This window comes from Capra hircus, chromosome 7 (genome assembly GCF_001704415.2).
Source record: "Capra hircus breed San Clemente chromosome 7, ASM170441v1, whole genome shotgun sequence".
In the NCBI taxonomy this organism is placed as follows: domain Eukaryota; kingdom Metazoa; phylum Chordata; class Mammalia; order Artiodactyla; family Bovidae; genus Capra; species Capra hircus.
Window position 1 is genome coordinate 95,542,725 of NC_030814.1, and position 276,238 is coordinate 95,818,962.

Below are 276,238 nucleotides of genomic sequence, written 5' to 3' on the forward strand. Positions count from 1 at the left end.
TGCTTCCAACGATAGCAGTCATTAGAGCTGCTATTGGATCTCTCTTGCTATTTAATGTGTGAGCAAAGATGCACAAATTCCGTCACAATTAAACAAATTTTAAGGGACTTCCTTGGCGGTCCAATGGCTAAGACTCCACGGTCCTAGTGCAGGGGACCCCAGTTCTGTCTCTGGTCAGGGAACTAGATCCCGCATGCTGCAAATACGGGTTTGCATGGTGATCTTGCATGCTGCTGCAAAGATCAAAGATCTCACATGCCACCAGTAAGACCTGGCTGCTGCTGCTGCTGCTGCTAAGTCGCTTCAGTCGTGTCCGACTCTGTGCGACCCCATAGACGGCAGCCCATCAGGCTCCCCCATCCCTGGGATGCTCCAGGCAAGAACACTGGAGTGGGTTGCATTTCCTTCTCCAATGCATGAAAGTGAAAAGTGAAAGGGAAGTTTCTCAGTCGTGTCTGACTCTTCGCGACCCCATGGACTGCAGCCTACCAGGCTCCTCCGTCCATGGGATTTTCCAGGCAAGAGTGCTGGAGTGGGGTGCCATTGCCTTCTCTGATAAGACCTGGTGCAGCCAAATAAATCGACAAATATTTTTTAAATATTTTGATAATTGTATCCTATGTGATGGATTTGTAATGGGTTTCCTTTACCTTCTGAGGGGACTTCTTCTTCTTTGTTTTTTAATATTTATTTATTTGTCTGCACTGGGTCTTAGTTGGAACATGATCCTGTGCCCCCTGGATTAAGAGTGTAGAGTCTTAGCTACTGAGCCACCAAGAAAGTTCCCTGAGGGTTTCTCTCTCTCTCTCTCTTTTTTTTAAAACAATTTTTCTAACTTTTTGGTTTGTTTTTGCTTTGTTCTGCTTTTTGGCTGCTGTGAGGCCTTAGGTGTGGCACGCGGGGTATGTGTTGCTCTGGCTCCTCTCTAGCTGTGGTACTCGGGCTCAGTAGTTGCAGTGCAGGGACTTAGTTGCTCTGTGGCATGTTGGATCTTAGTTCCCTGACCAGGGATCAAACCCACGTCCTCTGCATTGGAAGGTGGATTCTTAACCACTTACCACCAGGGGAATCCTATGAGGGGTTCTCTTTTAGGCACGTACATACTTTCACTGATAAGGTCCCAAGGCACAAAAAGATGGCCCCTACAAATAAGAGAAAATTTTCAAATTGCCTATCCCAGCCTAAAGCCTGCTGTGGCTCCCCATTGCCCTGAGAAGGAGCCACGCTTCTCCCTGTGGCCTATAGACTCCCTTATGTGCCCCATAAGCTTGCCCCCGCTTCCCTTTCCACCTCATTTATTTATTCATTCATTCATTCACTCCAGCAGCATTTATTGAGCACCTGCTGTATGCCAGGCATGGGAAGCCGTAATGTCAGTGCTGAGACCTGAAGTTCAGGCTGAATCAGGGAGGGAGTTCTAGGCAGAGGGACGAGCAATGAACAGATGGAGAGAAGTAATAAATTAAAGACAAAAAAGAGAGAGAAGTAAATTATAATTAAATAAATGAAATTTAAAAAAATTTTATTACCACACTGTGTGACTTGTGGCATTTTAGTTCCCTAACCAGGGCCCATGGCAGTGAGAGCACAGAGTCCTAACCACTGGGTGCTCCACCAGGGAACTCCCCAGAATTTTTTAAAGAAATAAAGTAGAATGACAACAACAAAGCAAAGATGGAGAGAAATGGAAGTCTCCCAAGTTGGAGGTCAGGGAGGGAAAAGAGACTCAAAGCTGATGGATTTGTGGAAGCGGGTCCTGCAGGACCTCCCAGTGGGGGCCTGGGCATAGCCATGCAGGCCGTGGGGAGCCCTGGAGCGGTACAGAGCAGGTCAGATACACCTTCTGGTTTGTTTCAGGAAGATCTGACTCTCCTGCCCCTCACAGGCAGAGGTGTCATTAGGTGAATGCCAAGTGGAGGACAAATCAGCTGGAGGTTTCCAAATTACAAACCCTTGAACCCTTGGACTCAGAAGGCCTGTTTCTAGAAATCTAGTCTTCCCATGGAAAATGATGAGGATGTTCATAGTAGTGTCAACTAAACAGCCAAGATTGGACATGACTCTTTCTATGGGGCTGGCTTCACTGTTGCAGTGGAATACTATGCAGCTGTGAAAAAGAATGAGCAGTGAATTTCAACCAAAGAAACAATGAAAGCAACGTCCCTGAAGCATATGGAATGGATTGGAATGAGAAAAGCAATGCACGCCAGGGTGCACAGGAAGTCATCCTTTGAGTGAAATATTGTGCTTTGTGCTCAGCCCTTTCAGTCATGTCCCACTCTCTGTTACTGTGTGGACTATAGCCTGCCAAACTCCTCTGTCCATGGGATTTCCCAGGCAAGAATACTGGAGTGGGTTGACGTTTCCTTCTCCAGGGGATCTTCCCCACCCAGAGACTGAATATGCATCTCCTGCATTGCAGGTGTGTTCTTTACCCACTGAGCCACCTGGGAAGCCCACTTTGAGTAAAATATTAGAGAAAAAATAATATATATCCATACCCATATTTACTTGATTTTCTAGATATCCCCTTCAAAGAATTAAAAAAAAAAAACTGGTGGGGCTTGGATACAAGTTAGGAAAGACAGTTTTTAACAATTAATTTTTGGGGCAGTTGGCAATGACTTCAACAACACTTCAGCTTCTAGGTAGACCAAGTTTTCTCAGGCCAGCAACTTCCTTTCTCTTTAAAACAGTTCTGCCAAGAAAAGTAGGCTACACCTTGCACCGAGTATGTGCTCAGATGTTCAGGTTCAAATTCTTCACCTTGGCTCGTGACGGCAGCCATAAAGACTCATTTCATGTTTATTAGGAGGGTGGCTCAGATGGTAAAGAATCTGCCCACAGTGCAGGAGACCCGGGTTCCATCCTTGGGTCAGGAAGGTCCCCTGGAGAAGGGAAGGGCCGCCCACTCCAGTATTCTTGCCTGGAGAATCCCATGGGCAGAGGAGCCTGGCGGGCTACAGTCCATGGGGTCGCAAAGAATTGGACATGACTGAGTGATTAACATTCAAACTAAAAATACCGACACCACCAGGTGCAGGCGAGGATGCATAAAAACTGGGCTTCTCAGATGCTGCTGGTGGTGAGACAGGCTGGTACCTGAGACCCTTTGCCACAGTGCTTGCAGCTGGACAAATGTCTCCTCCAGCAGCAAAATACAAAGAAACTATATGGGACTAAAAATAACTGTGTGCATGCACAGGTGGGACAAATTAGGAACAAAATACAAAAAGACCAAAACCCCGCCCAGGAGGTGGGCGATCACTTAAGCCAGGCTCCATCTTGAACCCTGGACCCACTCCCACCCCCGCCCGATGTAGGAACCAGCTCCCCCCGCACTCCAGGTGCGAGCAAGAGAACCTGTTTCCTATACTCCCTCCACTCCTGCTGCAGCAGGGGCCCAGTAGAGCCTTGCCTGAATTTCCTGTCTGGCCTCTGGTCAGTTTCTACTGATGAAGGAGGCCAGGAACTCTGGTTGGGAATAGTGGGAATGCAAAATGGTACAGCCACTCTGGAAAACACTTTGGTGGTTCTTAAAACACTAAACACACAACTACCATACAACCTGGCAGTCCCACTGCTGAGTATTTAGAAATGAAATTTTATGTTCACGTTAAAAAAAAAATAACCCGTACGTGATTATTTACAGCAGCTGTATTCATCATCACCAATTGCTGGAAACACTCAATTGTCCTTCAGTGGGTGAATATAAAATAAACTCGGGTCTATTCATGCAATGGAACATTCCTCAGCAACAGAAAGGAACAAACTATTGATACAGGCAGCAAAGCTTTACGCCCCAAAACGTTTTACGTTGCAGCAAAACAGGCCAGACTCAAAAGGCTACATATCGTATGATTTCAATTACATAACTTTCTCAGAAAACAGATCTCTAGCGTGGGAGAGCAGACCCGTATTCGCCTGGGACTGGGGGATGGGGCTGGCTATGAGAGACCAGCAAGGGGGAATTTGGGGGGTTGTTTTATTGTCTGGATAATAAATGTATTATTTATTTATTTATTCAGCTCATTGTCTGGATAACAGATGATGCTCCAGTAATCAGAGCAGTCGTGGGGGATCTTAGGCACTGAGGGGGACCCGGAGGCAACGTCTGATCCAGCTGGAGGGCTTCTCCAAGGAAGGGGCATTTAAGCTGAGACTTACAGGCTGGGCTGGAATCAGGCAGGTGAAGGGCCTTCCAGGCAGTGGGAACCATGTGAACAGAACCCAGAGGAGAGATATTCAGGAAACCGGGTGGCATTAATTTGACTGGAGTATAGAGATTTTTTTTTCTTTGAGATTCATCCTTTTTTCTGGGGGTTGGAGGAGGCTATGCCGCTCACCTTGTGAGATCTTAGTTTCCCAACCAGCAACTGAACCTGCGCCCTTGGTTGTGAAAGCAGGATGTCCTAACCACTGGACCATCAGGGAATACCCAGAGATTCACCCATTTGTAATTTGAAAACTGGAGAGAAAGGAGACTGGAGAAGTTGGTGGGATCTAACCAGACTTTGTGTCTCAGATGGTAAAGAATCTGCCTGCAATGCAAGAGACCGAGTTTCGATCCCTGGGTTGGGAAAGTCTCCTGGGAAAGGTAGTGGCTACCCACTCTAGTATTCTTTGCCTAGAGAACCCCATGGACAGAGGAACCTGGCAGACTACAATGGGTTTGCAGAGTCAGACTAACACTTTCACTTTTTTCTTCCACCAGACTTTATCTCACGAGTACTAAGGAGCCATGGAGAAGATTTAGAGCAGGAAAGGGAGGTAGTCAGACTTTCTAAACTCTGTTTTAGAAAGATTGTCAGGGCACTAGAGTGGAGAGTGACTTGGGATAGGGTAGCAAGGAGGAGATGGTTTGGCCTGAAGGAAGAAGCCAGGGGCCAGGGTGGAGAGAAATGGGCAGACTTAAGAGAGACTCAAATGCAGGAAGAACAGAGGCTGCGTTTGATCAAAAGCATCTTCCTACCTGGTGCTCTGTAATGACCTATATGGACTTCCCTGGTGGCTTGGTGGTAAAGAATTCACCTGCAGTATGGGAGACGTGGGTTCGATCCCTGGGTCAGGAAGATCCCCTGGAGAAGGAAATGGCAACCAATATTCTTGCCTGGGAAACCCCATGGACAGAGGAACCATGGGGTCTCAAAGAGTCAGACAGGGCTTAATGACTAAACAACAGTGACTTATCTGTGGGAATGAATCTAAAAAAAGGGTAGATATATGCATATGTGTAACTAATGCATTTTGCTAACAAAACATTGTAAATCAACTACACTCCAACAGACATTTTCAAAAGTTAAATACATTCACTAAAAAAGGTGTCTTCCAGGGACTTCCCTGGTGGTCCAGTGCTTACGACTTGCACTCTCAATGCAAGGGGCCTGGGTTCAACTTCTGGTCAGGGAACTAGATCCCGCATGCCACAACAAAGGATCCCAAGTACTGCAACTAAGACTAGACACAGCCAAATGAATAAATAAATATATATATATTTGAAAAGGTGTCTTCCAGTTGCCTATTTAACGAGGGATAACATCTGTGAGGTCTGAAACCAACGAAGGTTTGAGGAACTTCTACAGATCAACCGGAACAGAACACTAAGCTGAAACATAGAAAATGGGTCAAGAGCAGAAACAGGTAAGTCACAAAAGAACAGCCCGCTCAAACCCACCATGCTGTATCCATTAGACAGACACTGCTTTTTGTATGTTAGTCACACCTCAATAAAGTTTTTGTTTTTGTTTTAAAGGAAGCCCAGGGAATTCCTTGGTGACCTAGTGGTTAGGAATCTGGGCTTTCATTGTGGAGGCCAGGGTTCAATCCCAGGTCGGGGAACTGAGACCCTGCAAGTTGAGCGGCATGGCCGATTAATTAATTAATAAAAAAAATTTTAAAAAGGAAGCCCGGAAGATTCATGAGCTTATAAAGAGATGCTCACAGTTATCAATGTTCAGAAACACACAGGTCTGGGGGCTACCTTGGTGGCTCAGTGGTTGAGAATGGTGGTCAGTGGTTAAGAATCTGCCAGCCAGTGTAAGGAACATAGGTTCGACCCCTGGTTCAGGAAGATAAACGCTGGGCAGCCACTAAGTCCCGTGCACTGTAACTACTGAGCCCACGGCCAACAGCTACGAAAGCCTGTGCTCTGCAACGAGAAAAGCTACTGCAACGAGAAGACCTCACACAGCAAGCAATAAAGAGTAGCCCCCGATCCCCACAACTAGAGAAAACCCGCAAACAGCATCGAAACCCTGCACATTACAAGAAAAACCCAGCTCAGCCAAAAAAAACAGAAACATGCAGGTTGGAACAAGATGCCACTTTATAGCTCCCAGGTTCACCAAAATTAAACAGCACAATAATGCTCTGGCCTGCGTTGCTCCTGTTCTAGTGGAAAGGAAACCAGTTTGTGATGATGTCATTGAATGCTTTCGTTAGCCAGGAGGGCTGGCTGGGGGTGGGGGGCAAGGGTGATAGCATCTGTAATGATCATGCATCGGATACAGGGGGTACTTCTACCCGCAACAGACAGCCCAGTACAGAGCTCCCCTTGGCTCTGCCCTCAGGATCTGGCCAAAATCTGAACACCTCTCTCCTTTTCTTCAGATCCCATCCTCCAACAGCCTCCTTCAGGGCTCACTTGGACCAGTGCAGTCACCTTAGCAACTATACCTTAAGCCCCCACATTCTGTCCCTCCTGTAGCAGCCAGAGGGTGCCTGAGCAACTGAGTCAGATCCCAGCCATCTGGTGCTCAGAACCCTCCACGGCTCCCATCTCCCTGTCGGTTAAAGGCCAAGTCCTCCCATGTTCCTAAAGGCCCCACACAGCCTGCTTTTCCACCTCCCTACCCTCATCGCCTCCTAATCCCCCACACTTGCTCACTCAGCTCTGACCATGCCTCCCTGTTCCACACATGGTTCTGCCCCAGGACCTTTGCACCTGCTGTCTCCTCTGCTTGGAATGCTCTTCCCCCAGGTAACCACAGGGATCCTTCCCTTCCTTCCTCTTTCAGCTCTCTAATTAAAGACCCCAGAGAGACTTCCCTGGTGGTCCAGTGGTTAAGAATCCACCTTACAATGCAGAGAATGTGGGTTCAATCCCTGGTCAGTGAACTAAGATCCCACACACCACAGGGCAATTAAGCCCATGAGCTACTAGAGTCTGCTCTGCTATGAAAAATCCTACATGACATAATGAAGATCTTGTGTGCCCAGACTAAGACCTGATGCAGCCAAATACAAATAAATATTTTTAGAAAATATGGTGGGTGGTGGTTTAGTTGCTAAGGCGTGTCTAATTCTTGAGACCCCATGGACTGTGTTGCCCACTAGACTCCTCTGTCCATGGGATTTCCCAGACAGGAATACTGGAGCGGATAGCCATTTCCTTTTCCAGGGGATCTTCCTGACCCAAGGATAGAATCCAGGGCTTCTGCATTGCAGGTGGATTCTTTACCTATTGAGCCACCAGGGAAGCTCAATGTAAATTACATTGAAAATAAAGACCCCAGAGACATGTTTCCTGACAACCCAGGAGAAGACACTTCTTCTCTGACCCTGCTTTCTTCTTCTTCTTGGTACATCTCTCCACTCAATATGTTTTCACACATCTGTTTGTCTCCTCCCAGCCCCATCCCACAAAAATGTCAGCTCCAGGTGGGAAGGGATGCTTGTCTGCCTTGCCTACCTCTGTGTCCTCAGTCCTAGAACAGAGCCAGTGTCCAATGAACCAGACTCAGGCTCAGAGAGGTAAAGTCATCTTTTCAAGGTCACACAGCAGGTAAGTGGTAAGGCTGGGAGTCATGGAAAGATTTATTTAAAAAAGAAACAACTTAAAAAATTTATTTATGGGGGGAAGGAAGGAGACAGTGGGATGTATGGAGAAAGTAACATGGAAACATATTACCATATGTAAAATAGACAGCCATTGGGAATTTGCTGTATGACTCAGGGAACTCACACCAGGGCTCTGTAACAACCTAGAGAAGTGTGATGGGGAGGGAGGTTCCAGAGGGAGGGAACATAGGTATACCTATGGCTGATTCGTGTTGATGTTTGGCAGGAACCAACATAATACTATAAAGCAATTATTCTTCAATTAGAAATAAATAAATTTAAAATGTATTTACTTATTTATTTGGCTGTGCCCGGTCTTCTATGCAACATGCAGGATCTTTGATCTTCCTTGCAGCGTGAGTTATTTAGTTGCGGCAAGCAAATTCTTAGTTGCAGTATGTGAACTCTTGGCTGTGGAATGTGAGATCTAGTTCCCTGACCAGGGATTGAACCCTGGCCCTTGTATTGGGAGCACAGAGTCTTAACCACAGGACCACCAGGGAATTCCCCCAGGGGAAGATTTAGAGCAGTCCTATGCGAGTCCAGCTCTGTGCTCATAACCATTTGGAGGCAGAGGAGAGACCCTGTAGTGGGTGGCAGGTTCTCACTCCAGCAGCTCCGGGCCAGGGTCAGTCCTGTGCTATGAACCTCACCTGGCTTCATTCTCTCACTAGTACACCCGTCCCATTTTACAGTCAAGGAAACCAAGACTCAGAAAAGGGGTTTTTAAATCCCCTGATGTAACAATATTGGCACAAGATTAAGTTGTCCAATTCTGGGGTTCAACTGACCTTGATGTGACGAACACATGTAAATAGGATGGAGAAATCAAGGAAGGCCTCCTGTGGAGATGACACTGAAAGCTGAGGGATGAATGGGGTATGGTAGACTTGCCATTGAGATCCTGTTGGAGAAGACTGTTGAGAGTCCCTTGGACTCCAAGGAGATCCAACCAGTCCATCCTAAAGGAGATCAGTCCTGGGTGTTCATTAAAAGGACTGATGTTGAAGCTGAAACTCCAATACTTTTGCCACCTGATGCGAAGAACTGACTCATTTGAAAAGACCCTGATGCTGGGAAAGATTGAAGGCAGGAGAAGGGGACAACAAAGGATGAGATGGTTGGATGGTATCACCGACTCAATGGACATGAGTTTGGATAAACTCCGGGAGTTGGTGATGGACAGGGAAGCCTGGTGTGCTGTGGTCCATAGGGTCGCAAAGACTCGGACACGACAGAGCAACTGAACTGAACTGAACTGAACACGAAGATGGCTCTATCAGATGGTTTTCTCTGGAGAAGGGGAGAAGTATCTGAGAATTAATGGCCTCTGGGAGCAGCCTTTGGCTGATGGCTGATGGGGATGGTGGGGCTGGATAAACACCCCAGCTCCCTCTCCCACAGGTGATCTCACTGAGGTGTGTGTCCTGCACTAGCTCCCAGAGGTCCTGAATGCTGAAACTGCACCTTCAGCAGTGAAAGCACTAACCACTGGGAAGCCAGGGAATTCCCACCAAAATTCATGGACTGGAACTTCCCTGGCCGTTCAGCGGTTAAGACTCCAAGCTTCCAATGCAGGGGACGTGGTTTCAATTACTGATCAGGGACTAAGATCCCACATGCTGTGCTGCTGCTAAGTCGCTTCAGTCGTGTCCGACTCTGTGCGACCCCAAAGACGGCAGCCCACCAGGCTCCCTGGTCCCTGGGATCCTCCAGGCAAGAACACAGGAGTGGGTTGCCATTTCCTTCTCCAACGCATGAAAGTAAAAAGTGAAAGTGAAGTCTCTCAGTTGTGTCCAACTCTTAGCGACTGTAGAGACTGCAGCCTACCAGGCGCCTCTGTCCATGGGATTTTCCAGGCAAGAGTACTGGAGTGGGGTGCCATTGCCTTCTCCGCCACATGCTATGAGGCAGGGTCAAAAATAAGTAAATAAACAGGTATTTTAAAAAGCACACAAAATTTGTGTGTTTAAGCCCTATTTCCCAGGACCTCAGAATGGAACTGTATTTGGAGAACAGGTTTTTGTTTTTTTTTTAATTGGAGTATAATTGATTCACAATGTTGTGTTAGTTCTTACTGTACAGCAAAATGAATCAGTTACACGTACACACATATCCACTTTCTTAGATTCTGTTCTCTATAGGTGATTACAGAGTACTGAGTAAAGTTCCCTGTGCTACACTATGTAGCTCCTTGTTAGTTACCTCTTTTGTACATGTATGTGTGTGTGTGCTCACTCAGGTCTGACTCTTCTGTGACCCCGTGAACGGCAGCCCACCAAGTTGCTCTGTTCATGGGATTTTTCAGGCAAGAATACTGGAGTGGGTTGCCATCCCCTTCTCCAGGGGATCTTCCCAACCGAGGGATTGAACCCAGGTCTCCTGAGTCTCCTGCACTGGCAAATGGATTCTTTACCACTAGCGCCACCTGAGAATCCCGATTATATATAGTAATGTGTATTTGTTTATCGAGATAAGATCTTTAAAGAGGTGGTTGAGATAACATGAGGTCCAGTTAAGACAAAGCCACCCCAGGGCTTAGAGGTGCCAGCGGGTAAAGATGAGAACCGCAGGCACTGGGATCACCATGCCACCTTGCGCGAGGCAGACGGGAGGAGGGCGGGGCCAGACAGCAACAGAAGCCACTGCGCTTGCGCCAGAAACCCGTTAGGAAAAGCTTCCCAAAGTGGGAGGGGAGAACCCACGCTAGGAGCCTGCTCTGAGGATTCAAGCCACAGAGTAAGGTCTCAGGGCCACGGAAGAAATGGTTACTAGTTGAGGGCTGGACTGCCCTGACCTCAGCCTTCCGAGCTGTGCTTCGGCCATCTCCTCCTTCCTGGGTCTTTCAGATTCACACCGGTAGAGGGACAGCTGACCTTGGGCTGCCCTTTTGGAGCAGCGTGGCGAAAAAAAAAAATAAAGGAAGAAAGAAAGAAGCCAGGTCCAACATTCCCAACGTTGTATTTGTCCGTTTACATGTCTGGGTCCCCAAAATATTTGAGTTTGTGATGACAGGGACTGCATCTGTCTTGTTTGGCACAACGGTGGGCATACAAGGGGTGCTCAATGGATGCTCTTTGAATAAAAAATTGAATGAATTAGTGAGTGAACAGATGCCACCCATCAGTAAGAAGCTTTGACTTTGGGCTCAAGAGACAGACCTTCACATCTCATCTGCGGGGGCTGAGACACGGGGCTTATCCCACTGTGCCTCTGGTTTCCTATCTGTGAAACGAATGTAGTAACAACACCCACTTCCAGGGATGGGAGGAAAGCATCCAGACCATTTGCCAAGCACCTGGCTGGGAGGGATTGGGGGCAGGAGGAGAAGGGGACAACAGAGGATGAGATGGCTGGATGGCATCACTGACTCAATGGACGTGAGTCTGAGTGAACTCCGGGAGTTGATGATGGACAAGGAGGCCTGGCGTGCTGCGATTCATGGGGTTGCAAAGAGTCGGACACGACTGAGCGACTGAACTGAACTGAGCCGGCATGGAATAAGATCTCCCAGTGTCTACACCAACTCGCTCAAAATCTTTTAAGAGAGAACCACAGAAAAAAGGTCCGAATGCAGCCAACAAAGGAAATTCCTGTGCTGGGCGGGACTGTTTTCCATGACCCCTGAGGTCCTAGCTCAGTTTCAGGTCAGAGCTGTTTTGTGTTTCCACAGATCAGCTCTCACTCGCATGGTCCAAGATGAGGTCGTGGTTTCCAACGTCCCTGCCAGGCTCAGCAAGGAGCATCCGCTGAGATGGTGAGAAAACCCTCCTGGGAATGCAGAAGCCTCTCTTCCAGTCCCCTCCCCCGCCACCCCGTCACCTTTGACAGTCATAACATCCCTCCATTTTCTTCACAATTTCTTCTACGTGCCAAAGGAATCCATGCTCACTGTAGACAATTCGTGAACCTTTTTTTTTTTTTTCAGAGAAAAACTACATAAGAAAAGAAAAAAAAAGTTGCCCCAAAGTCCAACAAGGCTGAAATTTTTGTGAATTTCCTTCTGGTCATTTTTCCATACAGAACAGGTAACTGTGCTAATTTTTCAAAAGATGAGATTATTCTGAATGCACAGCTTTGGAAGCTGCTATGGAACCTGCAGAAAGAGAAAGGGGGACAGAAGATGAGATGGTTAGAGAGCATCACCCACTCAATGGGCATGAATTTGAGCAAACTCTGGGAGATCGTGGAGGACAGAGGAACCTGGCGTGCTGCAAGCCCTTGGGGTCGCAAAGAGTCGGACACAACTTAGCAGCTGAACGACGGGTCCTCTGGCGATATGTAGGGATTTTTCTACTTGGATTTTCTCCATCACTGAGCCTCCAAGGCCATGGGGGATTTCATACTTTATGATAAGAAAGACTGGGACTTCCCTGGCGATTCAGTCACTGAGATTCGAGGCTCCTACTGCAGGAGACGTGGGTTTGATCCCTGGTCTGTGAACTGAGATCCCACATACCTCTCGAGCACAGCCAAAAACAACAAAAGCTAAGAAAAACTATACTCGCGAGGGAAAGGGCGGATGTTGTTCAGCTGTTAAGTTGTGCCTGACTCTTTGTGACCCCAGGGACTGCAGCACAAAGGCTTCCCTCTCCTATACTGTCTCCCAGAGTGTGCTCAGACTCATGTCCATGGAGTCGGTGATGCCATCTAACCATCTCATCCTCTGTCATCCCCTTCTCCTCCTGCCTTCATTCTTTCCCAGCATCAGAGTCTTTTCTAATGAGTCAGATCTTCACATCAGGTGGCCAAAGTATTGGAGCTTCAGCTTTAGCATCAGATCTTCCAATGAATATTCAGGGTTGATTTCTTTTAGGATTGACTGGTTTGATCTCCTGCTGTCCGAGGAACTGTCAAGAGTCTTCTCCAGCACCACAATCCGGAAGCATCAATTCTTTGACGTTCAGTCCAACACTCACATTGGTACATGACTACTAAAAAAACCATAGCTTTGACTATGTGGACATTCGTCAGCAAAGTGATGTCACAGGTGGTCAATAAGGCAACTATGTGGTGGTTAAGACTGAGGCCCTGGGGTCAGATTCTGGCTCCTACCACTTTCTGACTCAGTGGGAGTGTTTTAATCTTTGGGCCTCATTTTTCCCATCTGTAAAATGGGGATATATTAATCCACTTTTTAAAAACATTTATTTTTATTTTACTTATTTGGCTGTTCTGGGCCTTAGCTGTGGCATGTGAGATCTTTAGTTGCAGCATGGGGGATCTAGTTCCCTGACCAGGAATGGAACTTGGGTTCCCTGCACTGGGAGCATTCAGTTCTAACCACTGGACCACCAAGAAGATTCCTATATTAGTCCAGTTAATCTCACAACAACTCTGGATCCCACAAGAGTCAACAGCAGAGAAGGTTTCCGTGTCTTAAAAACATAAACTTGGCGTTCACAGTGCACCAGGCTCTGTGCTAAGCTCTTTTTAAAATTTTAAAATTTTATTTATTTCTTTATGTTTGGCTGTGCTGGGTCTTCTTAAGCTTTATGTGGGCTTTCCCTAGTTGCAGCGACCAGGGGCTCCTCTGTTTTGTGGCTCGAGGGCTTCTTCTCGAGATGGTTTCTCTTGTTGTGGAGCACAGGCTCCAGGAGTACAGGCCTCAGTAGTCGCGGTACACAGGCTTAGTTGCTCTGCGGCGTGTGTGATCTTCCTGGACTGCGGATCAAACCACTGTCCCCTGCATTGTCAGACAAATTCTTGTCCAGTGCTCCACCAGGGAATCCCTCCATGTTCTTGAGGACCACAACACACTGCCTTCCTAGCAAGTTATGTACATCACACCTTCATTACTGTATTACTTATATAAAACCACAAAACACACATCCAACCTTGTCTGCTTTGCCATGATTCATTGTATCCAGCCTATGTGCTTTATGGAGGTTTCTGTATTTGTGTTTTAGATCCTCATTTTAAAAAGATTTTTAAAATAAATTTATTTTATTTTACAAAGTACAAAGCATCTGTTTTTTTTGCTCCAGAAACAGACGCCATTATCAGATTTTTTTTAAAGTTTCTCAATGATTTTATTTTATTTTGGGAGAGCTCAGTCGGTAAAGAATCCACCTGCAATGCAGGAGACCCTGGTTCGATTCCTGGGTTGGGAAGATCTGCTGGAGAAGAGATAGGCTAGTCACTCTAGTGTTCTTGGGCTTCCCTTGTGGCTCAGCTGGTAAAGAATCTGCCTGCAATGTGGGAGACCTGGGTTTGATCCCTGGGTTGGGAAGATCCCCTGGAGAAGGGAAAGGCTACCCACTCCAATATTCTGGCCTGGAGAATTCCTGGGTTGCAAAGAGCCAAACACAACTGAGTGACTTTCACTTTCATTTCTTTCTTTATTGAAGTATAGCTGACTTATAGTATTATATTAGTTTCAGATGTATAATATAGTGATTCAATATTTTTATGGGTTATACTCCATTTAAAGTGATTACCAAATAATGAACATTTTTACTTAGTTAGTTTTAGATTTTCAAAGTTTTAGGCTTGCAGAAAAATTAAATGGAAAGTACAGTTCTCATATATCTCCTCTCTCCCTGCTCCACTTGGTTTATTATTAAGGTCTTGCATTAGTGTGGTAACTTTATTGCAACTGATGAACCAATACTGATAACACTATTATCACCTGAAGTCCAGGGTTCACATCCGGGTTCACTCTTGGTATTGTATATTCTGTGGGTTTTGACGAATGCACAGTGTCCTGTATCTGCCAGTACAGCATCATACAGAACAATTTCATTATCCTAAAACCTTCACTTATTTCTCCGTCTACCTCCCACTCCCCCTTCTCCCTGAATCCCTGGTACCCAATGACTTTTTCTTTTTCTTTTTTTCTTTTTTTTTTTTTTTTTGGTCATGCCGTGCAGGATCTTAATTTTTTGATCAGGAATCGAACTCACGTGCCCTGCATTGGAAGCGTCCACCACTGGACAGCCAGGGACTTACTGTGAATTGTGTTCTCCTGGGGATTCTTTTGATGTCTCTAGTTGGGCTGGTCTCTGGGGGCCTTCTTGGTGGCTCAGACGGTAAAGAATTTGCCTGCAATGCAGGAGACTTGGGTTCGATGCCTGGGTCGGGAAGATCTCCTGGAGAAGGGAATGGCAACCCACTCCAGTATTCTTGCCTGGGAAATCCCATGGACAAAGGAGCCTGGAGGGCTACAGTCCATCTCCTGGAGAAGGGAATGGCAACCCACTCCAGTATTCTTGCCTGGGAAATCCCATGGACAAAGGAGCCTGGAGGGCTACAGTCCATGGGGGTCGTGAAGAGCTGAAGGATTCTTTCAATTTGTGGCTCATTTCTTCTGCAGTGAGAAAAAAGGGTAGCCCCACCCACCCCTGAGAGGAGTGTCTGGGGGAAGGCCTGATGCAGACAAGGAAGTCCGGTGGACGATAATTCATTTATTTATTTTTGGCTGAACTGGGTCTTCTCTGCTGTGCCTGGGCTTTCTCTAGTTGCAGTGCTCAGCCTTCCCCTTGTGGCGGCCTCTCTTGGTTCTGGAGCACTGGCTCTAGGCGTGCCAGCTTCAGTAGCTGTGGCACATGGGCTTGGTAGTTGTGGCGCACGGGCTTAGCTGCCCCATGGGATGTGGAATCTTCCCAGACCAGGGATCAAACTGGTGTCCCCTGCATTGGCAAGTGGATTCTTAACTACTTGGACCTCCAGGGAAGTCCCCTGAGCAATGATTTCGTATCGTGAGAAGGAAGGTTTGCAGTAATTGGAAGATGTGGAAGGCTGGCCATTGCATTAATTTGCTCAGTCAATAAGCATTTATTGAACACTTACTGTGTGCTAGGCACTTTTCTGGTCCCTGAGGACACAACAGGGCCTTGTAAGGCCTGAGGAAGACTTTGGTTTTGTTGACTTAAAAAATTTCACATTACAGTTATGAGTTAACTTTTATTTGGGCAAAATGAGGACTGCAGCCCATGAGGTACCTCTGAGATATCTGCTCCAAAGAGGTTATGGGGGAAAGTAAAAGTGAAAGTCGCTCAGTTATGTCCGACTCTTTGCGACCTCATGGACTGGATAGTCCATGGAATTCTCCAGGGCAGAATACTGGAGTGGGTAGCCTTTTCCTTCTCCAGGGGATCTTCCCAACCCAGGGATCAAACCCAAGTCTCCCAGATTGCAGGCGGATTCTTTACCAGCTGAGCCCCAAGGGAAGCCCCAGCTACTGGAGTGGGTAGCCTATCCCTTCTCCAGCGGATCTTCCCGACCCAGGAATCGAACCGGGGTCTCCTGCATTGCAGGCAAGGTCTCCTACATCTCCTGCATTGGCGAGTGGGTTCTTTACCACTAGCACTGGCTAGGCTTCTCCTAAGTGTCTTGAATTGCCCTTCCTTGAGAAGTGATGGAGGCAGGGTCCACCCACCATTAAGGTCATTCAAAACTCAATCACCTTCCCCTGCTTTCCAGGTCCATCCCCTGTTATCTCGCACCTGGGCTGGTGCTATCATAGGAAGGTCAGTATATATGTGATTTTGGTGAAGGGGGATTACATGCAATCAGGCACATATTTTTTTCCAGAAGTTTCTGCAGGTCTCGTGAAGCTTTCTGCTAGGGAAGTCAAGGAACAGTCGTCCCCATGAAGCGTTTTAGTGCTTTTTCTAAATATAAGGAGATACAAGAATTGGACTCACAAAATCAGCTCCTAAAAAATATGTAACTATCTGAACTATCTATCTCTCGCCCGTTTTTCCCCGAGCACACAGTGCCTCATCTCTGCTCTCCACCCTAAACTCCTTCCAGGGGGTGTTGAAAGGAGCTGCTGCAGCAGCTCATAACTTAGTCCTTGTAGCGGTAGATGGCAGTGCCAATTTGTAGCTGACAGCGTTGCTCTTAGTAAGGTGGGAGCCACTGGGCGTTCAGAACAGGATGGACCTAAATGACTCAGTTGCTCTCAGGCGCCCTCTGGTGGCGGGAACTCACTGTGGCGTGAGAGGCGGAGCCGAGATACCAGGGAGGAGACAGTATTGGCCCAGGTGCGAGATGACAGGGGATGGACCTGGAGTGAAGGGGAAAACGGTCAAGTTTTGAATGATCTTAACGGTGGGTGGACCCTGCCTCCATCACCTCTCAAGGAAGGGCAATTCAAGACACTTAGGAGAAGCCTAAGTGGCCCTAGCAGTAAAGAACCTCCCTGCCAACGCAGGAGATGTAAGAGGCGGGTTCATCCCTAGGTTGGGAAGATCCCCTGGAGGAGGAAATGGCACTCGCTCCAGTATTCTTGCCTGGAGAAGTCCACGGACAGAGGAGCCTGGCGGGCTACAGTCCATGATGTCGCAAAGAGTTGGACACTACTGAGCGAATGAGCATACTAAGGACAGACTATGTAACATTTCTGACCCTCCCTTTCTACCAGCGGCTACAGCTGGGTCCCTCCTGCAGGGACCCCCTCTGAATATCAGTCAGTTGGCTGTCTTGGCTGTGGGGCCTCAACTCAGGTGCCTACCTGGCCAGCCTAGCTGGAGGGAGGTGGGGGCATGCCGGCAAACTAGAAGTTGACCCCACGCCCCGCTCCATGAAGGAGACTGCAGACATTGATTTCAGCCACGTGTGTCTGTGTATAGCGGGGAGTGCAGTTCCAGCATAGTCGCATCTCTGGATTTCCCAAGAGAAACTCGAAATCCAGATGTTCGATTGAAAAAAGTTTTAATTTTTTTTTCTTTTATTTTTAGAGCTGAGGCCACCAGCAAGATCAGTTCTGAGAAAGGAGAGGACCCCTCCCTGGATCTGGACTTTTTTCCCAAACCTTGCGATTCTCATTCCCACCGGCAGCTGAGTATCTGCCGCCGGCCACCCACTGTTTCCGGCCTGTGTTAGTTTCCTACGGCTGCCATAAATTACCAGAAGCTGGGTGGTTGGAAGCAATAGAAAGGTATTCTCGCCCTACTCTGGAGAAGGAAATGGCAACCCACTCCAGTATTCTTGCCTGGAGAATCCTATGGACGGAGGAGCTTGGTGGGCTACAGTCCACGGGTCGCAAAGAGTCAGACACGACTGAGCGACTTCACTCACTTCACTCGCTCTACTCTGGAGGCCAGACGTCTGAACACAAGGTACTTCCAGGGCAACGTGCGCACGTGCACACTCAATCGTGTCCGACTCTTTGCAACCCCGTGGACGGTAGCCCGCCAGGCTCCTCCATCCAAGCATTCTCCAGGCAAGGATACTGAGGTGGCTGCCAGTTCCTCCTCCAGGGGATCTTCCCCACCCAGGGATCGAACTCGTGTCTCCCTTGCCTCCTGCATTGCAGGTGGATCCTTCACCTGCTGAGCCACCGGGGACGCACCCACGCTGCTCCCCAGAACTCTGGGGAAGAGTCCTTCTTTCTTCCTTCAGCGTTTGTTGGCTCCTGGCAGGCCTCGGCTTGTGGCTGCATCAGCCCAAGCTCTGCCTCCATCTTCACATGGCCTTCTCCTCTCTCTGTGTCCAAATCTACCCCCACCCCAACTCTTTTCTAATAAGGACACTAGTCACTGATTTCTTAAATATAATTTTTAAATATTTGTTTACTTCTGGCTGCACTGGGCCTTCGTTGCTGCGTGAGGGTTTTCTTCTAGTCGCTGTGAGAGGGGCCCACTCGCTAGTTGTGGTGCGCAGGCTTCTGGTTGCAGCGGCTTCTCTTGCTGCAGATCCCGGCTCCGGAGTGCTTGGGTTCCAGTGGGCGCAGCTTCCGTAGTTGCCCCAGGGCATGTGGAATCCTCCCAGGCCAGGGATCGAACCCACGTCCCCTGCATTGGCAGGCAGATTCCCAACCACTGGACTACCAAGAGAGTCCTATTTCTGTTCTGTAAACAAGTTCCTTTGTATCATTTGTTTAGATTCCATATATAAGTGACATCATGTGATATTTGTCTGTGTCTGACTTGCTCCGCTTAGTATGATAATCTCAGGTTGTATCCATGTTGCTGCAAAGGGCATAATTGCGTTCTTTTTGACGGTTGAGTGGTATTCCAATGAATATATGTACCACGTCTACTTTATCCATTCATGTCTTGCCCATTGTATGAGTTTGACTCTTTTGAAGATCTATAACTGTCTAAGACCAGAGTTAAATTTATGATTAGAATGGGCCTTGAAAGGATATTCACAACTTTTTAAAAAAGATGACAGTTCTGGGTAGTAGTGCCTGAGGGCTTGCCCATTGCATGGAAAGCTTTATAACAACCCTGGGAAGCAGATGTTGTCCTTATCACCATGTGGCAGGTAAAGAAAGTGAGGCCAAGGCTTAAGTCATTTGCCTAGTGAGCAGGGACACTATGATCTGAACAAACCAAGTGTTAGGGCCCAAACCTCTGACCATATGGCCTTCCTCGAGGATTCCCAGTAAATTCCATCTGACGACCAATATTTGGGGTTTCTCGGGTAGTACAGTGATAAGGAATCTGCTTACTAATGCAGGAGACCAAGGAAACACAGGTTCGATCCCTGGGTCAGGAAGACCCCCTGGAGGAAGAAATGGCAACCTGCTCCAGTATTCTTGCCTGGGAATTCCCATGGACAGAGGAGCCTGGTGGGCTGCAGTCCAGGGGGTCACAAAGAGTCAGACATGACTGAACACAACACACACACACATACCATCTGGGAAAATCCAAGTATTTCTGCTTTAATCCCACTCCTAGGCATGTATTCAGAAATACTCATAATTTGAAAAGATACACGCATCCCAGTGTTCATGGCAACACTATTCACAGTAACCAAGACGTGGAAACAACCTGTGTCCATCGACAGATGAATGCAGAAAGAAGCTGTGGTGTGTATATACAATGGAATACTACTCCACCATAAAAAAGAACGAAACGATGCCATTTGTAGCAACATGGATGGGCCTAGAGAGCGCCCTAATGAGTGAAATAAGCCAGGCAGAGAAAGACAAATATCATACGACATCATTTACACGTGGAATCTAAAAGAAAAAAAAACAGTACAAATGAACTTATTAACAAAACAGAAATAGAGTAGCAGATGTAGAAGGCAAATTTTGGTTACGGGGTGGAAGAGAGGGAGGGATAAACTGGGAGATTTGGATTGATATACACACACTGCTATATATAAAATAGACGGCTTCCATGGTGGCTCAGAATGGTAAAGAATCTGCCTGCAAATCAGGAGACACAAGTTCGATCCCTGGGTTGGGAAGATCCCCTGGAGAATGGGATGGCTACCCACCCCAGGGCTCATGTCTGGGAAATCCCATGGACAGAGGAGCCTGCTAGCTACTGTGCCAAGTGGCTAAGATGTGACTTAGCCACTGAGCACACACGCATATATAAAGCGGATAACTAACGGACTTCCGTGGCGGCCCAGTGGGGAAGAATCCGCCTTCCAGTGCAGAGGACCTGGGTTCAAACTCTGACTGGGGATCTAAGAGCCCACAAGCCCGTGGGTTCCACAATTACTGATACCTCGCGCTGCAATGAAGATGCTGCAGTTAAGGCCTGATGCAGCCAAATAAATAAATAAAAATAAATACTAAAAAATAGGTAGCTAATAAAGACCTACTGTATAATACAGGGAATGCGACTCTATACTCTGTAATGACCTACATGGGAAAAGAAGCTAAAAAAAGAGTGGTGTGTACATAACTAATTCACTCTGCTGTACCGCAGAAACTAACACAACACTGTAAATCAACTATATGCCAATAAAATTATATTCTAAAAAGATATTTTTAATTTTTCTGCCATACAGCAAACTGAGTCAGTTACGCATACACCACTCTTTTTTAGATTCTTTTCCCATGTAGGTCATTACAGAGTATAGAGTCAAATTCCCTGTATTATACAGTAGGTCTTTATTCAGTTCAGTTCAGTTCAGTTACTCAGTTGTGTCCAAGTCTTTGTGACCCCATGAATCGCAGCACGCCAGGCCTCCCTGTCCATCACCAACTCCCAGAGTTCACTCAGCCTCACATCCATCGAGTCAGGGATGCCATCCAGCCATCTCAAACTCTGTCGTCCCCTTCTCCTCCTGCCCCCAATCCCTCCCAGCATCAGAGTCTTTTCCAATGAGTCAGCTCTTCTCATGAGATGGCCAAAGTACTGGAGTTTCAGTTTCAGCATCATTCCCTCTAAAGAAATCCCAGGGCTGATCTCCTTCAGAATGGACTGGTTGGATCTTCTTGCAGTCCAACCAAGGGACTCTCAAGAGTCTTCTCCAACACCACAGTTCAAAAGCATCAATTCTTCGGTGCTCAGCTTTCTTCACAGTCCAATTTTCACATCCATACATGACCACTGGAAAAACCATAGCCTTGACTAGACGGACCTTTGTTGGCAAAGTAATGTCTCCGCTTTTGAATATGCTATCTAAGTTGGTCATAACTTTCCTTCCAAGGAGTAAGGGTCTTTTAATTTCACGGCTACAATCACCATCCTCAGTGATTTTGGAGCCCCCCAAAATAAAGTCTGACTGTTTCCCTATCTATTTCCCATGAAGTGATGGGACCGGATGCCATCATCTTAGTTTTCTGAATGTTGAGCTTTAAGCCAACTTTTTCACTCTCCTCTTTCACTTTCATCAAGAGGCTTTTCAGCTCCTCTTCACTCTCTGCCATAAGGGTGGTGTCATCTGCATATCTGAGGTTATTGATATTTCTCCCAGCAATCTTGATTCCAGCTTGTGCTTCTTCCAGCCCAGCATTTCTCATGATGTACTCTGCATAGAAGTTAAATAAGCAGGGTGACAATATACAGCCTTGACATACTCCTTTTCCTATTTGGAACCAGTCTGTTGTTCCATGTCCAGTTCTAACTGTTGCTTCCTGACCTGCATATAGGTTTCTCAAGAGGCAGGTCAGGTGGTCTGGTATTCCCATCTCTTGAAGAATTTTTCAGTTTATTGTGATCCACACAGTCAAAGGCTTTGGCATAGTCAATAAAGCAGAAATAGATGTTTTTCTGGAACTCTCTTGAGTTTTCCATGATCCAGCAGATGTTGGCAATTTGATCTCTGGTTCCTCTGCCTTTTCTAAAACCAGCTTGTACATCTGGAAGTTCACGGTTCACGTATTGCTGAAGCCTGGCTTGGAGAATTTTGAGCATTACTTTACTAGCATGTGAGACGAGTGCAATTGTGCGGTAGTTTGAGCATTCTTTGGCATTGCCTTTCTTTGGGATTGGAATGAAAATTGACCTTTTCCAGTCCTGTGGCCACTGCTGAGTTTTCCAAATTTGCTGGCATATTGAGTGCAGCACTTTCACAGCATCATCTTTCAGGGTTTGAAATAGCTCAACTGGAATTCCATCACCTCCACTAGCTTTGTTTGTAGTGATGCTTTCTAAGGCCCATTTGACTTTACATTCCAGCATGTCTGGCTCTAGATGAGTGATCACACCATCGTGATTATCTTGATTGTGGAGATCTTTTTTGTACTGTTCTTCTGTGTATTCTTGCCACCTCTTCTTAATATCGTCTGCTTCTGTTAGGACCATACCATTTCTGTCCTTTATCAAGCCCATCTGTGCATGAAATGTTCCCTTGGTATCTCTAATTTTCTTGAAGAGATCTCTAGTCTTTCCCATTCAGTTGTTCTTCTCTATTTCTTTGCATTGATTGCTGAGGAAGGCTTTCTTATCTCTCCTTGCTATTCTTTGGAACTCTGCATTCAGATGCTTATATCTTTCCTTTTCTCCTTTGCTTTTTGCTTCTCTTCTTTTCACAGCTAGCCATCTATTTTTTAGTATTTATTTTTATTTTTTTTATTTATTTGGCTGCATCAGGCCTTAGCTGCAGCATCTTTGTTGCAGTGCACGGTATCAGTAATTGTGGTGCCCACGGGCTTAGTTGACCCTCAGCATGTGAGATCTAGTTCCCCAATCAGAGACTGAACCCAGGTCCTCTGCACTGGAAGGCGGATTCTTCACCACTGGGCCACCACGGAAGTCCGTTAGTTATCCATTTTATATATACACGTGTGCTCAGTGGCTAAGTCACATCTGACTCTTTGCAACCCATGGACTCCAATACTTTGGCCACCTGATGTGAAGAACTGACTCATTGGAAAAGACCCTGATAGTGGGAAAGATTGAAGACGGGAGGAGAAGGGGACGACAGAGGATGAGATGGTTGGATGGCATCACCGACGCGATGGACATAAATTTGCGTAAGCTCTGGGAGTTGGTGATGGACAGGGAAGCCTGGTGTGCTGCAGTCCATGGGGTCGCAGTCGGACACGACCGAACTGAACTAAAGGTGAAATTCACATAACATCCAATACACCACTCTAAAGTGTGCAATTCTGTGGCATTCAGTACATTCATAACGTTGGGCAACCCCACCCCTATCTAGTTCCAAAACCTTTTTACCACCCGAAAGGAATCATGCCCCCAGAAAGCAGCCAATCCCATTCCCTGCCTCCCCTCAGCCCTCGGCAATGACAAATCTGCTTTGTCTCTATGGATTTGCCTATTCTGGACATTTTCTATAAACAGAATCGACAATCCATGGCATTCTGGGTCTGGCTTCTTTCACTCGGCGTGCTATTTTGGAGGTTTTATCCCCATCGTAGCATGCATCAGAGCCTCATATACCTTTTTAAGACTGAATAATATTACATGGTATGGATGGATCACCGTTTGTTTAAGTATGTATTCCATCCATACACGTGGCTCTGTACTTTATTTCTTCACTCAAGAGACCATGGTACGTCCCTGGTTATCTAGTGATTAAGAATCCGCCTGACAACGCAAGGGACATGGGTTAGATCCCTGGTCTGGGAAGATCCCACATGCTGTGGAACAACTAAGCCTGTTCGACACAGCTACTGAAGCCCAAGAGCCCTAAAGCCCACGCTCCGCAACGAGAGAAGCCACCGCAAAGAGAAGCCTGCACACCTCGCTGGAGAGTAGTCCCCAGTTGGCACAACTGGAGACAGCCTACACGAAGCAATGAAGACATAGAGCAGCCAAAAATGAACTAAAAGGAAAAGAAAAAGAGAGAGAGAGGACTATGATTTGAAGATCTCATTTCAAAACCAAATTACCTTTGCTACTTCTCCTTCATTTCCTCAGCTGCAGATATAACTTCTGTCTGATCTCAGGCTGCCATAGCAAAATAGCACAGTCAGGGTGGCTTAAACAGTAGACGTTCATTTTCTCACAGTTCTAAAGGCTGGAATCCAAGATCGACGTGCCAGCATTGGTTTCTAGTGAGGTCTCTCTCCCTGGATTGTGAATCAATATGAATTTTTGTGGGGGAGGGGACACAAATCCGTCCCTAACACTTTCCTATCTTTGGACTGTGCCATACTTAACCAGCCCCCTTGTGAAGGCATTTAAGTTATTTCTAATCATTCACTAACTCAAACTAGGCTTTAGAGCAAGTGTTGGCAAAAACTACAGCCTACCACCTGTTTTTGTAAATAACATTTTGGCATGTGGTCACACCCATTCATTTACATGTATTTACAGAGTGCTCATTTATACACTGTGTAGGCTTCAACAGCGGAGTGACAAGTGAGAAACATTTATTCTCTGGCCCTTTCCAGAAAAGATCTGATCACTCACCTAGAGGGGGAAAAGGGGACTAGGATGAACTGGGAGATTGGGATGGACAGACGTTCAGTGCTGACACTGCGTATAAAATGACTAAGGGTAATCTGCTGCGCAGCACAGGGAATTCGACCCAGTGCCCTGTAACGGCCTAAATGGGAAGGAAGTCCAGAACAGAGGGCATATATGTATGCTGATCTTAGTCACCAAGCCATGTCCGACTCTTTGCAACCCCGTGGACTGTGGCCTGCTAGGCTCCTCTGTCCAGGGGATTTTTCCAGGCAAGAATGCTGGAGTGGGTTGCCATTTCCTCCTCCAGGGGTTCTTCCCGAACCAGGTACTGAACCCACATCTCCTACATTAACAGGTGGATTCTTTATCGCTGAGCCCAATATATGTATATGTATATGTATATGTATATGTATGGCTGATTTGCTTTGCTGTACAGTGGAAAGACAACATTGCAAAGCAACTCCAATAAAAACTAAAAGAAAAATTTAACAAGCAAGGTTTTGTTAACTATCAGTCTATATGCGTCTGAATAAATCTGTCGTAGAAATTCCTATGGGGGATATCCACTCCCCCCAATCCATATGCTTTAAAAAGTCCTGAGAGTTCTGTTACTGCTATTGATGACAAATACATCAATTGAAGGACAGTTCATAGACCAACATGGGCTACTGATATAAATGCTGTGTGTGTAAGACATTGTCTCCTTTTTTATAAACGTTTTAAAAATGTATGTTTAATCTGACACCATTTTCTTGAAAATCGTGCTTTTCCAAAACTTCTAAAATACAAGGAAGGAGACCAAGCATGTGGAGAAATACATTAGGACTCTCAGCACAGCCTGCGTATGTATGTGCGTTAGTTGATCAGTTGTGTCCGACTCTTTGGGATCCCACGGACTGTGGCTCTCCAGGCTCCTCTGTCCATGGAATTCTCCAGGCAAGAATACTGGAGTGGGTAGTCATCCCCTTCTCTGGGGGATCTTCCCCTCTCAGGGATCGAACCCAGGTCTCCTGTGTTGCACGCAAATTCTTTACTGTCTGAGCCACCACGGAAGCCCCTCAACACAGCCTAGGCCCTGTAATTAAGGAAATACTAGAGTGACTCTTGTTATTCTACCGTGGTAGTTCAGTGTCCTCCTAATCGCTCTGTTCTATCCCTGGGTTCTATCCTTCAAGGGGAATTTTTCCTGTTTGCTAGAACCTTTGAACTGTGCCTGATAAATTGCACTAGTTTTCTGCATACTTTTTTTTTTTTTTTGGTCCGTGTCTTGAATTTACAATTCGCCGGATGCCTGCACTATTCTGGCTCTCCGCATTAATTCAATGGGTGTGTGTTGGAGGGACTTGGGAGTGGTTCTCGTCTCTCCATTCCCTCACACTTGAGGGCTGAGCGGTGGCTCAGGGGTTGGGACGGGTGGTGCAGATGGAGACGCGTTGGGAGGTGTCTGGCTGGGAGGCGCCAGGGCCGGGGCACAGGTGCTTCCGATGATGGCCACCAGGGGGTGCGAGAGGCCGGGATCTGGGCCACTGCCTGCTAGGGAAGCCGGGGCCCGGGCTGCCGCGGGGGCGAGGCGCCTCGGAGAGTTTCCTGCAGCCTCTTGCATCTAATCTAGCTCCCCAATTCCAGCGTCCCATGGATGGCAGGCGCTCCACCGCGCCCCTGAGGCCACACCACTCTGCCTCCCACCCTCCCCGTCCTTATCCACCCTTCATTTCCCCGCCTTCATTAACTCCACCCCTCTCCTGTCCTGCTTCGCTCTGGTGTTCTCCAAACATTTGCGCCCCCGTTTTCTTACCCCAGCATCTAGCGCCGGGGCTCTCTTTTCCAAAGTGACCTTTTAGAGAAAGATGTGGAAGGACACACTCCTAGCTGTGAACGTGACCCGCGGTCCGGGGAGGAGACAGCCACGCCTCTACGAACATCTGGCTTAGTTCTACGTGTTTCTAGAATCAGGCAGTTTGACAAACAATATTCATTAAATGAATTCAAATGGAAAGTTTCTTTTTTTTTCTTCTTTGAGTTGTGCCCTGGGGATCACAGAAGATCGTGAAACCCCTGAGCCCTCCAGGACCTGGTCACAGACCCACTCCAGCCTACGGGCTGGACAGAGGAGCCCCCAGTTTTGGACCCAGACGGACTTCCGTCCAGGAGACAGTGAGGGCTAGTGGCTGCAGGCGTTGGGCCTGGGGGCCTTCAGTGCCTGCTTGCACATTTTTTGCCCTGAAATGCCCTCTCTGCTTCTTTCATCATCAAGAAAGACCCACTGATCAATGACAGTTGGCTTAAGGATGATATCTTCATCAGCTCTGGCCAAGGAGGCCTCAGATGCAGGAAGGACAGGCTCTCAGCTGGGAAGGGGACCGCGGTTCTTACCTCTGTGTCACTCTTGGAGCTTCCAAGTCCAGCCTTGGCCCTGCTTCCTGTGCGGCCTCTCTGAGCCACTTAAGAAGTCTGAGCCCAGTGAGCTAATGTGTAAGCAAGGGGCTGAGGAACCCGATGGCTTGTAGCTGGATTCCTGCTTCATGGAACCTCTTCGTTCATTCATTCCACAGCGGTTTCTTGAGCACCACTGTGTACCAGGCTGTGGGAACACAGCCATGAGTTGGACGGCCCACACACGTATCCACTTGGAGGCCCCAGTCAGAAGGGGCATCAGCCACATGAGTGGTCAATAATATTGACCACTATAACGTTGAGCATTATCCCTGTAGGTCCTGGGTAGCATCTGGGGGCGGGGCGTAACAGAGTGACTTCTCCATTCCTGATAAAGAACCAGCAGGGTGCAGTTCAGGGCACTCGCTTCCCTGGTGCTGGGAGCCTCACTCCAGCTCTGATTGTGATGTGATAAAAGCTGGACTGAAAAGGGGCAGCTGTTGGGGCCCCTCCCCAGCTGAGGATCAGGCAGCCAGGAGAGAGAGAGGGGCAGAGCAAGTCAGCTTTGGTAACCCCACCCCACTCCCCAGACCTCTACCATCTTGGGAAACAGGAGCCCAGAGGTTTAGGAAGATGCTGACTTAACCGGTCAGGGCACCCCAGTCTGGCTGACATGGCTGAAACGCACACTCCATATTATTCCTTGAAGAAACTGTTTTCTTTCTTCAGTGGTGTTACTGCTGTAAGTATGTCACAACCTGGACCCTGGGGCTTTGCAGCCCTTCCTCCATGGCTGGCTCCTTCAAAGACAGAAATAAGTTGATCCAAATTCGCTGGCATCCGGATCTGTGGTCCCCAGGGACCCAGGAGGGATGTAGGGCAGACGGACGAGGAGCAGGATGCACTGGGAACAGGCGTCGCCTCCACCAACCCAGAGCTGCTAAATCAAGCAGAATTGTGTACTCTGGGGGACTTGGGGGTCAATGGTGGAAGAACTCAGCTCTAAGGCAAACCCTGCAGAAAATGAAAGTTGTTTGGAAAGGCAGGAGAGAATGGTTCTGCTCTTGGTCCTTTACATTTTTCAAATCATTTTTTTTTTCTTACGACAAAGTAACCCATGGGACTTCCCTGATGGTCCAGTGGTTAAGATCCTGTGCTCCCAACACAGGGGGCACGGGTTTGATGCCTGGTCCAGGAACTAGATCTCACATGCCACAACTAAGACCCAGGGCAAACAAATTAAAAAAAAAAAAAGCAACCTGAAATGTGCTTTCAAATGTATTTTCAACAGTAAGACTGTATGAGGAAAGGTTGCCAGGAAAGAGAAGGAAATTAAACATTACTCCTACTCTCTTCACCTGTGTGGCATCATTTTAATGGGAATTAAATTATGCTAAAGCTGAAAGTCCAGTACTTTGGCCACCTCATGCAAAGAGTTGACTCATTGGAAAAAACTTTGATGCTGGGAGGGATTGGGGGCAGGAGAAGGGGATGACAGAGGATGAGATGGCTGGATGGCATCACTGACTCGATGGATGTGAGTCTGAGTGAACTCTGGGAGTTGGTGATGGACAGGGAGGCGTGGTGTGCTGCGATTCATGGGGCCGCAAAGAGTCGGACACGACTGAGCGACTGAACTGAATTGAACTGACTGAAACAAGATAACGCATTTAAAAGGCTGATGCCTGTCATGGGAACATGGCTCAATAAGTATCATTATTATATCCTTCCAGACCTTTCTATGTACCTTTAAAAACAGCAACATAAATGTGGTATGCGACTGCTTTACAATCTCTATTTTTTTTCTCTTTTGAAAAATTGTAAGTTTTTCCTCCTTTTAAATAGACTTCTTTTTAGAGAACTTTTAGGTTCACAGCAAAATCGAACAGAAGTTACCAAGACTCCGCACATAAGCCCTGCCCCCCGCACATGCACAGCCTCCTTTGCTGTCAACATTCCAAATCAGAGTGGTCCATTTGTTATAATGAACCTACATTGAAATCAGGGGCTTCCCAGGTGGCACAGTGGTAAACAATCTGCCTACCAATTCAGGAGATGCCAGAGTTCTGTCCCTGGGTGGGGATCGCCTGGAGGAGGAAATGGCAACCCACTCCAGTATTCTTGCCTGAAAATTTCCATGGACAGAGGAGCCTGGCGCGTTACAGTCTACCAGGCTGCAAAGAGTCGGACACGACTGAGCATGAAGGCAAGACACTGTTATCACTATAACCTTGTACATTGTACGTGGTTTTCTCTGTCGGCTGTGCCTTCCAGCTTGCAGGATCTTAGGTCCCCAACCAGGGATCGAACCTGTGCCCCCTGCAGTGCAAGCATGGAGTCCTAACTACTGAACTGCCAGGGACTTCCTGGTGTACATCCGATGGCTTTTCACAAGTGTATCTACCATGTCAGCATCGTATGAATACTCTCATTGCCCTAAAAATCCTCTATGCTTCACCTGTCACCCCCCTGCCCCCAGACCCTGGCAACTACTGACCTTCCTTCTGTCTCCATAGTTATGCCTTTTCCAGAATGTCATATGCTTGGAATCATAAACCATGTAGCCTTTTCAGACTGGCTTCTTCCAACAGCAATATGCCTGTAAGTTTCCTCTATGTCTTTTCCCGGCTTTGACAGCTCATGCTTTTTTTAGTGCCAATAGTCCATTGTTTGGATGTACCATAGTTTATTTATCCATTCATATGCTGAAGGCCATCTTGGTGCCTTCCAAGTTTTGGCAGCTATGGATAAAGCTGCTAGAAACATCCATGTGCAGGTTTTTATGTGAACATAAGTTTTCAACTCTGTGAGATAAATACCAAGGACTATGACTGCTGACAATCTATTTTTTTTTTAAATATAGGCCTTAAAAACATTTTTGTGTATCAATAAACATGCTCCTGCAACAGAAGTCGGTGAAGTACAATGTTGTAAATAGATAAAATTTATTTGTAAATAAAATAAATTTGTTTATGAATTGTGTATGGCGGGGCTTCCCAGGTGGCTCAGCAGTAAAGAATCCGCCTGCAATGCAGGAGCCGCATGAAACGTGGGTTCAATCCTCGGGTTGGGAAGATCCCCTGGAGGTGGGCATGGCAACCCACTTCAGTATTCTTGCCTGGAGAATCCCATGGACAGAGGAGCCTGGCAGCTACAGTCCATGGGGTCACAAAGAGTCAAGCACAATTGAAGTGGCTGAGCATGCATGCACGCACATGTGTGGCTGCAATCTGATACACTGGCTGAGTCATTTCAATTGAGAATGTATGGCCTGCAAAGCTCACAATGTTGGGGACTTTTCAAAAAAAAAAATGTGCCACCCTCTGTCTTACAAGCATCATTTAAAATAACTGTCTAGGATCCTGTTGCAAGGTGGTGCCAAATAACTGTCTAGGATCCCGTTGCAAGGCGGTGCCATGATTTACCTACCCAATCTGCATTACTGGTTGCTTCAGTTATTTCCAACATTTTTCCCTGGTTCTGAGGCCCATCGTATGTGACTATTTTTCCTAGGTTGAATGTCCAGAAATGGAATTTCTGGGTAAAAAGTTTTACCACAAAACCTTGAAGGTTTAAAATACCAATTACAAAATATCCTCCTGCCCCTTCCCTCAAAAAAGGTTGTTGCCTGGTGGCAGTGTATGGAAAGTTTCTCTACATCCTCACCAGCTCTGGGCATTATGAGTTTTGAAATGGTTTTGCTGATTTTGTTGGCCTTTGTTGCCTCCTCCAGGAGTTTGGTTTGTATACAACTAACAGATTGCTTTCCCCTGTTTTCTGTTCTAAAGCTCTCTGGCATGGTCCTCATTGGTCTGAGCATCTATGTGAATTTCAGAGGGGCTGTCCTGACCAAGGTCCTTGGGCTGTCCTCTGCATACCTGTTTCATGTTGGCTGCCTGTGTCTGGTGATGGGCAGCGTCACGGTGTTGCTTGGCTTCGCCAGGCGGCATGGAGCAGCCAAGGAAAGCAGAGGCACCCTCTTGTTTGTAAGTTGCATCTGCACACAGACCCCACAACTCCTCCATCATGTCTGAATCCTTCCTTGCAGGTGTTCTAAACTCCTTTGATGCTTCCTATTTTATAGTGTTCATGGTGTCTTTTTCAGAACACCAGATGCAAACATCTTTTTCTTTTTTTAATAACTTTAAAGAGTTGTTTAGTTATGGCTGTATTTGGTCTTCATCGCTGCATGCGTCTCTCTAGTGGCAAGCAGCGGGCTACTCTCTGTTGCAGTGTTCAGGCTTCTCTTGTGGATGGAGGACAGGGTCTAGGACTAGAGGACAGGCTCAAGTCTTCAGAAGTTGCAGCGTGTGGGCTCAGTAGTTGTGCTGCAAGGCTTAGTTGCTCTGAGGAATGTGGAATCTTCCCAGACCAGGGATTGAACCTGTGTCCTATGCACTGGCGAGCAGGTTCCTATCCACTGCACCACCAGAGGAGTCCTGTCTTATTCTTTATGATGGGTCTCATTTAGAACCTCTCCCCTACCCAAGTGCATAAATTATACCCTCCTAGGTTTTCTTCCCGTGATTTTAAGTCTTCCTTTCTCACTCTTAGCTCTTCAGTCTTTGGGAGTTTGATTGTGTGTGTATGGTGTGAGGTAGGGATCTGATTTCTTTTTCTTTTTTTCCTAGTTGTGTGACATACTATCGCACTTACCGCCTGGCCCATCCAGTCCTCCTCTGTCTTTGCTAGTTTCCATTATGCTCAGATCTGCTCTGTGCACACTGCTCTGTGCTGATGGCCCAGGTATTTGTCCCCCATGAAGACAGCACTATAGTAACTGCCACACAGCACAAGTGCGTGGCCAGATGCATGGAGTATGAGCGTTTTGAGCATGACCATCAGATCATGTCACAGGTTTTACGTGTCTCACTCTTCCTCACATGCAGCCTTGGCCAAATGTCTCCCCAGCGTGCAGCTCCCGGAGCCCCCATTCCCACTTCTCTTACGATCTTGTCTGAACTGATCATCCCATTTTCAGTTGAATCTGTCTCCACACCTTTTTTGTTTTGTTTTTAAACAAGCACTCCCTCTCTCTTTTTTTTCTGGCTCTGTCTGGTCTTGGTTGGGGTAGGGAGGATCTTTCCTTGTGGCCCAAAGGCTTCTCTAGTTGGAGCACAGCATCTTAGTTGCTCTGCGGTGTGTAGGATCTTAGTGCCCAGACAAGGGATCAAACTGGCATCCCTTGCATCAAAGGCAGATTCTTCACCACTGGACCACCAGGAAAGTCCCTGCCTCCAGCGTCTTCCCCTACTGTGTTGCTGTAAAATTCCAGTGGTTTTGATTTAGAGGTTTCAAGGTGATCCTTGCTCTAGCCATCTCCTAGGGAGTCAACATCCCCCACTCTTAAAGAATCCATCCTCACTCTCCACCTCCCTGAATATCTATCATCTCTAGTTTTCTTGATTACTTCATTCAACAAGTATTTATTGAACCAGTCCTGTGCCTGCAATATTTCATTTTCTCTCCTATAGGATGTTGTTGTCCTTTAGTCTCTCAGTCATATTCATGTCCGACCTTTGGCAACCCTGTGGACCGCAGCACCCCAGACTTCCCTGTCCTTCACTATCTCCCGGAGTTTGCGCAAACTCATCTCCATCGAGTTGGTAGTGTCATTCAACCATTTAATCCTCTGTCATCCCGTTCTCCTCCTGCCCTCAATCTTTCCAAGCATCAGGGTCTTTTCCAATGAGTTGGTTCTTCGCATCAGGTGGCTAAAGTATTGGAGCTTCAGCTTCACATCAGTCCTTCCAATGAATATCCAGGGTTGATTTCCTTCAGGATTGACTGGTTTGATCTTGCCGTCCAAAGGACTCTCAAGAGTCTTCTCCAGCATCACAGTTCAAAAGCATCAAATCTTCAGGGCTCAGCTTTCTTTATGGTCCAACTCTCACATTCATACATGACCACTGGAAAAACCATAGCTTTGACTATACAGACCTTTGTCTGCAAACTGATGTCTCTGCTTTATAATATGCTGTCTAGGATGCATACAGGATCAATAGCATGGTTGGGGGGGGCACTTTTTGCTTTTTAGCTTTAAAGCCCAGCATATGATGATGGAACTTGCTCCCCCTGCAGTGGAATCAGGGAGTTTTAATCACTGGATCTCCAGGGAAGTCCCTGTGGGCACTATTTTATCCATAGTTTAACTTGGAAGGATCAAAGAGTCTTCGCTCTCACACCACAGTCCAACCCAGTGGCAAGTTCAATCGACTTTACCCTTGGCCTCCGGTCCATCCAAATCCTCTGAGACCTCATCCACAAAAGTAAAGTCCTTTTGATGGAATTGGGAGCCACAGAAGGATCTGAGCAGAGTTGTGCCCTGACAGATGCGCCCTCTGGTGGCTGTGGAGGGAACACCGTGAGGGAAGGACCAGAGTGGAAGGACTGTGTTTGTCCCGATGGGAGATAGTCTGGGCTAGACCCACTGGGGCCCTGGAGGGCATTAGAAGTGGGTAGACTCAGGACAGATTCTGAAGAAGTCACCAATAGGACTTTTCAATGCCTGGCTATCTGTCTTCTGGATGCCTCACTCACACAGAGGTTGGGAAATACTATTGCTGTTGTTCAGTTGTAACTGACTCTTTACGACTCCATAGACTACAGCACACCAGGCTCCCCTGTCCTTCACCATCTCCCGGAGTCTGCTCAGACTCATGCCCATTGAGTTGGTGATGCCATCCAACCATCTCATCCTCTCTCGTCCCCTTCTCCTCTTGCCCTCAATCTTTCCCAGCATTGGAATCTTTTCCAATGAGCCGGCTCTTCGAATCAGGTGGCCAAGGTGCTGGAGCTTCAGCTTCAGCATCAGCCCTTCCAATGAGTATTCAGGGTTGATTTCGTTTAGGACTGACTGGTTTGATCTGCTGTCCACGGGACTGATAGTAACAATAGGCATAGGTAGAAATAGATGAAAGGAGACCAGTAGCTGACCTTTCTTGGACACCCCTTCCCTTCACAGTATTTCCCACTGTTTCCCCCTAGGCATGTGAATTTCATCGGAAGCAGGGGGCAGCATATGTTGGTATTTTCTCCCTGGCGCTCATCCACCTGTCATCTGGCATCTCCCCTTCAGTCTTATCACACTTCCCCCCAATTTACATATCTGAGATTCATTGGCCCTGCTTCTTCTCCCGGCAACTTTTCCTTTTTTGGCCACAAAGCACAGGTTGTGGGATTTTAGTGCCCTGACCAGGGATTGAACCTGGGCCCTCAGCAGTGAAAGCATGGAGTTCTAACCACTGGACTGCTGGGGAATGCCCTCCTGCCTCTGTTCTCTGTCCCTACTGTCCCTCCTGCCTTTCTATCGTCCCTGCTATCTGGACTTCCTAGATGGGTGCTAGTGCTAAGGAACCACACTGCCAGTGCTGGAAATGCAGGAGACTCAGGTTCGACCCCCTGGAGGAGGGCATGGCAACCCACTGCAGTAGTCTTGCCTGGAGAAGCCCATGCTCAGAGGAGCCCGGCGGGGTATAGCCTATGGGGTCGCAAAGAGTCGGACACAACTGAAGTGACTTGGCATGTACTCAGGACCTGCTATCTGCACACAGAGTCAGAAGTCCCTCTTAGGGCTCTGGGACTCCCAGAAAGTGCTGGACGTGAAACGGGGTTCTAGCTATTAGCTCTTAGGAATACCCTACTGCCAGCATCCTGAACGACAGCCAGGAAAATGACACAGGGAAGAAATAAAATCCCCCCCAAACCTCCCCACCCTGCTACCCCCACCACCCACCGCACCTCCCAGCCCACCACCACCCAGTGCCAGGAGTGAAGTCTTTCAAACTGGACTGGCTACAGGGTGGCCTGGGGGTGGGGGTTGGGGTGGGAGGACTCCCAGCAGGCTCCCAGCCTCGCCCCCCCCCCACCCCCGCCCCGCCCCGTGTCTTCCAGGGCTTCTTGGTCATGGTCATCATCCTCACTGTGGAAATCATGGCTGCCACGGTGGTCCTTGCCTTCTTCCCGGTTGTAAGTACAGTACGGCTTCTCCCACTCCACATTAGAAATAGATGGAACCGAACGCATGTAAGAATTAAAGATTTTAAAATTAAAAAAAAAATAAAAAATAAAAATAAATAAATAAATAAATAAATAAAAGAAATAGATGGAACCAATAGAGCCCCACCTCCTCCCCTCCGCGGGCCCCATCCCCACCCCGCCCCCGCCAGGCACCCACGCCCTCCAAGATCTGGTGACGGTGGGAGACTGAGTCTCTAGAGATAGGGTGCAAAAGCCAAAAACCTCAGCTCTCTCCGCCAAGGCTGTCCTCAAAAAACCTGCTGGGTTAATCTGACCTCTCTCCTGCATTTGCGGTGAGGCTTGCGGGGGATGGTAATGGGAAACGCTGTGAAAATTGTTGCGGTTTTGAAATGAGTTCAAAATAGAGGGCTGTTTAGCAATATCCATCAAAATGGCAAAGCACGTATGCTTTGACCCAACCATCTGGTCTCTAGGAATCATCCAAGGATATGCTTGTTTGTGGGCAGCATGACATACGTATACCAGGATGTGCAGAACATCGCCTCTGTCAGTTTGGGGGGAGGGGATTATAATTTATAATAATCCAGACAAGGGAGCCTGATGCAGCTGGAAAGAAGGAAGGAGGAGGCTCTGGGTACAGAGGCTACATTCTCCAGAAAGTAATTCTTGTTTACCTCCGGCGAGGCCCACCCTGAGACAAGGATTTGAAGGCTCCTGGTTTGAGTGATGATCCCAAGAAGCATCAGTAGGGGGCATGAGCAGTGAGGCAGGGAAGGGAATGTAGCCCCTAAAAGCTTACACGGCACAACTGGGATCAATCCTGGTTGGGACGCAAAGAGCACGCAACTATTTTCCCCACCCAAGGGGCGAGAAAGCTGCAGTATTGATCCACCACCTGTCATCAGTCATTGTTTAAGGGCTGCTCCCAGGGCTCATGCGTACTGAGAGGCCACGTAGAGAACCTCGGTGGTTGGCAGCGGGAAGTCAGGCTCCCGGACACAGAAATAAGCGAAGCCCCCGGGATTTGAGCAGGCTACGAAGAGCCGCTAATGCGCTTGTTGAAAACAGCCGGACGCCGAATGATGAGAGTAGCCGGATGCGGAACAGTGAGAGAGAGTAGTAGGAAGCAAGGAGAACAATAAGGAGAGTACTCTGCTTTGACACACATAGTGTATCTCTTTGGGGACACAGGACAATGTAACCCTGTGATGGAGTGGGAGAAACTTGTCGGCTGGAAGAAAAAAGTGGGAGGGAGACTTTTCATGATTTACCGTCTGTGCTTTATGAATTTTGAACCATGGGATTATTTTACCTCTTTGGGGGGAAAAAAAAATGGTTTTAAATTTAAACCTCTATTTAGACACACGTACACACACACACACACGCACGCACATAGAAAATTAAAGTCGCGCCTTTTGTGCAGAGAGAGATTCAGTTGCTAAAGATGATTTTCAAGTCCCTAATCGAATTGCAACCCAGTCGGGGGCGTAGCGGGCGAGTGGGCGATTCAAAAGAGCAGATGATTCAAAACGGTTTGCGAGGAGGAACGCAGCCAGATGAGCTGGGCTCCACACCCACGCTCTTGCTTGTGTCCCTCTGGGCGGGGGGGGGGGGGGGGGCGGGGGGGGGGCAGGCCCGACGGTAGCCGGAGTTCTTCCTCCCTCAGCGCAGACCCCTGGCTGGTGGAGGGGCCAGGAAGGAAGCAGACGGGAAGTCCCCTTCCCCGCCCCCACCCTGAGTCCCCAAGAAACCTCACCAAATGGGCACCTTGCTGTTTTCTGTGCTCACCGCTCCCCGTTTCATCGCTGAGGTTCGAGAAGTGGCCTTGGAGCACAACTTCGTGACCCTGAGGAAGAATTACAGAGGTTACAAGGAGCCAGATGACTATTCCATGCGATGGAATGTGGTCATGGAGAAGGTGAGATTCACATTCAGAAAAGACATAACATGAATTTACCGTCTTAACCATTTTTAATTGCTCAGTTTGGTGGCGTTAAGCACATCCACATGGTTGTGCAACCATCGCCAGCCTGCCTCTCCACACCTGAAACTGTCCCCTTTAAACACAAAGGCTCCTTCTCCCTCCCTCAGCCCCAGGCAGCCACCACCCTCCATTCTACAGTGCTCTGGGAATATGACTCCAGTTCACTTGCTCAGTCGTGTCCAACTCTTTATGACCCCAGGGACTGCAACACACCAGGCCTCCCTGGCCATCACCAACTCCCGGAGTTCACTCAAACTCACGTCCATTGAGTTGGTGATACCATCCAACCATCTCATCCTCTGTCATCTCCTTCTCCTCCCGCCTTCAATCTTTCCCAGCATCAGTGTCTTTTCAAATGAGTCAGTTCTTCACATCAGGTGGCCAAAGTACTGAAGTTTCAGCTTCAACATCAGTCCTTCCAATGAACCTGCAGGACTGATATCCTTTAGGATGGACTGGTTGGATCTCCTTGCAGTCCCAGGGACTCTCAAGAGTCTAGGGACCTCATATGGGCTTGGTAAAGAATCTGCCTGCAATGCAGGAGATGCAGGTTCTATCTCTGGGTCAGGAAGATCCCCTGGAGGAGGAAATGGCCACCCACTCCAGTATTCTTGCCTGGAGAATCCCATGGAGAGAGGAGCTTGGTGGGCCACAGTCCGTAGTGTTGCAAAGAGTCGGACATGACTGAGCAACTGAGTACGCTCAGACACAGGAACCTTGTCTAAGTGGAATCTTGCAGTACTTGTCTTTTTGTGTCTGGCTTATTTTACTAAGCATTCTCCAGGTTCATCCATGGTGTAGCAGGTGTCAGAATTTCCTTCCTTTTTAAGGCTGAATAATATTCCTTTGTATGGGTGGACTACATTTTATTTATCCATTTCTCTGTCCATGGACAGGGGCTTCCCAGGTGGCGCTAGTGGTAAAGAACCCACCTAGCAATGCAGGAAACATAAGAGATGAGAGTTCGATCCCCAGGTCAAGAAGATCCCTTGGAGGGGGGCACGGCAACCCACTCAAGTGTTCTTGCCTGGAGGATGCTATGGATAGAGAAGCCTGGCAGGCTACAGTCCATGGGGTTGCAAAGAATTGGACACGACTGAAGCAACTTAGCAGTACACACACACTGTCAATGGACACTTGGGTTTACAGGTGTACAAATATCTCTCCGAGTCTCTGTTTTCCATTCTTTTAGGTGTATGTCCAGGAATGGAATTGCTGGATCATCTGATAATTCTACGTTTAATTTTTTATGAGGAACTGATTTCCACAGCAACTGCTCATTTTATACTCCTATCAGCAGGGTGTGAGGTGTTAGGATTTATTTCCTTTTTTAATATGTCTTTATTTATTTGGCCACACTGGGTCTTCGTTGCAGTATTTGGGATCTTTCATTGTGATGAGCACACTTCTCTCCAGTTGTAGTACACGGGATCAATAGTTGAGGCGCTGTGGCTTAGTTGCCCCATGGCATGTGGGATCAGAGTTCCCCAACCAGGGATCGAACCTTGGAAGGCAGATTCTTAATGACGGGACCACCCGGGAAGTCCCCAGGATTTGTTTCTTTAGTCTTCGTGTTTAAAGAGCAGGACTGGCCTCCATGTGTCATTTAAGCTTTCGAGGCAGATAGTTGAGAAGGGTCTGTGAGGCCCGGAAGCATGTGAAAGGGAAAAGCCATCGCCTGTTTGTAGGAATGTTTTCTGTCTGAGTTTGGGGCCCAGGAACTGGTGTGGGGTCAAGTTCAGGCTCTGGAGGCGTCACATGATGGGTAGGGGACTTGCCTGCATCCCTATTTTGGCTTCTGAAGTTTGAGACAGTGGAAAGTACCTCTCATTCATTCATACAATCCTTCCATTAATCTTTTTAAATTTAAGTATAGTTAATTCACAATTTGGTGTTTGTTTCTGGTGTATAGCAAAGTGACTCCGTTATACAGGCATAGTTTTTTCATATTCTTTTCCATTATAGCTTATTACAAAACACTGAATACAGTTCTCTGTGCTATACAGTAGGTCCTTGTGTTTATCTATTTTATATATAGCAGTGTGTATCTGCTAATCCCAAAACTCCTAATTTATCCCTCCTCTGATAGCCGTAAGTTTGTTTTCTATATCTATATTTATCTGTTTTGTAAGTTCCCATTTGTGTTACTCTTTCTTTAGATTCCACATATAAGCAATGTCATATGACACTTGCCTTTCTCTGACTTGCTTTGCTCAGTATGATCATCTCTAGGTCCATCCGTATTTCTGCAAAAGGCATTATTTCATTCTTTTTATGGCTAAGTAGTATTCCATCGTGTATATGTAACACATCTTCTTTATCCATTCCTCTGTCTATGGACATTTAGGTGGCTGTCCTTCCATGAATCTTTGTTGAACATTTACTGTGTGCTGGGCAGTATTCAGGTGTCTAGGGACAAAGCAGGGTGCAAAACAAAACTCCTTTGCTCTGTGTTACTGACACTTGGGTAGGGAGACAAACAAGAAACCACTAGGTAAACATTGGTGTCAGGAGTGCTAAGTGTTATGAAGAAAACCAAGGCAGGGAAAGAGAGAGGCTTTTGTTTACTCTTAGATATAGTTGTCATCTATTTTTAACACACAGTGGATGGCCTGTCCTAGTCCTTTATAGTTAGTTGGGGATCGTTGATGAGTTCTGGCCAATGAGAAGTAATATGAGTCACTTCCTGGCCAAGTTATGTTATTGTCAGTGCAGGGCTCTCTAGACCTTTCTTTGCCTTCTGCCCCAATGGTGGAACCATCTGGATGGTGACTGCTTCAGCCTGAGTCCCTGAGAGACCTTGCTAAGTGGAGTTCTCCTGCCAGGTTGGGATGAGCATGTCATGTGAGTGAGAGATGAACTGCTAAGACTGAAGACCTGTCTGTTATGCAGCATCACTTAGCCTGGCCTGACTGATTCAGGGCTGGAGACCTGAATGAAGTGAGGGAGTGAGTCAGGCAGGTAGTTGAGGGAACAGCATTCCCAAAACAGCCATCTAAAGACTCTGAGGCTGACGCTTCCCAAGTGTGCTTAAGAAACAGAAATGGAAAAGGAAATACCAACCCCCTCCAGTATTCTTGCCTGGGAAATCCCACGGACAGAGGAGGCTGGTGGGTGGCAGTTGATGGGGTCGCAAGAGTCAGACACGACTGAAGCAGGTGAACCACCACCACCATCATCTCGTCTCATCCCCTTTGCTTAGCAAACACCAAACAATAAAAAGAAACAGTCAATATTAAAAAAAGAAAGAAGACAGACAGGAGGGACTTCCCTGGTGGCACAGTGGGTAGGACTTTGCCTGCCAATTCCGGGGACACGCGTACGATCCCTGATTTAGGAAGATTCCACATGCCAAGGGGCAACTAAGCCCACGCACCACAGCTACGGAGACCTCGCCCTAGAGCCCAAGAGCTGCAGCTCCTGAAGCCTTCGAGCCGAGAGCCTTTGCTCTGCAACAGAAGGAACCACTGCGATGAGAAGCCCGTGCACCGCAACAAGCAGTAGCCCCCACTCATCGCAACTAGAGAAGAGCCCGCGTGCAGCAACGAAGCCCCAGCACAGCCATAAATAAATAAACAATTTAAAAAAAAGAAACAGAGAGAAGACCAATATGCAGCTGGGTGAGTTCAAGGGACCTAGCAGGGAGGTGAGAAGGTGATGGGGAGGATCATGCAGGCCCCAGGGGCCATGGTGAAGAGTTCAGCTTTTGCCTCAGGTAAGATGACAGTCGTGGAGGGTTCTGAGCCATGATGGGGGGAGAAAGGGCGGTGCTTAACACAGGCCCTGGAATAATGCAACTGCCTGCTCTAAATAGTAGCCATGGTGACTGTGATTTCTATTGTTTGGATTATTTCGATATTTGAAAGGGAGTCTTCAAGTGTTTATTCTCCTCTCTGCAGCTCAAGTGCTGTGGAGTGAAGAACTACACAGATTTTTCTGGCTCCTCCTTTGAAAGAGTGACAGGTCACACCTACCCCCGGAGCTGCTGTAAATCCCTGGGGACCGTGGACTGCGATGGACGCAACGTGTCTGCAGACATCATCCACCAGGAGGTAACTGGAGATTTTGAAGAATCTGCCTGAAATGCAGGAGACCCAGGTTCAATCCCTGAGTCAGGAAGATCCCCTGGAGGAGGACATGGCAACCTACTCCAGTATTCTCGCCTGGAAAATCCCATGGATAGAGGAGCCTGACGGGCTGTGGTCCATGGGATTGTAAGTCAGACACGAATGATCAACTGAACACCCACGAAACACAGGCATCACCTCGGTAGACCCTGAGGCCAGAGACTTTTTTTTTGGCTACACCCACGGGCTAGCTGGATCTTACTTCCCTGACCAGGGATTGAACCCTCAGCAGTGAAAGCAGAGTCCTAACTATCCGACCCAACCGCCAGGGAATTCCTCCTACTGACTTCTATAAGAATTGTGTTGGTGAACTTTCCTGGCAGTATAGTGGTTAAGACTCTGCACTTTCGCTGCAGGGGGCACGGGTTCCCTCCTTGGTCAAGGGACTAAGATCCCACATGCAGTGGGTGAGGCAAAAATAAATAAATAAAAGTAAAAAAATGAATAAATTACTTTGTGAAAAAAATCTGACCTGTAGGGGTTGATGGGGCCTTGGAATCCACCAGGCCTTCCCTGGTGGCTCAGCTGGTAAAGAATCCGGCTGCAATGCAGGAGACCTGGGTTCTATCCCTGGGCTGGGAAGATCCCCTGGAGAAGGGAAAGGCTACCCACTCCAGTATCCTGGCCTGGAGAATTCCATGGACTGTACAGTCCGTGAGGTTGCAAAGAGTCAGACGCGACTGAGTGACTTTGACTTCACTTTGGAATCCACTAGTCCCTAACCTGGTCCCTCCTACTTTGATGTTTGTTTCCCCAGGGCTGTTTCCCTAAGCTCCTGAAAATAACCAGGACTCAGAGCGCCAACCTGAGTGGGGGCTGTCTGGGGGCAGCAGTGATGCAGGCAAGTTCCAGCTCCTCTGGGACACACCGAGGTCTTTTAACTTACTGTGTGCCAAGCACTGTTTGGAACACTGAGACACAGCAGTGACAAAAGACAGAAATGGTTGGTAAAGCTAGTCTCCTACCTCATTTATAAGACAACTGCATAGAGCAACAGCCATAAAACTGTGCTTGTATGAAGATTTAATTTACATGTAATTTACCTGACAAGAATAACACAGAGCATGTTGGAGAAAACACAACTATATAGGAGTTAAGTTTTTGTATGGTACTGATTCAGTTCAGTTCAGTCAGTCGCTCAGTCGTGTCCGGCTCTTTGCAACCCCATGAATCGAAGCACTCCAGGCCTCCCTGTCCATCACCAACTCCCGGAGTTCACTCAGATTCACATCCATCGAGTGGGATCAGAGGGATTGGGGGCAAGAGGAGAAGAGGACGACAGAGGTACTGATTAATTTAGTATTAATCCAAACTAGATTATGAATAGTTAAGATGTCCATCTTACTCCCCAGGGCAACAGCTAAGAAAATAATTTGAAAATATAATGAAAACAAGAAGGGAATTGACTTCTCTGGTGGTCCAGTGGTTAAGAATCTGCCTTCCATTGCAGGGGAGGTGAGTTTGATCCCTGGTTGGGGAACTAGGATCTCACATGCCTTGGGGCAGCTAAGCCCAGGCACCACAATTAGAGAAGCCTGAATGCTGCATGAAGAGGCTTCATTCTGCAACTAAGACCCGACACAGCTAAACAAATAAATATTTGAAAAGAAACTATTCAGCAGAACAGAAGGCTGTGATGAATGAATAAAAGAAGAGCAACAAAAAAGGCAAATAGAAAACATAGCAAAGTGGCTGATATGAATCCTACTTTCTTGGCAATTACGTTAAATGTAAAGGAATCAAACCACTTAACTATACACTTTAGAAAGGTGAAGTGTATGATAAATGAATTACATCTCAATAAAGCTGTTAATTAGGAAAAAATGTCCATCCCCTTGAGCCCTGGAAGTTTTTCTCACATTTTCCCCATATTGATTTTTCATGCCTCTGCTCAGTCCCTTCAGTCATGTCCGACTCTTTGCGACCCCATGGACTGTAGCCCGCCAGGCTCCTCTGTCCATGGGATTCTCGAGGCAAGAATACTGAAGTGGGTTGCCATTTCCTTCTCCAGGAGATCTTCCTGACCCAGGGATCAAACCTGTATCTCTTGCATCTCCTGTATCGGCAGGCAGATTCTTCACCCACTGAGCCACCTGGGAAGCTTCACACAAAACTGTTTTTCTGCAGATTACCACTGGCCAAGATACGGATAAGTCTCATCTGTCTGATTCATATTTTAAAATAGATTTTTTTTTCATTGTACACATTTATATTGAATATTTGTTTGCAAACTATATCACACTATCCTCCCCAGGGAAGTCAAAACAGCCAAGATCCTAGCAAGAAACAGAATTTAGCCCCCACAGTCATTATATATATATATATATATATATATATATATATATATATATGACTTTTGGAGAAGGCAATGGCACCCCACTCCAGTACTCTTGCCTGGAAAATCCCATGGACGGAGGAGCCTGGTGGGCTGCAGTCCATGGGGTTGCCAAGAGTCGGACATGACTGAGTGACTTCACTTTCACTTTTCACTTTCATGCATTGGAGAAGGAAATGGCAACCCACTCCAGCTTTCTTGCCTGGAGAATCCCAGGGACGGGGGAGCCTGGTGCGCTGCCGTCTATGGGGTCACACAGAGTTGGACATGACTGAAGCGACTTAGCAATAGCATGTATGACTTTTCCCTTAGTTTTACTGATTTATTAGTTTGTTTTGGCTGTGCTGGGTCTTTGCTGCTGTGCATAGGCCTTCTCTAGCTACGGTGAGCAGGGGCTACTCTTCCTTGTGGCGCACGGGCTTCTAGTTCCAGGGGCTTCTCTTGTTGCCGAGCATGGGCTCTAGGCACACAGGCTTCAGTAGTTGCAGCCCCAGGGCTCTAGAGAAGGACTCAGTAGTTTTGGCGCACAGGCTTAGTTGCTCTGCGGCGTGTGGGATCTTCCTGGATCAGGGAATGAACCCATGTCCCCTGCATTGGCGGGCATATTCTTAACCACTGGACCACCAGGGAAGTCCTAGAGGGCCCTTTTATGAAATTTTTAGGGTCAGGGAGCTAAGATCCCACATGCCTTGTGGCCAAAAACCCAAAACATAAAACGGAAGCAGTATTGTGACAAATTCAGCAAAGACTTTAAAAAAAGTGGTCCACATTAAAAAAAAAAAAAAAGTTTAAAAGTTTTCAGGGCCCCTTGTGGAAGTATCAGCAGGGTTAAGGAGAATGAGGGCTAGCCACGTAGGAAGCTTTTTCTTTTCCTATGCCTGAAGGGGTAGGGAGAGCAAGAGCCAAGGATAAGAAGCCATCTGCCCACAGCTGTGACCTTGCAGAGCTCAGGGTGGGTAGAAGAGAGGAGGGAGTGGGGGAAAGAATATTCCAACCTCTCTTTCTGCCCAGCCATCTCCTATTGGTACTTCCCATTGGCCAAACTTAACAGGAATTTAGGGAGCAGGTGTGCGTGTCCGACTCTTCTTGACCCTCGGGAGCAGGGGATTCTGGGAAATGTCGTTTTCAGGACCCAAGGGGTGAACAAAAGAAGGTGGTGGAGATAAGATCTGGGGAAAACAAAGGGAGAATGACGGACGTGCATCGCAAAACGCCTCCTCCTTCTACCTTCTGATGAGGTTTATTGTGGTAACAGTCCAAACTGCCTCCACCGAGGCCCTGAGAGTCCCTCTGCTGTCTGTCACACCCTGCCCTGACCTTTCTAAATCACGATGTATCTCCGTATTAAATTTGGGTTCCAGAGATGCCTCATGTTGGTTCAGTGTTTCTTTCTTCCCCCATTTCAGCTGCCAGGAATTCTTGCCACCTTGCTGCTGTTCATCAAGCTGGGCTGACAGACCTGGGAAGAACAGGACCCCTGAGCCCCACCGGCTGCTGGAAGGAGATGTGGTCTCAGTCTGTTTCTCTGAGGCCCTCCCTGTGTCTGGAAAGGAGATTGATAATAAAGGATTCGGGAAATCCTCCTCATCTTGACTCCTTTCTCCTTCATTTTATTTTTCATCCCAGCTGACAGCGGTTGTAATTCTAAGTACCTGAATGGGATGACATGCCTTCCTGCCATTGAAACTGTCCTGTTTTGTGAATTACTTTGTGAGGAACCTCCCTGGTGGTCTAGTGGTTAGGACCCTACACTTCCATTTCAGGGGGGATGGGTTCAGGGAACTAAGGTCTTGCAAATCACATGATGGGGCCAAAAAAGAAGGTTAAAAAAAATGACTTTGTGAGAAAAATCTAAAATTCTTATGAAAAAGAATCCTCTAGACCCTCATCCAGTTTCAACCATCACCAAGAGTTCAATAGTGTTTGTTTCATTAACCTTTTTTCCCCTTGATGAGATATTTTTTTAAAAAAATATTTATTTGTTTATTTGGCTGTGCGGGACCTTGGTTGTGGCACATGCCATCTCCAATCTTTGCTGCAACATTCAGGATCTTTAGCTGAGGCATGTGAGATCTAGTTCCCTGACCAGGGATCAAACCTGGCCCTCTTGCACTGAGAGCACAGGGTCTTAGCCACTGGACCACCAGGGAAGTCCCTGACAAAGTATTCTATTTTACTTTTTAAGTGTGTAGCTTATTTATTTATTTTTACATGTATTTAAATATTTAAATTAATTTATTTATGGCTGTTCTGGGTCTTTGTTGCCGCAAGTGGGCTTTCTCTAGTTGAGGTGAGTAGAGGCTATTTTCTGGTTGTGGTCCATGAGCTTCTCATTGGGGTGGCTTCCCTCTTTGCAGAGCGTGGGATCTAGAGCACATGGGCTTCAATCACTGCAGTGCATGGGCTCAGTAGTTGTGGCCCACAGGCTTAGTTGCCCCTCAGCATGTGGAATCTTCCCAAATCAGGGATTGAACCCGTGTCCCCTTCATTGGCAGGTGAATTCTTAACCACTGGACCACCAGGGAAGTCCCTGATAAAGTATTTTAAAACGAATCTCAATGTCATTTCCCTTTTTTATATTCCAGTACACATCTCTAATTCCAGTATACCCTCAGAATTCATAGGAAGAAACCTAATCCCCAATGTGATGGTATTAGAAGATGTGGTCTTTGGAAGGTCATTCGGTCACGAGGATGGAGACCTCAGGAATGGGATTATTATTGTTTAGTTGCTAAGTCGTGTCCAAATCTTTTGTGACACCATGGATTGTAGCCCATCAGGCTCCTTTGTCCATGGGGTTTCCCAGGCAAGAATGCTGGAGTGGGTTGCCATTACCTTCTCCAGGGGATGTTCCTGACCGAGGGATGGAACCTGCATCTCCTGCTTTGGCAGGCGGATTCTTCACCACTGAGCCACCAGGGAATTGGATTAATGCCCTTGTAAAAGAGACTCTAGAGAGCTCCCTCCAGAGAAAAAACAGCCACCTATGAATCAAGAAACTGGTCCTCACCAGACCCTCAGTCTGCTGGTGCCCTGATCGTGAACTTCCCAGCCTTCAGAACTGTGAGAAAGAAATGTCTGTTGTTTATAAACCACTCAGTCTATTCTTTGACAGAACCCGAACAGACTAAGACAACACTCAAACAACTAACAGTCATTCCTTGACATCACTCAAAAGCCAGGTCAGCACTCAATTTTTTGATTGGCTCAGAACTGTCTTTTTATACTCAGTTTCTCTGAATCAGGTCCAACCAGGTCCACACAGCATGTTTTTCACGAATCCTAAATTCCTTTCATTCTAACCCAGTAGTTATAGAACTGGAAAATGCATTGGAGTACTCTGGACCTTGTGCGCGTGCGCGTGCACGTGTTTTGGCTGCGCTGCGTCGTCATTGCGTTGTGAGGGCTTTCTCTTGTGTGCGTGCGCGTGTGCGTGCGCGTGCGTGTGTTTTGGCTGAGCTGCGTCTTCATTGCTTTGCGAGGGCTTTCTCTAGCTGCAGCGAGCAGGCACGTGTGTGGGCTTCTCATTGCAATGGCTTGTCTTGTTACGGAGCACAGGCTCTGGGCAAGTGGGCTTCAGCAGTTGTGGTGCACTGGCTTAGTTGCTCTGAGCCATATGGGATCTTCCTGGACCAGGAATCGAACCCGTGTCCCCTGCAATGGCAGGCGAATCCTTATCCAGTGAGCCACCTGGGAAGTCCTAGATATTCTGTTAAAGCACAAGTGTCTGAACCCCACCTTAGAGCTTCTGACTCAGGAGATCTGGCAGGAGGCCCAGGAATCTGCTTTTCTAACAGGTTCCCAGGCCATGCTGCTGATATGGGCGATGTACTTTGAGAACCACTGCTCCGGGTTCTCCCTCCTCTCCCCACCCGCTCGAGGCAGGAAAAGCGTAGAATGTTGGGGAATACCGCACCTTCTGGATTTGGGGCTTGCTTCTCTGTGGTCCCCTTATCTTGTTCCTCTTGCCCCATATTTCCTATTCATCACCTGTTCTCAGCCCTGGCTTTACTTTAGAACCCCTGGGGAGGGGACTTCCCTGGCTGGCCAGTGGTTAAGAATCCATGCTTCCACTGCAGGGGGCGTAAGTTTGATCCCTGGTCGGGGAACTAAGATCCTGCATGCTTTCTGGTGTCACCAAAAAAGTAAGGAAAGAAAAAGAAAGAAGAAGAACTGCCTGGGAGCTTTAATGAAATATCAGAGCCTGCACCACATCTCACTATCTTCTGATTTAATCTGTCTGGGTTGTGGCCTGGGCATGGAGACTGTTTCATTTACCCAGCTGACTGTAAGGGGTGGTCCTGATCACAGCTGAGAATAAACCAAGAGTTTCATCCAAAGGTCATAGTGACCTGAATCAGTTTTTTCACTAAGGATTGCAAAAATGGTTTATCCAATTCTTCCATCTTTCTTTTGGAGGGATCTTAAGGAGGGTAAAGTGGGCACTTGTCAGAATTGCTATGTGGCAATCATCTCCCACATCCGGCAAGACCGTTCCTAGCTGCCCCCCCAGGCCCCTACCCTGAACCTACCCACTTCTCGGATTTCTGTCTGTAAACCAGAGGCACCACATGATCCCAAGGGCCAATCAGCACCTTCCATTGGTCTGACTGCGGTCATTGGTTTCAGGCATGCGTGTGGGACCCAAGCTGGCTAATGAGACTTGGTTTGGGGACTTTGAACACCCAGTGACCGTGGTTGTGGGGGAGAACACCTTGTTCACATGAAAGTACCTCTTGGGGGCAGGAGACGGCATAAAGAATCCTGAGACAGGACACAAGTCCTGCCTGACACTTGGACTCTGCCGTGGATGCACTCAAAAAATATCTGTGGGGTGTCTGCTGTGTGTCAGCAACAAACTGTTCTTAAAGGAGAACAGTAAAAGAGTTAAAGATACGGAGGACAAACAGATGGTTGCCAGAGGGGACAATGTGGGAGAGGCGGAAGAATAGGTAAGGGGGGTTGAGAGGTATAAACTTCCCGTTGCAAAATAAATGAGTCAGGGATTTGAAATGTACAGTGTGGGGAGTATAGGCAATAACTGTGTAATATCTCTATGTGGTGACAGATGGTAGCTAGACATATCTGGTAATCATTTTGCAATGTATAGAAATATCAAACCACTATGTTGTGTAACAGGAAGTAACATAGTGTTGTGGGTCAATTACACTTCAAAAACAAATGGAATTCTCTAGCAGTCCAGTGGTTAGGACTTCGTGCTTTCACTGCTCGAGTTTAATCCCTGGTTTGGGAACTAAGTTTCCTTGTGGCTCAACTGGTAAAGAATCTGCCTGCAATGCTTGAGACCTGGGTTCGATCCCTGGGTTGGGAAGATCCCCTGGAGAAGCGAAAGGCTACCCACTCCAGTATTCTGGCTTGGAGAATTCCATGGACTGTATAGTCCATGGGGTTGCAAAGAGTTGGACAGGACTGAGCAACTTCCACTCACTTAACTTTGGGAACTAAGATCCTGTAAGTTGTGCCATATGCCAAAAACAAACAAAATCATAGAAAAAGAGATAAAATTTGTGCTTATCAAAAGCAGGGCATGGGGGGGAGGTGAAATTGGACAGAGGCAGTCAAAACACTACAAACTCCCAATTATAAGATAAAAAGAACTAGGGTTGCAATGTACAGCACAATACATATAATTTGGGCTTCCCTGGTGGCTCAGTGGTCAAGAATTCGCCTGACAATGCAGGAGACACGGGTTCGATCCCTGATCGGGGAAGATCCCACGTGCCACGAAGCAACTAAGCCCGTGCGTCACAACTATCGAGCCTGTGCTCTGGAGCCCAGGAACCAATCCATTGGACTGAAGCCCACAACTACTGAACCACAACCACCGTCTATTTTTAAAAGGATTTCCTATGTTCTGTGGGGAAGGAAGATTGTAGCCAGGTCAAAGTGAAGTACGGGTACCTTGGGGACCTAATACTGGTGACAGGCATCTGAGGTGGGGGCAGTCTTGTGAGACTGATCCCTTAACCTGTGGGGTCTGCACTGACTCTGGACCGAAACTCCTGCAGCCCTCATGCCAGGGAGCCTGCGCTCCACAAGGAGCGGTATCCGTGTGAGAAGCCCGTGCACGCAACCAGAGAGTAGCCCCCACTCACTGCAACTAGAGAAAAACCAGGGCGGCAACCAAGACCCAGCACAGCCGGAAGTAAATCAATTAAGAAAGTATCTTAAAATATGATTGACTTTGCTGTATGTTATATATGAAAACCATCAAGAGTAAATCTGAGTGTGCATCACGAGGAAAAAGCATTTTTCCCTATTTCTTTACCTTTCTATTTATATGCGATAACTTCCCTGATGGCTCAGACAGTAAAGAATCTGCCTGCATGGAGGATGGAATGGCTACCCACTCCAGTATTCTTGCCTGGAGAATCCCATGGACAGGGGAGCCTGGCAGGCTACAGTCCATGGGGTCTCAAAGCTGGACATGACTTAGCAACTACACAGATATAGAAAACAAACTAATGGTTATCAAAGGAGAGACAGAAGGGTGATGGGACAAATTATGTGTATGGGACTAAGAGATTAAAAACTCCTATTTATAAAACAGCAACAAGTTTATATTGTCTCAGATAAATATTGTATAATAACATTTGGTAGAGTATAATCTGTAAAATACTGACTCACTGCTGTACACCTGAAACCAGTATAATATTGTAACTCTACTGCAATTAAAAATAAAAAATTAAAAAAAAAAAAAGAATCTGCCTGCGATGTGAGAGACCCGGCTTTGATCCCTGTATTGGGAAGATCCCCTGGAGAAGGGAATGGCATCCACTCCATTGTAGACAAAGGCAATCCACTATAGACGGAGGCCACAGTCCATGGAGTCTCCAAGAGTCAGACACGACTCAGTGACTCACACTTTGACTTTTTGGATGGATATTCACTAAACTTACTTGGGGATTATTTCATGATGTATGTAAGTCAAATCATTATGTTATACGCTTTAAATTTATACAGAGCTGTATGTCAATAAGCGGAAAGAAAGAAACTTTTTCGTATTTTTTTTTTTACAGTTTTTACTGTTTCTAATTGCAAACGTGGAGGTTTTCCATACCAAACAATTCTACGAGGCCCCACAGTTCAATTCAGTTCTGAAACTAGAGTCAGTGCAGACCCCACAGGTTAAGGGATCAGTCTCACAAGACTGTCCCCACCTCAGATGCCTGTCACCAGTATTAGGTCCCCAAGGTACCCATACTTCACTTTGACTTGGCTACAATTGTCCCTCCCCACAGAACTCAGGAAATCCTTTAAATATATATATATATATATATATACACACATATATATTTTTTAATTTCACTGCATTAGTCTTAACTGCAGCAAGCAGGGCTTTTTATTGCAAGCCAGGTGGCATGTGGGATCTTAGTTTCCCAACCAGGGATCAAACCCATGTCTCCAGCATTGGAAGATGGATTCTCAACCACCGATGACCAGGAAAGTCCCACAAAACTCTTTAGTTACTATTAATATTCCCAAGCCTGTAACTCAGATGCGAGTGACAGCGGGTGATTAACTCAGTCCCCAGCCCCTTTCCCCTCTGGAGCTCCCTCCCAGGACCTGAAGCTGATGGTGGTTGCTGTTCAGTCGCTAAGTCGTGTCTAACTCTTTTCACGGACTGCAGCATGCCAGGCTTCCCTGTCCTTCCCTATCTTCCAGAGTTTGCTCAAATTCGTGTCCACTGAGTTCGTGATGCTATCTAACCATCTCATCCTCTTCTGCCTCCTCCTCCTCCTGCCCTCAATTTCCCCCAGCATCAAGGGTCTTTTCCCATAAGTTGGCTCTTCGAATCAGGTGCCTTCAATTTCAGTCCTTCCAATAAATATTCAGGATTGATTTCCTTCAGGATTGGTTGGTTTGATCTCCTTGTAGTCCAAGGGACTCTAAGAGTCTTCTCTAGCACTACAATTTAAAAGTATCAGTTTTCCGGTGCTCAGCCTTTATGGTCCAACTCTCGCATCCATACATAACTACTGGAAAAACCATAGCTTGACTATATGGACCTTTGTCAGCAAAGTGATGTTTCTGCTTTTTAATAGGCTGTCTAGTTTTGTCATAGCTTTCCTGCCCAGGAGCAAGCGTCTTTTAATTTCATGGCTACAGTCACAGTCTGTGATTCTGGAACCCGAGCAAAGAAAATCTGTCACTGCTTCCACTTTTTCCCCTTCTACTTGCCATACAGTGATGGGTCCAAACCATCATAGGCTGATGGTTCCAAATCTCTAATCATGGTTTGGTCTTTCTGGTGATCAGCCCTATACTGAAGCTACTTACGGGCCCCAGCCTAGGCTGTCTTCTCATTAGTACACAAGAGATGCTTATCACTCCAGAAATTCCAAGGGTTTTAGGAGCTCTGTGCCAAGAACCAGGGACAAAGACCTAATATTTCCTTTTTATTGTGTCAGACAGGAAAGAGATGGGTGTGGAAGTAAAAAATTTAAAAATTCCTGCCTTTGAGGTGCAGATATTATAATGAAGGAGACACAAGTTAAGCAAGTAAATTATATAGTATTTTAGATTCTAGGGGCTGTAGGGAGAAGCACACAGGGAAAGGGACGTCAGGAATTCTGGGGGAGGGACTTCCCTGTGGTCCAGGGGCTAAGACTCTGTTCTCCCAATGCAGGGGGCTCAGATTCAACCCCTGGTCAGGGAACTAGATCCCACATGCTGCAATTAAGAGTTTTCATACTGCAGCTAAAGATCCTGCATGCTACAACTAAGACCCAACACAGCCAAATAAATACATATTTTAAAAAAGAAAGAAATGCTTGGGTGGGTGGAGGTGGGGTGGGGGGTGGGGAGAGACTTTCCTGGCAGTCCAGTGGTTAAGATAAGATTGTGTTTCCAGTACAGGGAGTTCAGGTTCAATTCCTGGTGTGGGAATTAAGATCCCATATGCTGCCCGGCATGGCCAGGCAAAAAATAAATCAATGCTTGGGGAGGGGTTGCAGTACTAACCAGGGGGTTGGGAGGGAGGTGGGTCAACAAGAAGGTGAGATTTGTGTAAAGATCTGAAAGAGAGGGTGAGTGAGGAAGCCATGTGAATTCAGGCAGAGGGAACAGCCAGTGCAAAGGCCCTGGGGCAAGACTGTACCTAACGTGCTCAAACAGCAACAGGAAGGAGCAGAGCAAGTTGGTGGGGGAGAGGGTGGCGAATGGGAAGAGTGACAGGGAAGAGAGTGAGGTGACAGGTCAGAGCATGCAGGGCCTTGTGGAGCCTGAGGAGGACTTAGGGGTTTACTCTAAGTCAGGTGGGAGCAATAGAGGCTTCCAACCAAAGGAAGGGCATGATCTGACTCAGCTATTCACTGATGCCCTCTTGCCAATAGGGGGAGGACAGAACTTCTTACTAGAAGCAGTTGCGTGCGTGGTCAGTCACTTCAGTAGCGTCCGACTCTGTAACCCTACGGATTTGTAGCCCACCAGGCTCCCAGTACTCTTGCCTGGAGAATCCCAGGGACGGGGGAGCCTGGTGGGCTGCCGTCTATGGGGTCGCACAGAGTTGGACACAACTGAAGTGACTTAGCTGCAGCAGCAGGCTCCTCAGTCCATGGGATTCTCCAGGCAAGAGTACTGGAGTGGGTTGCCATGCCACCCTCCAGGGGATCTTCCTGACCCAGGGATTGAACCCCGGGTCTCTTGCATTACAGGCTTTACTGCTGAGCCACTTGGCATCGTCCTCCTTACCCTCTATACCAAGGAGGTGACCATGAGGTCCTGCGGCAGGAGCTAGATGGCCCTGGGGTGAAGAAGTTCTCCCCTGTGTACAGAAAGTCCATAATAGTGTCAACTAAAAAAATTAATCACAAGCTGAAAGTAAAGAATGTTTTATTTGGTGGAAATGTTTAGGACTCCGAGCCCAGGAGACAGCATCTCAGTAGCCTTGAGGAACGGTTCCAAGGAGGTGGGAGAGGGAGTCAGTTGTTGTAAAGAAGTTTGCAACAAAGGGGGCAGGCAATCTGAACATCACAGATTATTGTTAAGGAAAACCAGTCACCAAGTGAAGGAATGTGGCACTCTTCTATGCTACTTTCGCTTCCATGTATGGGAAGATGCAAGAGTTTGGGATTATTGAAGTAATTTCTTTCATATGCATCTCAGCTACCTAGGGCCAGCATACTGCATTTTTACAGAGGTATTCTTCTCTCTCGTGAATTCCTTTAGGGCCCACCAGCTCATACCAGAGGGCTATAATCACTGATGACTGTGACTAAGTTCCTCCTATAAGGAGTACTTTCTGAATTCAGAAATTCACATTTGGAGGGCCGGAATCATAGATAGCTGTGATATTTCTTGCCCCACTGATATGACAGGAAACATTTCCTTTCACAGCAGCAGAAACTCCATAAAAGCAAAATGATGGAGGAGGCTGGGCCCTAGCCAGATAAGACAGTAAAGACCATTTATTCCTCATTCTCGAAGTTAAGGAGAACCTGACTACACATGCACAGAAAGGCTCCTTGGAGGTGAAAAGAGAGGGGGGGGTCACCTTATAGTACCTGATGTCAACCTACCCACAGGCCTCTTTGCTGAAATCCGTCTTGGCTAAGAGATGGGCGTGCACACTTGGGAGGAGCCTGAAAGTGAAGTGACAGTGAAAGCCACTCAGTCGTGTCCGACTCTTTGCAACCCCATGGACTATACAGTCCATGGAATTCTCCAGGCCAGAATACTGGAGTGGGTAGCCTATCCCTTCTCCAGCGGATCTTCCCAACCTAGGAATTGAACCAGGGTCTCTGCATTGCAGGCGGATTCTTTACCAGCGGAGCTATCAGGGAAGCCCTGGAGCAGCCTAAGACAAACAAAATACGGGCTCAGAACCAGGCAAAGCAAGATGACTGACGAAAGTAAACCAGGAAGAAATGTACGGTAAGCGTGACTCAAGCTACCACGGGGGCGTGACTGATCTCCCCTGTGTGTGTGTCTGATAGGGACAAAAGAGGATGATCAAATAGTTAGCTTGGAAACCCCATTAATAAGATTAATGATCAATCAAGAAAGTAATGGGAAAATTCTGAAACAAGGTGGGCCTGCCTGACTTATACAGCAAAACAGGTCGCTTAGAGTCAAAGTCAGACTGGCTTGCTTAATGATAAAAGCTAACTTGCTTAACAACAAAACCACGCAACACAAGCATGGGGCATGCCCCAAAGCAATCAAACAATGGTGGCGTGAGACCCACATCCTGCCCAGTGAGCTCACTGAGTTAGGAACCCCCAAAACATGTTATTTGGCCCCTAAGATGTGTTCTTTGCACCATGCCCCCCAAAACAATAAAACAGCAGTAGAAAAAAAGGCCTAAGTCATCAAGTTAATAACTCCACAATCAGGCTCTTTGGACCAAAAAAACTATCATTTACGGGAAGGTGACTTTTCAAAACGAAAGAACTTCATTGTACTGAGACCTGAAAATATTTTTCAAAAGTGCTGTGACAGTCCTGGCCTGACCATGTAGGGAGGGACAAGTAAACCTCCCTGCCCTACCTGGGGGAAGAACTGATGATGGAAAACATGAGGTCTCTCAGGAAAGACAAATTAGATTTTCTCCCCTTCCACTCTCTTCCTCTGACTATAAAAATGTAACTCACTGAGTACCCGGGGCAGGCAAGCATTGCGCTGCCCACTTGTGAACCTTACAAGCATCCCTTTCTAAGAAATCACTTTTTATCTATCACTTTGCATGCATGCTAAGTCGATTCAGTCATGTCCAACTCTGCGACCCTAGGGACTGTAGCCTGCCATGGACTGTAGCCTTGTCCGTCCATGGGATTTTCCAAGCAAGGATACTGGAGTGGGTTGCCATGCCCTTCTCCAGGGGATCTTCCCAAACCAGGGATCAAAGCCAGGTCAGGGATCGAACCTGTGTCCCTGATGTCTCCCACACTGGCAGGCAGGTTCTTTACCCCCAGCACCACCCTCGGAAGCGTACATCACTTCACCCCTCACCGAATTCCCTTTTGTTCCGAGACATAAAGAACTGTGGTGTCAGAGCTCTTCAGAGCCCTGGAAACGACACCTAAGGGTCTCACGTCTGTCCACCTGTGCTCTTTTTCCGCCTAATAAATACTTAACTTGTTTCACTACCTTCTGCCTTTGTGCAAATTCTTCTCTGCAAAGCAGAAGAGCCAGGGCCTTGTCACTGACCAGTGGTCTAGTAGCTAGATTTGTTGTTCTCACTGTTGAGGTCCAGCCTCAATCTCCGGCCAAGAACGAAGCCCCGATTCAAGCAGGCTGAAACCACTCACTGGAAAGTGACAAGAAAGTGTTAGTGGTTGTGTCCAGCTCTTCACGACCCCATGGACTGCAACCAGCCAGGCTCTTCTGTCCATGGAATTCTCTAGGCAAGAATACTGGAGTGGGTTGCCATTTCCTTCTCCAGGGGATCTTCCCGACCCAGGAATCAAACCCAGATCTCCTGCATTGCAGGAAAATTCTTTACCATCTGAGCCACCATGAGGCAGCCCCAGACCTAGTCAGCCACTAGAGGCAGCCCCAGACCTGAGCCTCCCTGTCCCGATTCAGGTTCCGCAGCATCACACACAGCCCTCGACCAACTCTCCACTTGGCTGTGATTCAAGTGCCCTCTTCCTGGAAACTCCATTTCACTAATGGAAAGAAAAGAACCACAGCATCTGGGCATGACAACTTTAATTTTTTATTTTCTCGAGAAAAGTGCACATCTTTATGACTGAACATCCAAGAATGGCTTACACAAGGAGAACCACACCCAGAAGATAAAGGTCTAGAGCTCTCTCCTGATGTGTTCTGGGATCATGGAGGAGAAGTAACTTATTGGAATTAGCACTTCAACACTGAAATCAAATTTCACCCCTTGTTTGGTTTTCAGTGGAGTTGGGAGAGAAACACACAAGAAAATGATCCCCAGAGAAGCCAAAGAAAAGCGAAACAAACATAACCCCAAACCCCAAAAGGCGATCATGGCAATTTCCTGCTGATACTGGAAAGACAAGTTGAAAGCAAATAATAAGGCACAGCGGGGATGCAGGCTACAGTCTCAAGTCACCTCCCCAGATCCTAGCCTCCCTGGCACTAGGAAGCTGTCTTCCCACAGCCTTTGGCTTAATTTTTGTTTGTAAACTCAACAAACCTCCATTCCCTCCCAGTGATCTTTGAGGACATCAGTTTTAGTTTTCCAGACACTGTCAGGAGTTAAACTTCCCCCCAAAACATAAGATAGAAACGTAACACCATTTTTAGACCAAACAAGAAAAAGTCTCCTACATCATTCCCAGGCTTGAGAGAACCCTCAAGAGTGGCAGCTGTCTCCAATGTGACTTAAAGTTGAATTGCTGAAAAGTCTTGTGTAAACAGAAATCTTAGGCCAGGTCAGGTACAAGATGCAGCCAAAGCTGTCTTTTATCACACAGGCTATCACACAAGTCAGCTGGTCCCCTTGATAGTGACACTCTGGCCAAACATTTTTTTTCTGGCAGCAGTTTAAGGAAAATGGACAGGCAAAGGCAATCTTGACAGGCCATGGTGTGTCTTAAGAAGCCTTTTTCTAGCTGCTTTCTCTTTTATGTTAGAGCAACTAACACTTTAGACTCCCCTGCCCCAAACCTTCCGATAAGTCTCATGTGGTGTATTTCCAAGAACTTGTCCTTTTCATCGCAGTCTAGTTTGTTGGTGTACGAAAAATATCCCCACTTTTGACGCTCTAAGGGCAGTCCCTGGTTTGGGGTGAACAGGGCCCTCTAGAAACAAATTCAATCTCCAGCTTCTGTAAAGGTAAGAGCTACGTTCAACTTGACCCAGACCTTCCCCATTCCTGGTAGAAGTAGCAGAGATCCGCAAGGCTACAGAAAATCATTTTGGCAGCAGGGCTGGAGACTGGACAAGCCATACACGTGGCTGCCCTCATAGTGGCTGTCCAGTTCTGGGGTATCAGTGTTCCAGGGGAGAAGGAGGTGCTGTGTCACCAAGGTTGGACTCAGGTGGGCAGGAAGGGCCACTGAGCGGAGGATGGGGCCAGGAAGGTGTCAAAATGAAGATCACCTCCCAGCAGGAGCCCCTGGTAGCTGGGGACCCCCAACCTGGTGGGCTCCCCACTAGTTAGTGCCACAATCAACCAGGGGGACTGGTCCTCTGCCCATCTGTCTTCAGCCTGCCACTCCCAAGCAGCATCTGGGAAACGCAAGTAGCAACAGCGGTTACCCAGCCCTGCCTTCCCTGCTGCCCCTCCAGCCAAACCCCAAAACGTTCTTTCCTGTGGCTCCTCCATTAGCAGAGAACATCATTGGACCCAAGAGATAACATGGTTCGGGAAGCCAGCCCTGAGTCTTCAAGGTTTTTCAACTGGGAGGAGCCGATGTCCTCACATGGAGCGCCGCCAGCCAGCGCAGGCTACCCTACAGGAATATTGCTCAATTTCCTTTTTGAGCAGGATATGGGATGTGGAAAGACCTTGCTTAAAACATTACCAGCCAAACAGGGCCCGTGGAAGGCAGGTCAGGGCAGGAGAGCCTAAGCTTCTAACTCTGAATTAACTCCTGGTAAAAAGTCCTCAGCAGGAATGCATGATTCTCTGCCTGGCCCAGAGCAGCCCCCAGTTTCCAGAATTCTATTCCGGATCGGGAATGCAGTGGGTCAGCTGTAACAGTGGCAGCGTCGAGCAAATTCTGGAGAAGCTCAGAAGGCACTTCTGGGGTCCCTGAAGCCGCGGGTGGGGGTATGGGGCGCTCTGGGAAAAGCCGCTTTAATACTGCTTTCACAGGCAGAAGATCTGCAGGTCAGAAGGGAGGGGTCTGGGAGATGCAAAACCACCAGCCTGGTTCACAGGCAGACTGGGCGATCCTGAGAAAGGAGCTGCCTTCCACATCTCCAGGGATGAATTCTGAGATCCCTCCCACCAACTCCCCACCCCCACCGCACGAGGGAGAAGAACCATCTCCGGCCAGCATGCGAACTAAAAACAATGCCCCACTCAGAAACGGATGCGGATAAGTGGTTCTAACCCAGAAGGCATGGCGGTTGCCCTTTCACCAGGCAAATGGGGACGCGCCGTGTGCGTGCTCACTATCACCATGACAACGCCGGGAAGCAGCAAGCTCGTGCATGAACCTCCCCCAGACCCTGCCCGCAGCAGGGTCTGGAGCCTGCGACAGGGGCTGCTTGGGCAGGCTGGAGGCCATGGCCAGAGAATGCGCCATGCGGGAGTGGGGGCGGCCGACGGGAAGTGGGGGGCGCCCTGAGCTTGGAGACAGCCCTTATGGCTCATGCCTCAGTTACAGTCTCTGCCGAGGCAGGAGGGGGTGGGGTGGGAGAGTCATCTCTAGCAGGGACAGCTGCTGGGCTGTGGGGCTGGGGTGTCCCCCAAGGCCGGGCCTTTCCCATTGCTGCCAGGGCTAGAGCTGGGTTCCAGGGACTCATTCATCTTCTCGCAGATGATGTCCACCAGGCGCTCGAAGACCTGCTTCACGTTGATGTTCTCCTTGGCGCTGGCCTCGAAGAACTCAAAACCTGGAGGAATATAAGATGGGAAGATCTGGGAGTTCCCTGGCGGTCCAGTGGCTAAGACTTCATGCTTCCACTGCAGGAGGCACGGGTTGGATCCCTGGTTGGGAAACTAATATACGACATGTTGGGCAGGGGTGGGGTGGGGGTTAAAAATAATAAATGGCATATATACTTTATATATACATATATATATATATATATATATATATATATAAATAAAAGGAAGATCTGTGAAACCCTGGGGGGTCAGTGCCTGGGCTATGGCATCACACGAACCTGGGTTGCAAGCCCAGTTCTGACCTTCGTTCAGCTGGGGGACCTTGACTGAGTCTTAATCTTTCTGAGCCTCAGTTTGCTCTTCTGTAAAATGGGAACAATGATGCTGCTGATGCTGATAAATACATATGACAGCAGTGCTTGCCCGGACCTCCTTGCGTATCTCTTTGTCACAGGGCAGTGGTGGCAAGAGTCTTACCCCCAGTTAAGTGGCATTCATCCGCTATCCAATTTCTGCTGCACAGGAAGGCACAGCCAGGGTGCCCACAAAGCCCAATATTTATGTGGACCTTTTAAGCGCAGCCAAGTATTTCACATGTTATGGAACATACGCTCCAGGTCAAATAAAACAGGACTGGCTTCAGCCCAGGGGTACCCAGTGTGTAACCTCTGTCAGCCAGATAATGGCAGGTTTCGCAGTTTTAGAGAGTATACAATGTATGCAGTTCCTGGCCTACAACTGCTGCTGCTGCTAAGTCGCTTCAGTCGTGTCTGACTCTGTGTGACCTCATAGACAGCAGCCCACCAGGCTCCCCCGTCCCTGGGATTCTCCAGGCAAGAACACTAGAGTGGGTTGCCATTTCCTTCTCCAATGCATGAAAATGAAAAGTGAAAGTGAAGTCGCTCAGTTGTGTCAGACTCTTAGTGACCTCATGGACTGCAGCCTACCAGGCTCCTCCATCCATGGGATTTTCCAGGCAAGAGTGCTGGAGTGGGGTGCCACTGCCTTCTCCGCCTGGCCTACAGAGTGCACTAAAAACAGTAATAATAATAATAGGCAGTGCTTACACAATGCTTACTATACGACAGGCACTTTTCTAAGAACTTTACATAAATTAACTCATTTAAGGATGTTCTGTGAATGCACAGTCACTCAGTCTGAGGTATAGTTTTTGTGGGGGGAGCTGGGCCATGCAGCTTGTGGGATCCTAGTTCCCCGATCAGGAACTGGATCCATGTCCCCTACGATGGAAGGGTGGAACCCTAACCACCTGACTGCTAGGGAATGCCCTATGCTATTATAGCCCATTTTATAGATGGGAAAACTGAGGCACACAGCAGGAAAGTCACTCATGTAAATTCACACAGGTTAACACACTCAGGCTGCCTGGTTAAAATAATAATAGATTAAACATTTCTCCTGTACCACCTTGGGCCTCAGGAGCAAGGGCAGGATGGCTGATTCCTTTGGGGGAGGGGGAGGGTGAAGCAGATTTGAATAGACTTTTAGCATCACAGGGATCATCATAACTTTCTCTCTTTAAAAAAAAATGTTTAGGAACTTCCCTGGTGGTCCAATGGTTAAGAATCTGCTTTCCAATGCAGGGGATGTAGGTTCAATCCCTGGTTGGGGAACTAAGATCCCACGTGCCTCGGGGTAACTAAGCCTGACTGCTAGAACTCCTGTGCCCATACTCTGCAACAAGAGAAAACCCAGCACTGCAACGAGACCCAACAAAGCAAAACAAAAGTTTATCCACTTAGCAAAAGGTGAGAGGTGGTACAAATGCTTTGGGGACCTGCCCAGAGATCATGGGCTACAAGAAGTGGCCCAGCAACCTGCAAATAAGGCTGCACATGACTGTCCTTCCTGCACCCTGCAACCTGGTCCAGGCTCCACCTGCTGGGAGCTATGGTCCCCAGTGTATCCCCATCTGCCGTTCCCTAGGCCAGAAATTCAGACCAATGTCCAGGCTGTTACATACGGCACAGGGTAAACAGGCCTCTATTTTAGCCCTTGTCATTATCATGAAGCACTATAAAAATATCATTGTAATTAATAAATGTATGTCTATGTCTCCATCTATGTCTCCACTATTAAAATACCCGCACCAAGAGGGCAGGGTGTCTATCTGCCTTGTCCACAACTGCAGCCCCAGGGCCTGGCACAGAGCAAGTGCTCAGAAACTACTGACTGAATGACTGATCAGATGGATGGACGGATGAGTGGGTAGAGGGATATATGGACGACTAATGTGTATTTAGATGGATGGATGTACAGGTGGATGGATGGATGAATAAATGGGTAGATGAGAGGATGTATAGCTAAGTGTATAGATGGATGGATAGGTAGATGGATGGATGGAGAGATGGATATACAGATGAATCAATGGATGAATGTATAGATAGACGTATAGATGGATGGATGAGTGTAAATGTATAGATGGATGGATGAGTGGGTGATGAATGAATGGATGGATGGGTGGACGACAGAGGCAGGACACGAACACAGATCTCCATCCTGAGCCTGGTGATCATCAAGGTCACCCCACCGTCTTCTTAGGCAAATTTGGCATTTCATTAATCATGTCCAGCTCTGCCTCAAATAATCTGTTTTTCTTCTTTTTTTAAGACTTCATTTTTGGCTGCCCCACACAACAGGATCTTAGTTCCCCAACCAGGGAAGTGAACCCACACCTCTTGCAGTTGAAGTGCGGAGCCTTAACTACTGGACCACCAGTGAAGTCCCAGTTTGGTTTTTTTTTTAAAAAAACACTTTTTTTCTTCTAATTGTAAATATTCACTAGAGAAACTACTGAAAAATATCAAGTCAGCTAAAAATGTGGTATGTAATCTCATCACCCAGAAACAACTACTATTGCTGTTTTGACATCTAGCTTTCCACTTAAAAAAAAAACATAATTGTTGGGGTTCGGTTTGTAGTGGGTAGGAGTATGTGTGCATACACGTGTGGATTTTTTTCTTACAAAATTGGGGTCCAAATCCATCTCCCAATTTGTTGTCTGATATTTTAAACTCAATGGAAGAGCAGGAATCTCCCTGTCACTCCCAGGAACTAGATGTTTTCCACAAGAAGGTGTGGGCAGGGGACTTCCCTGGTGGTCCAGCGGTTAAGACTCCGTGTGGCCACGGCGAGGGGCAAGGGTTCAGTCCCTGGTCAGGGAACTAAGATGCCCCATCCCACGTGTTTCAGCCAACAACAACAAAAAAGGTGTGGGCGGCATCCTCAAGTATTCCAGCCTATGGCAGGGCCCCAACAGCTGACTCCCAGCACATCTGTAAATGAGACCCAGGCTCAGGTTCCTAAAACACAGGGGACAAAGAGCAGATGAAATGGCAGCAAGAAGGAGCAGAGTCAAACCCCAAACAGGAGACATTCCACAGAATAAAGACCCAGTTTCTCCAACAAATGATGGCAAGAAAAAAAAGGAAAAGAGGGGACAGTTATGGTCCAGGGCTCTGTGAAGTTTCTCTGCAAAGGGTCAGACAGTAAATCTCTTAGGTTTTAGGTACAAACATCAGCAACACTCCACAATCATGCTAGCTAACGCTTAGATGAAACCTACACATAGGCAGGATTCTGTTAGAACTGCTTCATGCGTCATAACTCATTTAGCCCTCCTGACAACCTAACCAGGTGGGGCTGTTATTATATTATCTGCCTTTCACACACGAGGAAGTGCTGGCCCAGAGAGCTAAAGTCACTGGTGCGAGATCACAAAGCCGTCAAGAAATAACTGGAGTTAATGTTCAATCAGGGCCAGGATCTGCTTATTTAATCTAACAGCCCTATGAGGTAGATGAGGTTTTCACCTGTTTCCTAGATGAAGCAATGGAAGCACAGAGAGGGTAGGTGAGGTGCCAAAGGTCACACAGTTAGTGGGTTGCAGGAGGGGATTCTCGAGTCTCGGTCCTTAACCCGCCCTCCCTGCATAGTGGTTACATTCCCTCTTGCACAGAAAGTCCTGGGGAGGGCCTAGAATACTCCAGGACAAGATTTTCTTTTAGCTTAAACTTTGAATCGAGAATCCATTCACCTTATTCACAAAGGTAGGCTGAAAAGTTCCCCTCCAACCCTGGTAGCATCCCAGGTCACCAGGGTTACTAGAGCCTTCTGTATCCTTCCAGATTTCCTTTAAGCAAACATCATTATACATCCTTATTCTCACTAATACAGGGGTTGGCAAACTGAGCTGCAGGAATCTGGCTTGTTGCCTGTTTTCTTTTTAAGTATTTATTTAAGTACTAAATTTAAGTATATTGGGGCTTCTTGGTGGCTCAGTGGTAAAGAATCTGCCTGCCAAGGCAGGAGACATGAGTTCGATCCCTGGGTCAGGAAGATCCCCTGTAGAAGGAAATGGCAACCCACTCCAGTATTCTTGCCTGGAAAATTCCATGGACAGAGGAGCCTGGAGGGCTATAGTATGTGGGGTCGCAGAGTCGGACATGACTGATCAACTGAACATGCATGTACATAGCTGATTTATAGTTTCAGGTGCTGTTGCCTATTTGTGTAATTAAAGTTTTATTGGCAGACAGTCACACTCATTCATCAATGTATTATCCAAGGCTGTTTTCAGGCACAGCTGAGCAGTTAGACCCTAGGACTGAAAATATTTCCTATTTGGCCCTTTAAGGAAATGTTGGCACGGGACTTCCCTGGCAGTCCAGCGGTTAGGGCCACTCGCTTCCACTGCAGGGAACATGGGTGCAATCCCTGGTTGGGGAACTAAGATCCCATAAGCTTCACTGTGCAGCCAAACAAAGAAAGAGTTTGCTATCTCTGGACTAAAAGCAGCAGCCATACCTACTATTCTGTAGTTCGCTTTTTCCACTTACCCATATATCCATAGACTGCAGAACATAAAAAATGGCCTGATCCTTTTTCACAGCTGCACAGTATTCCCCCATGTGACTCTACTTTACGTGTAGCTGCTTCCCTCACTGTGAGAGACTTGAGAGGCTGCCAAGCTTCCCCTCCTACTAACTGTGCTGTAAGCGGATACACCCGTCACTTCCCACATGGGTGCAGGTGTTTGTAGGATTAATTCCCAGAAATGGTTTTTCTGAGTTTGGGTTCCCAGGGCAGTGGGGGCAGTAAAGGTTATCTGTGGGTAAATCCTTTGGAATTAAATGTAGCAGGTGGTATACATGCAGGTATTTTTCTGGGCAGATCTTCAAAGGCAAAGGTATTGGTGACTGTGGTTGGACCTGGGACTCAAGCATAGGGATGGGGGTTTGGTTCTGGGAGGTCCAGGGCCTGTAGCCCAGGTTGGGCACTGACCAAGGTCGTCGGCGAGCCTCCGGCCTTCCTCGGTGGGCACAACACGCTCATCCTCCAGGTCACACTTGTTCCCCACGAGGATGACCTGAGCATTGTCCCAGGAGTAGGTCTTGATCTGCGTGGCCCTACGGAGTTGGAGGGCTGTGTTAGGCCAGAGATTAGGGTCAGGGAGAGAGGGTGAAGGTCAGGGGGTCAGTGGTCAGCAAGCACTCACCAGTCCTGCACGGCAGCAAAGGACTCCTGGTTGGCAACATCATACATGAGCAGGAAGCCCATGGCTCCGCGGTAGTAGGCTGTGGTGATGGTACGGTAGCGCTCCTGGCCCGCCGTGTCCTGGGCACACAGTGAGGTCAGGCATCTAGAAGCTACCCCGTTCCCCACCCTACCTCTCCAGGTGGGCACCCCAGCCTCACAGTCCCAGTCTGATGACCAGGACATGGACCTGCCTTCACAGCTCCCAATTCAATGGGGAGAAATATGGGCCTGCTCTAGTCTGATGAAGGGGACATGTATCCTGTCCTTGAGGGGTTTCCAGTCTGAGGGGTTGGTGGCTTCTCAAAGACGTATAAGCCCTCTGTGACCTTGTCTCCAAGAACCAACTTCATGACCACAAACAAGAACCACCTTGACCAGAGGGTACCACCTTGATGCAGACAGTCTGATGTTCGTTACCATGACAATCATTACCAGCAGGTGCTTTGGGAGCACGAGCATGACTCTGAAGAAGCTCAGTGGGAGCCTCCAGGCCTGTCCCAACAGGGTACCCAAACCTCTTCCCCATTCGTCACCAGATCTTCTAATCCAGCTTGGGTTAGTACTGTCTCCTGCTCAGACCCTAGAGGGCAGGGTAAATCCCCCTCATCCTGATAGATTCACTTCATGAATAATACCCCTGCTACTCTTCACACCTATCCCAAGCCCTCTCCCCGACTCTGGATCACTGTTCCTGACCCGGGACCCCTCCCCACAGCCCTACACCCTTGCCTGAGCTTCCCCAGAGGAACCCCAGCCCATCTGGGCCGGCAGACCCACAGACTGCCGCCTGGCCCACCCAGATCTGCAGCTTGATCCTCTTGTCGTGGCGGTAGACTGTCTTGACCTTGAAGTCGATGCCCACAGTGCTGACAAAGGCGGGCGTGAAGGAGTCATCGGCGTATCGGAACAGGAAGGACGTCTTGCCCACGCTGCTGTTGCCAATGAGCAGCAGCTTGAACATGTAGTCGAAGTTCTGGTCCGCTGCATCCCGCTGGCCTGTCGGGGGGTCTCCAGCTGATGCCATCTTGGCAGGGAGCCTCCTGGGATGGGGAGAGCTGGAGCCCTGCAGGGAAAAAAACACCGGGAATGGCCCCAGTGTCTACACTGGTTGTTGTTGTTTTAGTCGCTAAGTCGTGTCCAACTCTGCGCCTCCATGGATGGTAGCCTGCCAGCCTCCTTTGTCCATGGGATTTTCCAGGCAAGAATACCGGAGTGGGTTGCCATTTCTTCCTCCAGGGAATCTTCCTAACCCCAGGTCTCTTGCAACAGCAGGCAGTTTCTTTACCACAGAGCCACCTGGGAAGCCCATGCACCGGACCTGGGCTCAAATCCTGGCTCTGCCACTTGGAAGTCAAGTGATCCTGGATGCGTCACTTGCCCTTGTGGGGCCTCAGCGTCCTCGCCTAGAAAATGGGGATGTTTGCCAAATGCAAGGGTCCAGGCTGGGGTGCCTCATTGGGCTGCTGAGGAACCAGAACCTTCGGAAGGTACAGGTGTGGACTTTGCCCCAGGGTGAGAAGCTGGCGGGGCCCAAGTGTGAGCTGGGGGTAGCTGGGGCTGTCAGCTGGATAAAGCCCCCCCGCACTGGCCCTGCCACTACCCAGGGCCTGGGTGTTGACTTTGGCAGGTGTTAGCCACCTGCCTGCCCCTACCCAGGCCAACTTTAAGTCCTTCCCTGAAGCCCATGGGGAGGGGGCTTTCAGTGGATACACCCCAGGGTTTAATGCCCAGTTCTACCCCCAAATGGGTCCTGCCACCTTCTGTTTGTCAAAGGGGCTGGGCCCATCTGCCTCCCAGGAAAGCTGACTCACCCCAGCCCAGGGTCAGCCCACGGAGGCCAGAAAGATGGTCTTCCAATCCAAGGAAACTACCCACCCCAGCCACCACCCTGACCACCTGGATGGGCCTTTCCTGTCAATCTGTCCCCACAGATAAGGCTGCTTCATCTGGGGCCGTGCACCCCCTCAGTCACTGCAGAGGCCTATTTTCCTAGCTGTTGTGGCTGCTCCCTGAGCCTCAAAGGGAGGCCCCAGAAGGCCTGGGTGGATGGGGGGTAACCAGCCCCTGGCAAAGCCATTTCTTAACTACCCCCTGGAGCTTTTATCCAGGTTAAAAAGGAGGACCCAGCCGGCCCTCCTTTCCTGCCCTGCCCTCTGCCCCACCCCGTGTTCCGGGAGAACGAGTTTGAGGAGGGGAAGGGAAGAGGGCAGGAAGCCTTTCCCCATGCTAGGCAGGGCAGCCAGGATGGGGGCCCAACTCCGCCCCACCCTCAGCCCACCTGTCAGCCGGTCCCACCTCTTATCTGACCATCTGGCGACTCTCCCTCAGGCCAGGCACGAGTTAAGGGACCCCGGAGGGCTCGGTCCTGTCCCCCTCGTCACCTGATGTGGGGCGCCCCAGCCAGTGCTGGGGAGCTCCGAGCTTCCTCCCATCACCATATGGTCACATCTCTTCTTCCCAGCTGGGCTTTCTGCCCCGCCCGCGCCCCACTAACGCTCCCGATGAGCCCAGCTGGGTAGGGGCGAGGGAAGAGGCGTCCCCCGCCGCCTGCCTTTGTTCCCCAGGCCCCCGGCCCTCCCCTGCTAAGCCCCAGTCCCCCGCCTGGAGACCTGCTGGGACGCGGAGGCGCGGGCTGGAGTGCTCTCCCTCCGAGGGAGTCACTTCGCGTAGGGGGGGACGCTGGCCGCGAGGGTTCTGCCTCCGAACTCTCTGCAACCTGGCCCTGGTTGCGACCCAGACCCCGCAGCCGCAGACGCCGCCGCCGCCGCCGCCGCCGCCGCTGCCAGCAGCCACCCGGATCCCGCGCCGGCCCCGCCCCTAAGCCGGAGGAGGGGCCGCCCCTGGGGAAGGGCGGGGAGGAACCTGGGCGGGGTTTGTGGGGCTGGGCGGGGGCGGAGTGGGGTGAGGGAGGGGCTGGAAGTACCTCCAAGCGCGGTCTGTTCCCTGCCAATAAACATTTCATTTTAACCAACCTGACGTGGAGTTCCTACACGTGCACAGCAGCTACCAGCACGGACTCTGGAGCCAGGTTCCAATCTCAGCTCCACCACTTCCAGTCCTTGTCGCGTTGGACATGTTAACCTCCCCGGGACTCATTTTCCCTATCCATCATGTGGTCGGTCGTTAAGAAGGGTCCCCACTTCACAGGGTTGGGTAAGGGTTCTGACCCTAAACTGGGCTAGACACCTTTTCCAAATAGCCTGAAGAGTTAACCCCCTCCTTTTACAGATAAAGAAACTGGAAATCAGAGAGGGGCAGGCCCTGGCCTGAGGCCACAAAATTTGATATCCAGGCCCAACTGTAGTTTTTTTCTTCAGGCCAACAGCAGAAAATCTGCATTTATAATAGCTCAGGCTTAGGATTTCCTTGGTGGCCAGATAGTTAAGACTCCATGCTTCCACTTCAGGGGGCATGGGTTTGATCCCCTGCTCATGTGGCCCAAAAAAATTTAAAACCAAAAATTTTAAAAGTTCAGGCTTTGCTGGGGTCCTAATTCAAACAACTGCTCCTGAAGCCACTTGCTGAACTTCACTGAGCCCCCATTGCTTCTTGGGAACAACATTAGCCACCTCCAAGGGCTACTTTGGATGAACTGAGATGTGTGTCAGTCAGGAAGTGCTGGTATATGCTCAGTAACAAGCAGCCCCACAGTCACCATGGCACCCAACATCCAAGCTTTGCTCCGTTTTTTTAAATCGGAGAAAAATTGCTTTATGATGTTGTGTTGGTTTCTGCCATATAACACCCCAAATCAGCCATAGTTATATACATCACCTCCCTCTTGAGCCTCCCTCCCCTCCCCCAGTCCACCCCTCTAGGTTATCACAGAGTGCCAAGATGAGCTCCCTGTTATACAGCAACTTTTCACCAGCTGTCTGTTTTATGCATGGTAGTGTAAATAGGTCAGTGCTACCTTCTCCCTTTGTCCCACTCTTTCCTTCCCTTACTGTGTTCACAAGTCCCTTATATCCAAGATTTGCTTCTCACTCACACTGATCATTGCAAACAGGGGACGATGTGGTGAATCAGGCACTGGCTTGTATACTTCTCAAAACTGACTTTGCTCACATTTCATTGGCCAAAGCAAGTCACATGGCCATTCCCAATGTCAATGAGGTGAAAAAATACAACTGTCCTCTAGGGATCAGAACCAGATACCGTTACCATACTACATGATATGTGTAATGGTTAGCGCCATGCCTGGCACACAGTAGGTGCTCAACAAATGGCACCATTGTAGGACAAGCTTAGAGGCTGCAACATCCTACACTCTGAATTAGTATGCCACGTGAATGGGAAAACGGAATCCCTCAGCTCTACCCTTGCCTACAAGGGTTTCCCTGGTGGCTCAGTGGTAAAGAGTCCCTACCAAAGCAGGAAACGGAGGTTCGATCCCTGAGTTGAGAAGATCCCCTGGAGAAGGAAATGACAACCCCCTCCAACATTCTTTGCCTGGGAAATCCCATGGACAGAGGAGCCTGGTAGGCTACAGTCTATGGGGTCGCACGGGAGTAGGACACGACTGAGTGACTAAACAACAGCAACAACAACCCTTGCCTGCCCCTCCCCTTCCTTGCTTCCCAGTTGGAGAAAGATAAAGGCAGTCATTTCCAAAGAAGCATTTATTGACATCCGGGGCCCCAGCAGAGACAGAGAGTCAGCGGGAGTTAGAGGTTGTGGAGGGCCAGGGCGAGGCCTGCCAGATGAAGCCCATTGCTCAGGAGACAGCCCAGATTGCAAAGGGAGGACAGGCCGTGGTAGCGGAAGAACTGCTGGCGGAGGGCGCTGTACTTGGGGTCCTGACCCCGCAGCTGGCGGTAGGGGTCCGAGCCCTGGTGACTGCCCGGCACCTCCCCGCCCAGGCCCCGCTCCTTCTCCACAGTCTGCAGGGCCCACATAGCGGCCGAGGTGCGGGACTCCAGCCAGCGGGCATTGACGGTGGCCAGGGTGAGGCTCAGGAGCAGCAAGAAGAGCTGGTGGGGGAGCGGGAGGACAAGGTGAGCCACGCCTGGGAGGTAGGAGGGGCCCCAGGGCATGTCCTTGTGCATCCTCAAAGGCCAGAGGGGAATGGGAGACAGGATCGGGTCAAAGCCAGGTCTCCTCGCTCCATCCCCGAACCCAAACAGAGCTCCAGCTCTCGTATCCTGAGACCCGCAGTTCCTAAGGAAAGGCTCCACCACTGTCTCTTCTCTCTCCCCCAAATTCCTGAGCTGCTTCTCTTCTGATACACTGACTGGGACTTTCCAGAACACAGCCTATCTGATACCCAATTCTTCCCCAGAACTGAGGATGGGCAGAGCCTCTCTTCCCTGAGTTGGGACAGAGCACCATGGTAACTGTCCCCTCATTTCCCTCAAAGAGCCTAAGACGGGGCCTATCTCCTTTGTGGCCCCAGCCTAGTCCCTAGAAGCTGACATTGGGCCCACAGGGAAAGAATTAAAAGTCCCTGAAGTCCCAGTTACCTATAATGCCTCATGTGTCTGTGAGGTTATCGAAACCCCCTTCAGGCCTTACCTGCCCACATCTGAGGGACAGAATGGGGTCAGGGGAGGGCAGGATAGAGAGACATGAGATGCAGAGATGGCTCCTTGCCTTGTGGCTGGGTAAAATGTGTGGATGGGGGTCGTTGTTGCCGTTGTTTAGTCGCTAAGTCGTGTCTGACTCTTTTGCGACCCCATGGACTGTAGCCCACCAGGCTCCTCTGTCCATGGGATTTCCCAGGCAAGAATATTGGAGTGGGATGCCATTTCCTTCTCTGGGGATGGGGGTGGGGGACTGTAAATCCCCAGTCAGGCTAGTTTTTAAACAATGAGCTGGGGTCAGTGCCTCAACCCAGCTGAGTCACCACAGCTTGGCTGCAGGCCCAGGCAGGGGGAGGAGAGGGAGCAACAGCCAGCAGACAGACACTGGAGGAATAGACAGGGCTGCTGGGGATGGTTGTGCAGGCTGTGCACTGCTCAAGGGTATTCAAAGCCCAACTCTGTGTACACCAGGAAGCCGGGGTGGTTTGGGGGGTCTTGTTTTAATTGTCATAAAGGTGTCATAGGTGCTCATGCGGTCCTGGGAATGAATGTCCAGAGGGTAGTGGAGCCCAAGCCCGCATACCTGGCTGGCCTCCCAGAATGTGAGCTGAGCCCAGGCACACTGTGAAGCCAAGATGCAGAGGTTGACGAAGGCACAGCCCATGGAGATGTGAAAGTAGAAAGGGAAGAGTTTGCTCTGCACCAGGCCGAAGGTATGTCGGGGAAGGCCTCGGAAAAGCACGAAGCCTGTGGGGTGCAGGGGACCAGTGTTAGGACACGTCCAAGGACCCGCTCTCATCCCTGTCCCCACCACGGGCATCCATGATGTCCAGGCCGACGATCCCTACCTGAGATGAAGGTCACCCACATTTGCATGCCCCAGGCCCCTGACAAGACCAGGAGATGGACCACTTTAGTCAAGCTTCCTGGATTCCCGCCTTCCTCCATCTTTCAGGCCTGAGAAGGAGGCACCAGGTAAGTCAGAGCTTTATCTTTGCCCTGTGGCCTTCAGACCCTGTGAGTCTGCACAAGGCCAGGGTCATGGTCTATCCAGCAGAGATACCGGGATAGCAGCCCAGGAATGGGGTGGGGAAGACCCAAAACAGTCGTGACATCCCCGACCCTATCTCTCCAAATGTCAGCCCCCAAGATCTTAGGGTCTCTGGACCCCAACATTCATGCCACCTCTGAGACCCCCAAATTTCAGCTCCAGCAGCTCAAGTTTGCAGCCCTAGGTCTTCAGAGATCAACCCAGTGACTCCCAAATATCACCCCGGGGATCCACTTCTAACATCAAAGACCACTCCTTTCATGACAGGATGTCGCTAAGAACATTCCCGAAGCACCTTCCAGCGTTCTAATCCTGGGAAACCCCAAATTTCATCCGGAGGACACCGACCCCACCACTGGACTCGGACCTCGACCCGCAGCACCCAGGAGTCCCGGGCTGGATCTAGGGTGTCAGGCTTGCTGGGCTCAGTACCTCACTCCCGCGCTCCGGGGTGGCTCGCGGACCTCAGCTACCTCCCCTGGTGGGACCGAGAATTCGTCCCGCCTCCCAGCTAAGCCAGAAGCCAATCGGATCGGAGATCTGTATCTCCTGTACCGCCCTCTTAAATATTGGCCAATCGATAAACGGAAACCAAGCCTGAAATCCCGCCCACTCTTCGGACTCTCATCCAATTACACCGTGGATCCTAGGATCTGCTGAAGCGGGAAGGCACCAATGAAGCCGTCGGCCGCATCGGCGGGGGCGGAGCTAAACTGCCAGCCAGCCACACCCCTCTCTGTGACTCTACCTTTGGGCTCCTCGTGTTTTAAAGGGATGGTGTCCCCACGGGATCAAATTTCAGCGTCACAGCTGGGGACTGGCTTCGCGGTCCCTGATGGGAGAGCATGAGCAGGTGGTATGTAGTAGGTGGGGGTGGAAGGGGGTCGGAAGCCTGGCGGGCGCAGGATTCAAGGCCCCGGGGACGGGGCCCAGGCAAATGACCCCGCCCCCTTCCTCCGAGAATTCTATCGGGAGTGACTGAAGGAGAGACAGGTGATGTTGGAGGCGGGTTGGGGCGGGGATCGACCTGGTGTCCTGCCTGCAATTGTCACTCAGAAATGCATCCTGCCTTTTCCTCTCCCAAGTCTCCCAGGGCTCCTATGATTCCAAAGTACTAAGTCCTCCGTGTAATTTTCAAAGACAAACACTGAGTTCCCTTTATTGTATATCAGGCAATGGTATGGATTAATTTACTTAATCACAACAACCCAGTAAAGTAGGTAGTATGATATCCCATTTTTATAGTTGGGGACACTGAGGCTTGAAGAGGGTTCATAATTATCCCAACATCACACAGCTGGGAAGGGGACAAAACTAGGATTTGAACATCGGCCATCCAACTGGAGGGTCTCCTTGCTTAATCATCATGCTGTACTGCCCCTGGCAGTGAGGACCTCCCTGAGGCAGTAACTTTTGAAGGGGTAGCTTAGAACATTTCAGGAAGAATAATAACTCTTGCAAGTTATTATGGTGGGTGTGAAGACCCAGTGAGGGCTTAGGGTGGTGTGTGAAGACCCAGTGAGGGCTTATGGTGGTGCCCAGCACTCAGCAAAATGTTCAGAAAATATGAGTTTTAAAAGGGATTAAGGAAGATTTTACAGAGGCGATACTGAGTAAGGTTTTGAAGGGTATATAGGAGTCTTCTAGGAGGACTGGGCTAGGGGAAGGATACCAGAGGGCCCAGAAAGGACAAAAGAAGAGAAAGCCCTATATTGTGGCCTTTCTGGCTGAGTGTGATCCATGGCAAGATGCCCTTCACCTGGAAGTTTTTCCAGGCACACCTGTCCCAGGTTTCTCAAGCTGTGCCAGCCCTCACTACACTGGAAGGGCAGGGGGTATGTATGTGAGACCCAGAAATGAGCCCTTTCTTGTTCCCAGCCTTATCTAGTGCAGGCCTGGGCCCCAGTTTAGCTAACATTTGTTAAATGGATATGCTGTGCCTCTCCTCACATTCTACGGCTCTCATTTACTGGGGAGCCAGTTCCCAACTCCTCTGCTTGGCTTGCCCTAACTTGTTTGAGCTGTCCTGCCAACCTCCTGCTGCTTCCTCCTGGACCTCTGCCTCCAGCGACCCTGACTTTATCAGCACAGAGCACCTGATTCCAGACCTCCAAGCCTTTAAAATATATATATATATATTTACTTAACTGGACCGGATCTTAGTTGCATCATTTGGGATCTTTAGTTGTGGGCTTGTGGGATCTAGTTTTCTGACCAGGGATCAAATCCAGGCCCCCTGACCAGAAACTGAACCTGGACTCCCTGCACTGGGAGCATAGACAGACCTCTAAGCTTTGGCACATGCTGTTTCCTGCCAGGGATGTCCTTCCTTTAGGGCCAGTGTTAAGATCTTTTTTTTCCCCTTCTTTTAGGCTTGTCTCAGTTCCTTCTGTGGGAACTTCTGGGTTCTTCTCACTGTCCAGTCCAACCCCTGGGGCTAGGATCATCTTTCACCCAGCTTTGGCTTCTGCCATAACTAAGAAGCCTGTGTTGAGGGCTGTGGCCACTCTGGGGTGTCAGGGAGGGCCTGGGGCTGTCAGGACCCAGGAGCTGGTCTCAATGCAGCCCTCTGTCCCCCCTACTCAAAGCAATCCTCTTCTGGCTGGCCTACCCCTGGATCCTGAGTACTCCGTGCCTTGCTACCGCTCACTTCCCTCATCCTCCAACGTGTGTTCGCCTGCTCACAAGAAGTGTGACAAGTGCTGTGGTTCATGTTCGTCTGCTCACAAGAAGTGTGACAAGTGCTGTGGTTCATGCTCGCCTGCTCACAAGAAGTGTGACAAGTGCTGTGGTTCGTTGAGGGACTAGCCTGGGGCTGGAGGGCTGGCGTGATGTGGGCTGGCTCTCAGGAGACTTTCACCACCCATCCCTCTTCCCAGGCACTTCCTCAGAAAAGACCTTGGGATATACATTTCACTGGTCCAAGGACCCAGAGCCAGAGACCCCACAGCCGAGTGCACCTGAAAACACAGTGACAACTGAAGCCTGGAGGCCAGGGAGAGACTCAGGGTGTCAGTCACATGGGTCTCCTTCCACCCCTTGCTCAGACTCACAGGAGCCGTGTAATGGCCAGGATCTTCCCAAGAGGCATAACAGCAACACTAAGGTCTACCCCACCTGGGAAACCCCTTCCTGCCACACCTCAGTCTGCTGCTGCAGGGCTTCGGGTGGGGGCTGTGGGGCAAAGAGTTCTTGAGAACCCTCACGCCTTATGTCTTCAGCACCCAGAACAGCGCCCAGTGCTCAGCCAGGCCTGCTCTAAAAATGTCTTGAATGAATGGAATGGATGCCCCATTGTGTGTCTTGTTAAAGTGAAAGTGTTAGTTGCACAGTCCTGTCTGACTGTTTGTTACCCCATGGACTGTAGCCCACCAGGCTCCTGTGTCCATGGGATTCTCCAGGCAAGAATACTGGAGTGAGTTAGCATTGCATTCTCCAGGGGATCTTCCCGACCCAGGGATTGAACCCAGGTTTCCTACACTGCAGGCAGATTCTTGATCATCTGAGCACTGGGGAAGCCCATTATGTGTCTTAATGAGGTTCTGTCTGTGATTGACACTGGGTGTGACTGCCTGTGTGTCTGTGACTGTGGTTGTATGTCTGAGATGGGCATGAGCATGTGCCCTGGGTCTTATGACTTAGCATGCATCTCTATGTCTGAGGTTGTGTGTCTACGGTTGTGTTTCGATGACCGTGTGTGGTTGTGCATCAGGGGTTGCTGGTGCTCCTTGCAGACGTTGTTGATGCCGTTTGCCCCTAAAGAAGAGGGCCATTACCTGAGTCCAAGCCGGAGTGAGGGCTCTGAAGCTGTGTGTTCTCAGGGGCAGCCTCCGTGCCTGCCACACAGATGCACTTCTGAGCGTGTTCAGGCTGGGGCAGAGGTGAGGTGGGGTTGGGGGTGCATGCATATGCCTGGAGGCAGCTTCGCCTGCCCTCGGGGTTCTAGGACACCCCGAACTCAGCAGGCCCAAATCATGTCTAACCCCCACACCCTGGGTTAGGGTGAGCAAGGATGCAGCCCAGCGGTAAATTTCTACTGCCCTCATGTCCCCCTTCTCTAGAAGCCCTTGGAGACCAGCTGTTCCAAAACCAAAGGTAAGAACCTTCCACCCAACAAGACTATGGGTAGAAGACCCTCCAGTTCCTACCTCCACCTTCTGCTCCTTCCTCAGTGGACCTGTACCATTGCTTTCCATTCATCCCTGTCCTGTCATCAGCTGACTCTTGCCCCTGACCTTGCCCTTCATCCTGTCTCTGACCTTGACCCCTATCTTTCTTCTACCTCTGCCTCAGCCTACCCCAGCTCCTTACCTTGTCCCCTGCCTCACCCCCCCAACCCTGAACCTCTACTGACCTCTGCCCTGCCCCCACCCACACCCTTCCCAGCCTTGGCTGACACTCACCTCTGCTCACAGTTAAGTCCACCACGATGATTCCCGACTGCCAGAAGCTTTTGAGATGTGAACTGGAGTCACTCAGGTGTCAGTTACAGGCCCAGACCAAGGTGAGCCAGGTCGGCCCCACCCCCAGCAATTGTCTCCATCCCCTCCCACTTCACCCCTGCTCCCACCCCTAGGCCTGACCTCTTGGCCCAGGCTTTCGAGTTCCTAAACCACTCAGTGACCCTGTTGGAGAAGGAAAGCTGCCTGCAGCAAATCAAGATCCAACAACTGGAAGGTGAGAACTGGCCAAGGGTCGAGGTAAGGCTGGAGGCTGGCCCTGTCAAGGTCAGCCAGGTCAGGCCAGGGTGGGAAAAATTGGATGAGTTTGGGTTTCAGGCCAGGGTCTGGTGAGGGTCAGGGCAAGTTGTGTTCAAAGCTAGGCTCAGGGCTGTGGGTGGGGCTCAGGCACGTTCCCACCATCTCTGTAGAGGTGCTGGGCCCCACGAGCCACCAGGGAGACAAGGAGGGGCACAAGTGGGATGTGGTGGAGGGACGGCAGGAGCTGTATGAGGCCCTGGCTCAAGGCCTGCAGGGGCTGCAGAAGAGCCTGCATGACAACGAGGAGGTGCAGCGGGCCCGCACCACCCGCTGCCTGCAGTTGCTGGCCCAGGAGATCCGGGACAGGTGGGTGTTGCCAGGAGGGTTGCATGGAGGTTGTTTCAGGAAAGAAGGGAGGCCAGGGAGAAGGGGCCACAGGTGGGATGGGGGAAATGAGTAAGGGAGTCTGGGGGGCCATGGAAAGCTTGGGGGACAAGAGGAGGGGGTGGAGGAGGCAGGAGGCAGTGGGGCTGTGTGGGAAACTGGGAGGCCAGAGGAAGGGGAGACAGGGATGGGAAAGGAGCTCAGGGGACCAGAAAGCTGGCAGGGGTGAGATGGGAAACTGGAGGGGAGAGGTGGTGGAGAGGGGCAGAGTCAGGGTATGGGAGGTCAAGGGCGCCAGAAGATGGGGAACTGGAAGCCAGGAAATGGGGGTCTGAGGGAATAGGAGGCTGAAGGTCAGAAGGGGTGGACAGGGTCGGGGTAGGAACAGGTAGGAGGTGGGGGAATAGTAGTAGAAGGGGAAAGGTGGGTAGGCAGGTGGGGGGAGGGGACAAGCCTCTGGTGGATGGTAGTTGAAGATAGAAACATGGAAGGTGGCAGTGGCTTGGGGGAGGCAGGTGGGCAAATGGGAAGCCAGGAGGCCAGGATATGGGAGGCCAGAGGCTGCCCTGTCTCCTCAGCAAGAAGTTCCTATGGGAGGAGCTGGAGCTGGTACGAGAGGAGGTGACCTTCATTTATCAGAAGCTCCGTGAGTGCCCGAAGCCCATGGGCGGGAGGGCAGGGTGGAGGTCCTTCTACAGATTCAGCCCCCTTAAGTCCCCTCCCCCTACAGAGGCACAGGAACAGGAGATCACAGAGAACCTGGTGAACATCCAGAAGATTCAGAAGACACAGGTGAAGTGCCGCAAGGTGAGCAGAGCAGGGTGGGTTGGGAGGGGAACCTTGTGTGAGTTGGGGTATGGGGATCTCTGCTGGCCTCTACCATCATACTGCAGCCAGAAGGCCTGGGTTCAAATCTCAGTTTTGCTACTTACTGCTATGTGATTGTGATCAAGTCTCTTCTCCTTGAGCTTCAGTTTCTTCATCTGTATAATGGATGTAACAACATAGCCCTGCCTGACTGAGTAGCTGCATTAACTGAGTGATAAGCTCTTTAAAGGCACCTTGGTATGCAATAAATGCTATATCACACCTTTCACCATTATTATTATTATTATTGTTTCCCCATCCCTTCCTGACCTCAGGTCCTGACCAAGATGAAGCAGCAAGGGTACGAGACAGCCAACTGGCTAGAGACTGAGGAGTTGCCGCCAGGATACAGTGGTTCCTGGAGGGATAACCTCCAAAAGGAGCTGGGTGACATATGGTGATGAGCTCCCCCTGTAACCTCTGACCCCGACCTTCATCTGCCCTGCCCTCTCCTCCCAATCAGATCGAGCAGTGACCACTAGAACCTGGAACCCACCTGAGTCCAGGTCTCCCTCTCCCCCTGGGACTCGTCCCCACGCCTCCCGCACCACAGTCCCCCTGCCCCAGCCCTGAGCAGTCCAGAGTCCCCTGGAGGGCCCACAGATCACCATCTCCCCACAGGTCCGCTGTGCATGTGCTGCAGAACTCCTTTGATGGCCTCGCCATATCCTCAGGGGGCCGCCCCAGGGCCGCAAACCTCAGGGGTGAGGGGGGCTAAGCAGCACTCCAGGGTTGGGGGGAGATCATTCTCTAGCTTCACACATGGAGGTCATGTCAGAAGCCATCTTTGGGGGTCACATCTGTTGGGTCTCCCCCCCTGCAGATATTTATTTATTTTTGGTTATGTTGGGTCTTCATGGCTATGCGCGGGCTTTCTCAAGTTGTGGCAAGCAGGGGCTACTCTCTTGTTGCTGTGCATGGGCTTCTTATTGAGGTGGTTTCTCTTGTTGCGGAGCATGAGCTCTAGGTCCCATGGGCTCAGTAGATGGAGCTTGGGCACTCCAGAGCACAGGATCAGCAGATGTGGTGCATGGGCTTAGTTGCCCCATGGCGTGTGGGATCTTCCCAAGCCAGGGATGGAACCTGTGTGCCCTGCACTGGCAGGCAGGTTCTGTATCACTGGACCTCCAGGGAAGCCCTCTGTTGGGTCTTATTCTGTGGTCACATTAAATAATGTTCTGGGGTGACATTAGAGAGTCCCTGGAGGTTTCATCCAAGGGTCATTCAGGGTCACTGATCTTTTTTAAGGGTCAGTGGAATAAAATTTGGGACTTCCCAACTGGCACTAGTGGTAAAGAACCTGCCTGCCAATGCAGGAGACATAAGAGACATGGGTTGGGTCCTTGGGTCGGGAAGGTCCGCTGGAGGAGGGCATGGCAACCCACTCCAGTATTCTTGCCTGGAGAATTCCAAGGGCAGAGGAGCCTGGCAAGCTACCGTCCAGGGGTTGCACAGAGCCGGGCATGACTGAAGCAATTTAGCACACACACACACACACAAATGGGGTAAAATTCAAGGGTCATCGATTGAGATCATAGTTTGGAGTCATGTTGGGTCACATTCAAGGGACATGCAAGGATCACATTATATCAAGGGTACTGGGCTCATATTCACAGACCACTGAAGGGTTACATTCAGGTTTCATGATAGAATCGCACGTGTCCCACCTGCAGGCTATAAGGGACACAGATGCCTGAGCCCTCCTCTCCCCTGCTGGGACTCGGACTCAGACACGGACCAGGGCCCTCCCCAGCTACTGCTCAGCAAAAGCCGCAGCTCCTTCCCACCTGGTGCGGATCCTCCCCTCCCCCAACCCACCTTTCCCTTCCCCTTCTGGCTTGTCCTGGGGTCCCAGAATCTGGGCACCACCCCCAACTCCCAACCTGGATATCTGCTCCCTGACCTCCACGCCTGGGGTCCCCTGGACCAAGCCAGGTTCTGACCCACCCTCTCTCTCCGCAGCCTGAGCAGCCGGGACTGCTCTCCCTTGAAGACTCCTCCAGAAAGAAAATAAACTAGCTGAGACCCTCATCTGCCTGTGAACTGTTGCTCCAGCTTCTTCCTAGGCCTGCAAGTGACCCCTTCAGTTCACTGCCCAGTCTTGGGCAAGATGTGGAGACCAAGGGGCTGAACAGGTCTAGAGTCAGGGGGCGGTGTGACACTGTATTTAGTATATGACAAGGTCAGAGGTCAGTCTGTCCAGTTATTGAGTGACCAAACAGTCTCTTCCCCACTAGCCACCAGTCTTCCTTTCTGAGATGCCCTGGCGATCCTGCCTGCTGTCCCTACTGCCAAATGGGGAAACTGAGGCTCAGAGAGGGAGGGTCTCGTTATCCCACCCTCTTCCTCTCAGCACCCACCACGGTCCTCCCTCTTAACCTCATCTTCGTTCCCTCATGGCTCGCCCCCAAAAGCAAGTGGGGCCCCGCCCCGATCACGCTAATAAGACATCGCGAGGCCCCGCCTCACGGGTTATGCAAATGATGTCCCTGAGGCCCCGCCCCTCCCTCCGGCGCGGAGACTGCGCGGCGCGGCCGGGCTGGCCGACCGCGTCTCCATCTCCGCGTTCGCCTGCTGGCTGGCGGTTGGTTTGTCTGTCCGTCCCGCCGCGACGGGGCCGTCTAGGTGGAGCCAGGGCTCAGGAGGCGGTAGTGTCGACCCGGTGAGGGGGAGGGCCTCGGGGCGCCGCCTGTACCTCTTCTCGCCGGCTTCCGACCCTCGACCCTCGTTGTGTGTGTCTGGCCAGGGTTCGGTTCGTGTGGGTCGGGTCCCCTGCGGGTCCAGCGCGGGGAGGGGGAGGGGAGGCTGCGAGCTGAGGCTTGGGGACCCAGCTAGGGGAGGGATGGATGGGGACAGTTCCCCGGTGAGGCTGACGGTGACTGGGTGGTTGTCGTTATGTGTCAGTGTGTGTGTGTGGCATCAGGGGTGTCCGTGTGGTGGCTGTGTGACTGTGTCTCCCCTGGCTGTCTTTGTGTGATTGTCACCGTGGGTATCACTCTGATGGTGACCGTGTGGTGGTCGTGTTGCTGTGGCCGCCTTTGAGTGGCCCTGTGACTGCTCTCACAATGATTGTGTGGCTGTCTCGGTGTCTGTGTGGTTGTATGCATGTGATTGTCATTGTGTGGCTGCTGTGTGTTTTTTCTGATGGTGTGTGGGGGTCCATTGTTATGTGACTGATCCTGTGCCTTTCTTATGTGTCTGTGTGCAAGGCTATGCCGTGGTCCCCGTATGTGCCCTTGTGTGGCCATGTGGATGTGGTTGTGGATGGCAGGGCTCTTCCGTGACAAGGTGGACCCGAGACTTAATATGTGTCATTCTGCGCCTTGTAATTGGGGGCGTGACGCTGTGACCAGTTCTGTGACACCCCCCCTCCACTGTGTGTGGTGACTTTTTTTTTTGATGTGACTCTTAAGTGTATTGGTAGCCTTGAGTCTCTGTCCCTGATGGGGGTGGAGTAGGGCTGTATGTGGGGCCATAAGGTGTGTGAAGGACCTCCTGTTGTGTCCCAGTGACTGTGTGTGTTGGGGGCAGGGGATTTGTTTGATCTGCGTGGGTGTCTGTGACAGGCTGTGTGCACACCGTGCTGTGTGAGTGTGCAGTTGTGTGTAGTGGGTGTTGGGCACCTGTCTGAATGAGCGAGCCCATCTTGTTCATCACAAGGCTGACACCCAGTGCATTGCCTGGAATCCAGCAGGCCCTTCATCCTTGTTGGTGGGATAAACGAATACTGTTCGATTGGATATGTGTGTGTGTGTGTGTTGGGGAGGGTGGTTGGGATGGAAGCTCTGGCTGAGTTGTGTATTCTGGGAGGGGTGCTGATGTGTGCCTGTGTCTCTGTGAGAGTGAGGGGGCCGTGGCTGGGTAGGCACCTTGGGCATCTGGGCTCTCTGGTGTGACCCTCATCCCACATGTAACGTTGCAGAGCAAGCGACGTGGATGGGGCACTGGACCCAGAGTGCTTACCCCTGCCTGTCTGGGCCTCAGTTTCCTCATCTGGGCAATGGGGGTGACCATCCCCGCCCTGCTGGCTGCCAGGAGCGGCTGTGAGTCTGTGGGCGTGGCAGCAGCCTGCGGGAAGCCATAGGGCCCATTCACAGGTGAGGTCTGGCTGGGAGAATGGGTCAAGCAGGTGTGACTGTGTAGGCCTCTCAGCGCTGGGGACTGACTGAGGTTAGACTGGGGAGCGGGGGAGGGTGAGCTGGTTGAGGGGGAGATAGCCCTCTCTCATAATACAGGGAGGCAGACGGGCTGGGAGGAGGGGAAAGGAAGGAAAGAGGGAGAGGCAGCTGGGAGAGAGGGAGGGCCTGGCCATCAGCCCAAACCAGTCAGGCACAGCCCATGGGGACAGGAGAGGGAGGCCCCTGTGGGCTCTGGGGGAAGTGGTATGGGGGGGAGGGGCCTGGTGGAGGTGGGTAACAGGGAGCATAGGGCTTCCTGTAAAGCACGTAGGGGAAGAATATGGGGTCTCCTAAAAAACTAGTGGGGGTGAGGAATCTTATTTGTAGAAGAGGGGTTCCCTTTAAGCAGGATAACTCTGCTGAAGGCCAAGGGGAGGGTTCCCACATGCTAAGGGAGACAGGTCCCCCTACAAGGTATGGGGTCAGAATCTCCTGTGCAGGCTCTGGGGGACCACTATAGAATCGCTGGGCACCCCAGCAGAGGCTGAGCTGACCAGGTTGTATCGGTGGAGGCACGTGCCTCTAATAAGCTGGGATGGGGGAAAGACCTTGGTATGTGGAGGCGTGGCCAGAAGGCTCAAGGGGGGCGGGGCCGGGGCTCCTTGGCTGTAGTTGGAAGAGCCAGGCTTAGGGGGTGGGGCCAGGTGTAATTGGAGGGGCCAGGGATGGGGGCCAGGGTGTGGCCAGAAGACTCCAAGAACAGATGACCTGAGGCTCTCTCTAAACCCCGCCCCTGGCGGTCCCATTCCCTCTGCATCTCCACAGGCCCAGCCATCACCATGGCGGGAGGGAGACCTCAGCTGAAGAGGAGTTTTTCCATCATCCCCTGCTTTGTCTTCGTGGAGGTGAGGAGCGCAGTTCCTCCCTGGCCCAGACCCTCAAGAGGGAAGGAGGCACCTTCTGAAGTGGCACTCCCTGGGGTTCCAACCGACCTCTGCCCATCCTTACTGTGGAACTCTGGGCACCTCACATGCCTTCCCAAGCCTCAGTTTCCTCATTTGCAAATGGGCACAGTTGGCATCCCTCCCTCTCTCTTAGGGCTGTTATGAAAGTAAAATGGATTAATTCTAGAAAAAGGTTTAGTATGACGCCACAGTAAGAGTTACACCTGTTGTGGCTGCTCGTGTTGGGTTGGTGCAAAAAATTTGTTATGGAGAAACGCAAATGACTTTTTTTGGCCAACCCAAAATTTCTACCAGTGGTTTTCTTTTTCTGTTGCTCTGTCCCTCCACCACACTCACTTTTTGAGCCCTGGCCCTGTTCTCTCTCCCTCTTCCCAGTCCGTTCTCTCTCTGTATCTCTCTTCCTTGTCTCTTTCTCCATCTCTGTGTCTCTGTCTCCATGGCTCTGACTCAGACCTGACCCTTTCTTTCCTCTCTCTTCTCTGTCCATCTCTCTCCCCACCCTGACTGGACGGCAGTCGGTACTGCTGGGCATCGTGGTCCTGCTTGCCTACCGCCTGGAGTTCACAGACACGTTCCCTGTGCACACCCAGGGCTTCTTCTGCTATGATAGTACCTATGCCAAGCCCTACCCAGGGCCTGAGGCTACCAGCAGAGCACCCCCAGCCCTCATCTACGCCCTGGTCACTGCTGGGCCCACCCTCACGGTGAGACTGGTGGTAACCTGGCTCAGACTATGGGAAGGGCGTTCCAGGAGGCAGGAGGGCCATGGGATGGTGGGTGGTGGACTGGGTTTGAAGGCCAAGAAGACCACACCTTGGTCTTGCCCACAGATCCTGCTTGGGGAGCTGGCGCGTGCCTTTTTCCCTGCACCACCCTCAGCCGTCCCCATCATTGGGGAGAGCACCATCGTGTCCGGGGCCTGCTGCCGCTTCAGCCCCCCACTGCGGAGGCTGGTCCGCTTCCTGGGTGAGTGACTTGGTCAGGAGTCAGCTGTGCAAAATGGAGATGGGCCAGGCTCAGCCATAATAAGAATTCCAGGGGGAAAAGGGCCCTAGAATGTCCATGATGGTGACTTCATGGAGCAAGAGGAATTTGGGCTGAGGGCAGGCCTAGTGGAGGTTCTAGAGATATGGGTGTGCCCTAAGCCAACCATGATGGCAACTCTAAGAGGAGGGCCCCAAATTACCACAAGAAGAATATCAGGCAGAAAAAGCACAGGAGGTCCTCGGGGCAGTGGGGTGAGATCCCTGGCAGTGCTCTAAATATGGTCTCAGCTGCAGTTGGTGGCCTTGGGGTAGCAAGGCAGAGCTCACCCTACATGGTGGTCCCTGGGGCAGAGGGCTGAAGATCCTCCAGCAGAAAAATGAGCAGCTCAGTAATAGCAAGAACAGAGGCAGGCAGAGGAGGCTCAGAGTGACTTCCCAAGGGAACATGGCCCAACTGTTACGGAATATGGTGCTAGGGGGAGTCCGCGGTGTGCTTTCATGTCAGTCACAGGAAGATACAGGGACCCAGATGGGCCTTAAGGAGGCTCACAGGAGAACAGCTGCTGGGCCCTGGCATGAACCCCTTCTCTCATCCTACTCCAGGGGTCTACTCTTTTGGCCTCTTCACCACGACCATCTTCGCTAACGCGGGGCAGGTGGTGACTGGCAATCCCACGCCTCACTTCCTGTCTGTGTGCCGCCCCAACTACACGGCCCTGGGCTGCCCGCCACCCTCACCGGACCGGCCAGGGCCCGACCGTTTCGTCACTGACCAGGGTGCCTGCGCCGGCAGCCCCAGCCTGGTGGCTGCTGCACGCCGCGCCTTCCCCTGCAAGGACGCTGCCCTTTGCGCGTATGCCGTCACCTACACAGCGGTAGGAGCCCCGAAATGGAGGCAAGGCAGTTGGGGACGGCCAGCGGTCAGAAGACCCCGTGGGCTGGGGCCTCCAATCCCTCCCAGAGTGAGGCCACGCCCTGTGTCACTGTGGCTCCGCCCTCAGGGCGGGGGCTCTGGCTCCACCCCTTGGAGTCTGGACACGCCCCCATCTTGAGTCAAGAGCCGTCCCTTGGTGTTTGACCACGCCTCCAGACCCGCTAAGCCGGCATCCAAAGGAGGCTATTTATTGTCTCAGGTCTATAGGCTCTGTCCAGTGAAGCCTAGCCAACTCCCTACAATGTCACAGGTCCTGGTTATTGGCTGGGTGACTAGGTAGTGGGCTTTCAACTTTGTCCCCTGGAGCCCTTGTCCCCCACTTTGACATCACCTTTTATTGGTCTGGCCATACTCGAGAGTCAATTTCGCTGAAACTTCCTGGTTCTCGTCCCCTGCTTTTCCCTGGTCACTCCCCCTGTTGCTCTGACTCCTTTTTCTGGCGTTGGGGACTATGCTTCTAACCCTGTCAGTGGTCCCCAGGTGTTTGGGGACTCCACCTCTTGGAGCTCCTGACAGCACTTGTCGTTTGGGCCTGACTCCATCCTCTGACTTTTAGGCTATACCCTCAGCCAGCAAGTATCTTTCACCATCTGTGATTGGTCTGCCAGAGACCTGGGGCCCCAGACCCTATTTTCTGCTCATTGGTGCTCAGGCTACACCCTCTTCCCTGCAAAGGCCCACTGGGGGTCCATGACTCCATCTCCTGAACTCCAGTCCCCCTGGCTGTGTTCCTTGGAGCCCCTAGCCAGTGCCTCCAGCCCCAGCGCAGCTTCTCAGGGTTCAGACCTCACCCCCTTCCCTGAATGTAATGTCCAGTTGAGTTTGGGAACTGCTGCCGCCGTGTGACCTCTGACCTGTCCGGCTCCCGCAGATGTACGTGACACTCGTGTTCCGCGTGAAGGGCTCCCGCCTGGTCAAACCCTCACTCTGCCTGGCCCTGCTGTGCCCTGCTTTCCTGGTGGGCGTGGTCCGCGTGGCGGAGTACCGCAACCATTGGTCGGACGTGCTGGCTGGCTTCCTGACAGGGGCAGCGATTGCCACCTTTCTGGTGAGCCCCTTGCCTTCCATCCCTGACCCGAAGCAGGACTGCGTGATGATGAAGGGTGTGGGCTCTGTGTGACCTTGGGCAAGTCCCTTAGCCTTACCTAGCTGGGACATTCTCATCTGTGAAATGGGATAACAGGTTTGGGACCTGGGTAAGGCAGGTGAGGCACTCCCTTGAGTACACCAGCTAAGGGGTATGCCAGAACACTCAAGAAAAAGGGAAACGTTATAAATAATAATATAAAATAATATTAATCATGATAAATTTTATTTTATTTATTAAAAATAAGTTTTTTGGAGGCACATGGCATGCAAGATCTTAGTTCCCTGACCAGGGATTGAGCCTGTGTTCCCCGCAGTGGAAACAGAGAATCTTAACTACTGGGCCACCAAGGAAGCCCCAAGATAAATAATATTCTAACGAAATATTCTTCCAAATCAGGATTAATGCAAAAACCCATGTTGTCCAAAATACCGAAGGTTTAAATAAGGACAGGATTAGATCCTGTTGTTACACAACTCAGTGTCACTTGCCTCCCCGTGTGGAATAAGTAATAAGGGTACCTGTCTCTTAGTAAAGTGGAAACAACGGTGTTTGCCACATTGTAGGCACCATAAAAGTGTTAGCTGTTCTTGAAAACCTAAGCCTCAGTTTCCTTCTCCGACAAATGGGAATAGTAGTCTGCCTTATTGGCTTCAGGCCTCAACACACCCCCTTCCCTCTGGCAACAGGTCACCTGTGTCGTGCACAACTTCCAGAGCCGGCCAGCCTCTGGCCGAAGGCTCTCCCCTTGGGAGGACCTGAGCCGAACCCCCACCGTGGACAGCCCCCTCGAAAAGTTAAGTGTGGCCCAGGTAAGGGGGGCCGGGGGCTGCTCCCGGCTGGAGAGGGTGGTGGGTGGAGGGGGACCAAGGAGGGAGGAAGTCGGGCAGGCGGTGGGGGGGTCTCAGGGCCATGGAGGGGTAGAGGGATCACTTGCCTCTGTGGACCTGGGTCTTGGGGGAGCTGTCCCACAGAATGGAAGGGTGTGTCCCCCCTTCCTCTCAAGGAGACATGATTAATCCTGAAAACTTGTTACCTGTTCCACTGGGCTCTGTGCACTTTGAGCCCCTTGTGGCTGTGGCCAGCAGTGCCCAGGGGGCCACTAGCCCCTCCCCTCTGCCTCTTTGTCTCAGGAACCCGAGGGCTGCAGGCCGCATTCGACACCGGCACGGCTCACCCCATCCAGTGAGTATCAAGGGGGTGGGAGGATAAATGGGGGGACTTCCAGATGGCTGTCACAGCCACAAAGGTGTCACTGTGCTCTTGGGGCCCCTCCCAAGCTTTCTAATCCCTTGACTTCTGATTCCTGATCCCTAGAGCCGCAGAACTGCGCCCGCCGTGGCCACCTGATCCCCAACTGCGTGTCCTCCAGGGCTCCAGCCATGTGTTCATCGCCCCGTGTGCCCCGCCCTCGATTGAGGTCTGAGCCGACGCCCCTGCCTCTGCCCCTGCCCCTGCCGGCACCAACCCCCAGCCAGGGCCCCTCACCCTCTTCGCCTGGGCCTGGGGGGCCGGGCGGGGGTGGTGGTCGTGGCCGGAAGCTGCTGCTGCCCACACCCCTGCTGCGGGACCTATACACCCTTAGCGGACTCTATCCCTCCCCCTTCCACCGGGACAACTTCAGCCCTTACCTGTTTGCCAGCCGCGACCACCTGCTGTGAGGCCTGACACCCACCCAGAATCTGCCCAGTCCCCATTTCTTCCCTGCCACGCAGGTGTGTGTGCGTGTGCTGTGTGAGTGCCAAAGCCCTTGTCCCCAGGCCAGCCAGGCCCAGACATCAGAGGATGGCTGTAAGGACATCGAGGGGACCCCCTGTCTCTTGCCCTCTGGGACATCCAAGTGGGCCTAATTGGGAGGTGGGTCCTTGCCTCCTAGGATTGCCCTTTTAAGGGCCAAAGCCTGATCCCATTGGCCATTGCCCAGCCAATGGGAGCTTCCCAGTACTCAGAATTCTAGCCAAAAGGAGTTTACTCCAGCCAATAGGAGAATCCCCGTCGTTTCTTAGACACCTCAGGCAAGAGGGCAACTCTAGCCAAGTGTTCAGCCTCTGAACAACAAATAGGAGTCCTTGGTTCTTAGAATCTCAAGGTGGGTGGGTATGATTCCAGTCAATGGGGGACCGCCCATGTCGATGTGCAAAGGAGAGAGTGCTCTCTCCTCAGAATCAGAGTCCAGCTGGAGGGTGGGGGGCAGGCTCCCCCATGGCAGGGTCCTTGGGGTACCCCTTCCTCTCTCAGCCCATCCCCCTTGTGCAATCTCTCACCCAATCTCTCTTAACTCCCAACTTGTGCAGGGCTTGCCCCATTTCAGAGGTTTTGGGGTTCAGGGTGCTGCATTCCCCCTTGCCTGTGCCCAGATCACTTCAAACCCTTCTGTTATTTATTAGGGCTGTGGGAAGGGAGTTTTTTTTTTCCTTAGAACCACCCCTGTTCTTCACACTGCCCCCCCCCCATGCCTCAGCCTCATACAGATGTGCCATCATAGAGGCATGGGTGGAGCAAAGAGGGCTCCCCACCCCCGGCAGCCAAAGGCAGTGGGCAGGGGAGACACTGCCCCCGTTTCACACCCCCTCCTCATCTTTAATAAAGACCTGTTTGTAACAGAAGTTTGGCCACCTGCCTGCCTTCTCCAGGTGGCAGGGGTGAAGGACTTTGATGTTGGGTGTGGGTGTCAGTGAGGCTGGGTGTGAGTGTATAGTCACAGGGAGATAGTGGAGAGGCACCATGGGGCTGTAGGGTCCATGACTTGGCTTTAATCCAGGCTCAGCATTTCTTGGTTGTGTCACCTCAGGAAAGTTAATTGACCTCTCTGTGCTCTCGATTCTTCATCTGTCAAATGCAAACAGCCCTGCAAGCCACATGTAAGGCACACAAACATACTGTGAGGGGCCTCAAGTGACTGTCTTCCTCAGGTGGCTGGCCTGTTCTGACCATGGCCAGGGTACTGAGGGTACAGGGAATACGGTGAAGGGACCGCAGAGGTCCTGATAGAAGGGGATGCTGAGGGCAGTAGGAACCTTCACGCTGAATCCCCGACTACGTAGATTTGAGCAGGGGTTTTGATTATGAGGTTGTGCTGAGAACCAACCCCTGAGGGGCGCAGCAGAGATTGGGGAAGGTAGAAAGACAGGGAGCCACATACAGCAACCCCCCACAGAAACACACTGTGGCTTCAAGAGACTTCAGACAGGCCATTCAGGGCACGGAGTTATTTAAAAACCAGGGAAGGGAAGTCTGCTTTCCTTTCACATTTATTCATTCATCCATTTATTCAGTCAAAAAACATTGTGGAGCACACCCCACCCCAGCCCCATGTGTGCCAGGTGCTGTTTTGTTAGGCAAAGGGGCTGCAGTGCTAAGCAGAACAGACACAAAATCCTGCCTTCATGGAGCTCACATTCTAACACCAGAGAAAGAGTAAACAAGATAAATTAGCGACAAAACTACAATTCCCAATTTCAAGAAGGTCTGGAAACCAAAATTATCCTCATAACTCATTTGTGGCAAAACCTGACCTGAACTGACATAAGGTCATGATAGCTTTCATTTGTTTAACTTTATGTGAATATTCTTATGTTTCATTGCAGATATAGTGTTTGATTTAGAATGTTACCCCAGGTCCAACTAGGGGTGTTAATCAATACATTGTATTTACACCATAGTACCTTTTGAAAATCTGAAAAAAATCTAAATTTCAAACTGCAGGATCAAGAATTTGGGTCAGAAATTGGTATCGTTGATATGTTAGATATTGATAAGAAATAAACAGAAAACTCAAGCTAGAGAAGACAATGGGACAACTTTGGAATGAGGACATGGTTTGCAATTTAAAGAGAGTGTCCAGGGAAGCTATTTCTGAGGAGTTGGCACTGGAGATGTGGTGTGGAGGGAGGGAGGGACGAGAGCCCTGCAAATAACCGCAGTGTGGAGTGGGGGAGTGTTCCAGGCAGAGAGAACAGCAAGAATGAAGGCACTGAAGTGACAACGTCCCGGCTTTGTTCAGGGAACAGTGAGGAGACCTGAGCGGCTGGAGCAGATCAAGCGACGCGGAAATAGAAGGGAAAGGACGTGTGCTTGGAGGAGTGGGGTGTGGTTGATTCTGCATTGCAAGAAATGAGATGGACGCGTGAGACGGCTGAAGGCAGAGGAGGGATAGCATCATGTAGCCCCCTACTTCACCGCATGGAGTATCTACTTCCAGGGCTTGCCTTTCCCTGAGCCCCGTAGCACAGCTGCCTCCATGGGGCCCAGCAGAGAAGCAAAGTTTCAGCACAACGGACAGCATTCTACGAACAAACCAGTTGGCGCTGTCCATGGTTCTGATGTTAGGCCCTGGCTAAGAAAATGTCAGGTTGGGGCTGCCGGGCACAAAGAAGTGTCTGGACCCGCTAGGGAGGGTGGAGACTGCAGTCCTGGCCTTGCCCACTCCCATTGCAGGGTGGATAATCTCAGGTCGAAAATCCAGATAAAGATGTTCCTGCTTACTCAAAAGGCTTCTCCACATGACCCACTGCCTCTTATCCTCAACTTGACCAAAACTGAGCTCCTTTTTATAATGTAAGTCGGACCATGACCCTCCTGTGTTCAAACGCTCTCTGGGCTCTCCATGGCACCCGATCTAAAAGCCAAAGTTCTCCCAGTGCCTCCAGTCCTTTGCACTTTCAGGTGCCTCCCCCCTGGAATTCTCTTCCCTCTCATATCTGCATGATTCGCTCCCTGCACCTCCTAGGAGCCTTTCTTCAAGTGTTACCTTCTCAGGGAGGCCTGCCCCTACCATCCTATTCAAAATTGCAAAAATCAAACAATTGTCCCTTCCCTTCCTTTCCCTGTGCAAATCTCTCTCTCTCTCTCTCTTTTTAATACAGACTTATCATCTGCTCATAGACTATTTAAACGCTTCATTATGCTTGGTGGCCATTATCACCTCCCTCACTAAGATGTCAGTTCCACTAAGACAGAGATTGTTGTTGTCTGTTCACTGCTGAGTCCGTGTGCCTCCTAGAACAGGGTCAGGAACAACATACCTGCTCAATAAGTGTTTGCTAAATGAATAAACTTATCACTTGAGGATACCAACAAACTGGGGAGGAGTACAGACTGACCCTGACTGTCCACCTCACCCTTTCCTCCTCCAAGGAGCCCCTATAAGGTAAAGTCCTTCTGTCAGGACATGAAGATGGGGTCCCAAGGAGCAAGGGAAAGAAGCAGTGTATGCATGAGAGATACACCTAATGTCTGCATCTCTGCCAGTATATGCATTCAGGAGCACCTATCCTATGTCAGGTGCCATTCTAGGAGCTGGAGACCCAGCAGTGAAAGAAAGAGGGACTCTACCCCAATTGAGCTGACATTCTAGTGGGGAGAGAGGCAATAAGATAAATACATACGGCTGGAAGTGATAAGTATTTCAAAAGAAAATAAAGGTGAAGAAGCAATGAAAGAGTGAGGAGGGGTGTGATTTTACACAGGTAGTCAGGAAAAGTGAGTGATATTTGAGTAGAGACCTGAATAGAATGGAAAAAACGAGGGTTAGATATCTGGGAGCTGAATGCTCTAGGAAATGGAACAGCAAGTGCAAAGGACTTGAAATGGGGCTGTGTTCAGCATGCTCTGGTGTTTATAACTATGTGGAACTGTGTGATACAGGTGCTTGTGTATTTAGAGTGTTGCAAAGCGAGGTGAATCAGGGGATGAGGTGATGCATTTGACAGGACAATGTAACAGTGTGACTCATGTGTGTGTCGGCAAAGGAATTGTTGTATCAGACTGTATCTGGTGTGCTTGCAAGAGAAAGGGTGTGGGGGCATGAATGTGAGAAAGAGTATGTATGGGGTGCCTTGTGTCAGGATATGATTGTGAGCATGTGAGTGGTGGGGATTCTGAAAGTGAAATATATGCAGAAATGCCCTGTCTGTGTGTGTGTGTAGGAGTGTGGGGGTGCCTGTCTGTGTGAGTGGGTGTAGGAGTGTGGGGGTGCCTGTCTGTGTGAGTGGGTGTATTGAGGGATGTTGTGAAGCTCTTTTCTGGCCCCAGAGGGAGAGAGAGAGCCCTGGAAATCTCAGTTCCGCCTTGCCCCTGGGTCTCCTGGCAACGGCACCACTTTGAAGTTACCAGGAGACAGGGTTGCTAGGGCAACAGGGCTGTGAGTGGCAGCTCTGGGGAGAAGTCTGTGAAGATATCCAACCAGTGCTCACTTGGTCACTCACCTTGTTCTTCCTTCTCTCCCAGTTTCCAATCTATCCTACCTTTCTTTATTCATTCCTTTAACAAGCCTTTGCTGAGACTCTGCAATGCCCTAAGCACTGTCTGGGCGCTGGAGATACTGAAGTGAGTATGACAAAGAAGGTCCTGCTGTGGCTCTCCCTCAGTCCCCCAGCCCCGGCATCTTTGCCTCTTCTCGCTCTTCTCTCTCTCTCTCTCTTTTTTTTTTTTTTTTGTTGTTCTATGGTCCTGCCTCTCATTGTACCCTAAGCAGGACTCAAGAAGCCCCCAGGCCAATGAGGAAGCCAGCTGCGTCTCTTCTCACAGACCCTCAAAGACACTCCTTTGCGGTCTGACGGATGTTCTGCACATGAATATCCTCAAGCTTGCAACCCCAAACACACACACATTTGTGCAAGCATTCATTCAAGTGCAGAGAGAGACAAGGGCATAGCTTATCCACTTCTCCCCTTCACTGTCATTAGGCAACACCAGCAGAAGCGCGCGCACACACACGTTCATCGCAGTATTCTGAGATACCATGTGCTCCGTTTTATAGGTGGGCAAAGCTGAGGCTCAGAGATTTTAAGTAATGTGTCCGTGATTAGGGCCTGTTCCGTCCAACTCTCAACCCTTATATTGTCTGATTAGCTGCTTAGCTCACAATAATAGTGTTCGTGGTGCTTCCGCCAGCGGACTCACTTACGAGAGGGCCTTATCGCCCTGAAACGCCTCCATTTGTTGCTCAAACTAGGTTATTTGCCCCTCCACCAGGGGAGGAGCTAGGAAACGTCGATCTAACTTTGAGGAACAGATTTTTGGACTAATGAAGAAGCTAAGTGCACTGTAACCAATGAGACCCCGCCCTGGGCGGGATTAAGGGCAGGCACCGGCCGCCGATTGAACAGAAGTACGCGGCAAATGGCGGAGACGCTGAGGCGAGTGCTGAATCTGGGCAGCGCGGCGGGCCCCGGGAAGAACACAGCTGAGGCCGAACCGCCTTTGCTGCTGCTCGGCGGCCCAGGCTCTGGAAAGACAGCTCTGCTGTTCGCGGCGGCCCTGGAGGCGGCAGGGGAAGGCCGAGGCCCGGTCCTCTTCCTGACCCGGAGGCCTCTTCAAAGCCTGCCCCGCAGGACTGGACCGGCGCTCGAACCACTGCGATTACAAGTAGGGGACCAGAGGCGGACCAGCCCGTAGCGGGGCTAATGGGGGATTGACTGACAGGCGGAGACAGACCAATGGCGGAGACGAAGCAAACATTGTGGGAAGGAATATGGACGAGTTGGGGATGGGACTATACGAAGCCTTGTTAAGATTGAGTGAGAAACTATCCAATGAGGGGGCAGGAACCACAAATTTGCGTTCCAAGGGGTGGGGTCAGGGGCGGAGCCAAACGAGTCCGTGGACGAGGTGGACGCTAAGGGCAGGTTTTACGTGGAAAGATTGCCCTAGAGATTTGGCAGAAAGGCATACCTGTTCTTAATAATACCGGGCAGTGACGTGCAGAATAAGAAAAAAACGAGGGTAAGGGGTTGGTGAACAGAAGAATATTCGATCCCTCTGAGCTGCTTCACGCTCGAACCAGAGGTCCAGGTTGGGTGAGAGCCTCGTCCAGGGGAGTATGCAAGGAAGCAGGGCTGCTCTAACTGGAAGCCCCGCTTCCTATGCTGAATCTGGCCCTTTCCTTTTTCCCTTTCTAGAAGATCCGCTTCCAGTACCCACCCTCAACCCGTGAGCTCCTCCGGCTTCTGTGCTCTGCCCATGAGGCCCGTGGACCAGCCCCCTCACTCTTGCTGCTTGATGGCCTGGAGGAATACCTAGTAGAAGACCCTGGGTCCCAGGAAGCCGCCTACCTGGCTGCCCTGCTTCTGGACACAGCTGTCCACTTCAGCCACCGGGTTGGGCCTGGCCGGGGCTGTGGGCTCATTGTGGCCCTCCAGACCCAAGAGGAAGGAGGAGCCAGTGGAAATGCTCTGCAGCTGGCACTCCTTCAGAGGTATTTCCCTGCCCAGTGCTGGCTGCAGCCGGATGCAGCAGGCCCAGGACAGTGCTGCCTCCGAGCCTCCCTGGAGCCAGGTGGGCTGGGCCCCAGGGAAGAATGGTGGGTGACTTTTCAACCAGATGGAGAGATGACAATCACCCGATGGCCCACCCAGTTGGTTGACACCAGCTTGCACAAGGGTTCAAGCTCTGGAGGCCAACCATGAGGTTTGGAGTGTGACAACTTCTCTATGCCTGTTTCCCGGTCTGGAACACCTGCCTCAGTTCAGTTCAGTTCAGTTGCTCAGTCGTGTCCGACTCTTTGCGACCCCATGAACTGCAGTATGCCAGGCCTCCTTGTCCATCACCAACTCCTGGAGTTTACCCAAGACAGATGCAAATTCAAAGCCCTTAAGATTGTAAAGTGCTTTTTCACTCGTGAATATACGATTATCCTGTATATATTGTGCCCAGCCAACATATTGTTGAATTTTTCTGTTTTGAATTTTATAAAGAAGAATTTCATGATAAATGTAATCTGAAACTTCCCTCTCAACACTGGTACTAAGATTCGGCCACATTTTCATTCATTCCTTTTTCAATACTGCATGTAATTCCATGAGTGACTATACCCTACATTAGGTATGATCAGATTGACTTATTTACTACTATTAACATTCATACACATATCCTGGTCCAGGTGTGTGAGGGTTTTGTGGGTACATATCTAAAAGTGGAATTGCTGGAATAGAAGGTATGCTTTCCTAGGTTATGTCAAACTTTTAAAAAGCAGTTAAGCCGAAACTTCCAATGAGCCACTTGATTGACCTTTGGTGTCATCAGAGTGCTTTCTTAGAATCAGATTTGGAATAAAGCCTTAGGAATTAATGTTAGTAGTATTATTAGTGGCAAAGACTAGCTAGCTGCTCATTAAACAGCTCGTCTCTCCTGGGTACACAGCTGAACTACATTTCCCAGCTGTCCATGGTTCTTACTAGAGTCACATAACCATTTCTAGCCAGCAGAATTTGTGAAGACGTGGCACCCACCTCCAGGCTACATCCCTAAAGTGGCCTACAAAAATCTGCTGTCTCTTGTTGGCTGGAGGGATGCAGAGGGTCCATCTGAAGACCCCAGAGTACCCCTAGGAGATGGTTAAGCTACAGCCTGGGTTTCTGACTCATCCCAGGGATAAGCTAACCATCTATTTGAATTGTATGAGAGAAAGTGCTTCCCTGGTGACTCAGCTGGTAAAGAATCTGCCTGCAATGTAGGAGGCCTGGGTTCAATCCCTTGGTTGAGAAGACCCCCTAGAGAAGGGAATGGGTTGTTGTTAGGGCAGCTAGCATAACTTATACTGACCAATTCATTCTGTTATTATTATTCAGATTGTCAGGTCAGAATTTTAGACTTAACTCCAGACTTGCTGCTGCTTCTTCTATGGCCTGGGCCCAGGGAAAAGATGGGGCTGACAGGTAATTATAGAAGTCACAACAGGAAACTTGTATATATTTATATATAAAGTATATATATATATATTTATCTATCTACACAAAAAAACTGTACATTTAAAAATACTGCAAGGCTGTGACTTTGAGCAGGATGACTTGAGCAGAAAGCCAAGGTCAGCAGGCCTCACTGACCCTGCTGGATAAACCTTGGGTCTGGAGTAGCAGTGCGGTCATTCTGAGTCTCTGTGGCTCTGAGGGCTGGAATCCTAGGAGCAGGCCACGTAGCTCGGGGGTGAAGGCTTGGGAGCTGGGATGAGGCTGTTCTCATAAGGGTTGGAGTAGGGACCATTGGATGAACCCCCCTGGGCTTCCTGGGAACCCCCTGAGCTGTAGCCAGTTGAGATGCCAGAGTCAGACACCACGAGGTACAGGTACTTTAGGTGGGGTGGGGTGGGGAGCAGCTCAGGGGGCAGTGCCCTTGGGCGCAAGAGCTGGGAGCTGGGGTCAAGAATGGTGTACTCAAAGCTGGCAGCAGAGGCCCCCTCCGGCCCAGGCTTCAGGGCCAAAGCGGATGTGCAGGAGGACGCTTCTGAGGCTTCATCCGTGGTCACTATGTCCATATCGCCACAAGGCTGCAGGAGGTCCTCGCTCGGCGGACTCCGGGGCAGCAACCACTTGTCCAGCACCAGGTAGCTGTCTTGGGCATGCTCGCTGCCCACCGGCTCCAGGAGGGACCCCCCGTCATCTGCCCCAGGTTCCACTGCCTGTGTCACCCCCCAGCAGCACTCAGAGAGGACTTCCAAGGGGGCAGGTGGGTCCTCTGGGAAGGGGGTGCTGGGGCTCCACCACAGACAGCCGTCAGTCTGGTACAGCCACAGCTGGGGAAACAGCACCAGCTTGCTCAGAGACTTGGAGTTCAGCCACAGGAGCAGGGAAGCCCCAGGCCTGGAAGGAGCAACCAGGCCGCCTACCTGGAAGTTACCCTTGTGGGTGGTGAAGAGGCCTTCAAACTCGCTCTCAGGGCTTGGGATGCCAGGCCAGATCTTCTGCTTCAGGGTCCTGGTGAAACCGGAACAAACAGATGCCTGGGCATGTGTCACTGAACAGTCACCGACACCCCCTCAGCACCATCCCTGGGGCAAAGAGACTCCTAGTCCCTTGTGGTCATGTTGAAGGCAGAGGAGTGCATGGGACTGAGGAACAGGGATTCTGCCAAAGCATCTGCAAGGCCCTACAGAAGGGCAATGGGAACAGGGTTTTGAAGGATACATAGGAGTTCAATATACACTGCCTTATGGTCCCTCTAAAACCCACCCAGGCTTGTCTGAAGGTCCATTATGCTACTTTCCTCCTCACTCTTTTCCATGGTTCTCCAGTGCATTCAGGCTAAAGTCCAAACTCCTCCCTACAGAACACCCTACATGATCTAATCCCTGTTACCTCCCTCATCCCCCCCGCCCCACCTTACACACTCTGCTCTAGGCATACAGCTTTTCTTGCAGCTGTTTCAATGTTCCAAGCTCACGCCCATCTCAGGACCTTTGCACTTGCTGTTTTTCGCTGCCTGCTTTTCATGCAGCTGCCTCTTTCCCAGGATTCAGGTTTCTGCTCCGATGTCACCTCCTCTCACCTATCTATTCTGTCATGTCCCCCTGTGCATGCATGCTAAGTCACTTCAGTCATGTCTGAGTCTTTGTGACCTTACGGACTGTAGCACACCAGGCTCCTCTGTCCATGACATTCTCCAGGCAAGAATACTGGAGTGGATTGCCATGCACTCTTCCAGGGGGTCAGCCCAACCCAGGGATCGAACCCGAGACTCTTATGTCTCCTGCACTGGCAGGGGAGTTCCTTACCACTAGTGCCACCTGGGAAGCCCAATATTTCTGCTATCTCTCATCACAATTTATAATCAAATATCTGTTGGTTTCCTTATTTGTTGTGTGACTCAGCTATGAGATCCACAAGAGTAGAGACACATCTGGTTGGTTCTGCTCTTTCTTCCCAGTGCCTAGCACAGAGCTGGCACTCAGTATTTCCCAATCAAGTAAATAAACAAGGCTTTGAAAGAACTAGGAGATTGCTTAGCAGGCACGGCAAGGACATTCCTGGCAGAAGGAACAGTGTATCCCAAGGCTTGGGGGTGTGAACACACATTGTATGTAATTGGGTTACAAAAACTGAATTACAAAAACCTCAGGATGGCTGGTCATGTCATAAAACATCTAAGGAGCTTGACAACGGGTGAGAGGCATTTGGGGCTAAATCGTTTCATGAAGCCCATTTGGTTGGCTTTACAGAAGTTGATGAAACTGGGAAAAAAGTATTCGAAAATAAGGCCTTCCCCCGTGGCTCAGTGGTAAAGAATCCGCCTAAAAGGCAGGAGATGCAGTTAGACGCAGGTTCCATCCCTGGGTCGGAAAGATCCAGGAGGAGGGCATGGCCACCCACTCCAGTATTCTTGCATGGAGAATCCCAGGGACAGAGGAGCCTGGCGGTCTACAGTCCATGGAGTCGGGAAGAGTTGTACACGACTGAAATGATTTAGCATAGCACGCATGCACGTTCACAAGAGAATCCAAGAAGCAGCAGACACTGAGGTAGGAGGAAAACCCAAAAAGTATATGCCCAAGAGCAGAGAATTTTAAATAAGAATCTGAGTGCGACTTGGCTTGCATCCCGACCCTGCCACCGACTTTTCATTCTGTAACCCTGGGCAAGTGCCTGCCCATCTCTGAGCCTAGGTTTTCACAGGGAAAGGGTAAAGTTAGTGGAGGGGAGTCTGAGCCAGATGCCGAGTGGGGCGCTCACCGGCGGTGGGAGAGCAGGGCTAGCACGGCCAGCAGCAGTAGAATGAGCACGAGGACGAGGGAGAGCGTCAGGATGAGGGGGTCCAAGTCTGGGGGAGCAGGGAAGAGGTCAGGGCAGTGAACTTGGCCCCCATGCTCCGCCCAGCCCCTCCTACCTCCCTTGCCTGGGGCCTCACCACTAGCTGTCAGCAGTGACGCAGGCTCGGACCAGGCGCTCCAGAAGCCGCCGAAGCTGGGCTCGGCCATACGCGCGCGTACCATGAAGGTGTAGCGCGTTCCGCCCCGCAGGTTGCTCAGCAAGCACTCGGTGCGGCCGTCGAGGATCTCCACCTGTAGGCGGGGCCCGGGTGAGGGGTGTGGCCAATAGGGGCAGGGAGGGAAAAGGAGGGCATGTGGGGGTGGACTCTGAGGGAGCCAGCCAATCAGAAAAAGGAAGAACAGAAACCAAACATGGGGAGGCGGGCAATGAAAGTAGGAGGCGGGGCCCAGGAAGGCTTGGGGCCAATCAGGATGGGGCCCTGGGTAGAAACGGGCGCACTCCGGCTATTTAACAGCTGGGCCTGCGAACAGACAGGGCGGGCACTGGAGCGGTCTAGGGTTCCGGGCAAGAGTTAAGAAAGGTTGAGTCCAGGTGGGCTTGGGAAAAGGGGGTCATTGGGAAAGGAGACAAATCAGTGGACGTGGAGATGTCTTGGGCAAGGCGTGGAAGGGACGAGGCCAAGGGGGCGGGGCCCTAGTGACTTAGAGGGTGAGACTTAGAGGGCCTGTCTAGTCTGGAGCCCTTTGGGGCTAGGTTATAGGGGCGGGCCTCACCCTCTGTGCGCCCCCTGCGGCGTTCTCTGCCGAGATGTTCACCTCATAGCGGATAAGGCTCGCCATGGGTGCCCCAGGCGGCGGGAGCCAGCGCAGTACCACGTGGCCGCCCTCGTCGGCCCGCCGAGCCACAAGCCTGGCGGGAGGGTCTAGGAGCACTAAGGAGAGGGGTTTGCTTAGGTGGGCGGAAACTGGGACTCCCTCCCGACCAATCCCCCGTTCCCAGCGCACTTACCCACTTCGTTGACGTGAATGGTACGGCGGTAGCGTGAAGCGCCCGAGGAGGCCGCAGTGACGTGCAGCTCTAGGGGCACGAAGCTCGACGTGTCGGCTGTAGGCAACGAGCACCAGAAACGCACCAAGCCGCGGGCGGTGGGCGTCTGATGCAGGCGGCATGGCTTCCACGGCTCACCCCTGTTCAACCAGGAACCAGCGAGGGTAGGGGGATCAAGTTTGGAGGTTTCGCGGGGACCGAGGGCGCGTTTCTGGACACTACCACCAGGGGGCGTCGCAGCCCCGACGTACGCAACGCCTTAAGTCCTGCTTTGGAGCGGTATTGTTCCTGCCTTGAAGTTTGCGGTTGCCCTCCAGCAGTGATCACAGGAGTGTTCCAGCCCCGACCACTAGGGTGCACGTCAGCCCTGACTCCGTGGGCTTCCCACAAGTGCCCACCAGCAGAGATGCCAGCCGGTCCCTGGCACCAGGAAACATCCCAAGATGCGAGCTCCTGGGAAGTCTGCCCCGCCCGCCCGCCCCCTGCACCTGTGGGGCGCTCCACCTGACCCCGCCTCGTCCAACTCACTCGAGCTGGTAAGAGAAGCTGTAGTTGTCCGGGCCGACTCCGGCGATGGCTGCTTCCTCCCAGAAACACACCAAGTCCTCCAAGCGCTCGGTGAAGCACAGAAACTCATCAGGCTCGCGGGCTGTCAGCAGGGCCGCTGAGGATGGGGGTAAGGGGAGGGGGTCAAGGGACCGAGCCCCTTTCTCGAGCCACAGCATCCTTCCCTCCCTCCTGCTGCCTGTGCGGACCGATAAGAAAAAAAGCCCCGCCCCCGTTCTTCCAGCGGGGCCCTTCAAAGGGTCCGCCGAAGTAGTGCCCCCCAAACTTCCAAGTGTAGGTTGCGTGTCTTATTGTCTCCCTCCAACACACACGCCGCCCACCCGCGACCGGCTTTGCTGAGCGCAGCAGTCAAGACCTCCGCCTCCCGCTGCCGCCCCCGCCCCAGCCTAGGGACTTGCGTGCTGGTGAGTGTGTGTGCAGGAGGCGGGGTCCCCTATCAGCCCCGGCAGGCTCCCGGCGGCCCGATAGCGCCAACCGTGCCCCCCGTTCCCCTCCCTCAACCCCGCGGACCCAGGGATCTGGCGCCCGCATGCCAACCGTGTTTACAGTTGCCTGGGGCTCGGCCCCTCTGACTCGGACTCGGGTTTTACCCTCCCTTCCCACTTGGAGGGTCGGCTAGATCTCCTTAGCTCAGCGACTCTAGAATACAGGACTCTAGACTACAGCACCACCCCTGCCCCATTTAGCGTTTAGCACGTCCCAAGTTCGTTGAAGAGATAAAGCAGGACTCTTATGCCCCTTTCTAGCTTCTCCCCCAGAATCTAATCTGGGGATATAGACCCCAGCATGCCATATGAGATCCCAGTCTAGGGGTTCAGACACCATCTTGGGCCCCAGGTCACAGACTCAGAATGAGAACCTGGGTGGCCCCAAGGATCCGGGCAGGAAGTTCGGGTCCCAATATTGCCCTCCAAGATCCAGTGCTGGGGTCCACACTCAACTCCACCCTTACCTTTGTTTTCAAACTTGGGGTCCGTTGGATTGGGTGGGGGAGCCCAGGCTGCCCCAGCGAGCAAGAGGCAGAGGAAGCCAATTCCAGGACGGAGGGGTGCCGGGAGATGATACATAATGTAGCCCCTAACGCCGGGGGCCCAGGGCTCCTGCCCTCCCCCCCCCACTTCTTCCGCCCCTGGCACAGGCCACAGCTGGGTCAGCAGCTGCCTCCGCCGGACACAGCTGACCAGGCCTTCCCGGCCAGGCGCCTCCAAGTGGCAGCTCCCCCGAGGGGGCGGGACCAGCAGGCAGCCCGAGCTGAGATAAGAGGGAGGCAGCCGCCCTGTGGGGCCTGGTTACAGAGAGCAGGGGCCCTGAGCTCCGCACCTCCTTGGGGGTGGAGGGAAGGAACTGCTCTGCTTTCTGCCTCAGACACACTTTCTTGCTGTGCGACCCTGGACGGGTTACTTACCTTATCTGAGCTTCAGCCTTTTAATCTATAAAATCCGACTTGGCACATAGCAAGCATTCAAAAAATGTAAACTGTAACTACTGATATTATCGTACTAATCAACATCTCTTCCCAGTCTGGGTAGGAATATAATAAGCCTAATAGTAGCCGTTGAATGTTTGCACAATGTTGGGAAGTACTGCCAGATAGTAAGAAAGAGCCTGCATTTGTAAAAATTGCATGTATTCTAGAATGCAAGATTTTATTTGTGATTTTGGGGGCATTTTCTGCTTACATGTGTATACTCTTGGGATTTTATTTTACAAGGAACGTGCAGTTCTTTCAATAATCTGTAAAGTATAGAACAAATCATAAAAGCTGTTCTCTCGGGCTGAGCTTCAACTGGGGTAAACACCCTCCACCCCAAAGAGATGCATGCCTGGGGAAGCAGGGAATACCTACCTTATTGCGTCAGCCAGCCCCAGATTAGCCAATCAGAGAGCTCCATTCCCTGGAGCACGGTAATTGGTTCAGGGGTGTCATGTGACCCAAGGGGATCCAATGAGCTTCCATTCTGGGACTTTTCCCTGGAGTAGCTAGGAAAGGAGGTGCAGTTTTCTATTAGATGACGGGGTAGGGAGATGGAGTAGCCAGAGACATCTTTGTCATTAGGAGGAAAAAAATTGGCTGATGGTGAAGCTAAGGTAGGCTTCTGCACTGTCTATTCCCTCCACTTGCAAGGTTCTTCCTCTACATGGACATGCAGCTCACTTTCAGTTTACTCAGGGCTCTAACTAAATGTCACTTCCTCAGTGAAGTCCTCCTGGATCACCTGTTCAAAATAGCAACCCTCTCACCGCCCACCCCTCACCCCCCACAGACGTCAGTCCTTAAATGGTTTGGCAGCAGCAGCAGCAGCAGCATTTTGCATTCCCTGTACTTTTTGTATAAATATGTAATATGTATTTGATGTTTTGTTATTGATTCGCCACCTTCATTAGTCTGTTTTGTTCATTTCTATATCCCCAGCACCTACAACAGAGCCTGGCATACAATAGGAGGTCAGGAAATATTTGTGGAGTAAAAGATAAGCGAAAAACCAACCTGAGAGGTGTAGGGAGACAGCTGACCTGTGTTAGCCACTGGAGAGAGCTATTCCTGAGTACTCCTGCACCTGTTTTTTTTTTTTTTTTTTTTTTTAACCTCCTGCACTTTTGAAAACAGAAGTGGAGGGATTCCCTGGCTGTCCAGTGGTTAGGACTCTGTGCTTCTGCAGGGGGCGTGGATTTGGTCTCTAGTTATGTAACTTCTACGAAGAGTACATCATGAGAAACACTGGACTGGAAGAAGCACAAGCTGGAATCAAGATTGCTGGGAGAAATATCAATATCCTCAGATATGCAGATGACACCACCCTTATGGCAGAAAGTGAAGAGGAACTAAAAAGCCTCTTGATGAAAGTGAAAGAGGAGAGTGAAAAAGTTGGTTTAAAGCTCAACATTCAGAAAATGAAGATCATGGCATCTGGTCCCATCACTTCATGGGAAATAGATGGGGAAACAGTGGAAACAGTGTCAGACTTTATTTGGGGGGACTCCAAAATCACTGCAGATGGTGACTGCAGCCATGAAATTAAAAGACGCTTACTCCTTGGAAGGAAAGTTATGACCAACCTAGATAGCACATTGAAAAGCAGATATATTACTTTGCCAACAAAGGTCTGTCTAGTCAAGGCTATGGTTTTTCCAGTGGTCATATGTGGATGTGAAAGTTGGACTGTAAAGAAAGCTGAGTGCTGAAGAATTGATGCTTTTGAACTGTGGTGCTGGAGAAGACTCTTGAGTCCCTTGGACTGCAAGGAGATCCGACCAGTCCTGGGTGTTCATTGGAAGGACTGATGCTGAGGCTGGAACTCCAATACTTTGGCCACCTCATGCAAAGAATTGACTCATTGGAAAAGACTCTGATGCTAGGAGGGATTGGGGGCAGGAGGAAAAGGGGACGACAGAGGATGAGATGGCTGGATGGCATCACCGACTCGATGCACATGAGTTTGGGTGGACTCTGGGAGTTGGTGATGGACAGGGAGGCGTGGCATGCTGCAATTCACGGGGCTGCGAAGAGTCGTACACGACTGAGCAACGGAACTGAACTGAGGGGAACTAAAATCCCACATGCCTTACCGAGGAACAAACAAACAAACAAACAAACAAAACAAGTCAATGAGAATCTTTTCCTCAGGAAATTGGCATTTGGATTGTGTTTGTGTGTGTGTGTGAGAGAGAGAGAGAGAGAGAGAGAAAGAGGCAGAAACTGTAAACTGTTTCCTTGGGTAAGAGCATATGTTCTGATGCATTCCACGTGTCACTTGCCCTGAAACCTTAGATAAGCTACTTAACTGTCGCTCGTCTTGGTTTTTCATGTATAAAATGGGCATGATAATAATGCCCCCTCATAAGGCTTATGTGAGGATTATGAATAGATTACATCAGGTTATGAGAACATGCCTGCCACACTGTAAGTGCTCAGTAAGGACCGCAATTATTTGCTTAAGCTAATTTAAGAAGGACAGGGAAGATTGTGCTGCAGTCCATGGGGTTTGCAAATAGTCTGACATGACTTAGTGACTGAACAACAATAACAATTTAAGAATACTGTTACTTACATCCAATTGCTTTTTTAAATGAATTAATTTGGCTGCATCAGGTCGTAGTTGCAGCATGTGGGATCTTTTGTGGCAGTGTACAGATTCTCTAGTTGTGGCATTCAGGCTTAGTTGCTCTGAGACACATGGGATCTTAGTTCCCTCACCAGAGATCAAACCCGTGTCCCCTGCATTGCAAGGGGAATTCTTAACCAATGGACTGCCAGGGAAGTCCCAGGCATTTTCCTTGCATGGCAGGTGGACCTGGTGGGGTGTAACAGTGGCACTGCCCCATGAGGGTGATCCTGCCTTGGAGTGGGGCAATATTCATTTATTAACTTTTTTCTTTTTTGGCTAGTGTAACAGAGACCCAAATAATACTGATGACTTAAATAAGCTGGGCATTTAAGAGGAATATGTATTTATTTGGCTGTGTTAGGTCTTAATCACAGCTCACAGAATCTTTAGTTGTGGTGTTCAGCATGTGGCATCTAGTTCCCTGACCAGGGATGGAAGTCAGGCCCCCAACGTTGGGAGCGCAAAGTCTCAGCTGCTGGAGCACCAGGGAAGTCCTGAGATAGATATTTATTTTCTTTTGTAACAGTTCAAGTAGCAGCGATACAGTATGTTTGCTCCGTGGTCTCAGAGGGCCATGATCCTTCCAGTCTGCAGCTCACTTGTTCAGATGGTGTAAACCACCCAGTCCAAGCTGATCCACTCCATATCTTCATTCTAATCAACCCAAGGCAAAAAAAGGCAGGAGAGGACATACCCCTTCTCTTTAAGGGCAGAGCCTGGAATGTACCCACATCCTTTCCCTTTACAACTCATTGGCTGAGACTTGATCATATGACCACATTTCACTGCAAGGGAGACTGGAAATGCAGTCTTTACCCTGGGTAGCCAGTTGCAAAATCAGTGTTTCTGTAACCGTAGAAGGTTATTGGATTTCGGGAGTCAATGGACAGTCTCATTCTCAGAGAAAATCAGAGGCAAGAGACTCTGTTACAAGTCCTGGTGACATCTTTTGAGTCCCTGGATCCAACAGTGCCTGCAGCTGGCCCCATGGAACTTTCAATTACAGGGGCATTCATTTCTATTTTTTTGCCCATACCTGTTTGAATTGAGTTTTTGATCACTTGAAATAGCAAGAACCCTTATTAATACAGTTAGATATAAAGCCCATAGTTGATGTCTAGCAGAGTGGGAGTTCATAACTGGGTATTATTATTGTTGTTGCTGTTGTTGTTATGATTGTTTTTCACATGATGATGTTATTTGTCTCAAGTCCTGATGGAATTTCATTTCTTCCCTCTCCCATAAACACAGCAGGAAAGAATTATATTACCGCAACAATGCTGAGGGACAGAGTCCTGAACCCTCTGTGTGTGACAGAACCCCACTCCCACCCGCTGCTGGTGTCAGCCATGCCTCACTCAACCCCTTTCTGAGGGCTCTTAGTTTGTCTTTTCTTTTTAAATTTTTATTTATTTGTTTTTGGACGTGCTGGGTCTTCATTGCTGCACAGGATTTTCTTTAGGCAGCAGGCGGGGGCTACTCTTTAGCTGCGGCGTGCAGCTTTCTCATTGTGGTGGCTTCTCTTGCTGTGGACTCAGGCTCTAGAGCTTGCACACTTCAGAGATGCAGTACATGGGCTCAGCAGTTGGGTTCCCAGGCTCTAAAGCACACGCTCAGTAGTTGCGGCACATGGGCTTAGTTGCTCTACAGCACGTGGGATCTTCCCAGACCAGGGATGGATCCCGTGTCTCCTGTGTGGGCAGGCGGGCTCTTTACTACTGAGCCACCAGGGAAGCCCTTCTTTGCTTATTTAAATTTTTATCCTAATGAAGAGTAGACTTGGGGCATAGGCGCAGAACAAACAAGACTGACTCCTGTTTTATAACTCTGGTCACTGTTTTCATCCATTTTTGCCACTTTTGGAGTGTCTCCAATAGTTACAAGGTTTCTCTGGGGGAGGGTCTGAGCCCTGGCACCCCACCCCTTTCTATAAGATGAAGCTCTCCACCAGCCACCCCACGGGCTGGTGTCTTTGGAATAGGGATCTGGTGCCAAGAGGGTCAGAGAGGTGAGGTCCAATAAAATGGTGGCGGGGGAGCGGTTACAGGGTATGGAGCACAATGACCTCTACTGGGGAATTGGAGCTTTTCACAGAGGAGGCCCCTCCCCGCCTCCTGGTGATAGAAGCCAGACCCCTTGCTGCCCATGAGGCCCATATCCTGGAGAGGGTAGGGAGACTGAGGTTGTGTGCTGGGCCCCCTCCTTCCGCCGCAGGACGAAGTCTCCAGGGGCGGCTGGACTCATGGCATAGAACACGTTGGCGTTGTCAGGAATCAGGAGCTCTGGCCAAGCATGGAGAAGATGGTGAAAGGCTCACACAACCTGGCACTGCCCCCACAAAGGACATAGGGAGCCTTCTACCACTCACCACGCAACCTGAACAATCTTGGACCCCTCCAGCCAGTGCTAAGCCAACCTCATTCCCCTCTCATTGGAAATCTAGACAACTTCGCACTCCAAGCCTGCACCACCTCATGTCTCCCCCACTGTGAACCTGGGCAACCTCCTCCTATTTCCCCTGGAGTCTAGACAACCTGCACTGCAAGCTTGAGCAAAGTCAGGCCTCCCACCGTGATCAACTTCCTGCTCACCCCACCCTCTCCCATGCTGCCGACTCCCAGCCAAGTTCACGCTGCTCTCACCATAAACTAGGACAACTTCTGACTTCCCACTTCCAGCCTGTACAACCCTCACACTTGTCATGTGAACAACCTCATATATCCCTTTAGCATGTCAGTCGTTTTTTTTCTTTTGGCTGCGCCACACAGCTTGCAGGATCTTAGTTCCCCAACCAGGGATCGAACCCAGGCCCCTAGCAGTGGAAGTGTGGAGTCCTAATCACTGGACTGCCAGGGAATTCCCTAGCATGTCAGTGTCTTGCCTCTCCCTCCTTTATATGTATTTTTTTCATTTCTTAAAACGTTTAATTGAAGTGAAGTCGATTTACAATGTGTTGTTAATTTCTCCTGTACAGCAAGGTGACTTAGTTATTCATACATATATATCTATATGAAGAAAGTGAAACTGTCAGTCGCTTAGTGGTGTTGCAGCCCTGCGGACTGTAGCCTGCCAGGCTCCTCTGTCCATGGAATTCTCCAAGCAAGAATACTGGAGTGGGTTGCCATGCCCTTCTCCAGGGGATCTTCCCAACCCAGACTGAACCCTGGTCTCTTTCACTGAGGCAGATTCTTTCCCATCTCAGTCACCACGGAAGCCCGCATATATGCTTTTACATACTCTTTTCAATTAAGGTTTGTCACAGGATATTCAATATAGTTCCCTGTTACCTCTCTCTCTTTAAAAGCAGACAAATTTCTACTCACTTTACATTGAACAATCTCGTTTCCTACCCTGAATTTCAGTACCACGTGGCCCTCTCCCACGCCAAGTTCAAGTAACTTCAGAGTCCCCATACCAAACTTGGACAAACTCATTTCGCCTCAGATCCAAGCCCAGACCCTCCCTTCAGTCTTGTGCTCCACGAGGTTGAGCCCAAACAACCTCACAATTCTACAGATCGAAGCCCAGATGACCTTCTACACTCCCTCTCCCACTGGTTCCCCGACAATCTCATTTCCCCATAAATCCTAGGAAGACACTTTTGGTGCCCCCTTCCCTCACACTGAGCTAGGGCAACCTCATGATCCCACCTAAGGGAGGCATCAATATTTTTCTGCCTCTTAACCCCACCCTGCTGCATCTCACCCCTACTCTGTTCCAGAACCACCCTGGTCAGCCTGCCGTCCTCCCCAGCCAACTGCCCCTTAGCCCAGGCTCCAAGCTGTCCTTGCTCACCCCTGTCCCCAGGAAGGACTTGGAAGAGCTGATAGTCCCGGACCAAGGGCTGGGCCACATTGTGTTTTTCCAAGGCTCGCTGGACCACGCTGGGGGCCTTGTCCTGACTAGTGAGCTGCAAAGAGAGGCTGGCAGGTAAGGGATGACCACCCAAGCCCCAAGGGCAGGGCTGTCCCCAGCAGGTCTCAGGCTCAGCTCCTCACCAAGATGCTCCGATACAGATTGCCGTGGTCGTTGTCGATGCTGACCCGGATGACGCGGGCCTCTGAGCCCTGCTGCCCAGGGAGAGAGATATGAGGGCCACTCAAGGGCGGGGCCAGGGGCCAGGGGCCTGGCAGGTCTGGGCTCAGGGGCAGCTGTGGAGAGCAGGGTTGGGTGATGAGCAGGGAGAGCATGAGGGCCCCCGCCCCTCATTGTATTCAACACATCTTCCTGCGTACCCTGAGCCTGGGGACGTGCAATTAGGGTATCTATGCCATCCCATCCCATACAGACCTTTATGCTGTTATAGAAATTGACACGTGACTCGTGTTCACACACAAGAAACCCAGTGTAACCTGAGAGCAGCGAGTGCCCACATTTGCTCACATTTGTTGGATGGGCACAAGCCCATGAACACGAAATGCTCTGCACAGGGCCCATGGATACTATGGCTATTCATGCCAGCATTTTCCCTCCAGCTATGCAAACTCTTATGTTTGTGCTAAGTCATGTCCAATTCTTTGCAACCCTATGGACTACAGCCCACCAGGCTCCTCTGTCCATGGGATGCTCCAGGCAAGAAGACTGGAGTGGGTCGCCATGCCCTTCTTCAGGGGACCTTCCTGACCCAGGAACTGAATATGTATTTCCTGCATCGCAAGTGGGTTCTTTACTGCTGAGCCACCAGGGAAGCCCATTCCTGGGAAAACACATATCCTTACAAAAGTAGTGACTGCAACCCAGAGTGCCTTGTGGGTAAGTGGAAGCTCTTGTCCAGATCTGAGCATAAGTGATGGACAGTCCCTTAAGTGGGTCCGTGGAGATGCATGCAGTTTCCCAGACATATGCTCAGAGTGCTGAGTCAACTGTGTTCATGGTCTCCTGTGCACATACCTGGCTGCGAAATCCTGTGTGTGTGCGCACACACACACACACACACACACACACACACACAACAGCCCTGGGTGCCTGCAGTCCCACGTGTACACATAGTCTTGGTACCTTGGTGCTGGGGCTCTGGGGCCCTGGAGAGGCTGGAGGACTGCCTGTAGGAGGGTCCTTGGTTCTAGGACTGGACGGAGGGGATGCTGGGGACAGACTGGGGGAGACACAGAGTCTGAAGTGGGGTGGCTGGCCTGAACTCTGACCCCTCTCCAGTCCCTTCATCAGATGGGATGCTCACCTTGAGGTGGAGGATGAGGGATCCCCAGGACTTCCACCAGGGGATGAAACTCTCTCCCGGGACAGCTTCCTGAAAATAGGGAACAGGATGACGTGAAGACCAAACCCAGACCCGGGAGCAGATCCCATCCCTGCCCACGTCACCCACCACATACTCCCTGAAACTCACGCACTGAGGCGCTTGGTCAGGCTGATTTGCCGTCGGATGCGTGGGGAGCTGGGGCAGGAGGAGGCTGGTGGCTCAATGACCCGGGAGATGCGATAGCTGAGGGGTCAAGATGTAGATGGATGGGTGGGTTAAGAAGTGAATTAGGTTCAGTTAGGAGCTGGGTTTTGGGTGTGTGTGGGGGTAGAGGGAGGGTACAGCCAGGAATTAGGCACCCAATGTCAAGATCAGGGTAATAAATGTGGGTATTACAGTTTCAGGGTCTTATCAGTGATTAGATGAGATGGCTTGGTTAGCAGGACACACAGGGATTCATAGAGTGGGACTGAGGAGTCAGATTGGGTCAAGGATAGAGTTCAAGGTCAGATAATCACTGGGGTCAATGATTAGGGTCATGGATTCAATAGAATGAGTTGGTACAGTTGAATTGGGGTCAACCTAATGGGGGTCATGAGTCAGATGTATGTCAAAGTTGGAGTCAGTTACTCAGAACTGGGGGTCAATGATTGGGCTCAGAGATTCAGAGGTGGGTCATGGGTCAGATAGGGCCAGAGGTGGGGAAGAGAAAAGATAGAATGGTGAGTGGAACAGCCAGCTACACATTAAATGCTGAAGTCCAAAAGTCACATGAGGGCTTCCCTGGTGGCTCAGTGGTAAAGAATCTGCCTGCCAATGCAGGAGACACTGGTTCCATCCTCGATCTGGGAAGATCCCACAGGCTGTGGCACAACTAAGCCCAGGCATCACAACGACTGACCCTGTGCTCTAGAGTCCAGGAGCCACAACTACCAAAGCCTGTGTGCCTGGAGCCCATGCTCCACAGCAAAAGAAGCCGTTACAATGAGAACGCAGTGCACCAGAAACAGAGGGTGACCACACTCGCTGCAGCTGCAGAAAAGCCCGAGCAGCCAAAAGTAAAGAAAGTTACTTTTCAAAAAAATAAAAAAGAAAGGAAAGAAAGTCAGATGAGGTCAAAGTTTGGGGTCAGAGGGCAACTGGGGCCCTCGACTGGGCTGGAGACAATGTCAGGTGACAGGCTGGCGGGGGGTGAGGCGAAGGCTCAGGAGGAGATCTGAGGAGCTGGGGAGGTGCATGGGGTGTGCGGATCTGGGGTGTCATCCAGGATCAGGGTTGGGGAGGCGCTGTCAGACAGGCCACAAGTTGTCACCTCTGCTCCTCGCTGAGCTTGTGCTGGGCACGCAGGGCGGCCAGGATGGGCGGGCGGGGGCTCAGGCAGTAGCTCTGACAGCGTCTCTGCAGCTGCTGGATGCGGGCCAGGATCTCCCACTCCTGAGGGGGTGGCCTCTGAGACCTCTGCCCATGCTCTGTCCCAACCCTGGACCCCCTCCCCACCTCCACCCCTGCCCACCACAGCTCCCCCTTACCTTCCTCCTCTTCTCAAAGTTGATGAGATCCCCCTGGGGACAAACTTTGTCTGAACTGGAGACAGTTCAGACTCCAAGGTCAGGGTTCGAGGATTAAGGTCAGGAGCTGGGATATCAGGAACCCCATGCACTAAGGGAGCTGGGGTCAGGGAGCATGGGCAAGGTCAAGGGTGAGAGGTCAGGAGGCCCACCATGCTGAGGGTAAGGAGTCAAGAGTCAGGGCTCACACCTTCAGCATATCCGGCAGGGCGGTATCCAGCATTACCAGGTCCGTGAGAAAGGTGCCAAGGTAGGGGATGGGGCCTGGGGGCCGTTTCTGTGGCCCCCAGAGCTCCAGTCACTCTCAGGCATCAGTGACCCCATCAGGCTCCACCCCCTGCCCCAGCATCCCACTTGTCTCTCATCTCAAACCACATCACTCACCGAGGACGGGCTTCCTGCAGGGGCATCCTCCTCTTGGGGCCCCTGAGTTGCCTCCTGGAAACAGTGAGAGACTTTATTTTCTTAGGTTCCAAAATCACTGCAGATGGTGACTGCAGCCATGAAATGAAAAGATGCTCGCTCCTTGGAAGAAAAGCTATGACAAACCTAGACAGCATATTAAAAAGCAGAGACATTACTTTTCCAAAAAAGGTCCATCTAGTCAAAGCTGTGGTTTTTCCAGTAGTCATGTATGGATGTGAGAGTTGGCCCATAAAGAAAGCTGAGCACCAAAGAACTGGTGCTTTTTAACTGTGGTGTTAGAAAAGACTCTTGAGAGTCCCTTGGACTGCAGGGAGATCAAACCAGTCAATCCTAAAGGAAATCAGTCCTGAATATTCACTGGAAGGACTGATGCTGAAGCTGAAGCTCCAATACTTTGGCCACCTGATGCTAAGAACTGACTCATTAGAAAAGACCCTGGTGCTGGGGAAGGCAGGAGGAGAAGGGGACGACAGAGGATGAGATGGTTGGATGGCATCACTGACTCGATGGACATGAGTTTGAGCAAGCTCTGGGAGCTGGTGATGGACAGGGAAGCCTGGCATGTTGCAGTCCATGGGGTTGCAAAGAGTTGAACGTGACTGAGTGACTGAACTAACTGAGGGGGAGGAGAAGCACTGAGTAGTCCTAGGGTCTCTTTGACCCCTCCCTCAGGGAAGATACCTCCAGGACAGCCATACCCAAGGGAAAGTGAACAGGGGGGAGGAGGAGAGAGCAGATAAGCAGCAGGAGGCACGCCCCACAGCGGATGATGAGAGATGGGGCTTGTGGATGCCGTGGACCCCAAGGCTGGCCTATAACACAGGTGAGAATCCTTGTACCTGGCGACCCCTCCCAAGCAATGCCCTGAACTTTGCCTTCCCAGCATTGTTCTGCCTGGTAATTAGTGATATAATTGCTGGGGCAATTAATTGTGTGTGTCCCCATCGAGGGCCTGAAGCCCTCCAAGGGGAGGAAAGTGTGTTTGTGTCTTTGTGGCTGAGCCTCCTGGCAACTGCCTGGCACACACTATGTGCTTAATGCAGAGTTCCTTGAGCTCGCATCCTTATTTGAGACATTTGTTCGCTTTATTTACTGATCACCTACTCTGGGCCAGGCACTTTTTGGAGTGCTGGGGAGGCAGCAGTGAACAAAACAGACAAAATTTCTGACAAAATTTCATAGAGCAGACATCAGCCATGGCGAAACAGCAACAACCAAGTTAGATGTGTAATCTAAGGACAGGCAGAGATAAGGGCAGTGGGGGTAGAGTGGAGGTGTGGGGGCTATAGGGAGGGCCTCTCAGAGGTGGGGACACTGGGGGAGACACCTGCAGAGGGTGGGAGGAACGTTCTTGGCGGAAGAACAGACTTCTAGTGCCATCTATTCTGCAGTTTTTGACTGTGCTGCAGTATGTGCGATCTTAGTTCCCCGACCAGGAATCGAACCCATGTCCCCTGCATCAGGAACTCAGAGTCTTAACCACTGGACCACCAGGGAAGTCTCTATTCTGGATTCACCCCCAAGAACCAGCACCTAATTGCAGTCGAACCTAAATCTTGCCTGCAGTAAGTCAGACTCGTTGGCACATTTTTTTGTTTGTTTTGTTTTGCTTATCAAAGTCAAGTCCTTAGCACAATTTTTTTTTTCACTCTTTGCCGTGACTCTGACCTTCAGTGACCTTTTCACTGTAGCTTCTGGTATTTGTTGAATGAGTAAATAAGGCAGCCATCAAGTGTGAGCTCTGATGAGGGCAGCAGAAGCAGCAAAAACACAGGGCTGCCTACAAACAGGAGGAAGGCCATGCTCGAGAGGAATGGGAAAGGATGCTTAGTGTTATGACAATGGCAAGCAATGGCCCTTTCCTGGGCCTGGGATCTGCGGGGGCCTCACCCATCCGTACCTGGGAGAGAATCTCTCTGCTGCTCAGATGGTTGTTCTCATCGGAGAAAATTTGGGCAAGTTTCCTGAAAGTGGATAATGGTTCCCTGGGGAGGACAGGAGAGGAGTCACGGGTGGCCATGGGAAGAGTCAGAGCGGGGATGCGGTGGGCGAGAGGTCCCACCCCAGTGCCCCCACCCCCAGTCCCTGGTCACCGGCTCACGGCGCCCCAGCTGCGCTTCAGCCTGTAGATGGGGTTAGACTGCAGGGCGGACAGGATGGCGCGCAGGGAGGAGAAGTTCCGCAGTTCCCGGCAGCGCTGGGGGGGCGGGGTGGATGGGGTGCTGGTCACACCTCACACCTGCCTGATCCCCAAGTATGATCCACCTTTGATCCCGTGACTTGTGACCCCAGGTCAAACCCTTACATCTCGCCCCACATCTGACAAGCTACCCGGATTCGGCCTCTTCCCCGACCTACCTCTCCGTACCCTTTGTCTGACCTTGGCTTTCCGGGTCCCCACTCCTTACTTCTCCCTGGGCCCTAGATGGACCCATAGCATCTCCTAGTTCCAGACTCCTCATCCTCAACCTAAGTCTCACTCCAGGTGTCAACCTCTGGTCCCCTTGCCTTGCCTCGCCCCCACTCCCTTTCCTGGGCCCCAGTGCTACTTTTCCTCTCTACCCAGAGGCCCCACCTCCACCAGGCTCTTTCAAGACCTCCACCTCCTTTCCTTGGCTTGGTACCAAGCCTATTCCTTCCACAGTACACCCATCCCATCCTTGTGGTGGTGGTTTAGTTGCTCACTCCTGTCTGACTCTTTGTGACCCCATGGACTGTAGCCTGCCAGGCTCCTCTATCCATGGGAGTTCTCCAGGCAGGAATACTGGAGTGGATTGCCGTTTTCTTCTCCAGGGTATTTTCCCGACCCAGGAGCCAAACCAGGGTCTCCTGCATTGCAGGCAGATTGAGCTACAATGAAGCCCATACAACTGAGCTGCAATGGAAACCCATCATCCCACCCTTATTATTCCTTAACCAACACGGAGTACTCTCAGCCACTCCTTGGACTTCGAGGACTCAAACCAGTCAGTCCTAAAGGAAATCAGTCCTGAATTCATTGGAAGGACTGATGCTGAAGCTACAATACTTTGGCCACCTGATGCGAAGAACCTCACTCATTAGAAAAGACCCTGGTGCTGGGAAAGATTGAAGACGGGAGGAGAAGGGGACCGGACCACAGAAGATGAGATGAGCAGCTTAGGGAGTTGGTGACGGACAGGGAGGCCTGGCGTGCTGCATTCCATGGGGTCGCAAAGAGTCCGCACGACTGAGCGACTGAACTGAACTGAACCCTCTGCGGCTCAAGGCCACGTGCTGGACTTTCCCTTAGGCACCTCCCAGCCTCAACCCTCCGCTTTTCCAGAGACCGGTCCTTGGCCTTCTGCCCGCCCCCAGCCTCTCTCACTGAGCCTCGGCTTCGCGCATGTCTTGCCCCCACGCTCCCGCCAGAGACGCACCTGAGCTATGCGGATCCACTTCTCCAGCCGCTGCGCCCTCTGCGGGGCGGCCAGGCCCGGTTCCCCCAGCACTGAGCCCAGCACGCAGCCGGTCACTGTGTTGAACTGGGTCACGGTGGCGCGCACAGTGGGGGCGATGCTTGCGGCCCCCGGCCGGTCCCGCTGCGACCACACGGAGCCCAGGCACTCGAAGGGCCGCAGGCGCGAGAAGAGCTCCTGAGCAGGGGGTGGAAGAGGGTGGAATCTGAGCTCAGAGGGATCTCCCCCAACTCCTCCTCCCTCCCCAACCCGATACCCGTCCCCTATCCCAGCCCCTGCCCGCGCGGGCCGGCTCTGATACTCACCACGTCCATCAGGGTCAGCTGCTCCGCCACATCGTCTACACTGAAGTCCAGAAGCTCAGGGCCTTCCCACACGAGGCCCTCCTCGTTTTCCAGGCAGCCCACCGGGGAGTCTGGGCAGAGGATCTGGGCAGTCCCAGGGGGTCCTGAGGGAGCATTGACTAGGTGAGCTTAAACGCTCAGTCCGACTGAAGGCCACCAAGCTCCTCTGTCCATGGGATTCTCCAGGCAAGAATACTGGAGTGGGCAGCCATTCCCTTCCTCAGGAGATCTTCCCCACCCAGGGATCGAACCCTTGTCTCCTACATCTCCTGCATTGGCAAGCAGTCTTTACCACTGAGCCACCAGGGAAGCCCAACCATGTGGTTAAGGGAAGGTTAAGACATTGTCTTAATGTCCCACGTTCGAATCCAAATTGATCCACTGGGCTAGCTGTGTGAATTAAAACAAGTTTTTAACCTCTCTGTGCCTTGGTTTCCTCATCTGGCTTTATTTTTTCCAAGTGTGAAAACACTAATTCATTATTGATTCATCAAAAGTATGGATCAAAAAAATCAAATGAGATCACGCATACCAGACTCCTATAAAGTACTCAATAAATATAAATTATTTTTCTCAAGGTCGGGGGGAAGGGGGCGGTCAATGGTGGCGCCCCCTAGGGGACACTTTGGAAATCCAGACATGCATAGTGAAGAATCGTTTAACACCCAGCCTCCAAATGTCCCTCCAAATTTGTGTCCTTAAAAAACCTATTTACAATAATCTGCACCTAGAACCCAACTATCTTGCTCATGTTGCTATTTAGTTGCTCAGTCGTGTCCAACTCTTCTGTAACCCCGTGGGCCATAGCCTGCCAGGCTCCTTTTGCCCATGGGATTTCCCAGGCAAGAATATTGGAGTGGGTTGCCATTTCCTTCTCCAGGGGATCTTCCCAACCCAGGGATTGAACCTGTGTTTCCTGAACTGGCAAACGGATTCTTTACTATCGAGCCTCCTGGGAAGCCCAGTCTTGTTCATAAACACTAATCATTTTGGCTCCAGGAATGCAAGGACTGTGAGAGCCTGGACTTTGTTTTATATGGAAATTGCAAGTGTTCACCATTTTGGAAATCGATGTCACTAACATCTGTGCTATGGAATCTTTGTCGTTGGTACACTCCCCTGCATTAGTCTGTGGTTTCCATACTCACTGTGATGCTATGGCAGGTGAAGGCACTGGTCAACTCCATTATGTCTTCTAGCGAGGCATGCCCAGACACTGACATACCAACACTGCTGTGTAAATTGCTTTTGTCTTCTTTCTCCTTCCTATTACTGTTGCAATATATTATTATTTTTAAGTTCAGTTAATTACCTGTTGTTCATTTCATATTTGGACAGGTGGTATTGCAAAATATTAGTTTTAAAGTGAGCATAGGAGGGAGTTCCCTGGTGGTCCAATGACTAAGATTCTGCACTCTCAATGCAGGGGTCTGTGTTCGATTTCTGGTCAGAGAACAAGATCCTACATGCCTCAACTAAGAGTTCATCTGACACAACTAAATATTTTGCATGCCCCGAGGAAGACTGAAGATTCTGCGTGCCACAACTAAGACCCTGTGCAGCCAAATAAATAAATATTTTAAAACTGATAATTGTTGAAAATAAGTGAGGGGTGTGTGAGTGTTCTTTACACTACTCTCTATTTCTGTATGTGTTTGAAATCATGGTAAAAAGTAACCCCCAAATAAACATGTTAAAGTTCCCAGAGCCTGGCATACAGTTGGTATTCAATAAATGTTCATTTTTCTTCTCTGACCTCAAATACTCACAGTTTAGGCTAGCCTTTTCAATAGAATTTTTTGCAGTGGTGAAAATATTTTCTATCTGTGCTGCCCGATGTGGTTACTGAGCACTAGAAATGTGGCTAGTGTGACCAAAGAACTGATTCTAATTTTTATTTAATGTTAATTAACTTCAATTTCAATAGCCGCATGGGGCTAGTAGCTACCTCACTAGTCTGTGCAGCTTGGATGACTTGCAATAAGCTGGAGAAATCTTGAAGGCAAAGGAAGAAAGATATTTAGTAACCAAGAGAGAAGCCGAAGGGATAAAACAGACTTTGTCTCTAGGGGAGAGAAGTGGCTGCTACTTTGTAAAGCAGAGAGAAATGTGGCCAGATTAGTCTAAAGATTAAAGAATGGATTAAGGTTATGAGGCTTTTGTGATAGGGATCAGATCAAACACAGATGGGTGAAAGATGATATTTTATAAGCAGGATGCAATTATTCAATAAATAGACCCATCTTGTAACTGACTCTGGGGACAGAGTTGGGGACACGACCAATGGATGCTATGAAGAAAAATAAGGCAGGTAAAAGGACTCAGAGTGGGAGGCTGTATCTGTTGGGAGGAGATCTGAAGGTTTGAATGAAGTATGTGGATATTTTTCCTTCCTTCCAAAGCTCTCTACAACAGAGGTTGGCAAGCTCAGCATGTGGGATCTTAGTTCCCTGACGAGGAATTGAACCTGCATCCTTGCACACGAGTGCAATGTATTAACCACTGGACCTCCAGGAAATTCTTAGCAAACTTTTCTATTAAAGGCCAGATAGTTTGCTGACATCCAACAATAATGAAAATAATACTATTTGCCAAGCCTTCATTGGGTTTCCCTGGTGGCTCAGATAGTAAAGAATCTGCCTGCAAAGCCCTCATTACTTATTTACTTGTCCACCAATTACTTGTCTTCCCCAGGGAACAGGGAGCTCCTATCAACAGTTTATTTGTTGAATGAACGAAGCCAATGTGGTAAGTACTGTCATTGCCCCCAGGAAACAGGCTCAGAGAGGTGAAGTGACTTATTCAAGGTCGCACAGTCAGCAAATGGCAGAACTGGGATTTGAACCTAGGTCTCTGTGGCTCCTAAGGCAAGTAGCAATAGGATGATTTGTAGCCCAAAACACAAGATATCCTGACCCAATGATGGAACATCTTTATAGTTGTCATGTGTTGGGGGGGGAGGTGAGGGACAAATGACAATACTGGGTTATTATCCTCATTTTACAGGTGGGGAAACTGAGGCTCAGACAGGGCTAAGGACCTTGCCCAAGATCTGTAGATCTTCCAGAGGGGAGAATATCCCTGGGGGAGGGAGAATGCCTGCTCAGGACACTATCACGCCCCCAGTCCGCTCACCTGCCCGTGTCTGGGACTGCTCCTCTTCCTCCTGCTCTGCCTCAGCCTCCTTCAGGAAATCTCCTAGCAGCTTTTCGGCCTCCCGGGCCTCAGCCCCTGATGGGGCTGCCCAGCCCAGAAAGCTGCAAACACTGCCTAGGTCCGAGTGGGCAGGGGGATCCCAGAAATCCTGAGGGTGGTCCCGCAGCCATGAGCCCAGCACCGACACCACAGCCCTGGCCAAGAGGGGGTGGGACCTCAGAGCCCATCCCACAGTTCCAGACTCGGGAGCTCCTACATTTCAGATCCGATCTTTGACCTCTGCCCTGCCCCCCCCCGCCCCCACCCTATTGGAGGCAAACCTCAAGTTCTTGTTGAAAGTCAGATCTCTTCCTTCTGTTTTCTTGATTTCTACCCTGGAAAGACACCCCCACACCCAAATCAGGTGAAGAAGGGAAGGGCTGGAGAGGACGTAGGAGGAAGGTTCTGGGGGGAGGGTGAGGGCTCCCGGAGAGAGTAGATCGAGCATCCAGGTGAGAGTCTGGGGTGGGCACTGGAGAATCTCCCGTTGGTACTGACCCGGGCGGGAGTGGCGGCGCCGGTGGCGGCAGGAGGAGGCCCAGCACGCGGCCAGTAGGCACGAAGGCCCGGTGGGTGGCCAGGAAGGCGGGCACGAAGCCTGGGTCCTGCTCGGGGTCTCCGGACACCAACTCCCGCACTAGCCGCTCCAGCCGCGCCGCCCTCAGCGCCCGCACCTTGCTGGTGCGGTAATGAAGGAAGGTGTCGGCCGCGGGGCTGGGGGCCTGCGGGCCAGGGGGACCGCAATGAGACACAGAGGAATGGGCCCCGGCACCCATCTCCCATGTGTCTTTGGGGAGCACCGCTTTTGCACCTGACCCTATTTCTGGCTACCCCGCTCCCTTAGTTCATTATTACGTACCGTGCATAAACGACACCCGAAGCCCGCCCAGAACAGCCTCAATCGCCCAGGCTACGCCCGCCCTCTGCTCTGTTCACCGGTCGCCCCCACCCCCCAAAGCCCCACCCCCATCCCTACCCCCAGGCTGCTCTCAGCTCTCCCGCCTCGCTTCACTGGCGCGTTCCCGAGCTCTTCGCCCCACCTTGCCCTCGCCCGGCCCCTTCTAAAGACCCCTCCTCCCTTTCCAGCTCCGCCCCACTAAACCTGGCTTACCTAAGCCCAGCCATCCAGTTCAGTCCCCAGGTCCCGCTGAGCACCGCGGTCTCACCTGGCCCCGCCTCCTCATCTACCCCACTCACCTGGCCGCCCCTAAACCCCACTCCATCCTTACCAGGTCGCCTCTAAGTCCCGTCCCTCCATTCAGCCCCGCCTCACCTGGTCGCCTTCCGCCCCGCCCCAGCCTCCTACCCCTTCCTCACCTGGGTGCCCTGGGGCCCTGCCCCCGGACTCGAACGCTGACTGCGCTGCCGCCGCAGGGAGACACTGTACACCGCGCCGTCCTCGGTCTCCTCTCCCCAGTCCTGCAGCTGCGCCTGGACACGGAGGCGGGCTCAGGACGCGGCGGAGGGAAGGGTCCCGGGACCACTGCCCACCTCTCCAGTGGACTCAAGCCTGGGCCCTCTAGTTTCATCCTCCCTTCCCGGCCCAGGCTCAGGGAAATCCCTCGGCGCCGCGGGTACCCTCCTCTCTGGTCCTTGGAAGGATGGGCTGGCACTTTGGAGTCCAGTCTCAAGGAGTCTGTCTATGATCTCTCCCATAGATGCTTTCAGAGACTCCCCGCGAAAAGGAACCAGCCATTTCACTGGGTCAGGGGCCCAGAGGCCCGAGGTAGGAACCCCCAGGCTGTTCAAAGGAGCCTAATTTGTGGAGAGAGTTCAAGGGTACGGTTGGGAGCCTGGAGTTTCTGGATCCTGGGGTTGCTAGGGATGTAGGATCCTGGGACCCCAGGTCCCCTTACCAGGGCGAGCTCCTTGCCCGCTGCTGTGCGCTCCATGGTCCGCGCTCGGCCCGCTCTGCTGCACGGCTGAGTGAGGCGGAAGGGCCGGCTGGGGAGCAGTGGCGGGGCACTGGGCCGGCGGGGCGGGGCGGGGCGGATGGGCCGTGCGGGGGCGGGGCGGAGTGGACCCACAGTTGTCGGACGGCCCTGTCGGACCCGAGCGCCCAACCCAAGCTCCTGGGAAGCGGTCCGGATTCTCCCGATAAACGTGTGTGAATCTGAGCCCCGGAGAAAGGACACCTCTCCGCACCAGGGGAAGGGTATTTTTGTGTATCCCCAGGTGTGGGGGAGTTAGTGTGCATAGCTAACACAGGGACAGGTCTGCGTCCTCAGGAGGGGAGTCCCCTTGCTCAGATGGGGAGGGCTGGTCTGCCCCAGGTATGACGGTATCTCCTTTCTCTGGAGGGGCGGAGGAGACCAATCTGTGTCCTGAACCCTGGGAGTCATCACTCCCGGGTCGGAGGCGGCTGAGGCTGTGGCCCTGGATTTGAGAGGCAGCCGTCTATGGGGCGGTGCAGGATCAAGGAAAGGCGAATACTCAAGGGGCTTGTCGGTGACCTTTATTGAGCGATTCCGAGACCGGCGCGGACCAGCCTGGGGAAATTTACTGTGGGAACATCCGGCGGCCCAGCCCCCTTCTTCACTCTGGGCATCGCCTGCCAGCTCCGCTCCCCTGTCCGGGCCGCGTTCAGCCCTTAAAGGGGCCCCGTGGGCCCCGCGGCAGGGGCCCGGAAACGCCAGGCGGGCGCGAGCGCGCGTCTAGGACCTTCGCGAGCGACCGCGTCTCTTGCTGCGGGATTCGATTAATTTCTGGGAACGCATCTTGAGCGCCGCACGGGTCACCACGTCGCTGTCATCTTCCTCACTCTCCTCCTCGTCTGCGTCGGGCGAGGAGGGGATCGAGATGCCCATTCCTGGATCAGATTTCTCTCCCCGGCCTTTACCACCCCATCCGCACCTGGGCCCTGTATGTTCGGCCCCGACCACCTCCCGATGCACTGCCTGGGCTCCCAGCCTCGCCCCCTTTCCCTGCCTGTACTGACCAAAGAACTTGTCCTTGTGACCGGCGACAGGCAGGGCGATGCGGGTGTTGTACGCCGGCAGTTTTCCCTCTAGGGTGGCGTAGAACTAGGGGGAGGAGGGAGTGGGACAGATGGGTGTGAGTTGGCAAGGGGGTACAGCGAGGTCTGTGCCCCCTCCTCCTCCCCATCCCCCTCTGAGATGTACCCCGACTCTATTCAACACCTCTGCCCACTCCTCTGCCTTTTTTTTTTTTTTTTTGAGAGGAGTCGTGCCACGCGGCGTGTGGTATCCAATTTCCCAGCCAGAGATGGAACCTTGCATTGGAAGCGAAGAGGGCGCTAACCACTGGATCCTCAGGGAAATTCTGCCCATTCTAGTAAAGTTTTCCTTGGGTGCAGCCCCATCATTTGTTCTCAGCGTGCACCCTGATACCCAGCCTCCCCACCAGGCCCGCCCCTGGTCTCTAGGTCCCACCTTTTGTCCTCTAGAGAGCAGACCCCAGATTCCCACCCCCACATCCCCTCACCCTGCGGCCTGGACCTCTGGCCTGCCGAGTTACCAGGTTATCAGAGTTCCCTCTAGTAACTCTCCTGGCTCATCCCTGGCTCCTTAAACCTCACCTCTTGTCCCTAAGGCCCATTCCCGGCCCATCAGCCTCCTCTAGGGGGTTGCCCCGACCCCTCCTTTGCCACCCCAGCCCCTGGCTGAATGGGCACCTCGCGGTCAACGACGTGGCGAAGCATCTCTGGCACGTTGTGGTTCTCGAGTTGTGAATGTAGCTTCAACAGCTTTTCCTCCACCAGGCCCAGCAGGTTGGTCAGATAGTCATCCATCTTGGGATCCAGCTCCTTTCCGACTGAGCGCCCGGTCTCCTGCGGCTGGGGGCGGAGCCGGATGAGTCGGGAGGGGCGGGGCCCCTGGGAGGCCCCACCCAGGGGCAGGGCTTTGAAGTTAGGGGCTATCCACAGGAGTGGTGCTACCCTCTATTGGGTAAGGACTCTGCCCTCAAGGGCCACGCTTGTGAGGCAACTCCTCTGAACTCCAGAGACCCAAGTCAAGGGATGGGCAGGGGGACAGTGGAGGGGAGGAGCCTTTTAGTGAGAGGGCAGGCTGGGCTATTAACTGGAGGGAAGCCATTGCCGGAAGACCTTCTTAAGAAATGAGATTCTTGGAGAAAGGAATGGCAACCCATCCCAGTATTCTTGCCTGGGAAATCCCATGGACAGAGGAGCCTGACAGGCTAAAGTCCATGGGGTCGCAAATGAGTTGGATGCGACTGAGCAACTAAACAATGACAACTGAAAAATGGCAGAAAATAGTGGAACAAAATGGCGAATACTTTCTTCAATAAATTTTTTGGTGAAAATGAAAAAAAAAAAAGGATTCCACAGTGGGCAGATTGGGTTTCTCTTGTCTATCTATGGCTGCTTCAGGATTGGAGCAGGGTCTCTTTTAGGTTTTGAGTGTGTATGGAGGGGGGGCTATGTGGGACTTTCCTATGGGGGTGGGATTTGAAATCGGACAGGGGTCTCTGAAGTCCTGGGCCTCTTGACTAATAAGGGGGTGCTTCCTGAGATGGGGGGTGGAGACTCGGGTGTGGGTTGGGGTTTCCCATGTGTTCAGGCTTCTCATATCCTGAACAGGGCCTGGGGTGGGCTCTCTGGAGTGGACTTCAGGGTGGGAACCCCACCTGTGGGGTGGCACTGCCTTTGGTGTCTAGGGAGGCTCCAGGTGAGCCTTCCTCGTCGGTGGGACCTGCCACTACAATGTGGTTCAGCTTGCCGGCCAGGTGTTCCAGGCCCTCCTTGGTAATTTGCAAGGCCCTCACGGTCCGGTCCAGTTGATCCTGAGCATCAGCACGCCGCTGCTCCTCCACCTTGAGGCGCCCCTGCAACTCGGCCTGCCGCTTCTGCTCGCTGTAGGGAGCAGAGGGACCACCACTGGGGCACTGTTGACCACACCGGCCCCGCTCTTACCCCCACCGGGCACCATGGGGCCTCACCTCACCAGCAGGGCCTCCCCTGAGTACTTGAGGTCTTCCAGCTCCTGCTGCAGCCGCTGCTTCTCTTGCTTCAGTCTCAGCAGCGTCTGCTCGTTCTCACTTTTGAGCACCTCCAGCTGTGTGAAGGTGTCACCCTGAGCCAGGAACCGCCGCACCACTGCCTGGGGGGTGACCCGGAGAGACCCATCAGAACCAGGGGCTTGTCCTGCTCCTTCTTTCCCAGGGATGAGCGGGACAAGTCGCCTGAGTTGATGATGGCTTCTGCACAATGCTGTCTCTGTGAGCCTTGGACTCAGGGCTGCCTTAAGGGTGTGCAACCCTGAACGAATGATTTTTGCAGGCCCTTCTTTGTCTATATAAGGAAAATGAATCAACCAAAATCAGATGTTGGGGCAGCGACAGCAGTGAGCACAGCTGCTTTCCAAAATCAATGTGCCAACAACCCCCACTCCTATGAGAAAATATGACTGGTTGTGGGAGCAACCCCAAGGCCAATTTCTGGAAAGACGTCTGGCCACAGCGCTCCAGATGACCCAATACATCCAAGTCCTGGAACTCCTTGGGGGTCACCCCATGGGATGAGTAGTGGGTTGGAGGGTTCCCCAAACAGAGAAATCAGACAGGGATGCAGAGGAATTAGTGTTGACCAGCCAGAGACGTCCATGGTGGCTTAGATGATAAAGGAATCTGCCTGCAATGTCGGAGACCCAAGTTCGATCCCTGCATAGTGAAGATGCCCTGGAGAAGGGAATGGTTACCCACTCCAGTATTCTTGCCTGGAGAATTCCACAGACAGAGGAGCCTGGCAGACTACAGTCCATGGGTCGCAAAGAGTCTGATGTGACTGAGCGACTAATACTTTCACACTTTCACAGCTGGGGACCTAAAGTCTTAGAAAATTTTGAGGAAGATGCTGCCAAGCGCAGGTCCTAGAGTAGGGGCCCAGCCTCTCTGGGATGGAGGCTGGTACTGGGCCCCAGACCCTGCTATAGACGCTGAAGATACAGGAGAGGAGAGACAACATTCCCCATTCTCCTAGTGCTGACATGCCAGAGAAGTCAGTGCCAGTATATGCAGGAACAGGAGAGAGGGGCTTCCCTGGTGGTCCAGGGGCAAAGAATCTGCCTGCCAATGCAGGAGACATGTGTTCCATCCCTGGTCTGGGAAGATCCCACATGCCGCAGAGCAACTAAGCCTGTGCACCACTACTCCTGAGCCTGTGCGCTAGAGCCCGGGGGCTGCAACTCCTGGCCTGTGCGCTAGAGCCTGGGGGCTGCAACTCCTGGCCTGTGCGCTAGAGCCCGGGGGCTGCAACTCCTGGCCTGTGCGCTAGAGCCCGGGGGCTGCAACTCCTGAGCCTGTGGTCTGCAACAAGAGAAGGCACTGCCATGAGGAGCCCATGGAGCATCGCAACTAGACAGTAGCCGCTGCTCTCAGCATCTAGAGCAAAGCCCGCACAACAGTGAAGACCCAGCACAGCCAAATATAAAGAAACAAAATAATGTTTTAAAATAAGTAACAGAAGACAGGATGGTGGCCAGTGTAGATAACTCGTGTCACTTTTGCTGTGAGAGGTAGCAGAGAAACGGGGCAGCAGCTGAAGGAGGGAGGGGTGTCTTTTTTTGTATGCTGAGGAACTGACCGGGCAAAAAAAGGAGGCTGGGTTCGTCGGCTTCCCAGGGTCGGCTCAGGCCATCTGGGAGCTTGAGAGCTGAGGGCACACTCACGTGCGTTTCTGCCACGCCGGTGGCGTCCTTGACCTTGCCGAAGAGCACCTCCATCTGGTACATGCTCCAGCGCCGCTTCAGCTCCTCCTCCTTGGAGTGCATGCTGTCCTGGAGCGTGTCGTCAGACTGCAGCAGCACATGCTCACGCTGGGTCTGCTCATGGGTGGGGGTCAGGGCCCGGGTCAATCCGCAGCTGAGGCTTAGGGCAGGGGCCAGGGGCATTGGGAAAATATCTCCCGACCGGGTTCAGAAAGGGGGGGGGGGCCAAGCTTGGGGCCAAGTCAGGGCTTCCCAGGGGTCACTAGGGGTAAAGAGCCAGCCTGCCCATGCAGGAGACACAAGAGAGGCAGGTTCCATCTCTGGGTCGGGAAGATCTCCTTGGAGGAGGGCATGGCAACCCACTCCAGTATTCCTGTCTGGAGAATGCCATGGACAGAGGAGCCTGGCAGGCTACAGTCCATAGGGTCGCAGAGTTGGACACGACTGAAGCCACTTAGCATGCACACACGCAAGGCATCCAGGTAGGGGTCAGGAGTGCTTGGCAGGGCCTTGGTTAGAGGGAAGCCTTAGAGGCAGCGTCAGCGGGCGGGTCAGGAGCGTGGGGGTGGGGCCTGTCGGATAAGGGGACGGTTAGAGGTGGGGATCAATTTCGGATATGGGCAAGTTTGGGGGGAAGGATGAGGACCCCAGGAGAGTAAGGGGAGGGCTGGAGGGCGGGGTCAGGGATGTGGGAGGAGCCCTGGCATCTGGGGAGCTGGGGGCAGAGTCAGGAGAAACTTGCGGACTGTGGAAGGGTCTAGGGCCTGAGCCAATGCAGGGGCGCGGCGGGGACCCCCGCAGGTCCGGTCCAGGCAGGAGCAGGCTGGGGTCTCGGCCCGTGTCTCTAGTGCGCCCACCTTGCGCTCCATGCGCTCGTTCTGCAGCTTCTTCTCCTCCGCGCGCTTCTTGCACTCGGTTAGGTAGCGTTCGCGCTGCTTCCGCTCTCGGAACACGGTCTCTTCCAGATACTGCAGTTGGTTCTGGAGGGTGGACGGGGGAACGACAGGACCTGTTGGCGTCTACTGGGGCTCTGGGCCAGGGCTGCAGGCCCAACTCAAGACAACTGCGGCAAGTTGTGGGGTCCTGGGACAGAGACGGGATGGGTTTCGGGGCAGCTGGGGTTCAGATGCTGAGGCCAGGAGACCATGGCAGTGGCAGGGCAGGATTCCCAGGGGCCGGTGGGCTGGCACCTTGGCGATGTCCCTGGCGTTGAGCGCCTCCTGATTCACTAGGTGCAGTTCCTCCAGCTCGTGTTTCGTTCTCACCACCTCAGCCTCCATAAAGTCCAGCCGGTTCCCCAAGTGAAGGCTCTCCTCCTGGGGGTGAGAGATGGGTGAGCCTGTGACCGATGTCCCTAACTTGACTGGCCCTCCCATGTGCTGCCCCCCACCCACCCCCAGTCGCCCTGGTCCCTACTTGTAGATAGGCCTTGAGCTGCAGGTACACACTGGTGATGTGTTCAGCCTCGTCTGCCTTCATCCGGGCCTTCTCCAGGCGGTTCTCCAGGTTCCGCATGGTCTAGAGGGAAGCAGAGACATCATTTTGCCAACAAAGGTCAAAGCTATGGTTTTTCCAGTACAGATGTGAGAGTTGGACCATAAAGAAGGCTGACTGCTTTCTTTATGCTTTCGAACTGTGGTGCTGAGAAAACTCTTGGGAGTCCCTTGGACAGCAAGGAGATCAAACCAGTCAATCCTAAAAGGAAACCAACCCTGAATATTCATTGGAAGGACTGGTGCTGAAGCTGAAGCTCTAATACTTTGGTCACCTGATGTGAAGAACAGACTCACTGGAAAAGACCCTGATACTGGGAAAGATTGAAGGCAGGAGAAAGGGGTGACAGAGAATGAGTTTGGATGGCATCATTGACTCAGTGGACAAGAGTTCGAGCAAACTCAGGGAGATGGTGAAGGACAAGGAAGCCTGGTGTGCTGCAGTCCATGGGGTCTCAAAGAGTTGGACACGCCTGAGCAAACTGAGCAACAACAAGAGGGAAGCAAGCCTGGGCTGGATCCCTTCCCCGCTCAGTGCCTCCCGCAGGATCGGGGCCTCTGCAGACCCCGCAGGCCCTACCTTGGCCATCTCGGTGTTGCTGTCTTGTGCCTCAGCGATCTCCAGCTCGCGCAGACTGTGCTGCAGCTGGAGTTCTTCCAGCCACTTCTGCCGCAGGCCCAGCTGGTGCCGAAGAGCATTCAGTTGCTTCACCTTTTCGTTCAGCCGGTAGTCCAGATGCTCCAGGGCTTGCTGGAGAGAGGGAAGCAACAGTAGGGGCCTGAACCCCCACCTAGTCCTTCCTTCTCCCACGTCTTGGTTCTCATCTCTCTTGTCTCTTGGTAGAGCCTCTGAAACCTGGCTGATCCCGCTTCTCCTGCAGATTCTCTTTTTTTGGGGCGGGGGGGCTGGTTTCTGGGTGGGCAGCCACCGCCCTGGTTGCCCCTTACCCATCTCCTTTGCCTTTGAAGAGGCTCTTCTTTCATCTGACCACACGTGCCACTTGATACTATCCAGTCTCAGGGTTTTCTGAGTCACGTCTACACTGCATGAGTGCATGCTAAGTGGCTTCAGTCGTGTCCGACTCTTTGCGACCCTATGGGCTGGAGCCCGCCAGGTCTTCTTTCCATGGGGATTCTCCAGGCAAGGATACTGGAGTGGGTTGCCATGCCCTGCTTCAGGAGATCTTCCTGACCCAGGGATCCAACCCACGTCTCTTATGCCTACCTGCATTGGCAGGTGGCTTCTTTACCACTAGCACCACCTGGGAAGCCCCACCTCTACACTGAAGATATCCCAATTCAGCCTCCCCCCTGAGGCTCATATATCCACATCTACACTGCCTTCTAGATGTCTCCACAGGAAGCTCAAAAACCATCTGTCAAAACTTGAGTATATCCTTGATCTTTCCCCAAAACTGCCCTTTTCGAATCTTCCTCATCTCAGCTCATGGCAACTCTGTCCTTCCAGGTGCACAAGTCCCAAACCTTCATGTCATCCTCATCTTCTCTTTTTCTCTCCCACTTACACCCAGTTTGTTAGCAATTCTCTATTCTGTCTCAAAGCTTCCTCCAGAGAGAGCCTGGTGGCTCAGTGGTGAAGAATCTGTCTGCAGGGCAGTAGATGCATGGGTTCAATCCCTGGGTCAGGAAGATCCCCTGGATGAGGAAATGGCAACCCACTCTAGTATTCTTGCTGGAAAATTCCATGGCCAAAGGAGTCTGGTGGGCTACAGTCCATGGGGTTGCAAAGAGTTGGATATGACTGAGCCAGATAGATTTCTTTCTTCCCATTTCTATCTCTTTTGGCCTAGTGTAGCCAGCATCATCCTTCACTTTGATAACCTCCTCTGGATGGCTTCTAACTCTTGCCTCCTTAGAGCCCATTTTCTACTTCTCTTCTCTTTTTTTTTTTTTTTAAATATTTATTTGGCTACACCTGGTCTATAGTTGTAGCACATGGGATATTTAACTGTGGAATGTGGGATCTAGTTGCCTGCCTAGGGATTGAAGCCGGGTCCCTTGCATTGGGAGTGTAGAGTCTTAACCACTGGACCACCAAGGAAGTCCCTTCACTTCTCTGATTCTTAGTATAAAATCTGCACTCGTGCAGCAAAGCCTGATGCAAAGTTCTGCCCCTGCTCACCCCCCTAACCTCACTGCCTATGGAGCCCCCCTCACTCACTCCCATTCTGCCACAATGACCTCCTTTGTGTCTCCAACACTCTACCTTTGTTCCTACCCAAGGGACTTTGCACTTGCTGTTCCATCTGTCTGGAATGCTTTTCCCCAGATCACTACTTGCCTGACCCCTTCTCAGCTCAAAGATCACCTTCCTAAAGAAAGCAAAGATCTCCACCTCACAATCTAAAAGGCAAACCCCTAACCCCATCCATCTCTAGTGAGCCACTCTGTTTTATTTATTTCTCTTGTCACCATTGGAAATCACTTTCTTTGTATGTTTATTGTTCTTTTCTTGGGGTGGGGGGTGTCTGCTTTCTCCACCGAGATGACTCTGAGGAGTGGGGACATGGTCTGTGTTTTTCACCGTATGGCAACCAATACCTAAAGCCATGCCAGGCACATGGTCAGTGTGTGAGAAAGACTGAGAAATAAATTAATGGCAGCTGGTGTGGAGAAGGGATTGGAGAGGGTGAGATGGAGGTCAGGGAGTCAGGCTAGAAATGAAGGGAGGTGGTCAGAGGAATGGGAGTGAGGCAAACCTGGCCTGTCCTGTTCTTCAGGTACGGCTTCTCTGACTTCCATTCTCGAATCACTGCCTGGACCACTTTCTCATCTCCCTGCAGGGAGGAAAGCCTGGGTCACAATACAAATTCCAGCCACCCTCTCCTTGAGAGCACCCCCTGGGGACGCTGCCTCCCCACCCCTGGAACCTCGTCCACCTCACCTGGAGCAGGGCTGTCAACTGTAGTTGCAGTACCCTGGTCTCCTCGCGGAGCTGGTTAATGGTCTCCTGATTCTTCTTGATGTTCCACTGGGTGCTCTCATAAAAGGCCTTCCGGTCACCCTCTGGGGTCATGTGAGGTGGGCAGGCAAAAGCAGAGCATCATGGAAGGGGGGACTTCCCAGAGGGAAGATCTTTTAGTAGGTATCAATAGTATAACAATATTACTCTGAGCATTTGTCATGCATTAGATGCAGGACTGGAGCTTCCCAGATGGATCAGTAGTAAAGAATCCACCTGCCAGTATAGGAGCTTCAGGAGACATAGGTTCGATTCCTGGCCCAGGAAGATCCCCTAGAGTAGGAAATGGCAACTGGCTCCAGTATTCTTGCCTGGAAAATCCCATGGATAGAGGAGGCTGGTGGGCTATAGTCCATGAGGTTGCAAAGAGTTGGACACGACTGAGTGACTGAGCATGCATGTAGAGATGCTGGACTAATCCTTTTCTTTTATTTTTCTGTACTGCACTGCATGTGAGATCTTAGTTCTCCAACCAGGAATCAAACCCACACCCTCTGCAGTGAAGTGCAGCATCTTAACCACTGGAAAGCCAGGGACGGACTAGTCATTTTCTAGGTGTCAGATAGGATGTGCCAGTATGTACATACCCATATCCATATTATACCCATTTCACACATGAGAAGGCTCATGCTTATTAGACTGTTCAAGTTCACAAACAGTCAGACTCCCCAGCACATACTTTCAACCACTATGCAACATTACCTCCTAACAACAAAGCAATAAGTTTACACCAAGATTTTCCAACCTCAGCACAACTGACATTTGAGATAGATGATTATTCGCTGTGTTGAACTGTCCTGTGCATCGTCAGATGTTGAGCAGCATCCCTGACCTCTACTCATTAGATGCCAGTAACAAACCCCACCCCCCCGCTGCCCAACAATGTGACAAACCAAAATGTCTCCAGACATTGCCAAGTGTCTTCTGGGGAGCAAAACAGCCCAAGTCCATTGAGAACCACTGGTCCACACTCCATAGTATGTGCCAGGCACTGTGCCAGGCACTGTTCTAAGCACTTTACACATTTCAACTACCTATGGGGTGGTACTGTTACTATCCTCATCTAATGGTTGGACAAACTGAGAGCAATTACATTATTCTTGGTCCATGAAGATCAAAAAATTATTAATAGCATATGTAGGGCCAGTATATTTGAACCCAGAAAATCTGCCTCTAGAATCTATATCCTTCATCCTCCCATGCATGATAGAAAAGTTGAAACTACATAAAAGTAGGGGCTGCCCAGGTGGCACTGGTGGTAAAAGAACCCCCCTGACAATGCAGGAGACGTGAGAGAAGTGGGTTGGATCCCTGTGTTGGGAAGATCCCCTGGAGAAGGGCATGGCAACCCATTTCAGTATTCTTGCCTGGAGAATCCCATGGGCAGAGGAGCCTGGCAGGGCGCAGTCCATAGGATCACACAGAGTCAGACATGACTGAAGTGACTTAGCACGCACACATGTAAAAGTATGAAATACAGTTCACTCTGTTCTGAGCTCAGGAAAAGTTGTATAAGATGAGGAAAACCACGACAAAGCATGAATTTTTGCCTCCGGATACTGGACACCTGGACGAACGCTAGTGAAAGAACTCCTGCCAGGTCAGAGGGCTGTTGACTCCACCATTCTGGGCCCTCTGGAGTCATCTTACCTAACAGTTGTATCTTCCTTTGTAACTCAGCCACCTGCATGTTCACAGCGGACTTCCCCTCGCTGGCATGGAAGGGTCCTGCCTTGGAATGAAGTGAGTGCCAGACAGGCACCAAGCCCTTGCCTCGAGAGCGGTAGGGCTTGAGCTGAACTTGAGTGGCCTTGACTTTGGAGGGGGTTGAAATTTGGTCCTGAGAAGGCATGGCGTTGGAGGCCGCCGCCCAGCACAGGGGAGAAGTCATGATTGGGTTGAGGCCGAGGACTTCTGGGGGTCAGGGGAATTGCCTCTGTCTAGGATCTGTCAATTCAGGTTCCTCGGGCTCTGGGAATGCACTTGTCGACCGCTCGGCGGGACCTAGCCGCATCTCCAGTTGCTAGGTAACCTTCCCCGCCTCCCTCCAGCGCTCCCATGGAAACCGCCCGCGTTCCAGTCTACGACTCTCATTGGCTGACGTTGAGCGGGGCGGTCCCTGCAGGGGACCCAAGCAGAGCAGTCCGCAGAAAGATACTGCGGGGGAGGGTACTTTTGAGTCACGTGCTCATCCTTTTTCCTCCCCACCTCTCTATCTCAACTCTACCGGGGGCGGCGGTGTGGGGTTTCGCGGGCATTTTTCAGGAACTTTCTGTTCCGGCTGCAGAACTCGCCACTTCCAAGATGGAGGCAGCTTGCGCCGCCATTAAGCGCGAACCTTCAGAACTATTCCCTTTCAGGCTTCAGTCCTATGCAAGATGGCCGACTGGGTTCCGAGCCTGCCACATGCCACTCCCAACATGGCAGCCAGGGCCCGCCGTCCCGGCCGCGGAGCGTGATGCCGGAAGTGACGATTCTCACACACTTCCGCTTCCTTTCTGCAGGAGAAACCGTTGGCTGCTGGGTCAGGGGGGCGCGGTGGATATTGACCTTTGCCCCAGCCTCATGTACGTGGTGAACTAGTGGGCGGGAGGACCCCCCCCAATTTCCTATTTAGGGGCAGCCGAAGGGTGTGCGTTTGGGGAGGAGGAAACTGTTAACCCTTTTGGCCGATTGGCGGGAACTGGATAGCGAACCACCTCCGATCCATAGGAAGCGGAGGTTCTGAGTTCCGCTCACCATTGATTTGGGCCAAGTGAGATTTCCTTCCACTAGGTAGGATTGGGGAGACCCTCCGCCTCGCCGCCCCACGCCTCCGCCCCGGGCCCCGTGCCCCTAGGGTGGAAAGTTAAGTGAGACCTCTTTGCCCGGAGCAATGAAGGAATCCAGTTGACCGGAGGTAGAGGCGCCTTCCTTCGGCTGGAAGGAGCCCTCTCCCACTGACCTGCCGCCCCTTTCTCGCTGCAGCGTGGGGTCACAGTGCATCTCCTAGTAGCCTCCTTCTGGCAGGACCCATTTCCGGCTTCCGAGGCTTGAGCGAGATGTTACTACTGCTGCTGCTGCTGCCGACGTGTTGGGCGGTGGAGGTCAAGCGACCCCGGGGCGTCTCCCTCACCAGTGAGTGAGCCACTGGAGGTGGCCAGAAGTGGGGGTGGGGTGTGGGAGGCTTCCGGGATAGGCACTTAAGCCTTCGGTCTCAGTGTTCTGGACTCTGGGCAGGGAAGTTTGCAGTGCTTAGCCGGTGGGAGTGGGAAGAGGTACCTTTGGGTGGAAAGGGCTCTCTTCCTGCCCTGGACTGGGCCCCTTGTCCCCCTCCCCAGACCATCACTTCTACGACGAGTCAAAGCCTTTCACTTGCCTGGATGGCTCTGCCAGTATCCCCTTTGATCAGGTCAATGATGACTACTGTGACTGCAAAGATGGCTCAGATGAACCAGGTGAGCGTTTTCTCCATTCATCCATGCATCCATTCATTCATTCATTGTACATTTATTGAACTGGTGAGTGCTGCGTCTTGTGTGGTGTCCCAGACAGACCCAGTCCCGTCCTCAGAGGGCTCTCTGTTGAGTGGAGGCAAGCAGGCACAGAATAAAGTGGGTCAGTGGTTTGGTGAGGAGATGCGGAGGCGCTATGGGAGCCCAGAGGAGGAGGGGGGTGCTTGGCAGGGCCCAGTTGGGAGGGCCCCGGTGCGGAGAGGCAGGAGCGAGCCCAGGAGCGTTTTGTTTCAGGGCCCCAGAGTGCAGTGGTCCTTCCTCTCCTTACCTGGCATCTCACATTTCTCACACTCCTGTGTGCATGTGGTGGGCGTGACCTGCCGGATCCTGAACCCACTCCACAAACCCTCCTTTCCTCCTTTCCCCACAGGCACAGCTGCCTGTCCCAACGGCAGCTTCCACTGCACCAACACAGGCTACAAGGCCCTGTACATCTCCTCCAGATGGGTCAACGATGGAGTGTGTGGTGAATGAACTGGCCCCACGATGGGGGACAGGGTGCTGGGAGGAGGGAAGGAGGCATTGCGGGGTGGGGGAAATCCTGACGGCGCCCCCACGTCTGCCCTCAGACTGCTGTGATGGGACCGACGAATACAACAGCGGGATCGTCTGTGAGAACACCTGCAAGTACGTGGCTGACACCCCCCTTCCCTTGTCCCCCTCTCCCCCTTCTCTTGCCTCGCCTTGCTGGGTGAATCGGGTTCCCTCTCCTCTCTGCTTTTGTGTGTCAAGGGCTCATCCTGTGCCAGGTGCTCTGTGAATGCTCTATCAGCGGTTTCCCTTCTGGCTTGGAACCGAGTGTCATGTGTTTGCCTGTTCAGCCGATGAGCGAGCTCACGCTCAGAAAGGAAAATGACTTCCTCAGGGTCTCATAGCTAAGAGATAGCAGAACCAGGACTCGAATGGAGCTTGGTCTAACCTGGGACTCCGTGCTTTTAATTGCACCGCTGCAGCAGGACCTGAAAACTGAAATGCCCACAGGCAGGTGATAGAAGCAAGTGCATGCAGGCTGAGTGTAAGGCAGTCAGGGAGTGATCGGGACTGTGGTGTTTAAAAGGGAGAGCCTCCCTCTGCTCCTGTGAGTTGGGAGCAGGTGGCGGGGCCAGATATGTTTTTCAGAGAAGCTGAGCGTCATGGCACTTCCGTAAACCCTTCTGATGGAAGGTCTCTTAAGTAGAGAGTAGACTGAGCAGATTTTGCTTACTGGCCAGACAGCCCTTCTGTCAGGGAGTCTGACTTGTGTGCTCGTCTCTTTCTCCTCTTGGGAACCTCCTTCCAGCCTCACGTCCCAGCACCCCCTAGTCCCTCCCATGGCCCTGAGGGTGAGCGAGACCTGTCCACTGTGCCTCCTCTCTGGGACAGGGGAGAGGGACTCTGAAGCCAGGAGGACCTGGGGAGCAGGGAGCAGAAGTGTTTGAGCTCCTATTTTTGCCCACACAATGGGGTGATGGCAGGGGGTTGAACCCCTTTGGAAGAGACAGACCTAGTGGGCACTAAACGCCCTCCCAGTGGTGCTTGTGTCTCCCTTCTCTGCAGAGAGAAGGGCCGCAAGGAGAGAGAGACACTGCAGCAGATGGCAGAGGTGACCCGCGAGGGCTTCCGCCTGAAGAAGATCCTGATTGAGGATTGGAAGAAGGCCCGGGAGGAGAAGCAGGTGAGGGGCTTGGTGGGGCTGAGCCAGGACAACCTGGAGGCTGGTGAGGCTGGCTGGGATTTATGTATGCTCCCGACCAGTGGTGTCCTGGGGCCAGTTGCTGGCTGTCTGCGCCTTGGACCCTTGTGTCCACTTGATGTTTAGTCATTGCTTAGTCTGGTACCAGGTGGGCAGCAGCCAGTAGAGGCATGGACCTAGGCCTTGGGTGCAGACCAAAGTGGGCTCGGAGGAGGGACGCCTCTCCTCCAGGTTCCAGGGTGCTCTCATCTGTAAGTTAAGGCCAGTGACTGTATGCCTTACCAGTTCTGGGGGAGGACTCAAGACAAGGTTCTTCAACCACAGCCAGGTTAGCTCAGTAGGGTGGGTGCTGGGGATGTGTGGGGGGAGGGCCGAAGAGGGTGAGTCCCCAGGGGCGTGTCTCTCCCTGCCTGTCTGCCACCCCCTTAATTAGTGGGTCAGAGTCCTCAACGCTCCTTTGGGGCTCCCGCTTAACCCTCTGAGCAAGGGCCCCAGCTCTGCTTCTCAGACCAGGGAAGGGTCAGGTCTTCCTCTCCCACCCCCATTGCCTGGTTAGTGAGGTACCTCCCGAATTCATAGGGGGCAGTGTATCAGGGCCAGTGAGATCCCGTGCTTAGCCACATGGTGAAGTTCAAGTGACCTTTGACCTCCTGGGCCAGCAGGAGGACCCTGGCAGCAGATGAGGTTGAGGTGTCAGGCAGAGTCTTGGGAGGGACCCTACAGCCTGGGACCCCCATTCTTAGGCTGGAGCCCACCCAACACACATGTTCCTTCTTCCCTCCTTCAATATTTTTTGTTTTTATTTATTTGGTTGTGCTGGGTCTTAGTTGCAGCACGTGGAATCTAGTTCCCTGGACAAGGATCAAACTGGCCCCCTTGAATCGGGAGTACAGAGTCTTAGCCACTGAATCACTAGGGAAATCCCCTTTCTTTTCTTTTCCTTTTCTTTTTTGGCTGTGCTGGGTCTTCACTGCTGCACACAGGATTTCTATAGTGGCAGCAGGTGGGTTTCTCATTCAGTGGCTTCTCTTATTGTGGAGCACGGCCCTAGGCATGTGGACTTCAGCAGTTGCAGCTCCTGGGCTCTAGAGCACAGGCTTAGTAGTTGTGGCGCACGGGCTTAGCTTCTCCTCGGCATGTGGAGACTTCCTGGGCCAGGGATCAATCGCATGTTCCCTGCCTTGGTCCCTCTGCTCTCTGAACCCACCTTGGGGCACAGGAAGCAAGGAAGACTTCCTGGAGGAGGAGGTCTCCATCTAAATCGAAATCTGTAGGTTTATTCAGAGTTAGCCAGGCAGAGTGTTGTAGACAGAAGGAAAGCCTGTGTGAAAAACTGGGGGCAGTGTGTGTAGAGAGCTTTGAATGTTGTTAGGGCAGTTAAAATACCAAAGGGGTGGTTGAGGCTGGAGAGGTGGGCAGGGTCCTGGTTATGCAGGGCCTCGGGGGTACACTGAGGTGTTTGGATTTCTCTCCAGTGGGGTGCAGAGAACCACAGCAGCAGGGGTTGGGGGAGATCCAGGAGTGGGGTGTATTGGGAAAAGATAATGTGGAATAGAGGCAGGAGAGGAAGAGGGAAGAACAGGCCGAGAGCCGGCCCCTGTCTTCTGCCTTCCCAGAAAAAGCTCATTGAGCTGCAGGCTGGAAAGAAGTCACTGGAGGACCAGGTGGAGGTGCTGCGGACCCTGAAGGAGGAAGCCGAGAAGCCAGAGGAGGCGGCCAAAGAGCAGCACCGCAGGCTGTGGGAAGGTACGTCTGAAGTTGAGGCTGGAGCTTCCTCCAGCCCCCCAGGCAAGGGCTGCCTGATTCCCAGCCCAGCTTAGCCCTGAGGGGAGTCCCATGGGGTCATAGTTATGGGGCGGGTCACCTTGGACCTTGGTTTTCATTTCCCTTGCCTCACAAGTTATCAAAATGGACATCCACATTTGCCAGGGTTGGCAAAATCCTTTAGGATGAAAGCAGCTTCTACCTTCTCTTCTCTTCTTCACTTCCTCTTTGCTCTGGCAACCCCTACTGCCTGGGGTTAGTTTTAAGGTGACTTTTTTTTTTTTTATGCTTGGTCCAGCATTTTCTTGCTGTTGGCAGATTGTACCGCTGTTGTGGATAATCTGAAACCTTGGCATTTGTTCTGAGTCTGCTCTCTGCAGGGACACACATGGTGGAAGGTGGATAGAAGGGAGAGGTGGGACAGAAACCCACTCCAAACTAGTTGAAAGAGTAAGATCAAGCATTGCCAGAACTATCTGGAGCCGTGGCCCCAGCCGGTCACAGGGATGGTGACCAGTGGCTGGTAGCCTTCTGAGGCCGTGCTGTGATCTCCATCTCTTTGAGCATCTGCTGTGTTCTTCCGCCCTTCCCTCTCTCTGTCCTGATTTCTCATAATCAGTAATTCAGTCGTTCATCTGACAAGCATCTGCTGCGTGCCTGTAATGTGCCGGGTCTACCCCAGGGGCCCACAGTACATCACTGAATAAGACGGAGGAAGCCCTCTGCCTGTAGAAAAGGACAGGCTCAAAGGTCGCGAAGCTGCATCTCGTCTAGTTTTTAAGGAGCAGCAAGGAGACCATGGGTTTCCCAGGTGGTGCTAGCGGTAAAGAATCCGCCTGCCAATGCAGGAGACACGAGAGATGCAGGTTCAGTCCCTGGGTTGGGAAGATCCCCTGGAGGAGAGCATGGCCACCTGGTCTAGGATTCTTGTCTGGGAAATCCCATGGACAGAGAAGCCTGGCAGGCTACAGTCCATGGGGTCACAAAGAGTCAGACATGACTGAGCAGTGTGCGCCTGCGTGTGCGCGCGCGCGCACACACACACACGGAGACCATGTTGGTGAATGAGCAGAGACTCCCCCACTTCATTTACATAACATCAGCTGCTTTTGTCAAGCCACAGAGTTCAGGGGTTGTCAACAGGGACCATATAACCTGCCAAACCTAAAATATTTAGCGTTGAGTTCTTTACAGTAAAATTTGCTGACCCCTGATACAGACACCAGTATTCTCTCCCACACTGACAGTGGGTAGACCAGAGCAGCCAGTGCTTTTTTCACAAGGATCATCGTGTTTTTGTCCCTGCTCCCCTTTCCCAGACATCACCTCGTTTCACAAACAAGGCCAAAGAGGCCACTGGCTTGCCCAGCTAGACTGATGCCCACATTATTCCGATTGTAGACCCTATGCCTTATCTGCAGGCTTGAGTCACCAGCCTGCTCCTGCCTCGCTCAGGGCCCAGCTTTTTTTGCCTGTGTTGGGTCTTTGTTGCATGGTGTGGGGGCTTCTCTAGTTGCAGCAGGCGGACTTAGTTGCCCCTCGGCATGTGTTATCTTAGTTCCCCAGCCAGAAATGTGTCCCCTGTGTTGATTCTTTATTAGGATTATTAGATTCTATTAAATTATTACATTTTATTAAGTTATTTTTTATTAGATTATTAGAATCGGAAGTCTGCTTTTTTATTGCTAACTTATATTTGCTTTTGGCCGTGCTGGGTCTCCCTTGCTGCTCGCAGCCTTTCTCTAGCTGCGGCCAGCAGGGGCTACTTTTTGTTCGGGTGTGGGGCCTTCTCGTTGCAGCGCGCAGGCTCTGGGTGCACAGACTCAGTAGCTGCTGTGCTCAGGCTTAGTGGCTCCACAGCACGTGGAATCCCCCCCGGACCAGGGATCGAACCCGTTTCCCCTGCACAGATTCCTGTTCTTTGCTGGAAGCCTGATTCTTAACCACTGGACCCCCAGGGAAGTCCCTGGGCCCATTCTGGCCCTTCTGGCCTCCTGATGGCCTCCCTCCTTCAGGCCAAGCCATTCTTTGGCCCAGCAGTCTTCCTGGCTCCCCAGTGTCTTGGGTGGGACAGCATTTGGGCCGCCACTGGCTGGTTACAATGCCCCCTACCGTCGAGGGCTTCTCCCTGCTCTCTGTACCCTGTGTGCTTGCCATGTTGGTCTGATTGCCTGCCCACACCCCCGCCAGCCCTGCGAAACTGCTGCTGTTTGCTGCTCCCAGGCCTCTGCTCCAGCCATGCGCACTGCAGGCGTGTCGAGCGGGCTGCAGGCCCAGTGCTCAGCGGTGACACGCGTCCACCTCTGTAGAAAACGCTGCTGGACAGCGCTGGTCTGCATGCTGTATGCGTGCTGTGCTCTGTCCTCGGCTGCCTCGTTTCCTTTTACTCTTTGCCCTTTGTTTTTTTATCACTGCAGTAGAATCCCAGTCATGTCACAAATTCACCATTTCCGCCAGTTTTCAGTGTCTGATTCAATGGTGTCAGGTACATCCACACTGTCAACAACGTCCAGCAGGACCGTCGTCGCTGTTGTCTAGTTCCAGAACATTCCTATCACCCCAGGACAGACCCCCAGGTCCATTAAACTGGCCCTTCAGATCTCCCCTTGGCCCCTTCCCCAGCCCCCGGCCTCCATGCATTGGCTTCCTATTTCCATGGATTGACCTGCTCTGGACATTTCACATCAAGAAGTCAGGCAGGGAGTGGCCTTTGTGACTGACTGCTTTCCCCTAGCATTGTGTTGTCAAGGGCCATCCATGTTGTAGCCCAGTGTCGGGACCCCTGCTTCCTTTTTAAGAGCTGTTGGTCCGTTCTGGTATGTGACCCTGGTGGGGTTTGTCTTATCCAGGTACCATTTTTCCCATCAGGTTTTTGGTTCTGATCTCCACCTGCTCGTAAGTGGCTCTTGTGTATCAAGGGGCTGGCCCTTGGTGACTGAAGCTGCAGGTGTCTTCTCATTCACCTTTGCTGCCAGGTACCTTTCCTCTTTCTTCCCAGGCCATGTGTTAGAAAGTGAGTGAACTCTGGTCTTTGCTTCTGTTTCCACTTTCTTTTGCACCATGTCTAGCATCCTTTTACACAAGGCTGGGCAGACTAGCGCCTAGCTTCTTAGTGTGGAGTTGCTGACTCAGGTTCAGGGGTGGCACGCCACGGTGGTGTCACCGGGATTCCCAGAGGGTATTGGGGATGAGCATGGGCTGTGGAGGCACGTGGCCTGGCTTGGTCCCCGGCTGTGCCCCTCGCCAGCTGGGTGACCATGGGCAGGTCCTTTCATCCCACCTGAGCCTGGGGCTCTCATCTGTGAGGACATTGTTGGCTGTCTCCTGGGACACAGGCCGCTCATCCTGGTGGAGAGGGCCGAGCCTCATAGTGCAGCTGCACTGGGGGTGCTTTCCTGGGTGCCCTCTCAGCCAGTTGGGCTGGGACAGGCTGAGGAGAGACCATCGGAGCACGTGGGGGCTGCAGTGCTCTGCGTCCTCTGGCCACGGCTCAGTTCCCGTCTTTTGTGCTGGTGGCTTCACCCCCTTCACGAGACAGTCCGCGGGGCCCCCAGGACATCTGCCTCACCTGGCTGCGCCCCCACCCCCACCTCTGTCCCCTGACCTTTTCTCCTGGGGGCCTCCTGAATGTGGCACACCTATGGTCCTCCCCCTCGCACCATCATGGATTGTTCAGACTCTCTGCAGACGCCCCCAGCTGCCCCTGCTGGATCCCCCATCCATCTGGCACTGCCCACCTCCTCCGCCCCCCTACCCCCACAGGCCAGCCCTTCTCATTGCCTAGCTCCCGCCCCCAGTCTGCCCCCCACAGTGGGCTGACTCAGAGCCCCAGCACCCAGATGGCCAGGCATACAGTGAGCCCAGGAGGTGCTGGGGACGGAGGATGACGGAGCTGGTCCTTCCACAGAGCAGCAGGCCACCTCCAAGGAGCAGCGGGAGCGGGAGCTGGCAGCCAGCGCCTTCCAGGAGCTGGACGACGACATGGACGGCACGTAAGTGTGCCAGCGCCCCCTGCCCCGGGCTCCCTCCTCCCTCTCCCCGCTTTAGGAAACCAGCCAGAGCCCACCTCCTTGCCCTGGAGCTCGATCCCCTGGGGGCAGGAAGGGGTGGGGAAGAGATGAGGGAAAACACCCCCTTGAGCTGGACAGGGAGACTCAGGATCTCAGTGCTTTCTGAAAGCCTACTCTGTGGCCTGGGACACTTTAGTGAAAGACGAAATCCTGGCCAGTGCCCCTGAACTTGCTGGCCAATCCCAAGCCAATGGCTCAGTGGAGGGTGGGCTTAAGGGAACAGGGAGGCTGGGCAGGTCCCCTGGTGGGAAGCCTGGGACTTTGGAGGGTTCTTGAGGGGAGAATGGGCAGGGCGATCCCCTTCCTGGTGGGCAGTGGCGGTGGGCAGCGGGATAGGGGCAGGATATGGGGCCTGGGCCACTGTGGGTGTGTGGGTCTCCTGGGGTGGAGGATGCCAGGCCATGGGCGTTTCCGTGTTGGGCTCCAAGGGTGGGCCTTGAGGACTCGGCTGCCACTCCCACCCCTGTGCTTGTCCCTCCCTTTCGCTCCTCAGGGTTGTGGAGCCTCAGGAACGGGTAGGAGGCAGAGGACGGGGTGGCTAGGACCTGCCTTTCCCAGGGTAGAGACCGGACTGGGCCCTAACCCCAGACCTCATTTTTTCCCACTCTCCTTCCTGCCTTCTCTCCCTGCCCCAAGGTCCTGAAGCAAGTTCCCAGGAGGAGCCCTGGCCCAGGGTGGGGGTTAGGGGGCAGTTGACCAGGAGCCCATGGGCTCACTGCTCTATCGGCTTCTGCCTTTGTTGCTGCAGGGTCTCAGTGGCTGAGCTGCAGACCCACCCGGAGCTGGACACGGATGGGGACGGGGCATTATCAGAAGGGGAAGCCCAGGTACTGGGCCCACCCCTTCGCTGGGGATTCCTGGAGGGGATTGCCCCAGGGTGACCTCAGGGTGGGCGGCTGGGGTGGCCAGAGGCAGGCCTTCTGTGGGCTACTCCCATGGAGAGTCCCCTGCTGGCCCAGGGCCAGGGTTCTGGGGGGCCCAGCCTGGCTGGTGTGGCCAGGCCTTGCCTGGTGCCTCAGGGCGTCTTGTGGGGAGTTCAGTTCAGTTCAGTTCAGTCGCTCAGTCGTGTCCGACTCTTTGTGACCCCATGAATCGCAGCACGCCAGGCCTCCCTGTCCATCACCAATTCCTGGAGTTCACTCAGACTCACGTCCATCGAGTCAGTGATGCCATCCAGCCATCTCATCCTGTCGTCCCCTTCTCCTCCTGCCCCCAATCCCTCCCAGCATCAGAGTCTTTTCCAGTGAGTCAACTCTTCGCATGACGTGGCCAAAGTATTGGAGTTTCAGCTTTAGCATCATTCCTTCCAAAGAAATCCCAGGGCTGATCTCCTTCATATTGGACTGATTGGATCTCCTTGCAGTCCAAGGGACTGTCAAGAGTCTTCTCCAACACCACAGTTCAAAAGCATCAATTCTTCGGCGCTCTGCCTTCTTCACAGTCCAACTCTCACATCCATACATGACCACAGGAAAAACCATAGCCTTGACTAGACGGACCTTAGTTGGCAAAGTAATGTCTCTGCTTTTGAATATACTATCTAGGTTGGTCATAACTTTTTTTCCAAGAAGTAAGCGTCTTTTAATTTCATGGCTGCAATCACCATCGGCAGTGATTTTGGAGCCCCCCAAAATAAAGTCTGACACTGTTTCCACTGTTTCCCCATCTGTTTCCCATGAAGTGACGGGACCAAATGCCATGATCTTCATTTTCTGAATGTTGAGCTATAAGCCAACTTTTTCACTCTCTACTTTCACTTTCATCAAGAGGCTTTTTAGTTCCTCTTCACTCTCTGCCGTAAGGGTGGTGTCATCTGCATATCTGAGGTTATTGAGATTTATCCCGGCAGTCTTGATTCCAGCTTGTGTTTCTTCCAGTCCAGCGTTTCTCGTGATGGACTCTGCATAGAAGTTAAATAAGCAGGGTGACAGTATACAGCCTTGACGTACTCCTTTTCCTATTTGGAACCAGTCTGTTGTTCCATGTCCAGTTCTAACTGTTGCTTCCTGACCTGCATATAGGTTTCTCAAGAGGCAGGCCAGGTGGTCTGGTGTTCCCGTCTCTTGCAGAATTTTCCAGTTGATTCTGTTAGGTTCCCTGTAACCGTGCTCCCCCGGCCTACCCAGTGTGCACACCTGGTCACCCGCCTCCTCAGCTCTGCCCTCACCGGCCCGGAGCCCTGCTCCCCACCCCATTGCTGCCCTGCTGGTCCTCACTCCCCACCTCACCCTGGCCTCTCTCTCAGCTCCTCTCCCTGGTCTCCAGTCCCCACTGGGCACCTCTCTGGCCCCCGCCTCTTTCCCACAGGCCTGTGCTGCCCCCTTCTGGCAGCCGCTCCTCACCCAGCCCGGCTCCAGTCTGGCCCTGGGCAAGTCAGCGCGTGCTGTGCCTGGCACCGCAGCCTGAGGGCCCCTGCACCCACTACAAGAGTGCCTGGGTTGGAGGTGGGGGGCACGTGGCGGTCCTGCCCCTGACCCCACCCCAACCTGACGCACACAGACCCTCCTTGGGGGAGACACGCAGATGGATGCTGCTTTCTTCTATGACCGCATCTGGGCCGCCATCAGGGACAAGTACCGGTCTGAGGTCAGTAGAGGGAGGGGAAGGGATGTGATCCCAGTCCCCTCGCCGCCCCTGGACGCCTCACAAAGGCACTGCCTCCAGCTCTGGCACTGGGCCACCCTGGCCAGCTGGGCAGCCCCACCTCCTCTACAGAAGCCACCCCGCCCCCAGCTCTCTGTCCCTCCCTCCCTCTCTCTAGGCTCCTTGGAAGGGGCCGCCCTTGGCTCTGGGGGTGGGGGTGGACCCCCAAGTCCTCAGCACGACCTCTCCGCACATCCGGCAGGTGCTGCCCACTGAATACCCACCATCGCCTCCTGCACCTGATGTGATGGAACCCAAGGAGGAGCAGCCCCCCATGCCCTCACCACCCACAGAGGAGGAGGACGAAGACGAGGAGGACGAGGAGACAGAGGAGGATGAGGATGAGGAGGACGAGGATTCCCAGGGGGAGCAGCCCAAGGTGGGTGTTTAGGAGTGGAGGGGGTGATGGGTGGGAGTGGGGTCACTCGCTGACTCTGTCCCCCGACCCCCAGGACACCGCAGCCCCAGTCCCAGCCCCCCAGACGGCCAGCCCCACCGAGGAGGACAGGATGCCGCCGTATGATGAGCAGACGCAGGCCTTCATCAACGGTGAGGGCTGAGCTTGGGAGGGAGGGGCCCCTCCCTGTCGCCAGCAGGTGCAGGGGCGCAAGAAACAGGCCCCGCCTGCTCCTCTAGGGGGCCTGGGGCTGGCCCAGGCAAGCCCAGGGAACTCCGAGCCACCTAGAGGGGGCTTCTGGGCCCTGGGGAAGCTGGCACCACCACACCAGTCCCAGGGGACCTTCTGCTTCCTCACGGGTGGCTGTTGTTTGTGCCGCCCTTGGCAGGCGAGGAACCAGCAGGGCCCCAGGAGCCCCGGCCCTGCTCCCTCAAGAGCTGAGAGCCTGGGCGGGGCAGTAGGGTCTGCTTGGCGGCTGGCAAGGCCCAGGGGGTGTTCCTGGGCCCTGTCCTTACCCAGAGCCAGCCCTGGGGCTGGGGCAATCAGGCCTGTCTGCGCCACCCCTGCCCTCTCTTCATGGATGGGGTGGGGACACCTCTGACCGCCTTCCTGACCCCACCAGCCGCCCAGGAGGCCCGCAACAAGTTTGAAGAGGCCGAGCGGTCCCTGAAGGACATGGAAGAATCCATCAGGTATGGGGGTACCCATGCAGTCACAGCAAGGCCACTTCTCCACTGCCCCATGGCCGCCTGCTGCCCAACTCCCCAGAGATGGTGGCGATGGAGAAGTCACTCAGGCAACCTTTGCAAGTTGGCGGTGGCTCCTGCAGGGAGAGTCCCCAGGCAGAGGGGACTGGAGCCCAGGCCCCGAGAGACCCTCCGCCACTCGAGCGGGCCTTCCTGCATTATCCTGCATTATCCTGAGTCGGGCTGGCATCCCCCACTGCCCTTTAACCTCCGGGCCTCCCCTTTAGGAACCTGGAACAGGAGATTTCATTTGATTTTGGCCCCAACGGCGAGTTCGCCTACCTCTACAGCCAGTGCTACGAGCTCACCACCAATGAGTGCGTCCCCTCTGGGCATGTTGGTGGGTGGGCTTGATGGGTCTGGGCCTGAGCAAGGATGGGGTGGGGAGGGAGGGGCGTGGGCTTAGGCGCAGTCACTGGGATTTGAGGTACCTGCATGGCCCCAGTGTGGGGGGTTGTCGTGGAGGCTGGGACCCCTGTCCCCCCAACCCACCAGTCCCATCCCATGACAGGTACATCTACAGACTCTGCCCCTTCAAGCTTGTCTCGCAGAAACCCAAACTCGGCGGCTCCCCCACCAGCCTTGGGTGAGTGAGCTCGGGCTGGCCCCCCTCTCGGCCCCTCATCCCCACCCTCGGCCGCCCCGGCCGGCCCCTCTCAGCACCCCACTCTCCCATAGCACCTGGGGCTCATGGGCTGGCCCCGACCACGACAAGTTCAGCGCCATGAAGTATGAGCAGGGCACAGGCTGCTGGCAGGGCCCCAATCGCTCCACCACAGTGAGTACCCGCAGGCTGGAGGAAGTGGAGTGGGGACGTGGCCTGCAGAGCCCACCTGAGCCCCACCTGCCCACCCTAGGTGCGCCTGCTGTGTGGGAAGGAGACAGTGGTGACCAGCACCACCGAGCCCAGCCGTTGCGAGTACCTCATGGAGCTGATGACGCCAGCTGCCTGCCCAGAGCCCCCGCCTGAATACCCTGTGGAGGGCGACCATGATGAGCTCTAGCCCCGCCCCACCCTGCCCAGCGCAGAGGTAGGTGGGGAGGTGGGGGTCACTCCCGTCCCCTACCGTTCGGGAGCATGGTGGGGCGGGGGTGGGGGGGGGCTCTTGGCCACATGGCTTCTCCCCCATCCATCTCCCTTCGTCTGTCTCATTTGGTTTCTCTCTGGTCCCAGAAATCAAGATGTGGAACCAGCCCCCAGTGGTGCTGCCCATCCACCCCTGAGTCTGTGGACCAAGGCCTGCCCCTGTGGGTCACCTCACCTACCCCACAGGGCAGGAAGCAGGTAGGGCTCCATGCCCTGCTTTTGGTTGGCCAGTGGGGCAGAGCCATGTTCCCAGGCCCCGGCTGCCTCCACAGATGGAATAAAAGAGCCTGTCCTGCTTGGGCCCCCACACCCTGGGGGCCTGGCCCACCCTGCCCCCCCACCCAGGGCATCTGCCTTCCCTCTTGGTGGGGAAGTGACTTGACCTGTGATCCCCAAACAATAAACATGATCCCTCCAACTCATCTGTGTCTGCCTGGCTTTGCTGGGGTGTGGAAGGGCTGGGGCTGGAGAGGGCTGAACATGGGAAGCAGCTATGCAGATCCTAGGGGGGCTGGCTCCGGTTTGAGGGTCTCACCTGAGATGCCCCGTGGACAGCAGAGCCTGGAGCCATGTAAACAGACAGCTGTTGGGTCACTTCCATCTGGGTTTCCTCCTGGGCTGGTCTCAGACCCCACCACCCCAATCACGTGTGCTGTGGGGAAGCCAGGGGGCTCCAGGTGTGAGATAGGAGGGACAGTGGCGTGCACTCAGCCACACAGCAGGGCCAACTGGTGTGTGGAAGCACAGATACCTGAGGCCATAAGATTCTGAACTTTTATTTTTCTGGCATGAAAAGTACAAATAATTAAACAATTCCATGTAAAAGTCTGTTACCGCGGCCAGGCCTGTAATCCCGGTAATAAATAGTGTCTAAACTCAACGCAGTGTTCTTGTTGGGTTTTGGGTGTTTTTTTTGTCTTTTTTTTTTTTTTTAACAGTTCTTTTATCACCTCCAACATGGACTCTGTCTTGATTTGAAACCATCCAAATAAATAACAGGATGAAGGAAGGGCTGGAGGGGCTGAGCCCCTTCCCCACGGGCCCTGCCCCTGCCCCACGCAGGGATGCGGAAGACCCCAGGCCCCACCTCCCCTGGGGTGAGGGGCTGGCCTCCAGGAAGGGGGCCTGGCTGGCTGGGCTGAGTTCTGTGTTTTAGAAAAAGGAGTCCCTTCCCAGTCGGGGGTGGCAGGGTCCCAGGGCCTCAGTTGAGGGGGGGTGTGGGGAGGTGCCCCCTCTCTGGAGCCCGGCCTCCCCCAGGGTGGGGGACAAACCCAGCCCTTATTGCTCACAGATGCCTCCGCCACGCTGTCCACGTGTGGACACACGTCGCTGCGGGCGGACAGCAGAGGGGAGAAAGCCCCAAGAAAACAGAGGGAGAGGGATGGACCCGCTGGGGGGTCTGCCCTGCTGGAGGGGAGCGGGGAGGTTGGGGAGGACTTAAAAACCACAAGAATAAATAGGTTCATGTATCAAGAACAAGCTAGGGTTTCACCAGCTAAATAGGACTGAAAAAATTCTCAAGACGAGCAAAAATAATCCCATTAAAGACCCCGGACGTCGCTGGCTGCAGGGACCGCCCTGCAGAGCACAGGCCCCCCCACGGGGCGCCGCTCGGCTACCATTACTGTTATTAATAATTATTATTACTTTAATGATTCCACTTCCCCTTTTATAAATAAATTAGGCATAACCACGTCTCGGCAAAACTTAAAGAAACAAAGAGAACATCGTGGTTCCTTTAAACTTGCAAACTGGATGAAGGAACAGAAATATACACAAATGTCCTTACAGGGCAACAAGGATAAATAGTTAACATAGCAATAAGTTAAAACTACAAGAAGCTCAATTCGGCAAAAAAGTACAAGAAAGTTAACTGGTGCCAGTTTATGTCTTTTTTTTTTCTTTTTTTTAAATCTCTTCTGTGTGTGTGGTTTTTTTTCTCTTCCTTTTTTTTTTTTTTTTTTTGTCGCTTTTTTCCTCTTCTGTTTGTGTTTTTTTGTCGCTTTTTTGATTTTTTTTTTTCTTTTTGTTCCTTGCAGCAGAAGCTCCACAGACGTTTAATAACAACACCGGGAGGGGTGGGGGAGAGAGAGCTGGGCAGTCAGATGGGGCCAAGGCCAGACACCAAACGCAGGGACACCGGAGGAGGGGCTGAAACTAGGGTTTGCCATTCTTGGTTCTGACTGGGCCCACTGTGGGGGTGAGGGGCTGCGAGGGCTCCCGAGGGCTCTGGCCTTTGGCTTCTGTTGGATTTTTTTTTTTTTTTTTTAAACAAAGAATGAAAACTAGGGGGATGGAAAAGTCCAGACAGAAGCCGAGGCTGGGGCTCGGGATGGGGGCTGCGTCCACTGCCCTCACTGATCTGGAAAGACAGAAAAACCCAACAAACTGAAAGGGGGTGACAAGTGGACGGGAAGAGAAGGTGGGGCTGGGCCCCTGGGCCAATCCACCCTGGGCCTGTCCAGGAGAGTGGTGGGCGCTTGCTGCTGGGGGAGGCTCTGGAGCGCGGAGGCTCAGGGCCCAGTCTCCCCCTTGGCCTTGTGGGCCAGGACGTTTGGCCCAGGGAGGCTCAGCCCAGGGTCGGGGGTGGGGGTTCCTTTGGCCTCAAGTGTTGTGGGGGGGGCTGCCTCCAGCCCACCGTGATGCCAAAAGGGTAACGAGGTATCCTGTGTCTGGATGCATGGACGCTGTGTGTGCACGCCTGTGATCGTGGGCAGCAGGGACCACTGAGGAGCCAGGAGAGAGATCTCTGCAGAGAACCTGGGGCGGGCCGGTGGGGCTAGAGTGTAGGGGGTGGGGTGGGGCCGGCTGGCCTTGCTAACAGAAGAAGTGGGCTGTGGACTGGGCTAGGGTCTGGGCTGTGACCGCTCACCTGGGCCTGAACAATGCTGTGGGCATGTCTGTGTGTCTCTGGGTGTTGTGACTATGTGTCTCCATGCCTGGCTGTCTAGATTTATGTCCAAATGCATCTGTCTCCACATGGCCACGTGCACATCGGCTAATGTTCCCACGTTCACATGTGCACATTTGTCCTTGGCCACACCCACCTGCGGCCACTTCCGCCCCTGGCCACACCCACCTGCGGCTATTTCCGCCCTTGGCCATATTTGCCCAGGTCCGAGTCCACCATGGCCATGCGTGTGTAGCCCCATATTTTGCTCTTCCATGTTTATTGGGCCAAGGAGTTTTCCTGAGGCGTGTCTCTGGGTCCCTCTGTGCTGCTATGTGTCCCTGGGGGGTATGTACATTTGCCTGCCCCTGTGTATCTTTGCGTGGCTGTGTTTCTCCGTGTGGCCCCATGGACCCTCAGCTCCTAAGCCCTGCTCCCTGTCCCTGCCCCAGTTGGTAAACATGACCTGCCAAAATATTTTTTTTTGTCTTTTTTTGTGTTTTTTTTTTTTTTCAAGTTCAAGAATCCCCAGTAAAAATTCTCCACGAGGTCTTATTTCCCTTTTTACAAAAATAGAGTTTTTCTTCCCCTCCCACCCCCCCTTTTTTTTTTCATTTTGTCTCTGTTTCCAGCCCCTCCCCCTGCTCCTCACATTCCACACCAAGGGGCTCTGGGCCAGGGCTGACCACACCCCTCTCATGTTTCACTTTTTTGGGGATTTTTAAACCTGATCCCCCCCCTCTCAGGCTCACCTAGGTAACTGGGGAGGCCTGGGCAAGGGGGCCTGGGAGGGCACCCCCAATGTGCCCCACCCCAAGCCATCCTTGGAGGGTGGTTGAGGGGTGGGCTAGGGGCACATCTCTGCTTTCATTTTAGCTGAAAAAGGAAACAAAAACCTTCACCATGAACGAAACCAAGACGAGAGAGTGAACAGCCCAGCCTAGGGGGGAGGGGCATTAGGATGGGGGAGGGGGCCCCGCAGGCACCCCCGTTCCCTGCAGACCCTCCCACCAAGTGCTCACCCTGTGGCTTCTGCAGGGACGCAGGGCCCTCGTGCCGTCCGTGGTCTGCCTGCGCTGTCTCTCTCGGGCCCCCTGTCTCTCTCTCTCTGTCTCTGCTGCCCGGGGAGGGTGGGGAGGGCGGCGGTGCCTCAGGCCTTGTGCTGTTTGCTGGTCTTGAAGGACACCTGCAGCACGCGCTCACCCAGGCGGTAGCCATTGAGGCTGGCGATGGCCATGGCCGCCTCGTCGTAGTTGGTCATGGTGACGAAGCCGAAGCCCTTGCACTTGTTGGTGGTGAAGTCACGGATGACCTTGACGTTGGTGACCGCCCCGAAGGGCCCGAACAGCTGCCAAAGAACACTCTCGTCCGCTTCCGGAGACAGGTTGTACACGAAGATGCACCAGCCAGCGCCTGCTGCACCCCCCGACAGGCCCACGCCTGCAAGGCCGCTCATGCCATCGATGGCGATGGGTGAGAACCTGGCGATGAGCGACAGGGGACTACTTTGGGGGTCACGCGGGCTCTGCCCTGACCCCCGGCATGCCCCCTGACCCCTCTTGACCTCTGACTGTGCAGTGACCTTGGGACTGTGTGACCCCTACATTGGCCCTGTGACCTCCGAGACCCCATCCACCTTAAACCTCACACTCTGAGCCACTCTGAGACACCAGCCCCCATCTCCACCCTGACCTGAAGCCCTGTCCTGACCTCTGACCCTCTCTGAACGTTAGGTCCTCACCCATGATCCTTCCCTGAGCCCCAACCCACCTCCTGAGCCCATGACCTTAGACCCCACCTGATCCTCAGCCCTGTTGATCCCTGACCCCTTCCCCTCGCCTGGCTACCACCCTCCCCTTGGCATTTCTTCCCACCCAATTCCTATCCTCACCACCCACTCAGACACCACCCTGACTTCACCCTTGGCAATGCCACCTCTTTTCCCACACTGGCTATTCTGCCCACCCGGAAGGGCATTGCTGGAACCAGGGTGAGTGGTCACCTCCTCCCTCTGGCCCTCTTCAGCCTTATACATACATACATATGTACATATGTGGGCTTCCCAGGTGGTGCTAGTAGTAAAGAACCCACCTGCCAGTGCAGGGGACATAAGAGACCTGGGTTCGATCCCTGTGTTGGGAAGATCCCCGGAGGAGGGCATGGCAAGCCACTCCAGTATTCTTATCTGGAGAATCCCATGGACAGAGGAGCCTGGCGGGCTACAGGCGTGGGGTCATTAAGAGTCAGACACGACTGACGTGACTTAGCAGGCACATATGTATGTGTGTATGGTTTTTTGGTTTTTTTGGCTGCACCTCGAGGCATGCAGGATTTTAGTTCCCTGACCAGGGATTGAACCTGCTCCCTCTGCAGTGGAAGCTCAGACTCTTAACCACTGGACCACCAGGGAAGTCCCTAGGCCTTTTCCTGTTTAAATCGGATATTTATTCTCAGCTCCATCTTCCCTGCAAGGTTCGGTTCCCTCAGCTCCCAGGCCCAGAACAGCTCCCAGCACCAGTCAGCCCTCGGGAGAGGTGTGTGGAGTGAAAGAACAGAGGAAGGGGCAGAACTGGCTTCACCATATTCTGCGCTGCTCCCTGCCTTCCTGAGGCTCCTCTACACCTCAGGACCCAGGACACCAAGGGGCTTAGCTGTTTATATGATTGCTGGGCTCACTCTCTCCTCTTGGACTTTGCAAAGCCATCTCTGCTGCCAGGAACCCTGATTCTCTTCTGGCCCTGGAGTGACGTCTCCACTGGATGTCCGTCAACCTGTCTCCTACCCTCTTCACCTCCCAGATCACTGTTCATCTGTCTCCTTCCCCAAAGGACTGAAATAACATAATAATACAATAATCATAAGAGCTGCTGCCTTTTACCGAGCGAGCCCTCACTGTGTGCCAAGCATCAAGCTCAGTGTCATTCCATTTCCACCAGGGCCACCAGGGCCAAGTCTGACTGGGCCACGCTGGGTCCCCAGCCCCAAGCCACGCTCCTGGCACTCAGCATGTGCTCAGTAGCTCTTGATGCTACAGAAACAGGGACCTTCAGAGGATCAAGGATGTGTACAGTTTAGCAGGGGCCTCAAGGTTCCTTGCCCGCTAAGAGGCAGAAAGGGGGCATCCTGTGACCCTCAGCAAAGATGACCAACAGTGGCCAGTGGGGGCACAGCTGTGACCTGGGCAACCCTGCCTGCCTTTCAGTGGAATGGAGAAGGCCACAGATAGGCCCTCCAGGTCCAAATTTCACAGTAGCCCTTTCTAGGCACTTAGCAGACTCAATATTCCCCAGATCTCCTGATGGTCACACTGTGCCCATACATGGGCAGTCCTGGGGGTGAGGTGGGGGAGGGCTCCATCAGGGCAAAGGTCCCAGGAGGGAATACGGAGGCGCTGGGGTCAGCGGGGCAGGGGCACTCTTACCTCTTGACTCCGTAGGCCATGTTGAGCAAATTGTCCAGCCTGTGGAGGCAGAAGGGGTGGTCACTGGTGGCTTCTGGGCACACCCCCTGGCTGTGACACTGGGCAGCCAGCCTGCTCTCCCCGCCCCCACCCAGCAGTCCAGCAGTGCCTCCGGCCCTGCCCCCGCCCGCCTGCTCCCCGCCCGGCTGGACACCGCCTGGCACGGAACCGTGGTCACTCACTTGGGCACCGCCTCTTGCCTGTCCTGCTGCTACCCACTCTTCACTGGCATCCTCGCCCTCCCACACCAGACACCGAGAGTCTTGCTCTCCCATGCCCCACCCCCCGCACCTGCCCCCAACTCCAGCTCTTGGGTCCCTAGAAGGGAAGTTTCAAATCTCTTCTCCAAAGTGCCTGGGTCAGGCAAGTGACACAGCCTCTCTGAGCCTCAGGGTCCATGGGGACCCTCTGTCCCTCAAGGGACAAGATGGGCTCTGATCTCATGGCATCACTGAGCAGAAAAAGCAAGGGTGCCTGCCCCCCAGGGAGCACTCTGTGGGCTGCACCTGTGGAACCAGCGGCTGGAGCCACATGCCTGAGGGAGGGGGCAGCCGGGGCTGACCCGATCGGGTGGTTCTAGAACTCTTGTCGCCAATAATAATACTCACAGTGGCCTGTGCACATTGAGTGCCTGCTGTGTACAAGGGCCTGGCCTCAACACAGGACAGGCCCCCACATTTCCTCTTTTCTGCCCTCAGCAGCCCCAGAGTGTGGGCACCGTCCTGGAGTCTCTCCACTGTGCAGGAACGGGATTCCAGGAGGGCACCTGCAAGCCTCGGGCACCCGGTTCCGGGGTATCTGGGGGGCAGGGGGCAGCAGGGGCTCACCGGAAGCGCTGTGTCTGGTGGTGCAGGGGGCCTGCGTAGCGCCGGGCGGAGGACTGGTAGAGCTGGGTGAGCAGCGCCTGGCCCGTCTTCTGACTCGGGTTGTTGGCAAACTTGACCGTGATGGGCTCGGCCGCACCCAGCGGCTTCTGCCCGTTCAGTCCTTTGATGGCCTCCTCAGCTTCGATCCTCTTGTCAAAGCGGATGAATCCCACACCCCGAGAGACACCTGCAGTGGGGCGTGAGGGCTTCATGGGGACCCGCCCCTCCTGTGTGACCCTGCCCCCTCTTCGCTGCTGTTTGTTTCTCCACTCTGGTCCCACATGGGTGTCTCTGACCTGCATGCCCCCGCCAGGTGAGCCCTCCCTGGCAGCCTGACCTGTGACCTGGTCCACCAGGATGCGAGAAGTGATGATGCGGCCGTACTGGGAGAAGAGCTGCTCCATCTCTTTCTGGCTCATGGTCTTAGGCAGCCCGCTGACGTACAGGTTCGCATCTCGGATAGAGGCAGAGCTGGGTCTGGCATAGGATACCTGGGGGAGGGGGTCAGGCAGACAGGGCTGAGGGCAAGACCCATTTCACAGATGGGGAAAGTGAGGCAACACCCAAACTGCCGCTGCGTGACAGACATCCCTCATCCGTTTACTCAACAAATACCGTGAGTCGTCAGTCGCCATGGGCAGTGGGCGGGAGTCAACCAGGGCGTGGTTAGAGGGGAGTACTCGTGACCAAGATATCTTGTGACCAAGATAAGGAACCTGGCTCGGCCTGAGTAGAGCAATGACAAATATCTGCGTCTCTGGGGGTCATGTGTCTCCCTGGGGACCTTGGAGACCTTCGCGTCTCTAGCTCATGCTCTCAGGCTGGACATTCCGTCAACATCGACAGGTCTGACTTCTTTGGAAAGTGAATCTGGGGTGCCGGCCGGTCTCTTCCCTACTAGACTGGGCACCCTCAGGGTTACTCAGATCTTTAGCCCGCAGCTCAATCCTGACAGCTCCAAAATGTCTGAGCCAGCACTGGGACTGGCCCCCAAACTGCACACCTGCGTGATACCTGCCTCCAGGTGTCCTGTGAGGAGGCTTCATGGTGGGGGAGTCACACTCCGCAACCCCAACTTGCCTCTACTCAGTAATGACAGTTCTGTCGTTCCAGGTGCTCAGGTCCCCAGCCTCGGGTTGTTCTCGATGTGTCTCTCACACCCATGTCTAAACACCATCATCCTATCGGCTCCACCTTCCTCCTTATCCAGAATCCACCTACTTCTCCCCATTTTCCTCCCATTGCTTATCCAGACCAGTGTAGCAGGCTCCACGCTGGTTCCCTGCTCCACTCCACAGCGCCCCCACAGGCTGTTCCTCCCACAGCAGCCAGGGGGCACCTGTGAGCATCTGATCCAGGTCACATCACTCTGCTTAGAATCCTGTGTGTCTCCCACCTTCCTCAGAGTTCAAGTGCTTCTCATGGCCCACAGAGCCTGGCATGACCTGACCCATCACCACCCCCTCGCTCATTTCAGCCCACTGTCCCCCTCAACGTCTCTCTTCCAGGCACACAGGCCTCCCTCCATGTTCCCCAAACACTAGGTTTGCTCCACCCTCAGGGCCTCTGCGCTCGCTGTCCCGTGCTTCCAGCTCCCTTCCTCGTCTCCTCTCCTCCATGCCTCATGTGAAATATCCTCCCGGTCCTTTCCCATCCACATTTGGTCCTCCACCCTTAGCCCTGTTCCTCTCTCAAAGCCCTTCTCTCAGTTATGAAATAGACACATTTCCCTATGACCCTTCGATTCATTAATTGTGGTCCAGCCCAACAATGAAACTCTCTGCAACTGTTTGAAAAATGGTGGATGTGTATATTTATTTCCCCGAAACAGTGGTGCGTATTGTAAAGTGGGGGAAAGAAAAGTCCATTTACAGAGCAGCGACTATTGTGTGACCCCATCTCATTGTGTGTTTATCAATGTCCTGGAAACATGGTCTAGTGGGCCCACCCCCAAACGCTAACAGGGTGAGCTAGAGCTATCGGGGGCAGGGGGTGGGAGGATAAGCTCCTTCCTTCCTTACTTCTGCTGATGTCTATCTTTCTGTTTCTGCTAAATTAACCTCTGGGTAGAGGAGGTCATTGTCAAGGATCCAGCTTTTGTTTAGGGAGGTGAGTTGCAAGGGCATATTACTTCACTAGAAGTCACTAATTAAAAAATGAACAAAATGAATAAATTGGGCCAAGGGTATATTGCTTCTGGGGTGGGGGCAGGGAGATTCTAACTGATGCGATTGTGTGCACCCGGGGTCCTCCAGAAAACTAAAAGACAAACACCACAGCTGCTATATTTCTGTAATAACAATGAAACTCATGGCAATGTATTTGATGGCTTCCACTCTTCCCCACCCTAGGGGCTTTGCCTTTTTTAGGGATGACAACTTGTTGATGGATTGAAGCTGGGGGACAGGGGAAGGGACACTGAACTCCTAGGTGGGTTTTGGGGTCAGGGGTCATCCAAGGCAGAGTCGGCGTTCAGGGTCCTTCCGTGACGTGGGCTGACCCAGATCCTTCCCCTGGGTATGGGCTTCTCCTACACCCCTTGGCCAGGATAGGGCTTGGCACATGATGGCTGGCTGGAAATATTTGGGGCACAACCTGCTGGAACACCTAGTTAGGACCAGCCAAACACCACAGCCACCCAGGCACACACACACATACACACACACACGGCCTCACTAGGACACCCACTGCACAGCTCCAGTGACCACACCACCAGGAGGGTGACACAAGGCCATTGCCACATTCGTGGAACTCCAGGGTAATTACAGTAAGAATCATAGAGCCAACCACACACCTGTCACACCACTGCACAAGCCCTCAGTGTCACACACATTCCACCCCGAATGGGGCACAGGTAGACACACCCACACAATTTCACCATAACACACAAACACCCTGTCATAGCAAGACACACCCACGCAGCCCCACCAGGTCACAGCCGGAGTTGCAATGTGTCACAAAGCACCTACCAAGAAAACACCATGTCCTCAGAGACACAGAGTAACACAACCTGAGTCTATAACAGCCACTTACATAGCCACGGGGCCCCACAAACACCATGTCTTGCAGCCTAGGGTGCCACACACTACACACACATGCCACATCACCTGCACACAGTAGCCCTCTGGGTCATACAGTTCGTCACTAGGGTCCATCCTCACAACCTGGGCGCTTCTGGGTCTACTTGGCCACAGAGGGACCCATCAGACCCTTGTCAGCCTCCATATCAGGGCGAGGAAGAGATTCCAGCACCTCTGTTTTTATGGCAAACTGGGGGCCAGATGGGCGTCCTCCCCAGCTTACCCTCCCCCAGGATTCAGAAGCAGATTTGTGGGGCGGAGCCCAGACACCCCCAGGCAAACCCGGAGAGGGGGTTTCCATGGTGATTCCCCCCCACTCCCTTCCCAGGGAACCTGGGCTCACAGGGTCCCAGCTGCAGCTGCTGAGAGGGGAGGTCATGGGGGGGAGGGGCATTGCACAAAGGTGGGGGAAGGGCCCACCCCTAATCCCACCCTCCCAGACCCTAGTTAGGCTCCAGATGGCAGATGGGCCCCCCTCTCCCGCAGATGGGCCCCCCTCCCCCATTTCCATGACAAAGGCAGGGAGGGGGCTGCACACCAGACCCTGGTCACTCCTACAGCTGAGGGGGTGGGTACCTCCAGGGCCTGGCTGACTCGTTGAGTTGCCAGAGAATGTGGAGTTGATCATCTCCCCATCAACAGGTGAGGAAACTGAGATTCAGAGAGCCAGAGTCATTGGCTCTGGGGACCCAGCCAGAAAGCCTTTGGGGAATGATCTGAACCCCTTAGGGGATGAGCCATGGGGGAGGATGGGTGGCCGTAGGGGGAATGGACATGTGGGAAGGGTATGGCCAAGGGGGTTGGGTGGCAGTGGAAGGGTCAGTTCAGGTGGGTGGTAATAAAAGAGGAAATGGGCACAGCCAAGATGGGGAGTCACAGGAGCGAGGGCGCTGACCTTGATGGTCTTCGTCTGCAGTTTGAGGCCGTTGAGGGTGTTGATGGCTTTGTCTGCATCGTTGGGGTCAGAGTAGTTCACAAACCCGTAGCCGAGGCTCTGCCCTGCAGGCAGGACCAGGACGATGACCTGCCAGGGTCCTCCCAGACCCAGGCCTGAGAGGCTGACCACCCCCATCACAGTTATGAGAACCAGGATTCCACCCTTATTTATTCCCCCAGTGTACCACCCTATCCCGAGGACACCTCAGACCCCTCCAGTATCCCACCTAGGGTTGCATCTGTCTCCCCATCACACCTCACATTCCACCAAGGTCCCACCTGCTCTTACCTGGGCTCATACCTGGCTCCCCATCATACCTCAGACCCCACGAGGGTCCCACCTGCTCTCATCACCTCCCACCCGGGGTCACCTCTGGCTCCACATCACACGTGTACTTCTGAGGCTACCACTTCCGTCCCCTACCCCTACCCGCCAGAAGCCACACCTGTGATCTTGTCCCGAACCAACTTGCAGGACTCGATGTCACCAATGCTGCCGAAGAGACTCTTGAACTCATCCTGGGTCATATTCTGGGGCAAGTAGTTGACAATGAGGTTTGTCTTGCTGTCATCAGTGGCTCCGTTTGTACCAAGGAGTGGCCCGTTGGGCAGGGCCGGGCCGGCCGGGCCCCCTGCCACCTGAGACTCCATGGCGCCGAGTATCTGCTGGAGACAACAGGCCACACCCACTCACGGCCCAGTCCCCACACCAGGGTTTGTGGTGACAGATGTGTCATGTCTGACATAGGCTTGAACATTCAGAGGGGATAAGGTATTATTCTTACAGCCCCTCCCACTCCTTGAGCACTGGGCAAAGCATTTTATGTTACCTGGAAAAAGTCCATATATAAATGCCATATATGCCCTTTTGTGTGTATGCTTGCCTTTCTAAAACCAATCTACATTTTTAGAATAATGAAATGAATACTTTTGTATTCAGAATTAAAATTGCAGTCTTTTTAATTAGCTATGAAACCCTCATAATCCCATTCCTGACCTTGTACTTTGCTCTTCCCACCAAAGGCAAGACCTATCCAAATACGTTAATATTTCTTTTGCTTTATGCATAATTTTCCCACTAGGCATTTACACCCCTCCACCTGTTTTTCCATTGAGTCATTTTGGATTTTTTATGTATAACATAATAACATCTGCAAATGATACTTATCTTTATTGCCAATCTATACCTATTATTTATTTTTCTTGTCTTATTGCAGGGGCTACTTTGTGATAGTGGCTTTTTATTTTTGAAACATTAAAGGAAATGCTTTAAATATTTCACAGCTAAATATGATCTTTACTATATGTTTTTTGGTAGATGACCTTTATCAAGTTAAGAATGTTTAATTTTATTCCTAGTATCCTAACAAGATATTTTTTTAAGGAATGGATATTGAATTTTATTGACTATCTTTTTCTACATCTATTGAAATGATTTTTTTGCTTTACTATATTACTATCATGAATCTCATTAATAGATTTTCTAATATTAAGTCAACTTTCCTAAGCTAAACTAAACTTGGTCATGTTGCAGTTTTGTTTATATACATTGTTTGATTTGATTTGCCACATTTTTTGATGGTTCTTTGTTTGGGATTTTTAACCTCTATGTTCAAGAACGGGCTTCCCTGGTGGCTCAGATGGTAAAGAATCTGCCTGCAATGCAGGAAACCCTGGTTCAACTCCTGGGTTGGGAAGATCCCCTGGAGAAGGGGATCTTTTACCTGGAAAAAGTCCATATATAAGGAAGACTCTATCAGTCTATTTGGGTTTCTAGGTGAGGGCAACCTATTCACCAACTGTGCCATAGGAGAAGACCTAAGGAAATGCTGGGTACTTTCCCTTCTCATGCCCATGACAGACAATACCAACCAATCCCAGCACTGTGGGTAGAATACTACCGACTCCAGTATTCTTCCTGGAGAATCCCATGGACAGAGGAACCTGGCGGGCTACAGTCCATGGGGTCACAAGGAGTCGGACGCTATGTTTTTTGATCCATGCAACAGCTCAGTAGAAGTTAATTAGGCTATGACAAGGAATATGAAGCTCAGAGATGTTAAGGAACTTATTGAAGTCACACAGCATATCAGTGGTGGCATTTGGAATGCAAACGCAGACCTGTCTACAGCTGAAGACCACTCTCTACCATTCTCTATGACAGTCAGTCAGTCAGGTACCAGCTCTAACTCCTTGTTTTGTGTCCTTGGATATACTCCTTATTCTCTTGGGGGCCTCTGACTCACTTTGCTGAAAATTCAAAAAATTAGCCATGGCTATCTTAAGAGTCATGTAGAGACGAATTTTAAAGCCACATCTGGGCTCAGAAGGAAACAGTGCTGGAGTTAGTTGGTACTGTCTGTCATGGGCATGAGAAAGGAAAGTAGCCAGCATTTCTTTAGGCTTTTCTCCTATGGCACAGCTAGTGAATAAGTTGCCCTCATCTAGAAACCCGAATAGATTGGTAGAGTCTTCCTAGAGGGATGAATTAAGAAGGATTTAAAGCCATATTCAGTTTTAGGAGGACAGACCATTGTGATTGATTAGCAGTGTCTATTGTGGTGATAGAACTAGAAACAGCCAGCAGGTTCACATCATCACAGTCATCCCTGCCCCAAAATATAATACCATCATTGTCCCCAGATTTTGGGCATACTGTGTACTAGGCACAGAGCAAGGACCTCTACAGGAAATTTTTTTTTTTCCTTAGTCACAACTCTGAAAAGAAGAGGGTTTTATTTCCTCAGCTTAAGAAATGTTGTTTAGGTACTGAGTCTTATCGGACTCTTTTGAACCCCATGGACTGTAGCCTACCAGGCTCCTCCATTTGTGGGATTTCCCAGGAAAGAAAATTGGAGTGGGTTGCCATTTCCTTTTCCAGGGGATCTTCCTGGCTCAGGGATTGAACCTGAGTCTCCTGCATTGGCAGGAAGTTTCTTTACCACTGAGCCACGTGGGAAGCCTGCTTAAGAGATGATACAGAAAAAAAGAGAGAGAGACTGTGGACTAAATGGGCTTTCCAGAGGGCACTAGTGGTGAAGAACCTGCCTGCCAATGCAGGAGACTAAGAGACGGCGGTTTGATCCCTGGGTTGGGAAGATCCCCTGGAGGAGAGCATAGCGACCCATTCCAGTATTCTTGCCTGGAAAATCCCACAGACAGAGGAACCTGACGGGTTATGGCCCATAGAGTTGCAAAGAGTTGAACACTAATGAAGCAACTTAGTATGCATGCATATGGACTAAACACTTGTGTCCCTCCAAATTCATATGTTGAAACCCTTATCCCCAATGAGATCGTATTTGGAGGCCGGGCATTTGGGAGGTAATTAGGTCATGAGGATGGAGCCTTATAAAAAGCGATAGATGATCTCTCTCCACCATATGAAGACAGTGATAATATAACCATCTGCAAACCAGGAAGCTGGCCCTCACCACAAATCCAAATCAGCCCACACCTTGATCTTGGACTTCTCAGCCTCCAGAACTATGAGAAATAAATGTCTGTTGTTTAAGCCACCCAGTTAATGGTATTTTAGTCAGCCTGAGCTGACTAAGACAACAGATGTGGAGAGTGAGGTTCAAAGATGTTTAAAAAACTACCAAGATCATACAGTCCCTAAATGGTGAAACAGGGATTTGCACATGAGCTTTAATGATTAGAAGTCTGTAGTTCCGACTTCTACTGCCAGTGAAGCCTAGTGCTGGCTCTCACATTTTCCAGCTGTGTCCTTAGGTATGCTGCTTCACACTTCTGGACCTCTGCTCCATTTGGTTGAAAACTCCAACAGATTACCAGTATAGTGACCAGAGAACAATCTAAAGCTGATCGTGGGTGCAGCTGGAAAGCATTCTGGGATCGGTTGGCTATGTCTGCCGTATACACGGTCATGGGAAGTGGAAGCAGACTTGTCCTGTCCACCAGTCCCGCTATTAATAATCATCCCGCTCCATTGACACCTCCCGTGTCAGGTAAGAACTGAGTAAGAACTCAGAGACACTGCATGATATAAATGGAGAACTTGATTTCAAACCTGGATATGTTGGACTTCCGAGCTGTTTCTAATGACTGGCCAGCACACTGGGGGGAGCTCTGCTACCATATGGCTGTATGTCCTTAGGGACAATCTTAGCTCTTCTTTGGGCTTCTGCTTCCTTGTCATTTATTCTTATTTAAAGGATGGCTCAGAGGGTCAACTCCCCTGCAGCTCCAATTGGCTAGGAGTGGCTATCTGGGAGATCTGCCTGGAGAATTATTCTTTATTTTTTTCCATTTTTGTCTGCATCATGAAGCTTATGGGACGTTAGTTCCCCAATGGGGGATTAAACCTGGGCCCTCAGCAGAGAGAGCACGGAATCCTAACCTCTGGACCTCCAGGGAATTCCCTGGAGGATTATTCTGAAGCCACATCCAGGCTCACCCGGAACATAGACTGGGTTGATTAGCAATGTCTGCTGCAGGCTCCTGAAAGAAAGCAATAACATACACTCCACACATCCGCATCCTGGTCTTAAAACAACACTTTACTAATAACATAGCCATGAGTTGAGGGCCTGCTATGTGCCAGACAGAATTCTCTATATGAAAATTCCCAGGCAGTTCTCCCAACATTGAACGTTATGGAGCTCTTTTCATCATTTAACAGATGACAGATGAGAAAGCTGAGTCTCACTGAAGGAGAAGGGGTTGAATCAAGGTTGGGCAGCATGCAAAAAGTCGACCAAGAATTCAAATCCAGGGTTTAGACTCCAGAGCCCACTCTCTTGGTGAAATGGCCAATAATAAAAATAACAACAATAACAAAGCAAAGCTGAGCACCTACTCAACACCAAGCCCCGGGCATCACTACGTTTAAACCTACACTGTTGGCCGAGTCTACACATTCAACTCAACAAGTTATTTACTAGCTGCCACCAAGATGCTGCTTCCACCCTCCTCACTGTGTGTCCTTTGGCACTCATGCAGCCTCCCTGGGCCTTTGTCCGACCACTAAAAATATGCCACAGAGGTCCCCCATGTATGGAGAGCCGGAGTCTGAATTTATGTCTGGGTTCAGCAAGTTATTATTCTGTGATCAGTTGCTGATGTCTATGGAAGCCCCCAAAAGCAGGACATAGTATGCAAGACACACCAGAGTCCAGCTGTGGAAGCCCTACTGTGTGCACTGAACATGTATAATTTTCACTGTTTTTACACAATCATGCTGGAAAGCTGGAGATCATCTCCATTTCTCAAATGGAGAAATTTAGGGTGAAAGGAACCTGTGACTTGCCCAGGATGACAAGGAAGTGGCAGGGATGGTTTTCGGATTTGATTCCTTGATCTGATGACCCTAGAGTCTACAAGGTTACTGGTTCTTTACCTCCTTGAATGCTATCCTCAACTTGGATGGGGTTAAGAGGAGATTGGGGGGTTCCCACTAGGGATCTTGAAGCCCAGCCTGCTAATCTCAACCTCTCCCCACCCCATCTCCCTTGCATCTGTGCCAGAGCTTAAAGGGATCAGTGTCGCATTTCCTCTGAGGCTGAGCCGACTGAGCTGCTAATGGGGATCGGATTGGTGGAGGCCACACCCTCTCAGGCTTCAGCCCACAGCAAATGCATGGCCCAGGATGACACAGGGATCATAGAGACCTTCCCGAGGGCTGAGGGCTGTCCCAGGACAAGGATGGAGAGGTGAAGTCAGAGGGAAGGAAGGCAGATTAAAGATGGAGCAAAAGGGAAACAACCCCCACCCTCCCACTCGCAATCTCTCTGGCTTTTCCTCTGGGTCTTTCCCTCTTTCTGCTACACTTTTCCTGTTTCTCTTCTCTGTCCGAGTCTCTTGCCTCCATCCTTCTTTCCCCTCTGAACCCTTCTCTGTCTCCCCTTCCTTCTCTCTTCCTCCAACTCTTTTGTACTATCATACAAACATCTGACATATGGATTTTTGCAGTGAACACACCTGAGATCATTTTGCTGTGTCAGACCCCCTTGGCCTCCAGCTGTGCCCCTGGTCCTAGTCACAGTGACAGATGCTTGGGCACCCACGACAATAGGGCATTGAGTGGCTATGCATGGTAAGACTGGACCACCACGTGGTGCTAAGTGAGCCTCCTACTTCTGGGTTTTTCTCCCTTCATGCAGAGCCATCACTGTCTCAACTCGTCCTCTGACTTCCTCCCAGCCTGTCTCAGTGGTGGGTCTCTGCCAGAGTGACCAGGACTCCGAGTGCTCCAAGGCCCTTGTGTGACCTCTGACCACACATTCTTCCCTTTGTGCATCAGCTTCCCTTTTTCAAATGGGGGCAGAGATCAGAGCAATGTATGCTGGGCTATTCTGGGGGTGGTGAGGGTCCTCAGGAGGCCTCACTCACGTTCCTAGACCTGGGTGAGGAGCGTGAGGCAGCGAGGGAAAGGAGCTGGCCTGAGATCACACAGCAGAAAAGGGTGGCCTCTCTCAGGCCTCCTTTCTCAGAGCCAGGTGGGTGGGTCTCAATGTCTGGAAGGGGAGAGGCCCAGGTATGGAGGGAGTGCTGAACATACCCCCACCCATTATGCTCGCTACTACTCGGAAAAGAGGTCCGGAAAGAGATACAGGGTACAGAGACACACGCAGAGACCTGAGAGACAGAAAGAGCGAAAGAAGGAGGCCCGGGCGCTGGGACCAGACAAAGGACGCTCCGCGGCGCGGGGAGCAGAGTCGCGCGGCGGGGGCGGGGGTGGAGCCGGGGTGGGGCTAAAATTGGCCAGCCCCGCCCCCGGGATACGCCCGGGCTGCCGAGTGGAGTGGAAATCCGAGGGCTCGGGCGAGGCCGGGCCCCTGGGGCCCCGGGGGCGGGGTCTAGATGGGCGGGGCAGGGGCGTGGTAAGAAAGGGAGTGGCCGGGCGTGGCTGGGCGCTCGGGAGCTGACCAGCTCGGCGGCTGCTGAAAGCACCGGCGCTGGGAGACGGGTGCCGGCGGGCGGGCCGGCGGGCGCGTTCAAGGTCACCCCGCGGCCCTGAGTTCTGGCAGGGTGGGGCGCCTTGACCTGGCCTAGGGGGTCTGCCTGAGCTCCTTTCCCCATCCTCTGGAGGCGGGGGCTCAGGAGCGGCGGAGCACTAACCCCCCCGCGGGCCCTCTCTCCCCTCCCCCTCCCCGCAGCCTGAAGCGCCCGCGCGAGGCTACGGCCCGCGAAGAAGCGCCGAGAAACAAAGGGACGCGGCGGCGGTGGCGGCGGGCCCGCGGGGCCTCCGGGCGCGCCCCCTCCTCTCCCCTCCCCGCTTGCCGCAAGGTCGACGGGCTCGAGGACGAGATGCCCGGCTCCCGGGCGCGGTCGAGGCCCAGGGCGCGCGATCCGACGCCACCCCTTCCCTGGGGCTCTCGGGGACTCCTTGCCGCCTGGTCCTGGCCCAGCACCAGTGATTGGGGCCCTGCGTTTGCCTGGGAGGCCTGCTGAGTCCGGGCCTGGATGGAGGAGGCATCCTCCGCCGCCGCGGCCCCTCCCCCATCAGGCCTGCTGAAGGGGGGCAATCCCGCCCCCAGGGCTCCGTAGGATGTCCCCCGAATCGCAGGTCGATTCCCTAAGGCCTCTCAAGCCAAACTCTAAGCGCCCCCAGCACTCTGGGCGCGGCTCTGCTCACACTTAGGCCCCGAAGCTCGGTCCTACCCCCCCCACCCGGGCCTAGCTAGGCCTGGTCCTACCCCCCCCCCCCCATCTCCTCGGAGCCTGTGCCTAAACCCTCTCCGACTAGGTTCCCTCTCAGAGACAGGGGAATACCTACAGTGACCATTCTTGTGTGCCCGGCGGGCGCGGTCCGTGTTGAGGGCGGCTCCGGGGGTCGTGCACTCTTTGGGGGGCGCTCGATGCTCAAGCCGGGGTCCTGCCGGAGCGGCCTCTGGTGCGGCCGCTGCAGAGGTCTTGGTGAGGGCAGCGGTTCCCTCGAGGGCCGGGGACGGGCCCGAGCCCGGGTACGCGAACGAGGATAACCGGGCCCCGGGGTGGCCTGCGGGCAGCAGGGGATGGAAAGAGGGAGCGGGCGCGGGATTGAGAACGCCCCCTGCGAGGCCCCGCGGGGCCCGGGGAGGTTGCGCTTCCCGACAGAGATCTCGGCGCTCTGCCTTTCGCTGCCGCCCCTCGGCCCGGCCGGTCCGGTCCCCGGTGTTCAGTCTTCTCCCCTCGCCCGCCCTCCCTCCCTCCCTCCAGCCCGCGCTGCGCGCTCCGCGCTCTGGGCCGCGCCGCCGCCGCCCCCAGCCCTTTATAGCAGCAGCTGCTAGCGCCGGCGTCGCTTATTGGCTGCAGCAACCGAGCCCCGCCTCCTCGCGGCGCCCGACGGCGCGGCAGGTGGAAGCGAGCGCGCGCTGGCCAGGACTTCGCACACACAGAAAGTACACGCAACCTAGGGGCTCCAATTGCCAGATTCGGGCCCTTTTGCCCTCACGGATCTTACTTCCTGCGTTGGCGCCCCTTCTTGGGCGGGCTTTCGGCCTGGAAGACAGGAAGCGTTCCTCTCTGTCCAGTACCCGGAGCTGGAGAAGCAGAGAGGGTGAGGAGGTAATGATGGCTCCATTGTACTGCCTTCAGAAGGTGCTGTCCACGTAGAAGACTGTAGAGGGACGAGGAACCAGGACTTCACTGAACAGAGGCCTGGGTCTCCTGCGTCCCTCCAAGATTTGGGAGAACCACATGGAGGAAGATGGGGGTAGCTGAAAACATTTTCTGCCTGCAGAAAGAATTGGGATCCTGTGGATTTTGAGCAGGGTAGGTTCTCTAGAATTCAAAGTGGGTGGGGAATGGGCATACCACAGTCAGGGGCCCTGCTCCAAAGGGAGTGAAGAAGTTTGGGGCTCAGGCTTCTAGGCAAACCCCGCTGGTGTCCTACAGACCCCGGGAAACCATCAGACCCTTCTCAGACCCCATAAACTTCGGGTGGACGGTTTTGGCCTGTAAATGTTCTGGCTTCCGGGGCTCGTGATTGATCCGCTTGTGGAGTCCCGCTCCCTCTCTGCTAGGGAGCGGACCTGGCCTTTCTCTCAGGCGATACGGGGTGGCGCAGTCTCCTTTGGAACGCAAGTGCACGTTTTTCTCGGGGCGGCCGCCAGTCTCGAGGAGGTGTTCTCTCTAGAGCACCTAGGGGCGCCTTCGAGTGAGGCTTCAGCACCACAGACAGCGGTCCGACGGCCCGGTCCAGGGCGCTGCGGGCGGGGGAACCCGGATCCCCTAACTTGAGAGTCGCAACCTGAATTCTATCCTCGTCCCTGCACGTCCTTTTAGGTTCCAGACTGTCCAAGAGTGCCATCAAACCCAAGGAGGAGAGCCTAATTTGACCAATCAGGGATGGCCACCGAGAGGGCCAATTGAGGGAAGATGCCTTCGAGACTGGGCCAATGAAAGTGCGAGCAACCGAGAGCGCGGCCACGCGGATGAAAAGGGAAGACCAATCGTAATGGTCCGCGCAGTCGGGACGGTGGCGATGCGGTCCCGGGCTGGCCCTATTTAGATTTCTCTGGGCGACCTCGCTGCCGACCCCGGGCACCCCGACCGATGGCTTGTTTCCCGCCGCATGTTCCTCCTGGCTCCTGTCGGATCGGAAACTGAGCTAGTGACGGGAAGGCTACTTCTGGGCGCGCAGACCCGGCTGCAGTTCCCATGGAAACTGCTGGCTCCCGGTTGTGCGGGGATAGCGAAGGAGGCTGAGCTTCGCGGGGAGGCTCGCGGGGGCGGCCTCAGCAGCCGGACTCGCTCATCCTCGCCGACTCATCTATCCCCGGCTGGGGTAGCTCCCAGTCCGAAGAATAAAATGAGGCCCAGCTGAGGCCCCGCCCCCACGAACTGGTGAGGAACCGGCGGGGCCAATCTGCGCGTGGCGCCACAGGGCTCCCCCGGGCACGTGCCCCGGCTCGCGGCTGCGGTCCCCGGAGTCACGTGGCTGCGGCCACCAGGGCCCACGCGGCTTGCGCGCCACCTGGCGGCCTCGTGGCCTGGAATCGCTCCCCATCCCTCTCCCTGACGGCCCGCATTGAGGAGGCGGCCGCCTCAGCATCCTCCTCTGGGAAATGGGGCCAAGGCAGCCGCCCTGCCGCTGCCAAATCCCTCCCCACCCCCAGTGGTTTCCTGTTCCAGGAACACGCCGAGCCCAGTTCTACCTCGGGGCTTTGGCATTGGCTGTTCCTTCCACTGGGCATTTGCCTCCTCCGGCTTCCTTCAGGGATGGAACCTTTATCACTCTGGTTAAATGCCACCACCCTAGAGAGCCCCTCAACGCCCCCCGACCACCAACCTAAACAGCAGCCCCAGAAACTAATTATCATTCTACTTTCTGTGCGGCGCTTCTCACAGCTGTTGATGTTTAACGTAGGGGTTTACTGAACATCTCCCCAACTGGTCCCTGTGCACTCCGAGTGAGGAATGAGTGTTCTCTGATAAGAATTAAGAGAGGGAGTCAGATCCCGAGTACTGAGAGATGTTCAATAGCTTCCAGGGCCCCAACATTCCATCCCTGACCTTGTCAGAGGAGGGAGTGGACAGGCCTGCCAGGCCCAGGTAGCCGAGGCAGAGGGGAGGTTGACAGGAAAGGGTTCTGTCTGCTTCCGCCTTGCTCAGGAAAGGACCAGGCTGGAGACAAGAGAGGGGCCCACCCGCCTTCCCCCAATAATCAAGCCTAGGGAAGAACATCTCCTTTCTGGCTCTTTAATCTCGCTCTTCTCTCGACACAGTTCCAGCAGTGCAACCTTAGGGGCCAGCTCCAGAAATCGGGCGGGGGTGGGGGACCTGCCCCGGGGGCCCAGCCCTAGAGCGGAGCAGGGGCGCCTCCTTCCGGCCCGCGGTCCGGGCGGCCCCCCGCGGATGTCCCGGCCCTGACAGGCCCAGGCATGGTGTCCAATCGGACGAATAAATAGGGGCGTTCAGTGGTCGGGGCGGATCAGGCAGGCTTGTGGTCCGGGTGGCTTTTGAGCGTGTGGAACTTGACGCTGTCCAGCTTCTCGAAGCGCTTCCCGCAGCGCTCGCAAGTGAAGTTGTACTGCACCTCGGCCGTGTGCTTCTTCATGTGCCAGTTGAGCGATGCGCGCTGTCGGCACTGGTAGCCACAGATCTCGCACCTGGGGGAGAGCCCGCAGGAGGCACGGGGGGGGTGGGGTGGGGCGGGGGTCAGAGTGGGTGGGGCCGAAGAGCAGCACCAGGGAGGGGTCGTCTCGCCTCGGGGACGGGGCCCAACCACTAGGGCGGGGCCGGCCCAGAAAGGGGCGGGGCCACTTGGGGATACTCTTGAAACCCCAGAGGCAACGCTGGGGGCGTCACCCGCCTTAGGCACTGCGCTGGGCGGGCCCCCCGCCTTCCGGCCTGTCACTCACTGCAGAGGCGTCTCGCCCGTGTGCGTGCGCCGGTGTACCTCCAGGTGGTTCTTCCTCTTAAAGGACTTGCCGCAGGTTTCACAGGTGAACTCGCGGACACCTGAAGAAGACTAGGATAACTAAGGCAGCTAAGATGAAGCGCGGATTCATCCTCGCAGGAGGCTCGGAGGCTGCCAAGGAAGGCAATTGGGCAGAGCAAGAATCTGAACTCGGATCCCTCAGGCGCACAGGACGCAAACTGCCAAGCCACAGTGGGCCTGAGTTTGACCCGAATATTTCACCTATTGGGGCGATTTCACATAAAAATCCAAAGTTCCGGCTTCTCGAAAAATCTGAAGCCGTGCCCTCCCGCTGGGCACGTGGGGAGGCACCACCGCTCCCCACGAACCTATATGCTATGACCTGGTCAGTGAGGTGCTTGAGGCAGACGCAACAGAAATCCTGTCTCCAGTCCACTTCCCTACCCTGGGGTGGTTCAGTGTCCTGGCTCAGTCCTGAAACAGCTCCCACATGAGCATTGCTTGCGGAAGTGGGGAGCCCAGAGGCTAAGCTAGGGCAGAGGCAGCCAGCCCCTGCCCAGCTACACATGACTCATAATAGCAGGTGTCCTTGTGGCCATGCAGCTCCAGCTTACTGGCCACTGGGGACGTGCCCAGTGAACTGCTTTACTTCCACCATCTCACACCAGCCCTTGCGGTGGACATGGAGGCGGCTCTGAGAGAAGCAGCCCCAGGCCCAGGTTGCACCCTGCTCCCAGCCCTGGCTTCCAGGCCCAGGGCCCCCTGCTTGCCGCTCAAGCTGCCACCCAGGCCCTGGGCCTGACCTGAGTGAATGATCATGTGCCGCCGTAGATGGTTGGATAAATAGAACTTCTTGCCGCAGCCAGGATGAGGGCACACTTTGGTCTTCCCTTTCCGATGCACGAGGTTGACGTGGTTCTGGGGGGGAGAGGGGCAGGAGTGGGTGCCACAGTCCCACCTCGGAGCTCTGCAGGGTGGGGACAGATGGGGGCCAGCTGGGGCTTGCCCCTGCCCTTGGGAGGGACTCCCAGATCCAAGCCGGGGCCCAGGGCACAACTGAGATCAAAGAGCAGCTTAACTGGGCACCTGCTCCAGCCAGGCTCTGGGCTAGAGCATCGGTCAGCCTCATCAGAACCACGTCAGAACCACGGGAAGGGGCTGCCACCAGCCCAGCTTGTGGATGGGGAAACTGAGGCTCTGGAGGCTTAGCGGTTTGGTCTTGTCTTACAGGTGGGCAGTGACAGGGCTAGGACTGGAGTCCAGGGCTGTCAGCCCCACAGGGACTCTGTGCTGTTGAGCTGCCCCCAGAGCCTGGAGCAGGCAGCCCCCAAGTCATTCATTCCTTTGTTCTTTCATTCTTTAACTCACTGGCACAGCCACTCCAGCGTGCAGCACCAGGCCTGGCACACAGACGGGCCTCAATACGTGCTTAATGAAAACATGACTTGGCAAATTCAGAGTTCTCTTGGAGCCATGTCCTGAGCCAGGAGTGGGGTTGTGATGGAACTCCGTCTCTGCTCTCAGGGCACCCTCTCCAGACCCCAGGGGGCACACTGCAGGTATGTCCTGGTAGTGCAGTGAGTGACGGGGGTGAAGAGGGAAGTAGGGTGGGCTTCCTGGCAGAGGGGCACACAGAGTTAAGCTTGGAGAGAAGGCGCCCTGAGCTGACAGGGTGGCCTGGGCAGAGGTGGGGAGAGTTCAGGTACTGGAAGAGGGGGAGTGTGGGGGGAGCCCCTGGGGCCAGGCAGGATATAGGGTGTGCAGAGGCAGTGGCTGGCCAAAGGAGGCAGGATGGGCGGGGCTGGAGGAGGAGTGGGAGGCACAGAGGCAATGCCTGCCTCTCTGTGGTGAGGCTGAGACCAGCTGGGGCCAGGTGGGTGCATGGGAGACAGGCCAGTGGCACCTGGAGGCCTCGCCCCATGAGCCACAGTGCCCAGACGCCTTGCACAGGCAGCCCTGCCAGGCCTACCTGGGTGGGGCACTCACCTGGAAGCTGCTGAGGGCCACGTAGACCTGGCTGCAGCCTTCGTAGGGGCAGTGGAACATCTCCAGCAGGCCGTCGGCGTCCATCACCCGCGACCTCTTGCTCCGCCGCCTCCTAGAGGGAGAGGAGCCTGTGGCGTTGGAGCTCCTGCCCCGGGAGCTGCTCCTATTCCCTGCCCCCGCGCACCCTGGCACCCACTTCTCGGGTTCCTTGGGGATCTCGTAGATGATGGCGGACATGTCGCTGCCCTCTAGCTCCTCCCCGTCAGCCTCGGCCTCAGGCTCGGCGCTCTCAGGCACCGTCGCAGCCAGCTCAGCCATCTCAGGGGCCACCAGCTCCTCCTTCTCCTCCTTCTTAAGCACGTACAGGTCCTCCTTCTCTATGGGGGTGGACACAGAGTGAGTGCCCATGGGGACTAAGGCTACTGAGGAGCTCATTCTGGGGTCACTCCTCGCCCTCCCCTCGCCAGGTCCCAATGTGCCCCCCTTCCAGCCCCCGGACTGGCATGGCCCCCCCAGACCTTTCTTGGTCTCAATGCCTGTCATGGCAGCAGGGTCCATGGTACTGGGTGGGCCACCCTCTGGCTCTGTCTGTGTGTAGGCAGCCACGCCCTCCATCATGGCACAGGGCACCTCATCGCCCAGGCCCCCTCCGGGGGCACTGCTGCCGGCTGCCACGTTGAGGTGGATGCCCTCGGCTGTGAGGGCGTCGTAGCCGGGGCCGGCGATGATGATCACCTGCGACCCGGGCACCATGCCTGGCATGGGACAGCTGGCTACCACCTCACCCAGTGCCTCCTGGGGCACGTTCTCAAAAAGGGTGCCGGGACCCGGGCCCACTTGTACGGGCACGGGCACGCACACCACTGTCTCCAGGGCCTCCGGCCCACTGCTGGCCGGGTTGGGGCATAGTGGGGTGCCCTGCTCGGCCAGGCTCTCCACGTGGTGGACGTCGAAGGGGATGTGCACGCCCTCCTGTGTGATGAGCCCACTGCTGCCTGCCGGGCTGGTGGGTGTGACTGCTGCCGTGGCTACTGTCGCCTTGGTTGGCTGGCCCTCGGGGGGCTCCTCGGAGTCAGAGCCAGAGCCGGAACTGGACGAGTCAGAGCTGCCGGCCACCAGGCCATTGCCCACTGTGGTGACAGAGGAGAGGGGATGGTTACAACAGTGTACAACAGCAGCAGCTGGTATTTGTGGGAAGCCCCCCGGCCCCAGGGGTTGGGCACTGCCACTCCCCTGTAAGAGTGGTCAGCTCAGTCCCATATCCTCCACTGTTGCCCCTGCACTTTGGGATACTCCCCTGCCTCAGCCCCCAGATCCACACTCAGGCTTCCTAGCTCCTCCCGGTGGCTCCTTTTCAGCCTTTTCTGTTCTTATGGGCCTGGCAAGCTCTCGCTGGGGCTTCTCCTCAGCTCTCCACTCACCCCAGCGCATTGGTTGGGCTGGCCGCATTAAACACCGCCCTCCTCCTGGACACCAGCCAGGTGTCCAACAATTGGATTCAGTTCTGACACCATCTGTCCGGAGACCGCGTCTGACCCCGTACGTTAAAGAACTCAGTCCCACAAGACTGACCCCACTTCAGATACCAGTCACAAGTCCCAGATCACCCATACTTCCGGCTATAAAGAGGAGGTTCCGGCAGACCTCTGCTCAGTTTCAATAATTTGCTAGAACAACTCACAGAACTCAAGAAAGTGATCTGCTTCTGATTACAGTTTTATTATAAAGGATACATCTCAGCATTTGCAGGATGGAAGAAAAACACAGGGCAAGGTAAGTATGTGTGTGTGTGTGGGGGGCCCGTCATGGAGCTGCGAGGCTCTCTACAGACATACCAGTCTCCCAGCACCTCAGCATGTCCACCAACCTGGAAGCTCTCAGAACCTCACTGTTTAAAAGAGTTTTTAAAACTTTATGCATTTATTTATTGGCTGTGCTGCAGGGCGTGCAGGATCTTAGTTCCCTGACCAGGGATGGAACTTGCGCCCCCTGCAGTAGAAGCACAGAGTCTCAGCCACTGCACCACCAGGCAATTCCCAGAAGTTTTTATAAGGAAATGGCTACCCACTCCAGTATTCTTGCCTGGAGAATCCCATGGATGGAGGAGCCTGGCGGGCTACAGTCCATGGGGTCACAAAGAGTTGGACACAACTGAGTGAATTTCACTTTCTCCAGCTCCCATCTGCTTCTGGGGGCTGGGGGCAGGGCTGAGAGCTGCCACTAGTGACAGGTTCCCATCCTAAAGCTATCTAGGGGCTCCTCCGTGAGTCACTTCATTGGACTGTTCCCCAGGTGTGTGGCATGCGGGATCTTAATTCCTCAACCAAGGATCAAACTCATGCCCTCTGCAGTGGGATCAGAGTCCTAACCACTAGACTGCCAGGGAATTCCCCAGCAATAAAGTATGTTTAAATTAAGGAATGTACCTTTCTTTTCCCCTGCAATGCTCTCGCACACTTAACAGATCACAGTTTAGTGTAAACATAACTTTTACATGCACTGGGAAACCAAAAAGCTCATGGGTCACCCTTTACTTTGATATTTGCTTTATTGAGGTGGTCTGGAATCAAATCTGCAATGTTGCCTAGGTCTGCCTGCATCTATTTTTATTATAGTGCCATCTCTCCCCATAGCCTGGTGCCTCCGGTGGACAGTTCTCACCTGAACCTCCTGTGGAGGTGCAGACTGTCACACCTCACTGCGTCCTCCACTGCTCTCTCTCGTGTGTGTTTGGGTCTTATGGGTGTCTCAGATTCTGGTTTGAATCTCCCCTCAGAGAAAGGCTCAAAGACATCCCTATCTAAGCCAGTGGCAGCTATGCCTGTCCAGTTGCTCAGGCCAAAGTCCTGGGGCTCTTCTTGACTTCTCCCTTTCACACCCACTTCCAATCTGTCAGCAAAATCTGTTGGCCCTGCTTCCAAAATACATCCCCAGGCAGGCAGCTTCTCCTATCCCTGCCCTGCAAATCCTGGGCAGAGTCCCACCAGCCCAGAACATGCACTTCTTTCTCCTGGGTGCCCCTGCTCCCATCCTTGTCCCCCACTAAGCCTGTCTTGTCTTCAGGGTCAGAGGGAGCCTGTAAACACGTGCTTAGGTCACCTCCCTTTCTAAGAATCTGCTCATTGCTTCCCGTGGAAGAGACAGGCCAGCTGCTCACCGAACAACCCCACTGTGCGCCCCTCACCCCCGTCTCTTCCTCCTGACACCTGGTGGACTACATGTCCCAGCAGCCTTTGCTGTTAGGTGTGGCAATACAGCTGAGTCCCAGTGGAACGAGAGTGGAAGTGAGCTGTGTCAGGTCACAGGAGGTACGGTGCATTTGTGTCAGCCTCTGGCCTTACCTCAGTTAATGCCCTTCCCAACTGACTTGGCATAGCAGCCAAACTCTTCCATGGCCACAGAGCCCGCAATCTGCCTTCGTCACCTCTTCTCCAGCCCCACTGACCTCCTTTCCATACCTGGAGATGCTGGCAGGTTTCTGCCTCAGGACCTTTGCACTGGCCACTCGCTCTGCCAAATCCTCTTTCTGCAGATGCCTGTGTGGGCTCCTCCCTCACCTCCATCACAACCTTCCTCAAGTGGTATTTCTTCAGGGATGCCTTGGACCACTTTGTTTCAAATTGCACCCTTTTCTCTCCTGTTTTTTCCCCAATACTTGCCAACTTCCACTTCACTCTCGGTGTTACTTGTTTATCTTGTTTACTGTCTGCTTCTCTAGACGGTAAACAGATGGGGGGGGGGGGTTGTCCCTGTGCACAGGGTACCAGCTGATTGGTCCACGTTGAGCTCAAGTTTGTAAGAATGAGGGAATCCAAGACCAAGGCTGTGATGAAGGCCAAGGGGGCCGGGCATCTTACCCAGGCATTTGGTACTAATGTCCACACACAGGAAGAAACTGGGGACTGGGCAAATGAATGACTGCCCCTTCAGCTACTCACTCGAGACACAGCTGGGGTATACTGTCTGGGTACTACATATCACATCTACAGTCCCAGAGGGTCACGTGGAGAATACAGGCTCTGGAGGGGGATCCCAGTGCCCACTCCTCCAGCTGTGTAAAGTGGGGGTGCCTGCTAACCTCTCTGAGCCTGGGGCTAACTTGGCACCTACCCAGGGGGTGTTTGGGGATATTTAAATGAGTAAATAGGACAGTAGGGGTTATGGTAAGCACCTCATCAGTGTTTCCCATCATAGTTATTATAGAATAATAATATTCCCCCACCCATCCTTGACTCATCCCTAGGCGGCAGCAGGAGTAGGGTAGGGGGATTGCCCCCTTTTTTAAAATAAATATTTACTTGTTTGACTGCACTGGGTCTTAGTTGCAGCATTCAGGACCTTTAGTCGCAGCACTCAGGACCTTTAGTCGCAGCATGTAGGAGCTAGCTCCCTCACCAGCAATCGAACCCAGGTCCCCAGCATTGGTAGCAAGGAAGTCTTAGCTGCTGGACCACAAAGGAAGTCCCAATTGCTCCTCCTTCTAACACTCTGTAATCTTTAGGGTAGACTGAGCCCTGTGGCTCCACCCTGGAGTGGGGGCAGCTTCCTAGAGAGTTGGGGCCTGGACAGGGCATGTGCCTGGATCCCCAATGACAATGTCCAGCTGTTAAGTGGACACTAGACTTCTTGCCAGTTAATAATGACATTAATGACAGAATTGGCCGTACACCCACCAGCATCCTGTGGTCCTGGTAGGAGGTCCACCCTTGGCAGAGAGCTGGTAAGGGTGCTGTTGAGGGGCCCGGGCTGGCACAGGGACACAGCCACTCCCTCCCCCTCCCCGCCGGCCAGCGCTCACAACAGACCTGGCCAACTGCTCCCAGGATTCATTCCTGAGAGCCCAGACCCAGAAGCCACTGGTGTCACAGTTGGGCTGGGCCATCAAGGGACCCTTCTGGGTACCACCCCCAACCTAGCCAGATTCAGAGCCAGATGGGCCAGTCACGTGACTCCCAGGAGCCTTGGTTTCCTCAACTGCTAATGACGAAGGAGTGGGGAGGGGCCCGGGTGGTTCAGGGCAGGGCCTGGCATTAGGAGGACAAGATGGCCACGGGGCTGGCTGCTCTCTGGGAGCCTGGCTGACACACCATGGGACAGCCGTTGGCCGGGGTGCCCACCCGGAACACCTCTCGCCCACGGCTTCCCCTTGGCCAGCTGGGACGCCACCTGCTCAGAGATGCTTGCCAGCCCTGGTGGCTGACCCCACCCTCAGCTCCAGCAGGGTGCCTGGCAGTGGGCCCCAGATTCCTTCTAGTGCCAAGCCCGAGGCAGGTGGGCAGCCCCTCACCACCCACAACGTCTCCTCTGCTCCCCCACCAGAGCCAACGGGGCCCTCCTAGTCTTGAGCAGGCCGCTGGCTCACGTGTGTGTGTGTGTGCGCATGCATGCGGTGTGGAATGGCAGGTGAAGGACTGGAGCAGTGAGAGATGAGCACGCAGGGCCAGTGGTGGGGGAGGGATAAAGGGATGAAAAGGGGAGTGAGATGGAGGAGAGACAGTGCGGGGGAAGAGGAAAAAGGCACGAGATGATGTAGGGGGCAGAAAGAGTGAGGACGAAATACAGAAAGATAGGAAGGGAAAGTGGGTCTCTGGTCTTCTTGATCAGAGAAAGGTCAAGAGCAGAGAATGGGGCACAGGGAGGGCAAGAGAATGAGGTTCCTGAGAAAAAGGTGGAGGAAGTAAAGGAGAACAAAGAGGCCAGGAGAGGCCCAGCACCTGCCAGTCCCTCCAGCCGCTGAGCTGGGTTCCTGAATCCCAGCCCTGCCTGCCCCTGATCTTGGGCACACTGCGCCATGCCCTGGTGGTCCCTTCGCAGAATGGGGACCAGCCCTTGGGCTCTGTAAGGGCTCAAGGACGGCAAGATCACCCAACACCAGGGCCATGTTACTTGCTGTGAGGTCTGTGATGCTGGCCTGATGCTGGCAGAGCCCCAGACCCCGCAGGCCATGGTGCGCCCTCCCTGCTCCCCTAGCAGACCCACCTTTGTCACTCTCAGGGTCCGAGTCGCTGAGCGGCTTCAGAGGGGAGTGCAGGTCTTGGAAGTAGCGGTGCCCAGCTTCACACTGCCACACGGCTGTGGTGTACAGGCCGAAGGTGGGGTCCAGCTCAGCCAGGTGCGGCTCGTAGGGGCAGCGGTGCTTGTGGTCCTCGTACCAGATCACCACGTTCTTCAGGCAGTTCACATTGCGTCGCCGCCCTGCACACACAGGCGCGGGGCAGCGTGAGGGGCAGTGCTTGCCCCCCAACCCCGCCCAGCAGCGGGGCCCCCAGAACCATCCTCAGCCTTACGGCTCCCCAGAGGTTAAGACACCCTCCTGAGTCCTGTCCGGGCCTGTCCCCAGTACACAGATGAGGAAACTGAGGCTCAGAAACGTGAGACCTGCCCTGGAGACAACAGAGGCTACCCAGGGACTGTCCCCACTGTTGGAGTTGTGTCTTATACACGACAAAGCCTGGTGCCCGGCAGGTGCGCGGCAACTGTCAGCCGCCGGTTCCAGTTAGGATCGTCCTCATCAGCTCAGCGTCTCCTGCCTGCCCAGCTCAGTCGCTGCACCTTGCTCTCCCAGCTTTCACCTCTGCCCCTACCCACCACGGCTGACAGAAGGCACCTCTGAACACTTGGGCCAAGTCACCACCCTTCTCTGGTCAGAATTTACCGGGGCTCCCATCTCACCAGGGGTAAAAGCCAAAGACCTGCCCGAGGTTTCCCAAGCCCTGCATGTCCTGCCCTGTCACCTCCCGCCATCACCTCCTCCCACTGCTCCCCTGATCACTCCACTCTAGGCTCAGGGCCTCCTCCCAGATCCTCACCTACAGAAGCATGGTCCCGCCTTAGGGCCTCTGCCAGGGTTCTGCCCTCCTCCTCCAGACACCTGCCCTGCCCCTCGCCCTTGGAGCTGGACTGCCTGGGCTAAAATCCCAGCTCTGCCATTTCCCAGAAGCCACTCAGCTTCTCTGAACCTCAGTTTCCCCTTCTGGGCAGGGGGAGGATAATGGTCCCCACTTCCTAAGGGCTGCCGGAGGCAGGGAGTGATGACATCGATAGGGCCCAAGACAGGTAATGGTACCTAAGATTCCTGTGATGATCCTGCAGCCGACGGGGAGGAAGGTGTGCCCTTGACTTCCCAGGCTGGGGGATGAAGAGGGGGTCTAGGAAAGGTCCTGGGGGCTAGGGATGGTGCTGGGGCCACCAACCCAGTGATGATCATGGGGTACCACCAGCAGCCACTTCTCCCACCCAGCACTTGCCTCCTTATCTCCTCTGGGATTGGGAGTCACGGTCTTAGCTCAGCTTGTGCGTCTGACCATGAGAAGGGGAAGGGGAGGGGCTCACTGACATCAGACGGATGTCCCTGGACCACAGGCCCTCACCCTGCTGGATGTGGCCTAAGGCCCACTGCCCCACGGCTCGGGGTCTTGGCCAGGGGGTTGGGACCAGGAGCTCCAGCCTCTGTTTCAACAGCCCACACCCGGCTCCCCTCGAGCCTGGCACACCACACGCCCTGTAGGCTGGGGCACAAACAGTTCCCTCTGCTCTGCCTGGCTTCTCCCTGGCTGACTCCCACGCACCGGGCAGGAGAGCAAGGAGCGGACGGGACCCCTTGGGAGATGCACAGACCTGGGTTTGCGGTCTGGCCTGGCCACTTTCTAGCTGTGCAGCTTGGGCAGTGACTCAGCCTTTCTGGGTCAGATGGGGGCAATGAGAGCACTCCCGCTGGGCACAGCACTGGTTCAGGCTGCCTCCGACCCTTCCTGGCCTCACTCCCACCCAAGCCCCAGGCTGGGTCAGGACTCTCCTCTGGGCCTCCTGATGCCCCTACATCCCCACCCCAGGCCTGCCTGGCCTGCCCCCACCCTCCCCATCTTTCCTGTGAGACTGTGGGCTCTGGGAGGGCAGGGCTGAGTCTGCCCCATCTCACACGGTGCCTGGCACACGTGGGCCCTCCATAAACCATCTGCGAGGGAGGGAGGGTGGGAACCAGCCACAAAGCCACTTACTCCCATCACCACCCCCACCCTGGCTGCAGCCCTACTTACTTTTCTTCCGCTTTGGCTTTTTAGGGACTTGCTCCCAAGGCTTCCTGTAACAGAGAGAGGAGGCAGTGGGGAGTGACCCTGGGGACTGATGATGGTGAGACCCTAATCCTGCTCGTGTAGGGCAGCATGGAAGCTTCTGCTTCCTGGGCCTGGCCTGCTGTCCACGGTGGCTTCACTTGGGCTCTGCTGCCCTGGAGTGGGGTCTACCATCATCACTGACCTCACAGAGTGGGAAACTGAGGCCCTCAGCATGAGGCCGCCCGCCCAGGGTCCCCAGACTGGGAAGTAGGCTTATCAAGAGGGAGTTTATTTGAGGAGCCTGACCTAAGCAGGGGAGACTTTAAAAGTGCACTGCTGGCTCAACGCTGAGGACTCTGCCTGCCGGTGTAGGAGTCACAGGTTGGAAACCTGGTCCGGGAAGATCCCACATGCTGTGGAGCAAATAAGCCTGTGACCACAACGACTGAGCCTGTGCTCTAGAGCCTGGGAGCCGCAACTGCTGAGCCCATGTGCTGCAGCTACTGAAGCCTGTGCACTCTGGAGTCTGTGCTCTGCAACAAGAGGGGCCACGGCAGAAGCCCACACACCACGGCCAGAGAGCAGTCCCCACTCTCCGCAACTAGAGAAAAGCCCCTGAAGCAACGAAGACCCAGCACAGCCAAAAGTAAATGAGTAAAACTAATAACAATAATAAATGCACTGCTGAAGCCACAGACTGGAGACAGAGAGCAAGGGGGCCTGAGGCCAGAGAATGGAGACAGAGAGCAAGGGGGCCTGAGGCCAGAGAATGGAGACAGAGAGCAAGGGGGCCTGAAGCCAGAGACTGGAGACAGAAAGCAAGGGGGCCTGTGAGGGGCCAGGACCTGAAAATGGCCCAGCAAGACTGCAGGAACCACAGCCATACAGCCCCGAGGAGATGGATTCTGCCAAAGCTCTGAGCAAGTTTAGAAGCAGGTCTCTCCCTGGGTGAGCCTCTAGGTGACAATGGCATATCAGGCTGATACCTTGATTTCAGCCTTGAGACCCTGAGCTAAGGATCCAGCTACAATGTGCCAGACACCTGACCTACAGAAATGTGAGATCATAAATCTGTGTAATTTTAAAGCCACTGAGTCTGTAGTCAGTTGCTACCCAATAGCACCATCATAGACTTGACCTCAGACAGCCCCATCCAAGGTCCTACACATTCTGCCCCTGAGGCTGGACCAGAGTCCTGGGGAGACGGTCTGGCCCTAATGGCCTACTCGACGAGGGTCCTGCCCAAAGGCCATGCTATTGTGTCCACCTGCCTCCAGAGCTTTCCCCTGCCCTGCCTGGGTCCCCACACTGACTGTGTGCCCCCGTGGGCCATGGCCTGGGGGAGCCCAAAGGCGGGGGGACCCCATGGTCTCCTAAACCAGGAGGGCCACCAGATCTGCCAAGCAGATTCCTGACCCCATGTGGGCCTCCCAGCTGCGGTCTAGCACACATTCTGAGATGCTTTAGAGCGATCTCTCCTGGACTGGCCAGGGCCTCCCTCCACCTTCCTGCCACCATGCTTCAGGGTCTGCCCACCTGATTCAGACTGCTTCTCTGCTTTTCCTCATCTAAACCATAGCAGCAGGCTCTGGGACAGTGGGTGAGCAACCCTGCCTCCCTGTGCCTCAGTTTACCCATCTGTAGTGGGGCTCATAACAGTACCTTCTTCACGGGGTTGGCACGACATTATAGGCATTATAAAGAGCTTGGTAATTATTCACTCAGCAAATGGTGATGATGATCACATTGTTATTTAGTTGCTCAGTCGTGTCCAGTTCTTTTGCAACCCCATGGACTCTAGCCCGCCAGGCTCCTCTGTCCATGGGATTTCCCAGGCAAGAATACCGGAGTGGGTTGCCATTTTCTCCTCCAGGGGATTGAACCCAAGTCTCCTGCATTGCAGGTGGATTCTTTAGCACTGAGCCACCTGGGAAGCCCAATGATGACCATTATGAGTCTCAATATTGTCACAGAGCCAGGACCTGGGACACTGGTCTCCTTACTGTGGCTGGGACCACCCTCTTGCCACAAATATCCTGACAGCCAGTCTAGGGTCTCTCTTCAGCTCCAATGCCCACCCTCTCTAACCCTTGTCCAGCCTGATGACATGTCTCAGCTCCTATACACCAAGTCTGGTCCCAGAACAGCTCCTCTGAGCTCCTCTATCCCTCCTGCCCAGGCTCTGCCCAGGAATCTGTGCCCCAGTGTCCCATCCCAGGAGCCTCTATGCCCTCCCATGGCCCCACCTCCTCTCCAAAGGGCCAGGCTGGTTGCCTCAATTCTCACCCAAACCCAAATCTAAACACCCACGACCACTTCCACCCATTCATAGCCTCACCATGGCTGGGGTGCTGGGAACTTCACTTCGTGGTGGAGACAGGCTTGGTGTCACTCAGACTGGAGTTCAAGTCTCATCTTTGCTACTGACTGCCTATGTAATCTCAAGCAGGTTTTGTCCCCTCTGGGCCTCAGTTTTCTTATCTGTGAAGTGGGGATAACTGCAGTGCCTCCCACACAGAAATGCCATGCAGGTTAAAAGAAGAAACTTCCCTGAGTGTATTTTCTGGATTACTCATATGTTGCGTGCCCTGAGGCCAGGTTTTGCCACACCACACACAGCCTGGGTGTCTCAGTGCCCCTGCCCCAGTCCTGCAGGCCCACACAGCTGCAGCTCGGCCAGACAAGCTTCTGGAAACATCACTTTCAGCTTAGGAACCTCCTGAGGCTCCCTCTGGCCAGCGGTTCTCAACTCCAGCTAAACAGCTTCAGCTCTTCAGAAAAAATATAGGATCTGCAACTCTACCCAGACTAACTAAATCAGAAACTCCAAGTAGTTGTGACACTGGCCTAAAGTTGTATAAGCTCCTAGCATTTCTTGCCCTGCTCTTTCTTGGGCATGTAAGCCAGCCTGCTACCCTGCGGAGGGAGTGGGTATAATTCAGCAGGTTCTGGTTGACTCCTGATCCCCAGAATCTCCTCTGAGAGAAATGTGTGAATGTATACAAGTGAAAACCAGGGCAGATCAGGGTTTTGTTGCAGCATTGCTTGCGATAGGAAACAAACATTGTAACAGCTAATATCCGGACAGCTCACTATGTTCCGGGCACTGTTCTAAGCATTTGGGTGTAATTTAACTCATTTAATCATCATATCAACCTATAAGGCAGAAAGAGAAAAATTCCTTCCTTATAGGTCATTTTTAAGACCAAGGTTCCATAAAGACCTCTGCCCTCCACCTGAGCAACTAACTTGGGGTTTCCTCTTCACCCGAGTCTCCCTAGGCAGATGTGTTCCTCAAGAGCCAAGAGGTTAAGGGATTGTAAGGGGTCCTCTGGGAGTATGCGGCCTTGGTTTCTGGGAGTGGACCCCATGAAATGCCAGGTGGGTCACTGGAACCTCAGGACGGTTAGAGCTGGGAGCCCTGGGATGTTCAGTCACAGCCCCAGGCTACACTGTGGAGGTTTAAGGGGATGAGGCCTTTGAGGTTCCTGGGGCCAGTGGAGACCTCAGAACCGTGAGGCTTCAGAAGGGCGGGGCCGCCCCTCCAGAGATTGGGCCGTTAGAATACTTGGAGGTGGGTCCCACACCAGGATTGGGCAGCCAGAGCCCTAGGGGGCGGGGCCAAAGGCCCAGGAGGCGGTTCGAGAGGCTGGACGCGTCCTAGGATTGGGCAGTCGGAGCGACGGGAGGTGGGGCCGCGAGCCAGGCGCGTCCCAGGACCTGCAGTCGGAGACCCAGGCCGGCCACCGGGCCGCCGGGCGGGGCTCACAGGTGCCATGGGCGGGGCCTGGGGGCAAATGGGGCGGGGCCAGGCTCAGCGGGGGATGGGGGCGTCTCCTCCCTCACTCCCTCCCACCCTCAGGCCGGGCCCCCTCACCCGTGGCGGCCGCTACGCTGGCCGCGCTCCAGCGAGATGAGGTAGGCGGCGAGCTTGGCGTCGCTCCAGCCGCTGCGGCGCCGCAGGTCCACCCAGGGCCCGTGCGCCTCGCCCAGGTACACGCGCCTCACGTCGTACTTCTTCCGGGACTCGAGCCGCCGCCGGGCCCGGTCCGACTCCGTAAGCCGTGGCCGGCCCCGCGCTTTGCGGCCCGCAGCGCTCTCCTCGGCGGCCGCCTCCCCGCCTGCGCCCGCCTCAGCCTCCGCCTCCGCCTCGGGCTCCGGCGCCCGCTCCGCCATCCCCCCCTCCCTGGTTACCAGCCTCCCCCGTTGTTAGGAGCCCGGCCGGAAGTGGCGCGCATGTTCCGCGCCGGCGGGAAATTTCTGATGTACTCTCACTGCCCCACGGCGTCAAAAGGAGACCGAGAGCAGAAGCTGCGCATGCGCGCGACAAACGCTTGCAAAAACTCCCTCTTCTTAATCCCTTGTTAAACTTTTGAGTAAACAAGAGGCGGAAGGGGTTGTTGAAAACATGAGGCTGATCGAGGAGGAAACAGCGAAGAGAACCCGTAGACCCCCAGGGGGTAGGGGATTCTTCCTCTGTACCTTTATCCTGAATGCATTGCAGGGAAGACAAGGGAGCTGTCAGTTCGGGAAGGCCCTTGAAGAGGCATGACATCAAGCATTAAGGGGCAGGGACACCACACTGCCAGAGAGAAGGCAAGGCAGCCCCAAGCAGGAAGACTTTTATTTGCTCTACACGCATAGGTGATCTCATGCCTCCACACCAGTCCGCGGACTATGCTCTCATGACCGCCCAGGGTCAGCTCTGGCCCTGCTGTTGTCGCTGCTGAGTGTCTTCTTCTTCCTGGCCCTCGGGTGGGGGTGGGGGCGGCTCCTCCAGGTCTGAGGATGCCAGGAGCTCCCCGGAGGAGCCTGACAAGCGGAAGACCACCGGGATCCGGGCCAGGGCTGGGTTGGTCTCCTGAAGGCCCTGGATCCACTTGGCCAGCGTGGCCTGGTCATGGGCACCCGCCACACATATGGCAAAGACAGGCCCTTCCTCCACTGTTGGGAGAGATAGGCCCTCAGTTTGTTCAGCCCCCTCACGCCCACACTCTTTAAGCTCCCTTTGCCTTTTGTGTACGTCCAAGCCTTTGCACACACAATCCCCTCCACCTAGCCTGCCCATTCCACGCATCACCTGGGTGACGCCTCCTGATTCTTCATGGTTCCACTGGAAATCCTCCAGACCCCCACCAGAGACTGAGTTGTGTACCTCCTCCTGGGGACCCCAAGAATGTAACGTCTGTTCCACCACTGACCTGAGGGGATGGACTGGACCCATCCTGGTCATGCCCAGTAGCCAGCACAGGGATGTTCCACAGATGTTTGAAAAAGGAAGTGACAGAGGGCTGACAGGTCTAGAGCCTTCGTGAATGTGTGTGTGTGTGTCTGTGTGTACATACCTGGGCCTCTGCTGGGTCTGTGAGGGTGTGTGTGTGTGTGTACCTGGTCTGTGAGGGTGTGTGTGTGTGTGTACCTGGGCCTCTGCTGGGTCTGTGAGGGTGAGTCGTAACTGGACTAGGTCTTGGCCTGGCTCTCAGCCCTCCACTCCAGAGGTGGTACCTCGTCCCATGCAGTGTTCAGAATCCGACCTGTCCTGCTTTTTACCTTCATCGATGTTAAACTCGTAGTCATCCCAGCTGCTCCTCCCGTAGGCCAGGTCTAGCTGCATCGGGTAGTAGAGGTTCCACTCCTCTGGAATCTCCTCCACTTCCTACCCCAGGGAGGTGGTGCAGGCAAAGTCAGAGGCCCCGGATCTTGAAGCCACCTGTGGCCTCTTCCCTGGTCCCTGCCCTCCCGTCCCCCCATCCCCTCATCCCCCTCCACACCTCTGAGCCAACTCACTCTTCCCACTGCCCTGACTTCCACTTTGGGCTCTCACCCGCTTCTCGGGAGGCAGCAAGTCAGCTCTGAGGATGTGGTAATAGACACATTTGTCTCGAAGCCACAGGGAGAAGGGGCCCTCAACGAAGATTGGGCGGGCTGGGTCATGGCGGGCCAGGGCACTCTGCTGCTCAGGACTCTGGATCCCTGGTGTGGAGACACACACACATGGGGTTGGGATGGGGGGGTAGTTCTGGCTCAGGGGCTGTGCCCCAGGGCCCAGAGAGCCCTCCCAGCAGGCTCAGTGAGGATGCGGCATGCCCTCCCTTCGTGAGACCTTACCTACGATGTGGGTCTCTGCAGGATCCATTGTGTCGGGGGAGTCTTTTGGCAAAGGCATCTGTAAGGAAAGCAGGGTGGACACTTGTGGCCCCCACAGCCCCTATGGGGGGGCAGGGGAGAGGGAAATGGGGAAGGGGGATTCTAGTGAAATTCAGGGCCCCTCTGAGGCCTAAATACTGGGCCTCCCACACATCACTCAAGACCACCACCTTCTTGCTTCTATCAGATTGATCAAAGCCACTGATCCTGGAGATGCTCATGGGGAGGGAACCCTGAAGCCCACCTGTGTGAAAATCCTGCCTCTGCCACTGTCTGCATGACCTTGGCTGTGTCACTGAGAAGGGAGCTGCCACAGACTGCTCAAGGAACAGGAAGGCCATGCCCAAGTTACAGTGAGTGTGGGAAGGTGGGGTAGGAGCAGAGGTCCCAGCCAAGGGCCCTAGAATCTAGAGAAGGCTCCACCAGGGAATCGGCCTGTCTTCCAGAATCACTCCAGTTCCTGAAGGGGGCCTGGCCCTGGGGAGGTGGCTGAGGGTTTGGCCAGGGGTGACTACCTGGTAGGTGGTGACCCTGGCACTGAGGTCAGGCTCCATGTGCCGTAGGGCCAAACTGGCCAGGTCCACGGGGTCCTGGGGCAGGTCCCGGGGCACGGGAAAAGGGTTGATATTCTTGAAGCGGGTGAACCACAGCTTCATGCGCACCAGCTTGAGCATGGGGTAGCTTTTGCGGCCGAATATCTGCAAGAGCAGGAACTCCGTCTCCTTGTTGGGCATCACCCCTGTGCCAGGCAGATGCAGGCAGAGCCTCAGGGAGGGAGAAGAAGAGGAAAGGGATGACGGGAGAGAGAGATGACTGAGAGATGGGGGATGGGTGGGCAGAGGTGGACTCCAGACTGAGAGACAGAGAGGTCAGAGCCGAGGAACCACGGAGTGGGAAGAGGGCCGGTACATGGGAGAAGGAGGCAGCCCCTGGGCCCACTCCAGCCTGCGGGCCTCACCGTGGTTCTCCATCTGCTCCAGGACGGCAATCCCGCACTCCTGCTGCCGTGGGTAGTGGAGGAAGATGCTGTGGAAGATGTTGCGAGGCCGGAAGACCTCCTTGGGGAAGACGTCAAGGAGCAGGTTGTAGACAGACAGGTCCCGCTCGACGCCGTACTGGCGCATCTTGCGCAGGGCCAGGTAGATGAAGTCCACGTGGCCGCGCTTGTGCACGTTGTACTCGGCAAAGTTCTGCACCGCCTGCACGAAGTTCGCCTTGTCTCGTGCCCCATCCAGCGCGGGCCTAAACAGCTCCTCGTGGACTGCCAGGGCCTTGACTGGCCGCCTGGGGGGCTCGGGTGGGCGTGGGACCAGCGACGAGTCAGGGTTGTGGGCGGCTGCACTGCAGTGGAGGCCCCGTGGGGCCTGGGGCGGTACCTGCGGATGGAGAACCACCGCTGGAACCTGGCACCTCCTGGTGCCCCTGGGGGACTGCCTGGCCAGCTCTTTGCTAGGAAAGGTGCCAGCGGGCATCCCTAATGGCCTCCGAAGAACTGTGGTGCCCTGGTTACAGACCCACGACCAGGCGCCATCACAGAGTTACCAGTTACCATAGCCAGACAGCTATGGTAATATCCCAGTGGAGGCACTGTTCACCACGGTGATGAACAAACGCCCTCTGACACAGCAATCTTGCATCCTGTATTTAAATCTGACTGCTCTAAACATATCTGCCTCAGATGACATTTGTGCATCCGCTGCATCAGTGGAAATGGACCAAATGTGCATCAGCAAGGAAAAAATTAAGAAAGTGGCCATGAGCCTGGACAAGGGGCACCCACTGCTGTAAGACACATGGAGGAGGTGTCCTGTGACCAGGAGTGAGCTCCAAAGTATATCATTAAATGAAAAAAAGGAAAGTGTGATACGGTGTGTACAGTAGCATCCCATTTGTGTTAAAAAAAAAAAGGCTGATATATATATTTGGTCCTCACTATTTGCAGATTCCATGTTTGAGAATTTGCCTACTTGCTAAAATTCATTTGTAATTTGTAATTCAAAAGCTAATACTCAAGGTGTTTTCTGGCCATTTGCAGACACATGTAGTTGAGTTGCCCACCACCTATATTCCCAGCTAAAGTGGAACAAGAGGAGGCTCGGCCTTCTTGTCTCAGCTCCCTTGCAGTCAACAAATGTCCTTTTATTTTTTTTTCGGTTGTGCTGTATGGCTTGAGGGAACTAATTACCCAACCAGGGATAGAACCTGGGCCCTGGCAGTAGGTGAGTCCTAATCACTGGACCTCCAGGGAAGTCCCTTATGGAACAGTCTTCTATTCCAGGCATTGTGGAGCATTTCTGAGAATGAGGCGCATTTAATCTTTCCAACTGTCCATCAAAGGAGTGCCTCTTTGTGTACCCATTTTACAAAAGAGGAAACTGAGGCCCAAGGAGATGACACAAGATACCTGGTGTTACAAAGCTGCAAAGCAGCAGAGCTGAGACTGGAGCCCTCAGTCCTACTGCACCCAATAACCATCCCAATATCCTGCTTAGGTGAGATTAAAAAAAAAAAAAAGCATTCAGGCAAAGTGAAAGTGTAGGTAAGAAGAGATAAGAAAGTTGTTTTTAGCAATCAATGCAAAGAAATAGAGGAAAAGAACAGAATGGGAAAGACTAGAGATCTCTTCAAGAAGATTAGAGATACCAAGGGAACATTTCATGCAAAGATGGGCTCGATAAAGGATAGAAATGGTATGGACCTAACAGAAGCAGAAGATATTAAGAAGAGGTGGCAAGAATACACAGAAGAACTGTACAAAAAAGATCTTCACAACCTAGATAATCACAATGGTGTGATCACTCATCTAGAGCCAGACATCCTGGAATGTGAAGTCAAGTGGGCCTTAGAAAGCATCACTACAAACAAAGGTAGTGGAGGTGATGGAATTCCATGATGCTGTGAAAGTGCAGCACTCAATATGCCAGCAAATTTGGAAAACTCAGCAGTGGCCACAGGACTGGAAAAGGTCACTTTTCATTCCAAACCCAAAGAAAGGCAATGCCAAAGAATGCTCAAACTACCGCACAATTGCACTCATCTCACATGCTAGCAAAGTAATGCTCAAAATTCTCCAAGCCAGGCTTCAGCAATATGTGAACTGTGAACTTCCTGATGTTCAAGCTGGTTTTAGAAAAGGCAGAGGAACCAGAGATCAAATTGCCAACATCCACTGGATCATGGAAAAAGCAAGAGAGTTCCAGAAAAACAGCTATTTCTGCTTTATTGACTATGCCAAAGCCTTTGACTGTGTGGATCACAATAAACTGTGGAAAATTCTGAAAGAGATGGGAATACAAGACCACCTGACCTGCCTCTTGAGAAACCTATATACAGGTCAGGAAGCAACAGTTAGAACTGGACATGGAACAACAGACTGGTTCCAAATAGGAAAAGGAGTACATCAAGGCTGTATATTGTCACCCTGTTTATTTAACTTCTATGCAGAGTACATCATGAGAAACGGGCTGGAAGAAGCACAAGCTGGAATCAAGATTGCTGGGAGAAACATCAATAACCTCAGATATGCAGATGACACCACCCTTATGGCAGAAAGTGAAGAGGAGCTGAAAAGCCTCTTGATGAAAGTGAAAGAGGAGAGTGAAAAAGTTGGCTTAAAGCTCAACATTCAGAAAACGAAGATCATGGCATTTGGTCCCATCACTTCATGGGAAATCGATGGGGAAACAGTGTCAGACTTTATTTTTTGGGGCTCCAAAATCACTGCAGATGGTGACTGCAGCCATGAAATTAAAAGACGCTTACTCCTTGGAAGAAAAGTTATGACCAACCTAGATAGCATATTCAAAAGCAGAGACATTACTTTGCCAACTAAGGTCTGTCTAGTCAAGGCTATGGTTTCTCCTGTGGTCATGTATGGATGTGAGAGTTGCACTGTGAAGAAAGCTGAGTGCCGAAGAATTGATGCTTTTGAACTGTGGTGTTGGAGAAGACTCTTGAGAGTCCCTTGGACTGCAAGGAGATCCAACCAGTCCATTCTGAAGGAGATCAGCCCTGGGATTTCTTTGGAAGGAATGATGCTGAAGCTGAAACTCCAGTACTTTGGCCACCTCATGAGAAGAGTTGACTCATTGGAAAAGACTCTGATGCTGGGAGGGATTGGGGGCAGGAGGAGAAGGGGACGACAGAGGATGAGATGGCTGGATGGCATCACTGACTCGATGGACGTTGAGTCTGAGTGAACTCTGGGAGTTGGTGATGGACAGGGAGGCCTGGCATGCCGCGATTCATGGGGTCACAAAGAGTTGGATACGACTAAGCAACTGAACTGAAATGAACTGAGGCACTACTACAGGTGATATGAGCATAGGGCCAAAAGCATAAAAGCAAATTCTAGAATGCCCCAAAGAAGGGGAGACACTACAAATGAGATGATGCAAATGAAATGCATAACTCAGGGTCTGGGCCACCAGAAGTGTTCAGTAAGGGAGCTATTAATACTGTCACCATCATCATCATCCTTGTTGTAATTTATGGTCATGATCACTTAGGGTAAGGGAAGGAAATTCGATTTTCTGCTCACATCTTTACAAGTAAATGTAGGAGTTAACCAGAGTCACCACCCAAATCCACTCACCTCAGACCTTCTTAATTTTGAATTTAAGACCCTCACCCATGGGGACACCAACGCTTTTTTAAAAATATGCATGGATTTATTTGGCTGCGTCGGGTCTTAGTTGAAGCATGCAGTATCTTTCACTGTGGCCCACTAACTCTCTAGTGGCGTGTCAGCTTAGTTGCCCTGGGGCATGTGGAATCTTCCCAGTCCAAGGATGGAACCCACATCCCCTGCATTGTAAGGCAGATTCTTCACCACTGGACCAGCAGGGAAGTCCATCAACACTTCTTAAAATGAGTGAGAGACATGGGAGCTCCCTGGTGGAATAGTGGTTAGGATTCAGCACTGTCACTACTGGGGCCCCGGTTCAGTCTCTGGACAGGGAACTGAGATCCTGCAAGCCAAGTGGTACAGACAAAAAAAAAAAAAAAAAATTATAATAATGAGTAAGAGGGGCTTCCTGGATAGCTCAGTTGGTAAAGAATCTACCTGCAATGCAGGAGACCCCGGTTTGTTCCCTGGGTCAGGAAGATCCCTTGGAGAAGGCACAGGCTACCCACTCCAGTATTCTTGGGCTTCCCTGGTGGCTCAGAGGATAAAGAATCTGCTTGCAATGCAGGAGACCCAGGTTTGATCCCTGGGTTGGGAAGATCCCCTGGAGGAGGGCTTGGCAACCCACTCTAGTATTCTTGCCTGGAGAGTCCCCTGGACAGAGGAGCCTGGCAGGCTATAGTCCATGGGGTCCCAAAGAGCTGGGTACAGCTGAGTGACTAAGCACAATGAGTAAGAGACATTCAACTAGCGCTCAGAGCAGACAGACCAGCCCAGACCCAGTCCCCAGCAAACACCCCCACCTCCTCCCCTCCCAGCTCTGCTCTCCAAGCTGGCTTCACTGGGTGCATAGTGAGGACTTGGGAGCAGATCCCAGGCCTGCCTGCCTCTTCCTCCTCCTGACCCCCGCAAGACTAGCAGTTACCTGAGAGAAGGGGGCTCCTGTGAGGGCAGTGCTGCAGACGCCCCCCCAGCCCCGAGAGAGGCCCCGGGCCACCAGGATGGCCTGGGCCCAGCTCATGCCTTTGCCTGTTGGACAGCCACCTGCCAAGAGAAAAGAGACAGCATCAGTCTGACAGCCCACCTGCTGAAGGCGATGAGACCTCTCTCCTGGGCAGAGGCCACGTCCCTGACGGCATGGCTAACATACTGGCTCCACGGGTCTCTTCACCCACAAAGTGGAGCAGGAGTGATGATTACAATCGGAGTCCCTGTTCTGCTGGACCAGATCCTTTACTGTCTGGAGGAATTTGCTTCTGCATTGGTTCTCCTCCCTGCCGGGTCATTCTGTCTTAATACCTTTATTTGCATGCCATAGAGTTGACCCTTAGTATAAAACTAAATGTGGTTTCAGTAGTTGACCCTTGAACAACACTGGGTTGAACTGCATGGGTCCATTTATAGGCTGACTTGTTTCTTTTTCATATTTATTTATGTGGGACTTCCCTGGTAGTCCAGTGGTTAAGATTTCACCTTCCAATTCAGAGGGTGCAGGTTTGATCCCTAGTTGGGGATCTAAGATACCACATGCCTAGGATTCCAGGAGCCTCATGGCCAAAAAACCAAAAACATAAAAACAGAAATATACCATAACAAATTCAATAAAGACTACTATATATATAGGCTGTGCTGAATCTTAGCTGTGGCATGCAGGATCTAGTTCCCCAACCAGGGACTGAATCTGGGCCCCCTGCTTTGGGAACAGAGTCTTACCCATTGGATCACCAGGGATATCCCTAATTTTTTTTTTCAATATATACATACTACAGTATAGTGTGACCTGTGGTTGGTTCAATCTAAGGATGTGGAACCATGGCTATGAAGGGCCAACTGTAAAGTTATATTTGGATTTTTGCCTGTGCAGAGGGTTGGCACCCCTAACCACTACATTGTTCGAGAGTCGACTATATATTCACAGAACTGTGCAGCCGTCACTAAATCTAATTTTCGAACATGCTTGTCACTGCCCCCCACCAAAAAGAATCTTATATCCACTAGCAGTTACCTGAGAGAACGGGGCTCCTGTGAGGGCAGTGCCGCAGATGCCCCCTCAGCCCAAAAAAGAACCTTATATCCATTAGCAGTCATCAGTCAACCCTAGGCAACTCCTAATCTACTGTGTCCTCTGGAAATTTCATGGAGCTTCCCCTGTAACTTAAATGTAAAGAATCTGCCTGCAATGCAGGAGGCCCGCTTCAATTTCTGGGTCAGGAAGACCCCCTGGAGAAGGTAATGGCTACCCACTCCAGTATTTTTGCCTGAAGAATTTCGTATTATTGGAATCATATATAATATGTGCCCTTTTGTGACTGGCTTCTTTCACTTAACATGTTTTCAAGGTTTATCCACGTTGTAACATCTAACAGACTTCCTTTCAACTGCCAAAAAAATATGTTCACGATATGGATTTAACCACATTTTATTTACCCATTCATCAGCTGATGAACATTTGGGCTTCTTCCCACTTTTTGACTATTATGACTGTTGCTGCTATGAACACTGGTGTAGTTTTCGTGTGAACACATATTTATACTTCTCTTGGGTATATACTTAGAATCAAGTTGCCTAGACATATGGTAACTCTATGTTTAATCATTTGAGGGACTGCCAAAGTGTCTTCCAAAGCGGCTGCACCACTTTACATCCCCACCAGCAGTGTATCCCAACCGGCAATGTATAAGGGTTCCAGTTTCTCTGCCTGCTTGCCAATACTTGTTGCTGTCGGCCTTTTTGATTATAGACATCATCCTAGTGGGTGTGAAGCGGGCATCTCATTGTGGTTTCGATTTGCATTTCCCTAAAAACTAGTAATGGTTGAGCATCTTTTCATGGGCTTACTATCCATTGTGTATCTTTTTCAGAGAAATGTCTATTTAGATTCTTTCTCCATTTGAAAATTAGGTAATTTATCCTTTTTTACTATTGAGTGATTTTATTGAGTTGTTCATATTCTGGATCAGTTCAATTCAGTCGCTTAGACCTTTATGGTTCACAACTACTTTTTCCCATTCTTTGAGTTGTCACTTTCATGTTATTACTTGCAGCACAATTTGTTGTTGTTGTTGTTTAAATTAGAGGTTTAGAACAGGAAAGGCTCTTAGGAAATGTTTGTTGTTATTACTGTTGTGCGTGTGTGTGTTCATTAAGTGTCTGACTCTTTGCGACTTCATAGACTATAGCCCACCAGGCTCCATGGTTCATGGGATTTCCCAGGCAGGACTACTGAAGTGGGTTGCCCTTTCCTTCTCCAGCAGTACACAGTTTTAATTCCAACAAAGTCCAGTTTTCTGGTTTTCTTTTATAGCTGTGCTTTTGATGTTGTATCCAAAAAAACCATTGCCTGGTTCAAGGTCATAAAAAACCATTGCCTGGTTCAGATTTACTCCTCTGTTTTCTTCTAGGAGTTTTATTTTTATTTTTATTTTTTTTATTTTTTTTTTTTATTTTATTTTTTTTTCTTCTAGGAGTTTTAGTTCTTACATTTAAATCTTTGATCCACTTTGAATTAATCTTTCTAAATGGCTGGTGTGAGGAAGGGGTTCACTTCATATGGATATCCACTTGTCCTAATACTATTTGTTGAAGAGGCTATTTTTTTCTCCCTGTTAACTCCTATTGAAAATGAACCGACCGTAAATGTAAGGGTTTACTTCTGGGCTCTCAATCCTTGTCCTGTTGATCTATATGTTGAGTAGTAACACATTGCTGTGATTATTGTAGCTTTGTAAGTTTTGAAATTGCGAAGCATTAAGTCCTACAACTTTGTTCCTCTTTTACAATATTATTTGGCTATTCTGGATCCTTCACTATTACATATATATTTAAGAATCAGCAGTCAATTTCTGGATTAAAAAAAAAGCTCAGATTCTGATAGGGATTGTGTTGAATCTGTAGATCAATTTGGGAAATAAAGAGTGGGACACACTAAACAACTGAACTGACTGAATATTAAGATTTTTGATCCATGAACATGGGATACCTTTCCATTTATTTGTTGTTGTTGGTTTGGTCGCTAAGTCGTGATCGACTCCTCTGAGACCCCATAGACTGCAGTCTGCCAGGCTCCTCTGACCATGGGATTTCCCAGGCAAGAATACCGGAGTGGGTTTCCTTTGACAGGGGCTCTTTCTGACCCAGGGATGGAACCTGCACCTCTTGCATTAGCAGGCGGATTCTTTACCATTGAGCCACCAGGGAAGCCCTCCATTTATTTAGATCTTCTTTAATTTCTCTTAAAAGTATTTTACAGTTTTCAGTGTAGAAGCCCTTTACTTCTTTTATTAAGTTTATTTGTATCTTATTCTATATGAAGCTATTGTGAAATTTCATTTTCACATTGTTCATTGCTAGTGTATAGAAACACAGTTTATTTTTTATATGTTGATCCTGTATCTTGCAACCTTGCTGCACTTGCATTAGTCCTAATATATATATATATTTTTTTTTCTCCCCCACCCCGCATTAGTCCTAATATATTTTTAATTGGATTCCCTAGGATTTTCTACATCCAAGATCATGTTATCTGCAAACAGAGATAGCTTTACATCTTCTTTTCTAATCCGGATGCATTTTATTTCTCTTTTTTGCCCAGGTGTCCTTGCCGAACCTCCAGTGCAAAGGTGAATAGAAGTGGCCGGAGTGCACATCCTTGCCTCGTTCCTGATCTTAGGGGGAAAGCATCCAGTCTTTCGTCATTAACTATGATGTCAGCCATAGGATTGTCCACAGATGACCTATTGGGTTGAGGACATTCCTTTCTATTACTAGATGCTGAGTATTTTTATCAAAAAGGGCATTCATTATATTTTGTGAAATGATTTTTTTTTTTGCATCTATTGAACTCATGTGAATTTTGTCCTTTAGTCTATTAATATCATGTATTACATTAATTTTCAACTGTTAAACTCATTGCATTTCTCTGATAAATGCCATTTGGTCATGCTGTATTTCTCTTTATTTGCTGCTAGATTGGGTTGCAAGTATTTTGTTGAGGACTTTTGTATCCATATTCATAAGAGAACCTGGGCTAGAGTTTTCATTTCATGTCATATCTGTTTGCTTTGTTATCAGGGTGATGCTGGCCTCATAAAATGAGCTGGGAAGTATTTGGCTCACTCTTACCACCATTTAAACTTTCTCTAGCATCTCCTTCCGCCTCTGCTCCACATCTCTGTTCCATTTATAGCACGGCTTCTCCCAAGAGGTGTCTGCATATTACACTCCCTTCTCACTCTTTCCTACTTGGCTGCTGCCCCAGCCACTCCACTGACACCACTCCTGTAAAGACCCCTTGTGTGTTCTCCATTTAACAAAGCCAGTGATTATTTCTTTGGCCTCATTTTGCTCAATTTCTCAGAATTATCTCGCATGGGTGAGGCCCTCCTCCCATGTTGACACTCTTGATTTTCTTCCTAGCACCCAGGCCTGTTTTTTTAGCCAGTCAGCAAGCCCTGCTTCTTCCTCTAAAGTTTGCAATGTTTGCAAACTTGAATGTGCAGATGAATCACTGAGGATCTTATTAAAATGCAGATCCTGATTCAGCAGGTCCAGTGGAACCAGAAACTGTACATCTAAAAAACATCCAAGTGATGCTGATTGCTGCTGGTCTGAAGACCGAATTCTGAGTAATAAGGCTCTGAAGAATCCCACATTCTGAATTTATCTGTCTGCTACCCTAAGACATCATTCAACTACCAAAAGAGGTGTTCCTCTCCTCTCTGTATTCCTGTAGGCAGCGCTAATGGTTTTTTAACTTTGTTCATATTAGAATTATCTTGGGAGCTTTAAAAAATTCCCATGTCCAGGCCATACCCCAGATATACTGAATCAAAATATATAGAGGTAGGGCCCAGGTATTAGCATTTTAAAGCACCACAATGACTCTAACATGCACCTGAGATTAAGAGCTTATTCTAAACCTTTGCTATTCAAAGAGTATCTATGGGACCAGCTGCATTTGTGTTATCATCTGGGAGCTTATTAGAAATGCCAGATCTCAGCCTTAATCCAGACCTACTGAATCAGAATTTGCATTTTAACAAAACTCCAGGTTTCTCCTCTGTGTGTTAAGGTCTTAGAAATGATGATGTGCTGATGCTCCTAAATGTTTATCACCAGTCCTGAACCCAAGTCTCCTGACCTAACTGCCACTTTGGTATTTTCCCCAGCCATCTCAAACTTATTTTGCTCCAAATCATATCCCTGCTTAAACGTGTCCCTCCTCATCTTAGCCAATGACATCACCACTGCTAGTCATTCAAATCACAAACCTGGGAATTCTGAGTCCACTGTGTCCCTCACTCCCCCAGTCCAATTCATCAGCTACTCCTGTTGCTTCCAAATTCATCTTAAATGCATCCATTTCTCTGCATCTGCAGGCCACCACTCCAGTCCATGATCTCTTTTCACCTATCCAGTCTCAACTTCTTTCCTTACCTGCCTCCAGCCATTTCTCCCTGCAGTGGTCAGAGGGAGCTTTTTAAAATGTAAAGTAAATTTAGTGTTCTCTGCCTAAAATCACTGAAACAGCACACAAAATTAAATCAGAATCTGCCCCTCAAAACTCTTTTCTTATTACTGGTAGCTCCAGCTATACTTGTTTCTTAAACAAGTTCGCTTTATTCTAATCTCAGAGCCTTTAAACTTGCTTTTCTCTCTGTTCAGAAATTTATTCCCCCAGATCAGTCTCTGGTCATTCAGGTCTATAGTCAAATAAGAAGCCTTTCCTGATCACCACCCCACTCCCAATCTAAAGCCCCATTACCCTGCTGCTGCTGCTGCTGCTAAGTCGCTTCAGTCGTGTCCCACTCTGTGCGACCCCATAGATGGCAGCTCACCAGTCTCTGCCATTACCCTGATGAATGCATTTTAAGCAGTTATTAGCATCTGAAATCACGTTTCACTTATTTATGATTTGTTCAATGTCTGACTCCCTGGGAAGATTGTGTGTGTGTGTGTATATCTGCCTTATTGCTGTATCGTGTGTGTGTGTGTGTCTGCCTTATTGCTGTCTCGTGTGTGTGTGTGTCTGCCTTATTGCTGTCTCCAGTGTGTGTGTGTGTGTCTGCCTTATTGCTGTCTCCAGTATGTGTGTGTGTGTGTGTCTGCCTTATTGCTGTCTCCAGCACCCGGGACAGTGCCTGGTATAATGTAGGTACCCAACAAGTGTCAGCTGAATCAGGAAGAGCTAAATTTCTACCAAACTTCTAAAAATCTGAACCCCTAGGCAGGATGGACCTACAGCAGCTCTGAGGCTGGCTGCCAGGATTTTGACTCCTTTGGGTGACAGCGACAGACCCGGGGTCGAAATCCAGCCTAGCGGCCGACTTGAAGCGTGACCGTGAAAGACGGCTCTAATCTCTCTGAGCCTCAGCTGTCTCATATGCAGAACTGGAAATTAGGGACGTGGAGACGTAGGTAAGCTGAGTGCGGCTTTTGCCGGCACAACCCGGCCCGGTACGCCGAAAGGTCATGGTGCCCTGGCCCGGAAACCGGGGTCCTCCGAAGCCTCCCTCCCACACTGCCAGCCCAGAACGGGCCTCCCCGGTGCCCAGAAGTTCGCGCTTGCCTCCCCACGTGCAACCTACCTATTCACGCGGCTGGCCGCGGAATCCCTGCCCGTTCTATCTTGCCGCTGGGCGCCGCCATGTTGCCCAGAGATGTTCCGGGTCACGGGCCACCAGGGAGACAGCAAATCGAGACCGCCGGTTTAGAGAGGTCCCGCCCCAAAGGGAGAAACGCCAATAGAAAGGTGGAAAGTCCTTGGTCCCGCCTCGTAAGGAGGCAGACCCCACCTTTAGGCCAACAGCACAGGGGACTTAGGAGTTTGCCTGGGGAAGGAGTGACTGGACTTGTCGGGGGTGGGGGTGGGAGTAAGGGGCGGAGGTGTCTGTTTGTGAATACACCTGGGCGGCCCCAGTTTTCCCACCTGAAATGTGGGAATGAAATATTAAAGGTGGAAGTGATGTGGATTCCTTCACTTGTTCTACAAATGTTTGAGCCAGGCACTGAGTTGTCAGCATTATCATTAGTGACGGAGATGTGCTTGTGCATGCTAAGTCGCTTCAGTTGTGTCCCACTCTTTGTGAACCCTATGGATTGCAGCTCACCAGGCTCTTCTGTCCCTGGGATTTCCCAGGCAAGAATACCGGAGGGGGTTACCACTTTCCTTCTCCCAGGGATCTTCCAGACCCAAGTATCAAACCCGTATGTCTTAAGTCCAACCTGCATTGGCAGGCGGGTTCTTTACCACTAGTGCCACCTGGGAAGCTCAAGTAGAGACAGGCTCTGTTGATCTAGTTTCGTGGGTCTGGGCTAGTGCTTACTCCATCTGTGCCTTGATTGTCTCACTCCTGAAATGGGCCAAGTATAATAACCTTATGTATACGGGGGTTTTGGGGAGTATTAAAAAAATTTTTTTTTGCTGCACCATCCTGGTGTGTGGATCTTAGTTCCCCTACCAGGGATCAAACCTATGCACCCTGCAGTGGAAGCTTGGACCTCCAGTCCTAACCACTGGACCACCAGAGGATTCCCTATGCTATTGTTATTACAGGGGACTCAACATGGGGCTTTCCAGATGGCTCAATGGTAAAAAATCTGCCTGCCTACACATGAGATACAGGTTCTATCCCTGGGTCGGGAAGATCTCCTGGAGGAGGAAATGACAATCCACTTCAGTATACTTGCTGAGGAAATCCCATGGACAGAAGAGTCTGCCGGGCTACAGTCTATGAGGGTGCAAAGAGTCAGAAATGACTGACCATGCGCACACATGTACACACACACACACACACACACACACACACGCACACACACACACACACTGGGTACAAGGGGCAACTGCAAAGGCCCTTTGTGATTGGCTGGAATGAACAGGGGAATATGAGAAGGTCAGAGTGGTGTGAGGGGCTCCTGGGCTGCTCCCAGAAAGCCCTGGTTTTAGGCTAACAACCCAAATAGCACAAAATAAGGGGGGTTGGCAGTAGCAGAGGCTCCCGGAGAGGATAGTTCTCCGCTCCCATAAAGCTACTTTTGCAAGCCCTTGGCCTCCATGAAGCAGGGCGCAGACAGGGGGACAGAAAGATGCAGCCATCCTTAGGATGCCTCAGCGACTCTGCAGCCCCAAAACATCGGTCTCGCCAAGATTCCTGTGATTGGCCAGCCTAAGAGGGGCTGCAGCCAATCAACTGCCGGTCCAAGAGGGCTGGCGCAACCCCGCCCCAGCACGTTGACAGCCACGTGGGCAGCCGCTGGGCGTACTACTGCCCTCTGCTGGGCATGCCAAGCCCTGAGTAGGTGGAGTTCGCTCTGCTCAACTGGGCTGTGGGTGAAGAAGGCTCGAAGAGGCGGGCGGTGGTGGGCTCACCAATGTGGTCACAGCATTAACTGCCCTCTGTGTTTCTCTTCCTCCTGAGGCAGATGCGGCTCTCCTTATTTATCCTTCCACAAGTAGTTGATTCAAACACAGGCATTTATACATATATTTTGTTATTAAAAAAAAAACAGCACAATAATATGTGTGAAGCCCTTATGTAGACCCTTAAACATGCAATTATCAAAATAACTGGAAGAAAATAGCAGCTTCGAAGTGGAGGATCCTGGCAGGCATCACTTTAACCAAGGGATCAACATTAACATCACCAGCAATGAGTCATAGTGACATCATTAGCCCGTGGTATGGGAAGGGAACATCACTTTTCTGGTATCCTTTCCAGGAATTCAAAATCTCCAGTGTAATCAAGAAAAACCAAACTGAAAGACAGGCTATAAAATTACTGACCAGTACTCTTCAAAAGAGTCAAGGTCAGGAAAGACTGAGGGACTATCACAGGCAAAGGAGTCTAAGAAGATATGACAACTAAATGCAATGAGGGACCCTGGATTGGGTTCTGAAACAGAAGAAGAACATGAGTTAAAAAAAACTGGAGAAATCCAAACCAAGTCTGTAGTTTATTAACAGTATTGTGCCAAGGTTAGTTTCTTAGTTTTGATAAATGTACTATGGTTATGTAAGATGTTAACAGCCAGGGCAGCAGGGTGAAGGGTATTTGGGAACTCTCTGTGCTATTTTTTTGCAACTTTTCTGTAAGCCTAAATTTATCTCCAAATAAAAAGTTAAAAACAGGGCTTCCCTGGTGGTCCAGTGGACTCCACTCTTCCACTGCAGGGGGCACAAATTTGATCCCTGGTGGAGAAGTTCCATATGTCTTGCAGTGTGGCAAAACAAACAAAAAAACAAAACAAAAAAAAGTTAAAAACAACCAGGACTACTGAAGCAGGCACTATTAATATACCCATTTTCCAGAGGAGGAAACTGAGGCACAGAGAGGTTAAGACTCCTGTCCTAGGTCACACAGCCAGTAACCACCAGGGCATGTCCCAAACCCATGGAATATGGATCCAGAGCCCCCCACTCTTAACCACAGCACCATACTGCCTTTCTTTTACTGAAACAAAGTGCTCATATTCTGCCATCATCTTTGACTCTCACCTGTTCCATGTTGAGAGATCTACAGTGTGATTTGTTTTTAAAAGGCCCCTGCAAAAAATCACTTTACACCTACACAAATTTGTTGTTAAGAATATTCTAAAAAAGATTTGGTGGCTCAGAAAATGTATTAGATAGTCAGGGCTTTCCAGAAAAGCAGAACCAATAGAAAAAATATATATATGTGTATATATTGGGTTGGCCAAAAAGTTCATACGAGAACTCCGAATGAACATCTTGGTCAACCCAATGTACGTATATGAGAGAGAGGGAGGAAGAGAGACAGATTTATTATGTGTCTATAGACTAAAGACCTGGCAGTTGGCAAGCTGGAGACCCAGGAGAATAGATAATGTAGTTCAAGTCCAAGAACAAAGGTCTGAGGATCTGGAGAGCCAACAGTATAAGCTCTGTCTGAGAACTGGCAGCCTTGAGACCCAAGAAAAGCTGATGTTTCAGTCCAAAGGCAGGAAAAGAACCATGTCCCAGTTCAAGGCAGTTGGGGAGGAAGAGTTCATTCTTACTGGATGGAGGGGGAGATCAGACATTTTGTTCTATTCTAGCTTCCAACTGATCGGATGAAGTCCATCCGTATTGAGGAGGGCAATCTGTTTTACTCAGTCTGCAAATTCAAATTTAATCTCATCCAAAAACACCCTCATAGGCACACCCAGAATAACATTTGACCAAGTATCTGGGCACCCCCTGGCCCAGTTGACCTCACATGTAAAATCAGTCACCAGAAAAGGTAAGGACACTTATCATCTTGAAAGCTATGGACCAACTGCCATACCTATCGAAGACGTTCCCTAAGTCTCCCAGCATTGTGCGTTGTCAGGTGTTAAGATTTTTGCCAATCTGGCCCACTTTTTTAAAAAGGTCTCTTAGGGACTCCCTGGCTTCCCAGGTGGTGCTAGTGGTAAAGAACCCACCTGCCAGTGCAGGAGATGTAAGAGTCACAGTTTCTGTCTCTGCGTGGGGAAGATCCCCTGGACAAGGAAATGCAACCCGCTTGAGTATTCCCGCCTGGGAAATCCCATGGACAGAGGAGCCTGGTGGGCTACTGTCCATAGGGACTTCCTCGGCGGTCCAGTAGCTAATAATCCGTGCTCCTAATGCAGGGGGCCCAGGTTCCATTTCTGATCAGGGAACTAGATCCTGCACGCAGCACCTAAAAGACCACGCGTGCCTCAAGGAAATCAAGCATACCACAACTAAGTAAATAACTAAATACTAAAAAAAAAAAAAGTTATCTTGTTCAACCAGATGCTTTTCCTACAAAGCATCTTTTTGCAAAGCTCAAGGCTGGATGATGGAGTCGGCAACTGTAGAAAGGCCTGGGATAACCCCAGCCTGTGCCCCAATCCTCTCTTCACCCTTTTGGGGAGTCTTTTGGGGAGTGCTGGAATGAAAATGAGAAGGGGACCCCAACTCAACTGTCCTCAGTCCAAGAGGATCTGGGCAATTATGCCCTTCCTTTGTGAGTGGTTAAGCACCAACATTTCAAATTCATGTGGGTTCAAGTCCTGGCTCACTGATTTCAATTCCATTTACTAAGCATTGTTTGCTGTGTGCAAACCCTCTCCTGGGTATTAGGGATAAAACAATGAACAAAACAAGCAAAGCTCTGCCTTTGTGGAGTTTCTGTGCAGGATGAGAGGTAATAAGCAAGAAGGAGATGACAAGGAAAAGAAAGTAAGAAATGGAGATAAAGAGTAGGGGTGCGGGGGCTTCTTTTTAAATTTTTTTGGCTGCGCTGGGTCTTCGTAGCTCCTCGGGCTTTTCTCTAGTTGCGATGAGCAGGGGCTACTCTCTAGTTGCAGCATGCAGGTTCCTTATTGCTGTGGCCTCTCTTATTGCAGAGCGTGGGCTCTAGGGCGTGCGGGCTTCCGTAGCTGTGGCCCTTGGGCTTAGCTGCATCTTGGGCGTGTGGGATCTCAGTTCCCTGACCAGGGATCGAACCCGTGCCCCTTGCACTGGCAGACACATTCTACACTGTACCGCCAGGGAAGGCTGGGCAGGGGGTGTGGTGGGGAGCTTTTAAAAATCACTTGCTCAAATGGAAGCTTTTATGGAGGTGAACATACTCACTGCTGGTGCAAGCCCTTAATGACACAGCACACTCCTTGCCCATCTTCTCACAGTCTGGGGGTGGGCGATGCTATTATTTCAGACCAGGTGGTCAGGGAGGGCCTCTCTGAAGAGGGGACAGCTGAGAAGAGGAAATGAGGGAGACGGCACACAGACATCTTGTGGAAATGGGTCCAGGTGGAAGGGTCTACAAAGTTGAGAACATGCTTGGGCACCTAAGAAATATGTGTGGAAGGATCTGGAAGCAGCAGGAGCAGTGTGACCCTGGGAGACTGACCTGGTTTCTCTGAATCTTGGGTTTCTTTATTTATAAAAAGAGTCTAAGGGACTTCCCTGGAGGTCCAGTGGTTACGACTCTGTGTTTCCAATGCAAGGCATTCGGATTTGATTCCTGGTTAGGGAACTAAGATCCCACATGCTGTGAGGCAAAAAAAAAAAAAAGCCTAAGACTTTCCATCCCAAGAGGGTGGATATGACAGTGAAATTTTAATCTTAAATCTCACTTAAGAGATTAAATCTCTTAAATGAGGTTGCGCCTGGAAGGGTGTCTGGCATGGAGTGAGCCCTCCAGAAACAGAAGCCATTTGGGGAGGGGAAAGTTAGGTGCGGGGTGGGCTGGCAGACCCAAGATTGCCAAGATAGGCAAGTGTAGGGAGAAAGGGCTGAGGAACAGAGGTGTGTGTGTGTGTGTGTGTGAGAAAGAGAGAGAGAGAGACAGTTCTGACAGAAAGTTTCTAGGCTCTCTTAAGATTAAGGAAAGACAGAACTTTTCTTTCATGACTGTTATGGGACTCTTCTGGCAACTATGACTTACAAAACCCATCCTTCCCATTTAGGTGGCAAACTGAGGCACAGAGGGGCTGCTGGCCTGGGAAGCGCCACCTAGGAGCTGAGTAGGGGGGCTGCACGCCGAGCGGCCAGTGATGAGGGAGTCCTCTAAGACGGGCCTCGGGATGGGGTTCCGTCCCTTCTCTCCGCCTCTAGCCCCATCCATCAGACATAGGCAGGGATACAGAGGAAAAACGATGACCGAGAGGCGCGAAACAGAGACACAAAGGCGGAGAGATGACAGGGGAGACATGGGGACAGAGAGAAAGAGACAGTGAGACAGGCAAATTCATAGAGACGCAGAAACAAAGGCTGTGACAGAAAAAGGCTAGGCGACGCAGAGAAACGGATACAGAAAGACCAAAAGGCACAGCAAGAGATAAAGACACCGACCCAGAACTGGAGGGACAAATGAACCCAAAACGGAATGCCCCCTAGGGAGACCCCGGGCTGCCCCGTCTGCGGGGCTGCCAAGTGCTCCCCCACCCCGCCCCCGTCGTGCCTGGGCCGTGACTTCAGAGCCAGCGCGGATTCTATAAATGGCCAAGCGGCCGCGGGCTGGGGGCGGGGCCGAGTGAGTCAGCGCGTGGCGTCAACGCTGCCCGGATGCCGCCAGGCCCCGCCCCCACCCTCCTGATCCGCCAGGGGGCGCCGCCCCGAGCTCGGCCAAGGTCTTCGCATGCGCAGTAGCGACCTGTGGCCCGCCGAGGACCGCTCAGCTTGGGCAGGGTCTCCGAGTCCGTGCGGAGGAGTCCTCGCTCCACCACCCTCGAGCTGTGTGACTGAGGGCAGTCGGCTTCACCTCTCTGTGCATCGCTTAGACCCACACATCATACGGCTGCTGTGAGGAATGAGTTAACAGATCCAAAGCACTCAGTACTTAGTAGGAGCTAATTGTTAGATACCTTTTATGTGTGATAGCATTATCTTCAACATACCATTACACTCCATCAGCTTGTCCTTAGTTGCCTTAGCTCCCGGGGTCTCAAATGAGAGCGATCTGCCGCCACCCGCTCCCACCCCCATGCTGTTCCCAGGGACCCTTGGCAACCTCTGGGGACATTTCTGTTTGGGGGGAAGGGGTGCAAGTAGACTTCCCTGGTGGTCCAGCGGTTAAGACTCTGTGCTTCCACCGCAGGGGGCACGGGTTCGATCCCTGGTGGGGAACTAAGATCCCACATGCCCCGCGCAGTGCAGCCGAAAGAAAAAAAGACTGGAAGTTCTACAATGCCCAGGACAGCGCCTTGCCCCCGCCCCTGCCCCCCCTTGTGAATTATCCAGTCTGGATGTCAACAGTACCAAAATTGAGAAACCTTGCCGTAGCCTCATAGCGTTAGGGTCAGAGGCCCTGGTTCAAACTCTGCTCTGCCACTGGTGAGCTGTGATACTGGGAAAGGAAGTCCACACTCGCCTTTCCGTGCCTCAGTTTCCCCATGTGAAAAGTGCATAAGCTAATAGTAACATCCACTTCTGAGGGTGTGGTGAGGTATGATGCATGCGCAGCCCTTGGGCCAGGGTCTGCCATAAGGGCTGTTTTCCTATTAGTACATCACGACTGTGCCTTTAGCATGTAGCCAGCAAATTGCTGGCCTTAACATGTATGATACATCAGTTTGCTGGCATTTTATTCAAGTTCACTTGTGGTGGTGGTGGTGGTGGTGGTGTTCAGTCACTCAGTCATGTCACACTCTGCAGCCTCACAGGCTGCAGCACACCAGGCTCTTCTGTCCTCCACTATCTCCCAGAATTTGCTCAAATTCATGTCCAATGAGTCGATAATGCCATCCAACCATCTCATCCTCTGTCGCCTCCTTCTCCTCCTGCTCTCTCAATCTTTCCCAGCATCGGTGTATTTTCCAATGAGTCAGCTCTTCGCATCAGGTGGCCAAAGTATTGGAGCTCCAGCTTCAGCATCAGTCGTTCCAATGAATATTCAGGATTGATTTCGTTTAAGATTGACTGGTTTGATCTCCTTGCAGTCCATAGGGTTCTCAAGAGTCTTCTCCAGCAGCACAGTTGGAACATGGCCTAAACCTACATGGTATGATGTGGGCATGTCATCCACCCCTGTGGCCCAGGGGTGAGACCTGGCCAGGCAAGGCTGCTGACAGGTGTTCATTCCAGGCCAGCCTGGCTGGAACAGGGATATGGGGGGGGGGGGCTGGGTGCCCATGGCCTGGAACCCACTAACACAGCCACTCCATGGTTCAGACAGCCCACATGTGGATGGGTAGGGTAGGAGCCAGGATCTCTGCTCCTCTAGATCCTTATGAGGGGCTGGAGAAGACAGAAGTGGGGTGCCAGATTCTCAGCAGATGTACTGCTATTTCCTGAGTCTCTCTGTACCAGGCTCTGCCCTAGACATGTCAGAGGCACTATTTCTTCTTCCTGTGTGTTTTTTTTTGGTAGGGGGCGAACCCCGTGGCATGAGAATCTCCCTGACCAGGCACCGAACCTGTGCCACCTGCAATGGAATCACGGAGTCTTTTACTGGACTGCCAGGGAATTCCCAGGCATTATTTCTTCTGATCCTCTCAACACTCTCCTGAGCACTATCATTACTCCATTTTCCAGATGTGGCAACAGGGGCTTAGAGAGGACTGGCCTACATTTATAGACCGCTGGTGTCTGGACTTAAATCCAGGGTGGCACTCATAAACTACCACAGGTGGTAGTCCTGCCTCAAGACTGGTGAGAAATGAAGAATGATGACCTCAGAGACCTGGAGAGATGGCCTCAGAATCAGACAAATAGAAATTAAGAGACCCAGCCGGAGTCCCAGTAAACAGGAGAGAGTGGGGCAAGGTTGGTCTCTGTCTGGCCAAGCAACTGAAAGGGAAAAGTGTAAGTCGCTCAGTCATGTCCAACTCTTTGTGACCCCATGGACTGTAGCCGGTGTAGGCTCCTCTGTCCATGGAACTCTCCAGGCAAGAATACCAGAGTGGGCTGCCATTTCCTCCTCCAGGGGATCTTCCAGACCCAGGGATCGAACCTAGGTCTCCTGAATTGCAGGCAGATTCTTTTTGGTCTGAGCCACCAGGGAAGCCCCTGGCCAAGCAACCCCTGCCCCCCCCCCAAAAAAAGAATAACCCAGGCCGCCCCCCTAGGTGGAAACAATGACACAATCAGCTCCCAATACCAAGGCCCTGACATCACGAAGGGGGGGTGGCCGAGGTGGGGGTCGCCCCGCCCCTTGGCAGGTCCCTACGGCCAATGGGACGGGCTTGGAAGAGGCCCGGGCCGCCTCCAGAGCTTCAAAAACGTGTGAGGAGGGAAGAGGGTGCAGACGGAGCTTCAGCTGCTGCCGCCGGCCCCAGCGCGCTGCCACTGCTGCCCACCCACCACCAACCAGCATGTCCTCCGCTCACTTCAACCGAGGCCCCGCCTACGGGCTGTCGGCTGAGGTCAAGAACAAGGTAGGGCTGGAGGGCCTCCCACCCCAGCCTGGCCCACTTGCCCTGCCAGGCCAGAGGCCCGGCTCTTGGGGTTCCCTGGACCCCCTTCTTGCCTGTCCCAAGTGACTTGGAACCTGAGACAGAAAAAGGACCAACATGGGGAGGGGGCTGCCTACCTCCTTGGCCTGAGCATCCCAAAGCCCTCAGCTATACTGTTGGGGTGTAAATGGGGTGTGGGCACGCAGGCGCTCACAGGTAAACTGAGGCAGTGGGTCCACTGGGAAAACCCCGCCTGATCAGGGTTCCCTGTTAACCTCTTTGTTCCTGGGGAGTGGAGGAAAGACTTGATTTTGCACACTCCTGGCCTGACTCCAGAGCTGGGGTTCCTGGGAGGTGAGGCCCCAAAGTGTGGGGGAACTGTGAAGGAAAGGGAGACAGCTGGGGAAGGGCAGAGGGTGGGCATTAGGGACACAGCAAGATCTCCTGATTTTGGAGCTGAGAAGACACATGGCTTTCATGCTATGATGGGTAAACTGAGGTTGAGAGGGGAGACAAGTCTCTCAGGTCCTATATATGGGAGGTGAAGAATTGGGCCCTTGAACTTGCTCCCTCCCCCACATCAAAATGGGGTCAGCGTCTCTAGGGCTGCAAATTTGAAGTCTCCAGCCCACTGGAACGCTCCCATGAGCGCTGCTAGGGGAATAATCCCTGTCCCATTTAACAGAAGGGAACACTGAGGCTCGGATCGACTGTTCCACAGGCAGGAAGGGAGGAGCTGGGATTGGGAACTCGGGTCGGGGGGATTCTCGGGGCTGGAGGAGGGGGCAGGTGGGGGGCGAGTGCTCGGGCGGGAGACGGATCCAAGCGCCGCGCCCCCCCTTCCCCCAGCGCCGGCCCCAGAGCCGTGAGGAGCCGCCGCGCCATATAAGGCGGCCTCGGGAGCCCGGCCCGCGGGGCCGCGCTATATAAGGGCTGGTTTGCTTTATAAAGCGGGGCTGGTGGGGAGGGGGGCGGCAGGGCCGGGGCCAGGTGAGGGGGCCGCCCCTCCTCCTTCCCTCCCCCCAGGAGAAGGGGCAGCCGGGTCCCCCAGGGGCCGGGAGCCAGTCTGAGCTGGGGTAGAGGGTTCTGGAAATACGGAGAGGGTGCGAAGTGGGAGAGGAGAGGAGGGAGAGACGCAGACAGATTCTGGAAGCCTGAGACATGAGAGAGACGGATGGGGGAGGGCGAGCCTGGAGTGAGATAAGACGGAGACAGGGATGAAGAGGCGGAGAGAGGGCCGAGTCCTCCACTCCCACCCCCACCCCCCATCAGGAGAAGGGAACCTGGAGTCGGAGAGACAGAGAGAGACCTACGAAAGCAGAGATGGGCGAACCACGAGCCCCACCCCCAGCCAGACAGGCAGATTTGGGGACAGGATGACAGAGCCAAGGAAAGAGCAAGGAGAGAGGCTGAGGACATCCTGCGATGGGGAGAGAGAGAAATACAGACATGCGTGAGGCCCGGAGTGAGACAAAGACAGCCCCTCACCCCCAGCCCGAGAGGGAGCCCCAGCGCTGAGGACCTGGACAGACACCGAGACAGGGATGTGAGGCAGACCAGCCCCCAGCAAGGAGGCATGCGGGGCACCTCCTTTGGGCTCCTCCTCCCCTGCCTGAAGCATCCAGGAGAGGGAGGGGGCAGGGCCAGGGGAAGCTAAGCCCCAAGTTTGGTCTGGAGGGGGAACCAAGAGGCCAGGCGCAGACCCCACCCAGCTCTGAGTATCTCTCTCCCCACCCCTTAGACCAAGTTCTCTGGTGCCAAACCTCAGAATGCCTGGAATGGCCCCCTGGGCAGGTGCCACCTCAACCCTGGTCCTCAGCGCCCCCCCTCACCCCCCGCCACCCCCCTCCATTGGACGCTGGGACAGAATTGCCTTAGTTGGGAAGGGATGAGGGAAGAGATTGGGACTAGGGAGCCTTGGATTGGGCCAGCGAGCCAGCCCTACTCCCCGCTGTGTCCTCACCATTCTCTCTCTGCCCCCTACCCCCCAGCTGGCCCAGAAGTATGACCACCAGCGGGAGCAGGAGCTCCGAGAGTGGATTGAGGGGGTGACGGGGCGCCGCATCGGCAACAACTTCATGGACGGCCTCAAAGACGGCATCATTCTTTGCGAGTGAGTGGGGACAACCATGGCCCACTTGGGCTGCCCCCCAACCCATCTCAACTCCTGAACCCTTCAAAATGACCATGAGCTCAGAGCTTGGACACTTGATACCTGACACCTCCAAACAGAACTCTGAGGTGGCAGATAATCATTGTACCCATTTCACAGTAAACAGAGGCCCAGTTAGGTAAAGCATGTCACCCAAAGTCCCACGCTGTGCCAACAGAGATGACTTCAGAACCTAGAGTCTGAATGGCCAGGCATACAGGGCAGCCGCATTTATTGTCTCCGGAGTCCCAAGAATGGGAGGTCACAGCTAAAAGGCACCAAGCCACATTCCCCCTGGAGAAGGAAATGGCAACCCGCTCAAGTATTCTTTCTTGCCTGGAAAACCTCATGGACAGAAGAGCCTTGTGGGCTATAGTCCATGGGGTCTCAAAGAACCGTTCACAACTTAGGGACTGAGCGCACACACCTGAGGGATGTGCCACAATAATTTCAGTGGGTCCTGATTTTCTCCTCCTCTCAAAACCTATTCACCAAGAGAGAGGCCAGCCCTCACAATTCCCAAGCCCTGACTCTAGATTCTATCTTCTAGATTTCACCACAATCCTATTTCTGGGTAGGAACCCTGAGTCCAGCCCGGGGTCATGTCTGCATCTCTGAGTCTGACCCAGGGCAGGGTAACCATGTGGGCCAGAGGTTGTGCTTGGGAATCTTCCAGAAGCTGCCCAAAGGCACCTTGTTACCAAGCCCTAGCTGCTGGAAAGGGAGGGACTGGGGGGATTCTGTTCAACCATATCCAAGGAATGGGGGGATGGTCTGATGTCCCAGGCCGTACAGAGTGCAGACCCACCTGTTTATGGAGGAGGCACATTTATGGAGCGCCTGCTGTGTGCCAGCCAGGTATAGGCACTGGGGATAGTGAACAAAATAGACTCGACTTGGGGCGCATACAGAACTTTAGTCCTGATGGAGATGATTGAACAAATAATTGATGAAATAATCACATATGGGCCTGTGGTGGGAAGTACCGTGGGGAAAAGTCAAGCTGGGAAGGATGGGGGCGGTGGGTGGAGGAATGAAGTGTTGCTGTTTTGTACAGAATGGCTTGGAAGCTCATTCTGAAGAGGTAGCTTTGGAGCAGAATCTCGGATGAAGTGAGGGAAGTTGCTCCTGGGACATCATAGGGAAGCGTGGGTCAGGTAGAGGGGACAGCCAGTGCAAAGGCTCTGGGGTGGGAACATGCCTTATGGGTTCAAGGATGCTGAAGAGGCTGGAGTGACCAGGGAAAGTGGAGGGAGTTAGCTGGGGACCAGATAGTGCAGGGTCGCTGTGTCATTCATGCTAAGGAGTTAGGCTTTTATTCTCAAGGCATTGGAGTGTTTTGAACTCGGTAGTAACTGGAGTTTTTTTTTTTTTTTTTCAAGGTTCCAATATTTTCTTTTAATTGGAAGATACTTAGGATTTTTTGAAGTATAGTTGATTTACAAGCTTCCCAGTTGACACTAGTGGTAAAGAATCTGCCTGCTAATGCAGGAGACATAAGAGATGCCGTTTCCTTGGGTTGGGAAGATCCCCTGGAGGAGGAAACGGCACCATACTCCAGTGTTCTTGCTGGGAGAATCCCATGGACAGAGGAGCCTGGTGCTCTATAGTCCATGGGTTGCAAAGAGTCGGACAGAGCTGAGCCTCTGAGCACATAGTTGATTTACAGTTGTGTTCACGCCTGCTGTACAGCAAAGTTATACAAAGTCCTGCTGTATAGCACAGAAAACTATTTAATATCCTACAATAAACCATAATGGGAATTCTGGGGACCACACTGCACAGCTTGCAGGATCTTAGCTCCCCAATCAGGGATCAAACCCTGGCCCTGCAGGGTGAGAGTGCCCGTGTGCTCAGCCGCATCCGACTTTTGGGACTCCATGGACTGTAGCCTCTCAGGCTCTTCTGTCCATGGAATTTTCCAGGCAAGAACACTGGAGTGGATTTCCATTTCCTCCTCCAGGGAATCTTCCTGACCCAGGGATCAAACCTGAGTCTCCTGCATTTCCGGCATTGGCAGGCAGATTCTTTACCACTAGCGCCACCGGGGAAGCCCCTGGAATTGTTCTAAGAAGGGCATTTAAGCTGTAGGGTTAGGAGCCTCTGGAGGGGACGAGATGGAAAGTGGGAGCCCACAGGGAGGCCATGGCAGGATCCCAGGAGAGTGACACTGGTGGCTCAGAGCGGGGTGGAGGTGGGCTTCTGGAAGTCTTCAGGAGGCCGAGCCAAAGGAATTGCTGAGGGATTGGATGTGGAGTGAGAAAAAGGGAGAGGAGTGTCAAGGGCAGTGGAGGGCTTTTAGTGAGCTGCAGAAGATGGAGGGAGTTCTGTAGGGGGAAGTGGATAGCAGGAGTCTCGGTGCAGTGCATTTGTTTGAGACCCACATGTAGTGGGGAGATGGGCTTCCTTGGTTGCTCAGACAGTAAAAAATCCCTCTGTGATTCGCGATACCTGGGTTCCATCCCTGGGTTGGGAAGGTCCCCTGGAGGAGGGCATGGCAACCCACTCCAGTATTCTTGCCTGGAGAATCCATGGACAGAGGAGCCTGGCAGGCTACAGTCTATGGGGTTGCAAAGAGTCAGGCATGACTGAGCAAATATACTATTACTCCGCGGGGAGATGGAATGGAGAGTGGGAGGTGGGCTGCAGGAAGCTTTGAGGGAGTCATTGGCATATGAATGGCATTTAAAGTCAAGAGACTGGGGACTTCCTGGTGGTCCAGTGGCTAAGACTCCACACTCCCCATGCACGCGGCCTGGGTTTCATCCTTGGTCAGGGAAGTGGATCCCACATGCCACAACTTAGAGTCTGCATACTGCAACTCAAAACAAAACAAAACAAAACACCTCCCACATGCCACAACTAAGACCCAGCGCAGCCAAATAAATAAAGTCAAGAGGCTGAACGAGATCACCGGGGTGATGGTGGCCTCAGAAGAGGCCCCAGTGCTGAGCTGTGGGCTCTTCCAGACGTAATGGTTGGAATGAGAAAAGGAGCCTGGGGAATTTCCTGGTGGTCAAGTGATTAGGACTCAGGGCTTTGAACTGCTGAGGGCCCAGGTTCAATCCCTGGTCAGGGAACTAAGATCCTACAAGTGGTGCAGAGCAGCCAAAGGTAAAAAAAAAAAAAGAAAATGAAAATGAAACATGGTCACCAGTGAGGCAGGGGCACCCCAGAAGACTACTCTCCACCTCCTGTAGGGAGACTTTCTGACCAGAACAGGTCCAGCTTCCTGAGGTTGGCTTTCCATCTGGGTCCAGCCCGTGTGTTTGGGTGGTTTGTGGTGGGGCTGTCTCTGAGGTCTGACTGTAGTGAGAAACCCCAAAAAGTCTGGCGCCTCCTGATTGTCATCCTGATCCCCGGTCCCGCTGGGCTGGGCTTGGATACGGGCAGCAGGGAGTCCCCTGCCTCAGCCCCCTCCCCTACGCCTTGTAGGTTCATCAATAAGCTCCAGCCAGGCTCCGTGAAGAAAGTAAATGAGTCCACCCAGAACTGGCATCAGGTGAGCCCCGATTCTCAACTCTTTAGTCTGTTAACTCTCTGGCCCGGAGCCCCCTCCCACTTCCACCCGTAGCCCCGCCCGCCTCCACCCAGCCCCGCCCACGCCCCCCCCGTCCCCGCCCCCTGACCGCTGCCGGCTCCCCTCCAGCTGGAGAACATCGGCAACTTCATCAAGGCCATCACCAAGTACGGGGTGAAGCCCCACGATATCTTTGAAGCCAACGACCTGTTCGAGAACACCAACCACACGCAAGTGCAGTCCACCCTCCTGGCCCTGGCCAGCATGGTGAGTGTGGGTGAAGGGTGGGCGCTCTGGATTGGGATGTGGGTGGAGCTTCTTGTACGCCGCCCCCTGCATGGTACTCCCACCCCAGTCCCTGCTTGGCGGAGAGAGGGAAAGCGGGTGCCTCTCAGGGTTTTCAATGCAACTGTGTGGCCCAGAGGCTCTTTTGTCAGTCCCTGGCCCTCCCCTCCTCACCCAGGCCAAGACGAAAGGGAACAAGGTGAACGTGGGAGTGAAATATGCGGAGAAGCAGGAACGGAAATTTGAGCCGGAGAAGCTAAGAGAAGGGCGGAACATTATCGGGCTGCAGGTATGGCCCTTTCTTCGCCTGGGTCTTGCTGATGAGCTGTGGTTGAGGAGGGCACCCTGGTCCCTGCAGGCTTTGGTGGGTTGGAGCGGGTACAGAATATGTGGTCTTTAGGAAACCCTATGCTTAGCATTTTCGGTACCTTAACTCACTCCTCTGACAGTCCTAGGGGGTGGGTACTGTTACCATCATGCCCTTTATACAGATGGGAAAACTGAGGCCTGAAGGTTAGCACACTTGCTAGGATTGCTCAGGGGATGAGTAGCTGAACCCTGGAAATCCGGCCACTTAGCAGTCATGTGACACACCTTCTCTGAGCCTCAGTTTCCATTCTGTTGCCCCAGGGGGGTGGAAACAGGGCCTCATTAGAGGACCATGTGTCTGCTGACATCAGTTGTGTCTGGTCGCTTTCGGTGGGATCCTGTAACCCCCTGGGTGACTCTCCTCCTGGCTCCCTAGATGGGCACCAACAAGTTTGCCAGCCAGCAGGGCATGACGGCCTACGGCACCCGGCGCCACCTCTATGACCCCAAGCTGGGCACGGATCAGCCCCTGGACCAGGCCACCATCAGCCTGCAGATGGGCACCAACAAGGGAGCCAGCCAGGTGTGTTGTGGGGCAAGGGGGGCCGTGCGCGTGGCAGGCTGGTGGGGCTCTCAGGGTCCCCCATGGCCTGACTGTCGCACTGCCCTCCGCAGGCCGGCATGACTGCACCAGGGACCAAACGGCAGATCTTCGAGCCGGGGCTGGGCATGGAGCACTGTGACACACTCAACGTCAGCCTGCAGATGGGCAGCAACAAGGGAGCTTCGCAGCGGGGCATGACGGTGTACGGGCTGCCCCGCCAGGTCTACGACCCCAAGTACTGCCTGACGCCTGAGTACCCCGAGCTGGGCGAGCCGGCCCACAACCACCACCCGCACAACTACTACAACTCCGCCTAGGGCCCCAGGCCTCCTGCCTTCCCCCAGGGAGGCTGGCTGCTGCTCTTGGCAGGGCCTAGCCCGGCCTGCCGACCCCCTCCCCCTGCATGGCTCCTCTGGCCCCCGGGCACCTGCCTACAGGGTTAGCGTTTGGGGGGAGCAGAAGGTGGGGGGGGCTGTGGAGAGGGGGCTCCTCCCTGGTGAGCTGCAGGGTCCAACATGGAGCTGGGTGTTCCCCACAGCACCCAAAGGACGCACTGAGCAAAGCTACCCCGCTGTCCCCCACTCCCCATAGCTGGGTTCCCCCCCCGCCAGGACAAGAAGCCCTCCCAAGCGAAGCCCCCAGAGCCCAGGCTCGACCCCTCCCCACCCCATTCCCGCAGCGGGCGCAAACTGCATGCCCAGACCCCCGGCGGACACACTCGGTTTGGTTTGCAGCTGGCTTACGGGGTGTGACAGCGGCGTTTGTGACGCGAGCACTTTCTTTTTCTACTTCACTGGAGCACAATAAATGGCTGTAAAATCACCCGAGGGGCCTCCCTTGTGGCTTGGTCAGTAAAGAATATGCCTGCAATGTAGGTGGACTCGGGTTTGATCTCTGGGTTGGGAAGATTCCCTGGAGAAGGGAATGGCTACCCACTCCAATATTCTTGCCTGTAGAATTCCATGGACAGAGGAGCCCGGCGGGCTATAGTCCATGGGGTTGCAAAGAGTCGGACACGACTTAGTGACTAAACATCATCAACCATCACAATCACCTGAGCACTTAGGGCCGCTCTGTCCCAGGGCCTGTGTGGCTGCCGTGCATGCTCAGGGTACACTCCATTTCCTGCACACACATCTGCCCAGGGGCACACACACTCACACGCAGGCACCCTAAGATATACATACTGAGCTCACAGTACTTGGTGGACCCAGGACTCATACCCCCCCAAAAAAAAATCCACACAAATGCACACTTCATGTGTATGGTGTACACACACTCCCTGCAGCCTTAGTGCACACACCTTTTCACACAGATACTCACACGTGCAGTACACATGCCTACCCAAGACAAAAACACACCTTCACATACATACACAATACACACACACACACACACACACACACTCAGTGCCCATGTACCTACCCTGGGAGCCTGTGGGTCATGTCGAGGTCAGCACTGGGATGGGTGAGATACGATGTGAATCAGTTTTGGAGCCGGCCAGCCAAGTGACCTTGGGCAAGTCACCTCCCCTCCCTAGGTCTGTTTTCCCATCAGGAAAATGATGACATTGAAGCCTGTGGGAGTCACAGGAAGCTTCAATGAAATGACGCCTCCAGACAGGGGATGGTATTTGGCACTGATCATGAGAATGGACCACAAGCCTAGTCCTGGAAGCCCCTGTGGGCAGAGAGAATCCTTGAGTCCTGGAGTAGACTATGGGGCTTCCATGGTGGCTCAGTGGTAAAGAATCCACCTACCAGTGCAGAAGACTTGAGTTCAATCTCTGGTCCGGAAAGATCCCCTGGAGGAGGAAATGGCCACCCACATCAGTATCCTTGCCTGGGAAATTCCATGGACGAGGAGCCTGTAGGGGTACAGTCCATGGGGTTGCAGAGTCAGGCATGACTGAGCAACTAAACCACCACCAAACTGTGGGGAGGTGGGAGGGGACAGGGCAGTGGGGAAGATGGGCACTCCAGATGCCCAGGGTAATGGCCTTTTTCCAACTGGCACAGAGCAGTTAAGTAGCTGACCACAGGGTGCAGTTGGCCTGTGTGCCTGGCTCACACTGTGCCCTGTGCTCAGGGCTCATCTCCAATCCTGGCCTGCCAGCCAGGGATCCCAGTAGCCTGGACGAGGTCCCAACTCTCCCTATCTCAGGGGAGACCCCACTCTTCCTGCTTTCCTGCCCGGAAGTTACCCACTGCCAGGGTTCCATGGAGAGGATGTGGCCTGCCATGCTGGGGGCTCAGAGCAGTCCACCTCCCCAGGGTGGGCTGGCGGGGTGGGGCGGGGCAGGGCAAGGCTGGAATGGGGGGAACTGCTGGGATGGACATCAGAAGCCCCCTGTGCTTGCACAACCCCTGGGGCCTCATAAAGCAGATTCCAGGAGCTCTTGGCTTGGCTACCCTGAGTCCTGCTCCCCCAGGGCCAGTGGGGGGAAGCTATGCTGAGGAGGATCCTTGCCTGGCCCAGGGCCCTGCCTCCTCGGGAAAACAGCACCATATTAGCACTTAGACTGTGAGACTAGGGTAGGCGGGCCCTGGTTGACAGAAGAGCAAGGCCCCTTTCCCTGGACTGCAGAGAGCAGCCCCCGACCCAGGTGCCTGTCCAACCACTCTATGTCCACTAGGTCCTGCCTTGGCCACGGGATCCCACCTGAGTGAGGTCTTGGAAGGGAAGGTAGGAGCACCGGATTGGGGGCATGTCAGGGCGGGGTGGGCCTCAGGGAACACCCGTCAGACCCAACGGCTGGGCCTGGTGGCTGGGGCTTCTGGCCAGCTCAGCATCTTCCTCTGCTGTTCATATTCCTTGCTGCCCTTGTGGGTCACCATCTGCTGGCACCGTGTCAGGAATCATGCTGGGCGCCTCCTGAGGACAGTTTCCATCATCCTTCCACTTGCTGCCCAGGCTCATGGGGCTGCGTGGAGGAGCTTGCGCTGCCCCGTGCTGCCAGAGCACCAGGACTACCAGATTGTCTGGGATCTCACCGTCTGCTTGTTCAGGTGTGTTTTTGTTTCCAACACCACCAATCAGTTAACTCAATTCTGACATGACCTGAAGACAGCATCTGATCCCACAGGATAAGGGTTCTGTTCAGGATTGACCTTTCCTCATGTCAGGAGCCAATCACAAGTCCAGGTTGTTCCCTGTGCTTCTGACCGACCAGCTGTAGATCAGGGTGGGAGGGTTCCCTCCACCCACTCCTCAGATTTTGTTAATTTACTACACTGGTTCACAAAACCTGGAGAAACATTTTACTTTTTATTAGATCACTGGTTTTATTATTACTTTGGTTTTATTATGGAAGATCAAACTCAGGAGGAGCCAGAAGGGAGGGGCATACAGAGCAAGGCGTGGGAGGGGTGTGGAACTCCTGAATCCTTTCCATGTGTTCTGGCACCTCTAAGTGTTCACCAAAGGCAGAAGTTCATCAGATCTTGTTCTCAAAGCACTTCATCTGTAGGTCCCCTTGTTGTTGTTCAGTTGCTAAGTCATGTCTAACTCTGTGACCCCATGGATTGTAGCCCTTCAGGCTTCCCTGTCCTCCTCTATCTCCTGGAGTTTGCTCAGATTCATATCCCCAATGGCTCAGTGGGTACAGAATCTGCCTGCAGTGCAGGAGACAGAGGAGACATGGATTTGATCCCTAGGTCAGGAAGATCCCCTGGAGAAGGACATGGCAACCGGCAACCATGCCAATATTCTTGCCTAGAAAATCTCATGGACAGAGGAGCCTGGTGGGCTGCAGTCCATGGGGTCAGAGTCGGACACAGCTGAGCAACTAACATGTCCATTGTGTCAGTGATTCTATCCAACCATCTCATCCTCTGCTGCCCCCCTTCTCCTCCTGCCCTCAATCTTTCCCAGCATCAGGGTCTTTTCCAGTGAGTCAGCTTCCCATCAGGTGGCCAAAGTATTGGAGCTTCAGCTTAGCATCAGCCCTTCCAGTGAATATTCAGGTTGATCTCCTTTAGGCCCCTTCCCAAAGGTTGGTAGGTTGGCTGAGAGTTCCTACTCAGGAATCAGCCCCATGCTGAGGCTGCTGAGTGCTCAGTCACTTCAGCTGTGTTAGTTATTGAGCACTTAATGCATATTAAACACTATGAGGGGCTTCCCTCGTAGCTCAGTTGTTAAAGAATCCACCTGCAATGCAGGAGACCCGGGTTCGATTCCTGGGTTGGGAAGATCCGCTGGAGAAGGGATAGGCTACCCACTCCAGTATTCTTGGGCTTCCCTTGTGACTCTGCTGGTAAGGAATCTGCCTGTAACGCAGGAGGCCCCGGTTCAATTCCTGGGTTGGGAAGATCCCCTGGAGAAGGGAAAGGTTACCCACTGCAGTATTCCGGCCTAGAAAATTCTATGGACTGTATAATCCATGGGGTCACAAAGAGTCAGACAAGACTGGGTGACTTTCACTTTACTTCATACACTGTGGGTAATGCTGATTCGCTGTTGTCTAGCCATTCAGTTGTGTCCAACTCTTTGCAACCCCACAGACTGCAGCCCCCCAGGCTCCTCTGTCCATGGAATTCTCCAGTCAAGAATACTGGAATGGGCTGCCATTTCCTCTTTTAAAAAATCTCCCTGATAGGGACTGAACCTGGGTCTCCTGCACTGGCAGGTGGTCTTTACCACTGTGCCACTTGGGAAGCCCCAAGGATGCCTAGGTCCCCATTCTAAATCACCTCATTTTTGCTCTCACCAGTGAGCAAAAATGGGCTCTTTATGAATGATGAAGATACTCTGGCTGCCCAGGAAATTCCAAGCGTTTTAGCTTTGTGCCAGGATCCAGGGACAAAGACCAACATTTCTTTGCAGTGGAAGCTTGCAGTCCCAACCCCTGGGACTGCAAGGCAAGTGCCAAGACCAATATTTGTTCCACTGAACCTGTGCCTCTGGCCCCATCTCCAGTCTCCCCACCAGCCTAGGACAACAGTCCGGTTCCTATTCCCCTCCAGGGATCCTCACCCCATTCAGCCCCCGGGAAGCCAGGAGTTGTTCCCTTAGCCTGGACCCTGGGCTCATGAGTGAGACCCTGGGCTGTGAAGCCTGCTGGCTGTGGGACCCTGGGCCCATGACCTCGTTATCTCTGGCCTGCTTCCTCACCTGTGAGCATCTTCCTCCCAGGGTGGCTGCTGGAACAAGGCGGGAAGGCAGGCACATCTGAGAGCAGCCTCAGGAAACAGGGTGGCCCTGGAGCCTGACCTCTTCGGGGGGGTCCCCCAGGAAGCCCTCCCTGAACACCCCACCCCCACCCCGGGCTCTGCTGGCCCTGGTTTCCACCGTGATTGTGAATGCCCGGCCAGGTGCCTGTGCGTTCATCCCTGTCCCCTGAGCCCAGCTGCCCGGGTTTCACCGTGAATGCTTGTAGAGTGGATAAAACATGGGATGCTTTGAAGGACTGACCGAATCCCACTTCAGACGGCCAGCTGGGCCGCCTCTGAATGCCTCAGCCTCCCCTTTTCCTGCGTTGAGCCCCTGGGTCTGACCCAGAGCCCACAGAATCAGAGCACTGGGAGTTCTTCACTTGCTGCTTTATTTAAGGGCTTGTGACAGATAGCTGTCCCCAGCCCAGCCCCTCCCGCCTCTACAAGAGCGAGGGAACATGGAAACAGGCCGCCCTGCCAGGGGGCCCATGGGACTGTGGGTTGAATCCCAGCCCAAGGCAGCTGGGGAGGGGGAGCAGTCAGTCCTGTTCAGTGGCCAAGTGCTGGTGAGGTACAGGAAGGCGCTGGAGCGGCCGGTGGCAGCCTGTTGGGCCTGCCCTTGCAGAGGGGGGTCAGGACGCAGGCCTCTAGAGAAAACATGGCCCTGAAGCCGGTGGCCCAGGTGCTAGAGGCTGGAGCCAGTCAAAGGCTTGTTGAGCAAGCATTTCAGGCCCCCGGGGCCACACCACCCTTCAACTCTACCGGCTTCCCACGAAGACTCCCCTGCAGTCGCACCTGCAGCCACGCATGCACACAAACACACACACACATACCCACTCTGCACACACTCACACTGGGGGCTGCAAAGGCCCTGGACCCACACCCTGGACACCCAGGAATGTCTCTCGATTGGTACCCAGTGGGCGGGGCTGCCAAGGGGGTGGGCCATCTGCGTCGCTACTGATTGGCAGCCTCGCAGGCGTCTATCCAATCGCTGTACACGTCCACTGGTTCTGACAGATCTGAGCCGCTGCGGTCAAGGGCAACTGGTAGCACTGGACCCCTTTCCCACGTTTACTTTTCTGTAGCTCATGCCACTGTTAGCCAGACCACTGCCCTGAATCCTGTTCACACCACATAAGTCAGCCCGTGGCGCTGGTTCCTCTTGGTGGCCACGCCCCCAGGGCACGCTGCAGGGCTCGAGCAGCCCACTCTGGGCTGCCCAGAACCCCCAACCCATCTCCTGGAAAAAGCCCGGTTTCCCAAGGATACAAGTGATGGGCGTCTGGAATTCCTCTAGGCATACAGTACAAGAGATGACTCCGGTGTTTCGGGCTCGGTCCCTGGAACAGGAAAGGTGCAGGGACTAGTGAAGGAAGGGGCCTCTGTCTGTGGGTGATGATCCCCCTAAGCAGGAGGGCTTGGGGCAGACTGGAGGATAGGGTAGTGGCGGGGGTGAGCCACACCCCAGCTGAGGAAGGAGGAATTGGTCCTGGGAGGCAGGCTCCCCGGCCCCACTCACATTTTCACATCACAGGACTTCTCGTGGTTGCAGAAGGGGCAGGTGAACTGGGTCTCCAGGGTGCCTGTCATCTTCTTCTTGGGGGGTGGCTTTCGTTTCGACTTTCTGCGCCCCATGTCTGTAGGGGAGTGAACCTGTGGGCAGAAGGGACAGAAGTCAGTGACTCGTGGGCCCCATGCAGCCCCCCAGCCCGAGGCCCTAGGAAGCAGGCTGCCTCTGGAGAAGGGAGGTCTTGCCTGAGGCTCCCAGGGGCTGGGCAGGCAGACCACCTCAGTGCACTGTGGGATCAGGTGGCCTGGATTCTAACCCCAGCTCCCCCACTCCCTGCAGGATCCCAAGTGGGTTCCTTAAATCCTCTGTGCCTCAGTCTCCTGTCTATGAAGTGGCGTGAGGTTTCCATCTGAGCCTGGTCTCACAGGGAGGGCGAACAGGACATATGGTAAGAGCCTGGCCTGTCTGCTGCCAGCACCTACACAGGAGGCCACCGTTCCTCGTGAGGACGAGACTCTGTGAAGGCCGCTCAGGCAGGAGTGCTCAGGAGCCAAGCTTTTATTCAGGCTGCTCCTTCTGTCACGGGACAGGCCAATGCCACCCAGGAGGAATGACACTGAAAGTATGTGAGAGCCTTCTGGGGGGCCCCTTGGGCAGGCTCTTTGCAGATGAGGGGCTGCTGGACAGAGAAACGGGGACATGGATTTGGAGCAAGGAAATGCCATATAAAAGGCTGAGGGCCTGGCCAGGGTTTGGGGACCATGTGGGTTCAGCAGAGGGGCAGGCTGGGGGGAGAGAGGGGGTGGGGAGGGAGCAGGTGGGAGTGTTCTGAATATTTGGATGGATGCTGGAGGCTGTGGGGAGTGTAGGGATGAAATTGCTTGGTGTTTTAAAGAGACCAAGGAGGGACTTCCCTGGTGGTCCAGTGGCTAAGACTACACTCCCACTGCAGGGGTCCTGGGTTCCATCCCTGGTCAGGGAATTAGATTGCACATGTCACAACTAAGAGTTCGCATGCCACAACTAAAGATCCTGCATGCTGCAACTAAGGATTCCGCATGCCGAAACGAGACTGAAGATGCTGCATGCTGCATCTATGACCTGGTGCAGCCAAATAAATAAATAAATATTTAAAAAAAGAGACAGAGAGGGACCAAGGAACGGGATGGGTGGAAAGCCTGGGTGAAGAGGAAGACAGAACCAGGACAGAGTTGTTCGGGGAGAAAAGCAGCAGTGGGTGAGCAAGACAGAGGGGACAAGCCAGTGGTGAGCATGTAGAGAAGGAACAGTCCAGTGGAGCGCGTGAGCAGTGTAAGAAGGAAGGGTCTGGGCTGACTTCCAAGGTTGTGGTGGGGGATGGAAGTGCTGGCTCAGGGGAAAAGGGGCCCTGTTCTCTGATGTCTGACACAAAGGAAGCACGTCCAGGGGAAGATGCCTCGAGGCAGGTGGACAGGGAAGCGGCAGCAGCTACACTGAGTGCAATCTCCCATGTCAGGCGCTGGGCTAACCTCCCGAAGCGCCCCTCCCACCCCCACCCACCCCTGATTCTGGTCTCATCCTTCCATGACTAGCAGAGGTCAGCAGCCTGCCAGAGAAAGACCAGTGTTTCATTCACACGTGTGATCACTCTCTATCTGATGTTCTTGTTCTAAACTAGGGGTGCTTCCAATTCACTGAGTAAACTGAAGGAGCTGGCGGTGAACATCCACAATCCACAAGTCACCAGGACCACCCACTTGACCTTCCCCCTTTTGCTATGGAAGAACGGCCTTGCTCCCCAAAAACACAGTTTGTTACCTTGGGCCTTGGATCCCAGCATCACACTTGCTCTCTCTACTGGATCATTAACGAACACACTTGGGATGACTTTGCCCATCATTAAAAACAATCTCTTCATTTTTAGAGAGTTTTTCTAATGGAGCTGTCTGCCTTCTCTCCGGTTCTCACTCCGCTGCCCCTGCCATGCCGTCCACCCCACGGAGCAGTCCCCACCCCTCAGCACGCTGGACACACCAGTTTCTCCGCCTACCCTTTGCACAGGGCTCTCGAGACCCGGGACTCTCCCCACTCACTCCTCAATGGCAGGCTCTGGCAGTCTCTGCTGCTGCAACCCCACCCCACCTCTCTAATTCGCTAAGGATAGTGAAGCCACTCTTTCAGTCTCTGGGCCCCTCCCTTGTCCAAATACATTCACCTCCATGGAGATCACACCCCGCGTCACTGCTTCCACTGCCTCCTCTGAACTGTAGCCTTCCTGACCACCTGCCTCAGCCACAACTGATGCTAACCAATGTTTAAACATGACCGGTCCAAAACCCAGCTCCAAACACCTCAATCTGCTCTCCTGCAGTCTTCTTCAGCTCAGCAGACAGCAAGTCTGGGTTTTTCCAAAAACCCTGGACTCGACCTCAGTTCCTTTTGCCTCCTCTCACACCCCTTATCTCACCCTGATCCTACTGCCCTACGTTTATTTTAGGCCACACCTTGAGGCATGTAGGATCTTAGTTCCCCCATCAGGGATGGAACCTGCGCCCTGGCAGCAGAAGCTCAGATGCTTAACCACTGGACCGCCAGGAAAGTTCCCTACTGTTCTACCTTTAGAAGATGCCCAGCATCTGACCACTTCTCACCACTCCCAGGGCTGGTTCTGTGGTCTGAGTTGAGTCCAGGTCTTCTCTGGCCTGGATGATCACAACAGCTTCCTCACTGGTTCCTGCCCACCACCCTCAGAGTGTGAACTCCTTGTGGGCAGGGATTTCTGTCTTTTCTTTGTATCCTCAGAGCCTAGAACAGTTCGTGTTCAACAAATATTTACTGAATGAATGAACCAACCAACGCCAGGCCTAGAGCAAGCCACAGCAGTGCTGTCATCAGGGAAGGTGAGGTGTCTGCTCTCGTGTAACTGATATTCTGGTGGAGAAGACAGACCCTTAAGCTAACTAATAAGGGAAAAAATTTCAAATATTGACAAGTGCTCGGTGTGGGGGTGTGTGTGTGTGTTAAGTCACTGCAGTCGTCTCTGACTCTTTGTGACCCTATGGACTGTGGCCTGCCAGACTTCTCTGTCCATGGGATTTTCCAGGCAAGGATACTGGAGTGGGTTGCCAGTTCCTTCTCCAGGGGATTTTCCCCAACCAGGGACTGAACCCAAATCTCTTACGTTTCCTGCATTAGCAGGCAGGTTCTTCACCACTAGCAACACTTGGGAAGCCACTGGCAAGTGCTATGAGGTTAATAAAACAGAACGACGTGGGGCTTCCTCGGCAGTCCAGTAGCTAATGCAGGGGATACGGGTTCCATCCCTGGTCTGGGAAGATCTGACATGCTGCGGGGTCACTAAGGCTTCATGCCACAATTCCTGAGCCTGTGAGCTGCAACGAGAGGCCACTGCAATGAGACGCCTTTGCAGTGCAACTAGAGAGTAGCTCCTGCTCACCACAACTAGAAAAAGCCCGAGCGCAGCCACAAAGACCCAGGGTATCCAGTAAATAAATAAAATTAAAAACAAAAAACAAGGCTATGTGAACTTTTCTGGGACACAGCTACTTCACTCAAGGGTGGAGCCTGAAGGATCCCCTGGGGAAGGGTCATTTAAAATGAGGACTGAACGATGAGAGAAAGAAAATCCACATAAGACAGTGCAGGCAGAGGCTGGAAATGCCTCAGTTGTAAAGGCTTCAAGGAAGCACCAGCTTTTCTTGAAAAACAGAAAGAAGACTGGTACAGCTGAGGCCCAGTGAGCAACAGGGAGATGGATGTGAGATGCAACGGAAGACGAAAGCAGCAGGCTAACCACAAGACCCGGCAGGCTTTAGTAAAGTGTAGCCACTTCGGCAGCCCAGGCTCCCACCTTTGGCCAGAGTGTTTTGTTGAAAAAATTTCCCCAGAGTGAGACCCTGGGTACCACCTGCCATGGAATCACCTGGGGGCTGCTCAGAAAAATGCAACTTTCTGAACTTCACACCAGATGTCCCCCAACTAGAATGTCAGTTCTGCGGGTTAGGGTAGGAGCCTGATTTGTCCACGGCTGGAATCAGCAGCCCTGGTGGCTCACCTGCCAATGCAGGAGACTGGGGTTTGATCCCTGGGTCGAGAAGATCCGGTGGAGAAGGAAATGGCGACTCCAGTATTGTTGCCTGGGAAAACCCATGGACAAAGAAGCCTGGAGTGTTGCAGTCCATGGGGTCGGACAGGACTGAACAACTAAACAACGACGAATCAGCAGCACGCCTAGCGCCTGGTATGCATTAAGTGCTAAATATCTGCTGAATATATAAACAAGTCTCCTGAAGCTAGAGATGGGCCCCAGAATCCACTTTTCCCAGTGACTATAGTGCCCCCCAACTACACTGCAGAAAAGGGGTATGGACTGACTGCATGTAAAGTTCCAGGGACCGGGGACTGTACTTAGGTGGCGACCTAAGTCCAAAGCGCGCCAAGAAGATGGAAGAGAGCTCAGCCATCGCCCCTGGTGGAACTCAAGAGGCGGTGGGAGGACTGTTCATCCAGGCTCACCGAAGCTTTGGTGTCGCCTCCCGCCAGCCGCCGGTAGCATCCAGGCCTCCAAGCAGCGGGCTGGGACCGGCAGGGACCTGAGGCAATCAAATTCCCCGATGGGCCGCTCCCCGAGCCCTGGGCCCTCGGCGCCTCCTTCAGGACCCCGTGAGCGCCCTGGGGTCGCAGAGCGCCCAGCCCCACCCGGCCCCAACGTCCACCCGCGCGAACCTTTACCTGCACTCACACCCTTGTTGCGACCGCCTCGTTCACCCGGGAGACAGTGACTTCCGGCTCTCGGCGGAAGCGGAAATCTCTTACCTCCTCCGCCTTCTCCTCCTCCCTAGGCTGGGACTGCCCCGCGGGGAAACCCCGCCTCCTCCAGCATCTTCTCTGTGCGCACGCGTACTCCCATTTCGGGCCCGGCGGCAGGAACGCATTGTGCCTGCACGAGGGCCTGACCATACTTGGTAGTTAGAGCCGGCGCTTGTGGACACAACTTTGGTGCGCTCTCGCACTGGCAGTTACCGCGTTTCAGGAGAGGTGGACCTGGCCATAGTAGCCAGGGAAAGGCAGCTTCGCCCTTGGCCGCAGCATCTTCACTTATCTTCTCTCCCAGTTCAAGCCCCAGCCCTTTGCAACTCACATGGGCCTCCCAAACGTCAGCCACACACATATATCCCAGTGCTAAGGACATGCGCAGAACTGTGTGGCTGAATCAGTGTGAGAGAAGCTTGTAAGAAGCTCTTGTCAAACTTTAACAAGAACCTGTGGATCTTATTCTAATACAGATTCTGGGTCATTAGGTCAGGAGTGGGACCTGGAAGTCAGCCTTTCTAACTAACTCCCTGGTGATGTTCTGTCTTGTTGCTCAATTTTGAGTGTGGAAGCTATAATACGTGAGATTGGACAGGCAGTAAGGGCGAGGGGACGGGAAAACAAAGCTCCACAATTTCCACAATGTAGTGAAGAGGCTGCCGCTACTTAGCAGCAGCAGCAGTGAAGAGGCTGGTCAGAAACTTAACTTGTGGACGACAGCTGAGGAAGGGTCAGGTGGAAGGAACGGAAGGAGTAGCATTGACAGATGCGTGCTGCCCTGTGTAAGACAGCTAGTGGGAAGCTGCTGTGTAACACCGGGAGCCCAGCCCGTACTCGGTGACCATCTAGGAGGATAGAGTGGGGCGGGGGGGGGGGGGGGAGTGGGAGGAAAGCTCAAGAGGGAGGGGACATATGTATACTTATGGCTAATTCATGTTGTACAGCAATACATCATTGTGAAGCAATTATCCTCTAATAATAAAAAAGAAACATAAAGGATCAGTTGCTACACTGTTCAGCTCAGCAGAGGGGAGTGTGTAGATTTCAGAGCATATGATGGTGAAGAAGGTTGCCCAGCTAGTCTGGGAGGTTAGAGAAGGCTTGCCCGGGAGGCTGCTGCTCAGGATGAAATCCAGAGGCTGAGTAGAAGTTACACAAAAGTAGAACTTAAAAGGGGGGGACTTCCTTGCTGGCCCAGTGATTAAGAATCCACTTTCCACTGCAGGGTACCGGGGTTTAACCCCTGGTTAGGGACCTAAGATCCCACATACTACTGGGCAGCTAAGCTGATGCTCTGCAACTAGAGGGCCCCCAAGCTGCAACAAAAACCCAGCACAGTCAAAAAATTTAAAAAAAGAAGAGGGAGTGAAGGAGAGAGGAGAATCAAGGTTGGAAACCCTGGTGCTGCCTCTTACTCAGAAGAGGAAAGGCTTGAGAGAACTGATTTGGAGGAGAGGTCAAGGGTTGTGTTTGGCTGTGACAGGTTTGAGAGAAGCAAGAGAGGGCATGGAAAAGTCTTTGGAAGGGATATTAGGGGCTGAGAAGAAGAAGTTGGATGTGATTTTGAGAGTCATCTACATATGGAGGTGATTTAAAGCCTTGGGCCAGAGGAGGTCACATGGGGTTTCAGGGGTAAAGGGCAAAGTGCAGCAAAAGAAGGCTAGAAGGAGACCAGGGGGTGCTTTTCTGGTGACTCAGTGGGAAAGAATCTGCTGGCCAATGCAGGATTTGATCCCTGATCTGGAAACATCCCATATACCACAGAGCAACAGAGCCCATGCCCCACAACTATTGAGCCTGCTTTCTAGAGCCCAGAAGCCACAACACTAAGCCCACGTGCTCTGAGTACTGAAGCCCTGTGCTCTGCAACAAGAGAAGCCGCTGCAATGAAAAGCCCGCATGCTGCAACTAGAGAGCAGCCCCTGCTCTCTGCGCGAAACTAGAAAAAAGCCTGTGCAGCGACTAGGACCCAGCACAGTAAAAGAACAAATAAAATTATTAAAAACAAAACAAAAGTGGAAGGAGACCGGGGACTTTCTTGGTGGTCCACTGGCTAAGACTGTGCTCTAAATGCAGGGGGCCCATGTTTTATCCCTGGTCGGGAAACTAGATCCCACACGTCGCAACTAAGACCTCGCACGGCCAAATAAATAAATATAAAGTAATCAGTTTAAAGAAAGGGCTCCCCAACCTTAGAGATTAGGAGGAGGAGGAGCCGGTAAGAGACCGGAGAGATTGGAGGAGAAAGACGAGGGTTGTCCTCTCCTAGAAGTCTCCAGAAAAAAAGTATTTCAAGACAAGAGTGATCAACTGTTGTCACATGTGGCTGGGAGTTTGAGTAAGATGAAAGACAGTTGACTGTTGATTTTGGCAAGTGTTTGGTCCCTGGAAGTCTTGATAAGAACTGTTTCATGGAGAGTGTTTAAGAAAAGAACTTGTAATGAGATTGTTTCCAATAAACCTATCTCCAAGAAGTCCTCTAGGGGGTAGTGTTACTCTGGGAACTGCCAAGCTTCACCCCAGGAAGTGCCTCTCTGGAGGACTCTCTTCCGGCTTGGCTTGTCTTAACTTGTTCAGTCCCTCAGTCCCACTGACTCTTTGCGATCCCATGGACTGCAGCACGCCAGGCTTCCTTGTCTTTCATCATCTCCCAGAGATTCCTCAAACTCATGTCCATTGAGTTGGTGAAGCCATCCAACCATCTCATCCCTGTGGTCCACTTCTGCCCTCCATCTTTCCCAGCATCAGGGTCTTTTCCAATGAGTTGGCTTTTCGAGTCATTGGAGCTTCGGCTTCAGCATCAGTCCTTCCAATGAATGTTCAGGGTTGATTTCCTTTAGAATTGACTGGTTTGATCTTGCTTTTAGAAACCTGATACACACATAGTAGTAGTAGTAGTAGTAGTAGTAGTAGTGTTAATCGTTTAGTCGTGTGGGACTCTTTGCAACCCCACGGACTGTAGCCTGCCAGGCTCCTCTGTCCATGGGATTCTCCAGGCAAGAATACCGCAGTGGGTAGCCATTTCCTTCTCCAGAGGATCTTCCCGACCCAGGGATCGAACCTGGGTCTCCTGCATTGCAAACAAATTCTTTACCGTCTGAGCTATTACCTTATACCATAATGTTACCTTGCAACTTGATATTTCCTCTTGGTAGTGGTCAATACATTTACAGGTAGCTACTGCATGACTGCCATAGTATATATTTGGACAATTCTATATTCCCTAATGATTGCCAAGTTCACTGGTTGTTTTTTTGTTTTCTTTCCTTTTTCCTTTCTTCTCTTTCTCTCTTTTTCTTTTTTCCTTTCTTTCTCTCTCTACTTCCTTCCCTCCTCTCACATCTTTATGAAGATATAATTGACAGACAAACTGCACGTTTTGACAAATACATACACCTGTGAAACCGTCTCCCTAATCAGCATAGAGAATGTTTTCATTCACCCTCCCCCCAAGAAGTTTCCTTATGTCTCTTTGTAGTCAATTCCTACCCCACCCCCCAGCCCTTGACACCAGCTAATCTGTTTTCAGTTCCTATAACTTTGTGCTCTTGAGGAAGTCACATAAACAGAATCATACAATATGAAGTCTCTTGAGTTTGGCTTCTTTTACTCAGCTTAGTATGTCTGAGACATGTCTATGGTTTTTTTGTTTTGTTTGGTGGGGGGATGATTTGGCTTTGGAGCTTAGGAGGATCTTAGTTCCTGGACCTGGGACTAAACCTGTGTCCTAGGCAGTGAAAGTCCTAACTGCTGGGCGGCCAAAGAATTCCCTATGTCCATGTTGTGTTTGACTTTCCTAGTGGCTCTGGTAAAGAATTTGCCTGCCAATGCAGGAGCCGCAGGTTCGATCCCTGGATCAGGTAAGATCCCCTGGAGTAGGAAATGGCAACCCACTCCAGTATTCTTGCCTGGAGAATCCCATGGACAGAGAAGCCTAGTGGGGCTACAGTCCATGGGGTCGAAAAACAGTTAGACAGGAGTTAGTGACTAAACAACATCAACAAATGTTGCATATATCAGTAGTTGTTCGTTTTTATCATTGAGCTGTGTTCCATCAGATGGATGGAACACAGTTTGTTTATCCTTTCACTTGATAATGGACATTTGGATTGTTTCCAGTTTGGGACAGTTATGTATTAAGCTACTATGAGTTATCTTATTCAGATCTCTGTGTGGGTGTTCGTTTTCTACTGTATTTTTTACTTCTTTTTTTGATTATAGTTGAATTACTCTACAGTAGTGTTAATTTAATTTTACTTTTATTTTGGAATATAGTTGAGTTACTGTATTTTATTTCTACACCAAAACGTGTGAGTCCCTTGTAATTCATTTTTGCACACACTCTGAAGCAGGGGTCAGGCTGTTTTGTTCTGGGCAAACCGACAAGGCAGATAACGTCTTTCCTGCAAAGTTGCGACATCACTTTAACCTACATCACATCATCGTTCTCTCCTGTTTGTTTCTGGATTCCCTCTAGATGTTTTCCTGGAGCCAAGGTCATGCTGTGTGGACGACTGTGCATTTTGTTGTTTGGTCAGGCAGGTGTCACCTCACTGTTCAGGAGTCTTGAGGAGGGTGGGTATGACCTGCTTCTCTGCTGACAGCCAACTGGCTGGGTGAGGGCACTGGTGCCAGACCCAGCACCTGGTGTGAGGAATGGAGTTCAGAGTTGGCAATATCTGTGATGGTTGAATCAGATGCAGTTGGTTGGGAAGAGAGGGAAGAAATGAAACTCTGTGACTGTGATCTTAAGGAATTCTGCTATCTTATTTCCTGTAATTGACAAGGCAGCTTTCCAACTATGGCGTGTGGACGTTGTCCCCCGCCCTGAGCTGGGTGCAAGCCCTCTCTGAGAGCGTATGTCCACCCTGCCTTGTTCCTTTGGGGGCTCCTTGGGTTGGCTCAGGGCTTGGGCCTCCATGCGGTAGAAGTGCTTGGCCCTGGTGGAGGAGGGGGGCCCGTTCTCCTTCCCCCCTGTGTCTCGGCCCTGGTGGAGGAGGGGGCCAGTTCTTCTTCCCACCTGTGTCTCGGCCCTGGTGGAGGAGGGGGGCCCGTTCTCCTTCCCACCTGTGTCAGCTCAAATGTGTCACTTCTCCTTTCCACACGCTGGGCCCTGTGAACTGGGATGTTGGGCTAATTCCACACTCCAGGCCCTGCAAACAGGGACACGAGGACGACTTCTGATTCAGACTCCTGCCTGCCTGGAGTCTCTGAGTCAGTGGGGAGAGGCAGGGTGGCTGTGAGCTGCCTTGACCGTCCTGGTTAAGACGGATGGTCTGCCACTTCCTGAGCAGGATTTTGGGCACCTGACTTAATCTGTCAAGCTTCTGTACCCTGAGAAGCCAGGATACTGCTTGCCCTTTCCTTCTTGGTTAAGATTAGAAGTGATGGTGTGTTTTTTGTTCTTTTTCTCCCAGCTGCACCATGAGGCATGCAGTATTTCCCCCAATCAGAGAGCGAACTTGTGCTCCCTGCACTGGGTCTTAACCACAGAACAGCCAGGAAAGTCCTGGGATGGTGGTGGTGTTGTTTTTTTTTTGCATAGAGCTTGGCTGGTAGTAATACCAGCTGGAAGGAACTCAGGGTTGGCATTTTGGTAAGACAGTTTTGCTTAATTTTTTTGAAAGATTTTTTTATGTGGACCATTTTAAAAGAATTTAATTTGCTTCTGTTTCTTTCTTTCTTTTTTTTTTTTTTTCTGGCCACGAGGCTTGTGGTATCTTAGCTCCCTGACCAGAAATCAAACTTCCACCCCTTGCATTGGAAGGCAAAGTCTTAATCGCTGAACCACCAAGGAAGTCCCCAGCTTTGCTTAATTTTAGTAATAACATATGTGTGTGCACGTGTGTGTGTGTGCGTGTGTGTGTGTGTGTGCATGTTCAGTTGTTCAATTCTTTGTGACCCCATGGACTGTAGCCTGCTAGGCTGCCTGTCCACGGATTCTCCAGGCAATAGTACTGGAATGGGTTGCCATTTCCTTCTCTAGGGGATCTTCCCAACCCAAGGATCCAGCCTGTGTCTCCTGCATTGGCAGGCGGATCCTTCACCACTGAACAACCTGGGAAGCATAGTAGCACTTATTGTTGTTCAGTCGCTAAGTCCTGCTGACTCTTTGCGACCCCATGGACTGCAGCACGCCGGGCTTCCCTGTCCTTCACCATCTCCTGGAGTTTGCTCAAACTCATGTCCATTGAGTCAGCAATGCCGTCCAACCATCTCAGCCTCTGTCGTCCTCTTCTCTTCTTGCCCTCAATCCTTCCCAGCATCAGGGTCTTTTCTAATGAGTTGGCTCTTTGCATCAGGTGGCCAAAGTATTGTAGCTTCAGCTTCAGCATCAGTGCTTCTAAGTAACACAGGTACCATGTAACAAATTCAATACTGACTGCTACAAAGTCGCAAAATAAGATGCCATTTCCCCAACAATTGGGTTCTGGCCCAGAGCGGCTGAAGTGGGCGGTGATGGTGAGTCAAGAAACTAGTTCCTGCGACTGGCTGGGTGAGGCTGTGTGTGAGTGGGTTTTAGTCAACTGAGAAGCCCAGAGGGGAACTAAGTGCGTTTCTCTGCAGCTTTTGGTTCACGGTGAGCATTTTGCTTTCAGCGTCCTTTAGCAGGAACAGGCTCTGAAATAATTCTGGAAGTTTTCCCCCATACATACTTGCACAGATGTACAAAAGCACGGGTCCGGGGGTGTCCAAGGTGGCTGTGCTAGTGAGAGGGAAGGACTGGAAAAAATTTCTGTAGGCCCCAGCGAGGAGCTGGTGACACAAGGCAGAAAATCCATGGCTGTCAAAAAGCAGGGCAATCTTCCTCTTAGGAATGTATCTTGTTTATTCTACAATCATTTCTGCATACAGCGGAAATAAATGTGCAGGCTCATTTATGGCAGCATGATTTGCGGACAGCAAGATTATTGGAAGCCATCTGGGCACTCCTTGGTGACAGACAATGGGGCCAGGCACCCAGTGGGGCCTCTAGCAGCAGAAATAAGCTCCCTGGAGGACTGGTGGGCAGATCTCCAGGTACAATGGGCAGAAAGAGCAAATTGCAAAAGAGGACCTTTGCAGGTGCAGGAAATGCTTGTTTCTTGATTGCGGCGTTGGGTTTAGGAGTGTGTGCCTTTGTCTAAACTTACTGAACTGCACACTTCTAAAATGTGTCTGTAAGAACTCAGTGAAGTTGATTTTAAAAAGAAAACAAAATCAAAACCAAAAGAGCAAGGTTCAAGGACTTCCCTGGTGGTCCAGTGGTGAAGTCTGCACAGCCCCACTGCAGAGGCACGGGTTTGATCCCCTGGTAGATCAGCTGGTAAAGAACCCGCCTGCAATGTAGAAAGCCCCTGCATTGTTCGATTCCTGGGTCGGGAACTTCCCCTGGAGAAAGGATAGGCTACCCACTGCAGCATTCATGGGCTTCCCTGGTGGCTCAGACGGTAAAGAATCCGCCTGCAATGCGGGAGAACTGGGTTCAATCCCTGGATTGGGAAGATCCCCTGGAGGAGGGCATGGCAACCCACTCCAGTATTCTTGCCTGGTGAATCCCCATGGACAGAGGAGCCTGGTGGGCTATGGTCCATGGCGTTGCAAAGAGTCGAGCAAGACTAAGCATAGCTCTTTGTCAAGGAAGACACTGCATGCCTTGAGGAATAGCCAAAAAAATCAAACACACAAAAACTAAAAAAGCATGGTGCAGATAAATGGGAAAGGGGAGGAAAAAAAAAAAAGAAACATTCAGGTCTGCCTTTATTTGCACAGAGAAATCCTCAAAGGAAGCCCAAGACATTTATAAAAATACTATTTCTTTTCTAGAAAGGTGGAGGAACAAACATGAGGTGGGTGAGATAGTTTCCCTTTCTACAAAGTTTAGATTTTAGAACTGTATGAATAGCACTGATCCCATATTGACATGAGCAAAAAAGAATGTTCTGATATGAACATTTGACTTGTGGCTAGATAGAAGGCATGCAGAACTGCGTGTATGTGGAGATGCTCTTTGTGACAAAGGGGAGTTTCTTTTTATTATGCAAGGAAAGAACACTGGAGGAGGAAGCTTGCTTCATGTTGTACCCGTCTGTTTGGTCTTTTTCATTTTTTTATATTTGGTCTTTAAAAAAATTAATTTATTTGGCTGCATAGGGTCTTATTGAGGCACTCAGGATCTTGCTGGGTAGTTGTGCCTGCAGACTTAGTTGATCCACAGCATGGTGGGGGGGGTGCATCTTAGTTTCCCCACCGGAGATCGAACCCATGTCCCCTGCACTGGAAAGCAGATTCTTCTTTAACTTTTTATTTTGAATCGGGGTATAGCCGGTTAACAATGTTGTGATAGTTTTAGGTGAACAATGAAGGAACTCGGCCATACATATACATGTATCCATTCTCCCTTAAACTCTCCCATGCAGGCTGACACATAATATTGATCAGAGATCCATAGTAGGTCCTTGTGATTATCCATTTTAAATATAGTAGTGTGCACATGTCCATCCCAAACCCCATAACTATCCCTTCAGCCCTGGCAACCATAAGTTCTTTTTCTAAGTCTGTGATTCTCTTTCTGTTTTTAAGTTCATGTGTATCATTTTGTTTTTTTTATTACACAATAAGGGATGTCATATAGTATTTCTCCTCATCTGAGTTAGGAAGGCAGATTCTTAACCACTGGACCACCGGGAATTTAAGTTCCTGTTTGGCCTTAAAATCATACTCATGGATGAGGCCCGTCGGTTACAGATGAGACTGAGAGATGAAGGTGCAGAGCAAGGATGGTCAGGGAGCCCCAACCTTTCCAACCCCAAGTATTGCACCTTGCCAGGGAGGTAAGGAAAGAGATGCTCACAACACACACGTTTAGCCTTTGCAAGTTTTTCTTTTATTATCTATTCAGCAGTGACAGAAGGATGCCTGATCCAGGGGAGAGCTCTGCCTCCCTCCCTCCTTGCCCCTCAATGCCTGGAACTCAGGCTGGGCGAGCCCGGTCACGGGGCCTGGCACTCTGGCCCGTACACGTGTCCATGTTTCTTTCAGGCACGGGCATCTATGTCACAAGTTCCTCATCTGCCCTTCTCTTTTCTGCTCTGCCATCACACCACGGGCTCCTGAGAAAGCCTGCCCATGGGCAGGGGGAGTAGGGCAGGGGTGTGTGTGTGTCCCAGTGGGACCCAACACCCACCAGCAGGGAGGCGCCTTCTCACTCAGGCCCCAGCGTGGAGCCCACGGCGGTGCTGATGCTCGGACCTGGCTCGCCTCGGCAACCTGGTCTTGAAGAGGGACTTGCCCGAGGCTTCAATATAAGTGACGCTCATCTCCTTGGGGCTGATCTCTACGTAGGCGAAGCCACCCAGTGAGTTCTCAGCCCCGTGGTGGAAGCGCAGGTAGCCTTTGGGGACCTTGCGCATGTGTTTCTTCGAGGGGTCCATGAAGTTCCCAGCCCCGCTCAACACGAAGCCCAAGCCGTTCTCATCCTGAAGGTACTGTGGACAGAGGACACAGGGTCAGTGGAGCCCCCAGCCCCTCAGTTAGGTGGATTGTGGACTTGGTGCCCACCTGTCCTGGGTGCAGGGTCAGGTCTGTGCTTCACCACAGAGTCACCTTGGGCAAGGAACATAACCCCGGCCCCCCACACCTTGCCACCCCCGCCAAGCCTCCAGTTTCTTCACCTCTGGGAGCGTATTGATCTGGGTAAGCAACTGGCAACAGGGATCCCTGGGAGGGCTTTTAGGGAACTTCAAGCTGTTTTCTGGTTAGCAAGCATAGTGTTTGAGGGATAGTGATCATTGAGAGGCCTCCAAACAGGAGGGGAACTGCCAGGTGGCTCAGTGGTAAAGAAGCTGCCTGCCAATGCAGGAGACACAGGAGATGGGGTTTGATCCCTGGGTCGGGAAGATCCCCTGGAGGAGGGCATGGTAACCCACTCCAGCATTCTTGCCTGGAGAATCCCGTGGACAGAGGAGCCTTGCGGGCTACAGTCCACGGAGTTGCCAACAGTCGGATACGACTGAGCACACACACACAAACAGGAGGACCCCCAACGCCACCCCATGCGGCACACTGGCCAGGCTGGGGACCTCCTCCCCTTACCAGGACCCCAGGCCACCCTCGGGACCCTCACCTGCAAGTTGTGGTCGTGGCCACACAGGTAGGCGGTGACCTTGTGCGTGGTCAGCAGTGGCAGCAGCTGCTTGACCAGGCAGTGGGTGGGCCCGTGCTCAGCAATAGACCACACAGGGTAGTGGCCGGCCACCAGCACATAGTCCTCCTTGGCTGCTGCCAGCTGCTTCTTGAGCCAGGCCAGCTGCGTGCGGGCCATCGCCAAGTTTCGGGGCCTCTCGGGCTGCTGGCTGGCAAAGTCGTCAGAGTTGCCGCACAGGGTCACGGTGTCCAGCATGAAGATGGCCACGGACACGTTGGACCGGGGGATCTTGAAGCGCAGGCGGTAGTAAGGGCTGGGGAACTTCCTGCGGATGGTACAGAGGAGGCGGTAGGCACCCATTTCGGGTGGAGACGCCCCAGGCTCAGCTCTGGCCAGTTGGCCTCTTTGCCCCCCTGAGGGAGGAGGCTGGTGAGGGGTGGGAAGGAGAGGCAGGAGGGAGCAGACTCACCAGCGCTTGGAGACCCTGGAGTAGGCGATCTGGGCTGAGACGTTCCCCAGATGGTCATGGTTGCCAGCCAGCACGTACCAGGGCACTGAGTGGAGCGGTGAGGCAGAGAACACATCCTCGAAGGTCTCCTGCAGCAGACAGAGAAGGGCGGCACCCACCCCAGGTTCAAGCAGCCTCTGGCTGCTCCCACCAACTCGGGGGCCAGGAACAAGGGAGAACCTGTGCGTGCTTGGTGTGTACAGCCATCAGTGTCGCTCTGCCCTCTCTAGTAAAAGGTCTAGAGGCTTCTCCATGCATCGCCCTCCCCCCACCCCCACCACTCCAGTAGCACACACCTGAAACCTCTTGTCGTTGACATCCTGCACACCGCTGAAGTAGAAATTGTCTCCCAGGGACAGAACGAAGTCTGCGCCCAGGATCTGCACTGTCCTGGCAATCTCTTTGGCATTGGCCATTTCCCGGGCTGTGTAAAACGGGGCATTGGGGACCCCTCCCCAGTCGCCCACGGCGACAAAGCGCAGCATGGGGGTGGGGGTGGTGGCGGCAGCGGCAGCAGCAGCCCGGGGGAGCACCAGCGAGGCTTGCAGGATGAGCAGCACCGTCCACATGTCCATCTGGGAGGGGAGAGACAGGCGTCTGGGGCTTGGGCAGCAGGCCACCCTGAGACCCCCCACTCGCCCTGTTCTGGGAGGGGAAGAGACGGGCTCCCCGCAGGGCTGGCTTGGTGCCCAAGTTCCCAGGGCTTCAGGGCAAGAGCTGGCTGGGAGGGTCAGTGAGCGTGAGCGGGCAAGCAGGATCCAGCCGGCAGGGTGAGGAGGGCTGGGTGTGCAGGGGCCCAGCACTCACCCTGAGGGAGGAACAAGCCAGTTGCCTAGGGGCTCAGAGAGGCAGGTGAGCTCCAGGGCAGAGCGGCTGGGCACCGAGCCTTTATTTCCTGGGGGGCGGAAATGGATCATTAGAGAGGATGAGGCAGTTTCTCCAGGAGCCCTCCCCTTGGGTCATGTGAGCCTGGGAGTTAGTTCCCCAGTGCTGGCCACGGGACTCGAGGTGGGGTCTGGCACTCCAGGGCAGCCTCGCGTGCCCGCACGGCCCCCGCGTTTGCCCAGGGGAGCGCGTTTGTGTCACGGGCCCTCGAGCGTGCGCCAGGCTCTGCCGGTGCACCCCTCCCAGGCAGTCACCCACCCTGTGTCCGCGTCCTCAGTGGACGTGTTTGTCTGCCCATGTCTGGGTGTGTCTGAACTGTTATCTGCGTGTAGCCAAGCGTGCCTGCTGTGTGCTTGTCCTATGTCGCCATGGCGGCGGACACAGAGCCACCGACAGGGCCCTGTGTGGCGTGTCAGGGAGGCGTGCCTGGGATCTCAAGTGGAACTAAGCGTGGGGGATGAGGACCGGTGTGTCCCTGCCTTGCGCCCCAGTCCAGCTGTGCCTGTGCGCTGTGTCCCTCGGCTGAGTTGTGGGTCCGGTGTGTGAAACATCCGACGTGAGCCCCAATCCCAGGGTCACCCTCCTCCCCTAAACAGCAGGGGCCTCCGTTTCCAGGAAGTCCTGCCCGCATCTTCCCCTCCGCCGCCCGCCACCCCCACTCCTGCAGGAGGAACCCAGGCAGGAGGGAGCTGGTGACAAGCCATGTGACCACAGGCTTTTGACCCTCACACCCTCGGCGGCTGCTCTTGAGGCCTGTCCGACCTGCCCCTCCCCTCCCTGCCTCCCTTCTCCCCGGCCCCGTGGACCCATAGGCACTCACGATAGCTCTCTACAGCCCCTTGCGACGGTGGATGGGGCCCCCCATCCCCAGGCTTGAGGACACAGGCTGACTGCTTGCCCCCCCCACTCCCGACCCCACAGCCCAGATAAACAGGAAGTGGGTCACGAGGTTAGGCGGAGACCACTCCCCCGGGTGGAGGCCTCCGGTCTACACCCGCTGGGCGGTCTCACCTGCATTCGGCAGGGCCCGCGGTCAAGGCCAGTCGCGGCTGAGCGAGCCGAGCTGCGGGAATGCTGGGCGCTCGCCGTCGGGGCTGCCCGGGCTTAAAGGACGCGGCCGCCGGGGGCGGCCCAGGTGATCCCCGGCGGCCGGAAGCGCTGGAACCTGGACCTCCTGGACCTGCCGGCCGCACCCGGGGATCCTGCTGGGTCACCCCGCGTCACCACGCCTCCGGGGCGCAGGCAGCACTTCTGTAACTGGGGGTGACGCACTGCACCCCGGAGGACGGTCCAAACCCAGGGAGAGTGACTCGGGGTCCCGGTTTCCATCCCCTGCCCCCCCCAACCTGACGCAGGCAGAATCTCCACCCTTGGGACCCAAACACTTGGGGTGCCCAGGGCCCCCCTATCGCAGCACTGGGTGGGGCGTCAATCCTGGACTGCCGCCTCCCTCGAGGGAGGAAGTCTGTCGTCTTCAACCTCAGTTTTCTGGTCTTTAAATTATGCGTGAGGGCAGAGAGTTCAACCTTCCTTAGATGTGCAAATAATCTATGTTGAAACAGTCTCCAGGAGCTAGGGCACGACCCTTCCCGCCTCCTTTAGAAGCTGCTGGTGGTGGTTCTGTCCTAAGTCCTGCTCTTTGCAACCTTAGGGACTACAGCCTGCAAGGCTCTGGCCTTGGACAGATCCAAGGAATTTTTCAGGCAGGAAGACTGGAGTGGGTAGTCATCCCCTTCTCCAGAGGATCTTCTTGATGGAGAGATGGGACCCAAGTCTCTTTCCTCACCTGCACTGGCAAGTGGATTCTTGACCAACTGCGCCACCTGGGAAACCCACCGTACAGAAAACCTGCCTAGAGCTCTGCAGGCTTAAAAATGGCCCAGTCATGAAAAAGCAAGCTTTGAGGGACTGTGGGCTTCCCTGGTGGCTCGCCTGCAATGCTGAATACCTGGGTTGGATCTTGGGTCAGGAAGATTCTCCTGGAGAAGAGAATGGGTACCCACTCCAGCCTGGAGAATTCCTTGGACAGAGGAGGCTGGCAGATTACAGTCCATGGGGTCCCTAAGAATTGGACACAGCTGAGTGACTAACATGTACCACAGACTGGAGGAGACCTAAGAAATGGGAGGACAAACTGAACATGGGGATCTTGGACCAGAAAAGGGGCACTTAGGGGAAATCTGGTGACATTTGGAGTTTTGTGAATAGTAACTCAACTAGGAAACAATCCTGGAGTGGTTACAGGTGTGACATGTACTGGATGCTAGTCATTGAGGCAACAGTGAGATGTACGTTGCAACTCTTTGCACTGTATTTTAAATTTTTTTTGCAATTTTCCTGTAAATCTAAAGTTATGCCAACATAAAGAAGTTGACTTTGAAAATAGGCATGATTCAAGAAACTTAAACATTGATTCAACATGCATTGAACACCTGCTGTATGCCCCGCAGGTGTACCATCCCCCCACCCCCACCGCCATAGACGCAGCAGGGAACAAGACAGATCAGGAAAAACCTGCTCTGCTGGGCCCCAAGTGCTGGTGAAATTTATATTCTAGCTGTTAATTACTTTCCATTCTTTGGGGGTGAGGTGGGGCATTCTTTTTCCATTTTATACTTTCTGTGCTGTGTGCTGTGCTCAGTCACTCAGTTGTGTTCAACTCTTTGGGACACCAGGGACTGTAGCCTGCCAGGCTCCTCTGTCCATGGGATTCTCCAGGCAAGAATACTGGAGTGGGTTGCCATTTCTTATTCCAGGGGATCTTCCCGACCCAGGGATTGAACCCATGTCTCCTACATCTCCTGCACTAGCAGCTGGATTCTTTACCACTGCGCCACCTGGGAAACCCACACTTTCTGTACTGTTTGGATTTATGCTTGAAAAGTGCTTAGTTATTTTGCCAGTAGAATAAATGCAGACTTCCTCCTAACATATCTGCAGTCTGAATGTAAACAGAAAACAAAGACCTCACTGCAGATTCAGGGAGATGGTTGTTTTTCTGGGGAGACAGGGAAGGGAATGGAATTGGGGCTCAGGGATAAGGAGGGGTGTCCAGAAAAGGGGCTTCAAGTTTATCTCTACTGTTTCCTTTCACGAAAAAGGAAAACAAAATGATAGGAAGCAATTAGAATCCATTGTTAAATTTGCTTCTTCATGTAGCAGGTCTGGGTTGTTGGAAGGATTCTCTTCTATTCTTTCTGTATTTTTTGAGATCACACAAAACTATAATATTTGTTATCCTATCATATTACGTGGTCTTTGTAGAAACGTCGGAAAATACTGAAAAGCACAGGGAAATGATTACACCAGTCTGCCTAGAGAGTCACTATTCAGTAATTTTTTTTATTATTAATTTTTGTCTGCCTACATTTTTCTTCTGAAGAATGGGATGCAATTGATAGCATTTTTTTGAGGGGCTTTGCTGTGTGACATGTGGGGATCTTAGTTCCTGGACCAGGGATCGAACCCATACCCCCCTGTAGTGGAAGCTCGGAGCCCTTCCCTGGACCACCAGGGAAGTTCTATTGATACCATTTTTTGATCTTGTCAAGTGTTAACATTTTCCGTATCTTTTAATTTTTTTTTTGTTTTTTTAAAGGTTTTAAAATAACATTTGTTTCTTAAAAGTTAACGTGCACCGAAACATTTTTCTGTACCTTTTAAATAAAAAAAATGCAGAAGCACATGCACATGAAAATAAATCAGGCTTTGTGTGGAGTGTGTAAAGAAGCATGTGACTCCTCAGTTAGGTGTTTCAGGTCACCTCTGGGGTCCTGAGCAAACTCCTCTCTGTTCACTCCAGGGAACCCAGACCTGGTTCTGATTGTCTGTGGAGGTGGATCAGGGTTTGGCCCTGAGCCTCCTGCCCCCTCCGCTCCTGCCTTGCTTCCCAACAGCAACGTCAACCCCATGGCTGAGTTCCTCCCTGCCCTCCCCTGCCTGCTCTGCCGCAGCTCTGACTATTCTTCTGGCTTTCTCACCCTCCCTTCCTGGAACAGGAGCCCTCGCTGTGACCTCAGGGCCTTGGCACTTGCTGTTCCATTTTCGCAGAAGATCCTTTCTTCTCCAGCTACCCCTGTGGCTGCCTCTCTACTGTATTGAAGTTCCTTTAACTCATCTGAAAAACACCCCTCCCACCCTGATCCCGAATCCCTCTTATCCTGCTGTAGTTTTATCCATAGCCCTTATCACTGCCTGTTGAACCACACTCTGCTTATCTTGTTTTCAGTCTGTTCCCCGAGACGAATGAGGTCTGAGGCGATAAGAACTGTCTCAGTCGGTTGTGTTTGCTGCTATTTCTCTGGCATCTAGAATCTGGGGCCCACATGGCAACTGCTCAGGAATTATCAGCGGAAAGGTGGAAGAAGGGGACACCCTTGCACAACATGTTTTTACCTCCAGTCTGAAGGTGCAGTCGGCCCGAACCTTCCTGGTTTCACCTACCACTAACCACCCTAACCACCAGGGCTTCCCTGGTGGGTCAGCTGGTAAAGAATCTCCCTGCAATGCGGAAGACCTGGGTTTGATCCCTGGGTTGGGAAGATCCCCTGGAGGAGGGCATGGCAACCCCCTCCAGTATTCTTGCCTGGAGAATCTCCACGGACAGAGGAACCTGGAGGGCTGCAGGTCATGGGGTGGCAAAGAGTCAGACACAACTGAACGACACAGCACAACCACCCCTTTACAGCTTGCTTCATCTAAACATTTTTTTTTTTGGCCAAAGACTCCTGGAAATATGTCACTGTTTACATCGCCTTCCTGTCTGGGCCACAGGGCACAAGTCACACTTAAGACAGTGTATCGGAGAAGAATCTTGAGAGTCCTGTGGATTTGATCCAGAGTCCTGGATCAAACCAGTCCATCCTAAAGGAAATCAATGCTGAGTGTTCATTGGAAGGACTGATGCTGAACTTGAAACTCCAATCCTTTGGCCACCTGATGTGAAGAGCTGACTCATTGGAAAGACCCTGATGCTGGGAAAGATAGACGGCAGGAGGAGAAGGGGACGACAGAGGATGAGATGGTTGGATGGCATCACCGACTCGATGGACATGAAGCTGAGCAAATTCTGGGAGACAGTGAGGGCCAGGGAAGCCTGGCGTGCTGCAGCCAGTGGAGTTGCAAAGGGTCGGACTTAGTGACCAGACAGCCACAACAAATGCCTACCTCAGGGCCTTTGCACTTGCTGTGCGTTCCTCTGGCCCCTATCTGTTCATCTCCTTGTCCTGGAGTACCTGACTTCAATGCCATACCACTTCCTCAAGCCTCCCGGACATCTGGACTCAACACACACCCCCATCACCTACTCCCAAGTCTCTAGTCTGTCAAGCATCCTCCCACCCCCGTCCAGGAATTCCCTGGAAAGCAGATCTGGGTGGACAAGACATCTACACTTGATGGGGGAGAAGGGAGAATGGGGTTAACAATACTTCTGACAAGAACGAGTCAGTGGAGAGAGGTGTGCACCAGACTGATATGTGTGGCGAGGAGACCCTGAGGTGGGAGGTTTCAGGAGGTGGGGATCAGGGGCTAAAAGGATCCCAGGGGCAAGGGCCTGGAGCCATGGAGGGTGGACTTGATTTGGAAGGCGATAGGTTTGGAGGATAGAGTCCAAGCTGTGTTTTTATAAGATCAATCTATGAAAAAGCAAGTCACAGACAGATCTGTATCATCTCTGTATCTGTTTATATCTATCTGTATCCATTTAACTACTGCTATCTGTCTATTTCTGGAGAAGGAAATGGCAACCCACTCCAGTACTCTTGCCTGGGGAACCCCATGGACGGAGGAATCTGGTGGGTTCTTCCCAGAGCAGAGATGTCTCCTGCATGGCAGGCAGACTCTTCACCACCGAGCCCCCAGGGAAGCCTATCTATCTATCTATCTGCCTATCTATTATTTATCATCGGACATGACTGAAGTGACTTAGCAGCAGCAGCAGCATCCCTTTTATAAGGGCTTCCCTGGGGGCTCAGTGGGGAAAGAGCCTGCCTGCCGTGCGGGAAAGCGGTGTTCGATCCCTGGCTTGGGAAGATCCCCTGGAGAAGGAAATGGCAACCCACTCCAGTTTTCTTGTCTGGAGAATTCCATGTACAGAGGAGCCTGGTGGCCTACAGTCTGTGGGGTCACAGAGAGTTGGACACGACTGAGTGACTAACACTTTCACACCTTTATATATGCTTTTTTCTTTATTTATTTCACTGTGCCAGGTTTTAGTTGCAGCATGTAGGATCTAGTTCCCTGACCAGGGATCGAACCCAGGCCCCCGGTATTGGGAGTGTGGACTCTTAGCCACTGGACCACCAGGGAAGTCCCTGTCACACTGTATCTTGATAGAAAACTACAAGTGCTTGGTTGCTGCTCACCAAGAAGAAATAATTCTGGTGCCCACAGGAGCCAGTTTAAGAGTGGAATCTTCTGGAGATGGGAATTATTAACTTCTACCTTATTAATTTCTTTATTGAATTCATCTTTAAAAATGATAAGCTAATAAAGATTTTGTTTATTCAGGAAAACAGTGTATTACGTAAATAACCATTCTGATGAAAACACAGACAATTGTTGATGGAAGGTGAGTCTACAGTGAGGGGGCCCCTCACCCCCAACCTCAGGCGGCGGGTATGTTCGAGTCAGCTCTCCAGGATTGCTGTTTGGAGGTGGCTGGGCCGTCGGCCTGAGTTCAGGCTCCAGCTCCCCTGTTGCTAGTCAGCAGTGTGACGGTGGGCTGGGGGCTTCACCTCTCTGTGCCTGGCTTTTTCATCTTTCACACAGGCGATGTTAGTGTCGTGGCATCGCACGTCCTGCCCCATAGAACATGGAGAGGAGGAACTTGTACACAGCCAGCTCTTGCTCTAAGCTAGCTGCCACTGTTTGTTATCACCATCACTGTTATGTGTATTATTGGCTACGGCAGCGGCTTCCAGGTGGCCCTAGCAGTAAAGAACCCACTTGCCAAAGCAGGAGACACGAGACCCGGGTTCGATCCCTGGGTCGGGAAGATCCTCTGGTGGAGGGCACGGCAACCCACTCCAGTATTCTTGCCTGGAGAATCCAATGGACAGAGGAGCCTGGCGGGCTCTTGTCCATAGAGTTGCAAAGTTGGACACAGCTGAAGCGACCAAGCACACAGGACTGGTAATTTGTATAAACCTACCATGTTTAAGAGGCAGCAATGAGAGGTTAGGGGACCAACTCATATCCATTTGCCTGAGGCTTTTCTGATTTAACACAGGAAGTCCTACATCCCAGGAGCTCTCTCAGTCTTGGGTAAGCCAGAAGTACAGTTGGTCACCCAAAGGGAGATTTTGGATCCCAGTGGTGAGATGCGGGAATCTCTGACAACCCCTAACTTTTGGGAACTCAGTGCCAAGGAAGAAACTTAGGGAGAGGAACCATTCCAGGGGAACTGGACAAACCCAAGTGTGGATACATTGAGTGTGAGTGTCTTTTTGCTTGTCTGGGTGGGAGAAGACAGGTTTTCCTGTGGGGAACGCAGGACAGAGGTCCCAGCATCGTATTCTGAAATATTTCAAACACACAGCAAAGTTGAAAGAATTGTCCAGCAAACACCCACACACCTGCTCCTAGAAACTGCAATTAACATTTGAATATATTCGCTGTAATATCTGGGAGCTTCCCAGGTGGCCCTGGCGGTAAAGAACCTGGCTGCCAATGCAGGAGATGTAAGAGACGTGGGTTTTATCCCTGGGTCGGGAAGACCCCCACGGAGAATGAAATGGCAACCCACTGTAGTATTCTTGGCTGGGAAATTCCACGGACAGAGGAGCCTGGTGGGCTAGAGCCCACGGGGTCGCAAAGAGTCAGGCAAGACTGAAGCTACTTAGCACACTTTAATATCTGTCTCACCATCCATTCACTCATCCATCTTACTTTTTACCTGTTCTAATATGTTGGAGACTTCTGCACACTTCCCTGCCGTGGTTCCAGTGCTTATACCATTAACTCAAGCTCGATACTGGCTTACAGCTCTTCTCTTTGATGTGAAATTTGCATACAATGATATGTACAAGTCTGAAGTGTACACTGGGTGAGTTCTGATAAACCTCAGCTACAACCACAGGGGAAATAACTTACTCATCTCCCATGAGATTCAAAACAAAAAATAAAAGTAAATGGAGGCAGCTCAGGTTCTGCTGCTTGCAAAGTTCTGTGACCTGGAGAGTGTGTCTTAACCTTTCTGGGCCCCAGTTTCTCATCTTCAAAATGGGGAGAGTAGGGGTACCTGTCTGAGATTTGATTGTGGTTGTTGCGGGTACTGAATGGGTGAATCTGTATAGAGATAGTGTGGAGTGCCTGGCATGTAAGAAGTGCCTTGAAAAACACTTATGATATTATCCAGTTGGAACAGCGAAAGCAATTACAGTCGGTGGAAAAAGAAATAAAGAGGTAAGTATATTGCAGGAAAATTTCAAAGACGGCCAACAGAGGAAGCTAAGCATCGAATTTACCCTGGTGTGGAAGGCAGGTCGAAGGAAAGGGACTGTGTGGATGCTAAGTCCCTTCAGATTCTTTGAGGCCCCATGGGCTGTAGCCCACCTCTGTCCATGGAATTCTCCAGGCGAGAATATTGAAGTGGGTTGCCATTCCCTTCTACAGGGGATGTTCCCAACCCAGGGATGGAACCCCGGTCTCCTGTGATGTGGGAGGATTCTTTACTGTCTGAGTCACCAAGGAAGCCCAAGGAAAGGGAGGTTTTGAGCTAAATCTTTGCGACCCCATGGACTGCCTGCTGGGCTGTTCTGTCCATGGAATTCTCTAGGGCAAGAATACTGCTATGTCCTTCTCCAACTGATTTTCCAATCCAGGTTTCAAACCCAGGTCTCCTGCATTACAAGCAGATTCTTTACCGTGAGCCACCAGGGAAGCCCAATCCTGACCCACCACCACAGGAAATCAGCAGGGCAGGGGCTCTATGCACTTGTGAATGACTAGAGGGAGAGGAGCCTTGTGATAACAAAGTGGTAGGAGGGCTTTCCTGGTGGCTCAGGGAAGAGTCCATCTGCCAGTGCAGGAGACACCAATTGGATCCCCGATCCAGGAAGATCCCACATGCCAGCTAAGCCTGTGTGCCACAACACTGTTGAGCCTGTGCTCCAGAGCCTGGGAGCCGCAAGCACTGAGCCCGTGCGCTGCAGCCACTGAGGCCCCCGTGCCCCAGAGCCCTCGCTCGGAAGCAAGAGAAGCAACCGCAATAGCAGCCAGCACATGGCAAGCAGAGAGTGGCCCCTGCTTAAAGCGCCTAGAGAAAAGCCCGTGCAGCATCGAAGACCCAGCAGAGCCAACAATAGACAAATAAACATTAAAAAAGTGATATGATAATCCGACCGACTTTAGAAGAATTATCAGAAGGTTTAAAAGAACATTTTAAACCCCTGTATATGTTTAATTTTTAGATTTGTAACAGCTGCTAAGGATTTCAGACACATTTGCTTGGTGGAGGCATTTAAGATGAAAGAATCAAAATACACTACGTTGTATAAATGTTATCTACAATATTTAAGAGATTTCAATTCACTGCATTTCTGAATGGACTCAAAGATGCACTCACTGACCTATTTGAAAATGATAGTCCGCTTTGACAGGTGTGTAAGTAACAGGATAGCTATCCTTGGAACCGAACACTTAAGGGAAACTCTTGTTTCTAAAGGTATGATTTAAATTATGTTTACAAAGTGACGACAAAGATGGGTTTTTCTAGGCATCAAAGCTTCCCCAAATCAAACACTGTTATGAGTTTGATTTCAGGAACCCAAAAGCCAGTGTGGCTGGAGCAGAGGGAGCAAGGGGAAAAGTGGGAGGAAACGAAGATGCGGTGTGGTGGGATTTGGGGGCTGCAGGGAAGAGAGATTCCCCCAGTGAGGTGAGCGCCAAGGAGAATTCGGAGCAGAGGTGAAACTAATCTTAGGTTTTGCGTAACTTCCACCAGCCACTGGGCTGCGAGACACAGCTACTTGGTGGGTATGGCAGGTGGGAAAAAAACCGGATCGTGGTGGTTTCCCCCAAATCCATTTTTAAAAAGCCCGAAGTCTTGACTTCGGAAGCTCGCGTGATCCCCTGCAGCCGCCAGAACGCCGGGCGCGTCTCAAGACTTTTGACCTTGACACCACTGCCCCCGCGTGGCCACAGCCTAAACTGCAGCAACGTCCTGCAGACCGCCTTCCTTTCTGGGTGCGCAAAGGGTGCCCTAGTGCGAGGCGCGGAGGGGTCCTGTGATGGAGCCAGTCAAGGTCTGCCCTCGAGTAACTCCCCAGGGGGTGATGAGTGAGCTACGCGGCGATTAAAATGTTTGCAGGACAGTCTGATGAGCAGCTGGCTTCTCAGAAAATTGTAAACCAGAGAGATTCTCAGAGGACGGGTCTTTGGGCAGTGTCTGTTGCTGTTGTTGAGTTGCTCAGTCGTAGCCGACTCTTTGCGACCCCATGGACTGTAGCCCACCAGGTTCCCCTGTCCTTCACCATCTCCCAGAGTTTGCTCAAACTCATTTCCATTGAGTCAGTGATGTCATCCAACCATCTCATCCTCTGCCAAACCCTTCTCCTCCGGCTTTCAATCTTTCCCAACATCAGGGTCTTTACCAGTGAGTCAGTTCTTCGAATTAGGCGCCCCAAAGCATTGAAGCTTCAGCTTTAGTCCTTCCAATGAATATTCGGGGTTGATTTCCTTTAGGATTGACTGGTTTGATCTCCTTGCAGTCCATGGGACACTCAAGAGTCCTCCAGCACTACAGTTCGAAGGCATCCATTCTTCAATACTCAGCCTTCTTTATGGTCCAACTCTTACATCCATATATGGCTACTGGAAAAACCATAGCTTTAACTATATAACCTGTCCCAGCCTTCAATTCCTAGTCACCCACCCAGGTCTGCTAAAATTCTCCAGTTTCCCCCTGCTTCCCAGTGCTCTGTAGAGCAAGTCCAAGCCCTTCAGCCTGGTGCTTGAAGCCGTGGAAGACCCAGCTCTGACTGCCCCAACATATCATTAGCACGAACAGTACACAAGTAGAGACCTCCCTGGTGGTCTAGGCATTAAGAATCCACCTGCCACGCAGAGGTCATGGGTTTGACCCCTGATCTGGGAAGATCCCACATGCCGTGGAGCAGCTAAGCCTGCATTCCACTCCTGAGACTGTCCTCTAGAGTACACACACCTCAATGACGGAGTCTGCCTGCCTAGAGCTTGTGTTCTGCAACAAACTGCAGCTAGAGAGTAGCGCCTGCTCAGCGCAACTGAAGAAAGCCTGGGCACAGCACTGAAGACCCAGTGCAGTAAGCAAACAAGCAAAAAGCTATAGCACTCAAAAAATGTAGGAGGAACTATTTTTTTAGTTTATTTTTTTATTGAAGGAAAATTGCTTCACCGAATTTTGTTGTTTTCTGTCAAACTTCAACATGAATCAGCCATGCTGCTGCTGCTGCGTCGCTTCAGTCGTGTCCGACTCTGTGCAACCCCACAGACGGCAGCCCACCAGGCTCCCCCGTCCCTGGGATTCTCCAGGCAAGAACACTGGAGTGGGTTGCCATTTCCTTCTCCAATGCAGGAAAGTGAAAAGTGAAAGGGAAGTCACTCAGTCGTGTCCGACTCTTATCAGCCACAGGTATACATATATCCCCTCCGTTTTGAACCTTCCTCCTATCTCCCTCCGCATCCCACCCCTGTAGGTTGATACAGAACCCCTGAGCCACACGGCAAATTCCCGTTGGCTATCTATATTCCATATGGTAACATGTTTCCATGTTACTCTTTCCGTACATCTCACCCTCTCCTCCCCTCTCCCCATCTCCATAAGTCTGTTCTCTATATGTTTCTCCATTGCCTCCCTGTAAACAAATTCTTCAGTACCATTTTTCTAGATTCCATATATGTGCGTTAGAATAGGATATTTCTCTTTCTCTTTCTGACTCATTTCACTCTGTATAATAGGTTCTAGGTTCATCCACCTCATCAGAACTGACTCAAATATGTTCCTTTTTATGGCTGAGTAATATTCCATTGTGTATATACACCAAAACTTTATCCATTCATCTGTCGATGGACATCCAGGTTGTTTCCATGTTCTAGCTATTGTAAATAGTGCTGCAATGAACAGTGGAATACACATGTCTTTTTCAATTTTGGTTTCCTCAGGGTATATGCCTAGGAGTGGGATTGCGAGAGCATTCCCTTTTCTCCACACCCTCTCCAGCATTTATTGTTTGTAGACTTTTTGATGATGGCCATTCTGACCAGTGTGAGGTGACATCTCATTGTGGTTTTGATTTGCATTTCTCTAATAAAAAGCAGAGACATTACTTTGCCGACTAAGGTCCATCTAGTCAAGGCTATGGTTTTTCCAGTGGTCATGTATGGATGTGAGAGTTGGACTGTGAAGAAAGCTGAGTGCCTAAGAATTGATGCTTTTGAACTGTGGTGTTGGAGAAGACTCTTGAGAGTCCCTTGGACTGCAAGGAGATCCAACCAGTCCATTCTGAAGGAGATCAGCCATGGGATTTCTTTGGAGGGAATGATGCTGAAGCTGAAACTCCAGTACTTTGACCACGTCATGCAGAGTTGACTCATTGGAAAAGACTCTGATGCTGGGAGGGATTGGGGGCAGGAGGAAAAGGGGACGACTGAGGATGAGATGGCTGGATGGCATGACTGACTCGATGGATGTGAGTCTGAGTGAACTCCAGGAGCTGGTGATGGACAGGGAGGCCTGGAGTGCTGCGATTCATGGGGTCGCAAAGAGTCGAACATGACTGAGCGACTGAACTGAACTGAATAATGAACAATGTTGAGCATCTTTTAATGTGTTTGTTAGCCATCTGTATGTCTTCTTTGGAGAAATGTCTGTTTAGGTCTTTTTCCCACTCTTTGATTGGGTTGTTTTTCTGGCATTCAGTTGTATGATCTGCTTGTATATTTTGGAAATTAATCCTTTGTCAGTTGTTTCGTTTGTATGACCTCCCTGGTGGCTCAGATGGTAAAGCGTCTGTCTACAATGCGGGAGACCTGGGTTTGATCCCTGGGTTGGAAAGATTCCCTGGAGAAGGAACCGGCAACCCACTCCAGTAATCTTGCCTAGAAAATCCCATGGACGGAAGAGCTTGGTGCAGGCTACTGTCCATGGGGTTGCAAAGAGTTGGGCATGACTGAGAGACTTCACTTTCTTTCTTTCTCCCATTCCGAGGGTTGTCTTTTCACCTTGCTTATAGTTTCCTTTGTGTGCAAAAGCTTTTAAACTTAATCAGGTCCCACTTTTTTACTTTTGTTTCTATTTCCATTTCTCTAGGAGGTGGGTCATATAGGATCTTGCTTTGATTTATGTCATCGAGTATTCTGCCTATGTTTTCCTCTAAGGGTTTTATAGTTTCTGGTCTTACATTTAGGTCTTTAATCCATTTTGAGTTTATCTTTGTGTATGTTGTTAGGAAGTGTTCTAATTTCATTCTTTTACATGCAGCTGTCCAGTTTTCCCAGCCCCATTTATTGATGACATTGTCTTTGCTCCATTGTATATTCTTGCCTCCTTTGTCAAAAATAAGGTACCCGTAGATGCATGGGTTTGTTTCTGGGCTTTCTATCTTGTCCCATTGGTCTATATTTCTGTTTTTGTGCCAGTACCATATTGTCTTGATGACTGTAGCTTTGTAGTATAACCTGAAGTCAGGAAGGTTAATTCCTTCAGCTCCATTCTATTTCTCAGGACTGCTTTGGCTATTCGGGGTCTTTTGTGTTTCCATATGAATTGTGAAATTTTTTGTTCTAGTTCTGTGAAAAAAGCCATTGATAATTTGATAGGGACCACACTGAATTTGTAGATTGTGTTTGGTAGTATAGTCATTTTCACAATATTAATTCTTCTTACCCAGGAACATGGAATATCTCTCCATCTGTTTATATCATCTTTGATTTCTTTCATTAGTGTCTTATAATTTTCTGTGTACAGTTCTTTCATCTCCTTAGGCAAGTTTATTCCTAGATATTTACTTCTTTTTGTTGCAGTGGTGAATGGGATTGATTCCTTAATTTCTCTTTCTAATTTTTTTATTGTTAGTATATAGAAATGGAAGTGATTTCTGTGTATTGATTTTGTATCCTGCAACTTTGCTAAATTCACTGATTAGCTCTGGTAATTTTCTATACTATCTTTAGGGTTTTCTAGGTACAGTATCATGTCCTCTGCAAACTGAGAGCTTTACTTCTTCTCTTCCATTCTGGATTCCTTTTATTTTTTATTTTTTCTCTGATTGCGGTAGCTAGGACATCCAGAACTATGTTGAATAATAGTGGTGAAAGTGGACACCCTTGTCTTGTTTCTGATCTTAGGGGGAGTGCTTTCAGTTTTTCATATTGAGAATGTTTGCTGTAGGCTTATCATATATGGCCTTTACTATGTTGAGGTTGGAGAAGGAAACAGCAACCCACTCCAGTATTCATGCCTGGAAAATCCCATGGACCAAGGAGTCTGGTGGGCTACAATCCATGGGGTCGCAAAGAGTCAGACACGACTGAGCGACTTTTGTGTGTGTGTGTGTGTGTGTGTTATGTTGAGGTAGGTTCCTTCTATGCCCATTTTTGAAAAGTTTAAATCATAAATGGGTACTAAATTTTGTCAAGGGCTTTTCCTGCATCTATTGAGATTATCATCTGGTTTATACCTTTCAATTTGTTAATATAGCATATCACATGGATTCATTTGTGTACATTGAAGAATCCTTGTGTCCCTGGCATAAACCAAACTCGATCATGGTATATGAGCTTTCTGATGTGTTGCTTAATTCTGTTTGCTAAAATTTTGTTGAGGATTTTTGCATCTATATTCATCAGTGATATTGGCCTGCAGTTTTCTTTTTTTGTGTTGTCTTTGGTTTTGGTATCAGGGTGATGGTGGCCTCAGAATGAGTTTGAAGTGTTTCTTCCTCTGTAATTTTTTGAAAGCGTTTTAGAAGGATAGGCATTAGAGCTTCTCTAAATGTTTGATAGAGTTCTCCTATGAAGCCATTTGGTCCTGGGCTTTTGTTTTTGGGGAGATTTTTGATCACCGCTTCAATTTCAGTGCTTGTAATTGGGTCCAATGTGGATATGTTGTTATATCATAAGTTCCACTAATTCACAACTTAGTATCATATACAATATACAGTGAAGTTTTCACATTTTTCATGTGTTCACAGCATATTAGCAAAGTTACTAGGAAGACTGGACTACCATGACCCAAGGTGTTACAGAGTGCACAAAATTCTGACCAGAGAGCTCAGATCAAGGAGTGGTTTGCTTTGGGAAGCAATTCTACCCAAAAATAACAAGGGGAGAGAAATTCAAAGTGTTCAATGAGACTTTCCTGGCGGTCCAGTGGCTGAGACTCCATACTCCCAATGCAGGGCGCATGGGTTTCTATCCTTGGTCAGGGAACTAAGATCCTTCATGCTGCAAGTCACAGCCAAAAAAAAAAAAAAAGTTTAAGACATTAAATGCACTATTGACTCAAAACTGCCATTTAATATGCTTTGTATCATAGGTTATAAAAGCTAACCCATCTATGGAACACTAAGAAGACACCAAACACAATCAAAATTTCCCACATTCAATATACTAGTATTTTCTGGTTGTACCAAAAAAAAAAAAAAAAAACCCAAAACTCAACCAACCAGAAAATAATTTCAACTCTTAAATAAAGAGTATTTATAGCAGCAACATGGATGGCTAGAGATTGTCAAACTGAGTAAAGTCAGACAAAGAAAGACAAATATGTGATATCACTTGTGTGTGGAGTCTTAAAAAACGGTACAAATAAACTTACAAAACAGAAATAAGGTCACAGATGTAGAAGACAACGTTATGCTTATAGGGAGAGGGAGGGAGGGTCGACAAAGACACAAACTACATATCGAATAGATTCAAAACCTATTGTCCAGCATATTATACAGCACAGCACAGGGAACTGCCCTCACTACTCTGGTTTAGGAAAAGAATCTTAAAAAGAAAAAAAAAAGTGGATATTTGTATACCTAATTCACTTTGCTGTGCCCCGAAACTAACACAACATAGTGTAATAAGCTATGCTCAAATTTAAAAGGAAAGCGGTTGCACCTTGAAAATGGATGAAGTAGGATTTCTATCTTCTTAAAAATACTACTAGAGCTACTAAAAAACTTTGCTTTTACAAAAGAATTGATGAAAACTTTCCTTTGTATTGTACAGAAGGTAGGCAGGAACCACGGATCGGCTCGGGTGTGTGATCTTAATCACAGGTACCTTCTTTCTTTCCTGCTCCGTCAGAGGCTGGGCTATCCTTGTTTTCAGCCTCTCCATCTGATGCAGGTAAATCTTCAGTCTCTTGGGTGGCCATTTCCACCGGTTTTCCCTTTCCTCCCCTTTGCCCTTTGCTTGCACTTTTCTATCTGAAGATTCATCCTTTCCTGTTGCCTTCTTTGGCTTTGTTTCCACCTGGGCAGGAGTAGGTTTAGTTGACAGCCTCCCAGGTCTCCTCTTGGGCTCCTCCTTCTCCACCCCTGATGAGGAGCTGACCTTCCCCAGGGGCACCCTGGCAGCAGGGTGGGCATATGCTGGGAGTGGGGAGCGGACCCTGGAAGCTGGTCTGCTTGGCCGCGGCTGCTCTTTCCCCTGCCGCAGAAGCTGGGCCCCTCATGGGCCCTTTTCTTGTTTTTTTTTTTGTTTTGTTCTCTTTCCTTTTTGCTCTTCTGATTGAGTGACTTTTACTCCCCTTGTCACCCATATCACCAGTCTGTTTTCCTGCCTCCTCTGACCTCCTGCTGGTTTCCACGCGTGTATTTTTGGTTTTAGTAAATGAATTCAAAAGTTTTACGTCTTTCTTTTTTATAGTTTCTAGCCCTTTGCTGAAGGAGGCTTGCAACTTGCCTAGGCTTTTAGTGACTCATCAAATTCATCCAGTTTTCTACTGAGTCTGATGAACGTCTTTACAAGTGTTACTCTGAATTCTTTATCTGCTAAGTTTCTTATCTCCTCTTCATTTAGTTGTTTCTCTGAGAGATCCTCGTGTTTGAAAGATATTCTTTGAAAGATAACTAACTCTGTTTCTATCAGTTATGTCGCCCAGCCTTGAAAGGGTGGCCTTACGTAGGAGGTGTCCTATAGGATCCAGTGGGGCCACCTCCCCTGGTCAACAAAGCCAGGTGTCCCGGGGGTATCCCCTGCATGTGCCCTCCTGTGATGGGTAGGCAGCAGTTATTGCAGGTGTGCTGGTGGGTGAGGTTGGTCCCCAGGCAAACCTGTCTGTGACCGCTGCAGATGGCCTTAGTAGGTTGAGCTGGTCCCTGGTCCAAATGTCTACAGGCCCTGGCTGAAACTGCTGTGGGGAGAGGGTTCTGGTGAGTAGGCCTGGCCTCTTGAGTTCTTAGGAGAAAGCAGGGGCAGGGCAGGTGGTGTTAGTTAGGTTGATGGAGACTGATAGAAATGGTGCTCACCAGCACCAGGCCAGCTACGTGGAAAGAAAGTAAAAACAAATGACGTCTGCCAGCACTTCTATCCCTAAAGTCCCACTGGACCCCTGCCCCGCTGGTGCACACCCTGAAATTAGCCGATGACTCTCCTTTTTGTATGGCCCAGGTGCTTTTCAAGCTGCTGCCTTTGTGATGGACTTTGGAGTGAGTGAGTTTCTGCATGAGTCCTTTAAGAGTGGAGTCTCTTCCCTTTCCTACAGCTCCTGGGCTCCCCCAGATGTGAGCCCTGCTGGTTTTCAAAGTCAGCTGTTATGGGTGCTTAGCTTCCCAGTGCAGGCTCCCCAGGCTGGGGATCCTGACATGGGACCTGGACTCCTGCTCATCAGGGGGTACCTCTGTGGCTGTGATATCTCTCCTGTTTGTGGGTTGCCTCACAGGAGTGTGGGAGAGGTTGGTTCTCACTAGACCAGGACTCTGCGCCTCCTACCTTTCATCAGTGCGGCCTTTTCCTTATACCCTTAGGTGTGGAAAATCTGTCGTGCTAGTCTTCAGGTCAGTTCTCAGAGGCGGCGGTTCTATATGTGATTGTAGTTTTGGTGTGTCCCTGAGAGGAGGTGAGCACAGGATCTGCCTATTCCAACAACTTGATCTGAAATTTGTGCAAGGCGCTACCCTAAGCACTTGGCTGAACCTAAGTTCAACCTAAACAAGGGCTAGAAGATGACTCGATCTGGTTCTGCTGCCGCTTGAGCAGTCGCCTGCCCCATCATGTAGTTTCAGCGTCCTTACTCCGTTAGAACCTCTCTTTTAGATGTCAAACCCAGAAAAGCCAGATAAAGAGTGATCCTATCGCCTTTCAATCAGAAGGAAATATTTATGACCTTGGATTTGGCAAAGTATTCTTAGATATGACCCCAAAAGCAAATAGAGGGAAAAAAAGATATTTTGGATTTCACCAAATTAATAAATTTTGTGCCTCAAAGGGCACCATCAAGAAAGGGAATGCATCACTAGAATCCTTGTGCATTACTGGTGGGAATATAACACTATTCTTCTGGTATGGAAAACAATATGACGGTTTCTCGGAAGTTACGCAGTTGATATGTGATTCAGCGATTCCTCTGCTGGGTGTATGCTCAAAAGAATCTAAAATATGGACAGAATCTTGTACACTTGTTCATAGGGCCATTAGTCACAAGAGCAAAAATGTGGAAGCAACCCAAGAGTCCATCAAGGATGACTGAGTCAACAAGATGGAGCATGCATGTAATAGAATACTATTCAGATTTAATGAGAAAGGGGGCTTCCCTGGTGGCTCAGGGGTAAAGAATCTGCCTGCAATGCAGGAGATGCGGGAGATGCAGCTTCAATCCTTGAGTTGGGAAGATCCCCTGGAGGAGGAAATGGCAACCCACTCCAATATTCTTGCCTGGGAAATCCCGTGGACAGAGGAGCCTGGCGGGCCACAGTCCACAGGGCCCACACAACTGAACAAGTGAGTACACACTCAATGAGAAAGGAAGTTCTGACACATGTTAAAACATAGATAGACTGTGGGGACATCATGTGAAGTAAAATAAGCCTATCCGAGTAGGACAACTACTACACGATCCCACTTATGTGAGGTTCCCATAGCAGTGGAATTTATAGAGACAGAAAATAGAACAGTGGTTTCAGGGGCTGGAGGAAGGTATGAATGGGGAGTTGTTTAATGAGTACAGAGTTTTGGTTTCGCATGATGAAAACCAAGCTCTGGAGACTGGTTTTCCATAGTCAATATACTTCACACTGCTGATCTGTACACTTAAAATAGTTAAGATGTAAATTTTTATAGTATGTGTGTGTGATCACAATCAAAAGTAAAAACTCTTAAAGTAAGAGTGAAAACAGCCCACAGAAGGCAAAAAAATTGAAAATGATATATCTGGTTAGAGACTTGGATAAAGTATAAAGAACTCCTAATCAATAATAAAAAGCCAAATAATCCAATTTAAAGGTGGCAAAACACTGGAATAGAAATTTTTCCAAGGAAGATATACTAGGATTTCTGGACATGATTACACATCAAGGAAATGCAAGTCAAAACTACAATGAGGGTGGGGGTGGTGGGCAAAACTGGTGAAGGAATGCAAATAGTACAAATTCCCATTTATAAAATAAGTCGCAGGAATGTAATGTGCAGTATAGCAATACAGTCAATAATACTGTATTGCATATTTGAAAGTGGACCGAGGAGCCTGGCAGGCTATAGTCCATGGGGCTGCAAAAGAATCACACATGACTTAGTGACTAAACATTTACTGGCTTCCCTTGGTGGCTCAGTGGTAAAGAAGTTGCCCACCAATGCGGGAGATGCAGGAGATCTGGGTTCAATCCCTGGTCCAGGAAGATCCCCTGGAGGAGGAAATGCAACCCACTCCAGTATTTTCGCCTGAAAAATTCCATGGACAGAGGACCCTGGCGGCTTGCAGACCAAAGGGTCGCGAAGAGTTGGACACAACTGAGCAAATGAGCACAAGAGAGTAGAGCTTAAAAGTGCTCATTGCAAGAAAAAAATTTTTTTTGGTAGATATGTGTGGAGAGAGAGGTTAACTAGACTTATTGTGGTGGTCATATTGCAATACATGCAAATATAGAATTATTATGTTGTACAGTTGAAACTAATACTGGGTTGGCCAAAAAGTTTATGCAGGTTTTTCCCTAAAGTTCAGTTCAGTTCATTTCAGTCGCTCAGTCATGTCCGACTCTTTGTGACCCCATGAATTGCAGCACGCCAGGCCTCCCTGTCCATCACCAACTCCCGGACTTCACTCAGACTCACGTCCATTGAGTCAGTCATGCCATCCAGCCATCTCATCCTCTGCTGTCCCCTTCTCTTCCTGCCCCCAATCCCTCCCAGCATCAGAGTCTTTTCCAATGAGTCAACTCTTCGCATGAGGTGGCCAAAGTACTGGAGTTTCAGCTTTAGCATCATTCCTTCCCAAGAAATCCCAGGGCTGATCTTCAGAATGGACTGGTTGGATCTCCTTGCAGTCCAAGGGACTCTCAACAGTCTTCTCCAACACTAGTACTAGCCAACTCAACATAATGTGATATGCTAATTGTAACTCAATTAAAAAACCGCAGTGGGAAACAGCTGCATATCCACTAGAATGGCTAGAATCAAAAGTGAGAGAATAACAGGTATGAGGATATGGAGAGATTGAAGCCCTCATACACTGCTGGCGGAAAATAGAAAACGATGCAGTCACTCTGGAAAACAGTCTGGCAGTGCCTCAAAGATTAAACCTAGAATTACCACATGACCCATTGATTCCACTCCCAGGCGTGTATCAAAAAAAGATAAAAACACATGTCCACACAAAAACTTGTGCGTGAATGCATTGACTTGAAATGAACTGTCAGATATTTCTCCAGCAAACATGGGTTTACTCGGGATCGGCAGAGAATTGCACTTCAGGACCTAAAGCCATGGTGAGTTGTGAGCCAGTCACCCCAGAGCAAGGGAAGGAGGATGCGTTTACAGAGGGAAAAGGACGTTATGAGGGTGATAGTAAAAAAAGTCTATGGTTTTTCATTGGCTGAGTCCTTGCAGGGAAAGAAGCCTCCTCCTTCCTCTTTGGCTCTGCTATCATTGCAGGATATGAGAGCGCCCCCTTGTGGTCTCCTGACTCTAATTGAGGTTTCTGTTTGGTTTTTTTTACAAATGCTTATAGCAACAGTTTTCTTAATAGTCAAAAGAAGTAATAATCCAATGCCCTTTAACAGATGGATACAGAAATGTGCTATAACCACACAACAGAATATTTTATTGTTGTTGTTCAGTCGCTAAGTTGTGTCCAACTCTTTGCAAACCTATGGACTGCAGCACACTAGGCTTTCCTGTCCTTCACTATCTCCTTGAGTTTGCTCAGACTCATGTTCATCGAGTCAGTGATGCCATCCAATCGTCTCATCCCCTGTCGTCCCCTTCTCCTCCTGCCTTCAATCTTTCTCAGCATCAGGGTCTCTTCTAATGCAGTTCTTCATGTCAGGAGACCAAAGTATTGGAGCTTCACGTTCAGCATTAGTCCTTCCAATGAATATTCAGGTATTAGTACTGAATGGTTTGATCTCCTTGCCGTCCATGGAACTCTCAAGAGTCCTCCAGCACCACAGTTTGAAGGCATCAGTTCTTTGGTGCTCAGCTTTCTTTATGGTTCAACTCTCACATCTGTACATGGTTACTGGAAAAACCATAGCTTTGACTATACCCACCTTTGTCAGCAAAGTGATGTCTCTGCTTTTTAATATGCTGTCTAGATTTATCATAGCTTTCCTCCCAAGGAGAAAGCATCTTTTAATTTCATGGCATATTACTCTGCCATAAAAAAAATTAGGTATCAATACCTGGATATCCCTTGAAAAATTATGCTAAGTAAATGAAGTTAACCACAAAGTCCACATTTTATAGAATTCCATTCATATAAAGTCAGTGAATATAGAAACCTAGAAAGACAGAAAGCAGATTAATGATTGCCTAGGGCCTGGAGGAGGAAGATGGGAAGACACTGATGGCTAGAGGGTACAGGGGTTTCTTTTTGAAATGATAGAAACGTTCTAAGATGGACCACAGTGATGACTGCATGTCTGTGACTATAGTGAAAACCACTGCATTGTCCATTTAAAAGTGGCCCGTTGTATGTAGTATGTGTATTGCATCTCAACAAAGCCCTTCAAATAAATGGATAAATGCATTAAGAGTTTTGTACCATAAAGAAGGCTGAGTGCCTGAAAATTGATGCTTTCAAATTGTGGTGCTGGAGAAGACTCTTTGAGACACTCAGACTGCAAGGAGATCAAGCCAGTCAGTCGTGAATATTCATTGGAAGGACTGTTGCTGAAGTTGAAGCTCCAATACTTTGGTCACATGATGTGAAGAACTGACTCATTGGAAAAGACCCTGATGCTGGGAAAGACTGAAGGCAGGAGGAAAAGGGGAAGACAGAGGATGAGATGCTAGGATGGCATCACCGACTCAATGGACTTGAGTTTGAGCAAACTCCAGGAGATAGTGGAGGTCAGAAGAGCCTGGTGTGCTTCAGTCCATAGGGTCCTAAAGAGTAGGACAAGACTAAGTGACTGAACAATAACAACATCAATTGACTCTCTTAAGTATATTAGTCGTTTCTGGGTACATCCCATATTTACATAACCCTTTATTGTTTTTCTTTTATCAGAGGAAATAGGAAATTTGCTGTGGGAATATTATAGCTGTTCACATCTCAAAGTGCTTTGAGAACACTCAGGAACTAATGTGAAGTCAATCTCCTGCCGGAGTAAAGCGGATACCTAAGAATTTAATGAAGACGTCTCATAGTTTGTGATTGGTGGGAGGAATTCGTCCTATTCCAGGCTGTTCGGACGCAGGCAATCCATGTGCTCTGGGCTTGCTCCTCAAGGGGTCCATTCCACTAAAAACAGCCTTGAGTTCTCTGCTTACACATTTGTGTCCCATTCAGGTCTGGAGCTGGCTCGGCTTAAACGCAAGGACCCTTGGAGGGTCAGGGCAGAAGCCAGGTCTGTTTGGCCACGTGACCTCCACCTGCTGTTACCCATGGGGGCAGCGTGATGGTGGTGGGGAGGGAGCGTCCTTTCGAAGGGTCCTCTAGGGAGCGCATCAAGGGCAGGTGCGTGGGGGCACTCTCTGCCTGGCGTGGACATTGTTCCTCCTCGTGGATGCGCTGGGGTCGCGTCTCACTTGTGGTTCCCCGCCTCAGGTGGAGCTTTTGTTGCGCCTAGACCTGCACCGGATTCGGGAGTGGAAGTGGGGAGGCTGGGAGGACCCCAGAAGTTGGGAAGTGTGCGGGGAGGGGAGATTGAGTGGGTCCCAGCCGTGGCTGGACACGGGCCCCTCTGCAGTCAGCTCTGGAGTCTGCGGACTCAGGTGGGCTGAGGGCGCCTCTGGGACCCTTTGGCTCGCTAGTGGGGGCGGGGCTGAAAGCAGGGACCCCGGGGGTCCTGTCCCTTCACTGTGCCCCGCGACTTTGGCTCTGGATCGTCTCTGGGCAGCCCTGACCCGGCAATCCCTTGTCTCCTCCAGATTGTACGGTGACCACAGGAAGGATCAGCCGGGGAGAGTTGTGACTCGGTTTCAGGGGTTGGCGAGTGGGAGCAGCTGTGGTCTGTGGGGTCCCCAGTCCCTTTTCCCTTCGCAGCAGCATTCATTGTCTTTTGAATTATTCAAAAATTTAGAAGTAGGACCTCAAGTCCATGACCTGTCCCTCCCGCCTAACGCTTCCTAGGGCTGGCAATGAATCCGTAAACTTTCAGATCTCTCCTGCCTTCTCATAGCCAACTTGGCCTCTCTAATTCACAGCCTCATCAGCTATTCGTTCTCCGTGATCATTTCAAACAGACCCAATATTTTAATTGTCATTTCCCCACAGTCAATGTTTGGCTCACTTTAAAAAGATTTATTTTTTTTTTTGTTTGTGGCTATTTTACATGAGAGCTAAGCAGAGAATAACCACCTGGAACTGTGTTGTATAAAACTCTCTGAGATCTTTCCTGGTCACAGACATCCTTGGGAAAGACATTTGGGTGGAGGTTCTTCTTTGGAAACTCACCTGTCAGCACTGCCCCTCGCTGTTTGTCACCTTGAAAAATTTATTCACTTGAGTCTCATTTTTCTATTTGTAAAATATCATTATAAGAAGAAAATATTTCAAATGAGCAAGAAAGGAGTGTTTCAGAAAAATGAAATAATGATTTCAGTGTTATTACATTCCATTTGCTAAGAATTCTTCCTTTTTAAAAATTTCCCTGGGAGTGGGCATAACTATTCTGAGGTCTTGTTAGGAACCAAACTTGGGTTCACTCACTCTTGCAGAGAAAGGTCAACCTACTGACACTGGGCTGTGGAGAAGCAAAGTGTGGCATTTATTGCAGGGCATCAAGTAAGGAGTCCAGGCAGCTAGTGCTTAAAAGTCCTGAACTCCTGCAAGACTTTCAGGGAAAGATTTTTAAAGATAGGATGAGGGAGAGGGGGTTGTGGGGTGCATGATCAGCTGAAGGACATTCTTCTGGTGTTTTTGGGAGTCAACATCATCAGCCTTCTGGTTCCAACCAGTCTGAGGTCTATTTGCTTGTGGGCTGCATACAGTTAACTTCTTCCACTTGGTGGGGGCTTCAGTATCTGCAAAACAGCTCAGAGGATATGGCTCAGAATATTATCTATAGTCCTTGAGGAGCAGGGTTTCCCAGATGGTGCTAGTGGTAAAGAACCAGACTAGCAATGCAGGAGATGCCTGAGACAAGGTTTCAATCCCTGAGTTGGGACGATGCCCTGGAAGACCTGGCCATCCACTCCAGTATCCTTGCCTGGAGAATCCCATGGACAGAGGAGCCTGGCGGACTGCAGTCCATGAAGTTGCAAGGAGTCAGACACGATTGAAGCAACTTAGCATGCACTTGAGGAGGAATGAAAGTCCTTGACTTTACTGGCTGAAGTATTATTATTTTGTCTTGCTCAATTGTTGACCTTTCTTTTTGCATTTTCTCATTCCTCTGAATAAATTTACTCTTTAGAACTTGGAGAAGGCCTAGGAGGCTAAGGTCTTTCTACAGACAAGAGGCAGGGGTGGCAGTGGGGTTGGGGTGGGGTTGGGTGGGGAGCTTGCTATTCTGGGATGGCCCCTGCTACAGTGTCTTTTCTTGTGGGTTGTTTCAAATGGACTATCAGGCTTAGACTTGCAACACTTACATGGGTTCTAATGTGATTGTTTTTCAAGTGATTTCTTTCTGTGGAAGTAACAACTGCCATATTCATTTTCTGAAAGGAATAGATATTATATAGTTGTGAGTTTTCTAGCTGAACTAAAAAAAAAAAGTGCCTTACAATTTTCTTCCCTTTATTACATATAAGCACTGGGTTTGAGTGATTCTACTGGGGCTTCCCTGGTGGCACTAGTGGTAAAGAAACTGCCTGCTAATGCAGGAGACATAAGAGACATGGGTTCGATCCCTGGGTCAGGAAGATCCCCTGGTGGAGGGTACTGCAGCCCACTGCAGTATTCTTGCCTGGAAAAACTCTATGGACAGAGGAGTCTGGTGGGCTACAGTCTCTAGAGTTGAAAAGAGCTGGACATGACTGAAGCGACCTAGCATGCGTGCACTGGCTTCTTCAAACAATGGGTTTGTCACTTTAAAAATCTCATTGCTGGTCCAGAGCAACCTGATTGGGAGCAGAGCCGGAGGTCAGTGTCTTCAAGCTAAGCCCCTGCCTTGAGGCTGCAAAGGGGAAAACTTAAAGGCCAGATAGTTCTTCCTGAAAACCTCCCTTGTAGGTGTGTTCCTGCTCATACCCACCTGAGAAAGAGCTCTTGCTACTGAGAGAAGCTATAACCTTGGAAATCTGGGGATGCACTGGTGTTGGGGTGGCCCGGTGAGGCCCTTCTCAAGGTTGTAACTATGGTTCCTTTGTACCTGTTTCTAGATGTAGGTTGGAGGGATTTCCCTGGTGGTCCAGTGGTTAACACTCCATATTCCCAATGCAGAGAGCCCAGATTCAATCCCTGGTGGGGGAACTAGATTCTGCACGCCACAGCTGAAGATCGCACACACCAGAACTAAAACCTGGCACAGTCAATACAAAAGAAAAGATGTGGTTTACAGTTTGACATTCACAATGTAGGTGCACTCTGAGTAATTTCTGCCCATTGGGGGAAAAAAATCTGTGAAGACACGTGTTCTGTCTTCTGGCAGAAGGTATTGAATTTGAGAGTCCTTTGGCTCAGAACTCTTAGGTGAATCTGGGTGAAGGTTTCCTCATTGTGAGAATGGAAGCCCCAGAGAGTGAGCTTTACCGCATTATTCCCCAGGGAGAGGAGGGTGGGCAGAGCTCCCAGAGTTGTTTACTCCTGTGGCTGCTCTGGTGGACCTACCCCACTTCTCCAGGGACTGACCTGGGCCAGTAGTTCAATCTTAACCAAGAGTCTGGAGACCAAAGCTTGATAGTGTTTCACCTTTGCGCATGCTTAGCTGCTCAGTCATGTCTGACTCTTTGCAGCCCCGTGGACTGTATTTCTCCAGGCTCCTCTGTCCATGGGACTTTCTAGGCAAGAAAACTGAACTGGGTTGTCATTTCCTCTTCCAGGCAATCTTCCCAACTCACGGATCGAACACACATCTCCTGCACTGGCAGGCTGATTCCTTAGCACTGAGCCACTTGGGAAGCCTTCAGAATGTAGCTTTTCCTTCTGAGCTGTGGGCTGCTTATCTCAGCTGATTTGAATATTTGTGATTCTGTTGATTATTAAGGCCCTGTAACTGATTTTCCTTAGCAGTTTGCAATTTTATTTCCTGTGGGAGTAACCCTTTTATTAAAAAACTAGAAAAAGTTTTTTGGCTGCAGCATGTGGCATGAGGGCTCTTAGTTCCCTGACCGGGGATCAAATCTGTGCCCCTTGCAGTGGAAGCTTAGAGTCTTAACCACAGAAACACTAGTGTGTGCATGCCAGGTTGCTTCCATCATGTTCGACTCTTTGCGACCCTGTGGACTGTAGCCATTTGTGACTCAATGGACATGAATTTGAGCAAACTCCGTGAGAAACCAGAGGACAGAGGAGCCTGGTGTGCTGCAGTCCATGGGGTTGCAGAGTTGGACATGACTTAATGATGGAGCATCACCACCAGACTCTTGGGTACCTCTGGTGCCGTAACCCCTGCCTGTACTGCAACAAAGATCCTAACCTTGAGGTTTTAGGGACAACACAATGGCACCCCTGTTGTCGGCAAAAGTATTATTAGTTCAAACCCAAAATAAGCTGTTGGTCCTTAAATCCTATAAAGCAACCAGCTATCATGGGGAGAGATCCTTAACATTAATGGCAGTGATGTGAGGCTCTCTGGAGGGAAAAAATGACAAACACCAGGGTAGAGAGGACACCTCTTCCTCTGAGGTATATCCAGTGATGAAAACACAGTCAGGGAGGAAGGGAGGGAGAAAGCAAAAGAAAAAAAAACAACTGAAACAGTTTGATCAATTGGCAATCCAACGTGAAAGTGAAGTCGCTCAGTCGTGTCTGACTCTTTGCGACCCCAGGGACTGTAGCCTACCAGGCTTTTCTGTCCATGGGATTTTCCAGGCAAGAATACTGGAGTGGGTTACCATTTCCTTCTCCAGGAAATCTTCCCGACCCAGGGATCGAGCCCGGGTCTCCCACATTGGAGGCAGATGCTTTAACCTCTGAGCCACCAGGGAAGCCCATCCAACGTATACAACTAAAAGAATTTACACAAGAAAGGTAAACGGACACTGATTGGCTTTGGGCCTCTACAATGCATGAGATCTTTCATGCTTTTGAAAGGAATTGGGATGAAGGCTTTCCCACATTCTCTACATTTGTCCGGTTTCTTGCCAGTGTGCACTCTCATGTGCCCTCTAAAGGTAGTGTGATAAATGAAGGCTTTCCCGCATTCTGTGCATTCATATGGTTTTTCTCCAGTGTGAGTTTTTTCATGTGTTTGAAAGGATGTGTAACAACGGAAGGCTCTGCCACATTGTTTATATTCATAGGGTTTCTCGCCTGTGTGAGTTCTCTGATGAATTTGAAAAGAACTGGGAAAACGGAATGCTTTCCCACATTCCTTACACTTATAAGGTCCGTCTCCAGTGTGCATTATCATGTGTGTTTGAATGCTGGAGGGAGAAATGAAGGCTTTCCCACATTCTTCACATTTATAGGATTTCTCTCCAGTATGCTTTCTCATGTGTCCTTGAAAGGTTGTGTGATAAATGAAGGTTTTCCCACATTCTGTACATTCATAGGGTTTCTCCCCAGTATAAGTTCTTTCATGTATTCGAAAGGAACTGGGCCAACTGAAAGTTTTACCACACTGTTTACATTCATATGGCTTCTCTCCAGCATGAGTCGTTTCATGTGATCGAAATGAACTGGGACAAATGAAGGCCACATTCCTTACACTTGTAAGGTCCATCTCCAGTGGGCATTATTTTGTGTACGTGTATGCTTGAAAGAGAAATGAAGGCCTTCCTACATTCTTTACATTCATAAGGTTTCTCCCCAGTGTGAATTCTTTCATGGATTTGCAGACCTAGAGGAGAACTGAAAGTTTTCTCGTGTTGTTTACATTCAAATTGTTTCTCTGCTGTGTGGATCCTTTCATGTCTCTGAAAGGAACTAGGACAGCTGAGGGCTTTACCACACTGCTTACATTCATAGGGTTTTTCTTCAGTGTGGTTTCTTTCATGGATTTGCAAGCCTAGAGGAGACTTGAGGGATTTACCACACTGTTTACATATGAAGAGCTTCTCTCCAGTGTGAGTTCTTTCATGGGCTTGAAATGAAGCGGAACAACTAAAGTCTTTCCCACATTCCTTACATTTATAGGGTCCTTCTCCAGTGTGTGTTACCATGTGTCTTCAAAAGGTTGTAAGCCATGTGAAGGCTTTTCTGCATTCCTTACATTCATAGAGTTTTTCTCCAGTGTGACTCCTTTCATGTCTGTGAACAGATTTGTGGTAACTGAAGGTTTTCCCACATTCCTTGCGTTTATATGGTTTCTCTTTGTACTCATGATACTCATATGGTTTGTGTACAGTGTGAGATCAGACGTGCCTATTAAGAAATGAATGATGCATGAAGACTTTTTCACACACATGACATTCACATGGTTTTACTCCAGAAGGAGTTTTCTGGTGCGTATTAAGATTTAGAATCTGGCTGACAGTTTCTCTGTGTTGACTACCTTCTTTGCTTTCACAGAGTTTTTCTACCACATGACTTCTGTAAAAAAAATGATAAATTATTGATTTCTTTAATAGTTTCACATTTATTAGTAGGGTATTGCTAAGTCACTTCAGTCATGTCAGACTCTGTGTGACCCCATAGACGGAAGCCCACCAGATTCCCCCATCCCTGGGATTCTCCAGGCAAGAATACTGGAATGGGTTGCCATTTCCTTCTCCAATGCATGAAAGTGAAAAGTGAAAGGGAAGTCGCTCAGTCATGTCCGACTCTTAGCGATCCCATGGACTGCAGCCTACCAGGCTCCTCCATCCATGGAATTTTCCAGGTAAGAGTACTGGAGTGGGGTGCCATTGCCTTCTCCAGTAGGGTATTAGAACTACATTTTTATGTTTTATAGCAAAAGTGAACGTTTTTTGCCCTTTCTAAACTGTTTGAAAGCTCTGCAACAGGACTATTATGAAAACAGTGTTTTCATAATATAGCTATTATGAAAACAGTGATATTAATACATGGAGTTTCTTAATATTGTTTCCCAAAGTGGATAAAGTTACAAATAATGGACACCCATGTCACATTTAAATAAATACTTTCCATGGAAAAAGAATTAAGGGTAAATAAATTTGAAGCTGGGATTATTTTGTTTTACTTGCTTATTTTAAAAAGCTATGATGGGGCTTCTCTGGTGGCTCAGGGGTAAAGAGCCCACCTGCCAATGTAGAAGACATGGGTTGGATCCCTGATCTGGGAAAATCCCATACTCCACAGAGCAAATAAGCCCATGTGTCACAACCATTGAGCCTGCATACTGCAAGTATTAAAGCTTGAATGCCCTAGAGTGTGTGCTCCACAAGAGAAACCCCTGCAATGAGAAACCCACGCACTGCAACTAGAAAGTAGCCCTTACTCTTCAAAATTAGAGAAAAAGCCTGTGCAGCAACAAAGACCTAGGACAGCCAGAAATAAATACATAAAGAAATAAAATTTTAAAAAGTTTATGATATACCAGGACTCTCACGTGGAACACTGTCTACTGTGTGTGTAACTCACCTTAGTTTCCTCCCTTGGGTTTTGTACCAATCTTCAATGTTATGACTGTCCCATTTTTTCCCTAAAATGCAGACCCAGAAAAATAATGCAAATTATTATAAATTATAGAACAATATTAGATTATAAGTCCACAATGAGCTGTAATATGCTTAGTTTATTTACCAGTGTATGGTAGTCCTCCCTTATCCACAGGTTTGCTTTCTGTTGTTTCAGTTATTTATGGTCAATTGCGGTCTGAAAATATTAAATGGAAAATCACAGAAGTAAACAATTCATAGTTTTAAACTGTGCGCCCTTCTGAGTAGCATGATGGAATCTTGCAACACCCCCCTCTGTCTTGTCCAGGGTATGAATCATCCCCTCGTCCACTGCATCCATGGTGTATACGCTCCCTGCCCATTTGTCACTTAGTTGCCATCTTAGTTGTCAGATCACTGTGGTGATACCCCTGAGCTTGTGTTCAAGTAATCCTCCTTTTTCTTTTTCTTTTTTTTAAACAAACTTTAGAAGACTCTGATATGATGCCTTAAAATTTTTTTTGAAAAAATATTTGTTTATTTGGCTACACTGGGTTTTGGTTGCTGCATGTGAGATCTAGTTCTCTGAACAGAGATTGAACCTGGCCCCCCTGCAGTGGGAGCGTGGAGTCTTAGCCACTGGACCATCAGGGTAAGTCCCTTCATTTTTCTTAACAATGGCCCCCAAATGCAAGAATAGTGATGCAAGAATTACGGTATGCCAAACAGAAACCGTAAAGTCTTTTCCAAATGAAAAGATGAAAATTCCAACTTAAGAAAAGCTATATACTGATGTTGCTAAGATCTATAGGAGAAATTAATCTTCTGTTATTAAATTGTGAAAGAAAAAGAAATCGATCTTATTCTGCTTTCTCATCTTGAACTGCAAAGTTATGCTCACTTAACACTCACATGTGTTAAGTGCATGTATATTATATTTGTTCTATTTTTAGTTATTGATATCAGTCTCTTGGCTATTGTTGGTTAGTTGCTAAGTCATGTCCAATTCTTTTGTGACCTTAGGCTCCTCTGTCCGTGGGATTTTCCAGGCAATAATACTGGAGTGGGCTGCCATTTCGTTCTCCATATCAATCTCTCCAGTTCAGTTCAGTTCAGTCGCTCAGTCGTGTCTGACTCTTTGCGACCCCATGAATCGCAGCACGCCAGGCCTCCCTGTTCATCACCAACTCCCGGAGTTCACTCAGACTCAAGTCCATTGAGTCAGTGATGCCATCCAGCCATCTCATCCTCTGTCGTCCCCTTCTCCTCCTGCCCCCAATCCCTCCCAGCATCAGAGTCTTTTCCAATGAGTCAACTCTTCGCATGAAGTGGCCAAAGTACTGGAGTTTCAGCTTTAGCATCATTCCCTCCAAAGAAATGCCAGGGCTGATCTCCTTCAGAATGGACTGGTTGGATCTCCTTGCAGTCCAAGGGACTCTCAAGAGTCTTCTCCAACACCACAGTTCAAAAGCATCAATTCTTAGGCGCTCAGCTTTCTTCACAGTCCAACTCTCACATCCATACATGACTAATGGAAAAACCATAGCCTTGACTAGACAGACCTTTGTTGGCAAAGGTCTTTGTGCTTTGCAATATGCTATCTAGATTACTGTGCACCAAATTCTAAAATTTATCATAGGTATGTATGGGAAAGATTGAGGGCAGGAGGAGAAGGGGACAGCAGAGGATGAGATGGTTGGATGGCATCATCAACTAGATGGATATGGGTTTGGGTGGACTCCGGGGTTGGTGATGGACAGGGAGGCCTGGCGTGCTGCCGTTCATGGGGTCGCAAAGAGTCGGACACGACTGAGCAACTGAACTGAACTGAACCGATGTATGTATAGGATTCAGTACTATTTCTGGTTTCAGGCATCCACTGGTGGTCTTGGAATGTATTCCATGCAGATAAGGGGGGGCTACTGTGTTCCTTTTCCACATTCCACATCTTGGAACAACGTTGATTGGCAAGGAATACTTGTTCTTGAAGAAGTGAAGAAATGTTGTTATTCTTACCTATTGAGACCAGGTTCCCCAGAATTATTTGCATCACATCTCTGTAAAGTTTCTTCTGCAAAGGATTCAGTAAAGCCCACTCCTCTGGAGTGAAGTTCACAGCCACATCCTCAAAAGTCACTGTCCTAGAACAACACAAACATGCTTCCAGTAAGATGTGTGAGTCTGACAGAACTCTGGGGTTTAGGCTCAATTTATAGGAAGATTATATATGATTCTATCACCTTCAAACATTTATTTTATGTCTTGGTCATCAGAACTTAGTTTCTGTCCATACTTACTTCATCATGAATTTAACAGCGTAATGAACATGCAAACTATTTATGCATTTTTACTGTGACCACTTGAAATGTTACTGCTCTCTAACGTCAAGGTCTAGAGCACCTTGGAGAGATGAGAAAAATGCTACACAAATGAATCAAATATCATTTTAAACATGTCAATCTCTTTTGAAAAAAAAACTCATCTCCTTTGTTATCACACACCATTTAACTCAGCCCTCCATGGTGTATGCGGGCTTCCCAGGTGGCCCGGTGGTAAGGAATCCAACTGCCAATGAAGGAGACACAGGAGACGTAGGTTTGATGCACGGGGTAGGAAGATTCCCTGGAGGAGGAAATGGCAACCCACGCCAGTATTCTTTTTTTTTTTTTTTAATTGGGAGCTAATTACTTTATAATATTGTGGTGGTTTTTGCCATACATTCACATGAATCAGCCATGGGTGTACATGTGTTCCCCATCCTGAACCTCTCTCCCACCTCCCTTCCCATCCCATCCCTCAGGGTCATCCCAGTACACCAGCCCTGAGCACCTTGTCTCATGCATTGAACTCGGACTGGTGATTTATTTCACATGTGATAATATACATGTTTCAATGCTATTCTCTCAAATCATCCCACCCTCACCTTCTTCCACAGAGTCCAAAATCTGTTCTTTACATCTGTGTCTCTTCTGCTGTCTTGCATATAGGGTCCATCTTTCTAAATTCCATATATATGCATTAATATGCTGTATTGCTGTTTTTCTTTCTGACTTACTTCACTCTGTATAAAAGGCTCCAGTTTCATCCACCTCATTAGAACTGATTCAAATGCATTCTTTTTCGTAGTTGAGTAATATTCCATTGTGTATATGTACTACAGCTTTCCTATCCATCCCTCTGCTGATGGACATCTAGGTTGCTTCCATGTCCTGGCTATTGTAAACACTGCTGCAATGAACATTAGGGTACACATATCTCTTTCAATTCTGGTTTCCTCTGTGTGTTTGCCCAGCAGTGGGATTGCTGCGTCATATGGTGGTTCTATTTCCAGTTTTTTAAGGAGTCTCCACAATGTTCTCCATGGTGGCTGTACTGGTTTGCATTCCCACCAACAGTGTAAGAGGATTCCCTTTTCTTTGCACCCGCTCCAGCATTTATTGTTCGTAGACTTTTTGATAGCAGCCATTCTGACCAGTGTGAGATGGTACTTCATTATGGTTTTAATTTGCATTTCTCTGATAATGAGTGATGTTGAACATCTTTTCATGTGTTTGTTAGCCATCTGTATGTCTTCTTTGGAGAAATGTCTATTTAGTTCTTTGGCCCATTTTTTGATTGGGTTGCTTATTTTTCTGGAATTGAGCTGCATGAGCTGTTCGTGTATTTTTGAGATTAATTCTTTGTCACTTGCTTCACTTGCTATTATTTTCTCCCACTCTGATGGCTGTCTTTTCACCTTGCTTATAGTTTCTTTCATTGTGCAAAAGCTTTCAAGTTTAATTAGGCCCCATTTGTTTATTTTTGCTTTTTTCCCATTACTCTGGGAAGTGGGTCATAGACGATCCTGCTATGATTTACGTCAAAGAGTGGTTTGCCAGTTTGCCTATGTTTTTCTCTAGGAGTTTTACAGTTTCTGGTCTTACATTTAGATCTTTAATCCATTTTGCCACCCCAGTATTCTTACCTGAGAAATCCCACGGACAGAGGTGACTGATGGGTTATAGTCCACGAGGTCGCAAAGAGTTGGACATGATTAAGTGCACATGCAAAGCAAAAAGCCATGATGTACGAGGTCAAATCTGCAGTAGTTTTTAATGAATAAAACACAGTGAAGAAATGGGAGCTTTTCCTTCTCTTCCCATCACCAAACATGAGAGCCCAGGAGGCCTGTGGAAACATAACTTGTAATGAGGACCATTTAGCCATGAAAGGTTGTTGTTGAACCATGCAAAGACGCTGGAATCCTTGGCCTCTGGAGGAGAAGAATTCAATCCAGGGCCAGAGACGAGGCTTGATCGCTCAGAGCTTTTGTGTAATAAAGTTTTATTATTAAAGTATAAAGAAGATAGAGAAAACTTCTGACATAGACATCAGAAGAGGGTAGAGAGAGTACCTGCTTGCTAGTGTTAGGAACAGAGTTATATACTCTCCAATGAATCAAAAGACTGTCTGGAGGTTGTAAAGACCTCACCAGACCTACTCCCATAATTTACATTCTAAGATAACAGGATTAGCCAGAAGGTTTAATACAGAGGCTGTCCTCAGGCAGGATACATTATTAATAATTATATAATCCTTGTAAAGACCAGACCTACTCCCATAATTTACATTTTAAGATAACAGGATTAGCCAGAAGGTTTAATCCAGAGACTGTCCTCAGGCAGGATACATTATTGTTATATAATCCTAAGGAATGTAGAGGAAAAAAAAGTTTGTCCTTTCTTCCTCCTTGAGAATTCCAGACCCCTCTCTCCTTGGGGACCCCTAGACTTCTTATCAACCTGCCTAGGAAATGACTGTCTCAGCCATATTGGCCTGAATTAGCCAGGTGCACCTGGGCAGATTAAAATATTCTCGTACTTTCAGTTTGTGTAACATTTATTACAGTTTCTCCATTCTCTCTCTCTCATTTGTGGAGCTAAGAAGTTATTTAGAACTTAGGGTTCAGAAAACTTGCCATGATAGTCCATGCTAAAAAGACATTAACAACTTAGACCTCCACAAATTCTATAGACAATGAGCCTCAGGACTGCTTCTCACCAGTTTTTAGCACACAGAATGAAATGATAAAGTACTGAAAGATCTCTTTTCAGTCAAAGCCCTTGCTAACCTTGAGGAACATGTTAAGAGCTCCATATTGCACAGGAGTTCACTCAAGACACAGAGGTCTGCTGGTGAATCTGTCCATGATTATATAATAACACAAAGGATTCACAGGGCTTTCCTTCAAAGAATGCAAAAGAAAAAAGAAAACCCCAAGTTCACAGATATGGAGAACAGATTGGTAGTTGCCAGAGGGGGTAAGTGAAGAGAGGGTTGTCAAGGGGTGGGCTAAATAGGTGAAGGCAGATAAAAAGTTATAAACTTTCAGTTATAAAATAAGTCGGGATATGATATTTAGCAGTGTGACTATAGTTAATAATACTTTATTGCATATTGGAAAGTTGCTAACAGAGGAAATTTAAAAATTTTCATCATAAGAAAAACTGTAACCATGTGTGATAATATTAGTCTAGTTAATTAACTAGACTTATTGTAATACTTCACAATCTATACAAATATCAAATCACATTGTACATTTAAACATAATGTTATATGTCAGTTATATCACAATAACACTAAAATAAAATGACCCCCCCCCCCAAACTAGGGAAGGCATAAAAATTGCAGGAATATAGACTATCAACAAAATCAAAAGCTGGTGATTTGAGATAATCAGTAAAATTGATAAAGGTCTAGGCAGGCTAAATGAGAAAAGAGGGAAGACCGATATTATTAAAATCAGGAATGAAAGGAACGTAAGACAAGAGCTTTTGATAAAACCTAACATCCACTTCCAAACTGCCAACATCCACTGGATCATGGAATAAGCAAGAGAGTTCCAGAAAAACATCGATTTCTGCTTTATTGACTATGCCAAAGCCTTTGACTGTGTGGATCACAATAAATTGTGGAAAATTCTGAAAGAGATGGAATACCAGACCACCTGACCTGCCTCTTGAGAAATCTGTATGCAGGTCAGGAAGCAACAGTTAGAACTGGACATGGAACAACAGACTGGTTCCAAATAGGAAAAGGAGTACGTCAAGGCTGTATATTGTCACCCTGCTTATTTAATTTCTATGCAGAGTACATCATGAGAAACGCTGGACTGGAAGAAACACAAGCTGGAATCAAGATTGCTGGGAGAAATATCAATAACCTCAGATATGCAGATGACATCACCCTTATGGCAGAAAGTGAAGAGGAGCTAAAAAGCCTCTTGATGAAAGTGAAAGTAGAGAGTGAAAAAGTTGGCTTAAAGCTCAACATTCAGAAAACGAAGATTATGGCATCTGGTCCCATCACTTCATAGGAAATAGATGGGGAAACAGTGGAAACAGTGTCAGACTTTATTTTTGGGGGCTCCAAAATCACTGCAGATGGTGACTGCAGCCGTGAGATTAAAAGACGCTTACTTCTTGGAAGAAAAGTTATGACCAACCTAGATAGTATATTCAAAAGCAGAGACGTTACTTTGCCAACAAAAGTCTGTTTAGTCAAGGCTATGGTTTTTCCTGTGGTCATGTATGAAGGTGAGAGTTGGACTGTGAAGAAGGCAGAGTGCCAGAGAATTGATGCTTTTGAACTGTGGTGTTGGAGAAAACTCTTGAGAGTCCCTTGGACTGCAAGGAGATCCAACCAGTCCATTCTGAAGGAGATCAGCCCTGGGATTTCTTTGGAAGGAATGATGCTAAAGCTGAAACTCCAGTACTTTGGCCACGTCATGCAAAGAGTTGACTCATTGGAAAAGACTCTGATGCTGGGAGGGATTGGGGGCAGGAGGAGAAGGGGACGACAGAGGATGAGATGGCTGAATGGCATCACGGACTTGATGGACATGAGTCTGAGTGAACTCCGGGAGTTGGTGATGGACAGGGAGGCCTGGTGTGCTGCGATTCATTGGATTGCAAAGAGTCGGACACAACTGAGCGACTGAACTGAACTGAACTGAACTGAACATCCACTTACGATAATGCACTAGGAATAGAGGGGAGTTCTGCCTCTTAAGATAGAACGTTTGCATGAAACCTGTAGGCAACATCACACTTACTGGTGAGAAACAAGAAGCTTTTTTTGTTGTTGTTGTTAAGATACTAAGACACTAGGTAAGGTGTCCTCTCACCACTCTTGTTCCACACTATACTGGAAGGCCCAGCTCATGCAGTAAGACAAGAAAAGGAAATAAGATATATACAGATTTGGGAGGAAGAAATGAAACTGGCTCTGCTGTGTATGACAGGATTTTCCATGTAAAATATCTGAAAGGATCCATAACACCAGAAATCACTCCAACAATTAATAAGAGAGTATGGAAAGACTGAGGATACAGAAGTCAACTGTTTTCTTATAGATCTGGAGAAATATAGCTATCTGACCTTTGATAGGAGAAGGCAATGGCACCCCACTCCAGTACTCTTGCCTGGAAAACCCCAGGGATAGGGGAGCCTGATGGGCTGCTGTCTATGGGTTGCACAGAGTCGGATACGACTGAAGCAACTTAGCAGCAGCATGCATAGACAGTAAGAAATGAGTGAAAGTGAAAATGAAGTTGCTCAGTTGTGTCTAACTCTTTGCGACCCCATGGGCTGTAGCCTACCAGGCTCCTCTGTCCATGGGATTCTCCAGGCAAGAATGCTCAAGTAGGTTGCCATTTCCTTCTCCAAGAAATGAGTAGATTTGTGCAATTGTCAGATAATAGTTAAAATTTAAAACTGCAGTGAAGACATTGTATTGTCCTCTGGTGAATGGCTACAACACCACATGTGAGTGTTTCTTGCCCTAAACCCCAAAGAAAACATGTACCTCTAAGCCCAACTATGACTCTTCTGGAATGTTAGATGCAGAGGGTAAAGGTAAATGATCCCTTACAGTGTCAATGGTCAAAACCCCAATTATAGTGAAGTTTGAAAGATATCCTGATTCCTTCAATCAATAATTCACACAATAAATTAGCCACTATAGCTTAAGATTCCAAATCCTTCCTCCTTGTTATCTAGTCATGAGATCTAGATGCAATTATTAGCTGAAATACAAACCTGGGTTAGGGACTTACTTCCCAGTGACTAAGACTCTATGTTCACAATGCAAGGGGCCTGGGTGGGATCCCTAGTCAGGGAACCAGATCACATGTGTCACAACTTGCCGGGGGCCAGCGTGAGGAACTCCTCCCATGGCAAAGGTCATGAGGAAGGAGGCTTGGCATACGCAAAGGCTTGATCAAGCCTCAGGAAACCCCCTGTTCCCAAGCATCTAACCCCAAAACCAGTCTGTTTTATGCTCTCCTCCATAACCGTTTTTCTTGGAGAAGGAGTAAACGTGCAGCTCCAAGGCAATAAAAATTCCTGGGCATAACAAGAGTGTTTCAGCTTACGGACTCCTCTGAAGGTTATCTAGCCAGCCTGTATAAGTTCGTCAGGCCACATGTGATTGTTTACAGCCTCCCAACCTGAGAGGCATGAGATGTTTTATACTTACTAAAGGCAAATTATTTTGGGGAGTTAGAAATTATTAGTATAGTGGGTTGGTTAGGAATTATATTGGTGAAGGGTTTTTCATTTGTTGTGTCAATAATTGCTGCTAATTCCCTGCTCTGGTGGGACAAGGATGTCTCAGGTCAAACCTCTCTGCTGACAGACTAGCTTGTGTGACAGGATTATCCATACTCCCGCCACATGATTGTTTACTACCTCTTAACCATAAACAGCACAGAGAGCTTTGGAGTATTTTGAGTCTTAATTAGCATAGGGCTTTTTCTTGTTGAGTCAATGATTGCCTCCATATCCTTAGGCACCTGGGAATATATTAATCAATGTATTTGGACTATAGAAAAGGAAATATAGTAGTTTTTAAGGTTAGCAATACTAGACTTTTTGATTTAATGAATTTTCTCTTTTGTAATAGAGCACTGTACTTTGTTATAAATTACTGTGTCCTTGTTATGTAAAAATGTAACTTTATCACTATCTTAAGACTAAACAGATCTTAAGGGGAGCATTGGTGAAAGGATTTTCATTTGTCGGGCTGATGTTTGCTGCTAAATCTCCATGTTCCCTACCCTTATAATGAATATAACTAGCATATAGGAAGAAATAAGTATTAACTTTTAAGCATATAGGAGAAATAAGTATTGACCTTTAAGATTAATCATGTTAACCTTGGGTTAAATAAATTCCTTTCTTGATTGTAACTCACTACACCCTCACCCCATAGGAATGTAACTTTATTTAGAGGGTGGTGCCTGGTTTAAGAAAAAACACCCTCGGAAAAAATAAGTTTTTGGTTATCAGAAAGAAAGGATCATAAAATCCCTAAAACCTTTTTATGTGAAGCACCTGATTTTGATAAAGGTGAGGACTGCTGACCACCCCCCCCCCACCGTGACTCTGTATTCATCCCTATGTGTAACAAAAGGTATATAAGCAAACCTAAAAATAAAGAAAATGATCAGTTTCTGGAAAGACTGATTCCCCCATGTCGCTTCTTTCTTGCTCCCGTTTCTCTGGCTGAATTCCCATCTGGATTCAGCCTCCTTTTCTCCACCACACTATCTCCTACTACACTATCCGTTTCTAATCTTTCTCTATATCTGTAATTAAATACATATTTTTCCAAAGATGCCGACGCCGTCCCCACCTTCGAATTCCCTGGATCCACCGGGGCTGGACCCCGGCAACAACTGAAGATCCCACATGATACAACTAAGACCTGGAGCAGCCAAATAAATAAAATAAATATTTAAAAAACCTGAGTCAACCTTAACTTTTCATATGTATCTGGCAATTTATTATGGGAATTGTCTTATAGGTTTGAGATGGAGAAGTCCCCTAAATGATCATCTCCAAGCTGAAGAAGCAGAAAAGCTGGTGGTATAATTGAGTCCAAGTGTGAAAGCCTGGGAACCAGGAGCTCTGATGTCCAAGGGCAGGAAAAGATGGGCACTGCAGCTCAAGAAGAGGGGGTGGAATCACCCTTTCTTCATCTTTTTGTTCCATTTCTTTTGGTCCTCAGGAGATTGAATAACACCCACACTGATGAGGTTGGGTGTCTTTTACTCAGTCTATGAATCAAATGCTAATCTCTTCCAGAAATACTCTCAAGAACATACCTAGGAACAAAGCTTAACCAGCTATCTTGGTTATCTGTAAGCCCAATCAAGTGGACATACAAAAAGTGACCACCAAACATAGCTCTATCCAGCCAACACAAACAGAAAATGACAATATGACCTATGTAATTTTAAATTTTGTAGAAAGCATACTAAAGAAAGTAAATTGAAAGAGAACACTGCTTTAGATAATATTTGTCCTTAAAGAAAAAAAAAAGAAATATTTCAAAATGTCATCCACATCAGAAAACATGATATCCTTTTCTTCATTCTGAGCCTTGAAAACTGGTGTCTTATGATTACAACCCTTGTTAAGTCAACAGTTAAATTTGAAATTTGATCCATTATTCTTGACCTACATTGAGATTTCACAAGACAGTTCTACGAGAAGGCTCACACCAAGTATTAACTTATCCTTTCTTACAGCATGTCTATTCTACAGTTTGACCCATTTCCCAGTGTTTTTTCAGTATTTTGTTTCATCAAACAATTATTATATTTACAGTATTCAGTTTGATGTACTTTACTAAGATATGTAATGCAAATCTTTTCCTCTGCTCAAGTTTTCAGATGAATTTTGATGACTACAGATGCCTAAAATATTTTAATATGATCTAAGTTACAAATTTCCCTTATCCACTTGAGATTTATTGTACTAAATGGAATCCATTTTCTCCTCATTGAGCAACTGTTTTCTTTCAAAGCTTAAAGTTGCATATTGTTTATAACCTTCTGAAATGAAGAACTTAAGTAGCTAAGAATACATTGATCCCAGCACAGACCAGATTACTAAACAGCAAGACAGTTCAAGAGCAAATACCCCAATAGAATCCAAGGGGAATAATCTTGGAAAATTCAGAACACAGTTAGAACAGAAGTGAGATGTGATGAAAAGGAGAGTAGAGAGAAAGTGGGGAGAAATTGATATCAGAGGTGAAAATACATAAGCATGGTTTAAAAAGACATCACCCAATGGTTGCAATAACTCAACATCCTGAGTCAAATATTTCATACACAGGATACAATAATGAGCTAAAATATGGTCTAAAAGCCAAAGTTAATGTAATGCACTTTTAGAGAATACAGAGACCAAACAAGCAAGAAAAAGGCTAATTGGTGATGTCTAAGGAAAAATAAAATAAGATGGATAACAAGAAAGTACTATTTTTATACTTTTTTTGAGGGGGGGGATAGGGCCAAGAGGCATGGAGGATCTTGGTTTCCCAACCAGGGCTCAAACGCGTGCCCCCTGAACTGGGAGTTCAGAGTCTTAACCAATGGATCACCAGGGAAGTCCCTTGAGCACCATTTTTAATAAGCTAAGAAGAATCAAATCCAACTAGGGTTTTATACCCAGAATCAACATTGCCCCAAGTAAAGATGTCTGCCAAAACTTAAGTGAAACACTTCATTGTGAACCACATAGAATTTGACAAAATACTAGAGTGAGTTGTTAAGTCCAAAGTAAAATAATTCCATATTAAAAACCAGAAATGCAAAAAGCATGACTAGGAAAAGAAAGGATAATTTCAAAGT

The 276,238-nt window shown here is 51.2% G+C and overlaps 17 protein-coding genes across 37 annotated transcripts; 6 read left to right on the forward strand and 11 right to left on the reverse strand.

Annotated features, from left to right (window-relative positions):
* On the forward strand, window positions 27,400-44,606 carry TSPAN16 (tetraspanin 16). 2 transcript variants are annotated; one of them, XM_018051744.1, is made up of 7 exons: window positions 27,400-27,468; window positions 30,515-30,712; window positions 34,620-34,694; window positions 36,517-36,624; window positions 40,590-40,742; window positions 41,575-41,658; window positions 44,559-44,606. In XM_018051744.1, exons 1-7 carry the CDS (start codon window positions 27,400-27,402, stop codon window positions 44,604-44,606), a joined length of 735 nt encoding a protein of 244 aa, XP_017907233.1. The 2 variants fall into 2 exon arrangements, with proteins under 2 accessions (XP_017907233.1, XP_005682435.1); XM_005682378.2 differs by lacking the exon at window positions 34,620-34,694.
* RAB3D (RAB3D, member RAS oncogene family) lies at window positions 55,813-67,020 on the reverse strand. Its single transcript, XM_018051108.1, has 5 exons — window positions 66,823-67,020; window positions 65,010-65,276; window positions 64,173-64,291; window positions 63,959-64,083; window positions 55,813-58,659 (listed from the first exon to the last, which is right to left on the reverse strand). Exons 2-5 carry the CDS (start codon window positions 65,235-65,237, stop codon window positions 58,472-58,474), a joined length of 660 nt encoding a protein of 219 aa, XP_017906597.1. The 5' UTR covers window positions 65,238-65,276; window positions 66,823-67,020; the 3' UTR covers window positions 55,813-58,471.
* On the reverse strand, window positions 68,818-71,295 carry TMEM205 (transmembrane protein 205). 3 transcript variants are annotated; one of them, XM_005682380.3, is made up of 4 exons: window positions 71,219-71,295; window positions 70,584-70,692; window positions 70,319-70,482; window positions 68,818-69,186 (listed from the first exon to the last, which is right to left on the reverse strand). In XM_005682380.3, exons 2-4 carry the CDS (start codon window positions 70,681-70,683, stop codon window positions 68,881-68,883), a joined length of 570 nt encoding a protein of 189 aa, XP_005682437.1. In that variant the 5' UTR covers window positions 70,684-70,692; window positions 71,219-71,295; the 3' UTR covers window positions 68,818-68,880. The 3 variants fall into 3 exon arrangements, with proteins under 3 accessions (XP_005682437.1, XP_005682439.1, XP_005682438.1); XM_005682382.3 differs by having other exon boundaries at window positions 68,821-69,186; window positions 71,135-71,272; XM_005682381.3 differs by having other exon boundaries at window positions 68,821-69,186; window positions 71,154-71,261.
* Window positions 71,400-78,768, forward strand: CCDC159 (coiled-coil domain containing 159). Of its 5 annotated transcripts, none has more exons than XM_018051109.1 (14): window positions 71,400-71,642; window positions 73,375-73,577; window positions 73,666-73,892; window positions 74,521-74,667; window positions 74,848-74,881; window positions 75,202-75,290; window positions 75,382-75,463; window positions 75,657-75,852; window positions 76,449-76,516; window positions 76,601-76,677; window positions 77,013-77,134; window positions 77,359-77,441; window positions 78,411-78,527; window positions 78,700-78,768. In XM_018051109.1, exons 1-14 carry the CDS (start codon window positions 71,632-71,634, stop codon window positions 78,702-78,704), a joined length of 1,461 nt encoding a protein of 486 aa, XP_017906598.1. In that variant the 5' UTR covers window positions 71,400-71,631; the 3' UTR covers window positions 78,705-78,768. The 5 variants fall into 5 exon arrangements, with proteins under 5 accessions (XP_017906598.1, XP_017906599.1, XP_017906600.1 ...); XM_018051110.1 differs by having other exon boundaries at window positions 73,375-73,493; XM_018051111.1 differs by lacking the exon at window positions 74,521-74,667.
* On the forward strand, window positions 79,145-87,433 carry PLPPR2 (phospholipid phosphatase related 2). 5 transcript variants are annotated; one of them, XM_018051119.1, is made up of 10 exons: window positions 79,145-79,399; window positions 80,660-80,834; window positions 81,681-81,760; window positions 82,336-82,524; window positions 82,651-82,786; window positions 83,410-83,681; window positions 84,612-84,788; window positions 85,517-85,623; window positions 85,961-86,012; window positions 86,145-87,433. In XM_018051119.1, exons 3-10 carry the CDS (start codon window positions 81,695-81,697, stop codon window positions 86,175-86,177), a joined length of 1,032 nt encoding a protein of 343 aa, XP_017906608.1. In that variant the 5' UTR covers window positions 79,145-79,399; window positions 80,660-80,834; window positions 81,681-81,694; the 3' UTR covers window positions 86,178-87,433. The 5 variants fall into 5 exon arrangements, with proteins under 5 accessions (XP_017906608.1, XP_017906604.1, XP_017906607.1 ...); XM_018051115.1 differs by having other exon boundaries at window positions 79,146-79,399; window positions 85,517-85,639; XM_018051117.1 differs by lacking the exon at window positions 79,145-79,399 and adding an exon at window positions 79,400-79,489 and having other exon boundaries at window positions 85,517-85,639.
* Window positions 91,925-93,540, forward strand: SWSAP1 (SWIM-type zinc finger 7 associated protein 1). The gene is made up of 2 exons (XM_005682386.3): window positions 91,925-92,195; window positions 92,729-93,540. Exons 1-2 carry the CDS (start codon window positions 91,950-91,952, stop codon window positions 93,233-93,235), a joined length of 753 nt encoding a protein of 250 aa, XP_005682443.1. The 5' UTR covers window positions 91,925-91,949; the 3' UTR covers window positions 93,236-93,540.
* Window positions 94,516-100,421, reverse strand: EPOR (erythropoietin receptor). Of its 2 annotated transcripts, XM_018051121.1 has the most exons (8): window positions 99,876-99,990; window positions 98,885-99,020; window positions 98,318-98,496; window positions 98,083-98,240; window positions 97,446-97,599; window positions 97,271-97,358; window positions 95,431-95,518; window positions 94,516-95,337 (listed from the first exon to the last, which is right to left on the reverse strand). In XM_018051121.1, exons 1-8 carry the CDS (start codon window positions 99,988-99,990, stop codon window positions 94,726-94,728), a joined length of 1,530 nt encoding a protein of 509 aa, XP_017906610.1. In that variant the 3' UTR covers window positions 94,516-94,725. The 2 variants fall into 2 exon arrangements, with proteins under 2 accessions (XP_017906610.1, XP_017906609.1); XM_018051120.1 differs by having other exon boundaries at window positions 94,522-95,518; window positions 99,876-100,421.
* RGL3 (ral guanine nucleotide dissociation stimulator like 3) lies at window positions 104,814-119,125 on the reverse strand. 3 transcript variants are annotated; one of them, XM_018051123.1, is made up of 19 exons: window positions 119,056-119,125; window positions 118,517-118,630; window positions 117,698-117,921; window positions 117,481-117,534; window positions 117,140-117,354; window positions 113,966-114,108; window positions 113,622-113,837; window positions 112,317-112,420; window positions 112,124-112,208; window positions 110,182-110,235; window positions 109,988-110,074; window positions 109,759-109,791; window positions 109,542-109,663; window positions 108,377-108,472; window positions 108,209-108,277; window positions 108,028-108,124; window positions 107,028-107,096; window positions 106,825-106,939; window positions 104,814-105,311 (listed from the first exon to the last, which is right to left on the reverse strand). In XM_018051123.1, exons 1-19 carry the CDS (start codon window positions 119,089-119,091, stop codon window positions 105,118-105,120), a joined length of 2,127 nt encoding a protein of 708 aa, XP_017906612.1. In that variant the 5' UTR covers window positions 119,092-119,125; the 3' UTR covers window positions 104,814-105,117. The 3 variants fall into 3 exon arrangements, with proteins under 3 accessions (XP_017906612.1, XP_017906611.1, XP_017906613.1); XM_018051122.1 differs by having other exon boundaries at window positions 104,815-105,311; window positions 107,028-107,180; XM_018051124.1 differs by having other exon boundaries at window positions 105,229-105,311; window positions 108,381-108,472.
* CCDC151 (coiled-coil domain containing 151) lies at window positions 119,633-130,396 on the reverse strand. Its single transcript, XM_018051127.1, has 13 exons — window positions 130,012-130,396; window positions 128,284-128,405; window positions 128,099-128,176; window positions 125,959-126,129; window positions 125,302-125,403; window positions 125,076-125,201; window positions 124,743-124,865; window positions 123,847-123,999; window positions 122,120-122,280; window positions 121,808-122,033; window positions 120,834-120,995; window positions 120,138-120,222; window positions 119,633-119,972 (listed from the first exon to the last, which is right to left on the reverse strand). The coding sequence occupies exons 1-13, from the start codon at window positions 130,250-130,252 to the stop codon at window positions 119,854-119,856; spliced, it is 1,869 nt and encodes a 622-aa protein (XP_017906616.1). The 5' UTR covers window positions 130,253-130,396; the 3' UTR covers window positions 119,633-119,853.
* On the forward strand, window positions 130,495-144,656 carry PRKCSH (protein kinase C substrate 80K-H). Of its 2 annotated transcripts, none has more exons than XM_018051125.1 (18): window positions 130,495-130,928; window positions 131,329-131,478; window positions 131,682-131,798; window positions 132,226-132,321; window positions 132,425-132,482; window positions 133,392-133,509; window positions 135,144-135,273; window positions 139,199-139,283; window positions 140,110-140,188; window positions 141,861-141,947; window positions 142,207-142,383; window positions 142,457-142,553; window positions 143,024-143,093; window positions 143,375-143,464; window positions 143,659-143,733; window positions 143,826-143,925; window positions 144,005-144,178; window positions 144,322-144,656. In XM_018051125.1, exons 1-17 carry the CDS (start codon window positions 130,733-130,735, stop codon window positions 144,149-144,151), a joined length of 1,872 nt encoding a protein of 623 aa, XP_017906614.1. In that variant the 5' UTR covers window positions 130,495-130,732; the 3' UTR covers window positions 144,152-144,178; window positions 144,322-144,656. The 2 variants fall into 2 exon arrangements, with proteins under 2 accessions (XP_017906614.1, XP_017906615.1); XM_018051126.1 differs by lacking the exon at window positions 130,495-130,928 and adding an exon at window positions 130,950-131,136.
* On the reverse strand, window positions 144,995-163,599 carry ELAVL3 (ELAV like RNA binding protein 3). 3 transcript variants are annotated; one of them, XM_013965183.2, is made up of 7 exons: window positions 163,208-163,599; window positions 155,913-156,129; window positions 155,426-155,529; window positions 151,788-151,941; window positions 151,412-151,637; window positions 150,546-150,584; window positions 144,995-148,626 (listed from the first exon to the last, which is right to left on the reverse strand). In XM_013965183.2, the coding sequence occupies exons 1-7, from the start codon at window positions 163,214-163,216 to the stop codon at window positions 148,275-148,277; spliced, it is 1,101 nt and encodes a 366-aa protein (XP_013820637.1). In that variant the 5' UTR covers window positions 163,217-163,599; the 3' UTR covers window positions 144,995-148,274. The 3 variants fall into 3 exon arrangements, with proteins under 3 accessions (XP_013820637.1, XP_005682446.1, XP_005682445.1); XM_005682389.3 differs by having other exon boundaries at window positions 144,995-148,605; window positions 155,913-156,132; XM_005682388.3 differs by having other exon boundaries at window positions 155,913-156,132.
* Window positions 166,098-181,143, reverse strand: ZNF653 (zinc finger protein 653). The gene is made up of 9 exons (XM_018051128.1): window positions 180,713-181,143; window positions 176,818-176,861; window positions 174,761-174,976; window positions 169,300-169,911; window positions 168,978-169,158; window positions 168,782-168,893; window positions 167,599-167,713; window positions 166,776-166,875; window positions 166,098-166,523 (listed from the first exon to the last, which is right to left on the reverse strand). The coding sequence occupies exons 1-9, from the start codon at window positions 181,009-181,011 to the stop codon at window positions 166,346-166,348; spliced, it is 1,857 nt and encodes a 618-aa protein (XP_017906617.1). The 5' UTR covers window positions 181,012-181,143; the 3' UTR covers window positions 166,098-166,345.
* On the reverse strand, window positions 181,419-195,300 carry ECSIT (ECSIT signalling integrator). The gene is made up of 8 exons (XM_018051129.1): window positions 195,196-195,300; window positions 188,535-188,653; window positions 183,941-184,358; window positions 183,498-183,721; window positions 182,944-183,001; window positions 182,660-182,808; window positions 182,386-182,491; window positions 181,419-181,779 (listed from the first exon to the last, which is right to left on the reverse strand). The coding sequence occupies exons 2-8, from the start codon at window positions 188,628-188,630 to the stop codon at window positions 181,535-181,537; spliced, it is 1,296 nt and encodes a 431-aa protein (XP_017906618.1). The 5' UTR covers window positions 188,631-188,653; window positions 195,196-195,300; the 3' UTR covers window positions 181,419-181,534.
* On the forward strand, window positions 204,198-212,145 carry CNN1 (calponin 1). Its single transcript, XM_005682391.3, has 7 exons — window positions 204,198-204,433; window positions 206,443-206,564; window positions 210,039-210,105; window positions 210,253-210,390; window positions 210,587-210,697; window positions 211,154-211,300; window positions 211,393-212,145. Exons 1-7 carry the CDS (start codon window positions 204,371-204,373, stop codon window positions 211,636-211,638), a joined length of 894 nt encoding a protein of 297 aa, XP_005682448.1. The 5' UTR covers window positions 204,198-204,370; the 3' UTR covers window positions 211,639-212,145.
* Window positions 216,847-222,821, reverse strand: ELOF1 (elongation factor 1 homolog). 3 transcript variants are annotated; one of them, XM_018051130.1, is made up of 5 exons: window positions 222,719-222,788; window positions 222,042-222,123; window positions 217,997-218,130; window positions 217,747-217,817; window positions 216,847-217,496 (listed from the first exon to the last, which is right to left on the reverse strand). In XM_018051130.1, the coding sequence occupies exons 3-5, from the start codon at window positions 218,110-218,112 to the stop codon at window positions 217,432-217,434; spliced, it is 252 nt and encodes an 83-aa protein (XP_017906619.1). In that variant the 5' UTR covers window positions 218,113-218,130; window positions 222,042-222,123; window positions 222,719-222,788; the 3' UTR covers window positions 216,847-217,431. The 3 variants fall into 3 exon arrangements, with proteins under 3 accessions (XP_017906619.1, XP_005682449.1, XP_017906620.1); XM_005682392.3 differs by lacking the exon at window positions 222,042-222,123 and having other exon boundaries at window positions 222,719-222,821; XM_018051131.1 differs by lacking the exons at window positions 222,042-222,123; window positions 222,719-222,788 and adding an exon at window positions 222,503-222,590.
* On the reverse strand, window positions 231,643-235,690 carry ACP5 (acid phosphatase 5, tartrate resistant). Of its 2 annotated transcripts, none has more exons than XM_018051133.1 (6): window positions 235,330-235,690; window positions 234,241-234,328; window positions 233,730-234,008; window positions 233,395-233,522; window positions 232,905-233,250; window positions 231,643-232,266 (listed from the first exon to the last, which is right to left on the reverse strand). In XM_018051133.1, exons 3-6 carry the CDS (start codon window positions 234,006-234,008, stop codon window positions 231,988-231,990), a joined length of 1,032 nt encoding a protein of 343 aa, XP_017906622.1. In that variant the 5' UTR covers window positions 234,241-234,328; window positions 235,330-235,690; the 3' UTR covers window positions 231,643-231,987. The 2 variants fall into 2 exon arrangements, with proteins under 2 accessions (XP_017906622.1, XP_017906621.1); XM_018051132.1 differs by lacking the exon at window positions 235,330-235,690 and adding an exon at window positions 235,139-235,274.
* Window positions 235,423-263,157, reverse strand: LOC106502294 (zinc finger protein 709). Its single transcript, XM_018051674.1, has 5 exons — window positions 262,908-263,157; window positions 262,457-262,660; window positions 262,272-262,387; window positions 257,333-257,515; window positions 235,423-235,575 (listed from the first exon to the last, which is right to left on the reverse strand). The coding sequence occupies exons 1-5, from the start codon at window positions 263,155-263,157 to the stop codon at window positions 235,423-235,425; spliced, it is 906 nt and encodes a 301-aa protein (XP_017907163.1).

Bases quoted from the DNA above. Each gene is read 5' to 3' on its own strand.
- ACP5 (XM_018051133.1), bottom strand. From the start codon at position 234,008: ATGGACATGTGGACGGTGCTGCTCATCCTGCAAGCCTCGCTGGTGCTC. The intron at 233,523-233,729 runs GTGTGTGCTACT...TGTCTGCTGCAG, and splicing joins TCAACGACAAGAGGTTTCAG to GAGACCTTCGAGGATGTGTT. The intron at 232,267-232,904 runs GTGAGGGTCCCG...CTCTGTCCACAG, and splicing joins GCCACGACCACAACTTGCAG to TACCTTCAGGATGAGAACGG.
- SWSAP1 (XM_005682386.3), top strand. From the start codon at position 91,950: ATGGCGGAGACGCTGAGGCGAGTGCTGAATCTGGGCAGCGCGGCGGGC. The intron at 92,196-92,728 runs GTAGGGGACCAG...TTCCCTTTCTAG, and splicing joins TCGAACCACTGCGATTACAA to AAGATCCGCTTCCAGTACCC.
- CNN1 (XM_005682391.3), top strand. From the start codon at position 204,371: ATGTCCTCCGCTCACTTCAACCGAGGCCCCGCCTACGGGCTGTCGGCT. The intron at 204,434-206,442 runs GTAGGGCTGGAG...CCTACCCCCCAG, and splicing joins CGGCTGAGGTCAAGAACAAG to CTGGCCCAGAAGTATGACCA. The intron at 210,391-210,586 runs GTGAGTGTGGGT...CTCCTCACCCAG, and splicing joins TCCTGGCCCTGGCCAGCATG to GCCAAGACGAAAGGGAACAA.
- RGL3 (XM_018051122.1), bottom strand. From the start codon at position 119,091: ATGGAGCGCACAGCAGCGGGCAAGGAGCTCGCCCTG. The intron at 117,922-118,516 runs GTGAGGAAGGGG...CCTGGCCCGCAG, and splicing joins CAGGGCCCCAGGGCACCCAG to GCCCCCAGCCCCGCGGCCGA. The intron at 110,075-110,181 runs GTGAGTGATGTG...TGGGGGCCACAG, and splicing joins CTGCAGGAAGCCCGTCCTCG to AAACGGCCCCCAGGCCCCAT.
- CCDC159 (XM_018051109.1), top strand. The intron at 75,291-75,381 runs GTGAGCCAGGTC...CTCTTGGCCCAG, and splicing joins AGTTACAGGCCCAGACCAAG to GCTTTCGAGTTCCTAAACCA. The intron at 76,517-76,600 runs GTGAGTGCCCGA...CTCCCCCTACAG, and splicing joins CTTCATTTATCAGAAGCTCC to AGGCACAGGAACAGGAGATC.
- ELOF1 (XM_005682392.3), bottom strand. From the start codon at position 218,112: ATGGGGCGCAGAAAGTCGAAACGAAAGCCACCCCCCAAGAAGAAGATG. The intron at 217,818-217,996 runs GTGAGTGGGGCC...TTCCTGTTCCAG, and splicing joins AAGTCCTGTGATGTGAAAAT to GGACCGAGCCCGAAACACCG. The intron at 217,497-217,746 runs GTATCCTTGGGA...GCAGCGGCTCAG, and splicing joins ATTCCAGACGCCCATCACTT to ATCTGTCAGAACCAGTGGAC.
- TMEM205 (XM_005682380.3), bottom strand. From the start codon at position 70,683: ATGGAGGAAGGCGGGAATCCAGGAAGCTTGACTAAAGTGGTCCATCTC. The intron at 70,483-70,583 runs GTAGGGATCGTC...TGCACCCCACAG, and splicing joins GTGGGTGACCTTCATCTCAG to GCTTCGTGCTTTTCCGAGGC. The intron at 69,187-70,318 runs GTATGCGGGCTT...CTCCCCCACCAG, and splicing joins CATTCTGGGAGGCCAGCCAG to CTCTTCTTGCTGCTCCTGAG.
- CCDC151 (XM_018051127.1), bottom strand. From the start codon at position 130,252: ATGACTTCTCCCCTGTGCTGGGCGGCGGCCTCCAACGCCATGCCTTCT. The intron at 128,177-128,283 runs GTGAGGTGGACG...TCCTCCCTGCAG, and splicing joins AGTTGACAGCCCTGCTCCAG to GGAGATGAGAAAGTGGTCCA. The intron at 125,202-125,301 runs GTAGGGACCAGG...TCTCACCCCCAG, and splicing joins AGCTCAAGGCCTATCTACAA to GAGGAGAGCCTTCACTTGGG.
- ZNF653 (XM_018051128.1), bottom strand. From the start codon at position 181,011: ATGGCGGAGCGGGCGCCGGAGCCCGAGGCGGAGGCGGAGGCTGAGGCG. The intron at 169,912-174,760 runs GTGGGTCTGCTA...CTGTCACCACAG, and splicing joins GGACCCTGAGAGTGACAAAG to TGGGCAATGGCCTGGTGGCC. The intron at 168,894-168,977 runs GTGGGTGCCAGG...CTCTCCCTCTAG, and splicing joins ATCCCCAAGGAACCCGAGAA to GAGGCGGCGGAGCAAGAGGT.
- PLPPR2 (XM_018051115.1), top strand. From the start codon at position 81,695: ATGGCGGGAGGGAGACCTCAGCTGAAGAGGAGTTTTTCCATCATCCCC. The intron at 84,789-85,516 runs GTGAGCCCCTTG...CTCTGGCAACAG, and splicing joins CAGCGATTGCCACCTTTCTG to GTCACCTGTGTCGTGCACAA. The intron at 86,013-86,144 runs GTGAGTATCAAG...CCTGATCCCTAG, and splicing joins GGCACGGCTCACCCCATCCA to AGCCGCAGAACTGCGCCCGC.
- TSPAN16 (XM_018051744.1), top strand. From the start codon at position 27,400: ATGGCTGAAACGCACACTCCATATTATTCCTTGAAGAAACTGTTTTCT. The intron at 27,469-30,514 runs GTAAGTATGTCA...TCTGTTCTAAAG, and splicing joins TCTTCAGTGGTGTTACTGCT to CTCTCTGGCATGGTCCTCAT. The intron at 34,695-36,516 runs GTAAGTACAGTA...TTCATCGCTGAG, and splicing joins TCCTTGCCTTCTTCCCGGTT to GTTCGAGAAGTGGCCTTGGA.
- ECSIT (XM_018051129.1), bottom strand. From the start codon at position 188,630: ATGAGCTGGGCCCAGGCCATCCTGGTGGCCCGGGGCCTCTCTCGGGGC. The intron at 182,809-182,943 runs GTAAGGTCTCAC...TCTCCACACCAG, and splicing joins TGCAGAGACCCACATCGTAG to GGATCCAGAGTCCTGAGCAG. The intron at 181,780-182,385 runs GTAAAAAGCAGG...CTCTCCCAACAG, and splicing joins CGAGTTTAACATCGATGAAG to TGGAGGAAGGGCCTGTCTTT.
- LOC106502294 (XM_018051674.1), bottom strand. From the start codon at position 263,157: ATGGTAACACACACTGGAGAAGGACCCTATAAATGTAAGGAATGTGGG. The intron at 262,661-262,907 runs ATGAAAGGATCC...CATTTCGATCAC, and splicing joins TCCTAGTTCCTTTCAGAGAC to ATGAAACGACTCATGCTGGA. The intron at 257,516-262,271 runs GCCTTCCGTTGT...GTGCAGGTCTAG, and splicing joins AATATAAACAATGTGGCAGA to GCGCAACAAAAGCTCCACCT.
- EPOR (XM_018051120.1), bottom strand. From the start codon at position 99,990: ATGTATCATCTCCCGGCACCCCTCCGTCCTGGAATTGGCTTCCTCTGC. The intron at 97,359-97,445 runs GTGAGGCCCCAG...CTGCTCCCCCAG, and splicing joins GTCACTGCTGACAGCTAGTG to ACTTGGACCCCCTCATCCTG. The intron at 95,519-97,270 runs GTGAGCGCCCCA...CGGTTTCACCAG, and splicing joins GCCCTGCTCTCCCACCGCCG to GACCCTGAAGCAGAAGATCT.
- RAB3D (XM_018051108.1), bottom strand. From the start codon at position 65,237: ATGGCATCAGCTGGAGACCCCCCGACAGGCCAGCGGGATGCAGCGGAC. The intron at 64,084-64,172 runs GTGAGTGCTTGC...CCAACTCCGTAG, and splicing joins TTTGCTGCCGTGCAGGACTG to GGCCACGCAGATCAAGACCT. The intron at 58,660-63,958 runs GTCAGTGCCCAA...ATATTCCTCCAG, and splicing joins GAGGCTCGCCGACGACCTTG to GTTTTGAGTTCTTCGAGGCC.
- ELAVL3 (XM_005682388.3), bottom strand. The intron at 155,530-155,912 runs GTGTGGCTTCTG...TCCTGCCTGCAG, and splicing joins GGTTCGGGACAAGATCACAG to GGCAGAGCCTCGGCTACGGG. The intron at 151,638-151,787 runs GTCAGGCTGCCA...GCCCCACTGCAG, and splicing joins CCTGGTGGACCAGGTCACAG to GTGTCTCTCGGGGTGTGGGA.
- PRKCSH (XM_018051125.1), top strand. From the start codon at position 130,733: ATGCAAGATGGCCGACTGGGTTCCGAGCCTGCCACATGCCACTCCCAA. The intron at 132,322-132,424 runs GTGAATGAACTG...GTCTGCCCTCAG, and splicing joins GGTCAACGATGGAGTGTGTG to ACTGCTGTGATGGGACCGAC. The intron at 142,384-142,456 runs GTGGGTGTTTAG...CCCGACCCCCAG, and splicing joins CCCAGGGGGAGCAGCCCAAG to GACACCGCAGCCCCAGTCCC.